This window comes from Tenrec ecaudatus, chromosome 7 (genome assembly GCF_050624435.1).
Source record: "Tenrec ecaudatus isolate mTenEca1 chromosome 7, mTenEca1.hap1, whole genome shotgun sequence".
Lineage (NCBI taxonomy): Eukaryota > Metazoa > Chordata > Mammalia > Afrosoricida > Tenrecidae > Tenrec > Tenrec ecaudatus.
This window is the reverse complement of record NC_134536.1, coordinates 26,123,383-26,370,523: the sequence shown is the minus strand read 5'-3', so window position 1 is coordinate 26,370,523 and position 247,141 is coordinate 26,123,383. Positions and strand designations below refer to the sequence as shown.

The 247,141-nt window shown below is 41.7% G+C and overlaps 1 protein-coding gene and 1 non-coding gene across 3 annotated transcripts; one reads left to right on the top strand and one right to left on the bottom strand.

Annotated features, from left to right (window-relative positions):
• Positions 1-49,902: 49,902 nt before the first annotated feature.
• LOC142454031 (small nucleolar RNA SNORA36 family) lies at positions 49,903-50,034 on the bottom strand. The gene has a single exon (XR_012785568.1). It is a non-coding gene; the product is annotated as a small nucleolar RNA SNORA36 family (small nucleolar RNA).
• A 47,609-nt stretch (positions 50,035-97,643) lies between these two features.
• ADGRG6 (adhesion G protein-coupled receptor G6) lies at positions 97,644-241,464 on the top strand. Of its 2 annotated transcripts, XM_075554458.1 has the most exons (25): positions 97,644-98,231; positions 110,419-110,519; positions 169,434-169,775; positions 171,395-172,018; positions 179,010-179,078; positions 187,975-188,060; positions 189,739-189,791; positions 190,714-190,776; positions 193,870-194,012; positions 194,872-194,983; positions 196,528-196,586; positions 197,191-197,389; positions 198,388-198,559; positions 200,893-201,033; positions 203,920-204,039; positions 205,853-205,898; positions 207,275-207,378; positions 212,755-212,882; positions 215,700-215,968; positions 217,318-217,405; positions 219,775-220,058; positions 231,005-231,106; positions 231,810-231,962; positions 233,998-234,043; positions 238,612-238,748. In XM_075554458.1, coding segments are annotated over exons 1-24 (3,474 nt in total). In that variant the 5' UTR covers positions 97,644-98,229; the 3' UTR covers positions 234,012-234,043; positions 238,612-238,748. The 2 variants fall into 2 exon arrangements, with proteins under 2 accessions (XP_075410573.1, XP_075410572.1); XM_075554457.1 differs by lacking the exon at positions 233,998-234,043 and having other exon boundaries at positions 97,645-98,231; positions 238,612-241,464.
• The last annotated feature ends 5,677 nt before the right edge of the window (positions 241,465-247,141 follow it).

Genomic DNA, 247,141 nt, shown 5'->3' with positions numbered 1-247,141 from the left:
TGTCCTTTCTGGTTTTAAGTAACATCCCTGTTTTTGCCTATTTCAAGAGTCTTCACACTCAAGGAGCCAGATTGTGGTAGCGGCTTCAGTTTGCTAGCCATAATGCTTATTGTCAGTTATTTCCTCAAATTCCGACAGAACACTGAGGTGAGAGTACCTGTCCTTCATCTCAACTAGTTCCTGAAACCTAAGAAGGCGGGAAATACTTCTTAAGACTGCTATGTGATGATAACTACGCAGAAACCTAGCTTCTGCGTTCAGCACTTTGGTGTGGGGGGTCTTAGAGTCCCTAAGAATTTCTCATGATACTATGGGAACAAACGGGCTGCTAATCAAAAGACTTGATGGCTCAACCCCACCAGCTGCTCCCAGAGAGGAAAAAGGTGAAGCCATCTTCCCTCGTTCACATGGGCAGTCTCAGGAACCCTGCACAGGCTCACAGTGAGTCAGAAGCATCGGTGATGGTGAATTTGTTTGTTTTCACGTCTTCAAGTCCCTGGGTGATAATGTGCTTATCTGCTAACCAGAAAGTGGGAGGATCTGGTGTCCCCAGAGGCCCCTCCGAAGAAAAGCCTGATGTTACACAATATATACTCATGTATAAGGCGAGTTTCCAGCACATTTCTTATGCAGTTTTGTGGTAAAATTAGGTGTCTCTGTTGGTATTTGGGTCAGCTTATACTTGAGTATGTACGGTATCACCCAAAACCCAGCGACTGGGAAACCTGCACAGTACTCTTCTACTCAAGCACTCATGAGGTCGTTGGCACAAGTCAGAATAAATGACCGAAATTTTAAAAAGTAATGTCTCCCTCTTCATGTCGTTCATCATGTAATTTAAGACTGTTTGCTCAGATCATCCTCATTGGATGCTAAATTCCTTAGGCGGAAGGGCTCCATGTGTACCTTTGTATAATTCCAAGTCTGGTGCACACTCAGCATCTTTGATTGGTGGCACTAATAGATGAACAAGAGAAAGAAAGAATTACACAGAACTCAATGAATGAAGATTACATGTTCAGGAAACTGGAGTCTCTTCACAGCATGAGACAGCGGACATTCACTTCATCAGGAAATGTTGAAAGCCAGAAATCATTAAGCACTTGTTATTCAACAAAACCATATTCCACAATATTGGGATATCGTGTGGTGGATCTGCCCCCACAGCAAGCCTGACTCCTCATTTAAGGGCATCCCCCTTTATTGGAATAACAAAGCATCAAACCAATCAGAATATTCTTAGAGCATACACCACTGACCTTCTAGTCAGAGCATATATCTCTGCTGTCAGTTTCTTCTGGATCCACCAGACTCTGGCAGATAAAAAATATCTCCCATACCACTGGAGTTACATTTTTAAATGTGTGTGTGTGTGTGTGAGTGTGTGTGTGTGTGTGTGTGTGTGTGTGTGTGTGTGTGTGTGTAAAATGTAAATAGACCAACTTGAAAACTGAAAGCAGTTATAAATTGAGGAGATTCTAGCTGAAAGATTATTTTCACAGGTGAATGGATAAATGGAGTTTCAAGGTTACAGAAGCTGCCCCTGAGGCCTGCATATTTTGAGGGACGCCACATCCCAGGGAGTTTATTTTTTTCTCTTCAGTGTATACTTTTTTCCAAAGGCAAACAGCTTGAGAACAAATGTGGAAAGTCTAAAGCCACAGGCACGGGTGGGGGATGCGCAAGACCAAAAGTGTTCTCTCTCGGAAAACCGGGTCTGGTCCCCTTGTGACCACAGTGGTTGGTTTTGTCCGTCCACTAAAGAAAACGTGCGCTCCGTGAGCCTTCTTGACTCTGAGGTCTCCCTAAGAGTAAACTTGAGCAGGTCTGGTTAGATCGGCAATGCTTCCGGGGGAGCTCAAAGTCTTTGAGCCTCTGACTTATCCTTTGATTTGTACAGCCGACGTGCAATTATGTTTGTGGTCCTTGAATCATTCCTCATTTGAAGCAGACACCTTGTTCAACATTTTCAAAACTTAAATTCTGACATGCATCCTATTTAATGAGTAAATACCTTCTGGACATCTTATGTTAATTTGCCAAGACTTTGGTAAATGAATCTTGTTGAACCAAGGAGAAACCAAAGACTGGAAACAGCAAAATAATTAACATTCCTCAGAGCATGAAGGGTTGTTTTTTTCCCCCCTGCTAATGTGCAGATTACTAGTGAGCAGAAGACTGACAAGACTTCAGAGCATATACTATTAACAGGAATAATTTACATTAACATTGATTTACATTTATAATTTACATTATGAATATTAACATTTCATAATGATACAAGGGCTAGCTTATCAAGGAAACTTAATAAGCCTAAAGATTTAGGCACTTACCAAACACTTTGAAAATACATGAAGCAAAAACTGATCAAATTGCAAGGGGAAATAAGCAAGAACCTACCTGTATGAGGAGATTTGAACACCCACCTCAATAATTGGTAGCCTAAGTAGACAGAAGATAATGCTCAGCATGTTGCTGTTCCTTGGCCCTTGTTTCGGGTTGACCCATGACCGATGGACAAAACCCGTGCCTGGTCCTGCGCCAGCCCTTTGATTGGTGGCACATTAGGCATTTTTAAACATTTTGTTTTATTGAGATGCAATTCACATTCCAAAAATCCCCCCCTTTAAAGTGCGTGACTCAGCGTTCTTGTGTTTTCCTTTTTAAATGATTACAAGGTTGCACAATCATCATCACTATCTAATTCCAGATCATTTTCTTTTGTTTGTTTCACTGGCATATACTTCACATATCATATGACTGACTCAATCGTATGAAGACGATGGGTGCGATCATCACCATAATCAAATTCAGAAGCGTATTAGACCTTTGATACATAAGGTTCTCATGGAGTGCATTTTTTCAGAAGTAGATGACCAGGCCTCTTTCCTAGTCTGGCTTAGTCTGGAAGATCCACCAAACCTCCTCTGGATCAGTATCACACAAGCCTCCACTGACAGACCAGTGGTGGCTGTGCATGAGCTTTATTGGCTGGGATTTGAACCCAGATCTCCCACATGGGAGTTGAACATTCTAGCACTGACAACTAATACATATAATAATAGATTCCCTAACATTTGACCTCTGGCTTCCCTTTAAGAAAATATAATAGATATATTTTTACTCAGCACTTCCCTGGCACTTAAAGACTTTTTTACTGTAGCCCATAATCCTGGGTAAAGTGTTGTTGTTGTTAGATGCCATGGAAACAATACAGCACTCGCTCCTGTGCCAGCCTCACAATAGACCAGGTTGAAGACTGAAAACCAGTTATAATTAAAGATTATTTTTATAGGTGATTATTTTATAGGTGTAGGGACCTACTTTTGCATTCTTCTCGTATTGTTCCAGTCCGTACCACTAGGCAGCATGGCCCTCTGGAAAACACTGTACTAGGCTCATAAAGTAGCCTCTTAGGACCCTGAGTAAAACCAATCCGTCAGCAGTTCGAAACTACCAGCTGCTTCACAGGAGAAAGACAAGACTTTGACTCCTATAAAGAGTTACAGTCTCAAACTCACAGGAGTGGCTTTACCTTCCTGAGTCTCTATGCGTCAGAATCAAGCAGATCCCTGTAAGTTCGGCACTTTGGAGTTTATCCTCACATTATTCTTCAACGGTAGTAGTACACAGAAGGGTGTGACAAGGGTCTCACCCTGATTCTGTATTTCTCATCATTAAAGATTTTATTTCTACATTGTGAAGGCTAGCCACAACTTGTCTACCTTTTTGTGCTGAATCTGAGAAATGTGTGACTGTGCTTAATGATTTACAAATAAATTTGCATATGTGTACTAAGTAAGACATTTGCTTATTTTTTGTTTCAATACCTGTTTAAGTGATGGTTACAGATATCTTTTTTTGGTACTTTTTAAAAAAACATTTTATTAGGGAATCATACAACTCTTATCCCAATCCATACATACATATATCAATTGGGTAAAGCACATCTGTACATTCTTTGCCCTCATCATTTTCAAAGCATTTGCTCTCCACTTAAGCCCTTTGCATCAGGTCCTCTTTTTTCCCCCTCCCTCCCCGCTCCCCCCTCTCTCATGAGCCCTTGATAATTTATAAATTATTATTTTGTCATATCTTGCCTTGTCTGATGTCTCCCTTCACCCCCTTTTCTGTTTTCCATCCCCCAGGGAGGAGGTCACATGTGGATCCTTGTAATCAGTCCCCTCTTTCCAACCCACTCACCCTCCCAGTAACGCCCCCCACACCCCTGGTCCTGAAGGTATCATCTGCTCTAGATTCCCTATGCCTCCAGCTCCTATATGCACCAGTGTACATCCTCTGCTTGATCCAGACTTGCAAGGTAGAATTCAGATCATGGTAGTTGGGGGGGGGGGTACGCATTTAGAAACTGGAGGAAAGCTGTATTCTTCATCGGTGCTACATCGCACCCTGACTGACTCATCTCCTCCCCCTAGATCCCTCTGCAAGGGGATCTCCAGTGACTGACGAATGGGCTTTGGGTCTCCACTCTGCAATTCCCCCTTCATTCACTATGGTAAGATTTTTTTTTTTCCTGATGATGCCTTATACCTGATCCCTTCCACACCTCATGATCACACAGGCTGGTGTGTTCTTCCATGTAGGCTTTGTTGCTTCTGGGCTAGATGGCCGCTTGTTTATCTTCAAGCCTTGAAGACCCCAGACACTATATCTTTAGATAGCCAGGCACCATCAGCTTTCTTCACCACATTTGCTTGTTCACCCGCTTTGGCATCAGTGGTTGTGTCGGGAGGGTGAGCATCATAGAATGCCAATTTAATAGAATAAAGTATTCATGCACTGAGGGAGTGCTTGAGTAGAGGCCCAAGATCCTTCCACCACCTTAATATTAAACCTATAAATATCTCTTGATAGTCAGCTAACAAGTGTTTCCTGCCAGCCTAGCTGCTGGAAAACAAGTTATCCCAATGGATTTTCCTACCAACTCTCAAACGAATTCATTAGTGGTGTGTTTTTTATGAGGAAAAATCCGAAGAGTTCTGGTAAAATGATGTAAAGACTCATTTAGTATCTGTATTTATGTCTCTGTGTGTATAAGGGTTACATGTTGGGCTGCTCACTGAGAGGTAAGCAGTTCAAAACTACGAGCTGCTCCTCAGGAAAAAGGAGACTTTCTACTCTATTGTATGTCTTGGAAACCTACAAGGGCAGTTCTGACCTGCTCTATCCGGTCGCTGTGGGTAGGCATCAATTGGATGGCAGTGAGTTTGGTTTATTTTTATGTCTGATGCCCACGTGATGTGCATATATATGTATATCAGTAATCCTTTCTGAAAATAATTTTTCAACGTGGAAAATAAAGTAAAGCCAATCAGAGCATAACTTTATACTGTAGTCTCCCCATCCGGTAGAGCAGGAACATGTTTTGTTGTTTCTGACATCCTGGGCAGTTAATTTCTTCCCCAAACCACCTGCAAAAGAAAAGCACAGTGTTTCTACGGAATGCTGTGTGAGCGGGCGAATGGCACCACCAGCGATTCACTTCCAGTCGGGCCGACAAGCCTCGCTGGAGAAGTGGCTAAGGGTATAACCGCTCTGGGTAAGCCGAGGACAGAGTGGCGTTAGCTGTGTCTACCACGCAGGAGCTTCACCCTTATTTAAAGATGCCAATCCTTCACTGCCACTGTTATCTAACCGATTCCAACGCGTAGCAACCTTCAACATCGAAAAACATACATGAAAGCGTATTTTCAAATACATTTTCTTGTGAGCTGGGTGGAGGTTTACAGCCTGGATCATCAGTTTTACATGCCCCATTTCAGACACTGGTGGTGCCATCTCATGCACTGCCATCCTCTCCAGGGAGCGTCCTTTATCTTACTTCCCCCCTGAGGTTCCTCTTTCCATTCCGCCTTCTTCCTACCCCTTCTCTTTGTCCGTGGGTAAATGCGGCCCTGCTGATAAAGGCATAACTTTTAAGTGTCCAAATGAACACATTGATAAATTGCTATGGAATTAAAACAAAATACCTTCTTCCCTCCTTTTTCTCCAACGTGGAGCCTGGAAAGGAATTTTTTATTGGGAAGGTAGTGTTGGAGCCAGTCCTCACAGAATACGCTGGACGCCGAGGAGAAAGGAGAATTTTTAAGACAAAAGAGAGAAAACATACCACAGTGGGAAAGCACAAGATAACTTTTTTTTTTTTAAAGAACCATGTTAGTCACAAGGAGAAATTGCCTAACAGAAGGGGTCCAGTGACAGCTTCTCGTCTGCTGGCAGGAATCTTAGAGATCAGGTAGTCAAGTCTGCCACTTTCCGCTCTCTTTATTCTTTCTGAAGCTGAATGTTGATCGACCTGTGGGTCCCAATTTTGATTAAACACATCCTCTTTATGACCTTGAGAGTCTCTGCCTAACCTAAGCCTAATGCCTTCCATTGCTCAGCTACCTCAAGGTCACTGGGGGTGGGTTCACTAAAGAGCTGTGGGCTGACCAGAGGAGAGTGAGGCAGAGAGGTGCAGTGTTCCACCCAGAATTTTAAAGACAAAACCAAGAGCTCAACCTAGCCTCAACCATTTCCAGAAAATATCACTAGATTTCTCCGAAAATCATTGACATTTATTGTCACCATGACCTGTTTAGGACAAACCACCGCGCACTATAGTTTCTGTAAGAATATTTTTATTAGAACTGCATGCTCTCCTAAGAGTGTCCCAGGACCTCACAAATAAATCCTTTCATCTGGATGCGAAGTAACGGGAACAGGATTGAAGACAGCCAATCACTTCCAATGAGTGTTTCACAAGAAGGAATGTGTCTTAAGGATGTGTTGATGTCGTTACAATTTCCTTTCTTATGAAAGTCTTTGCTTTCAATTCTTAAATGGATTTGGGATACAGAATAATCCCGGAAATTTGACCTAGGTCCTAATGAAGTGTTAAACACTGCAGAGATGCTGAGGCAGGGGACATAAAAGCTTTGATTCAGGAACTACTAAAGCTGGAAGTGACCCTAGAAATGATCTAATCAAATCATTCCATTTTGCAAAAGAAGGAATTGAGACTCAGGAGGGATGGAGTTATTTGATCAGAATTGTACAGCCAATGAAGGGAAAAGAGAGAGAGAGAAATGGCTCCAACTCCCAGACCAAATGTCTTTACACTTTGAACATTAGTTCCAAACTAATTCTCAAAATGTGAAGTTTTCATCAAAATCTAAGTAAGCCACTAGGTATCAATCAGTCACTCAGGTAAAGTACTTCATAAATATGCTCTTAGTAGTCTCCGTAAAAAGAGTTCACAAGGCTCCAGCAAACAACAATGATTTCTGTCACCTCTGCTTACAAGGCTTATGACCTAGTCAGGACAAGAAAGATGCAACCCACCAGCTGCCCCACTGAGAAGGACGTGGCCCAGATCTCTCTAAGCCCAAAGACTCGAAATCCTGTGCATAGTTCTGCTCTGTCCCATGGGGTCGCTTTGAGGGGGAATTGACTCCATAATGCTAGGCTTGGCTTTGAGTTTTAGATGTTGTTATCTATTGTGTTAAGGAAGCCATAGAGTAGCATATCTCAAATTTACTTCATAAATGTATTTTACTATGGATTTCTGCATAGTTATTTTTTCCACAACCCTATGAGCAGAATAGAATAAAAAAACAAACTCACTGCCATCAAGCCTGTTCCGAGTCAGCACCCCTGTCAAACAGAGAATTGCCCCCATGGGTTTCCAAGACTGAATCTTTTAAGAGAGTAGAATGTCTTGTCTTTCTCCCCCGAGAGAGGCTAGTGGGCTCACAGCCTCAGGGAAAACCCAGTTGGCCACCAGGAATCCTGTGAGCAGAACAGTGCCTCCAAGATGTCCACGCCCTGAACGCCCGCCCATGTAAGAGTTTGCATGGCCAAAGTGAGTCTGTGGAAGGCATTATTATTCAGTCCCTTCAGATGGCGAGACTAGCCTGGGTTAGCCAGGTATGCCCAATCTAATGACGGTGCTCTGCAAGCTGAGAGCCCTTCCCGGCTGTGTCAGAGAGGCTTGTGACAAGGATTCCATCAGTCTTGCGGGTTTTAAAGATAATGGAACAAGGCCACCAAGCAAGCCACATAGGTAGCCTTTAGAAGCTGGAAGAACATGGAGACAAATTCTCCCCTAAAGTCCTCCAGACAGGACACCGCCTTGTGAACACCTGAATTGTAGCGCAGCAATAGTCCGGTCACCCTTCCGACCTGCAAAACCAACCGTAAGCTACGGAAACATGTCTTGCATTACCGTGTTTATGCTGGTTTGTGATGGCAACAATAGGATAGTAACACAGTGTTTACGCACATAAAGAAAAATACAGTGCACAAGAAAGGATAAACATTCTTGCTTTTTTTTATTTGTAGCTACAGGGAAATGGAGGGCTTTAAGAAATGAGAAAGCCCAAGTCAACCAATGGTCATTGGGATACCAAAGGGGAAAAATATTTATATTATAGATGAGTATGTTAAATATTTATATTATCCTATGTATTCAAATATTGCTTTCCACAATGATCCAAAATTTTGCAACACAATCAGAAGTATTCTCTTGCAAGCTTGGCATTTTCCTCCAATTTCTTTAACAATAGTTCTTATTTTTTCTGGCTTCCACCACTTTCAAATCTGGATTATGTTCATATCTGCAACTCATTCATACAGGAATGAGAGCCAAGGGAAGAGTGATTTTAATCCTTTTAATTGACATGATTACTTTACGAGCTTACAAATGAGCCCAGGAGCTACAAAAATGCCATGCAAGGGAACTGTTGTAATAAAATGGAAAACCAATAAAGAAGAAACATGCCAAAGGAGAGGTGTACATCATTCCCAATGCTGGTGGCGTCTCCGGTGATTCATTTATTGGGATTCTTGGAATAAATTCCTAATCCTGTTATAATGTGTTAATGCAAAAGTGAGTTTTAAGAGTTTCCATTTCCCTGCATATGAAATGGAAATAGGCTTTGTCGAACAACTAGCCAATAAAAGTTGCTATGGTGAGATTGCTTTGTAAAGTTCTAGAGAAATGCCGTATAGAATTCGACCAGCCCATTCTTAGTGGGTTTCTTTTTTTATATAAGTTCCAGAGTGGGGGAGGGAACCTCTTTTGTAATGCCAAAAAGCAGAGATGTGAAGCACAAACATGAAGTATTCAGGCGGGAGACTGTCCTTGTCAATAACTCCATGTATTATGATCTATCTGATGTCAGCCACGATGTGTAAAAGGAGACTATCCGCAAAATATCCACAATCTCTTATCACACGCACTCCTGTTAACGTGTGCCTTTAAGACTTCAGACAAAGTAAAAAATGTCCATGTAAACACTCTAAAATGTTTAAGTTTTCAATCCATTTGCTTTTAAAAATATTCATTCAAACAAACGCGTATCTGTTCTCAGGCCTAGCGCCTCTGGCTAATGAAACACAGCTGTGCTCGCTTTTCCCAGGTCAAGAATATATAGCGTACAATAAAGTTTGATATCTGGACCTTGTACCAAATTGCAGGCCAAAAATAGGATGTTGTAAATTTTCTGCTGTGTAAAGTCTAATTTAATTGATAAATCTGCTTCCTACAATGGGGACAGAGAATGTTTGACAGTTGTGTGGTTACTTACTGGACACAATATGGTGCATTTTTCTGAAATTAAAAATGAATATATATATGTTTTGTTAATGAGGTTGCAGCGTCACTTAGTTCTCCGGTGCCTGCGTGCTTTAACTGACATCTATTTCATGTTTTCAGTTCTCACTGTTTATTTTGAAATGGTTTGATGGCACAGGCCACATACACACGATTAAAATCGACATCTATTTCTAAATGGGAAATATTCTGACTGCCTTCCCTGGCATTTTCTAAAGCAGGAAATATTGCGTTGATGCAAAAATGCAGATGAAAATTCCACAGCCTTTCCATTATACGCCACGACCTTTTGAATAATCTTTTAACTAAAGCGGGGGCAGAAAAACATCCCGAGCGCCCAATAGTCACCCTCAGCGCGTTGCTGGGGTTGTCACGTGTCCTTCCTGATGGTCTCCGCCTTGTAATGATCAAGTCACAAAGCGAAGAAAATATTTATTGTTCACACAAGCTGTTGGGAGAGTTGAAACATTTTTAAAGAGCTAATTCCAAGGACCCAAAGAGGAAGTAAATGTTTAGAAAAAAATGATGACAACACACATGTACAAATAGCTTGGTACAATTGATGTGTGATTGTTATAAGAGCTGCGAGAGTCCCCAGTAAAATGATCTTTCAATTAAAAAAAATTAAGATTTACAGTCTTGGAAACCCCCAGGGGCAATGCCACTCTGTCCTACAGGGTCGCTGCAAGGTGGCGCCCACTCAACAGGGAGGTTGGCTTCGGGGTGGTCGCTCTAAAGGAGGCTCGCTGCTCCTATAAAAATGGACATGTTCAGAAAACGACCCAGGGTCACTGTGAGTCTGAATCAACTCACGGCCGTGGATTTATTTGTTTTGCTTTGTTTTCAGTCTTTGGTGTATCGTCTAGAAGGAGGGAGCCCTGGTGGTTAGAAGAAGGCTTTCCATTCCATAAAGCGCTGTAGTCTTGGAAGCCCACGGGGCAGTTCTACTCTGACCTACCGGCTGGTGGAGTCAGAACTGACTCAAGGGCAGTGTGTTGGGTTTTTGGTTGGGAGCTATAAGGAGCCTTGGCGACGCATTGGTTAAGCACTTGACTGTGTTTGAATGTACTAGCAGCTTCTCAGAAAAAAAGATGTGTTGTTTGTTGGGTCAAGATTGTAGCCTCAGAAAGTTATGAGGCCATTCTGTTCTGTCCTATGAAGCTGCTATGACTTGAAACTGACTTTGCAGAAAAGGGTGTTGGGCTTTTTTGGTATTCTCGCTCAGGTGAATTAGGCTTTATAAGAACTCCAAAATGCATAGTAGCTCAAACCTAGTAAGAAGTTTGTTTCTTGCTCATCTGGATGTCAGAGTTGAGAGGATCAGGTGAGAAGGCGCCTTTTCTGGAGGTGATTGCTAGAACCGGCCTGTTCCTGTCTCAGGCCTGCACCATTTCTAAAGTCTTTACGGAATCCAACTGGAAGTCTAGGAAAGAGAACTTGCAGGGGTACACCCTCTTCCTAAAGTCTTTCCCAGAAGCTGGACCCATCACCTCCACAGCCACTGGCTAGTCACATGATCCTATGTAGCTGCAAAGGAGGCTGGGAAAGGGTAGAGGCATGAGATCTGGTGAACAATTTCCACATGAAGTAATTTCTAATACTCAAATCATGTCAGGTTGATTTGAAGGGGCATGAAGCATACAGCTTCTTAGGCTGGAAAAATTAGTTATTTCTAGTGATAAAAATCTAACATGGTAGGAAAGAATAAAGATAAAGGGGGAAATTACTTTAAGACATAATCACATAAATGTTCAGGAGTTTATATATTTGTGTAAAACTTTTCAGGATCCCTGGTGGCATTATATAGACAAATTCATTTTGCTCTCATAGAGATTATTATACTACTTCATGCTTCTAAAAGAGTCTATATTAGCTCTGCTAGAGCCCTGATGGCGTTATAAACTAAGTATTGACCGCTAACCAGAAGGTCAATGGTTCAAACCTTCCAGCCACTCAGCAGGAGAAAGATGAGGCTTTTCTGCTCCATAAAGATTTATAGCCTTGGAAAGCCACGGGGACCAGTTCTCGTCTGTCCCATTGGGTCACTGTGAGACATAATTGACTCATTGGCAACAAGTGTTTATGTAATATAATAATACCATGGGCTCTGGGTAGAACAAATGAAGAACCAATGATTAAGCACTCAACCACTTACCCAAAACTTAGTGGTTCAAACCTACCCACAGGTGCCGTGGAATAAAGGGTTGGCAGTCTATGGCTAAAATGTCTAAAAAACCTTAAGGTGGGCAGTTCTACTCTGCAACACCTGACATTCACTATCATTTGTAATCCGCATGGCGTCAACTGATTTGGATGGTTTTTTTTCCTTTTATAGGACTGCTCATGTAACTCTCTGTCCTGATTTTTTGTGCTAACACTATCCATTATTCATTTCATATCAAAACTGTGCAGTTTTATGATTGATCCCACACCATAACTCAGTCGCTGCCCTTTGCGCTCTGATCCACAATTATTCAGGGATACCTTTGGAGAAAATGGCATTTCGTGTTTGGGTGGTTAATTGGCAGACATGCTTAAGAGTTGGATTGCTGGGCCAAGGACTTTTCACCTTTTATATTTTGCAATATACTGCCAAGCTGCTCTCCAGCAAGGTTACACTCCCCTGCCCACACCACACCTGTCCACCGATAGCATGTGATGAGATCTATTGGCCAACACCCTCTAATTTGCTACACTGGTTCGTAGTCATAGTTTTATCTTTGCAACACAACACATGACGTATGTATCATTTTAAGTTGCATTCCTTCTATTATCAGTGAGGTTGATAGCGTTCAGTTCTTTGGAACCATTTATCTTTCCTGCCTGATGTCTGATGAATTTGCTGTTGCTGCTTATGACTGACAGTCCCGTGGACACTCAGTTTTACTGCACTAATTTGCAACACTCCTTGCATAGGGGAAACAATACTTTGTCTTTCATCACATAGATTGCAAATGTTTCCAGTTGGTATTTTATCAGTATTTGTGTTTCTTATTTTAAGGGAAAAATATGTAAAAGAGTCAGATCTGATTTTTATATTATTTTGTTGTTTCTGTTTCATGACAGCCTGAGGAAGTCTTCCGTAATGAGGGCATATAAAAATAGTCACTAAAATAGTTTGGTTTTGTGGATTTTTTTTCCAGATTGGAACTTAATTGTTATCTTCACAAAAGATCAAAATGTTTAAATCTCAATGCTCCCTCTTTGCATTGCTTTAGCAATGAACCTTTGTGAAAAATAATTCTGAGCCTAATAACCAAGTTATCAAACTAAATCTTGGAAAACACTTTAATGGGGGAGGAAATTCTAGTTGAGTGACTGTTTGCTAACTTACGGGAAAGCAGCCAGCCTCATAGATGATTTCCTTTTAATAGAACAAATGGGTAGTTGTGTGGAGTAAAATACAACTTTCATAGTATTCTCATACCATTTGTGCTTAATAAGGATGGTAGTCATGATAAACCTGATATCCCAAATTTTTGTGTATATAAAACCCAGGTATGTTTGAATTTAAGCCAAATGGTCCAATTTTACTTTATTATTCATTTCTTTTTGTTATGTTTTATTCTTTTTTAAAAAATCATTTTATTGGGAGAACATACCATTCTTATCACAATCCATCCATTGTGTCAAGCACATATGTACATTTGTTGCCATCATCATTCTCAAAACATTTGCCTTCTACTTGAGCCCTTAATATCGGCTCCTCATTTCCCCCCTCTCCCCATTCTCCCCTCCCTCGTGAACCCTTCATAATTCATAAATTACTATTATTGTGTCATATATTATACCATCTGATGTCTTCCCCCACCCTCTTCTCTGCCGTCCATCCCCCAGGGAGGAGGCCATATATATATTCTTGTAATCGGTTCCCCCTTTCTACCCCACATTCCCTCCACCCTCCAGGCATCACCACTCTCACCACTGGTCCTGAAGGGGTTCATCTATCATGGATTCCCTGTATTTCCACTTCCTATCTATACCAATGTACATCCTCTGGTCTATCCAGATTTCTAAGATAGAATTGGGATCAAGATAATGGCGGGTAGGCTTTACGAACTAGAGGAAAGTTATATCTTTCATCGGTGCTACTCTGCATCTTGACTGGCTCATCTCCTCCCGACAACCCTTCAGTAAGGGGATGTCCAGTTGCCTGCCGATGGGCTTTGAGTCTCCACTCTGTACTCACCCTCATTTACAATGATATGATTTTTTGTTCCTTGATGCTTAAAACCTGATCCCTCCGACAGCGTCACACAGGCTGGTGTGCTTCTTCCATGTGGGCTTCGTTGCTTCTGACTGAGATGGCTGCTTGTTGATCTTCAAGCCTTTAAGACCCCAGAAGCTATATCTTTTGATACTGGGTACTATCAGTTTTCTTCACCACATTTGCTTATGCACACGTTTGTCTTCAGTGATCATATCAGGAAAGTGGGTACCCATTGATATCATTTTTTTGTTCTTTGATGTCTGATACCTGGTCCCTTCTACACCTTGTGGTCACACAGGCTGGTGTGCTTCTTCCATGTGGGCTTTGATGCTTATAAGTTAAATGGCTACTTGTTTACCTGAGAGCCTTTACGACCCCAGATGCTATATCTTTTAATAGCCAGGCACCATCAGATTTCTTCACCACATTTGCTTATGCACACATTTTTCTTCAGCAATCATGTCAGAAAGGTGTGCATCATGGAATGCCAATTTAATAGAATGTGTTCTTGCATTGAGTAAGTGCTTGAGTGGAGGCCCAATGTCCATCTGCTGCCTTAATACTAAAACTATAACTATATGCACATAGATCTATTTCCCCACCCTCCTACATAAATATATTTACATGTGTACATTCCATTATTTTGACCTCTATAAATACCCTTTGTCACCTAGTTCTTTCCTCTATTTCCTTTTACTTTTCTCTTGTCCCACTATCATGCTCAGCCTACATTTGGGTTTCAGTAATTTCTCTTGGTTGCCTTTCCCTTGCTGAATCCCTACCAGGCCTCTCACACCCTCCTTGCCACTGATTTTGAATCACTTGTTGCTCCCCTGTCCGTGGGTTAGTCCCCACCACCTCCTTGCCCTTCCCCCTCTTGTGTCCCCCTAGAATCATTGGTCCCATTGTTTTCTCCTCCAGACTATTCATTCAACCAACCTTATCTAGATATATCTGTAGAGACAATAATATGCACCCAAATTCAATCCATAGCAAGAGAGGCGATGAATGAGAACACAGCGATGACAACACAAAAGAAAACCAAGGACACATAAAACAATAAATTAATTCAATGAAAAAGAATTTAAAAAGAAAGAAAAACCTGTAAATAGATCAATGTCTGATTTTTGATCTCTAGTCGTGTCCTTCAGTCAGGTTCGATGGGTGCCATACTCTGGCCTCAGTCTATCCTTTGTACTCCCTCAGGGCCTCCCTGCTCTACTCCCATGGTTTCTCTGCCTCACGCCTTTAGTGGTCTGCCTAGATGGCACAGGGTCAATCCGGGCCAGTCCCGACACTGAGTCTCCAGTGTTGTCCCCCTTATGGTCCTGGACCATCAAGGGACGGCATGTCTCACAGTGGTATCAGCCATGTGGTCCACTCTGTGCATTGACTATTCAGAGCAGGGATATCGTACTCCAGGCCTGGTGGGCCAGGATGTGATCCACTCTCTCTTTCTCCCCCTTCATTTGCTCCCATGTGCTCTGATCAGACATGTCCCTCTCCCCTAGCTGTAGCTTCAGTGCCGTCCTCTAAGGTAAATTCTTCTGGGGGGAGGGGCATTTGTTCAGGTAGCTGGTATGGGGGCTGAGCCCTCAGGCCCCTCCACTGACTCCCCACTCCTTACCAACACACTGCATTCATCTGGCAGTGGCTTTAAGTGTGGTCCCTCTTTCCCTGTGGAAACAAACAATACCCTCCCCTTGGGTGGGTCAGTGCCCTATTCTCCAGCCACTCATCTTTCTTTTTTTTTCTTTCCCTTTTCCTCCCTCCCTGCCCCCTTTTTAGTTGGCTACCATATGTATCCCTGGATTTGGTCTGGCCCCTGCCATTCTACCTGGACCTTACCCTGGAGTGTGTGTACGCAGTAGCTTTGCACCTGTGCCCCTTTTGCATTTACTTTTTCTTTCTTTTTTATATATAAATAAACTTACCTCAGTGGACTCATGTTGCACTTGTCCTTTTGTGCTTGGCTTAGTTCACTTAGCATAATTTCCTCCAGTTCTTCCCATGTGTCGATATGCTTCGTGCATTCATCACTGCTTTTTAGCGATGCACAGTACTCCATTATATGTATGTACCATAGTTATTTAATCCATTTGTCTGTTGATGGAAATTTGGGTTCTTTCTAACTCCTTGTGATAGTAAACTGTGCTGCAATGAACATTGAAGCACAGATGTCTCGCCATGGTTTTTCTCTTGCCTCTTCTGGGTATATGCTCAGTTAGGAGGATTGCTGGGTCGTATGGTAGCTCAATTTCCATATGTTTTAGATATTGCCAAATCGATTTCCATAGTGGGTATATATACCTACGGGTCCACCATCAGTGGATGAGAGTTTCTATCTCACCTCAGCCTCTCCAACACTTGTTGCTTTCTGATTTTTTGAAATTGGCTATCTTTGAGGGTGTTAGGTGGTATCTCATAGTTGTTTTGATATGCATTTCTCTTATGGCTAATGATCAAGAACATTTTCTCATATGTTTATTGGCCATTCGGATTTCAGATTCTGTGAAACTTCTGTTCAGGTCCTTTGCTCACTTCCTCAGTGGGCAGTTAGTTTTTCTCTTATTGTAAGCTTGCAAAGTATTATAGATTTTTGTAATAAGGCCTTTGTCTTATGTGTCATAGCTAACGATGTTTTCCCAGTCGATGGACTCTCTTATTACCCTCTTGGTGAAGTCTTTCAATATACACAGGTGTCTTATCTTCAGTATATCCCACTTGTCAATTTGTGACTGCTCTGTATGTGTATCCTTCCCTATTTCTCATAGCCTGTGTGTTCCCTGGGCCAAGGTTCTCGGGCTTGTCCCAATTCCCTCATTAATGGCTCTAATTGCTTGGGGTTTTATCTCAAGGTCTGTGATCCACTTTGAATTTATTCCTGTGCATGGAGTGAGGTAAGGGTCTTGCTTCATTTTTCTGCAGGTAGCTAGCTATCCATTTCTTCTAGCACCATTTATTGAAGCTGGCATCTGCTTCCATTTGATATATATTTTTTGGCCCTTATCACAGACCAGTTGCCCGTATGCTGATGTTTTTATTTCTGGGTCTTCAGCTCTTTTCCATTGGTCTGAATATCTGTCATTATATCAGTCCCACACTGTTTTGACTACTGTGGCCGTATAGTATGTGCTAAAGTCAGGTAGAGCAAGCCTTCCCACTTTGTCCTTCTTGGAGAGTTCTCTGCTAATTCTGGGCTTCTTCCCCCTCCATATGAAGCTGGTAATCTGTTTTTCCAATTCCTTGAAGAAGGATGGTGGTATTCGTATTGGTATAGCATTGAACTTATATAGTACCTTGGGCAGAACTGACATCTTTATTCTATTGAGTCTGCCAATCCTCGAGCATGGGATTTTCTTCCATTTCTTGAATGCACTCTTGTTTTATTGTAGTAGTGGTTTTTAATTTTCCTCAGGTATATCCTTAGGTATTTCAATTTGTGCTTGGCTATTGTAAAGGGTACTACCTTTTTAATTGTCTCTTCTGTGATCTTGTCTGATGTGTAAAGCTGTCCAAGAGACTTCTGTATCCTATCACTCTGCCATATTCCTCTATTGCTTCCAACACTCTGCTTGTGGAACTAAAGGGATCTTCGATATATAGAATCATATCATCTGCAAAAAGTGATAATTTCGCCTCTTCCTTCCCCAGTGAATACTTTAATATCTTTACTTTGTCTCATGTTGCTAGCTAGAGCTTAAATAGAAGTAGGGAACAGGAGAATCCTTGTCTGGTCCCTGTTTTAGTGGAATTGTTTTCATCTTTTCTCTATTAACTACCATGTTGGCTATTGGTTTTTCATATACGGCCTGTACAATATTAAGGATTTTTCCTTCTATTCCTATATTCTTGAGTATCTTAAACAGAAATGCGTGTTGGATGTTGTTGAATGCATTTTCCGCATCTATCAATATTATCATGTGGTTCTTATCATTTTTCCAGCCAATGTGGTGAATAATGCTGATGGTCTTTCATACGTTGAACCATCCCTGCATCCCTGGTATGAATCCCACTTGGTCATGGTGAATTATTTTTTAATATGCTTCTGTATTGTATTGGCCAGTATTTTGTTAAGGATTTTTGTATCAATGTTCATTAGGAATATTGGTCTGTAGTTCTCAATTCTTGTCGTATCTTTGCCCGCTTTAGGTACCAGAGTTATACTAGTTTCATAGAAAGAGTTTGGAGTTTTCCTTCTTTTTCTATGTGCTGGAAGAGTTTGTATAGGATTGGTGTCAGTTCTTCCCTGAATGCTTGGTAGAATTCGCCTGTGAATCCATCTGGCCTGGGGGATTTTTTGTTGGTAATCACTTGATTACCTTGTCTATTTCTTCCATTGCTATAGGTCTGTTGAAGTTCTTGACATCCATCTGGGGTATTCTAGGGAGCGGTTGCATTTTTAAATATTTGTTCATGTCTTCCAAATTGTTGAATTCGTTAGAATATAGACCTTCATAGTACTGTGTAATTATCCTTTATATTTCATTGGGGCGCCTTGTAATGTCCCCTGTTTCATCCCTAATCCTTGCAAATGTCGTTTGTTCCTTCCTTTCTTTGGTTAGGTTTGCTAGCGGTCTATCAATTCTGTTAATTCTTTCAAAGAATTAACTTTTAGCTGCATTAATTTTTCCCATAGTTTTCTTGTTTTCCTTCTCCTGTATCTTGGATCTCATTTTTATTATATCTATCCTCTTGCTATTAGTAGGGTTGTTCTCTTGACTCTGCTCTAATTGGTGTAAGTTTTGTGCCAGCATATCATCCATGAGTCTCACACTTTTTTAATGTGTGCCTTTCTGCTATCAGCCTTCCTCTGATAAATGTCTTTGCTGTATCCCACAAGTTTTGGTACATTGTATTTTTATTCTAATTGGTTTCTAGAAACTTCCAGATTTCATTTCTGATCTGGGTCAATACCCACTCCTTTTCAATAGAAAATTGTTCATCCTCCAGTTGTTTGCCTTTGTTTTCTTCACAGTCCTTCTGTTAATTTCCAGGTTTATGACACAGTGATCTGAGAGAGATGTCTGTATAACCTCTATGTGCTTGAATTTACTCAGGTTCAACTTGTGTCCCAGCATATTGTCTATTTTCGAATATGTGCATGTGGGCTTGAAAAGTATGTGATTTTTTTTTTGCATGTGGGTGGAGAGCTCTGAAAATATCTATCAAGTCAAGTCCAATTGTGCTATTTGGATCTGTAGCCTCCGTGTTGAGTTTCTTTTCCAATTATCAGTCACCAACTACAATTGTTGAGCCTGTGATCACTTTTTGCATCTTTTGGAGTGTTTGATTTACAAATTTCACAGGTCTCTTGTTAGGTGCATATATGTTTATTATTCTCACTGGCTCTTGGTCTACAATTCCCTTGAACATTGTATAGTGCCCCTCCTTATCTCTTGTTATGGCCTGTATCTTGGGATCAATTTGGTGAGATATCAAGTTAGCTATCCCTGATTTTTTTTTTGCATTGCCATTTGCTTGGTATATTTTCCCCCAGACTTTAATTCTCAACCTTTTTTTGTCTACAAGCTAGAGATGAATCTCCTGGAGGTAGCAGATTGATGGGTTATGTATCCTGAGACAGTCTGTTAGTTTCTGCCTTTTAATGCCTGCTTTCTGGCCGTTGATATTCACTATTTTATATCCATCTGTGGACTCTGTGATGTTATCATTTACCTTTTGTGTTGGATATTTTCCGATCTACCTGTCTTATCGGTTTGTTTTTTGTGTGTGGTTTATATTTGCCCTTCTTTCCACTATTAAGCTGATGCTATTCTGGGGGCTGTTTCCTCTTTATCGCCCTATGGGGGGATTTGTTCTATGTGATGGTCTCTTATTTGCCCTCATTGAGTGTTGATCTTCTGCCCATACTGGATTGGCAAGGATCTTTTCTGGGGCTGGATTTCTTTTTATGTATTCTTTGAGGTTGTACTTTCTGGGAAGACTCTTACTTCTCCATCTATCTTAACACATAATTTGGCTAGGTAAAATATTCTTGGGTTGCATTGTTTTCCTTCAATTTTTGGAATATGTTATCCATTCCCTTCTCTTCTTCATTGTTTCCATTGATTGGTCTGAACATACTCTTATTGGGGTATCTTTATACGTGACTGTGTGCTTTTCCCTAGCTGATTTTATGATCTCCTTTTCCTTATAGTTGGATAATTTGACAATTTTGTGTCTTAGTGACTTCTTCTTGGGATTCACTCTAACTGGTGTTCTTTCAGACTCTTAAATGGTTGCCTGCTTTTCATTTATTACGCTGGGGAAGTTTTCCTCTGAGAATTCCCTCGCTGTTTTCACTGTTGACTTCTTTGTTGTGTCTTGTTCTGGTAGTCCAATTATTCTAATATTGTTTCTTTTCATAGCAGCAGCCATTGCTGTCAAGTTTTCTTCAGCTTCTTTGATAGTCTCATTTGACTGCTTTTCCAGTTTGCTGAGATCTGTTTGGTTATCCTCCAGGTCATTGGTGCGATTCTCTGCCTTCTCAAGTCTGTTGGCAAGGTCTGTCAATTTGTCACTGGATTTTGTTATTTTATCCCTTAACTATTGTATTTCCCTTTGGTGCATTGCCTTTATCCCCTTTATCATTTCATCTTTTTTTCTGCATTGCTTTCCTCATATCCTTTATGACTCCAAGCAGAATTCTGAACATTTCTTTTTTTGGCAGGTCAATATCTGCCTCTTCTATGCCCATCATTAAGTTCATGACTTCTTGTGGTATTGTCTTGTTTCTCCTGCTTTCTCGTTGAAGCTGTTAGAACTGGTTGCTGTTTACGTGTTGTTTTAGAGGAGTCTGGAGCCATCTTCCTGAGTCGGAAAGCCCTGGGCTTTCTCTTAGAGATTCGTATGAGTGCTTCTATGAACTACCTGCCAGTAGCTGTACTGAGGGGTGAGGCTATCACTATATCTTTCTGTGATTTTACTCTTATCCAAGCCGTCCTGTATTCTGTTATTTGGAATGTGTGTTTGCTATTCCTCTCATGTGACGCTGATTGGGCTGTTGTGGGACCACGAGGGCGTCACATCCCTGGACAATCTCTAAGTCGACTTCACGGTTCTTCGAGCACCTCAAATGGCCTGTGGTGTTTTCTTCTGCAACTGGAGTGCTGAGGAGGGCGTGTAAGTATGCCCTCCTTGGTATCGAGCTCTGTAGCTGGCAGGGGAATTACTGTAGGCAGAGAGATCATCTTGGAGATTGGGTGGATATTCCTGCAGTAGCGCGAACCCCCACCAGTGGTGGTCAGGCATTTCCTCCAATCACTTGTAGGGCCAAACAGTTTAGGCTGAGGATGCCCCACTGTTTGTAGGGGAGAACCCCCTGTTGCTTGGTGTATGGAAGAGGACCAGCGTGATTTCCCCAGATGCTTGAAAAGCCAGGAAATGCATGTGGAAGCTCCCCCGGTTGGGCCTTCAGAGTTTCCCTAGGTAGAGGGGAGTCGCCTGGAGGCCGCTAGTGTCTTTTGACAGGAATGAAAGTGAAAGGAGAGAAATAAGAAGACACAGACTGGAGCAACAATGCCAAGCAAACTGACACACACACACACACACAACTAAAATACACAGAGTAAACAAAGGTCAAAACAGTAAAAAGAAAGAAAAAGGAAAAAAAGGAAGCAACAAAAAAGGAGCACTGAATCTGCTGATACTGTGGCAGGAAAGAGAAAAGAGCTAGGAGAAGAGGAGAAAAGAAGAAAAAGTGAGAGAAGAACACAAAGAAAGAAAAAGAAGAAAAAAGAAAGTGAAGGAGAGAGTATTTAAAAAATAGATAGATAGTTGACTCCGTGCTGTGTGTAGCTCTGACTCGTGCTGTGTGCAGCACTGTATTAGGGGGCATGCTGCCCACTCGGTGGGCAGAGTTGCCCTAGGCAGAGAGTAGGATCTGGGAATGAGCAGTGGTATGTGAAAGGAAAGAGAAGGAGAAGAGAGAATCATACAAGCAGAGAGGGAAGCGAAGAGACCCGAGAGAGAGGAAAGAAAGAAAGAAGAAAAACTTTACTGTGTTCACTAAGATTGGCTGTGATGGTAAAGAAGGAAGAGAGAGAGAAGGAGGAAATAAAGATATAGATGATCCCTGATTTCTTGAATGTGGGGCCAGAAGGGTTTAGACCCTTCCTCACAATGGCAGGTAGGTGTGCCCTTTTAATGCAGGAACACAGTGGTGCTGTGCAAAATTTCCCTAGTTGATGAGAGGTCTGATGGAAGTTTCCTCAGCAGTGCAGCACAGTCTAGATGGCTATCAGCTGCCTTGTGTGGTGCACAGCACTTCCATGGCGGGCAGGCTGGAGTTCCCCCTGCTATTTGGGTTGATTTGCCCTAACTGGAGGGGAGTGATCTGGAAGCTCTTAATGGTGTTTAATAGGAAAGAGTTGGATAGAAGAGGAGAAAGGGAAAAAGAAGAAAGAGAAAAAACCAACACAAACCTGAGCTCTTTGAGATGGACTACTGCGGTAGGAAAGATAGAAGGGTAAGTGAATAAAGTGAGAATAAATAGAGTGGTAAGGAGATTACTGAGGTTTATCACTTGTCTGTGAGGGTGGAGGAGTTCCAACTCTTCCTCAAGGTAGCGGGGTGGTGTACCCGTTTGATGTAGGTTCCACAGATGCTGTGAGGGATTACTTTCAAAGGCAAGATCGCACCCGTGCCAGGCATCAGTTCCCACTACCGTACTGAGACTTTCTTATTCATTTCTAACTGTAATCTTTGGTAGATTGCTTTGTATACAGAAATTCTCTGTATTCCTTGTGCATTGCTTAAAATCATGCAATTAAAACTCATATTTAAAGCAAAGTGTCTTGTGTGATAAAAACATATCCATTATGACATAATTGTGTTCATTTTAACTGAAGAACCAAACTCAATGCCATCGAGTCAACAGCAACCCTACAGGACAGAGAAGAACGACCCTTGTGGGTTTCTGTGACTTTAACTGTTTTAGGGGACCAGAAAGGCCTGTCTTTAGCAACTGTTGGTTTAAATTGCTGACCCTGTGGATGGTAGGTGAACGCACAACCACTACACCACCAGGGCTCCTATTTGAACGGATGGGACTCTCAAAGTAAGTGTTGTAGGGACCCCTGCCTCAGAACCAGCTGAATAGGCGCAGCTGGAAAGGCAGTAGCTGAAAGAGGTTAGGACTGTAGGGTCAGAAGACCTTCACCTTACCACAGCTTTCACCAAAATTTAACTGCTTGATTGAAATTCCCCACATCTCATGGTTCTCGGGGTCCAACAAGATCAAAGAAGGTTTCTTATTTTTCAAAACATGTTTAGTTTTCTTATGAAATACATATGTCCTTCTTTCCAGGCTGTAGTGAAAGGCACCCTCAGGAAAATATCGCGGGTTCCCTTCATCACAGTCTCCATCACTCACTAAAAGTTCCTGAGTGGTGTGAATGTTGACAAGGACAGCAGCTAAAGGGAAGGCAGGAGAGTGGAGCCCACCCAGAGGCACCTAGGAAGGGAAACATTTGGAGATGGACTTCTGACAATCAACTACTGACAACTCGGTGGACCACGGATCCATACTGCAGCACATGGCCTCCCGGTGACTTGGAATTGGCTCCACCACGTTGGTCTTCTTCCTTGTTACACGTGTGCTATGGGACAGGCTCTCCATGAAGCGAACGATGGCTTCTCCCACCCTTGCAATCTTGCCACAATGCTGCGGATGGAGCGGGTTCCTGTTCACATCAGGGCACACTTGAAAAGCACAGGGGCTGAGCCTGCTCCACACAGCTAATCAAGACGTGAAGTGGGCTTTAAACCACATTCCTGTGACTTCCAAGCCTGAAATCTACCCTAAGGGACCTCTGTACTCTGGCCACCTGGTGCCCTCAGTGGGTGCCAGGCAATGGGGAGGTCACAAGACGATGAGTTTCAAGAACAACTCCTATCTCTCTTCTAATACACACTAATGGGATTTTTCTGAAAAGTCTCTGTAGCTTAACTTCTCTAGTTTGGGTGTGCTTCATTGAGGTGTGACACGTGCCTTGGGTGACTCTTCAAGAACAGGTTGTGTGTTCTTTTGGTTTTGTTTCTCCTGATTATAATTTTGGTTTTTAGCTTTAGAATTTGAAGGGGAAAGGATACGAAAAAGTAATGACCACCCACCAGCCCACCACTCTGAGAAATTCACTGATGACCTATGTCCACTCTCTGCAGACCAACAGGTTGGACATGCCCCTCCTGTGAGGCTGCCGCACCCAGCTGCCTTACAGTCCTCTGGACGATTTCAATGAGGACGCTTTCAATGAGGAGTTGAAAACTCTGGAAAGCTCATGCTTTCTGGAAATTCCAAATCGTACCCCTTGACCCCATCATGGACCTCACATATAATCCATGTGTGAGGAAGGGTCCTTGAATGATGCAAACAGTTCATATATTTGACTCCTCACCCCCCAAAACAAGCTGTTTAAGTCCACCCAGACCTACCTTTTAAGAAAGGCAATTTTCTTACACAAAACTAGCCAGTGAAAACCCTGTAGACACATGAGGAATGGCCCTAATTCAGAGTTGACTCGAGCAGACAGCAGTGGGTAGCGTGTCAGAGGAGATGTTACTGAGGGAGCCAGCGGAGTGTATAGCTAGAGCTTAACTAGAGGAGAAACTGGATGTTAGTCTACCTTTCTTTCCCGGAATTCCTCTTGTCTGCATTGGATCTTCTGTTCTCCCTCCACTGTCTGGTCCCCTAATAGTGTGACTGGATGAAGACAGTAAGCCCCACTGTGCCCTGCTACCCCGAGTCTTCCCAATGATGCCCTTGTCTCCCTAGTCCCCTTGCTGCATGAAGGTCGGAGGGTGACAATCCCAGGCATCTTCTGGTGCTTCAGAAAATTCATGGAGAATTCCCATTTTCTCATCCCAATTTTCCATTAACTTTTTAAATCCCCCATCCATGACAGTTGCTTTCTGAACTGGGTCATGAGAATTGAGATCTGACAGGACATAAGATGGTTGGCATGTCAAAAAACAGTATTGCTACACAATTGCAGAAGGTTTTATTAAACAGAAATATCTAAATTTGGCACTATTATTTCTCAGCCTTTACTACTGGAGTCCGTACACTTCCGGCGGTGGTGTTTGTTCATCTCTAGCTCTACTTTACTTGAGATTTAGGGCTCAAGGTGGCTGCATCGACGGGCTCACACACCAGAACAATTCTGACGATGGCACCGGACCCAGTCATTTCTTGTTGGACACAGTGACTAGGAGTTGACCTGACTCAATGGCACGTAGCCACCACAACGCTACCCCCAAAGAATCCTGCACTTTTGTTTACATTACATCAAAATGGCAGCGTTTACATCCTCGAGAGACTGAAATTATGTTCCGGTTTAGCATTCTTTGAGTCTGGGAAACAGGATAAATTCTAAGGGGCATGGTCAGAGCTGAAGGGGAGAAGAGGTCATAGGAGAACCCTTACTGGCCTGACGGAACGAGCAGGTACTTTGTTGTGACGGGACAAAAGCAGTCCTCCATACAACTTTCCCAAGGTCTTTCTGACAGTCTCCCATTTTCTTAAAACACTTTCATATCAAGCTCCAGTGATCATCCCATGTGCTTGGAAAAATTGGATAAAGCTCACCCCTTGGGAGTCCCCAAAAACAGTAGCTGTAATCTTCTGAACTGAAGATAACTAACCTAGCAGATCACTCTTGGAAGCCTCTCTTTTGAATGAACCTCTTTTTTCTTTTTCTTTCTTTCCTTCCTTTTTTTTGAGAAAAGTAGAACTTTTTCATTTTATTTGTGCTTTCTACATTTTATAATCCAGGCATTTCAAAATTATTTTACATAATGATGTATGTGTAATGGACATTTCTAGCCTATAAACATAAAAAATAACACAATGAACTCAGAAAAATATCCTAGATAGCATTCTAGACAATAGACCATGTATTGTACTGGTCTGTACTTATTGATCAGATAATTTTATACATTAAACATTAATGTTATATTTTGCATTCTATTCTGAATTAACAAGATATAGCCTAAGGACCTCAAGTGACCTCACAGAGAATAAAGTACATATCTCTATAACTTCTAAATTTATTTGTAACCATAACAAGCATCTAACTAAGAGGATTTGTCTGCAGCCATCTGCTGATCAGAGACGTGCTGAAACATGTTTTGTTCGTAATAATCCATGGGTGTGTGAGTTGGAACACTGGGAGCAATATTTTTTGACTGGTCCACATATCAGGAATCCAATGAACTCAGGAAGAGGGAGAGCTCTCAGAAGCCTCAAGAAACAATATTTGGGGGCAGAGGGAAAGACCTATTTTTCCAGTTAGTTCAGAACCTTTTGGACCATGTATTGGCAGACACTTTCACTCCATAAAGCACAGACTTGTCTCTTTCCTTCCCAGTTCTGTTTGCAGGGTCTAGAGTGGCCCTTGCCAGCATGGCTTGCTCCAGGCAGACTGAGTGAAGTATTGCATTTTCTCTGGCATCCTCACCAGGACTCCTCAGCAGGCTCCTCCTCCAGCTGGCTTAAAAGTGGAGCTACTCACTGCGCTGCTTTGAGCTTGCTTTTCACACTCTCCCTGCTCAATGTTGTCTGCCAGCAAGCTTCATTTAGCCTGCTGTTGATTTCTGATGTTACCACTCCAACCAGGTCTTCGGTCTGTATCCCAAACTTGCCATTTTTATTGGGACGTCACGAAAAGGCTTATCAACGCAATTCAAACTAAACAGTCTCACACCACCTGACACCCTCCACCATCTGACCTTCACCAGTGTCTTGAGAATTGGCCACAACATCCATCACTTTAAATCAAGGATAAAATCAAATCTAGGAGTTACATTTGAATCTCCTTTGCCCCTTCCCCACAACTAATTCTTTATACCTCATATTGTTGACCTCCTCCATATTTTTGTATGTGTATAGAATGTTCTTCAAACTCCACTACTACAACTCTAGCTCGAGATACCAGCCTCTCTCACCTGAAATATTCATTAGCAACCAACTCTTCTCCTTCCTTTCTTCCAATAGAATTTTCTCCAGAATCTGAATGAAATATAATCCATTAACATGGCCCTTCTAGCCATAATCAATTACGCAATGTATAATAAATTCTAGGCCTTATGCCTCTGGTTACAATCCAATGTCAGAGAGTTCTTATTACAGGATTTTCTTCTGAGTAAGAGGTATGCAGGGTGGAGATATTCTGAGACTCTAGAGGGTATGACTCAAGCCCCCACTTTTGTGTCCTTAGGGGTATGGTGTGCTGAAAGACAAAAAACATACCTCCACCCAACTCAGTCCTGTTTTATAAGAGCCATCTCAGAAACACAGGTGTCCAGGACCATCTGAAGAAGAGCCACGAGTGAAGCACATTTGAGACATGTTTTAAGTGATGGAGACTGAGACCAGAGGCACCACAGGCTGTGGCAGACAACTCTGGGGAACAGCCAAGAAGCCAGCCCAAGAGCAGAAGCTGCGGCAAGGAGACTATGTGACAGAGCAAAGGAACAGCATGCGACCATGGGACCATGGGTCATAGTAGAGGCCAAGGGACCATGTGGCTGAGAGATTGAAAGCCAGACAGAGAGACTTGGCTGCGGGTTGAGAAGAGGCTATGCTATGTATCCTGTGTCCTTACTATTTACTGATCCTGACTTGTGGTAACCTCTTCCCTCCCCTAATCAAGCCCCTGATTGTGAGTATTGTCTGTGAGTTCTGTGTGGTCGCTCTCATGAATGATTCAACCCAACAGAGAAGTAGAACGGTTGGTGTCACAAAAGGTCAAGAAGGATGGAGGTTAGAGTCATGTCTGACTTCTCAGTGATGTGTTATCTGTTCCGTCCCCACCTTCCTGTATTTGTTGTATTGAATGCACCTAGCCCTTCTTTCAGGCCCCTCAACATCATTGCTTCTACTTGCCCCAGCCTTTTATAGGTATTGTCTCTTTCTGGAAATATTCTTCTTCCGCCTCATTCCAGGCTCAACTCGTTCAGGCCGACTCATCCTCTGCACTCATGTTGACTGCATAATGAAGCATATTTGCTTTCATCACACTTTCATAAGAAATTGAGCCTCTCCAGTTTTACATTTTGAATGGGGAGAGGGGAGAAAGATTCCCTTTGAGGAGGTGGAATAAATATTCAATTAAAGATGGACTTTGTGATTAGATTGCCAGAATCAATGAGACTGCATTTCCTGGCCATGTTACTATGGACAAATTACTTAAACCTGCTAAATTTCTCATCCCCTAAATACAAATGGAGGAAAGAGTGGTAACGTCAACCTAAGGTTTGCTTGGTTAAAAAACAAAGTTTGTGAAGAGGGCAATATATTATCTAGAGTTAAATACAAGTGGAAGTGCCGCTTACACTAAGTCATGCAGGAGGACTCTGTAGCCCTTTCCCAACTGTGGACATTGAAGTTAGAATGTGGCAGGGTTTTAGCCTTGCTCTGAATCTGTTTCTCAGTGAGAAGGAAGAGAGTGGTAATGACCATCAAAGGGAAAAATGCATCAGAAATCAGAGTCTCCCTGGTTTGCTCACTCCTTATTCTAGAATCTAGTAGCTTAAGGAAGATAAGACACAGATCAGTAAGGTAGGTTATGTCATTACTAAAAGACAGAGGCTTAATTTTCTTTGAAAAGAGAATTAGATCAATGCTTCTTGATGTTGTTTTCCTCCTAAAGCAACGGAGAATGAATGGATACCTGCTAGGTGTACAGACCTGCATAGATCCGCAGTCGACCTGAAACACAACCTGTCTTTGACATCATGAGTTATATTGTATGATTCATGTCAATGCTGTATCCCCTATCACAGGGTTTTATTTACTTCTTTGTGTATTTATGTATCCATTTGTGACAATGATTATTCCGTAACATTTTCTCAGTGGAAAAAAATGCATCCCGTGTGTTTGAAGGCTTCCCACCACACCACCCCTTGCCCTAGAAGAGGGTTTATCCACTGTCTTTATAAGTGAGAGATTAACTCTGAGAAATTAACTTAGGAGGAAAAAAGGACTTATCCTCTTGAGCAGTATCCAGTTAGTTATAATAAGAATTTTCTCTACAAGCCTTATAGAGATGATAGAATATTGGAGAATCACTATTTAAATAATCTGTTGGAGAACTTGTAAGATAATTGCTGTATAATTTTTTTGAGGGAGCCAGAGGAAACGGTGATCTTACCATAGCAGTTGTATAATAGAAAGAATGAAGGTTTACTCAGTCAGTGCATTCTAGACTGGAGTCTGTCCTTTACTTTCTGAAAGAAAGTTACTTACAAGTTCTCTGAGCCTCAAATTTTTCATCTATAGATAGAGATGGCAAGGAAGAATTTTTTTTAGACAATAGAAATAATGTGTATAAAATGGGTAGTTCAGTCACTACATCGAGTGAAGACTCCATAACAGGTATGGTAATATTATATCAAGTTTAATTAGCATATTCATTTTGATGGAACCATCTGCACTGAGACAAGGTGAAAAATCATGATCTGACTACTGCCCTTGCAATCCATTGTATTAATGGCCACATGCAGATGTTTCTTTGGATAAAAGGCCCAGACCGCTTGTATGATGTGTTTATTTATAAAACAATCAGATCACATTTCCATTGGGGTGAGTGTCCCGAGAATGAATAACTTAACATGGTGGCCCACCAGTCGGTTCCAATTTGTGAAAGTTCCTGGTGTCGAGTGGAACTCCGCTCCAGTGTTGCAATGGCTGACTCTGGGGGCAGCCTCTTCTTCAAGCTCCTTTGTGTTGACTTGATCCGCCAACCTTTTAGGAGACCAGCCCATTAATGGTTTCCCCACTCACAAGTCCATTTAAAAATATGGTTTATATTTTTCCCATGCAAAAATATCTAATGAGCCACAGAATTCAAAGTACTGGCATAATGTTTTTTAATTATAAAGAGCAAATATTGATTTTCCTAACTTCCAAGGAGCTCATTTATAAAATAGGATGCAATTATAGACATGTAGTAGCTCCAGCATATTTGTTCTTGAAAAATATAATAAATCTAGGTTCTGTGAAAACATTCGCAAACTTAGGAGTAAAATTTTACTGTATTTGGAATACTTGCTAACTGCAGAAAGCATACAAATAAAATCTAGCAGTGAGAGCCCTAAAATTATATTTTAGAGAAGCTTAAGAACCACTGGAAGTGATAATTTATATAAAAATATAAAAGAATTCTAAAATTAAAGTTTTATTTTAAAATATTAACTCATCATTTTCCCCTTGGCTATCCATATTTATAATATAGATTTTAGCAAGCCATGTTTAATTAACTTATAATACTTAAGTCTAATATCTGTAGTTTAAAAAAACAAAAACCCAGAGAGCTTGCATATAGCCCTTAATGATACATACCTGGGTACCATATAATGAAATACAGAATTGATTTGAGCCTATTTGTAGTGGATAAGTCGAGATACATTTATTTTTCTACAACTCTGCTAAACTTCTTCATAAGTAGCATACCACAAGACTTTGTGATTTTCTACTAAGAGTAGAAATACCTTAATTTAGCCCATTTAAATTTACTCAACTCTTTCTCAGTTTAAATCCTACCCCACCTGCCTGGTTAGATCTATTTATGTTTATGAATGCTCAGTGCTTTTGCTTTCACCATCCCCCCTTTCCTTCTGATCTCTCCAGGGATGATTGAGTCACTGGGAACCACTCAGAGGGCAGAGTAGAACTTCCTTGTAGGGTTTGCAAGGCCGTAAATCATTATGGAATTCACTGTCATCTCTTTCCCCCCTCCAAGTTAACCTCTTGGTTAACAGTTGAACACTTTAACCATTGTCCCATCAGAATTCCACATTTTTATGAATAGACGCATTCTATTTTAGAGCAGTTTTACACTATTGATCAGTAAGTATAGAGTATCCACATATGCCTCTCAAGTTTACTTTATTATTAACATCTGGGTTAGTATGACACATTTGCTAAAATTGATGAGTTAATCATGGTGTATTATGATTAACCCTGTCTATATTGAAGCTTCAATCTTGTAATCAAACAATGTACTGCTTTGGGCAAATTGGATGCAAAGGACCTCTTTAAAGTCTTAAAAAGTCAAGGTGTCACCTTGAAGACCTCGTCGTGCCTGACCTAAGCCATGGTATTTTCAATCGCCTCACATGCCTGTGCACGCCCCCGGGTAATGAGTAAGGAAAGCTGAAGAAGAGCGGATGCCTCTGAATGAGCGTGTCGGTGAGCAACACTGAAGAGGCTGTGGCAGAGAATGAAAGACATGCAGCCAGAATACGCCTTAGAAACAAGGATGGACAGACTTTGTCTTTGTTCTTCGGATATGTTATCAGGTGGGGCTGGTTCATGGAAAAGAATATCATGTCGTTGAAAGCAAAGAGTCAGCAAAAAAAGAAGAAGAAGAGGAAGCTCATTAATAAGATGGATTGGCAATGGGCTCAAGTCTAGCAACGTGACAATGTAACACTGGGCTCACATCTGGCTATGTGACAATGTAACAATGGGCTCACATCTTACAATGACTGTGAGGCTGAACAGGCCCAACCCAGGCAGTGTTTCTGTAAGGGGCACTACCAAAACAGTGTCATTTACAATAGGGCTCATTCTTTGTGATGTATATGGGTCTTGAAGTGAAAATTGGCCTGTACCCAACTTTAAAGAATCATGAATAGTTTCATGATCTAAGACCACACCTGTGCTCTTTGGGCTCCCCCCTCCTTGGACCCTGACAGCTACTGATGGCTGTACTGTCTCTACAGTTCTGCATGTTACACAAAGTCAGATAGCTGTAACCAGCTGTAAAAAAATTTTCAAAATGACGTTTTCTACTTACCAAAAATAGATTTGAAGTCCTCTATGTCTTTTGTGGTTAACTCACTACCTTCTATCTTACGAATGTGCAGCAGTTTCTGTTCACCTACTGAGAGACATCTCGATGGCTACCAGATTTAGTCCGTTATGATGAACACGCTCTCAGCAGTGGTGTGCAGGTTTTGTGTATATGCAAGTTTTCATCTCATGTGAGTAATGCACGGGGAGGTGACCACTGAACTGTGTGGGAAGCCTATGTTTCACTTTGTAAGAAACTGTCAATACCTTTCCAAAGTAGCTGTACTTTTTTTTGCATTCCTTGGTGGCACTGTCAGGTAAACATGAGATCAGTAGTTCAAACTCACTGAACCCTTCTTGGGAGAATGGTGAGGCTATCTGCTCCCACAACAGTTTACAGTAGCAGAAATCCCATGTTTCTTAGGAGTCCAAACTTATGCAGGGGTAATGGGCTTGGGTTATTTTATCTCATTTATTGTAGTTGTATAGTAAAGTCCAGGAATGATTTAATTTCTTAATGAGACGGTGACATGAGAGGAGAGAGAGAGAGCACCTAGTCTTGCCTCATGCTCTCTCCTAGTGAATTTAATGTGATCTAAATGACCCATATAGTCACCAAGTTCTTGAATTGATCTCCATCCCATTGAGGCTCACCTGGGCCCACCTTGTTCTCTCAAGTTGCTTGCTCTGCCTCTGCTACTTCTCTACAGTGGCCTCTAGTGGAAATCTTCTGTCATTTGTTAGCCTCTGCTTCTGACCACTGACCTCTTCCAGTTCTCAAAAACATCTGGATCCTGTGTGCTCCACGTGCAGACTCTGCAAGCCAGGAGATGGATCTCAGGCCCATCACCTAAACTTCTTCAGGTCATGACCAGTGCGCCCTATAGCTCTGGTATCATGATTAAGACTAGTCTTCTTCGGATCATGATCTGAATTCTACCTTGCAAGTCTGGATAGAGCAGAGGATGTACACTGGAGCAGATAGGAGCTGGAGGCACAGGGAATCCAGGGCGGATGATACCGTCAGGACCAGGGGTGTGAGGGGTGATATTGGGAGGGTAGAGGGAGAGTGGGTTGTAAAGGGGGAATCGATTACAAGGATCTACATGTGACCCCCTCCCTGGGTGACAGACAACAGAAACGGGGGTGAAGGGAGACGTCGGACATGGAAAGATATCACAAAATAATAATTTATAAATTATCAAGGGCTCATGAGGGAGGGGGTAGTGGGGAGGGAGAGGGAAAAAAAGAGGACTCGATGCAAAGGGCTTAAGTGGAGAGCAAATGCTTTGAAAATGATGAGGGCCAAGAATGTACAGATGTGCTTTACACAATTGATGTATGTATGGATTGTGATAAGAGTTGTATGAGCCCCTAATAAAATGTTTAACATTATATATATAATCTTGGAAATTCAAGAAAAAAAAAAAGACTAGTCTTCTTAAAGGGACCCGAGGATAAGAAAGGGCAAGTCCTTCAGTTTTAGAATGACCGTCGTGTGCCTTTATTCCAGTGTACAAGCACTGGTCCCTTACTCACTTCCTCTCGATGAACCGGGAGGTAGAGCATGGACGGACTCGCTACCCCAACAGACTGAATTATTGCTCTTCTCATCACAGTCATTCTCTTTCTCCTGCACTCGCTGTACATCTTCTCTGCCCCCATACTCCTTTCCTCAGACACAGAAAGACGTTTAATTTCTTTCTTTGATCTAATAAAGAGCAGTTCCTGCCATACTGTCTCCTTTTTTTCTCTCTAGAGTTTATAATAAAACTTTATACTACACTCTTCTGGATATGAGTTTGACTTAATATCCAAAGCCAGCTTAGGAAATGCCAATAAAACCTTTTTTATCTTCCATAAAGCAAAACTTCTCTCAAACTGCCATCTCAATATGCTTCAAAAATCTCAGATTTAAAGCTTTTCTCTGGGCAGTATCTGCCCTCTGCTGCCCTTGAGCATCGAGATCAGGCTTGGTCTCAGCCTCAGCAGCAAAAGGCAGGGAGACATCTCAATTTCCCAGACAAAACAAAAAACAAAAAAACACTGTATGTGCCGGGCCATGGTTAAAACATCACGGAGTAAATGTTGCCCTGCTTGCCTCGGATTCCAACAGCACCGGCCAGGGTTCCGGAAGGAGCACCTGCCACGCCAGTCACCAAGGCTTCTCACAGAGGCATTTCTTTTGGCTTCTTCCTTCAATCGCTTGTCAAGTGTTATCCCCATTTTTCTTTGTAATTTTTGTTCCCTCTTCCCTTTCCTACAAATTCACCCCTTAATTCTCACCTAGAATACTTCCAAAATTTTCTAAATATTTCACTGCCTTAAATCTCTCCTCCTCCAGTTTCTTTCAGATATCCTTTTATTTTAAACTTGGGAACATTAACTTCAGGGGGACAGAAACCCCAAGACAGATAGACATTTAATTCTAGTTCTATGTTTAATAGTTTATAGATTTGAGAATGTCTGTTAATCTGTTTCTTCAATCTTATAAAGATGTCAATAGTTGGTTAAATAAGGGAATCGAGAGAAAGTGTCTGCCTTGTATCTGACGGGAGCAGAGCAGGTGTTCAAAGCAGGAGGAAGTGGTCATTCTGATTATCACGAATTACAATGATTACTGCTCATTGTCGTTGTCAGCTGTCATCAAGGTGTCTCTGCCTCAGGGCCATCTTGTGTGCAACAGAGGAAATACCGCCAGGTTGTTTGCTGTCTTCATGGTCGTTGATGCACCTGAGTCCATTGTTGCAGCCAGCTGGTCTCACTGAGCACACTTCCCTCATTTTCTAGGACCCTTTGCCAAACATGAACGATGGGATGGACAGACTAATTTGCCATGTAAACTTCCACCCAAGGAATAATAAAATGTGCAAATAGAGGCTATCAGATAAAGGGAGGATGAACTAGGATGAGTTACTAGCAAAGCAAAATTTGAGAAATAAAATGTAGGGATTAGAGCCTTACGGATGGGAGCGCATGGAGAGAAACATCGCTTGAGCCAAATGATAATAAATGAACAGCTATTTCTAGAACAAATATCAAATAACTGCACCCCTTCAGATTCAAATGGGCAAAAAAGGAAAGGTGAGGTTAAATTAGGCGTATAAACAGTGGCATTCGTTTTATCTTCATAGAGAAAGGCTCCACGTGAGCTGGCTCCAATGGAAGCCCAGTTGGGAGGAATTTTTTATTATACTGAAAATGTGACTAATTAATTGCCATGCTCTTAGGAGGAAGAACACCTATTTATTGTATTTACTCTTGTTACCAATGTGCAATTGGCACACAATAAATTTATTGAACTGAACTAAAGATCTGCAGTTTAGAGTCTATAGACTCTCACTGTGCAATGAGGTTGACTTTCCACCAGAGAAGCTGCTCAGCATGAAGGGCCCTCTGCTACTCGCTGCCGGGCTTAAAGATCCGGTGGGGGCACGTCCTGTTTTCTTTTACATTCTGGTTTCATGGTTTTGTTTGCTCGACCTTCAGCATAAAGAGAATGTCATTATCATGAATTCAAATAAGCTCTCAGGTCTCCTGGCTTCCTTCTGTCAGAATTTTTGGGAGTTCCACACAATGGACCGGCCTATAGGTTCCTACGTTGTGCCAGGATGATGATATTCAAAGTATGGTCCTTATTAGGTCCATTTCCCTTCTCATTATGTTCTTCCAAGAAGGTTTGGTGGCCCAAACAATCAGCTTGAAAAGGTCACCCTCCTCTAAATCCCTATGGACTAGCTCGACTTTGCACGGGTTTCCAGGAGTCGGAAGCAACTGGATAGCAAACACCAACAACCGAAGACCATCAAATGCTCGTCAAGAACTTCAGAATTCCTACGAATAACTGAAAAAAGCTCATAGAGTAAGAAGACTAGTGGTGGATTAGAAGAAATAAATATTTACAATAATGTTCCATATCTCCTTCCCCACATTTTTCAAGTTCTTAATTACCCTGCTTGAGTGTATAAGAAAAATGAGACTTTAACTCCCCATGGATGAGAATTCTTTCAACCTTTATGATGCACTAGAATTACAGCTATTAATAGTGAGATCATGGAAGAATGAGTAAGACATTCCTAATCAGTAAAGGCCTGCTCCCAAATGATCCATTCGAAGTTTTAAGTCCCTTAAGTGGTTGTAACTTTCCATTAATAACAAAGAAGTTTGCCTTACTTTAGAATTTCTAGGAAGTGGAGCCTTGAAATACAGATCTCTCCGAAAGGATGATCTCTTGGGTAGGAATCATCGAGTGTATTTGTCCTATCTTTTTCTTCTCTCCCTCTCATTTTATTAGGATGAAAAGAAGCAAGGGCACAAGTGGAATTCTTTTTCTTGCTTCTGGGTCTTCATCTAAGGTGATTAAAATCTATTGTGTGGATCCGTGGAGACCATGTGACCCATGGTGATGATTCCAGAAAGTCCAAAACTGTAACATGTAAAAAGAAACCCGCAGCTCCTACGATCACATCGGTGTCCTTGCTGTCTCCTTGCTAACCCGCACTGCACGCATGTGTTCTCCATCCTGCTTTGTGGCTTTGCATGTGGCAGAGTGGTGACCCGAGCTGCCTTCCTAGTGAGTGGTCTGAGCCTCTCAAAACAGTCTTCATGTCTATCAGTGATCATTTCATATCAGATAAACAATGAACTTTCCCCTTACATTTTGATAGGAACAGAAATAAACCAGTAAAGCTCTCCAAAGAGAAGTAAATGTGGGGGATGACTTCATCCCAGGACCAACTCAGATAACCCTGATGTATGTCTTTCCCCACAAAGCAGGTTTTCTTATTTTGAAATGTATTTGCAGTTTTGTAAATATTTCATTTTAAATTTTGTAATAATTCTCGCAAATAGATGGAAGTGGGTTTCTTTAAGAAGACAAAAAAAAAACCCCACATAGTTAACTTACACACACACACCCAAATCTAATCTATGTAATTAGGTTTCAAGTGTCTCAGTTGAAGTTTGCCCCCACACAGCTGAGAGGATACAGAACAGCTGTGGGAAGGAGGTGATGGTGAACCGAGAAAGCTGTTGATGTGAAAAGAACTTTCCAATGTTAATTTGTATTCAAAGTCCTGATTCGACTGTAAAAAACCTAATAGCTATTGAATTTATCCCAATCATAGCAACCCTATAGGACAGAGTAAACCGTCCCCTTTGATGGGATTGGACAGCCTCATCTTTCTCTCTGGGAGCAGCTGAGGGGCTCGAGCTGCTGACCATGCGGTGATTGGGTGGCAGCCAAACCTGAAAGGGGGAGAAAAGGTTGGCCACCCTGTAGAGTCAAGAGTCCTCCATAAGAACCAGGTGGCAATCAAATCCATGTGCCTCTGCATCAAGGGGCACTCGTGGCTTTGGGGGTACATGTTGCATGGCTAACCTGCAAGGTCAGAGGACTGAGGGAGAAGACCTGACTTTCTGCTCCCATGGAGATGGACAACTGTGGAACCCTAGGGAACAGGTTACCAGGGCCTGGGGTCCCGTTTGGCCAGTAGGAGCTGGAATCCCCTCAATGGCAGCGAGTTTTACTTTTCCGTAGTTCCTGTGCTCCGTGAGCTTGAACAATATAAAACACATGAAAAAAGTAATTGAGTCGCTATAAATTCCATCATAAAAGTTTTCCAGTGGGATTAGGTAATGAGTCGATTAAAAATAAACCACAACAGGCATTCTAGGTCGTGGAAAACATTACAAATAGCTTGCAAGCTGGTAAGAAGTTACGACAAATAAACACGTTCTAAGAATAGTAGCCTGGTGGAGGGAAATTACCTACATTAAATGATTTCCAACACTATTTCCAATGATTACAAAAAGGGCAGCAGAAGAAGGGTCAATGCTTCAACTCCAGCTGCAGATCCCAGTCTTCCTCCACAGCTTCCGTTAAATGGAGGGACTTTTTCCTTTCCTTTGTTTAAATTAACTTCCCCATCACTAGTGGCTGCCCAAAGGGAACCACATTGTGAAAGAAAGTCTATAGCGGGACTTAAACACACCCTGAAATCACCATTCCCATGTCTACATGAAACCAACAACAAAGACAGACTTTGCCCAGGAGTTGGGTATGACTCATGGCAACCTCTGCTGTTACAGACTAGAGCTGACCGGTAGGGTTTTCTGGACTGCACTCTTTAGGAAAGTAGATCACCAAGTCTTTCTTTGGTGGCACTCAGGTGGATTCAAACTGCCCAATTTCAGGGTGTGGTGGTGAGCAAACTATTGGTTCCACCCAGGAGCTTTCAATTATGTCTAGAAAGATTCCTGTTCCTAAACCCTTTTGAGGGTCCCTGTAAGTTGCTGTAAATCAGAATGGACTTCATGGCCATGGTTTGGGTTTTAGCTTTTTATGGCACCCCAGCTGAAAGGGGAAGGGGGAGAGGGAATTCAGACTCCAATATGAGCACATTAGATGTGTTTCTGTTAAAAAGGTAGATTTTCTGTGTCTATGTAGTTTGCAGATGAAGCCAGATGGTGACACTAGCATTAGTCCTCTCAAAAATGAGGACAAACGAGCACGCTTGTGATCACTGCTCTTTAACAGGCAGATCACAAGGATTTGTTATTTGCAACACAAAAAATGCAATCAAAAGTCTTATAAGGGGTGTCTGCCGTTAATTGATAAAATATGTTTCTTTTGGACATTATGGTTGGTGATGGCGTCTAGTTCAGCGGTTCTCAACCTGTGGGTCGTGACCCTTTTGGGGGGGGGTCAAACGACCCTTTCACAGGGGTTGCTCGATTCATAACAGTAGCAATATGACAGTTATGAAGTATCAACAAAAATAATTTTATGGTTGGGAAGGGTCACCACAACATGAGGAACTGTATTAAAAGGCCGCAGCAAAGGTTGAGAACCAGTGTGTTCTAGTTGCTCAAATTTTAATAGTTTGTGACTTATTCAGTAATTTTTAATATAGATCTGTTTTTATAACTAAAATATCCTCCTCCTTACGAAGACTCTCGCAGATTTTACATGATTGAGGACCCACCAAGTGGCTTGGCCTCACTCTCAAGTCTAAGCTTTTAGTCATTCTGCTTATTAAGTAGTGCTTTGGACCATGGCACTGCCTTTGTGAGGTGGGTTTTGTTGTGTAGGATGGTAGCTGTAACGGAATATTCATCTGAAGGGAGACGGAAGGCTGTAACGCACAGAGCCCGGCTAGGAGCGAGCAAAGCTATACACCGGCCTGGATCTGCGTCGAGGGAGCTCTGTGTTCAGGACCACCACCACCCCTGCCCAAACCCATCCTGACTGAATGCTTCCCAATGTTATTCCAAATTCCATGGCCTCGTGCCAACTGGATATTAAAACGTCTTCTCTTTCTCCAGCTTATGAAGTTTAGCTTTGTTTGGGATGCCATTGAGTTGGTTCCCACTCAGAATAACGCCGTGCCCAACAGAATGAAGCCCGGCACAACCCTGCAATACCGTCGCCATCTTCGTTATATGTTGTCCCGTTGGTGCAGCCATGGTGTCACCCCACCCCCTGAGGGGTCTTCCGCCTTTTCTCTGCCCTTTCTCTTTGCCAAGCACGCGGCCCTTTCCCAGGAATTTGTCTCTTCTGATAACGTGTCCAAAGTACACAAGATGACATCTCTCCAGTCTAGCCTGGACGGAGGGTTCCGGCTGGACTTTCAACAAGCCAGGTTACCGGCTCTCCTGGCAGTCCATGGTGTTTCCCTAGTCTTCCCAGCACCGCCGCTCAAATGGACCCATTCTTCGCTCTTCTTGTTTATTGTCTAAGTTTTACACGCACAGGGCAATTGAAGATACCATGACTTGGGACAGGCACACTTCAGTCTTCAAAGTGACACCCTTGCTTTGGCACTTTAAACATTAGTTTGCCAGATAGGAAGCAAATGAGATTTGTGAAGAGCAGAAAGTAAATAACAAATGGCCCCCTGTATTAGTCTGGGTACATTAGAGTTATAAATCCACAGAAATTCATGTATAAGAGAGAGTTTTATATAAAGGGTAAGTGCACATCAAGAAAACATCCCAACCCAGTGCTGCCTAACCCACAAGTCCAACATTAACCCATTAACCCTCATGTCCAACACCAATTCACAAAGTCCTTCTCACAAAGCAGATGCAATGATGCCGACTACAGGAGGAAAGAAGAGTCAGTGAACGTGTAAGCATCTTAGCACAGACAAGGGTCTCCACATGGCTGCTCCAGCATCCAGGGCTGCATCAGAGTAGGTCCATGTGGCTTCTCCCCAGGGATGTCTTGCAGGAAGTCAGCCTTGCCAGCTGAAGCAGGGACTGGCTAAGGCAGCTTCACCCTGGTCTGACCAGAAAACAAAAGACCCGAGAACTAGAAAGACGAGGCTCACTGAGCCATTTATCCCTCTGCCTTTCAATTAACCCCACACGTGTTTATTGGCCAGGTTGGCAAGATAAACTACTGCACCCCCGTTTTATTGCTTCAATTTGTGTCTAGCTCTATTCTCTGTATCCTTCTATATCACTGAAGTTTTCTGTTATTGTTTTATTTTGTATTTTATTAGTGTCAAATTTCTAGCAAAAGCCAATTGCTGTGAGGTGAGGAGGTGAGGAAGCTTTAGCAGGTTGCCTGACTCCCATGAAAGCTGAAGACAATAAAAGAGCTGGCTCCAAGAAGGCAGAAGCCAGTCTTCCTTCCTGTGCCCTTGTAGAAGGAGTGAAGGAGAACTTACATTCTGAGGACTAGATTTGCAGAAAGTTACCATTCACAGTGGGAGTCCATTCAATTACCACAAAGATCCAGCCTCTGCTGAGTTTTTGTCTGTTTGCTGACCATTTGTTGGAAATGTTAAAAGCATTGCCCTCAAGCAGCATGAGTTTGTGTGACCCACTTCCTGGCCAGCCCAAACTCCAAAACCAAACTACCTGCCATTGAGTCTATGCCAATTCAGAGTGACCCTAAAAGACAAGGTAGAACTGCCCCTGTGAGTGTACAAGGTAATAACTCTTTACAGGAGTAGAAAGAACTATTTTTCACCCACATTGGCCAAGCCAGCAGAGAGAGTCTCACTCTCAGGAAGTGGTCTTGGTGTACCTTTGATAGAAATTGGTGTCCTAGGACCCCATGATCACGAGTCATACTCCATCTAAGGTGATGATGGGGCCATGAACTAACCTTGTAAGCCTGTCTTATCTGCCATCGTGTCAGATGTACTCCCATTGTGGTCCCTTTCCTACTTCTGTCGTTCTGCCTACAACTGTGATGCACTGATCTGCAGCCAGTGATCATTTTGGCACAACTTCCTTTGTGTTCCCCGTTCTAGTTAAGTAGCTGAGTGACTATGAGTCCTTGGACACCATCATGGCCACATGTTGATCATCTCCCTTATCCAGATGACCTGTCTTTCTGTGGTCTTTGTCCTGTTTAAGACATAATAAATCAGTCTCCATAATAGATGTTTGAAATGGGCGTGTCTCTTTCCTCCCTACACCAGGAGAAAGTCACCTGGAGCCAGGTGCCCAGCATCATGTCTTGCTCTGACAGATACAAACTGAAAACAGTCACCTGGTACTTCTCATCATTTGTAAAAATATGAGTGGTGATACATTCGTGCCCACTTTGTCTCTTTCCACATGTCTGCTGCTTTAAGATCAAATAGATATCAATGACAATCCTTGGACACTAAAGGCATCACTGAAGTATTACTGATTATTACTATGGGAGGGCCTGTTTCTCCGTAAGTTAATAGTGCCCCTTCCTGGGGGTTTTCATGCAAAATATCCAAAAACACAAAAGACATATGTCTAAGGACCTCAGATTCAACGGCATTTTCTCTGCAAAAGTTTAGGTCTACAACAGGTCTTGATTACCTCTTCTATTGGTTCTTGAGAATGCACCCAGGTCTCGCCTCATACCTGAACTGGAAAATAACCACATCCCTCTCCGAATACATATTGTTTAACCTGATAGAATACATCGACATGGGCTCAAGTAGTCACGTAAAGAAGACTTTTCTGGAAATTATACCAACAGAAAGGCAGATTCCAGGCATTATCCAGAGAAATAGAGGAGAATTAGGTTTTTAGGTTTTATAGGAACACTTAAATCAGGTTTTGTATTTTTAATAATATTAGGTTCAAGTAAGAGCCCCAAATCCTCACAACTGGATCAATAGGTAACATCATAATCAATGGAAAAGATGGAATTATCAAGGATTTGGTCTTGATTGGTCTCACAACCAGAATCAATGCTTTTCTTGTGGAAGGAGTGGTCAAGAGATCAAAAGACATTCATTAGGTCAATCTGCTGCAAAAGACCTCTTGAGAATATTGAAGAGTAAGGATCTTACTTGGAGGACTGAGATGCACCTGACCCAAGCCATGGTTCTGCCTTGCATCATATGCATATGAAAGTTGGACCTTGAATAAGGAAGACCATAGAAGAATCAATGCATTTGAATTTTGGTGCTGGAGAAGAACATTTAAAGGACTCTGGACTGATAATAGGACAGACTGATCTCTTTTGGAAGAAGTAAGACCAGCACCACCCCTTACAGGCAAGGATGGAAAGACTTCCTATTACATACTTTGGACATATTGTCAGGAGAGCCCTGTCCTTGGAGAAGGACATCATGTTTGGTAAAGTGGAAGGTAAAAGAGGAAGTCCCTCAACAAGATGGATTGAGACAGTGGCTGCATCAATGGGCTCAGGCATAGGAACACAGAACAATGTCATGTTTCATTCTGTTGAACACAGGGTCCCAAAGGGTCAGAGGTGAAACAACGACACCTGATAACAACAACAAGGATCCCTCATGGTGCCGTGGGTTAAATGTTGAATTGCTAATGAAAAAGACAGCCACTTGAATCCATGAACAATTCTCTTTGAGAACGATGAGACCGTTTGCTTCTGTAAAGATTTACAGGCTTGGAAATTCTATGGGTCAGTTCTCATCTCTCTAATACTACCTATAAAATAAGACCCACAGGGTTTCAACATTTCCACCAACACCATAATTCATAGTTGGTGGGTTTGGATTTGGGGGTGGGTCAACTAAGGTCCCTAAGTAGCACAAACAACTCATTCTGGAGTGCTAATCTAACAGAGTATTTTACTGGGCACATTGGCTGCATGAATTCTTTTTAGGGTCTGGAAGAACAAAGATATCACTTTGAGGACTATGGTGCACTTGCTCCAAACCTTGCTATTTTCACTTACTTCAGATGGATGTGAGAGCTGAACAATGAATAAATAAGACCACAGAAGTACTGATGCATTTGATTGGTAGTGTTGGCAAAGAATGCTGAAAGTATCATGGACTGTCAGAAGAACATACACATTTGTATTGGAATAAACTCATGAAAGGTGAGGATGAAGAAACAATTGTTGCCCAAACCTATGGGTTCTTGTCCTACTTTATTCGCCAAATGAAATGAAACAGACAGTGCATGTAAAGGAAACAAAGAGATTTAACTGTCCGTGCAGAATAGGAGCAGTAAGGGGGTCTCGTGACCAGAATATCATGCGCTCTCCAAATCAGGGACACCCAGTTCCTTTTGTCCCTTCGGGGTTTTGAGATTCTGACTTCTTCCTACAGAGGAGTTCTTTGAGATTCTAGATGCTAGGGGAATTCCCATGAACCCCACTGCTCCCTGCCCTCTCACCCACCTCCATTCAGAAATGGTGGTCTCCTCGGTGAGTCATGTCTTCCAGGACATTCTCTAGAGGGACTTCCTGGTTGAGAAATAGGCTCTGGTAGAACACCATGTCAAAAAATTGTTAATCTTTCCATTGACTTTTGTGTATGGGTGAGTTGGAGGATACTGGTGTACTTACTGCACTTGATCTCAGCCCCAGTCCAAACTGGGAGGTGATTCTTTGAGAAAGAGTCTTGGGATAGAATGTTACCCAAGATGGAATATTTAGATAATACAAGGGTGGGTCACAGAGTATCAAATTGGGGGCTAGGGAATCATAGAAAAGGGAATATTGGTTTAGAGGTTTTCATGTCATTTCGTGTACTTTGGACATGTTATCAGGAGGTATTGTCCTCCTGGAAAAGGACATTAAACTTGGTAAAGAAGAGTCTCAGATAAAAAAGAAGACCCCCAAGGACATGGATTGGCACAGTGGCCACAACAATGGGCTCAAACATAACAATTGTGAGGATGACACAGGACCAGACATTGTCTCATCATGTTGTACATCAGGTGACTATGAGTTGAAGCTGACTCCACAGCACCTAGCAACAAACAGTAACCAACCTACATTAGATTAGGTTTTCAATTAGATTAGGCTTGGTTAGAAATTAGTTTAGGTTTGAAATCACCCAGCAATGCCTTAGAAGAAAGGCTTAGTGGGTGCTCTGGTTCCTTAAAGGTTATAGTCAAGAAAACCCTACTGTACAGATATGCTCAGTAACTTGTTGTGCCAACATGAGTCAGAATCCATAGCACTTTTTAAAATTAATGAATTACTTAAAAAATTAAAAACTTAATGGTTATTTGGAAGATGACCACCATAGACCTTGGCACACATTTTGACAAAAGGTTAAAAGAGGGTCAGAAGGAGAAATAAAACCAGAAAACGGAAGGAAGGCAAAAACAATGATAGAACTTGGTGAGAAATGACAACATAACAATTTACTGAAGAGGGCATCTGGCTGCCTTTCACAACTCACCATAAGGAGTTAACTAATCGGACAGTGTGGCTTGACCTCTAGAAGACTTCTGATTTGCCTCAGAAACTGTTTTGCACTAATTAGGCTCTAGTTTGGCCCAGCCCCAGGGCAAAGATTCGTGGTAACTCCCCTAGTGTCTAGACTGGCCGTTCTCACTTGCTCTCTCTGATTCCAGTCCCTTTAGCAGGTCTGAACGCTGATCTCTGCTTCCTCAGCCCAATGGGGTCACAATATTCTTTCTGTGAATTCAACCGCATTGTGCTTTGGTCAGGAACTCGTCCCCAGGCACAAAGCCAAAATGAAAGTGCGGTTAATCAAATGAGATCCCCGAGTTCACAGCCACGCAATGCACTTTTGCCACGATCTGGAAAGATTTGTCTCATATATCTGCCCCCTTTTTAATGTTTTAATTTTCTGTGCGTGGCTGGAAGTGGAAGTCACTCCTGTTTGACAGGACTTTTAGAAAATTAGCTAAATGATTTTATAAGACAGACATCAAAATATAATGGATATATATACATAAAAAGATAGCAAATCATGTATCTGAGAAAGTGACTGAAGAAAGCTATTCTACCCCTATTGTTAAAATGAACAGGCAGCAAGCTTGATGATCAAGAATTATTATACAATTCTAACAGCAAATCCCATAAAATGTAACAAAGCTGAACTGTGTGCCCTTAAAGCAGCTTCAAAAGGCAAGAGCAAAATATTTAACTAAATACACAGGGAATATTAATGAATGTTTAATCGTAATAAGACATTTTAGACTATCCGTTTCAATAATTAATAGTTAAAGCAGACATAATAATTATTAAAAATATATATCATTTGAAAACCCAAATATATAAGCTTTACCTAATGGAGATATACAGAAGTCTGCACTCAGCAATTAAGAATATATATTCCTTTTTAAAGCACATGGAACAGGTATAAAATTAAAAGCATAAAACAAATTCTAATAAATATGAAACTGCATATAAGTCTGTGGGTGTGTGGGTGTGTGAGTGTGTCCAAGCCCAAACCAACTCCTTTCCCATTAAATCAATTCTGATTTATAGCAACCCTATGAAGCGTTCTGAGACTATAAAACTTTACACAAGCAAACAGCTCCTTATCTTTCTCCTGCAAAGTAATAGATGTGTTTGAGCCACTGACCTTGCAACTAGCAGTACAGTACATACCTCTCTCTCTCTCTCTCTCTCTCTCTCTCTCTCTCTCTCTCTCTCTCTCTCTCTCTATCTATCTATCTATCTATATATATGTAGATAGATAGATATAGATATATATGTATACATACATACACACACACACATTTCCAGCGCTGGTCTGTCAAGTTGTCATACTGTGGTGGCTGGCATATTGCCATGATGCTGGTATTTCAAATACCAGCAGGATCACTCAAGGTGACCTGGCTTCAGCAGAGCTTCCAGGTTAGAAACAGACTACCACTAAGGGATAGGCTATCGACTTTTGAAGAATGGGCCTTTGAGAACCTTATGAATAGCGATGGGACATTGTCAGAGGGAGGTCCAGAAGGTGAGCCCCTCCGCTTGGAAGGCACTCAAAACATGCCTGAGGAAGAGCTGCCCTATCAAAGTAGACTGGACTGTAAGAGCACAAATGGAGTAAAGCTTTCAGGACCTGCATTTGCTGATGGGGCACAACTTAAAATGAGAGGAAACAATTCCAAACAGGACTATAACTCGAGAGAGGAGGCTTTACTGCTTCCTAATGCTCTTAAAGCTGCCTTGCTACTCACAGCAGATTCCATCATGTAATGTTTTACATTACATTATTACATCATGGCGCGGTCTCAACTGCCACCACACTAAGGATCCTGACCTAGGCAAATTGACACAAAATCTAATTATCAGAGCAAGTATCCACATTCCTCCTGGCTATAGTTATGAAAGCAAGAAGAAAATAGGAGAATGAAGGCCTTCCAGCGTTCTTATAATATTAAGATGGCAAAAAAATAGGGAAAACACAGCATGATTAAAAATTTATAAGAAAATGAACTCAGCCCAATACATCGGCTAGGAGAAAAGAAGTCACAAAGGTGCTAATTGAAACGACCTACCAACATTTGAAATCAATGTTCACTATTAAAAAATACTCAAAACTTGTTGCAGAGTGATATTACTTTGAATCCATCAGATAGGTAAATTATGACCAAAGTTAGAACGCCTATTGTTGTCAGGAATAAGAAAGACTTCTTCCATAGACTTATATTTCCAAAGGAAATATGATGTGTCATAACTTTGGCCAGACTGACTGCCATCACAAAGAAATATACTCTGGCCCTGGCACCCCTCTCTCTCGTGGGACTTTACTCCCAGTGAAATAAAAAAAGTGCAAACATGTAATGACAGATGTACAAAGCTATTTATTGTAATCACATGTAATGGCAAAAATAGTTAAATTTTTAATAGGAGAGTGTCTGAGTGAATGATAGGAATCTTGTAAAATGTTATCCATTCATTAAAAAGGTAGTGCTGTATGAGGGATCCTGATGGTGCCCTGGTTAAGCACTCAGCTGCTAGCCAAAAGGTTTGTGAATCAACCCCATCCAGCGTTTCTGCAGGACATGACCTGCTGAGCTGCTTCTGTAAAAAGTACAGCCTAGCAAACTCTAAAGGACAACTTTCCTGTCACATGAATCAAAAGGAATATGAAGACCCCTAACAATAATCACATAGCAATCCAGAGGGAATATTTCTTCTTGCGGGTCAGCTTTCTTCCACCTGGTGACTCAGGGACCCAGAATCCTTCCATCCTGTGACTCTCCTTTTCCCATGACTTCTTAGTTCTCTGTATCCAAGCAGAGCAGGAGTGGGATGCATTGCCTTGTGGAAGCAGGAGGGTGTGCAAGAGGGGAGGTCTCAGTGGGATATGCTCCCTGCAGTGAAATCAGAGCGTCAAATTTTCATAACTGCCACAGGAGAAAGCATTAAAAAGTGTCTCTTCGTAGCCTGTAGTAAATTCCCTGATAACAAATGAGCCTTTTTCTTCCGCTCTCTGGTAACGGGGTCTGCTCTTGTTTGCTTCCCAGGCTCTTTCTTGTCTGGGCACATGTAGAGAATGACGATGTTGCTGCAGCACCATGTGGTAAATAGAAAAGGCTGCTTCTAAGCTAAGGGAGTCCCATGACCCCGTACCTCAGAATCTCAACGTAGGCAGAGCACCCTGTAGAGAAGCTGTGGTCCACCCCATCCATTATTTCACAGAGACACTTCCCAACCCCTTGTTTCTCAGCCCCATGTATAAATTAGAAGCTTCTATAGGTCTTTTCAAAACTAACAAATGACCTGCTCTCACCCCAGACCAATAAAACAGTCTGGGCTGGATCTTAGGTACTGAGCTATTGATTTTAATGTACAAAGCAGAGAACTGCTATTCTGTTGTTAAGGGCAGTGGACGAGAGATCTTCCAGAAGGCAACCCTCAAGGCACACATTCTTGACTCTGAACCGAGGTGTGGTACTGAGAAGAACGAGGTGATGCTGGCAAAGGGCGTCCTAGCCCCCTTGGTTTTCTAGGGCTGGCAGACATGCGCATGACTGGAGTTCATAGAGGGGCCATCACCATCTGTCTCCCAGCTTGCGTTTCAGTACCGAGTTTATATGAAATGCTAGAAGTCCCAGGATAGCTGAAGAAGTTTCATCATTTTTTGAATGCTTACGCCAAGGAAACTGTCAACAACAGCAAGTCATGACTCCCCCACTCCCCAACCCCCAAAGACTTGTTTAATCTGCACCACGCTTCTTTCCATTTTCATTAAATGTTAGATTTCTCCTTTCAACCCCTTTCCGGGAAATGCACCCAGCAGGTTTACAAAATAGCGCTATGATATGCTATGATACGCTTTGACATATATTGCCCATAAATTGGCAACATGATCAAATTCCGTTTTGAAGATTTGAAAGACTATTTTGCTGGTGTTATATTCCTTTCTCAAGAGGCACATAATTAGTTTCTCTCTCTCTCTCTCTCTCTCTCTCTCTCTCTCTCTCTCTCTTCCTTCTTTTTTTTTTTTTTTTGGTCATCTTAGCAGTTGCTGATTCTCAAGACCTAGACGTACACATTCATTCTGGTTATAATATCCTTTTCATTTTTCATTGCTTTATTGCTTCCCCCTTAGAATTCTCAGCGTGTTCCTTTATTTCAGTCTTCCTTTTCTATTAGAATGAGGCTGTGGCCTGATGGCTGTTCCAAAAGGGGACTCATTGAAGAGAGAAGAACAAAGTTATTGATACGAGTGAAATGCTCGGTGATGTACTTTCCTCATCTGATCCTAACACAATGCTGCATATGGTTATTTTTATTATCATCATTTAACAGGTTCGGGCATTTTGGCTCAGAAAGGTTACATGGATTAGATTATGCCAACAAGTGGTAAAAACAGAATCCAGGCTTAGAGCTCTCCAATGCCAGAGATCCCCGACCTTTCCCCCCACCTCCATCTCTCCCTTGGACCCGCTGTTTTCTACTCTGGATTGTTTATCCTGCCTATGTTGTCTAGATATACATGCAGAAACAATAATAAACACAAACCAAGAGAGAGCAAAAGAAAACAATAACAACAAAACAAACAACAACAACAAAAAGGTCTATAAATAGTTCCAGGTGTGTTTTGTTTTACCTTTAGGAGTGTTTTCTAGTCCAGTCTCATGGGGTGCCATGCCCTGGCCCCAAAGTCTATTTTTGGTATTCCCAGGGACTTCATTGCTTTGCGCCCCTTGCTGCTCTGTTGCACACCCTTAGCATTTCACCCATCCCCTAGTGTGGTGGGGTCAGATCAGGCACAATTCCCACACAATGCCTAAGGTGTTGTCCCTCGTAGCCCTATGGGTCAGTAAGGGACATTATATCTCATGGTGGGGCTGGCTCTATTGTCCTCTCTGCATTGGCTGCTCTGAGTAGGAATATTGTTATCGGGACATGGTGGGCCAGAATGTGTTCCACTCTCTCCCCTTCCCTCTTCATTTGATCCTGTGTGCTCTGATCAGACATGCCTGTCTCCCTGAGACTTCAGTGCTGTCCTCTGAAGTGAATTCTTCTGGGAGGAGGCTATGTGGCTGTCCACAAAGTTGGGATTGGGGCTGGCCCTGCAGACTTTTCTACTGGTCCCCTGCTTCATTCCAGTATGTTGCATTTACATCTTGGCACACGGGGTTGGAATCTGGTCCCTCTCTCCCTCTCCTGTGGAGATGTAAACAACACCCTCCCCTTTACTGTGTGGCTTACTGCGCTGTTCCCCTGCTACCCATGTCTCTCTCTCTCTTTTCTCTCTCTCTCTCTCTCTCTCTCTCTCTCTCTCTCTCTCTCTCTCTCTCTCTCTCTCTTTCTTTCTTTCTTCTTTTTCCCTCCTTTTAAATTGGCTGCCATATGTATCCCTTGATCAGGTCTAACCCCTGCCACAGTACCTGGACTTAAGCCCAGGAATGCATGTATCCAGTAGCTTTTCCCTATGCCTCCTTCGCATTTTAAAGCTTACCTCGGTGGACTCATGTTGTACTTGTCCTTTTGTGCTTGGCTTACTTTGCTTAGCATAATTTCCTCTAGTTCTTCCCATGTGGCTATATGTTTCATGTGTTCATCACTGCTTTTTAGGGATGAGTAGTACTCTAATACATGTATATAGCAGTTTTTTTTAATGTAGGCTGGGAACAGAGTGAATAGAATAATATTTTCTACCCAGTCATTTTCCCAAGCCTCTTTTAATGTCCCAAAGTTTCATTAACAGAACAGGGAAGCTGCCCTGAACTGAACTCAACACTTTGGAATATAGCAGTTTCTTAATCCATTCATCGGTTGATGGAAACTGGGGTTGTTTCCAACTCCCTTTCATTTGAATTGTGCCGTAATGAACATTAGAGCATAGATATCTGGGCGTGGTTTGTTTCTTGCCTCTTCTGGGTATATGGGGATTGCTGGGTCGAATGGGGCTCTATTTCCATCTGTTTTAGATATCATCAAATCAATTTCCATAGTGGCTGTACATACCTACAGGTCCAGCGGAAGTGGACAAGTGTTCCTACCTCACCAAACTCCCCACCCCAACAATTTTACTTTATGATTTTTTGAATTGGGCTATCTATGAGGGTATAAGGTGGTATCTCATAGTTATTTTAATTTGCATTTCTCTTATGGCTAATGATTGGGAACATTTTCTCATATGTTTTTTGGCTGTTCAGATTTATGCACTTGGGAAACTTCTGTTCAGGTCCTTTGCCAACATCCTCGGTGGGCAATTAGGTTTTCTTCTTTGGGTATCATAGCAAAGTTTTGTAGATTTCAGTAATAAGGACTTTGTCTAATGTGTCATTGCTAAAGATGTTTTTCTAGTCCATGGGCTGTTGTTACTCTCCTGGTAAATTCTTTTGATGTACACGGGTGTTTTATCTTCAGTATATCCCATTTGTCAATTTGTGCCTCTTCTGTGTTTGTGCCCTTCCATATTTCTGATAGCCTGTGTATTCCCTGCGCCAAAGTTCTCAGGTTTGTCGCAATTCCCTCATTGATGGCTCCAATAGTTTGGGGTTTTACCTCAACTTCTCTAATCCACTTTGAGTTTATTCTTGTACATGGAGTGAGGTAAGGGTCTTGCTTCATTTTTCTCCCAGTAGATATCCATTTTTTCCAGAACCACATGTTGGAGAGGGCACCTGCTTCCCTTGTGATATTTTGGGAGCCTTTATCAAAGATCAGTTTTCTTTATGCTGATGATTTTATTTCAGGGTTTTCAGTTCTTTTTTGCTGGTCTGAGTATTGTCATTATACCAATACCAGGCTGTTTTGACCACTGTGGTGGCATGATATGTGCTAAAGTCAGGTATAATAAGCCCTCCAACTTTGTCCTTCTTCATGAGGACAAATTCTGCTAATTCTGGGCTTCTTCCCTCTCCATATTGAAGTTGATAGTTTTTCAAATTCCTTGAAGAAAGATGATGGTATTTATATCAGGATAGCATTTAACTTATTTAGTACCTTGAGCAGAACTGACATCTTAACTATATTCAGTCTTCCCATGCATGAATATGGGATATTCTTTGAATTGTTTAGATCACTCTTGATTTCTTGTAATAGTGTTCTGTAGATTTCCCCATACAAATCTTTTGGTTTTTTTCAGTCGGGTATGTCACTAGATATTTCAATTTGTGCTTGGCTATTATAAAAAGTACTACTTTTTTTTTATTCACTCTTCTGTGGTCTTGTGCGATGTATATAGCGGTCTGATAGACTTCTGTTTTTTGATCTTGTATCCTGCCACTCTGCCATATTCCTCTATTGCTTCCATCCCTCCCTTTGTGGAGCTTTTGGGATTTTCCTTATATAAAATCATATCATCTGCAAATAATGATGGTTTCACCTCTTCCTTCCCCTAGCGAATACATTTGATGTTTTTTCTTTGCCTTATGCTGTTAGCCAGGACCTCCAGTCTGGTCCCTTTTTTCAGTAGGATTGTTGTCATCTTTTCTCCATTGACTTCTATGTTGACTTGTTTTTTTCATATATAGCTTGTATTATATTGAGGAATTTTCCTTCCATTCCTATCTTCTTGAGTGTCTTAAGAGGAATTGGTGTTAGATGTTGTCAAATGCCTTTTCCACATCAATCCATATTATCATGTGGTTCTTATAATTTTTCATGTTAATGTGGTGAATAATACTAATGGTCTTTCATGTGTTGAATCATTCCTGCATCCCTGGTATGAATCCCACTTGGTCACAGTAAATTACTTGTTTTGCATACTTTTGTATTCTTTTGGCCAGTATTTTGTGAAGGGTTTTTGCACTGATGTTCATCTGGGATATTAATCTGTAGTTCTCAATTGTTGCAAGATGCTTGCTGGTTTAGGTATCAGAGTTATACGAGCTTTATAGAAAGAGTTTGGAAGTTTGCTGTCCTTTTCTATGTTCTGGAAGAGTGTGTGTAGAATTGGTGTCAGTTCTTCCCCGAATGCTTGGAAGAATTCTCCTGTGAACTTATCTGGTCCAGTGGAATTTTTTTATTGGTAATCACTTGATAACCTTGTCTATGTCTTCTATTGCTATGGGTTTGCTGAGATTCTTTACTTCCCTGTGGGATAGTCTAGGAAAGGATTGTTTTTCCAAGTATGTGTCCATGTTTTCCAAGGTGTTGAATTCATTGAAGTTCATCCTTCAAAGTACTGTGTAATAATACTTTTGATTTTACTAGGGTCCATTATAATGTCCCTGTTTCACTCCTCATCCTTCTTATTGAACTTTGTTCCTTGTTTCTTTGGATAGGTTTGCCAGTGGTCTGTCAATCTTTCCAAAGAACCAGATTTTAGCTGCATTGTTTCCACAGTTTTCTTGTTTTCCCTCTCATGAATCTCAGTCCTGATTTTTATTATTTCTTTTCTTTTGCTATTAGAATGATTGTCCTGCTGACTCTGCTCTAATTGCTGTAAGTTTTGTGTTAGCATATCAATCATAGTCTCTTTTCCTTTTTCAGGTGTGCATGTATTGCTACGAAAGTTCCTCTGATAACTCCTTTTGCTGTGCCCCGAAGGTTTGAGTGTGTAATATTCTCATTCTCATTGATTTCTAAAAACTTCTTGATTTCATCTTTGGTCTGGGCCAGTACTCACTCCTTTTGCAATAAAGTGTTAATTATCCTCCAATTGTTTGCCCTTGTTTTTGTGATCGTCCTTTTGTTGATTTCCAGCCAATGCATAGTGGTAAGAGAGAAACGTCTGTGTAATCTCTATGATTTTGATTTTACACAGATTCAACTTATGTCCCAACATGTGGTCTCTCTTGGAGTATGTGCCATGTGAGCTTGAAAAGAATGTGAATTTTTGCATTTGGGTGGAGAGCTCTGAAAATGTCTACCGTAATGTTTAGAGCTAAAGCATCCTTGTTAAACTTCTTTCCCTGTGATCTACCTCTCTCTAAGAATGGTGTATTTAAGTCACCTACTATAACTGTTGAGCCTGTAATTTCTTTTTTCATCTTTTGGAGTGCTTGATTGATGGAGTTCGGGAATCTATTATTGGGTACGTATATATTTATTATGCTCACTAGTGCTTGGTCTACTGTTACCTTGAGCTTTATATTGTGACTCTCCTTATCTATTGTTATGGCTTGCACCTTGAGATCAAATTTTGTCCAAGATTAGGATTGCAATCCTTGCTTTTTTTGATGAATTGCCATTTGCTTGGTATATTTTTCTCCAGCCTTTGATTCTCAGTATATTTTTTTTCTGTAATCTTGAGATGTGTCTCCTATAGACAGACAATCTACACGTTGTGTTTTCTAAACCAGTTTGCTAGCCTCTGTCTGTTAATGCCTGAGTTCAGTCCATTGATATTCAGATTTATTCCATCCATCTGTGAACTCTGTGATGTCATCTTGTACCTTTTGTGTTGGATGTTTTCCACCTCCCTTTCTTATCAGTATTTTGTGCATTTGTGTGCTTGTGTGTGTGTGTGTGTGTTTCACTCTTGCCTTCTTTCCACCATTGAACCTGTGCTATCTTGGGAGCTGTTTTATCTCTCTTTTTTTTCTTCTCTTTGTTGCCCTCTTGGTGGGTTTGTTCTATGTGTCATTCTCTTATGTGTGCTCAGTGAGTGCTGTTCTTCTGTCCATATCGAGTCAGCAAGGATCCTTTTTAGGGTTGGGTTTCTTTTAATGTATTCTTTGAGTTTTTCCTTGTCTGGGAATAAACTTACTTCTCCATCTGTCTTGATAGATAATTTGTCTGGATAGAGTATGCTTGGGTTTGTCTTATTTTCTTTAAATTTTTGGTATATGTTACTCCACTCTGTCTCTTCTTCAGTGTCTGCTGATAGGTCTGAGTATATTCTTATTTGGCTACCTTTTTATGTGACTGCTTGTTTCTTATCTGACTCCCTTTCCCATTTGTTGATGTCTGCCTAGTTATCCTCCAGGACACTGGTGACATTCTCTGCCTCCTAAAGTCTGTGGATGCTGTCTGTGAATTTACTACTGGCTTTTGTTATCCCCAACCGTAGATCTTGTATTTCCTGTTGGTGTGTGGCCTTTATCTCCTTTATCATTTCATCCTTTTTCTGTATTGTTTTCCTCATATCCTGTATAGCTCCAAACAGTATTGTGAAGATTTCTTTCTGTAGAAGATTAATGTCTGCTTCTTCTATGCACTTCATTAAGTTCAGAACTTCTTTCAACTTTGCCTTTTGTTTCTCCTGTCTTTTAGTTGAGGTTGTAGGGGCTGATTGATGTTTGCATTGTGTTGTTTTAGAGGAGCCCTGTGCCATTTTCCAAAGATTCAAAGAGCACTGGGCTCTCTCTTTGGGGAACTTTTAGGAATGTTTCTTCAAACAGCCTGCTGTTAATTGCACTGTAGGGTCCGGCTACCACTTTATCTTCCTGTGGTTTCACTCTTTCCCTAGACAACCAGTATTCTGTTATTCGCAAGGCCAGTTGGATGGTCCTCTCAGAAGACGCTTGTTGTGTGGTTGTGGAACTGAGAGGATGGCACTGCACTGGATTATCTCACAGGAAGCTGTGGTGGTGTAGACCACAGCATCATGGGGAACGTCAAAGGGTGTGTGTGGTGCCTGCTGCAATGGGAGTGCCACACAGGGCAGGTGGGTGAGCCCGCTTTGGTGTAGAGCACCGTGGATGGTAGGCAGAATTGCCCTCATTGACTAGATTGCTGCATAAGTCGCCACTCCAGCGTGGAGCACTGAAGAGTGTTGGCAGATCTGCCCTAGGCTGTGTGAGGCACTATGGCAGGTAGGAGGAAGTTCCCTCCGTCTCTTGGGACTGCAGAGGACATGCAAGGTTCTCTGAGCCACTTGGAGTGCCATGGAAGGCAGTTAGAGGGTCTGCCAGCAAAGTTGAGCTCCCCAAAGTGCAGGGGGGAGGAGAGTTCATGCAGTGCTTAAATGGCCTTGAAGGGTAGGCATGAGTTACCCTGCACTGGGAGGTGGGCAGTATTTCCCCAGCTATGTATTATGCTACAGAAAGAGGGCTGGAGGGATTTCCTGTGGCAGAGGGTGGGTGGGATTTCCCCAGCCCATATAATGCTGCAGAGAGCAGACAGGACAGATTACCCTGGGCAAAGGTTGGGCGGGATTTCCCCAGCATCGTGTTATGCCACAGAGGGAAGGAACTCCCTCAGCTGGGTAGATGGCAGTCATAAATGCGCTACAAAAAAAATGGAGTGGCCTGTAGGCTGGCAGTGGCATATGAGAGGAAAGAAAAGTGAAGAAGAAGAAATAACTGAGCCTGCTGGGACTGTGGGGGGAAGGAGAGAAGAGAAAGAAACAACAGTAAAGACATCACTGAGCCCTGATTGCCTGACTGTGGGGGCTTGAAGGGTTTAAACCCTGTCCAGAGGCAGTGGCAAGCTGTGACTCTGTTGAAGTAAAACTCTTGGGCTGGAGCCCAGATCGTTCGGAGACTGTGGCGGAACTAAGGATAAGCCTTAGGCAGCCTCCACAGTGATAAGCTCAAAACCCACAGCTCTTCAAAACCTAGTCAATCTGTGTATACTTATCCTTCAAATGCTCCTCCTATGACCTGGCAGCTGTGAATTTTCCTCAGTTGTTCTCCTGCGCTGATTTCTGTGGAGTCACCATCTTGCTAGAAGTCCATACTGGAAACGATTTTTGTTTTATGCTATGTTATAAAAATTGTCACTACTTTGGGTGCCTGACAAGTGGCTCTTTTTATCACAGGTTGAACACTGCTATCTAGTCAATTCTGACTCATTGTAACCTTTAGAATATAGTAGAATTCCCCCCTGTCAATTTCCCAGACTGTAACTTTTTAAAGGCATAGAAAGCCTCATCTTTCTCCTGAATTGTGGGCTGGTAGTTTTGAACTTCTGACCTTGTGGTTAGCAATCCAACATATAAATCATTATGCCACCAAGGTTCCTTGAGTTTAAGGTTAGCTATGGTCAAATGATCAGTTGCACTGGTCTTCTCAGCATGGGTTATTCTAGAGGCTACCTGCCTGTGGTGTCACATGTACAGTTGACTCAGAAAAATATCTTCTGGATTCGTGCTTGACAAGAACTTACTGCCACTTCTTGTGGGTGTGATAGTCAATTGCATGGAATAAAATGTGCCCTTTGAAATCAGAAAATCTCTAGATTCAAATACTAACTCCATTACTTGCCCACTAAGTGATTTTATCCAAATTTCTCATCTGTGCAATAAATAATAACCATCTCTGCTTGGGAAGTGACTGAGAGGATTCACAAAATAATATAGCTAAAGTTATGACACAATTTATGTAGTGGTAAAATGATGGTAGTAACTGTAGTAGCTGCAGAATTTGTTTAACTTCAGGGAGGATAATGACCATGATCTGCCAAAGCTGATTCCCAGGAAGTAAACATCAGACATATTTCTACCCCTCTGCCCTCTAATCATTTTACCAGTTCTGACACCAGCCATCTCCCCAACCCCCACAGCACTTTCTACAAGAGGTCTTCAGAAAGTCCATGGGACTATGGAATTAAAATATAAGGGCATTTTTCCATGAACATTTTTGAAGACCCTCATACTTCTGTGTTGGGTTTAAGTGCATGCCAAACACAGTGCATCCAGGGCCAAACAGAAATTATCAAGCTGCCCTTGTTTACAACTAAACAGGAAAGTCTATGCACCTGGAGAAAATAGCAAACCTTCTGAGGTAGAAAACTAGGGCACAGGAAGATCCTCAAAAATGAAATGAACACATTTATCCACATAGTAATCAAAGTGGTGAATTGTTTCTACTTGGAATGTATGTCTAAATTAAGATATTTGTACTTACCTTTTATTGCCAAGGACATCCATTCTGAATAAAAGAAAAACAAAACGAAACGAAACAACAACAAAAAAAACATTTAGTACTCCTTCCTCTGTTTAAAAGGTCCCAATTTCCCCATCGATGTTTTTCTGCTTCTGGAAAAGAAAGAGGTTTAATTACACTTTTAAAATTCTAACCCTGGGGGTTCCGGTCAAGAAGGTGCCAAGCTGGACCGGAGGATGTCCACTTGCACAGATGGGAACTAGATGCACAGGGAATAGAGAACAGATGATCCCTTCAGGAGCAGTGGTGAGAGTGGTGATACTGAGAGGGTGGAGGGCAGGTGGAGTAGAAAGGGGGAACTGATTACAAGGATCTACATAAACCTCCTCTCCGGAGGTCAGCCAACAGAAAAGTGGGTGAAGGGAGACATTGGATAGTGTAAGATTTGACAAAATAATAATGACTTGTAAATTATCAAGGGTTCATGAGGGAGGACAGAACGGGGAGAGAGGGGAAAAATGAGGAGCTGATGCCAGGGGCTCAAGTGGAAAGCAGATGTTTTGAGGATGATGATGGCAACAAATGTGCAAATGTAATTGGCACAATGGATGTATGTATCGATTGTGATAGGAATTGTACAGGTCCCCAATAAAATGATTGAAAAAAATTCCAACCCCATAGATGTCTTGCTTGGGTAGGAACCCAGACCCAAGCGTCAGCATTTTATATTATATGCAGATGAGTTATTGAGCAATTGAGAAGGTGGCTTCCATATGTTCAGAAAGTAGAACACGGATCAAAGGGATCCATCAGATTCCTTTGCTCTGACTAGCCGGGGGTTCTCCTTTAAGAGGTCTTGGAGTCATGCATGTTGCATTCTCATGGGTATGGCCCTCCTTATTTCTTTAGGTAGCTGGGCTAAGTCTATAGTGTCATGCTGAACAGAAGTTTCCTCGCTTGTCTTTGTGTTCCCCCTTGGTACAGGTGTCGGGAGTCCCAGGGGAAAATTCTGCCTTAAGTTACTACTCCAGCTGTACTGAAATGGTTTCTCTCTATGCCACGTTTACAACAGTCATCAATCCTTCAAGATCAAAAGACTAATGGCATTTAATATAAAGATAAATGCAGTTAGACTCTGATGGGGAATTGTAGTCATGAGACAAAAGGGTCAGAAAACTTGTATTTGAAGCTAGAGATGTGGATTTTAAGTTCAAGTTTGCCTCTAACTTTCCAAGGGATATACGTCAAGTCATTCTCTTTACTCTAGTCTTTGTTAAAGAAGTTTGAATTCAGTCATCGTTCTTTAAGTCTTTTTTGACAAATGTATTTTTTACAATTCTAAGTAAAGTTTATAAGTGGAAGACAACCCAAATAAGTAAGAAAGAGCTAAGTACTTTGCCCTCTGTCTACTAGCATGGGAGACTGAGTGATGATTGGATCATGACCCCTTGTACCTGGGATTGATATCTATGGCGGCAACTTCTGGTGCAGCACAGATCTATGATGATAGTACAGAAAGTGAGCTAAATGCTCAGACCCAAGTCCAAGAAAAGTTAAATAGAAATATCTAGATCTATTCACAGATAAATTTGTTTTCTAAAACATAGGGGGAAATAGAGATATTTCAGGCAGATTGATATTACTTTTCCATGATCTAGACCCTGCCTTTTATTATTTAAATTCATATACAGGTATCTTTCCTGTGACTCAAACGTAAGACAATTGTGAGGATGGCATAGGGCAGGGCCACGTTTCTTTCTGCTGTGCTTGGGCTGGCTGTGAGCCAGAAGCAACTCAATGGCACCTAACAACAACAACAACAACAACAACATCTTTTCTCTATAGAAGGTTCTCTGGGGGTGCAGCAGGAAGTGTTTGACTGCTCCCCGACGGTGGTGCTTAGAGCCCTCAAAGCCCACTCTGAGGAAGAAAGATGCGGCAATCTGCTTCCATAACGATTACAGTTATGGAAATTCGTTGAGGCACATCTCATCTGTTTTATAAGATTTCTCAGTTAAGGAATTGAGCCAATAACAGTGGGTTTTTGTTGAATTATTCTTGTCAATGTCTTTGTCGCTCCCACCAGCTGACTGGTGGGGTCACACAAATAAAGTGTATTGGTCTCTAAGCAGTGGGTTTCTCAGTTTTGTCATCCAACTAGCTTGAAAGCGAGCCAGCTCAGAAGCAGGAATGTGAGATCCCACTGTTACCAAGAAAGGAAGCTCAGGAGTAGAACACAGCATTGGACCCCGAGGTTCCCGTGTACTGACCTTCTCTGTCCTAACCACTGATGCGGTGAAAAAGTGGCAGCAACAGAGGGAGCAGCATTAAGGGCATGGAACAGAGCAATAGATGTCCTAGTCCAGAGAGCAAGAAAGCTGAGTGCCTTGGGGCAGGAGGTATGTTTATGGAGTGGGTTACCTTCAAACAGTTAATTAGAGGAGCTAAGTTGACAGACTACCACTTGTCTGCCAGTTTGTCATATTGGGGTGGCAAGCATGTTGCTGTGATGCTGGAAGCTATGTCACTGGTCTTTAAAATATCAGTAGGGTCACCCAAATGGAATGGGTTTGAGCAGCGTAAGTATAGATGATGAAGAAAGAATCGGCTCTTCACTTCAGAGGAATGTGCCACTGAATTAGCTTATGAATAACAGTCAAACATTGCCAGATACTGAAAACCTCCTGAAAATCATTGTCAGATTAGCGCCAGAAGATGAACCCGTCAGGCCAGAAGACACTCAACATATGACCGAGGAAGAGCAGCTTTCTCAAAGTAGAGTCAACCAATAAAATCGCTATTAAAAAAAACAAGAAAATATAGCCAAAAACATCTATAAATAATTGAAACTTAGAATGGCAAAGTGTGCATCTAAGAAAACTGGAAATCGTCAAAAATGAAATAAAAAAAGGATTCATATCCGAGTCATTAGTGAGCTAAAATAGGCTTGGTATTAGCCACTTTGAATCTGACAGTCTTATGGCTTGCTAGGCTGGGAATGAGAAATTCAAGCTCAATCGCATCACATTAATTGTCAAAAAGGCATTTCAAGATCTATCTCAAAGTACAGTACTGTCTGTGATAGGCTACTATCTGTCCGCATACAAGAAAATCCAGTCACTACAAATATTAATTCAAATTTATGCACCAACTAATAAAGTTAGTCATGGAGAAATTGAAGAATTTTACCAACATCTTTAGTCTGAAATGAATCAAGCATGCAATCAAGATGCATTGATTATTATTGGTGATTGGAATGTGAAAGTTGGAAACAAAGAGGAAGGAAGAGTAATTGGAAAATATGGTTTTGCTGATAGAAACAAAGCTGGAGATTGCATAGTAGAATTTTTCAAGACTAACAGCTTCACCACAAATACATTTTTTCAACAAAACAAATGGTGACTATAAATGTGGACTTCTCCCGAGGGAATACACAGAAATGAAAGCTACTGCATCTATGAGAAGCTCAATATCAACAGCTAAAATCAAGACAGGAGCTGAAAGTTCAGGTGGAAACTGATGAATTTGTAAGCCCGTTTATGAGAGCCATAATTCATCCCAGCTGAGTTTTGAGACTTTCTCAAGAACAGATTTGACACAAGATGTTTTTGTGTGTGTTTTGTTGACCACGCAAAGGGTTTTGACTGTGCGGATCATAACAAACTATGGATAGCCTAAAGAAGAATGAGAATTCCAAAACACTCCATTGTGCTCCTTCGGAACTTGTACATGGATCAAGAGGCAGTTGTGCAAACAGAACAAAGGAATAGTGCGTGGTTTAAAATGAGAAAAGGTGTGTCTGCCAGGGTCTTATACACATTTACTCAAACTGTATGCTGAGGAAATAATCATAAAAGCTCCACTATACAAAGGAACATGCATCAGGATTGGAGGAAGACTTATTAACAACCTGCGATACGCAGATGACACAACCCAGCACCCTGAAAGGGAAGAAGACTTGAAGCACTTGCTGGTGAAATCAACGATTGCTGCCCTCAGTATTGATTATAACTCAATGAAAAGAAAACCCAAATCGTTCAATTTGACCAATAGTTAACATCAAAATGAACAGAGAATTTTGACATTGTCAAGTTCATCTTTTTTGGATCCACAATCAATACTTATGGAGATCAAATGATGCATTGCATTGGATAAATCTGCTGCACAAGACCTTTTTTTAAGGAACTGAAAAGCAAAGATATTAGTTTGAGGATCTGGGTACACTTGACCCAATTCCACAGTATTTCATTTGCCTTTTATGCATGTGTGAATTTGACATTAAGTAAAGAAGACCAAAGAATATTCAATGCATTTGAATTATAGTGCTGGCAAAGAATATTGAGAGTACATGCTTATCGGCTAGCTAAGGAGATGCCTTCTTTACCAGAAGTATATGCTAAGCATTTCTGAACTTGAATTGTAATGTATTATCTTCTTAACAAGTCCTATCATTATCAGTACTGTCTGTGAGTTTTGTGTGGCCATTTCAATGGATTACCAGACCCAACAGAGAAGCAGAAAGTACTATAAGAGGGAAAATTCATGTTAAAATTTGTAAAGAAAGTGGTTGGGTGGAGGTGTGTCAGAATTCCACGTCATAGCAATGGACCATGTCCTAATGGTTCTGATTCTTCTTCCCTTTGTGTAGTCATCAGAGGTCAAAATTTTCCCTCATGCCATTCTTACAACTTATATACATATACTTTGTACATCATGAATACAGTACATTTCAATTATTTTTATATTAACTTATGCTGTAGGTGCACTGGTGTATTGATCAGGGTTCTTTAGTTCCAAGCAATTGTAATAGACTGAATATTTCTAGCAAAAATAGAATTCTTTTTTGGTAAAAATCTAGGTTAAGTCATAGAAGTGAAGTAGAAGCATAAGAACCAAACTTTCAAAATTTCCAGAAATCAATTATTTCTCAGGATTTCTGTGAGAACAACAATATTCCTCTCTTCATCAATGAGCAGCCAGAATTAGAAGTCAGGAGTTCCATTCATATTTTCTAAGTTTATACTTCAGATTTGAAATCCTGAGAGTGAAAAATCAAGAAATCAAAATAAGTGTGATGGAAAATTATGTAGACCATTTTGGCTAGGACCCAGTAACCAGTGTTTGGGTCAAACACTATGACGAATTTTGCTCTGAAGGTATTTTTGAGCCACGATTAATCCTTACAGTTGGTGGGATTGGTGGAATACCAATTAGAATGTTTCACACAACAGATGCGGTGCTGGAAGTACCCACTAGTCAGTCTATACAAAGATAGTTACAGGACAGCTACCTAGCCAACCAACTAAAAGAGATCCATATTTGTGCTTATTCCAAAGAAATGTGACTCAATAGAATTAGAAGTTATCAAACAATATCATTAACATTATATAAAAGTTAAATTTTATTGAAAATAATTTAAAAATAGATGCAGTGAAACATCAGCAGACATTCAAGCTGCCAGACATTCAAGCTGGATTCAGAAGAGGACATGGAACAAGACATATCATTGCTAACTTCAGATGGATCTTGGTTGAAAGCAAGACAATCAGAAAGATATTGATTGACTCTACAAAGGCTCTGTTACATTACATGGCGAAGATAACACACTATGGATAACTTTAGGAAGGATGGGAATTCTAGAATATTTCATTGTACTAATGCAGAACCTCTACGCAGACAAAGAGGAAGCTGCTGAAATAGGGGGAAAAAACGAATATTGCACAGTTTAAAATCAGGAAAGGTGTGAGTGAAGATCATATCCATTCATCATACTTATTCAATGTATGCTGAACAAATAATTTTAAAACCTGGACTATATAAAGAAAGTGATCTAAGGATTTGAGAAGGTCTCATTAATAATCTGCAATATGCAAACAATACCACCTAGCTTGCTAAAGATCAGTAGGATTTACTAATGAATATCAAATACTACAACCTTTGATATGTGTTCCAAATCAATGTAAAGCAAACTAAAATCACAATTGGACATTATGATAAATGGAGAAAATAGTAAAGGATTTCAAGGACCAGAAATGAATTGTTGCCTTTGAATGATCATGTTGGAGAAGAAAATTGAAAGTATCATGTGCGTCCAGAAAAAAAAAAATCTGTCATTGAAGAAGTAAAGTCAGAACACTTCTTAAAAGCAAGGTAGGTGATTCTCACAGATTCTGAACATGTTAGCAGAAAGATCAGTCCCTGGCAAGGAATACTTGATGATGTAGCAGGGCAGTGAAAAGGGGGAAGACCCTTTAACAAGATGGACTGACACATGTTTCAAAATGGACTCAGAGCAGCCATGATGGGGATGGTACAGGACTAGACAGTGTTTGGTTCATTGTTCCTTTTTATGTGAACAAGGTTGCTATAGAGTCTCAGTGGCATTATCCAACAAACAATGGAATACTAAAACACAAGGTTGGTGATTCAAACCTACTAGCCACTCCCAAGATGAACCTCTCTGTTCTTGTGAAGATTTACAGCCTTGGAGACCCAATTTAGGGTCACTAGGAGTCAGAATTAATTTCATGGAAGTGCATTGAAGGAGCCCTGGTGGCATAGTGGGTTCCCTGTTGGACCACAATGTCAGCAGTTCAAACCCACATCAGTTCTGAGGAAGAAAAATGAGGGCTTCTTATCCTGTAAAGGTTTACAAGTTTAGAGACCTACCGAGGAAGTTCTCCATCTGCTTAGGTCATTCTTGACTTGATAGCAGTACGTTTGGATTTTTTACTTTGAGAGCAGCTGTGAGTCAGAGCCAGCTTAACAGAATCTAACAACAAATATTGACTCAACATAAAGTTGATTTCAAGGTAAAGAAAATAAAAATCTTCACAACCAAGATTAGTAAGTGGCATCATGATAAATGGAGAAAATATTGATGCTATCAAAGCTTTTATTTTACTTGAGTTTGCAATTCATGTTCATGGAAGCAGCAGGCAAAAAAAGTAAAATAACAGAATGTATTGGACAAAACTGCTGCACAAGACCTCGCAAAGTGTTGAAGATCAAGGATTTCACTTTGAGGATTAAGGTGCAACTGGCTCCCAAGGTGTTTTCAAACCCTTCATAGGCATGACAATGTTGGACAATGAATAGGAAGACCAAAGAATTGTTGCATTTGAATTATAGTGTTGGTAAAAAATAGTGTCTAAATGATGGATTGCCTGGACAAACATACCTGTCTTTGAAGAAATACAATCAGAAATACTGCCTCTTAGAAGTGTGGAAGACCAATTTTTGTCTCATGGACTTTGGACAGGTGGTTGGAAGTCCCTGGAGAAAGATGGGCTATTTCTACGTGTGGATGGCCAGCAGTAAGAGAGGAAGACCCTCAGTGAGATGGATTGGTACATGACTGCGGCAAGGGGTTCACACACTGCGAGAATGGTAGAGGAGCAGGCAGTGTTTCATTCTGTTCTCTGCAGGGTTGCTCTGAGTCACAAACCATCTGATGTCCTGAACAATGACAACACAGTTGTTTGTGTAAAGAAAAGCGACTTCTTTCTGTAAAGAGCAGCCATTTGTGAAGTTCCCCTGAATGGTCAAGTTTGTTTAACCTCCCAATTAATTTTAAATGAACATTGTATAAGTGAGTTTCTAAGAATGTTTATGTGGTCAAATGATATTCCAGGAAAATGTACTCTGTGTATTCTTTGTCTAAAAGCTGCCTCTGACACACTGTTAATGAAGGTTGTGACGGCTCTCTAGGAAACAGGAAATTGTGGAAAGAATTGATGTGGGGTCAGAGAATCTAGATGGAAACCTTCGTTATCTACCAAATGTGTAGCTTTGGATAAACACTTCATTTCTCAGAGACCCAAATTCCTAATAATCTCTGCTTAGTGCCTGATGTCTGGAACACACTTAGAACAGTAACTGGCTTTTAGAAAATGTTGACTGTTCTCATTATTATTCTGTCGTCATTATTGTTTATTTGTCATGTAACTCAAATAAAGTATATAAAATGATTTTTAAATGCTCCATAAACCAGCCATGACCATTCTTTTCTACTCTTCCCAAGTTGAATTATCTAACCTTCCAAACCTTTCTTAATTAAAGTGCCTTTGACTGCCTTTCCCCTGCTCCTTCCTATTTATCTGACCCCACCTTCCTTCATTTCATGACCCTTCACCTATCTTTTCCATGATGTCATCCCTAGTCTTGAATCTGGCTTTTGTGTTTATTAGAGGGCCAGCAACATTTTGTTACTTTCCTTGTAATGTCATTTTTACTCATTGCTTCCTGAGTCTGAGGTTTGTTTCCTTGACTAAACAGTATGTGCCTACTGTACACAAGGTACAGTGTGAAACATTCCAGGGATTTCAGGAATGAGTAAGAGGGACTCAGCTCTCATTAAGTGTATCATCTGGTTAGAAAATGAGACTGAGCATCATGTAAAATAGAGTAAGAACATGATAGTGTCAGAAGAGACTCCATAAGCAGCCAGGGTGGGCTTCTCGGGGAAGTTTGATCACCCCTTTCTGCATCAAGAAGAGCCCTAGTTTCTCGACACAATCACTGAAGACAAAAAGGGTGCATAAGCAAATGTGGTAAAGAAAGATGATGGTGCCCAGCTATTAAAAGATATGGCATCTGGGGTCTTAAAGGCTTGAAGTTAAACAAGTGGCCGTCTAGCAAGGAAGTAAAAAGTCCACACAGAAGAAGCACACTAGCCTGTGTGATCATGAGGTGTCAGTGGGAAAATGTATCAGAAGTTCAAGAACAAGCATTCAAACTGACACAAAGGAACACAGGCAAGTTGGAACCCCAAAGCCAATCTGTAAAACAGTTGGGCAGTCCCTCACAGAAGGGCCAAGCAGAAGGGATGATATATCCAGGATGCAGTAGAGGATGGATGAAACACGCAACTATCCTCCAGTTCTTTAAAATTTCCTCCTCCTACTATTATGGTCCTATTATTACCTCACTAATCTTGCTACTCCTGTATGTGTACATGGGTACAATCAAGATCTTTCCATGTGCGAAATTTAAGAAAGATTATCCCCTCAGAAACAATAAGGGGAGTCATGACTTCCTGAGGATAGGAGGAGTGGCGGGGGGTGAGGATGGGGGAGCGGATAGGGATAGATAGCTATGATGATCGTGCACCTGCTCTCGAAGGTAAGGAACAGCAGAATTTAAGGAGGATGGATAAATGTGGCAGTATAAGTTAGGCACTAATAATAATACTATTAACGTATAATATATTGATGGTTCAGGGGGATGGTTGGATGGGGGATGGAGGGGGGCTGATATCAAGCAGTTCAAGAAGAAAAGACAATGTATTGACAATGACGATGGCAGCAATTGTACAATTATGCTTGATCTAATGGAACTATGGATTGTAATAATCTCTGTAATAGCTCCCAATAAGATGCTTTAAAAAAAAAGAGGAGCCCTAGTAGTGTAGTATTTGTACATGAGGCTGCTAACCACAAGGTGAGTAGTTCAAAACAAGTAGCCAGTCTGCAGGAGAAAGATGGGATTTTCTACTACTGTAAAGAGTTACAGTCTCAGTCTGCTTCGCGAGGGGCCTCGGAAACCTGGAGCCATTGTAACCTGGATGCTCCCATAGAGTTCCTTTGTTTTGGTACCTGTCCTACCAATGAGGGAAGGTGTCTTTCTCGGCTTAGGAAGAGCTCAAATCTGTAGTTTTTCTAGTTCCTTCCGGGTTCTGATTCTTCTTCTTCCTTTTTAAACCCAGCAGTGAACATGAGGAAACAAAATGCTAAAATAAAATGTAAACATCAGCTCATGGATTCCATGTCTTTGACTCCAAGTGGAATTAGAGAGGTTGACGATTAAAACCCAGCTCAACATTGTTGATTTGAATATCAAGTACATTCTCTCTAGAAACCCGTGGGTGGTGCACACAGCTAACTCAGAGGGTGGAACACCTGGCTATCCTTTGAATCTACTCCAGGGGGTCTTAGAAGGAAAGCCCAACAATCTACTTCCAAAACACTCGGAGTCCCAAACCCTGTGGAGCACCGTCAGGATGGACTTGATGGGCATCTGGGGTGTCCTGCAGTCGTTATATATATTTCACTTCCATCAGAAGCAAATGTTACTGAGGACAAGTTCTGCTCATCCATATTTCACACTTCCTTCAGTTACCTGTGGTCGTTCAGGCACATCTAAAGCTAAACTACGAAGCGCTGAGTGCTCAGGCTACGTGACATTTTATTTTTGCTGTAAACAAGAAGAGAAACTCGCTGCCCAACCAGGTCCTTAGGTTTATCTCTAATCATGTGCCCTGTTTTTTACAAGGAGCTTGTCAAGTGCTCTGTTTTTCCTTTGTGGCCACTGCATTGTGCTGACCACCCACCAGTTCCTTGTTTCCCATGTATAATAAACTTAAGAGCCACATGTTGTAGTCAACATGTTTGGCAAAAATTCCTTCCTCAAGAGGGAGAAATTAGCTATCCGTTTGATGTATTAATTGGCCCCTAAGCAGGGCTTTTAAGTGCATGCAGAGAAACAAGGTTTCATTGAAATTCAGGTGGTTAAAATCAAGTTTTCTGTAAACAAAATAAAATGAAGAAAAAAAAGCACTCACCCCTCCCCCACAGACCACACTTAGGGGATGGTTTGGAAGGCTTGTCTTTTATCAATGTCAAACACAGAAAGAGTACACAATTTCTAGTGCAATTCTGGGAACTTGTCAAAAACATTCACTTCCCAGAATCGAGGTGAAACTGCCAGGTGAAATTCAACAATGGTACAACGAGAAACCATGTGCAGCTTGCTAGCCAATTTAATATTTTGATTTTTCATGTGTTGGAAAACAAGCAACTAAGATTTATATTTCTGTACTTCTTGGCTGTACCGAAATTACATTTTTCTCCAGCCTAGAGAAAACTGTCTCCCAAACACAACCCAAAGAAATCCCTCTTCAGTCATAGCTATCTTTTACTTCCTCCTTCCTAAAAATTAATTGGATTATGTCTGATATTGGTACATTATGCAATAATACGGAGCTGTTCTCTCATGTTATTTTTAAAGATGGCACAAAGCAAATGTCTCTTGCTGTTTCATATGATTCTATTTCATACTATTCCATACAATTTGACACAGGTGCAGATTAAATAGCTGTCACAGAGTTGACTCTGAATCGTGTAAATCCAATGTGGATCAGAGTAGAAATGGGCTTACTGGATTTTCAAAAGCTGATATCTTGGAAGTAGTCTTCCAGACCTTTTTTTCCCCAAGTGGTAAACTGTCAATGGACTGGAAACTCAAAAGTTTTGGTTGGCAACTCAGTTCATTAACTCTTTATACCAAACAAGAATATGAGCTACAGATTATGGGCCACTTAAAATCCATTTGCAGAGCTGTGTTCCCCAAAAGGTGGTTTCTCCTAAAAATTTACCTTTCCTATCATGGTAAAAAGTCTGGGACCTTCTGCAGGACAACCCATCAATTGCTCATATGCAAATTCAAGTTGGAGCTGAAGCAATGTAACACATGATAGTGCACCTTGAGTCTATCTCACCTGAATTTAGTTAGAGGTCATCTCAAGAATAGATGACCAAAGACCAGACAAACTGTGGGAGGCTATCAAGGATATCGTGCATAAAGAAAGCAAAAGATCGTCTTAGAAGACAAGACCAAAAAGGGGAAAGGTCTAAGCTGTCATCAGCATAGACTCTGAGTTCTTCTTGACTGTAGAGTAGCTTAAATGAATGAAAGAAATTATTTAAAAGCGATAAACTGAAGATTTCAAAGGGTGAATCTAGAAGACAAAGTAAAACAGTTTAATACAATATACAAAAACATAGAGTTAAAAAAACAAAAGGGGAGATTATGGTTGGTATTCTCCAAATAAAAGACTTTGAAGATAGCTACTTGACCAAATGACTGACAGATCCCCATATTTGTGCCCAGTCTAGAGAATGGTGACCCAACAGAATGCTCAAACTACAGAACAATATCATCGATCACTCACACAAGTAAAATTTTGCTAAAGATCATTCAGCAATGGTTACAGCAGTGCATTGACAGGACGTTGCCAGAATCTTTGACCAGATTCAGAAGCAAGTGTGGAACAAAAAGTGCAATTGCTGATGTCAAATGGATCTTGGCTGAAAGCAGTGAATTCTAGAGAGATATTTGTGTTTTAGTGACTATGCAAAGTTATTTGACCTTGTGGACCATAATATGGTTAATGTTGAGAAGAATGGGAATTCCACAACACATCATTGGACTCATTTAGAACCTGTACATGATCAAGCAGCAGCCGTGCAAACACTACAAGGAATACAGCATATTTTAAAATCAGAAAAGGTGTGAATCAAGTTTGTATCCTCTAACCATATTTCTTTAATCGGTACAAGGAACAAATCATCAGAAAGACTGGATTATATGAAGAAGAATGTGGCATTAAGATTGGAGGGAGGTTTATTAACAACATGCGATATGCAAATGGCACAACCTTGCTGGCTGAAAGTGAGAACGACTTGAAGCACTTGCTGATGAAGATCAAGGCGTGCGGCCTTAAGAATGGATCACAACTGGACCATTAGGTAACATCATGACAAATGGAGGGAAGGTTGACATTGTCAAGGATTTTGTATTGCTTCGACCCACAATCAATGCCCATGGAAGCAGCTGTCAAGAGACCAAAAGATGAGTTGAGTTAGGTAATTGGAAATGCTGTCCAAGTGCAAAATCATGTGTATGAGTATCAAGAGCCTGGGACTGACTCCCCTATGATGTTAAGAGGAGAGAGGCCTGGTCTGCGTTAGTGATGGGGAACACCGGAAACACTTCAGGAAACAAGTAGCATGAAGTTGGGTGTTCCATGCTCAATTTTCTCCTAAAATCCTTTTGTGTTTTCCTTCTTTCTCTTATAGCTCCTATTCCATTCCTTCAGGTGCAGGATCCCATGTGGTCTTTCTAGTTTCCCTCCGTGCCCCCATCAAAGCTACTGCCATCTAGAAGGTTAAGGAAACGGAATTATGCATTAGCACAAGCGATCTTACAGCTTACCTTCTTCCCTGGGTGTTTGTATAACAAATATCTGATGGTAGAACATCAGAAATTTAGTTGTAGGAAATGGATGCTCTGAGCCAGATTGCAAAATATCATATGTAAATAACTTATCTCATTTTGGTTACATATGTGAGTAATAACAAAAATATTCACATTTATGTAGTTCCTTACCCTCACATCAAGACAGTACTTCTGTAGTTCTTTCTCTTCACCTTCCTCCCCTTTTATGTGCTCTTTCTCCAGCTCCACCCCTCCTCTCTTTCTACTCTTGCTGTCTGCTCACTCTCATATAGAAATGGAAGCTAAGTGAAGTTAGACAACTTGTTGAAAGAACAGATAGAATCACTATGAATCAGAATTGACTTGGTGGCAATAAGTTGTTATTGTTGGTAAGCATATTGTAGAGAAACCTTGGTAGCCTAGAGGGTCATGTTTTGGGCTGGTAACCGACAGGTCAGCAGGTGGAAACCACCAGTACTTCTGCAGGAGAAATGAGACTTTCTACTCCGGTAAAGATTCACCATGCCAGCAACCCACAGGGGCTGTTATACTTTGCTCAGTAGAGTCATTTGTGCTCTTTAAACCTGTAAATAGGTCTTTTTCAGCATATTTGTCCAATGCAAAGTGTTGTTTGATTTCCTGGCTGCTGCCTCAATGGAAATTGATAGTGAATTCAAGTAAAATGTAGTTCTTTGCAACTTCAAACTTTTCTCCCTTTATCATTGTGTTAGTCTGGGTAGACTAGAGAAACAAATTCATGGACACTCATATGTATATAAGAAGGCGCATTTATATACAAGAACAATTAAAGATTGAGAAAACATCCCAGCCCAGTCCAGATCAAGTCCATAGTCCAATATTAGCCCATATGCCTGTTACCAATCTATAAAGTCCTCTTCAGACTCACGAAATACATGCAATGATGCCGAATTCAGGAGAATCACAGGCCAGTGGGTTGGAAGTCTTGTGGAGTCAATGGCATTGTAAGTATCTCAGTGCTGCCAGGGGTCTCTATGTGGTTTCTCCAGCTCCATAGGTCTGGTTGCATTGTGGCTTCTCCAGCTCTCCTGGCATAGCACATGTGTCTCTCAGGGAATGAGCAGAGAGAGAGTGTGTCTCCCACATCCAAGGAGGAAATACAGGAGTTCCCAAAATTCTCAGAAGGCCATGCTCACCCAGAGGCCTCATTGGCTATGACCCGACTGAGAGACTAGACTCCACCCCTTCACTCTTAATCCTCTCAAATTGACATCAGATTATATAACTACCACAATCATGATGCTACTTATTGGTTCAGTTGTGACAATTTTTGTTTCACCTATGTTCAGAAGGCTATAGTTATTGTTCTTCATCAAGAAGTCCTCTTCACTTTCAGCAAATAATATTATATCACCTGCATATCATAGGTTGCAAATATCTTCCTCCAGTCCTGATGCTTTATTCCTCTTCATCCTTCCCAGAATTTTGGATTATTTGCTTAATATACAGATTGAATGACTGGTCAAAAGATACAAACTTGATGCACACCCTTTCTAATTTCAAGCCATGAATGATTTTGAGCCTTGTTCCCTTCAAGACATGACTTCTTAGTCTGTGTGCAGGTTCTGCATGAACACAACTCCCATTTTTTTCAATAGTATCCATCTTTTTTTTTATGATCGGCACAATCAAATGTCTGCATACTCAATAAAACACAAATATTCATCTGTCTCCTATTCTCTGCTGTTAGCAACGATCCATCTAATGTCTTGCAATGACATCCCTCATTTCATCTCTTCTAAATCTCCATTACATCACTGGCAGCTCCTGGTTGATGTACTCTTGCACCGACTTAAAAATTACCCTCAACAAAACTTTAATCACATGTGATATTTTGATGAATCTTCCATTTTCTTGTGCCATCTTCCTTTGGGTGGGTACAAATATAGATCTTTTCCTATTGGTTGGCCATGTAACTCTCTTCCAGTTCCTTGGAATAGACAACCGAGTGCTTCCAGCACTGCATCAGTTTATTGAAACACTTCAATTGATATTGCATCCGTTCCTGGAGACTTGTGTTTGCCAATGCCTTCAATGCAGCTTGGACTCCTTTCCTTCATCACTATCAATCATCAGTTCTTCATCATATGCTGCCTCTTGAAGTGATTTCATATCTACCTATGGTTTTGGCATAGTGACTCGGTACATTTCTTTTCATTCTTCCTTCATTGTTCAATACTTTGACCATAGACTCTTTCAATACTGCAACATGAGGTTTGATTTCCCCCCCCCCCCATTCATTTCTTTCTTCTTGAGAAATGCTGAATGTGCTGTTCCCTTTGGGTTTTCTAACCAGGATTTTTCACATTTTTTATAATATTTCTCTTTTTCTTAATCCTTGAGCAGCACTTTGAAATTTTCTGTTCAGCTTTTTATTTCATTATTTCTTCCACGTGCTTTACTTCCTCAATTAGAGCAAATGTTAGAGTCCCTTTTAAATTCGTTACCACCACCCCCCTCCATCTTTTAACTAACTTCTTGGTTTCTTAAGGCATTGTGTTATTGATATAATCCTATAATTCCTCTAGTTTGGGGTAATGGGTGTACAATTTATTCCATCCTTGAGATGGTCTCTAAATTCAGATTGTATTCTGACTTTCTTAGATTTTAATTTCTTTAACTCCAACCTGAACTTGTTTATACACACAGCTGTCCCTTGACCTTGTTTTGGCAATAATACTGAATTCTTTTTATCTTCTCTCTTCAAAGATGTAATTAATTTTATCCGTGTATATTCCATTGCAGTCCACATGTAGAGTAACAATTTAGAATCTTGAAAAAGGATATTTTCAATGAATAAGCCATTGTTCTTACAAAATTCTATCAAGCAATCTCCAGTTTTCTTTCTATCACCAAGCTAGATTTTTAAACAATGGATACCTTCTCATTGTTTCTAATATTTGCATTCCAATCACAGGTCTTACCAATGCATTTTTATTGTATGTTTGATCAATTTCAGATTGGAGAAGTTAATAGATTATTTAGTTTCCTCAGTTAGTTTTATTGGTTAGTGCATAAATATTACTAATAGTCATATTAATTAGTCTCTCTTGTAGGCATTGTAGGTATATGGATACTATCCTATCACAATATTTTACTTTAAGATAGATCTTGAAATTTTATTATTTTGTTCTTCTTCTGATGAGTCTGGTGCCATTGCTCTTGTATTGATCATTTCTGGCATGTTAAGCCATATGATTTCCTGATCCAAATTACCAATACCAGCCCTCTTCAGTTCACTGATACATAGGATATGGATCTTTATGCAGCCTATTTCATTTTTGACAACTTCTAATTTTCCGAGATTTGTACTTTGTACATTCCATGTTACAATCATTAAATCACACTTTTAACTGTTTATTCTCTTTCATGTTGTGCCCCACCAGCAAGTGAAGGGCCCCAAAGCTTCGCTCCATTCATCGCATGAATGTAGACTCTGCTCTGAGGAGGCAGTTCTCCGGCAGCCCTATTTTGAGTGTCTTCCAACCTGAGGGGCTTACCTTCTAGCCCTCTGTCAGAATATGTCCCACTACTATTTCAAGGTTGTCAACTGATTTTTTAAGAATAAGTACAGATACATTAGTCTCTGGGTTTGCTTCTCTAAAGAACCCAGCTTAGGCCAACAGTTTTTTTAAGGTTACATGGTTTTACATTTCCTCATTTGACTTGCTACCTCTTTCAAAATATGATTTCAAATGGGTATTGGGTATGCCTTTAGAAACTCAATAGATATTGGCTTGGATGTTGGAGTTACTACTTACTTTGGAATATTCTTTCCTCTGAAAACACTACTGGAGGGTTTTTCTTGGTGCTTGCCCAATGTGTTTGGGCCTTTATTTAATATGAGTCAATGTTCTGTCTTCTAATGTCATCAAAAATGGATATTTTTTCTACCTTCCTTTTTTCTCTCCTTGTTGCTTCCATTTGGCTTTAAAGAATGAGAGAGTAACATACATAGCTTTATGCTGAAATCTTAAAATTGGAAATTTGAAAACAGTTCACATAACATAGAAGAGATTCAAATAATAAAACATTTTCTTTATATTTTATAATTTTCAGGTATTTCCACATCTTTTATTTAATATAATTCACCTAATATGTGGAATAGGTATTGCTAGAAGTCCAATTTTACAGAAATTGAACTAAATACGTAACATTTGTTAGATACTACTCATGATACATTTTCAGAAGTTGCAAAGGACAATTGTTTTAATGAAACACTGACTATGCTGTACTCGATTCAGCAGTCTCTGCAGCAGTCATAAAGGTCCATGTGAGTTTTGAGTCCAAAATTACTGTTTACTTTGTTTATACGATTCTCATCTACGTATAATGTGTGGGCTAATAGAAATTATGTAGGAACGTGTTGTTCTTGTTGTAGATGTCATTGATCCACTCTGTCTCATGAGGACCCGAGGTCCAATGGAAGAACCTACCCGCCAGTCCTGCGCCACCCTGACAATCGTCCTTATCGCTGTGCCCATTGTTTCACTCATTGTGTCAATCCATCTTTTCTGTTGCTCTCTGCATTACCAAACAGGATGTCTTTTTCCAGGTGCATCATCTCCTGATACTGTGTCATAAGTACATGAGTACAAGTCTTGCTATTCTTGGCTTTAAGAAGCACTCTGGCTGTACTTCTCCCAAGACAGATTGGCCTGTTCTTTTGTGAGCCCATGGGACTTTCAGTATGCTTTGCCAGCACCATAATTCAATGTATCGATCCTAGAAAATAATAGTTTTTAAAATTGAACTAACAATTTATTCTGAAGTAAAAATAATTTAAAAATATCCTTATGTTTAAAATGTATATTGCATAAATCGATGGAATCCACACTTCTATTTATATAATATGTAACTCATCAATGTAAGCAAAAATGTTACATTTAGCATATCATGTGCCATATGAAATATTAAGTAAATAATGTAAATAACTATGGCTTAAAATATAGACAAAGTAGAATGTGGACAAATAAGAGAGCAATATGATCTGAATAAATTAATTAGATATCTAGGCTATTAAGCAGAAGCACAGACAAGGTTAAGTTTGAATTGTTAGAACAAAGCTTACATATTTTAGGAAGAACTTTAGATATATAAGTGAATGAGAAAAATTTGTAGTCACACTGGTAACTGTTTTGAAGACAAAACAATACTACAAAACCAAATTACATTCACTCATCATTTATTGACTTGATTTGGTTCTGAAGACCAAGTCATTATGCAAAAATTAGCATGATGTGAATATACTATTATATACAAAATCCTGCAAAGGCAGAATCCTCCAGTAGGTACATGGATAGACAGACATATGGATAGACAGACACACAGACTGAAAAGGCATGGGATAAGGAGTGGGAGCATGCTCCCAAATCTATATAGATTGACAGATGCTATTTTTTAATGCGTATTTACCTTTGCTGCAAACAGATCCATGAATAAGGTGAAACATCTAGGGACAAAGTTAAGGAAACTTCTAGACATAACCAAACACCTTGGGAGAATGAGTCACTGGGACTGTGGACTCAGCACCATAGTCTCAGAGGACAAGGAAGTCAATGGGCACAATGTAGTCCACAGAGAGAATGTTCCACATCCTCCTATAGTGGGTTGGTACTGGGATCTGAAAAGCATGCCAGTGGCAGTCTAACATGAAACCATTGGACTCTCCCTGTATGGAGGAAAGAAGATAGATGAAAATGGAAGGCACATGGAAACAATTTTTCCAACAGACTAATGAATCACGCAAACATTAGTCTCCATAAGCCCGAGGCAAGAACAAGATGGTACAGAGCTACCACGGCCAACTGCTCTGAAAGGATCACAGTGAAAGGTCCTGGATGGCGTATGGAAAAGCAAAACAAGAGGAACAAAACTCAAACCTCAAAATCATAAACAAATAAAGAAGACCAGGCTTACTGGTTAAGAGAGATGGTTTGAACCCAGGAGAATATGGTCCTTGGTCACCCTTCAGGGCTGAAAATTTCAGCCAAACAATAGACATATCTAGAGCGGTAACAATAACACTGGAAGGTATGCACACCTTAGTGTAATCAACTCTTTGAGATTGAAAGGGCAGTATCTGCCCAAGAAAAAATTTTAGAAGGGTTAGAAAAGAAGGAGGAATGGAAAGAGACAGGACAATGAAGAAGTGGAATAAGATACTTCATTGTATGAATTATAGTTAATGAGATGAAAAATACAAGTTATTGAGTAAAAATCTGGTCTGCTCTCTAAACCTTCATCTAATTCATAATCAAAAAGAGAAAAATTTGTATGTGTGGATGTGTACTAACAGTGAAACTCTATCATAGGTGGTTCTGATATTTAAACATGAGCTTCATCAAATAAAATATACTCATATATGTTAAAGTGATTTAAAGATGTATTTTTAGTTTGAAACAGAATATCTGGAATGCCAGTCATAATTTTCAGAGTTTATAATTAACACCAAAAACTTTACAGATAATATTGAACACCCTGATAAAACAGTTTTTCAGTGAAATTTATGTTTTAAAATATTTCACCGATTGAATCCGTTTGGATTCTAGGCACAATTGCCGATGCTCTAATGCACTAGTGCTTTACAAGTCAAAACGATGTTTTTCCCCTGAAACTACATAAGTAACAGTTGTCTGTGTGAGAATAGAGGGAGGATTGTTTTCATTCCACTCCAAGATTAATGATACTTGATAGCTTCAAAGGAAATCCTGGTCTTCATGGCAGGCACCGCCTGCTTGTCTCCTTCAATTTATTACCACTTATTCAACATAATTATTCATCCAGTGGCATATAAAAATAGTCTGTGAAGCATAAGTTTTTATTGGAGAAAAGAAATGTATTTGCTAATAACTCTGCAAAAGTACATTTTTTCCTTTTCAATTACCAGGTGGCATTGTAATCCTTCCTATCACAGTTTGTTCTCAAATATTTTGTGCTGTTTACTGAGCATCTAGAAAAATGAAGGAATCTATATTGGAAGATGTACTGCTGCCATGCTTCTTATGTGCGAGGATGATGAGATACCTAGTGTACTTTGAATTTGTTATCTTGGGTACTTTGAATTTGTTATCAGAAGGGGGCGGTTCTTGGAAGAGGACATCATGCTTGATAAAATAGAGCCGCAGCTCTCAACCTGTGAGTTGTGACCCCTTTGGGGGTTGAACGATCCTTTCACAGGAGTCACCCAATTCATAACAGTAGCAAAATTACAGTGATGAAGTAGCAAAGAAAATAATTTTATGGTTGGGGGGTCACCACAACATGAGGAACTATATGAAAGGGTCACAACATTAGGAAGGTGGAGAACCACTGAAATAGAGGGTTAGCAAAAGAGAGGAAACCTCTCAATGAGGTGGATGGACATAGTGGCTATAATAGCAGGTGGTGAGGATGGCTCTGGATTGCGCAGGGATTCATTATGTTGTCCGTAGGACCTTTGTGATGAAGGTGCTTCAAAGGTGAATGGGAACATTTGAAGAAGAAGAAGAGGAAGAAACCATAGTTTGTTCTATTTTCCTCTAATTACTTTTTTCATTTCTTTACAAGAGAAATTGCAAAATCTTCAATTTCGTCTAATTAAATCTGAAGTGTTTAAATTACTGTCAGCTTACCTAATTCTCTGACCTGTTACCAGAACTGGAGCTAGAGTAGCACAAGGCATGAAGTCAGCATGGCTTATCCGCCCTGTCTTCTTTTTGATCCTCCTTAACCCCCTTTTTAAAATCTTGGCTTTATCACTCACTGATTTGCCTTGTATGTAAGTTCAACAGGACATCCTTCACACTCAGAGAGCAAAACTGTAATCCATAACTGGTATCACAAATGATATGTATAGGGACAGCACTTTAGAAACATCATAAGGAGGAGAGTCTTGTAACTCTTGTTGATCAAAAGCAGAGTCGCTGATACAGAACACAGAAAAGGGAGTTTCTAATGATGATATCGATGGTGGAGGACCTGTGGAGTCAACTCTAACTCCTTATGTGGAAACGGAACCAAGTGTTGTCCTGTGTTGTGCCATCCTCACAATTGTTATTATGCATTAAGTCCATTGTTGCTGATGTTCTTTATTACACGTTATTGGGGTTTAAACATTCTGATTCAGCTTGGAAGGAATATCTGCCATGTAAATACAGAAACACAAAGTTATCAAAAGCAGGAGCTGTTTTAAAAATTCACTACAATCAATTCCACCAGTTCTTAGCCCACACTCAGCACATTAACAATTCCTTGTAATTGAAAGAAAATCAGTCAGATCCTGAAATATATCCATTCTGGGGCACCACTAAGGACACGAATGGATTCTGTCAGTCTCTCTGGCCACAATGAGTCAGAATTGATTCAATGGCAGTGCTGTTTGGTTTTTACTGATAGAGAATTAGGATAAGCCTACTACAGTGTGAACTCTTATAGCATAGTGGTTACCTGTTGGGCTGCTAACCATAAGGTCTAGAGTTCAAAACCACGAGCTTCTCCCAGGGAGAAATACAGGGCTTCCTACTCCAGTAAACACTTACAGTGTTGGAAACTCACATTGGCAATTCTAAAATGTCCTATAGAGTGACTTTGAGTTGGCTTCAATTTGATGGCATTGAGTTTTTGATATTACAGTATGACCTCATGCTAACTTAAAATATCTTCAAAACCATGTTTCCAAACAAGTAATGTTTGTTTACAGGTACTAAGGGGTAGGACTGAATATATAATTGGGGGGTCTGGAGAAGGAAAATGACTCAACTTGGTCTACAACAACTGCTAATTATTTTCCCAGGAGATCAGCCAAGAAAAATCAGACCCAGTGTGCCCTAAACCCACTCTTCAAATCGGGTCCCCCTCTCCAGAGATCAGTGCAGCGCAGCCCCTATATCAGAACACCCTGTAAGCCCCCGTTTAAAAATGGGTGGGGGGGAGATGCATTGATTCCAAGGCTGTGTTCCTTATGGTAACTTTGCCGAGTTCATTAACCTGACGTTAGCCTAACAAAATAGGAAAACCTACCAAATGCTAAAGTCCTCAGTGTCCACCCTCACCCCACCACCCCACCAAAAACAGATTTTAGCCATTTTCAGCTTGACAAAGTGGTTTTTTAAGTCTATTAAAAGACCACACAATATTAAGTCATTGAAACCAGTCTGCTGAGTAGATATTGCTGACAGGAATAGACCCCATCCCCTGACTCCCACTTGGCCACCCCTCCATCCCCACCCCCTCTGACCTGTTCTACCAGAGGTACATTCTCTCAGAATAACTAACCGAAGCATAAGAACAGAGTGCTCTTAGCAATATCAGACACCAAAACAACCCCCTAGCCTGAATCTCACCCCTTCTCTGACACCCTACAAGACCACAAGTTAGTAAACCATCATGCCACCAAACACTGCCCCTATATAATACACATGATCGACAAGGGATCCTGCAGGATTCACTAAACTCCCCCCTTTACCCCAGCCACGATAACCTCTGGAACCTGTGCCCTTCATGTCAGAAACACACAACCACCTTTAAACTCACCAAGTAAATTGTAGCTCTCTAGGGAGAGATCAGGCCTCCAGGGAGAAAGAGAGTTGTTAATCCTATTCACATTACCTTCTGAGATAGAAGACACAGGGCTCCTTTCTCCACCACAGGAATTGGGACACAGCATATCAGGGCTACTCAGCAACCTTCCCTGATCCTGGAAAGGTAGCCAGTAAACGCCAAGGGTTCCACTGACTCTAACCTGAACATCTTCTAAACAGAAGCCCTGTCTCACAGGAGCACCTACAACATTAATCTATATCTACTTTGGGATTGTATGTAAGGGGAGGAGAATTTGGAGTTGTGCACCAACCTAATATAAAGGGGCCTTCTGTTATAAACACAAATAATTAAAGGTCTTCACTCTCCCTTTCATGATTTATAGGGTTGATAAGGGGCCCTGGTAGATTTAACATACCCGTCACATACTCCAACCATCACAACATCGAGAACCTGCTTACTCTACCTCAACAGTACTTATTCTCCATCAGGTTATCCATTATATCCATATCCCCCTTAAGCCTCCATGTTCAAGTCCCCATGAACACTGATCCACCTGTGCATCTTCAGCCTGCCCACTGCCACACTCACTGCTTGTGACAGACCTGGCTATGCTGCTAGCTCTTGGAGACTCCAATTGGGCTGCACAGGGGTCCCATGAGGAGTCCCCTCCCCTGCTATGGCCCATGAGTGTGGGCCCACACCGTGGCCAATCCGCCTGCACACATCACCCTTGTTGCCACACACACCCCCCTCAACCTTGCCTGTGAGAGCCACTCATGTTCACCTCAAATAGATAGCTCCAGTTGTCTAGGAGAAAGTCAACCCCAGTGAGGTAGAGATGCAGCACACACCCGCAGCCTGTACTTGAAGAATGAACAACCTAATTCTTCAAAAGTTGTGGGTTAGATTAGAGATGACATCAGGAAGTTTCTAGAAACTAATGAGAAAGAGAATACAACATACAAAAACCTTTGGGATACAGCAAAGGGAATTATCAGAGGATTCTTGATAGCAATAAATATGCATATGAAGAAAGAAGAGAGACTTATGGTGGATACCCTCTCACAAAACCTTCAGCAATTAGAAACAGAGTCAACAGAATAATCCTTCTAATAGCAAAATAAAAGAAATGATTAAAAAAAACAGGGTGGAGATAAATGAGTCAAAACAACCACAAAAAAGGGAGAAAATTATTTCAGTAAAAAGTTGTTTCTTCTAAAGTATTAACAGAATTGATAAATTGTTGGCAAACCTAACAAAAATAGGAAGGGGCAGACATCAATATCCTGACTGAGGAGATGAAAATGGGAAATTACTATGAACCCCAATGAAATTAAAAGACTTATTACATGGTACTTTGAAGGATTGTACTCCAGAGAAAATAACAACTTGGAATACATGGACAAATATCCAGAAAAACAAACCCACCCTAGTTTATCTCATATAGACATCAAGAACTTGAATAGACCCATAGCAAAAGAAAAAAATAGAAAAGATTATCAAGGAACTACCAACTAAAAAAATCCCTGACCCAGGTAGCTTCACAGCAGAATTCAACCAAGCATTTGGGGGAGAACTGACTCCAATTCTGCACAAACTTTTTCAGAACGTAGAATAGGATGGTAAACTCCCATACACAATCTATGAAGCTAGTAGAGCACTGAGCAATTGTCTGATATACTAGAGAACTACAGGCTAATATCTCTAATGAACCTAGAGGCAAAAATCCTCAACAAAAACTTGGCCAATAAAACACAAAATATATAAAAAGAATAATTCATCACAACCATGCGGGATTCATACCAAGCATGCAGGCATGGTTCAACATTTGAAACCCATCAACACTATCCACCCCATTGAAAAGAAAAAGGACAAGACCATAGGTTAATAGCAATAGATGCAGAATAGATGCAGAAAACACATTGGACAACATTCAACACCCATTTCTAATTGAGGCATTCAAGAAAATAGGACTGGAAGGAAATTTTTCTTCAGTTCTTTAAGCTTGAGCTATATTAATCTTGTCTCTCCTTGTGGTTGTCAATATAATTAAAGCTATATATGAAAATCCAACAGCCAGCATTACAGCCAATGGAGAAAGACAAAAGCATTTCCACGGAAAAAGGTAACCAGAAAAGGATACCTTTTGCCCCTACTTTTACCCGACATCATCCTCGAGGTCCTAGCTAATAATACAAGTTAATGGAAGGATATTAAAGGTATTCATCTGGGGAAAGAAGAAGTGAAATTATTTTTATTTGAAGATGATGTGATTTCACATATTGAGGACCCCAAAGGCTCCACAGCAATATTCAAAGAAATGGACAAAGTGACTACAAACGTCAAACGGAAAGGGAGGAAACCAGACTTGGTAACAAACTCCTTAAGATGCAGTATAAAGTGAGGGGTTTGCATTACCTGACTTCAAAGCTTATTCTTCAGCCACAGTTGTCAAAACAGCACGGTACTGGTATACGGATAAAAATTCAGACCAATGGCTACGAGTAGGATCCAGAAATAAAATCAGCAGACTACAGACAACTGATATTTGATAAGGGCCCAAAACAACAACAACAAAAATAAACTGGGGAAGCAGACAGATGCCCTTTTCAACAAATGGTGTGGAGAAAACTGGATATCACCCTGCAGAAGAATGAACCAAGACTTTTACCCCACCCCATCCATAAAGACAAATTTAAGATGGATCACAGATCTCTAGGTAAAACCCCAAACTATCAGGATCATCAATGAAAAAATTGGGACAAAGTTAAGAACCTTAATGCAAGAAATACATGGACTATCAGCAATAATGAGGGATGCGCACTCAGAGGAATGAAAACAGACTCCTGCAACATACTAAAAATGGAACATTTGTGTGCATCAAAAGATTTCATCAAGAGAGTAATGAGAGATCCCACAGACTTGGAAAAGATATTTAGTAATGACATAGCAAACAAAGGTCTTGTTACTAAAATCCACAAAACCCTGCAACCTTATAATAATAATAATAATTTTTAAAATCCAAAAAGACTTGAACATGAGTTTTACAAAGGAGGAAACCCGAATGGTCAATAAACATATGAAAAAATGTGCCCGATCATTAGCTGTCCGGGAAATGCAAATCAAAACAACCATGAGATACCACCTAACACCCACAAGGCTAGCTCCAAACAAAAAAATGCATGCAACAAATGTTGGAGGGGGTAGGGCGAGATAGGAACTCACCTGCACAGCCACTGTGGAAAGTGATTTTGAAAGCAAGTTTTACGACACAGTGATTCCACTACTGGATATATACCCAGAAGAAGTAAGAAATAGGCCATGACCAGACATCTGTGCTCCAATGTTCATCGCTGTGTAGTTGACTAGAGCAAAGAATTGGAAACAGCCTAAATTTCCATCAATAGATGCACAGATTTTAAAACACTGGTATGCATATACAGTGGAGTACTACACATCCCTAAAAAAACAGTGATGAAACAATGAAGCACCACGTCTCATGGAAAAAGGTGGAGGATATTATGCTGAGTGAAGTTAGCCAAGCACAAAAGGACTAGGAAACCATGAGTCCACTGAAGAAAGTTCAAACACCAGAATGGGCACAGGGGGAAATGTATTTATTGTACAGTTCCTGGGCTGAGGAGCAGATATTTTGGCAAGAGCCAGGACAAACACAGTGATGCATATGGCATCAAAAAAAGGAACAATGAAAGGAAAAAATTTAAAAGATGCATATAGCACCTGTGCAGAAAGACACCCCCACCACCACCCCTATGCCTTTAAAACCCTCAGAGGGCTGGGGGGCCAAAAATGACAGCCCTGGGGAACAGGGCACTAATCTTCCCAAGGGGAGGATGTTGTTTACATAGAGAGAGTAGATCATAGATGGCAATCCAGCGTGCCATGCCTTGAGGGCGGTGTCCCCGCTTAGGCCAGCTTAATCACAGAAAGGATTGCAGGGTTAGCCTGAGCTCAAGACATGATGCTCCATCCTAGCCGGCAGCACTACAGAAGACAGTACTGAAGACACAGTTCGGGGAGTGTGGCCAACTGAACCAACCACATAAGGGCAAACCAAGAGGGGAGTGCAACAGACCAGCAATGGGAGCAACGCCACAAAGTCTCTGAGGAAGCATGATTGTAGACTTTGGACTTGGGTGGGGGTGGGGGCAGTGCTTGGCACCTCATCTGAACTGATTGGAGGAAATTCACAAGGTTGCCACATGGAAAGTCTAAAGGTATAATGGGGTGGGGTTGGCACTGGATTGCTCCACACTTGACTGCAAGAAGAGCAATGGGGTCTTGTAGAAGGCGTGTCCCTAGGGCATGAACCCTGAGGACTAGAAAGAGCATAAGGGATGTTGGTAAGCGAGTCTTGGGAAAGGGATCTCAGAAAGAAGTCAATTAGACTGAAGGATTATAACAGGATCTGCTGGCTATTTAACAGAGGGATGCACATCAACTCTGGGTCAGGACAACAGCCAGACTTGGAATTACTTGTCTGATCTCTCTCATTTTTCTTCTTTTTTAGTGTCTATCTATATAAGATAGGCAGGACAAGCTATCCCAAGTTTCCAGGATGGGGGTGGGGAGGAATGGGGAGGGAATGGGAGAAGAAGAGGCATTCCGAATCATGTTTGATCAATTGAAATGTATCCAAGAGGAATAACTGAGAGGTTAACAACAGGTAAACATAATAGTAGGGTAGGAGAAAAGAAAAAGAGGAAAGAACCAGAAAGCAATAATCATATATAGGTATAACTATAGATATGTGTATATGTAAATATATACAATAGATGTATCAGTCAATGTGTGTGGATATATATATATATGCAAATACAATAAGGAAGCATGTGGACATTGGACCTCTACTTAAATCTTACCTGTGTACAAGAAAAGTTGATTCTAATAATGTGGCAATGTGTGATGCTCACCTTTCCAACAGGATTACTGAAGACAAAATGGGTGTATAAGCAAATGTGGTGAAGAAAGCTGATGGTGCCCGGCTATCAGAAGATACAGAAACTGAGTTCTTGAAGGCTTGTGTTTAAACAAGTGGCCATCTAGCATGAAAGCAACAAAAACCACATGGATAAAGCATACCAGCCTGTGTGATCATGAGGTTTTGACAGGAATCTGTATCAGAAGATCACAAACAAGTAATCAAATTGAGACAAAGAAGCTTAGACAAAGTGGAGACCCAAAACCCACCTATGAGATAATTGGACAGTCCCTCACAGAAGGGCCACATGGAAGGGAAGATATATCCAGGGTGCAGTATAGCACTGATAAAACACATAACTATCCTCTACTATCTATCTAACTAGTTCTTTAATATTTCCTCCCCTTACTATCATGGTCCAAGTTTTACCTCATTCTGCCTGTTAGACCTGAAAATATTCAATTGTATAATGAAGATCATTTGTTCCATGAATTCCAAGAAAACCTTTCAGAAATAGTAATGGGAGCAAGGATTCCCTGAGGGTGTGGGAAGAGAGAGGTGGGAGGAGGGACAAGGGGAACTGATAGCAAAGATGACTGCATAACCCCACTCGAGGGGAAAGAATAACAGAATTGTAGGGGGATGGATACAGTGTAGAGTTTGATATATGACAAAATATAAATAGATAAATAAATAAAATAACAACTTATAATATAAGAATAAGGGTTCCTGGGGGATACGGTGGGAGAGGGAGGAGATAAAGGGGAGCTTTTATCAGTGAGTGCAAGGAGAAAGAAAATGTTTTTTAAATGATAGTGGCAGCAATTGTACTATTGTGCTTTATCTGATTGAATTATGGATTGTTATAACATCTGTAAGAACTCCCAATAAAGTGATACTTTTTTAAAAACACCATTTAAGAAATATTAAAGTACAAATTCAAGCAGCATTCCATACCAGTCAATATCCCAAATATCAGAAGACCAATCCATGATTTATTTGAAGCATTCATAAACTTTTAGAAAAATACATGCTTTGAAGTTTCCAAGCGGGGCATAGAAATGTTTTACTGAAAAGCAATGTGGATTCTAGTTCCTTGATTTCAAACCTATGTTTTCAAACAGTAAAAGATCGACTTAACCTAGCCATCATTTGACTTCAGAAAATGCAGATATTTAAATTACAGTGTCAACTTTTCCTTCCTAAATTCAGAATGCTGACTTACATGCAAAATCGTACCTCTATTCAGTTTGTTTCTCGACATTGACGCAAGGATTTTGTAAACCCTGCACATGTTTGGTGGGTTAAGTATTCTTCTTGTGTGTCTGTATTTATTGTGCATTTATAGAAACATAAGAAATCTGCTAATTCTGTTTTATTGGCTTTCTGTAGCACCTGTGCCCAAGTCTTGGCTATTTGAAAACAATTTCATAGCATTGCAATGAGATTTAGTAGGATGTAGGTAGTCCTTAAAAAACAGGGATCAGGAAATCAAACTACCATTACTATTGGCATTCACATATTTTGAGCCTTATGTGTAAAATGGGACAAGATTATAGTCTATAAGTATGCTAAATAAGGCATGTGAGATTAACTCTACCCATGTTTTTCACAAAATTTGCACTCAGGTAAAAGTTATGGTAGTACAAAGATATTATTACTCAGCATATAAGATTTAATTGTGCTAAAAATAATGCAAGTTTTCATGTATTTTGAAACATAAAATGTATTTTAGTTTTTAAGGACTTAAGAAAACTAAAATAAATGCAAACTAATATTTGTCATAACTGGTTAATCATAAATGCTCATACTTTTATGAAATATTTTTCATTTCTGAAAGGATCATTTCTCACTAATCTAATTGTTTCTTGATGTATATGTTTTATGATTCTGTTTATTTTAAACTATATCTTCAATGAGCCTTGGGGAATTTATATTTCTGAATATGAAAATTAATGGAGGAAAAGGAAATGATTTAGCAGAAGGAAGTCAAGTCTAAATGTTTGCTGAGAGAGAGAGACTAAAGCTAGCAAACACCATGTCCTTCTGAACCCGGAAAAACTCAGAAAATGGAGGCACAAAATTCCTCAGAAGTCAGGGGTATTGAATGCTCAAGGCACTGATTGCATCAGGAGCAATATAAAGATCAAGTAGGCTGAAAGTTCTACATCCAACTTTCATAATTAGATGCCACCCTTCTGCACCAGTCAGCAAACGGAGGAGCTTCTCTGGAGAAACGGAACCAGAGGCTCCAAGTCCAGCCTCCAGGGCCAGAGGAGGGCAGGTGGCCGAAAACGACGAAATGTGAAACGGTCAGCACCATATGCAAAATGCTCCAGCACATTCTCAGAAAAGGAAATAAGTACTTGGTAGAATCCCTGTGTTTGCTGCTTAGCACAATAGGAACCTGACTTAGAAGACGCAAGACCCAACTCCTACCTGTATCTTTGTCCTCGTGTCCCTTCCGTGTGCCCATAGCCCACCCACCAGAATCCGGCAGCCTTGCCCTCTCTACACCGAAACATGCCAGGCATGCTGCTTTCGACATTTATAATAGATGTATTCCTACATTTTGAAGGCTTTCCCATAGGTTTTATCATAGCTGGCTCTATTTATCAATATGGGTTCATCTTAAGTGGTACCTTAGCTGAGGGGAAGGGTTTGGTTTTTGGGTTTGCGGCTTCCTCACTGCCATCGAGTCGAGGCCAAATCATAAGGACAGAGCCGCCTCTGTGAGTTTGCAAGACTGTTGCTCTTGATGCGAGTAGGAAGCCCCATCTTTCTCTTGAGGAGCAACTCCTGGGTTAGAGCTGCTGACCTGGTGAAGAGCAGCCCAAAGTGTAACCACGCCGCCGCCAGGCTCCTTTGTTGTGTTCATTGTCATCAACTAGGTGCTGACTCATGATGTCCCTGCCTGGAACAGAGCACCATGTTGCCCAGTCCTGTGACATCTTGATTATCAGTCTATTTGAGGCCATGACGGTGGCCGCTGGGTGGATCCATGTTGCGGAGCGTTCCTGTCTTTGACGGTCTTTGGCTCTACCAGACATGATATCCTTCTGCGGTGAGCAAGACCGACTGATGAGGAGCCCAGAAGTGAGTCAAAGTCATAGTTCACATAATTCTGTTGTGATCCACGGGCTTTTCACTGGCTAAGTTTTCAAAAATGATGACAAATTAGTTCTTCCTACTCTTTTTTTGTCTGAAAACTCTGTTGAAATCTGTCTAGCCTGAGTGGCCCTGCTGGTATTTGAAATATTGGTGGCATAGCTTTCCAACATCTTAAGAGCAAGAAAATCATAGTAGTACAAGAATCTGTCGGATGAATGGGAGTCTTTTCCCTTGCAGTTCCTTTACCAAGGCTGCACGCTGAGACCTGTGCTTACCTAGTCCATGTAAAAGTTTGTAGAACTGGCTTGATTGGTTGAATATGGGCATGTGACTCAGAGAAAGCAGGGGGGCGGGATTAAGTTCTGGTATATTTTTTCCCTCCAGAGTTTTATTGGCACATAATTTACATATCATATGATTGAATAGTTTGACCATTTAATTATATCATGGGGAATTGTACAATCACCACCATATCTATCTTAGAACATTCCCTCCCTTCTTGGTTGAATCGCCTTTAAAATGACTTGTGCGGTCACGATCAGTTCTAGTGTTCCCTCCCCGCTCTTGCCTTCATTATTTACTCCCAATATTCCATTTCCCTACCTAAGGCCCATTCCTCACCCCTGCATTCCCCATAACACCTTGTATCCATTATCATTAGACATCCACTACTCCTGCGCTCCACAGCTGGAAACCCCACAGAAAACAATGAAAGACAAGTTGCACTAACTTGGTAAGGATAAGATCCTATTAGTAGAGAGACAAAAATACAAGTAATATGCCAGTTGGAGAAGACCCCATCAACATTGAAAAGGCCAGGGAAGAAGTTCCTGGAATGGAAAAACTAAGAAATGCTTGTACCCAATACAAATTCAAGTCGTGTCTATAGGGAGGTCAACTGGCCAAAGTTCGAGTGCAATACAGCATAATCAAGATTCCCATGGCCACATCTCTGATCTACAGGCAATTGTGATGGTCAAAAAAGTGCTACAAGTAATTATCTTAGTAAAGTAGCTCATATAGTAAACATCAAATATGGGGGAATGATCGCTGGTGCTAATATTTTTATTATCCATGTAGACTGAAAAACGGCAGGGGTGGGAAGAGAATCACCATGAGGCAGAGATCAGACATACTTGCATATGCCAATCTTTTTTCTTTTTTTTTTTTACCAATTCTGATACCAGCTACCATAGCAATACTTCTCTTTTGGGATTGCTAATTCGCTGTAATGGCCACATAGAACTCTCAGATCATAATCATATTATGGGGTTTATTGGAGTGACAAGTTGCAATTCAGAATCAAGGATAGCTCAGGATACAGTTCTTTGTTCATAAAGGTTTTTAGGCAGTACTTGGCAGGCAGGTCTATCTGGCCCTGGGCCTTTTAGCTTAATATCTGCCTTGCCTGTGCAAGTTTCACAAAACTCTTGATAAAAATTCTTAAAAACTCACTGCCATCGCGTTGATGCTGACTCATAGGGACCCTTTAGGACCAGGTTGAACTGCCCCTGTGAGTTTCTGAAAAACTCTTTATGGGAGTAGTATATCCCATCTTTCTCCAGAAGAGCAGCTGGTAGTTTCAAACTGCTGACATTGCAGTTAGAAAACCAATACTACTAAGCCACCAGGGCTTCTTAGAGCCACCAGTAAATGCCTGAGGGCACCCCACTCCACCAGAAAGCCTCCTGCCTGAAGGTGCTCAGCTTTCTGAGTCCATGCTGGGAAGTCACCTGTTGTTCTTTTCACTCTGCTATCATTTCACTGCCATTCTTAACACCACTTCTGCCTTGTGCTGGTTCTGGTATTACAGCTCTCTGGGTGTAGGAGGTTTTCAGTGTAAAGACCTTGGTCCAAAGTATGTGCTCTACTCTTGCCTCTTTGTCTCGGTGGTAGTGAGATTCCCCATTTGCCTCTCTGTTGGCTCATTTTAAGCCTAGCAGGATGGCAAAACCAGACATGCCCTTGTTAAAGTTCCATGCTCATTATTTGCATGTTCTTGCCCACATAGGCATGCTGTGTTGTATTATTAGCAATCTATCCAACTCCAATGATGGGCCACAAGCACTTTACTTATACAGCTCCACCCAGTCATTTGGGGGGGGGGGTTTACAAGACTATAAAAAAAGATCCATCATTACTTCTGGGCAGCCTGTGATCATTCCTGATCTGTACTTATCATTCTGTAATCATAACACTGGATTCAGAGCTAAGTCATGTCAGCTTTAAAACAGTATATAATGTGTTCTGAATTTCTAAGGGAAAAGGTGGACTGAGAGAAATCGAATCTAGAGATCTCGAGGTTTCATGTCAGGAAGGCTTTTGGGCACTTGGAAAAGAACGAGTAGATGACAGAGAGCCAGCAGGAGCTCATCAATAAAAAGTTATGCCCGGTGACTCATGTTTTAGGTTATTACAATGTTAAGAGTAGGATATGAAAACTATGAATTTGATTCATAAAATGTCTGTGTTTCTCTGAAGGTTCCATTGGGGAAAGCATCTTGGATGAGAGTACAGTAAGACACAGGAGAAGCTAGTTAAACTGGATGTGCCGACTCGACTCTCCTCCTCAGGGCTTGACAGTAAATCAGCACACAACTCTCTCTTGGCATTCCACAGGGGCTTTCTCTGGTCAATACTGTCATTTACAACCTAAATGTAGGAAACAGCATGATTACATTTGCATGTAACAAGAGTTGGATCAGATTGTTAACAAGATAGATGAAGGAATCAGGTTTCAAATAAATTTCCACAAACTGATACACTAGTTGAGAATTATTTTGTAATGAAATTTGTTAAGCTCCCTGACCATGGGTTCACATAATCAATTATGTGAGTGTGGGTTGGGATTGCTGACTTAGTGACACTTCAGATGAAAAAGACTTGTGGTTAATAGTGGGGCCCTTCCTTCCATGAAGGGGTGTGATATTGGAAGTCATTCAGACCTCTCTTTAGGCTCAGCTGTAGTCCTCGCTAGTGATATGATCTTGGAAAAGTGATTTATCTTTTATGAACTTCAGTTTCTCATCTTTAAACTAGGAATAATACCATATTGGAAGAAAATGTAAATTTGGGGGGCATAATACTTTTCAGATATTGCCTTTTTTGTTTTTGTTTTCTTTCTCTGCCTGTTTCTTCTTATCTGTCTCCCAACTCAAACTTCTAGCTGTTGGGTGCTCTTAGGCTCCTGGATCAACGTAGCAGAGAACAAGAGAACATGCAGAGAACAAAAAAGTATTCAGGACAGTTGAATTTGGTTTTTGTTGGACTGAGGGGTTACAGTACAGATAAAATGTGTGACACAGTAGAGAAAGACCAGCTCTCTTCTCATCCCAGGCTAAAATGGAAAGGCAGACAGACAGAGCAGGGGACTGAGTGGCTTCAAGAAGGACACTGTACTCCGATCCTCAAAATTCCAGGGGAGAGTCAAGGCCCCATATAGAGAAGCACTTGGAAGTACTAGGATGATGAGGGCTAAGAAGGCTCAGAGTCACCACATATAAGACCCTAACTAATACAAAATACACTTTGGGGAGACCAATGACGAGAGATCCAACAGAATTATAACTGCTAACACAGGATAAGGGACTACACGATTTTCACTCACCCTGTGGCAAAAAGTAACAAGCCTAGTGAAAGCAGAGGGAACAATTAAAGTGGGTAGAAATACTAAAGAAAAAAAAGTACGAGGGTGTACCACCCCCCCACCCCAAAAAATGGGAATAAAAATCTCCGCTGGACAGATATTTTATAGTACACATCCCTCCCCCCACCCCACCCCCCTCCCCGTCCAGGAGCATCAAACAACTTACTTGAAGTTGTTAGTGCACCCAGTGGCATCACCTAGGAAGGTTCTCTCTGGCCACAGTGAACTTTTTCATAGAAGCACTTTCTTTCAGACCTTGTTTTTTGTGATGGCTGATTTAAGAGAACAGCATGTGGCTATGAAATTTTGTTTCCTGCTTGGTAAAAATGCCGTAGAAACTGTTGTGCTGTTGAACACAGCTTACAAGGACAATGCTACCAGAAATACTCAAGTGTACATGTGTTTTTCTTGTTTCAAATAAGGTGAAATGTCTATTGATGACAAACCTCATTCTGGAAGTCCATCAACCTCAAAAACAAAAGGTTGACAAAATTTGTGCACATGTGCTTGAAAACCAGCAACTAACCATTGAAGAGATGGGGAAGTTATCTGGATATCTTGGTGCTCAGTTCAATTAATTTTTTTTCTTTTTTTTAAATTTATTTTTAATCATCTTATTAGGGTTCATACAACTCATCACAATACATACATCAATTGTGTAAAGCACATTTGTACATTCATTGCCCTCATCATTCTCAAAACATTTGCTCTCCAACTAAGCCCCTGACATTAGCTCCTCATTTTTCCCCTCCCTCCCGGCTCCCCTCCCCCCATGAACCCTTGATAATTTATGTTATTATTTTGTCCTATCTTGCCCTGTCCGACGTCTACCTTCACCCACTTTTCTGTTGTCTGTCCCCCAAGGAGGAGGTCACATGTAGATCCTTGTAATCGGTTCCCTCTTTCCAACCCACCCTCCCTCTACCCTCCCAGTATCGCTCCTCACACCACTGGTCCTGAAGGGATCATCCGTCCGATTCCCCATGTTTCCGGTTCCTATCTGTACTAGTGTACATCCTCTGATCTAGTCAGACTTGCAAGGTAGAATTAGGATCATTTAGGAATTAGGGGCATTTAGGAACTAGAGGAAAGTTGTATGTTTCATCATTGCTACATTGCACTCTGACTGGCTCTTCTCCTCAGTTCAGTGAATTTTGACGGAAGATTTGGGACCGAGAAGAGTTGCTGCAAAATGTGTGCCTTGGGCTCTGACTGACGAGCAACATGAGTGTCAACTGGAAACGTGCCATGCTTTGGAAGAACAGCTCTGAAGTGACCCAGACATTAGTAGTTAGTAGTAATGAGACACAGTGCTATTCTTATGACCCCCAAAGCAAACCATCCATCAAACCAGTGAAGGTGCTCAGGTTGTTTTGTAAAAAAAATTAAATATATAGCTTGGGAAAAAATCCATATGGGGGGAAACTTGATTTACGAAATGTATATACTGGCTGGCATGTACTTTTGTGCCTGTTCTTAGGTACCATCCAGTAAGTTCTGACTCACAGCAGCAGAAGGAAAAACTAAGTCCTGTGCCATCCTTGTCAGTTGTATTAGTCTGGATACTTTAGAGAAACAAATCCACAGAAACTCGTGTATGAGAGAGTTTTATATAAAGATTGAGTGCGCATCAAGAAAACATCCCAACCCAGTGCTGCCCAAGCCCGCAAGTCCAACATTAACCTATTAACGCATATGTCCAACACCAGTCCACAAAGTCCTCCTCCATCTCACAAAACAGACACAATGATGCCGACTGCAGGAGGAAAGCCAAGTCAGTGAATGTGTAAACATCTCAGCGCTGGCAGGGGTCTCCACACTGGTACTCCAGCACCCAGGGCTGCATCAGGGTAGGTCCATGTGGCTTTTCCTTGGTGATGTCTTGCAGGAGGAGAGCCTCGCAAGCTGAAGCAGGGAACTGGCTAAGGCAGCTGCACCCTGGTCGGATATCACAAAGCAAGAGACCTGAGAACTAGAAAGGCGAGGCTCACTGAGCCATTTATCCCTCCACCCTTCAATTAATCCCACATGTGTTTATTGGCCAGGTTGGCACAATAAACTAACTACCTCCTAAGTGTTGTTGTGTTTGAGCCCATTGATACAGTCAATGTAACAATCCATCTCAAGGAGGCTCTTCCGCTCTTTGAAATACCCTGTGCTAAGAGGTCATAGAAGAACAAATGATTATGGCTCCCTTGCCTGCTCTAAATATTTTATGTGACTCCCCAATAGGTTTACTTTAATCCACAGAAAAGTCACACCATTTTAGGAGAGTAGAGGAACTCGCTGCTGAGATGAGAGATGAGATGTGGTGTCCGTTTGAAAGAAGGGGGGACGGGCTCAAGTGCAGACGGGAAAGGCTGTGTTGTGCATGTAGTGAGGAGAAAGGGCCTGGATCGCGAAAATAACGGGCTGTGAGAGTGAATAAGAGAAGGCTGAGGGGGGAGAGAGAGAGATGGTCGCTGTTTTCACATCTTTGAAAGGCTTATTGTGGTAGATAGAATGTCTTTGTTCAGGGGAGACGTTGATGGCATGAATGTTTGATTCAATCAACTGGGAGAGCAAGTTTCTCATAGCTCAGTGCCTATCACTGTGAAGGATTCAAACAGATGTTTAATATTCATTTTGTCTGGAATGTGGTCGGAGGATTCCTCCATGCCGAGGAATGTGGTCCTGGTATTTTCAGCTTTGAAATGATACATGGGACAGGCAGAAGGCAACCAATATTCCTAAATTCCAGGAAATGTACAGAGTATACTATCTGTATGATGTTATCTAATGGAACCTGCCTAACGACCCCATGAGTGAAACATGCCAAGTATTAGTGTTCTCATTTCACAAGTTGGGTTTACATAGTTTAAGTAAGCTTGGCCGTGTTCACTGCGCCCATAAACTTCAGGACAAACTTTGGACAAAAGTGTGCTGCTTTATTAGGTCCCAACACTCTGCTTCCTAGCATGCGCTCTCAAAGAAAAAGGCCAAATCATTTGCTGGAGTGAAGAAGTGTTCAAATATACAGCTTCTACCGGCATATTGAGATGTGACAGGCACTCACTCATTTAAAAATTTAGATTTGCTTTGTGTAATTATATAGACATATGGAGAGATTGCTTTGTTAGCATTTTAATATATGCATTAATATATTATGAGCATTTTAATATACCATGAGCATTTTAATATGTTTAATAGAACATGTAAGTCGAATACTCTTCTGTGTTTCAGATACAGTGCCATTTGCTTCGTTTACTTATATTTCTTGATTTGCCTTTGCTCCCGGGTGTCTTCTGGCTTTAACAATCGATGGCTACAGCAACCAACCACCCAGACAGCTTGGGAGTAGCTGCTCAGTCAAGCCTTCAAAGAAGACCGAAGGCGCAGCCCAATACCTTGTGAGAGCCTCTGACGTCAGCTGCATTGTCACCTGGCAGTCCGTAGTCACCCACAAAAACAAGAAGTTATGCAAGTGAATTTAAAATTTAAAATGTTTGTGGAAGAATAGAATAGTGCCGGGGACTGTGGTTTATTCACACAGGGGAGACACAAGGAGGTCAGCTCTGCTTAGGCCACCAGTCTCCCACGGCAGGGAGGGAGTTGACTCATGTAGCTGGCTCATGTATTCTACAAAGATCCCTCTTATGTGGTCATCCCTCTCTCCCCACCAGGAACAGACATAGAAGAGGAGTTGGCTACATGCCACATCACGTCCATGTGTGGAACAGAAGAGGCATATTTACTGTACACCCAGAAGAGGGAGAGAATTTCCTTAATAAAGGATCTCCCCACCCACCCACACCTACCTACACCCCTACACTCCAACAGCCTCCTCTCCCCACCAAATGATCAGGAAAACCTAATCTCACTGCCATCAAGTTGATTCTGACTCATGTGTCCCTATAGGCCAAGGTAAAACAGCCCTGTGGCTTTCTGAGACTGTAAGTCTTCACGGGAGTCCAAAGTCTCGTCTTTCACCTACAGAGAGCTGGTCGTTTCCCACGGCGAACCTCGTGGATGGAAGCCCAGTGCATAACCCATTACACCCCAAGGGCTCCTTGATGGGGGGAGAAGCCGGGAAAGAGAGAAAGTTTCCAGATTCCAGGCTTCTCCTGAGGCAATCCAGGTGGAGTCTTCAGACTGAGCAATGGATTCCCAGGCCCAGATGCCTGACCCACACAATCTGTAAGTAGTACACGTTGCTGTGGTAAACATAATTCAATGCTTGGGTCTCCACTTGCTCTGCTACCATCTGGCGTATCAGACACTGCCTTGTATTGGGAGACTGGCGGCATCCGTGCTAGCTCTAGTCAGTTTATGTGGACTCCTAGCAAATCCGGGTCTCATTTCCTATCTGTCCTATAGGAGGGTTAGGCAGCATACCATTGATTTCCTCAAATATGATTCACTTTCTCTAGTAATCATACTGTTTACTCATCCCATCAGCACTGATAACAGTCACAAGGAGAACACACCCCTAGATTTCCAGGCCTCCGCAGGCAACCGGTGGCTGAGTTCCAGCCCCTTTTCTGCCAGGAGTCTTCTCTGGTCAAAACGGACTCTTCCCCCTCCTTCTTGGCCCCAACAGTTCTCTCTCAGGAGCCAGACAATATTCAAATGGTTATGTGATGGTCCTTCTGTGTGTGGCGTGTGTGTGTGTGTGTGTGTGTGTGTGTGTTTGTGTGTGTTTACGGGGAGCATGCAAGCTGGGTTCTTCTGGCTTCTGATGTGTTGACTGGGCCGGCCCCGGCAGATGTTGCCTCTAGCGTTTGCGGAGGAACTTGGGCACTATGCAATGGGAAAGGGAACTTCGCAGTGTGCCCTTTTCTTGTTTCCCATCTTGAAGATGGCCAGATCCCTTTGCCAGCCAGCGGCTTGGTGGGCTCCCTGGCCCTCAGAAAGTTGCTCAGGTGGTGTTGAGGTGAAATGCTGAGCTGCTAGCCCAGAAGGCTGGGGTTCAAATCCACCACAGCTGCCAGACCAGGAAAAAAAATGTGCCTGTCTGGTTTCTGCCACACCTGTTGTTGTTAGTGGTACAGTGGGTAGATCCTGACAGATATGGGGCAGAAGGCTTCTGGACTGGTCACCGTGAGGGAAGAAGACTCACAGTTCTTTCTCAGAGTGAAGGTGGGTTCTGACTGCTAATCTTTTGGTTAGCAGCCATGAGCTTAGGTAACTACTGAGACACCTGAGTTCTACATTCCTGCAGGGTTACTTACTATGAGTTGGAATTGACGCCACAGCGATGGGTTTGGTTTCTTTCTGCTTTGAATTCTAGGCCAGAGTCTTCCCCAAGGGACAGATGGTTTGCACTTGCACATCAATCCCATTGGAAAAAGTGTTATGAAAATCTCTTCCCATTATGTTATGGAGCAGATTTTAAACGAAAGTTAACCATCTAAGCCTCTCCTCTGGGGCCCAGCTAAACAGCAGGGGAAACTTGGGCAGGAGGGTCTAGGCAGAACCTTGAGCTGCGCAGTTTGTTAAATGCTTTCATTTGTTCCCACTGCACTTCCTCCCAGACCCTTGAGGCTGGTAACACCTCACATCTCACCTCCCAATGCTTCTATCCAGAGAGATTTCAACATTCCAAACCCTAGTACATATCCAAGCCTAAAGGGAAACATTTAGGGCGCGAACACTCCCTGGAGATTGTTAGAGGCACTTAGGGAAACTAGAAACTTCAGTACACCTGTGTGATAAGGTGTTCAGCTCTGGGCGTTTGCACACAGCCACTGCTGCCTGCCCCCTTGACTCTTCGGCCTTGGCTTGTGAAGGGGGGGTGGGCACTGCCCACCCTCACGCCCTCACCCCGTATGGGATGCAGCCAGAGCAGGCAGTGGTAGGGTGCACCCATACCCCAGCTCTCTCCTCACTCGGAGACAGAACAGAAGGACACAAAAGAACGAACCTTGGGAAGGTAAACTGCGTGTTGGGGAGAAAGAGAAGTGGGGGGAAAGACCGGGCATAGAAGGGTACCAGAGGAAAGCAATGATAGGAAACGGGAAGGTCACAAAAGGAAAAGAAGAAAGAGGCGAAAAGAACAGAACCAGGCAATGACCCTCACTTTTGGCCCAGGGGCTTTCGCGCGAGGCGCGGTTCAGCTGGCAGGGCACCCCGCTCCAGCTGGAGGGTTAGCGGTAGCCTGAATCCCTGCCGGCTTCGAGGAGATAGCTCCGGACCACCCGACAGCACTTAATCCCTTCCCGAAGGCGCTCTAGGCTGAAAGCTGCCCCCCCCCCACCCCGCCGCTGTCGGGTGCCCCCTGGGCCACCCCTTAACCCTCCCCCGCCTGGGAGCCACCTAGAGGCTGTGCCAAATCCCCCACCCCCAGCGGCCCACGCTCCTCTCTCGGGGCGCTGGGTGTGCGCTCTCAGGGGGGAGGGGGGTGACCGTCCGAGTGGGGCACTGCTCCTCGGGGTCCGGCTCGCCCGCGCCTCCCGCCCAGCACCTGAGCTCCAGCCCCGGGCCGGCCCCGCCGCCGGAAGCGCGGGCGGCCCTGGGCGCGCAGCCGGAGCCCGCGGCGGGGACGCAGCCCGACAGCGGGTGGCGGAGTCCCGCCTCTGGCCAGCTGGGGGCGAGGACCTGCGGACTCCAGCCCCTCCACCCACCCGTGCCCGTCCCCCACCCCGCCCAGCGCACCCAGCACCCGCTCAAAGGCACACCAACTTCCTCCCCCGCCGTCGGTCGCTCGCACTGCAAGTCCCGAGCGAGGAGGGACCTGGCCGGCCGGGAGCGCGGCGGGCAGGGGAAGCCCGGGAGCGGCGCGGGGGCCACCTGGCGCGGGGGGCCACCTGGCGCGGGTGGGCGCGACTTCGGGGAGAGCCCGATGAGCTCGCACGCGCGGGCGTGAGGCGCGTCCAGCTTCCCGCACGGGCGCCGGGCGTCCTCGGAGGGAGCCGAAGCCGAGGCGGGGCCAGGTGGTGGAGGATGATCCTGCGACCTCGGGGGACCTCTGAGCAGTAATGCCAAGATGTAAGTTTCCCCCCTTCCGCCCAGATTTCGTTCCCTAGATGTTCTTTCTTCCGAAGAAATGATTGTCTAAGGACTTCGGCCGCTTAGACCAAAGAAACCGGTTTGTCCTCAGTTTGGCCCCTCGAGGCACCTAGGAGTCAAGGCGGTGATTGCAAACAGCTGTGACATGTGTGGTCGGGTTTTTCCCCTCCAAATCCTTGAAAGAGCTCAAGCTCACGGCTGTGGGGTGCAGTGTATCATCAGGAGGATCAGGCTGCAAGCAGGGGGTGAACGTGGGTTGGATTCGCCTTAGGCAAGGAGTGAGTGACAGTGTTCCCGGGGCCAGGGGCCGCGGGTGCCCAGAGTGGCTGCCCTCCTGGATCAACACCTGGGGGCTTGGAAGCCGGGTATGCGGAGAAAGTGTTGCCTTTAGACAATGCCACCATTGGCCGTCGAAGTTATACTTGGAACATGGACTTCTTAAAATCGTTAGAAGAAAAAAAAAAGACTGCGGTGAAAAGGTACCCCGTGTACTTTGTAGTTTAATAAACAAATAGGAAGGAATGTTTCATTTGAATGAATAGGCACGGTGAGGGGCCTTGGATATCCCGAGAAAGTTGCTGAGGGATGGCGGCACAAGGTGATGGGATGGAGAGCCCACTGGCTTGGCTTCTATGCAATTGTCCTGTAAACTTTTACAGTCAGCAGCGAAGGGACTTAGAGGGGCCCAGCGAAGGGGCCGCCAAGCCTGGCCTTCCGGAATGGAAAAAAAAAAGGTTATTCCCAAAAGGGCCAAGCTTATTTTTTGTGGCCAACTAAGAAGTTGCTTTTACTTGGAATATGTCATTTGCACACCCCCACCGCCCCGCCCCGATGTTTTATTTCAGCCTGGATAGACACCCTCACAACTTACCTCCTTCCACTAATTAAGGGACAGAAGTTTCTAGAAAGTGCTACTTCAATCCACCTTCCCTTTCCTAGCTCATAGAAGAGGGATTTCCATTACTTTCTTATTTTACTTTTAATGCCTGGGGAAAGACACCCACTTCAGGCCCAGTTTCACTCCTCCCACCAGCACATATTTTGCAAAGTGTAACAAGCAATCTACGCAAAACAAGCTCAAATTGCGGCCGCTGTGTCCCTGGTGGTGGGCACGCAATATAATTACAAAGGAATCACTGATTTTTATTAAAACTGCATGTGGCACAAGCCCACACCTGTGGGTTTTCATGTATGCCAGTGGACTCAGTAAAGTGTAACATGAAAGAATTTACCTTGGGAAACGGCCAACAATCTCATCTAAGACTTGTTCTCACATACAAGCGAGTCATCAGCGAATATGAGTTTGTTTGAAACCTCACGTTTTATTTGTCCCGCTTCCTTTCAGCGGCATAGATAATTCAGATCTTACAGGAAGATAAAAAAGTACACTGAAAAATACCAGTACCAGTTAAAAAAAATTTTTTAAGTGCAGATGATCTACTGGTAATGTGAACATTTCTTGATAGTGAAATTAAGTTATGTGAAAACCATTGTAAAGCGCTCAGCTCACCAGAGTCCCACATAGTTAAGAAATCCAGTCATTGAAGAGCAAAAGCATGAGAAACTTCAATCATGTAAATAATTGGTTTAGTGACTTTGTGTTTCTCTATTGAGAGATTTAGACTTTTTTTCTTTTTGTACTGGATCATAATTGTTTTCCCCCTTTTTGCTGTCTAAAATTCACACAGCGTGGTTTAATTCTGGTCCTTAGCTAGATGTCGATGTATTGGGGCATATGGAAACACTATCAACGTTTCAAGGTAAATATTCCAATTTTCGTGTTGAAAAATGTTAAATCGAAGAAAGTTCTTTTCAATGTTAATAGTTTTAAGCGCACACAATTTAAATATATTTTCTAATGGGCCCCTGTGGAAGAAAATATGTGTTTATATTTTATTGTCCTTACATTCTGAAATTTCAGATTTTATAAATGTGTTTTGGAGTTGTGGTGACTGCCTGTTTTTCATCCACTAAGAAATGTAATAGATTTAGCAAGACTTGCATTAATTGGTCTCAAGCTGCATGAAGCTACTGTTCCATTTATGGCTTATATAAATTACATGATATTGTGCTCTTCAGTGTGAATGGTGAATGAGACTATTGTCTCTTGGCTTATGGGGAAGCATTAGAAGCCAGTAGTTTTACTGCCTTCTTGGCCATGCCATTCTGGTTTCTGGAAAGAATGATTTGAAAGCGAATTAGTTTATATATTAAAAATAAACTGAAAAGTCCTCCCTTAAACCTGACTATTTTTCTAACTGCCCAAAGCATCTTGAAAAAACAGTTTACATCTCTGCTGGGATGACTACATTTCTAGAGCTCATTTAAGACTTAGAGGAAAGTAAAACGAACAAGCCACAAAACACTTAATTCATTGTGTACGGTGTGCATGGTCACTTATATTTCTAATTGGGTTTTGTGTGTATAAAAGATAATTACAGTGAGTGATTTGGACCATAGAATTAAAAAAACTCCATCAACCCTAATGATGCCAGTAGGACTTGAATGAAGATACCTGAGCATCATCTTACTTTACATACATTATTTGGGATAGGATTATTTGAGTTGACCTAAAAAAAATACTGTCAAGATTAACATATTGAAAAGTTTGTAGCAACTATAGGAGCCTCGATGGCATAGTGGGTACAAGTTGGACTGCTAACTGCAAGGTAACAGTTCAAAACCACCAACTGCTCTGTGGGAGAGACATAGATCCGGCTTTCTACTTCTGTACAGAGTTACAGTCTCGGAAATCCCCAAGGCCTGTTTCACTCCGTCCTATAGGTTTGCTGTGAGTCGGCCTCAACTCGGTGGCAGTAAGTTTGTTGTTTGGTTTAGGAGCAAATATGAGAAACGCTTGACCAATCATGTCTTGAAACATCACAAATCAGAGAACTGTTTAAATTATAATTGAAAAAGTGTACAAGTGACTTGAACGTGTCATTCCAAATGAAATCCAAATGAGACATTTTTGTTATCAAATTATCCATGAGTTAAGGAATCGTACTCGATACTGGTGAGGATGTCATGAGATAAACACAGACAACATCAGTGACTGTTATTAAGAATTGATTTCACTTTACAGAAAAGTTAAACAGAAAGAGTACAAAGAACACTTGTCCACTACTGTACACATTTCCCCCATTTGTTTAATCACGTCTTCCCTCCTTCCATGGGTCTCTCTCTCTCTATCTTGCTCACTTGATATTGATCTATATTGTCATTGTTCGGTAGGTCTGGTTGAATCTGTCCCTGCTCATTGTGACAACGTATCTACTAGAACAAAGCTGTCCCAGCCCTGTGCCATCACCCCAACAGTCGGTCTGTTTTGAGGCCACTGTTGCAGTCACTGTGTCTAGCCAGCTTATGAGGGGTCTTTCTGTGTTCTCTGACCCTCCCCTTCAGCAGGCATGATGTCTTTCCGCAGGGAGTGGTCCCTCCTGATTGTGTGTCCAAAGGAGGTGAAACAAAGCCCCGGCCATCATTCCTTCAAGGTGGTTGCCGCACTTCTTTCAAGATAGCCGTTCCTCTAGCAGTCCATCGTGTCTTCTCGGTTGTTTATCTGGCAGTCTGTAGTATCTTAAATATTCTTCACCAACACCATATGTCAAACAAGGATGTGGGTACATAGGAGGAGATTTTAAAAATCATTTTATTGGGGGCTCATACAACTCTTATCACAATCCATACATCCATCCATTGTGTCAAGCACATTTGTACGTTTATTGCCATCATCATTCTCAAAACGTTTTCTTTCTACTTGAACCCTTGATATCAGTTCCTCATTTTTACCCCTCCCTTCCCACTCCCTCTTCCCTCATGAACCCTTGATAATGTATAAATTATTATTTTGTCATATCTTACACTGTCCGACGTCTCCCTTCACCCACTTTTCTGTTGTCCATCCCCCAGGGTGGAGGTTATATGTAGATCTTTGTAATCGGTTCCCCCTTTCTACCCCAACGTCCCCTCGACCCCATAGGAGGGGATTTTAAATGGTTTGTTATAAAATTATATTATCTTTTAATTACATTTTTATGTGCCTCTTATGAATTCCCCTCGTGAGTGTGTGTTTCTCTGGACACACACCTGCACAGGACAATAAGTCAGAAAGTACTGCTACTAGGGTTCCAATTCATACATGAATGCGTTTATTCTACTTAACATGTCTATATATGGCCGCAGACCTGTTCTCTCTGTAATGTACTTGAAGGTGGCCTCAACAAAGGATACTTTTTGTACCATGGGAAAAAGCTATTTTGAGGCCAGGGCTCTTATCAAACACAGGTAGCCATCTTCTCAAATCATTGAAGCTTTGCTACAGAAAGCAGGAATGCTGGCCCACATAGAAAGCACCAGGTTTTAGGTGTAAGGAAGGTTGAAAAGACCTTGATAATGAGCCAGGAGAGGAAAGATTGTCCATCTTAATGGATGAAGAATGTGGCCGAAGGCCAGAAACTAGTGGGAAAAGAGTATAGCATTACTATTGATATGATTGTTGGGAGTCTCACCTGGTTTGGCATTTTCATTTTTAAACAAACATCTGGGCCCCAGGAAATATTTGGCTTGACGAGAGCCAAAAGTCTACCTGAAGATTAGCCCACAGAGCCGATCTTTAGTCTTTTAGAAAAGACTGAAGCTAATGAAACAATTTTATGGAAGAAATCTTCAGCAAGGAGGTTTGCTGAGCTACTTCAATTCAAAGCAATTCGGAAAGTTATGGCTACGGTGCTTTGAGATTCCAGAGGGGTATTCGTCATTGATTTTCTCGAAGGACGCAGGGTCACGCAGGGGCCTGTTAGAAAGAGTATTTAAGAGAGCTCAAAATTGCCTTGCTGAGAAGTCAGGAAAGTCGCACGGAGGTGTCTTTTCCAGCAAGACAACACATCTGCTCATTCGCCTAGGGTAGCAAAAGCCATCCTTTGGGAATTTCATTAGGAAACTTTACCCTATTGACCCTATGTCCTTGATCTTGTCCCTTCTTTTGGTTCCGGAAACTCATGGAACATTTAAAAAGAGAACAAATAGAGTCCCCTGGGGATGCCCAACTACTATTTTAATGTAGTGTGAATTGAAGAATGCAGAATTTTTCAGGATATATTGCTGGAGAAGTGGAAACCCCACCTTTGGAAGTATGCAGACCTGGGGGGTGGGTGCACGTCGTCGGCATGCTGATAGGTTCACAGCTGGTCATTTAATCTCATCAATATTTCTGTAATTTTGTAGCAGTACTCCTTTACTTATTTGTGTGTGTGGATTTTTTTCCTAGAGTAAGTTATATGAGTAACACCCATTAAGCTTTCAGGTGGCAGTTTTTACTGAGGGATTTTTAGATTTGTAGAGAGTTGTGAGAAATAATGCAGAGAGATATCATGTCCCCTTTACCATTCCCCTCACATTGGTGATATTTTTCAAAACTGCAGTTGAAAATCGGAACTTGGTGGTGCCTTATTTGAGCCTGGGCTCCTAGCTGGCAGGTCAGTAGTTTGAGTCTCATAGCTGCCCCGAAGGAGAAAGACTTGGCAGTTCGTTTCTGTAAAGATTGTAGCCTTGGGAAATTCTTCTTTGTCTCAGAGGGTGCCCGGGAGTCAGGAACTGCTTGACCACAATGGTATAGAACAGTGCAATCAGCAAGACCTGGCAGTGCATTGGCAAAGCACATGGATGCTGATCAAAAGGTTGATGGTTCTTAGCGCATCTAGTCATGCGGGAGAAAGCTGATGTCAAAGGGCCGTGTCAGGCAGTTGCCTGCTGTGACCAGTGGTTATGGTGAGTTGGAAATCGACTTGATGGTACCTAACCGCAGTATAGTCAAGATCACAATCAGGAGGTGGATATGTGCCACCTCTCTTTAGTAAAAATTTTCCTGTTTTCCATGAACTCGTCATGAGCGTAGATGTGAATGCATTTTTCAAGTGTGACTTTTAATCTCTCGCCCGTACCCACCAGAAAGACATACTGCTACTCAGGAGAGTGAACCTTTGTGCCATTTTAAAGAGCACATCTTTCAGCCTTTTTGAAAGATGGAGTCATCTCCTCTCACTGGAGGATTTCTATTGCGTAATGACTAGAGTCGCACTTCCTCTTTGAATTCATTGCTTTGACACCGGAACATGAGCTTACAGGAGAAGAAAGACAGACACGTGCACGCAAACTTGAGTAAATCAAAATGCTGTTCGTTCCCCTCCGCAGAAGTGAAGGTGTTCTCTCTGGGACGCCTCACTTCTCTTTGTGAAGAGATGTGTCAGGGAAATGGGGCTGGGTTCGGGGCAAGGCAATTAATTCTGACGTGTTGATTTTAATAGAAGCATTGCCTTATCAATTTCTCTACCATTTTCAAAACTACTTCATTAATTTCTATGTAAGTTATTACTTTTGGGAAAGCCACTAGGAGTAGGGACACGGGAGGGTTTTTAATGAGGGTTATTTTAGTGATGCATTTGGATAGTCACTTCTACAAAGGGTTAAACTGATATTTAAGCCAATGTCTATGAAAGGATTGGGCTCTAAGATGGACACAGGGCCTCTACTCAAGTGCTCCCTCAACACAAGAACACTTTGTTATGCTAACCTGGCATTCTGTAATGCCTACCTTCCCAACATGATCTCCGAAGACAAAACAGATGCATAAGCAATTGTGGTGAAGAAAGCTGATGGTGCCTGGCTATTAGAACATAGAGTGTCTAGGGTCTTAAGGCTTGAAGTTAAACAAGTGGCCATCTAGCAGGGAAGCAATAAAACCCACATGGAAGAAGAACACCAGCCTGTGTGATCATGAGGTGTCAACAGGATCAGGCATCAGAAGACCCAAAACAAACAATCATACTGATGTGGAACGAGGTGGGTTGGAGTGGCGACCCAAAGCCCATCTGTAGACAATTGGACATTTCCTGACAGAAGGATCATAAGAAATGGGGGAGTCAGTCAGGGTTCAGTATAGCAGTGATGAAACACACAACAGTCCTTTAGTTCTTTAATGCCCCCCCACCCCCAACCAGTATCATGATCCCAGTTCTACCTTACAAATCCAGCTAGACCAGAACATGTACACTGGTGCTGATAAGAGCTCTCAACACCCGGAATCCAGGACAGATAGACCCCTCAGTAACAGTAATGGGAGTAGTGATACCATGAGGGTAGCGGGAAGGTGGGGGGAGAAGGGGAAGACATTGCAATGATCAACATATAATTTATCACCCCACCCCACCCCCAATGACAGAGATGTGGATGAAGGGAGACAGCAGACAGTGTAAGGTATGAAAATAATAATTTAGAATTTACCAAGGGTTCACAAGGGTGGGAGGGGGGAAGGGAGGGAAAAGAGAGGAGCTGATACCTAGGGCTGAGGTAGAAAGAAAATGTTCTGAAAACGATGGTGGCAACCTATGTACGAATGTGCTTGACACCATGGATGGATAGATTGTTGTAAGAGCTGTAAAAGCCCCAGTAAAATGATTCTTTTTTAAAAAGAGGAAAGGATGAAGCTCTGCAGGTTCCGTGATGAGGGCCTCAGCATCTCATGTTTTGTGGCCTCTACAGATCGAAAGGGGGATTGGGCTTGCCATGGGGCACGTTGGCTCTCACCAAGGACAGCTGGGTTGGAAGCTGGGTGACAGAAGTGATCTTTTGGGCTCCTCCACTCTCCAGAACAGGTCTGGTCATCTTGGGGACATTGTTTAGCATCTTGGTTTCTTCACCTTTGAGTTGATGGGTTTTTACTCATAACCTCTCCATTTCACATTCTAGAAGTCAAACAACTCCCTCTCAAATAAAAATAGCTTTCCTCTCTTCAGCAGAACGTGGGGGCCCCAACCAAACTTGGACACTGTGTTTCATAGTTCCTGTGTGCGACCTCGGGGACCCTGTGCAGGGTTTTCCATTCCTGCGAGATGTGCCTTTGCTAAGTGTCCCTCTGAGAAAAGGAACATCGACGCTGTCCTTCCTCTGTTCTAAATTTATTTGTTTCTGTTCTTCAGTAAACCGTAAAGTGGATGAAAGTTGGCATGTCATATGATGTATGTTTGCTTACAAATGCCTTCCCCGTGCTGGGGTCCCTTTCTGTGCAAAGGGATGGAGGCTCGGGGACTGGAACACATCAATCCCTTTTGATGTGCACATCAAGTCATCATTTGCGGCGACGGCTTGATAGGATTGGTAAGCAGTGTATGTAAAATAACTTCAGGCCTGAATGTGGCCTCCCTCAAAGTCAGAAGCATTTGCAGCAAAGGAGAAATTGCATGACCAAATCAACTGGGAAGCATCCAGGGAGCTAAGCTAATGCCAAGAGCAGCCCCCTCCCCAGTATTGTTTAGGGCGTGCATGCACTTAGGAGGGGATCCCTTATTCACACAGGATTTTCATGAACTACAAACACTGAAACCAGGCATGCTCTTGTATACTCATGTTTCTGTTAGCCTCTGGGAAGCTGGCAGCCAGGTTTGATTGATTCCTCCTTTCATGTATCAGAGCCTTATTTTCCTCCTCTGTGACACGAGGTTAGACTTCATCTTTGTCTCGTCCAGCTCTAAACATCATGGAATATGCAATTGTCCTTTTGTTTGAGAAACGCACTCGTTGCAGCATGAATGGGCAAGACCTCTTTGATCCAGCATCCATGGGAATGAGCTCATGCTTCCAAACGGCTGAGTCTGCCGGCGGACTGACGTTAATGTTCTTGAGGGGGGCTACCAGTCAGCTCCCTTGTCAGGGCTCCATGGTGGCATGCTGTTTAAGTGCTCTTCTGCTAACCAAAAGGTGGACTGTTTGAACCTCCAGCTGCTCTTTCCGAGAAAACACCTGGTGGTCTGTTACTATCAAGATTACGGCCTCAGGACAGCCAAAGGAGCAGTTCTGTTCTATTTTACAGGGTTGTCCCGGATCAGAATTGACTCAAAAGCAACGAACAAGAACCCTTAAAAATATCATATCCCACTAAGTACTATCATTTCTATGATTTGTGTGGCGGATAACATTCTAAGTCACGTAGTTCAAGAACCAGGAGATAAGTAGGTCCGATTCCAGAGTTCACAATACGATGACGTGGCATGTTATTATTGATTACATTTCACCTTATAAACAGTAAAACCACCTTTAATTTGAAATCTTTTGAATGTGTGCTTTTGAAAGCATACTTTCCGTTATTAAAAAACAGTAACAACAACCAAACACGCTGCTCAGAGATTAGTCTTGTCCCCGTTTAGTGTTGCCGTTAGGGGTTACATTCGGCTGGCAAATACGAAAGCCTGATGTGAGTTTCAGACTTGACTCAAAATGTCTGTGTTTACGGCACCTGGAAATAATCCATTTTATTTTTGCTTCCAGATGATCGAGAGTGACCACAGGGTCAAATGTTTGGTGTTGGTGCGTCCGATTGTCCGCTCGTCTTTAAGGGATTTTGTGTGATTTCACTGATAGTAGAATGTGATATTTCAAGCTGATATTAGAATGTCTGGGATGATAGGAAAAATAAGAGCTCAGCTGCTGACGAAAGATTAGAGGCTCAAATCCAGCGGCTGCTCTGCAGGAGCATGATGTGGGTGTTTGCTTCCTTAAAGCCGGACAGCCTTGAAAACTCCCTGGGGCAGGTCTATCCCATCCTATAGGGTTGCTATGAGTCAGAATGAGTCAATAGCAGTTGGAAAATTGAGCACTTGTTGAGTGTTGCATCCTATTTTTAAAGGGAACTATCTTGTTTATCTCAGCAGCTCTGTGGGGGTGGGGTGGGGGGGTTTAACTGATGAGGACTAAGACTCACAAGGTAGTAGAGTAAATTTTACAAAGGTTGCTTAACTCATAAAGAATAAACCAAGTCTGTCTCCTTTGAAAGCTTGCTTCCTTTGCTTAAACATGCTTTCTCGAAGGGAGATGGATTTGTAATGCAAGCTGGAATCAAGCTCACGGATTACTTGCTGTACATTTAGTTTGATCTAGTCTTTTCTTTCTCATTTTCTGGTTTGCTTTTTGGTATTACACATTCCCTTGCTTTGCCCCAATAAGCCCTTTATAGACAAAGAAGGCATTGCTGCGGCCCTAAAGCATCTTGCTAGCGGTCTTTAAACATAGAAACAAGGGACTCTCAGTTATCCACTAATGGGCCCTGGTGGCACTATCAGGAAGGCATTGGACTGCTAAAGAAAAGGTCGGTGGCTCAAACCCACCAGCTACTTCAGGGGAGAAAGATTAGCCTGCCTGTCCCTGTAAAGACTGACAGCCCGAGACACCCCATGCAGGGTTTATGGAGTCAGACTGTACACGGTAGTAGTGGGTTGGGATTGGTTTGCTGGTTCTTATCATTAGAGTAATACTTGCTTACTGGGGATCTGAAGATATTCAGGAGATTTCTCATTGTAACGCATTATTTGCCTGCCTGCATAACTCCTGAGCTATCCAAGCCCAGTGACTCTTTTGCCCACTGACTTTTATTTGTGGTGTCCCCGTCACTTGCCTGTCTTCTTTCATGGGACAAAGTCAATGAAGGAGGGCATATTGTCGTGTGGGGCCGAGACGATATGGATGTTCCTATCTAAATCACTCTGAAATAGAATCTTCACTATAAGCACAAAACCATTGCAGAAGGATTATGAGATGTTTCAAAGCATTTCCCCTTCCATTGAGTGTCTTGTACTAGTTTGTATAACACTTGCCATCTACTAGCCAGTTGAAAACATTGATGGCCAGTGCTCTGTAGTGAAATTAATATTAAAAAAAACCAAATGCTTCCATGCTTCAATTTAAGAGCAAGAAAGGGGCTTGGGGGACTGAATTTTATTTGGAATGTTTCCATTTGTTAAGTAGCAAATATTATCAAAGGAAAACATATTTTTAAATTAATAAACTTAAAACTGATAGCAATTGTATCCAACACATGTGTACATATATTGCCATTATCATTTTCAAAACATTTTCTTTGATGTCAAAATTGCCAGGAGACTGTAGGGGAAATCAATACAAACTTCTCACTACCTAGAGGGGATTGAGTTTCCTGATGCTGAAATGGAAACTGTTCTATTTTTATTTAAATAAGTGACTTCTTTTCAAATTATTGGAGTATTTCCCATCCTCCTGCAGACATCACCTACTCCACACACTCTGGAAAGGGAAATGAGACGAATAAACACACAAAATATAGAGAACGGTCTGTGAGCCAGAACTTGAAGAGCCTGCCTGGTTTTTCCAGGTCTACCACGTGTTCCACTTTTGACCGAGTGCGGAAGGACTACGACGCTCCCTATTAAGAATCGCATCTACTTTCAGTCTTCAGTTTTCCTTCTCTGACAGGTTTTTGTTTTACACCACCGCACAGCACAGCAAGCTCACTGCCACGGAGTGGCATGCAGCCCAGAGTGATGTAACCGGCAGAACTGCCACTGTTGCGCTTTATAGGAGTAGAAAGCCTCGTCTGTCTCCGAAGCACAGCTGGTGGTATTGAACTGCTGGTCTTAAGGTTAGCAGTTCACCGTGTAATCGCTATGCCACCAGGCTCCCCAGGGCTTAGTTTCCCCAGGTTCCCACTTTCTCCAGTTTTCAGGTACACGATTTTCTTTTACATTTTGCTTACCATCCCTGGATATTGCAGAATGGTTTGCACTAGACAACATGAGGTGGTACGAGTCAGCATCGGCTTGATGGCAGCTTACCGCAACAGTGACTATCCCCAAAGGTTGCTGTTTCGAACGGACCCAGAAGTACCTCAGCTGAGAAGCCTAGTGAGCCGCTTCCATAAAGATGACAGCCAAGAAAATTCAGTGGAGCTCAGTGTTACTCTACATCCCCCGGTTTTTTCCACAGGGGAGCCACTTTAGGATGACAGGTTGATGAACTTGAAGGGATTAGTTCACTGTGTTGTTAAAGTTTCTCTTTTGTTTGGAAAGGATCCCTGGTGGTGCCCTGGGGTACGCATTGGGCTGCTACGTGTGATGTTGCTAATTCAAACCCGCCAGCTGCTCTGTTCCAGGAAGGCTTTACAGCCTGGGGAACACAGCAGAGCATCACGGTGGGTTGGAATCAACAACATGGCGGTGGGTTTGGTGTTGAGGTTTTTATTTGGCAGCAACACTGAAAAAGATGTCCATTTCCCTGGCCCTGCTGGCAGCCTCCACCTTCACCGTTAATGTCCCGGTGCTTTTCTGAGAGCTGGGTGTCCTGAGTGTGCTTTCTTTCATTACAGGATGTTTCGCGCAGGTGGAATGTGGAGCTGTAACTGGAAATGGAAGCCAGCCACTCTTCTCTTCTGGGGTGCTCTGTATAGCATATGTGTTCCTCACTCAGGTAAGCAAGACTCTCACTCCAACCCTGAGTCATGATGATGGCATTGAGAAAGTATGCGGCTTATTTAAGGCACCTGGACTTTATTTATTGTGATTTCATTCCACTTCTATCCTTATAGGCCACCCCCACCCCATCCACCGCCCCAATCCATACCCTCTTTCTGTACTCTGCGTTCTTTATCAATACAATTACTTCGGCAATTGGTTTATTTTCTAATGACCATATTTTCTTTACCTGGGGTCCTGAAGGCCTAGTGGTTACATGTTGGGCTGCTAAGTGCAAGGTCAGCAGTTTGAAAGCACCAGCCACTCCTTGGGAGAAAGGGAAGGCTGTCTGTCTATTCTCATAAAGAGTTACTGTCTCAGAACCCCACAGGAGCAGTTCTACTCTGTCTGTCAAAAGAGAAATGATTGTACAAATTATTCTGCAATCTTACCATGAAATAATGTGTAGGCATTGAAAACTGTTGTCAGAATATATCTATTGGACTGGAAAGATGCCCATCATAATAACGTTAAATGAAAAAATTAATTAATTTGGAAAAAAGATAGCAAGAATGGTTGCATATCTTGAAGAATGTAATTGATAGCACTGAATTATACCTGTGGAATTTGTGGGAATGTTATCTGTTCTGCTGTGTATATTTACACAAAGATACACACTGAAAGAGAGAAATAGAGAAACTACAACCCGAGCCATTTGGGAAACTCAAAACAAGCAAGGTGAAACATAGCCCCCCCACCCCCAAAGCCAATGATAAAATAATAGATGATTATCCTAGTTTTATACTAGCTTCCACTGCACGCAACGGGGCCGTGTTTTTTATGTGGGTGCTACGTCAGTCCAGATAAACCTATTAAGACATGGAACGATACGTACTAGGCTCTTAGCACGCTTTATCTCAGGTATGGGGCTGGAAGAAGGGGATGACTGTGGAAGTTGACACGCCTCTGAATCATTTGCCTTGTTACAATCAGATTGCATTACTTCAAAGCGATTTGAGGTTTAGGAAAAATGGCCAGTGAAGTGATAAAAGGGAATGAGCACTTAACCGCTAGACGGAATCTCTTCCCACCCGATAAGAATCTCTACAAGGTGTTGGAAGCACTGGCTTCTCTTGGTGTGCCGCTGATGCTGGAGACACAGAGCGACATCTCAGGCAGACAGCGGGAGAGTGGGAAACACACTGCCAAGATCCAGAGGATTCCTAGGCAACCAGAGGCCTGTTTCCACACAGACAGCCTTAGTCATGAGCACTGAGAGAGGAGACTCCCTTCTGCTCTGGAAATCAGAGATATCAGAAGATTGTTTCTCAGCCCAGACTTCTGCTGCTATCTGTGATGCATCAGCAGCTCAAAAGGGAAATAGTTTAAAAGTACAGAATGGCCTGGCCGGTGTACCCGGAGCACAGTGTAGCGCGCTCTGGAAGGCAGCTAACTAGACAAAATGGGTGTGTGCTTTTTTATGGTTGTTGTATGCACTTTTTTCTCACGATCCTGTTGTTAAACCCTTTGAGTGGGACACTACCTTATGGTGACCACCTCATGTGTTACGGTATAGAGCAGGGGTCCTCAAACTTTGTAAACAGGGGGCCAGTTCACTGTCCCCCAGATCCGTCGGAGGGCCAGACTATAGTTTTAAAAAAAAACTATGAACAAATTCGTATGCACACTGCACATTTCTTATTTTGAAGTAAAAAAAAAACAAAAAAACAAATGGGGCAAAATCACCCGGCGGGCCGAATAAATGTCCTTGGTGGGCTGCATGTGGCCTGCGGGCCGTAGTTTGAGGACGCCTGGGTAGAGCTTGTTCAAGAAGCTGCTGACCAGCCCTCTTCTTCCACGGAGCCCATCCCTGGTTTGAACCGCCAACCTTTAGGTTTAATAGCAGTTGTGAACCATGTAGTGAGCAAATATTCTCCAGTGTCAGCCATGCACTAAAGACTTTCAGTGTTAAACAGGCATATCCTTTTTGTCTGTATTTTTTCCATATTTGATCAAGTCTTTCAGACACACAGAAAAAGAAAAAGATGCCTTGTATAAATAGGCCAGTTTTTTATTAGCTCTTGTAGTGTTTCTTTATGATTATTAAATTTACAAAAGAATTTATGAAAAGGAAGGAGCCCTGGCGGCAGTCTTGGGTAAGCACTGGACTGCTAGCAGCAAGGTAAGCAGTTCAAACTCACCAGTTGCTTGATGGGAGAAAGATGAGGCTGTGTACACCCAGCAAGACTTACAAAGCCTGAGCTGTGGAAGTAGCTGGAGTGATGTAAAAAAAAACAAAAAACTTTCCAGTGATGTAAAAAAAAAATAACAAAAAACCTTTCAAATAAAAAAAACAAAAAACTTTTCAAATTAAAAAAAACAAATTTTCGGAGAAAAAAATGATTAGGGCAGGGACTGTACAGATGTGCTTTATACAATTGATGTATGTATATGTATGAGCTGTGATAAGAATTGTATGATCCCCTAATAAATTGTTAAAATTAAAAAAAAACAAAAACAAATTTTCAGAGAATCATGAGTTATATAAATATAGTTTCAAGTTAGGGCAGTGTTCCAAATCTGACATATCTCATGTTTGCGGTGAAAGGCCGACTTCTCATCCGGGCTGCAGATTGGACAGGCTGAAATTACACCGCTAGGAAGTGTTTCCCTGAGGCGTCTTCCTAGAAACTTGTCTTAATAAACCTTTCCAACAACAACAACAACAAAAAGGCCAACGTCTCTGTCATCATAGCAAACGTGCGGGCTGGCGTAGAACTGCCCCCGTGGGGTTTCCCAGGCTGAGGAAACCTTCAACTTCAACTTCCCCCTGACCAGGGCCGGTGGTTTCCATCTCTGGTCGTCGTCGTCGGTAGCCCAGCACCTAAGCCGCTGTGCCACCAGGGCTCCTTGCACCCACCTTCGAAGGAGCTGAGGGCAGTGCACGGCCACAGAAATTCCCGTGACGCAGGTCCTGACGCCAGAGATATCCGTGTGGGCCGACAGTGGCATCCCCGGTGGCCACAGGGGCGATCTCGAATGAGTCGTCATGGCGGGGCCACTGTGAAACACGTCAGTCCAGTCACTGCTCAGCTCACGCTGGCCGCCAGCCTGCTCGACACCTTTTCAGGAGAATTGGATGATGGTGCTGGGTGGCGGCGCTGCTTGCACCCCTCTCTGCGTGCAGTCCCCTCTCCGCTCCGAAGCCCGGGGGGCGCAGGGGGTGGGGGGGGCAGCTGTGGACTGCCTTCGTTTTCATCAGCCTTAGTCTTGTTGCTTTTCTCTGTCAACGCCCTGGGGACAGTTCCAAAGTGACAATCCTGCCAACTTTAAAAACTATTTGGCAGTCGCCTCATGGACTTTGGAGGATTGGCATCTCCATAGGAATCGGATTGTGATCTGTCGATATTTGAAGATACCTAGAAAGGGCCAACAGACTCAGCAAACAAGGGCCAGGGAGTGAATGATGAAATAGAAAACGACTCCACCAGGCACCGGCTGGAGTCCCAGGGGGGCGCCACAAGGAACTGAATGGGGGAGCTTCAACCCCACCTGGACACGCGGCAGACAACGAAGCTGGCGACCTGCTTGGGAGAAATCCTCCCGCGGAGCGCACCTGGACTCTGAGCCCACACGGACTCGGAGCTGGCTGGAAGGCAGCTGGCAGAGACGCACAGGGCAGTGGCTGATGAGCATTGATTGAAACCATCCGTCTTAAAATTCCTCATCACTGGACTTCTGACCTGTCAGGCTGCCTCCACGAGTAAATGCGACCATCTTGAGCCCCCAAAAGACTGGTTCTGCTCAGTGGTTCTCAGCCTTCCTCAGGCCACGACCTTCATACCGTGCCTCATGTGGTGGTGACCCCCAATCATCAAATTATTTTCGTTGCTTCTTCATCACTATCATTTTGCTGCTGTTATGAATTGGGTGACCCCTGTAACCCCAAAGGGGTTACGACCCACGGGTTGAGAACCGCTGTTCTACTCTGCCCCATGGGATCACTCCAAATTAGAATGAGTCAGTAGAAGTCGGCTTTATTTGATTTGTTTACTTTTGTTTGGAAACTCGAATGGAATACTGAGGAAGAGTTTATATTAGAAATCTCAAAGGTTTCTTCAGTCTATAATTTAGTCGTGGAAACATGTGTGTTATAAATGTGTACTGTATGAGTACATTTGTGAGTGTGTACCGTACATACTCACATATAAGCCAACCCAAATATCAACTGAGGTACCTAATTTTACCACAAAACTGCATAAAAATGTGCTGAAAAGGGGGTTTATACTCAAGTATATACGGTATGTACTTTTAATGTTTTGGCTCAAACGGCTTTTTCTGTGTACATTACCTTTTGACTTTAACAACTCCTTTTTATAGCAAAGTAGAGAGGGGGCTGCTATTTTCCTGGACATGCTAGGTGTGGAAAACTCTGGACTTCAGTGAATAGATGTCAGCTTTGAGAGATGCTGGCAGATAAACCCGTTTCCCTCCACTTTCAAATGACTATTTCCTTACGGAGTTTCCTTTTTATCTTCAAGTGGAGTTTGTGCTCTCAGCACCATTATTGCTGAAATGCTGCTCTCAAGGTGTGCAGTATTTCAAGACGGTGGGGAGAACAAAGTGGAGACGAACCAAAGCGGGAAACAAACCAACGCACTCAGTCCAGACTGAATGAGTAAATATATTTTACAGGAGAGGGAAGTACAGGTAGCAGATGAGGAAATCGATTACTCCCACGATGTGCATGAAATACTAATCGTACAAAGAAACGTCCTTTTTGCTCCACTGAACGGAGATGGTTAAACATTTGGTGGGCGGGAGAAGAAGCAAGTCCATGGGCAGCTCTAGTTATGGATCAGAACAGACTCATGACTTTGAGAATTTAAAAGGGCCCGGGATGAAATGCGATTAGGACTAATTTAGCAGAGCAAAGAAACCAAGTGACACCCTTTGTTCCCTTGCGGGGTATGGTCTACTGAAACACAAAAGCCACACTTCAAAGCGATAAAGAGCGAGCCCAGGGCTGTGGGAAGAGCCCTCGCCAGATCTCTGTTTGCAGCGGCAGAGCTGAGACTGGAAGCGCCAGAGACTGTGACACCAACCATGGGACAGAGCAAGCAGAGCAGCGCAGACTGGGGTTGTGGGGCAGAGGGACAGGGAGGCTTCCGAGGCCATGGAGGCACAGGCCAAGGTGCTGAGAGGAATTATGATGGGTGCTGGCCGACGGGAGATGTATCCTGGTGAATGACTGTGCATCCTTAGTGTTTATTGATCCTGACCTGTTAACTCTCCCAAGAAACCCCTGAATTCTGAGAGTTGTCTGAATTCTGTGTGGCCATTGCAGCAAAAGATGGAACCCAGCATATAAGTAGAGTGTGATGGGAGAAATGGATGGTGTCAGAACAAAGTAAAGAAGGATGGAGGGTGAAGGTTTGGCCGACCTTTGCCTCACGGAAAGAGGGAAGCAAGAAGGTCAGATACCCCCCCCCCCCCGCCCCTGACATTGTTTACTGCACTAAACTCACTGCCATCGAGTGAATGCTGACTCATAGTGAGGGACCCCGAAGGACGGAGGAGATGTGCCTCTGTGAATTTCCAGACTGTAACTCTTTATGGGAGTAGAAAGTCCTGCCTTTCTCCCGAGGAGCAGCTCGTGGTTTTAAACTACCGACCCGGTGGATTGCAACCCAGTGCATCACCACTGCAGCATCTGGCCTCCCACTTACAGCAATGAGTCCCCCAAATCAGCTTCTTCTTAAGTTTGTGGTTTAAAATTATATATAAACAATTGTTTTTTAATTATAGAATTTTAAATATTCTAGATTTTCTTTTAAAGTTTCCCTCTAATTCAACTGGTGCAGATGAAGAAAAGAGAAAATGTTCACACTAGAGTCTAGATGGCAGATTCTGTAACAGCTTTTGACCCAGCCCACTTAAAAAAAAATCAGGATATTTATTTCCCTTTAGCTATAGAATTATACTAATCACTATTATTGACCTGGGAAGGGGACACAAGAATGAGCTAAGGTTCATATTGTTTGCAAAATCTCAAACTGAAGGAACTTGTTAGACGATTCTTTACCTGGTTGAAATTTTAGATTCCAGAGTATAATTTAAATTAAAAAAAAACAAGTTGGAAAAAACAGACGTAATCCGAGTGGGAATATTACTCATTGCTTTAAACGTAGTCACGGCTCCCTTTGTTCCTTCTCTTTGCTTTGGGCTTGAAGTAGTTATCGAACAGCCCCTGCTGATGAAAGGGATGGCTTTGCTGGTTACTGGCTTTATTGAACAGAATTTGAAGGCAGTGTATGCGCTTTCCAACATACTAAGGCCAGTACCTACTTTGTGACACCATCAGGTCATCAGAGCACCACACTCTAAATTAGTGGGCCCCCAAGTGGGTCATACCACTCCCTGCAGGGCCCTGGTATGATCCAGCAGGGACAGGAGGGCAGGGGTGGAAAAGTAGATACCATTTTATCCTGGATTGTGGATTATAGGACACATATTTTTAATTACTAGGGGGAGGGGAACAGTACTGAGTAAATTTCTTCTGAAATGAGGACAATAGACTAAATAAGATGGGAACCTGTGCCCTAAAGCAAGGCCCTTTTTGTCTGCCAAGGGCCATTTGAATATAATATAATGCTGGGACCATATTGGTCAAATCTCTAATAAACTCACCTCTAACGTGTTGGCTGGAGCCCTGGTGCCATAGTGGTTACACATTGGGCTGCTAACCTCAGGTCAACAGCTTGAAACCACCAACCACTGCTCGGGAGAAAGACGAGGCTTCCTGCTCCAGTGGATACAGGGTCCGAACTTGCAAGAGTCGTTCTGCTCTCTCATGTGAGTTTGGTTTTTGGGTAAATGTGGTGACCGGAGCTGCTTCTCTTTGGTGAGGCATGTGACGTTAGCTGCTATTGATCATTTTCCAGACCTTATATGATCCATGAGTTAGATGTTCCTCAGCCTTGTTCTAATGGATGGCTTCAGAGTTTGTTTTCTGGGGAGGACCTTTAAAAAGTGATGGGAATTCAGCTGGTCCGCACTAGTGTGGCAGAACCGAATTTTTTGTTGAGTTCGGTGAATGGGTTTTAAAAATGGCACTTGGAATCTGGGTTCTCTCTAAGGTGAGTATCTGGGCAGCCACCCAATGTGTAAATCACAAATTTATACTCCTTACTCTTACAATGTTCATCTGTGCAACAGCATATTCTGACCACCCATAGTAATGGTCACTCTGTCCATAGGTATAAAAAGCTAGATGAAACAAAGCTTTTAATATTATTCACTTCAAGAAGCTTATTATACTTTTGATGAAATACGACGTTTTTATTCCATTGTATCTGATACTTCAGTAAACCAACATAGAAGATAAAGAAAAAAGTGCCAAACAGCCAGATGGTGGTGACACACTGCCATCTGTTTCAGCCTTGTGTTCCCCCCTCAAGTTCCCCAGAGATCGCATGAGTGAATTATGCCATTCCAGAAAGTGTTCAAGAGCTACAAATATGTCCGAACAGTTGCTGTGCTTTCAGCAGAAAAGGAAGGGGTTTTTCAAAGCTGAACATAATGTGTTTGCAGAAGATGAGACGCCTGTTTCTAATGTGTAAAACCCAGGGACACTGTTCTCATGGGTCTACCTGTAAAGGAATGGGATCCTATTCCTAGGTGAAAAAGATGGTTAAGGACAAATCACATAGCCAATGATGTTCAGATAAAAAATGAATATTAGAAGGAAGAACACCAATCAAGACGTAATATGGAAATACCTTGAGCCCCCAATAAAATGATTTCTTTTTAAAGTACAGCCTTGGAAAACCAATTTAGGGTCGCTGTGTATATGGTCATAGTAGTGTGGGGTTGTGAATTACGTATTACAAGATTTGCAGTCTCAGGACTGCGGGGACAGGTCTGTTATATCCTATAGGGCCCCTATGAGTTGGAATGAACTCAAGGAAGTGAGCTTGAGTTGAGTTGGAATCTTCAAGATGGTAGTGGGCTTGGGGTTTGGAATCCTTAGTTTACTAAGTTTGTATCATAAATGGATATTCTAGTCTATCAAATTCTTTTTCTGCATTTATGGAAGTGATCAAACAGCTGTTATTTTTTAAATCTGTGAATAAATACCATCATTAATCCCCCACTCCCCCAAAAAGAACAGTTTTATTGTTTTTTGGTCAGGTATTTCATATTTTTCATTATTATTTCAAACTTATAACAATCTGTGCATCTTTATTCTTATTTAAGTATTAACTGAATGAAATCATAATGTACTATCCTTTTTGAATTTAAAATATGTTCATTAGGGCAGCGAAACTGGTTGTTAATTGTTGGAATCTCACTACTGCCTTCAAGTATATGGGTATAAAGCCCTGTGTCCTCGTTGACTGCATACCAGTTGCCTCCTGACTGGCTCATCAATGGTCAATATTAGCTTCTTCTCTTTTAAATAGCACTGCCAAGATTATCGCCCTTTGGTTGGACCGTACCTCAATTGTCTAGTAACCGGTTCGCTAAAGTCAATATTAGCTGTGTGTGTTTTTCCTGTCCTGCTAAACTCATCTCTCTTTGGAATGGTAACCTGAAAAATCTACGGCTTGGAGGTAACTCATGACCATACCTTGTTGTTGTTGTTGTTGTTATAATCGTGACGAAGACCCTCTGTTTCTGTAAGAAGTAAGGGCTGCGATTCTTCTCCCAGAGCCTTTGATAAGCTGGCCTCCTTGCAGTTCACGGAGTCCTGATGCTTTAGTTGGTGTTTGATTAGGACTCTCACCATATTTCATCATCTGACTTGCTTTCATATTTAGTACATGTGCACACACACTGGACAGGTCTCTCTCTAATGACTGTTTCAGAAGAATAGTCTCTGTGGATTTCAAACTGTCCCTTATCTGTAAATCGGTATTCTTTCGTAAGCATGGCACTACTGATGTGCATTGCCTCAGATTAGGAGTTTCAGCAAATGTGGAGTGAATGAACTGAGTTATTTTCTGGAGTGACATAGTGACATTTTGTAATACTCATAGCAGGTCTAAGAGTTTAGGCATTCTTAATCAGAGGCTCCCTCACTCTCAATATTACTAAAGTATGCTCAGCATTTGTGATGGCATTATAGTACTTAAGGCATTGCAGAGGATAAATAAATAGTATTACTACTCTTAGACCCCTTTAAAAGCAAAAGGCGATGTCATAATAATATATAAGCATTAACTATATATGCATTTATGTATGTAGACATATGCACACATATGTATGTGCATGTGTATTGATGCACACATATAGACTCATATACTTCAGACTCTTTACATCCCTAAGTTTGCATAGCTAAATCATGATCCTGAATATCTAGGAGTTTCAGTCTTGATGAGGACGCTGTGATACCATGTGACAAATGAGTAGGTTGCACTGTGATGTATGATGTACTAGAATAGCAAATTCCATAGTAAGGGAAACAGAAGAGATATTTTTAAAAAGTTTTCATGTGGGAGGCAATATTAAAATTGCAAAATCTAGTAGCAGGGGTGATAAATTATTTTTTAAATGAATCTGGTTTTCTAAATCGATGTCTCTGTCATCAGATTAGATGACTGGTTGTAAACGGTGATGTTGCAAAGGGTCAGGGAACTCTGGATAGGATAGACATAGCCTCTTCAACAAATAGTGCTGGCAAAATTTGGTTTCAATCTGTTGAAGAATGAAATAGGACCCATACCACTTCACCCCATTTACCAGAAACGCACTCAAGATAGATTAAAAACCGATATGCAAATCACAGTTATAAAGATGATCAGTGAGGAAGTCACTTTAAGGACTAATTTAAGGACCCTATTGGGGGGCCTGGCTCTAAGTTCTAAGCTCACTGCCATGGAGTCACTGCTGACACATAGCAAACCCTGTAGGACAGGTTCGAAATGCCCTGTGGGTTCCCAAGACTGTAACTCTTTATAGGAGTAGAAAGCCTCATCTTTTCCCCAAGGAGTGATTGGTGGTTTTGAACTGCTAACCTTTCATTTAGTCCAACTTATAACCCGCTGCATCACCAGGACTTACCCTGTGTGGCATAGGCACACTATCAAATCTAAAGAAGTAAATGACAAAGTACATGACAGAGACCTAATAAAAATAAGATACTTGGTCACATCCAAAGATTTCATCAGAAGACTAAAGAGACACACAGAGTGGGAGAAAATCTTTGATAACAACACAATGGTCAAGGGACTAATCTCTAGAATCTACGTAAACTGAAAACATCTCAATAAGAAAAACATGAATAGCCCAATTAAGAATTGGGCAAAGGACATGAAAACACAGTTCACCAAAGAACATATATAAATGGCAACAAACATGAAGAAATGTCCACAATCACTAGCTGTCCGGGAGAGGAAAATCAAAGCAATTATGAGGTACCACCATACACCGATAATGACAGCCAAGGTTAAAAAACCCAGCAAAGAACCAGAAGAAAATAGCAAGTGCTGGAGAGGCTGTAGAAAGATTGGATTCCTCACACCCTGCTGGCGGGACTGTAAGTACTACACCCACCGTGGGAAGTGATATGGCAGGGCCTTAAACCACTGGGACAAGAACCTTCTGCTGGTCATGTAGATAGATATAGATGTAGATGTAGCTATAGATACGATGTGGCAGGGCCTTAAACCACTGGGACAAGAACCTTCTGCTGGTCATATATATATATGACAAGACCAGACTTCCATATTCAATGCAGCACTGCTCATAATATCAAGAAGATGGAAACAACCTAAATGCCCATCAGTAAAAAAAAATACACTAAAAATTCTGGTACATACACGTAATTGAATATTGCACTTCACTAAAAAACAATTATGGAACCATAAAGCACCTGGTGGCATTGATCGACCTGGAGAACATGATGGTGGTGAAATTAGTCAATCACGAAAGGAAAGATAATTATATAGGACCTCTGTTATAGGGGAATAAATAAAACAACTAAGCTAGATACTTCCGTACCAAAGGGAATGGACTTTGGAATTTTCCAAAGGTGAGGAGGAGGGTAAAGGCGAGATGAAAAGACAATAGACTAAATGGTCAAAGCATGTTAACTTGGTTCAAGTGGAAGTCCACAGGAGGGAGAAGAGAAATCAAGGAGTGGGAATGGACCAAGTATTGGGAGTTGATTAGTAGTTTCAACTGTTGAATACAAAGTTGATGATCTGAAATGGAAATTCTCTGCCCCGACTCCCCACCCCTCACCCCTGAATAAAATAAGAGACAAGTACTTAAAAAACAAACAATAAAACTGATGTCACTAGGACATCCATTTCTACTCAGTGAATATCAGTCCTGGGGATAACAGAAAACTAAAAGATAGAAGAGCCCAAACTTAAGGAGGTAAGCATGAATGATTCTGATTCATAGTGATGTCCTGTAGCACAGAGTAGACCTACGTCATAGGGGGTTTTGTCTGTAATCGTGCTGGAAACAGATCACCAGGCCCCAAACACAAAACCCAACTTGTCATCGAGTCAGTTCTGACTCATAGTCACTGCGTATGTGTGTGTGTGTGTGCGCGCGCGCTGCTCAGTCAGTTCTGACTCATCGTGACCTAGGTACAACAGAATGAAATAGCGTCTGTCCTGCACCGTCCTCATAGTTGTTAACATTTGAATCCACTTTTGCATCTTCCGTACCCATTCATTGAGTCTTCTCCCTTTCCATGGATGCTCTCCTTTACCAAATATGGCGTCCTTTTTCCAGCGACTGAACAGTTAATGTCAGAGTGCGCGAGACCAAGTCTCTCTATCCTTACTTTTTTTGTTGTTGTTTTAAACATTTTATTAGGGGCTCATACAACTCTTATCACAGTCCATACATATACATACATCAATTGTATAAAGCACATCTGTACAGTCTTTGCCCTAATCATTTTCTTTTCTTTCTTTCTTTTTTTCCCTCCCTTTTCTTTTTTTACATTTTATTAGGGACTCATACAACTCTTATCACAATCCATACATATACATACATCAATTGTATAAAGCACATCCATACATTCCCTGCCCCAATCATTCTCAAAGCATTTGCTCTCCACTTAAGCTCTTTGCATCAGGTCCTCTTTTTTTTCCCCCTCCCTCCCCGCTCCCCCCTCCCTCATGTGCCCTTTGTAATTTATACATCGTTATTTTGTCATATCTTGCTCTGTCTGGAGTCTCCCTTCCCCCCCTTCTCTGCCGTCCCTCTCCCAGGGAGGAGGTCACATGTGGATCCCTGTAATCAGTTCCCCCTTTCCAACCCACTCACCCTACACTCTCCCAGCATCTTCCCTCACACCCTTGGTCCTGAAGGTATCATTCACCCTGGATTCCCTGTGCCTCTAGCCCTCATATGTGCCAGTGTACAACCTCTGCCCTATCCAGCCCTGCAAGGTAGAATTCGGATCATGGTAGTTGGGGGGAGGAAGCATCCAGGATCTGGGGGAAAGCTGTGCTCTTCGTCGGTACTACCTTGCACCCTGACTGACCCATCTCCTCTCTTAAACCCCTGTATGAGGGGATCTCCAGTGGCCGACACTTGGGCCTTGGGTCTCCCCTCTGCACTTCCCCCTTCATTCGATGTGGTATATATATATATATATATATATATATATATATATATATATATATATATATATATATATATATATACACACACATATTCTTTTTTTTTTTTTTTGCATGATGCCTTATACCTGGTCCCTTTGGCACCTTGTGATCGCACTGGCTGGTGTGCTTCTTCCGTGTGGGCTTTTTTGCTTCTGAGCTAGATGGCTGCTTGTTAATCTTCAAGCCTTTAAGACCCCAGACACTATCTCTTTTGATAGCCAGGCACCATCAGCTTTCTTCGCCACATTTGCTTATGCACCCATTTGTCTTCAGCGATCCTATCATGGAGGTGTGCAGCCAATGATATGATGATTTTTTGTTCTTTGATGCCTGATAACTGATCCCTTTGGGATAACTTGCTCACTCAGGCTGGTGTGTTCTTCCATGTGGGCTTTGTTGCTTCTGAGCTAGATGGCCGCTGGTTTATCTTCAAGCCATTAAGACCCCAGTCACTATCTCTTTTGATAGCCGGGCACCATCAGCTTTCTTCACCACATTTACTTGTTCACCCACTTTGGCTTCAGCAGTTGTGTCGGGAGAGTGAGCATCATAGAGTACCAATTTAATAAACGAAAGTATTCATGCATTGAGGGAGTGATTGAGTAGAGGCCCAAGGTCCTTCCGCCACCTTAATATTAAACCTATAAATGTAGACAATTAGATCTATTTCCCCATCCTCATATATATGTTTACATGTACACGTCTTTGTCTAGACATCCATAAATGCCCCTTGACTCCCAGCTCCTTCCTCCCTCTCCCTTGACTTTCCTCCTGCCCCACCACCATGCTCCGTCCCCACCTGGGCTACAGCTATACCTCTTCTCTATGCAACCTTACCCTTGATCGTTCCCCATCAGGCCTGTCACTCCCCCCTCACTACCATTTTGGGTCCCATGTTGTTCCCTTGTCCCTGTGTTTATTAACACCACTTCCTTACCCTCCTCCCCTTCCCCCACCCGGATCTGTCTGTCCCCCCGGAACTGTCTGTCCTATTGTTTTTCCTCCAGATAGTTCGTCCAGCCTTTCCTATTCAGACAGACCTGTGGAGACACTAACATGCATGACAACAAGACAGAGGAAAACAAAGCAACAGTATACAACCAGACAATAAAACAACAAAAACAAACCACTGACAAAGAACAAAACAAAACACTTCACAAAAGAAAGGCTTGTAGTTCGTTCAAGGATCGTTTGCTGGCCCTTAGGAGCATTTTCCAGTCCAGTCTGTTGGGGCACCACGCCCTGGCCCCAAAGTCCACTTTCAGCATTCCCTGGGGACCTTGCCACTCCATTCCCTTGCTGTTCCACTGCACTACCCCAGTGCTTTGCCTCGGTGTGGTGGGATCAGGTCAGGTGCAATTCCCACACTGTGTCTCCGGTGCTGTTCCCTGTATCGCCCTTAGTCACTGAGGGGCATCATGTCTCATAGTAGGGCCAGCCATGTTGTTCTCTCTGTGGGCTGGCTGCTCTACTCAGGAACATCATCCTCACGGCCTCGTGGGCCAGGCTGTGTTCCACTGTCTCCTCCTGCCCCTTCATCTGCTCCCGTGTGCTCTGGCTGTACTTCTTCCAAGACAGATTTATTCTTGTAGTCCATGGTATATTCAGGGTTGTTTTTTTTTAAACCAATACCATAATTCAAACACGTCAAATATTCTGTCCTCTTCCATATCTATTATCCAGCTTTCACATGCATGTGAGGAAATTGAAAATAGCATGGCTTGTTGGGTCAGGTGTACCTTAGTCCTCAGGGTGACCCTGAGTCCCCAAAAGATCCACTGCGATCAAGTTGATTCCAGTCCTGTAGGGCAGTGGCAATGCTTCACAGGACTTTCCCCTGCCACGTCTTTCTCCTGTAGAGCAACTTGTGGGTTTGAACTGCCTGCCTTTCAGTTAGCATCTGACTGCTAACCATTGTGCCACCAGGGTTACTGCGAGGATCAAAGAGGTAAGAACATTGAGAAGAGTGACTCAGACCAAGAAATTGGCAGTGGTAAGGGCCAAGGTATGGAGGCACTGAAATGTTTCTTATTGCTCACTTTTAGCGTCTGTGCAGAAGAGGGCAAGAAATGCTCTGTCGGGAATTGGGATGTCAGTGGAGGCTGAGATGGGTTCTGAGGGTCTATACTTCTATTTTCTTTTCCTTTTATTAAAAGTCATTTTATTGGGGGCTGTTATAACATTCTATACATCGATTGTGTCAAGCATATTTGTACATATGTTGCCATCATCATTTCCTAAACATTTTCTACTTGAGCTCTTGGTATAAGCTCCTCTTTTTTCCCTCCCTCCCCCACATTCCACATGGAAGAAGCACACCAGCCTGTGTGATCATTAGGTGTCAATGGAATCAGGTATCTGGTATCAAAAGATCCCAAACAAACAACTATATGGAAGCATATGAGGGGGGTTGGTGTGGAGACCCAAAGTCCATTTGTAGACCATTGGATATGCCCCCACAGAAGGGCTACAAGGAGGGGATGAGTCAGCCAAGCTGTAGTAGAGCACCGATGGATCAGACATCATTCCTCTAGCTCCTGAATGCTTCCAACCCCCACTACTATACTTCTGTTTTCAAGGAAGGACCGCTTGAGGAAAGGCATTACATCAAACTTTTTCAGATTTTTTGTACCAAAAGAGTGTTCACGCTAAATGAATATAGTTACCAGAACAAGGGTGTTTAAAAATGCCTTTTGGTTCTGGTTTTTGCTTTTCCTTATTAGATGCTCCAAGGACTCATTTTCTCATACCAACCAATTTTTTAAAACGTTAAACCAGCCTCATCACTATTAATGTGCTCAACCTATTTATTTGTTGTTGTTGAATGTAAAAAAATTACTTTCTTAAGATACTGTCTCCATTTCCGGTCTCTGATGATCTTCTCTGACAGGCGCCCTGCCATCTTCTATGTCTTAGTGTTTCTCTGAGCTGAGGCTTCCCCAGCTGAGCACATACACCTATAGTTAGGTCTTCTCTTTCCAAAACAAACAATGACTTCCCATGTCTCCTCAGCCCTTCTCTTGGCTTAGGATGCCATGCTCATGTGTCATTCCTTTCGTTTCTGAATGCCCTGTAAACAACAAAAAAACTGCCTTTCATAATGTTTCTTCAGCCTTGTGAAATCATTATGTTTTATAGATGCACTTAACAGTTTCAATTTATGGATGTGTGTGCTTGTGGAAACATTAAAGTATTCTAAAGCCCTAGAGAACTTCTGAATATTTTGAACTTCTGTGGTTTAAAATAAATTGTTTTTAAGTAGATGGGATACATTCGCTGTACTGATTGTTGTGAGTAATTGAGAGAACCTTTTTTTTTTTCATAAAGAGAATGAGTTAGGATGAAATTGTCACACAATAAGATGCCCAAGGATTTAAATTTTAGTTCGTATGTGTTCAGTTTTTGAGAACATATATTTTCCCTGAAATGTTTTCTTTCCAATTTGTTCCTTTAGGCAACCCTGACTTCCTAGTATCTTAGATTGTTCTTTCCCCTCATTTTAATTAGCTGTATAACCTGATTTATGTAATTGGTTGCTAATTTTCCTGGTTGAAAACTGTTCAATATTCTTATCACTTAAATCCATTTTTAAGGAAGACCGGTATAATTATTTCTCTTCAAGTGTTGGTTTCAAGTGGAATGGAGAGAAAGACTAATATTCATTTTCTGACTAATATGTGGCTTTACTTTGCAGTAACATGTTCAAATGTGACTACACATTATACGCCCTCCCCCACACACAGATAATTGGACGTTCCCTCACAGTGGGCCATATGGAAGGGAAGATATAGCCAAGGTGCAGTATAGCACTGATGAAACACATAACTATTCTCTACTTCTTTAATATTTCCTCCCCACACTATTATGGTCTTACCTCATTAGTCTTGTTAACCCTGTGTTTGTTCATTTGTATAATTAAGATCGTTTGATGCATGAAATCCAAGATAGATAAACCCTTCAGAATAGTAAGGAGAGTAATGATTCCCTGAGGACATGGGAAGAGAAGGGAGGAGGGAAAACCTATAGCAAAGATGAATGTATAACCCCACTTTGTCTATGCTACTTCATGCTAATTTGATTGCTTGTTTTTGAACTTCTGATACCACTTCTTGATCACATAGGCTAGTGTACTTCTTCCATATGGACTTTGATGCTTCCCTGCTAGATGGCTGCTTGTTTAACTTCAAGCCTTTAAGACCCCAGATGATATATCTTTTAAGAGCTGGCATCACCAGATTTCTTTTAGCAAATTTGCTTCTGCACCCATTTTGTCTAGTGATCAAGTTGGGAAGTTGATATCATACATTGCCACATTGTTAGAACAAACCATTCTTGTACTGATACAAGATTTAAGTAGAGGCCCCAAGTGTCCATCTGCTTCCTTATTGTATTTACACACACACACACACACACACACACACACACACACAAATACACCTTTTCTGAACAGGAATGTTTTGTTTTAACTCTACAAATATATGTATTAATTCGATATATTGAAGTATTTTAATATTGAAGAATTTTCTTCTTCCTTTATCTATTTCCCCTGTGGGAGAAGACAATTCTTAATGAATAGAAACTTTCTGTAGCTACAGAATAAATTCTGATCTTTCCTTTCTTTGACTTATACGCATATTAAAAATCCCAGATTATTCTAACTTTGCCTGGGAGTTCCTTTCCTCGAGAGCAATGGAAAAAAATACAACTATTAGAATATTAGTTTACCTTCTAGTTATATTCGTTCATATATATTGACTTAATTGCTTTTAAGTAGGACCTTGCAGGAAGCTTATTGATATGATTGGCTGGTTGCCATTAATAAAATCTAACACTAAAAAGATTGATCCAGGAAAATTCACTGCACTTGCCATTTTTGTATTTGCACTTGTCTGCCTTTATATTTCTTCAGTGTTAGCTAGGGATGCTTTTTTGTGTATTACAAGGATACCTGTACTCATTCACAAGCTCCTGAAAATATTGCTGATCAACTCCACACATGTTTTTGTACATTTGATTGCTGACCAAACAGAAAGCATGAGCCAGAACATACATTTCAGTCAAAGACATGAACATTCTGACATAGGGTCGCAGACTGCACCTGGCGGGTGGCTTCTGAGGGTCAGTATTTTGCCCTCATTAATGACCTCTGAGAGTTAGTGGTGGGTTGAAAGCATCCGTCAAGACAGTCTCATTTCTGAACATGCACCTGTGGTGGCGGTACCTCTAGTAAAGGTCACCTTTGCTCATGAAGGGTGTAATGACAATGTGCCTACTGATGGAAGCAAAATAACAAGGCTCACAGTCATCTACTCTTAATATTCAGATCCTGGATGATGCACGGGACTTCCAGCACACCTCACGAAGAAGAGCCATCCGCCGTAGATAGATCGTATGTGGAAACACTATGTAAAATCCAGTAAATTGAAAGGGTGAATAGTGGCTAATTAAATACTTTCAGGAAGATGAGGTTCAGTTCTTGGATCTTATACTCTGAGCCCATTCTTAAGTTATGAAATGAAGCTGATGTAGGTACTTTGCCGTACAGATTCTGCCCTAAAAAACATGATGATCCATGACTGCATTGGTAGAGTAGGATAACATTTTACTTTCTTAAAAAGATCTACATGGTATTAAGGTATTGTTGCTCTCTTGCAGCTCAACTTACCTGATAATTATCTGGTTAGCTGGCTTTGACTCACGGTGGCCTTGTATAACAGGACAATCTGTTGATTGATCGTGTGCCATCTTCGTGATCCTTGGTATGGTCGAGTCCTTCGTTTCAGGTGTTGTGTGAATCTATCTCGTGCATAGTTTCCTGCATTTTCACAAGAACAGTTCCATTAATTAGAGCCCAGCATTGTCCTTCTGGCAAAAGTCATCAATTATTCAACTTTTTAAATTCTGTTGTGGTGGATGGGGAGTGGGATGGAGATATTGCTTGTAAAGTAATCTGAATACAAGCTCTGTTTTTTTATAACTTTATCAACAGTCATTAAGGTTGATTTATCCATCTTTGGAGGCATCCTGGTGGTGCAGTGGTTTAAACACCCAGCCACTAACTGACAGGTCTGCAGTTTGAACCCACAGCCACTCTCCAGGAAAATGTGGTGGTCGGCTTCCCTACAGATTCTAACAGCAAACCCCGCCCCGTGCAGCAAACCTGCCATCAACAAGCTCGCTGGTAGTGGGTGTGGTTTGGGGTTTGAGGTTTTAGGCATGCCAACAGATATTTTTATTCTCTTCTCAGGAAATTGCCAAAGCCCTTAAAACAGAGGCTCTCAACCTTCCTAATGCCGCGACCCTTAAATAGAGTTCCTCATGTTGTGGTGACTGTCCCAACCATAAAATTATTTTTGTTGCTACTTCATAACTGTAATTTTGCACCTGTTATGAAACGGGCGTTCCCGGTGTAAGGGTCGTTCAACCTCCAAAGGAGTCGCGACCCACGGGTGGAGAACCCCCTGCCTTAACCACGTTTTCATAGAACCCTATGTTCTTGTGTATTTCCCTGGCTCTTGTAAAATAGAATAAAATTTGTAAGTATGATACTGAGTATGAGTCAAAAGAGACTTGGGAACAAATACATCCCAATAAGCAAACACTGAAAGAGTGGAAGCAGAAATTCATAGGATAGATTCACTTTGAATGTTCAGATTGCTGTGAGAGTGAGGGATTAAGATTTGTGGAGGAAGTCATGGGAATAAGCTAGGAAATCAAAGTGTAGGTTGTTTAGGAGAACTTGTGATAAGCATCTGTGCTAGTCTGGGTGGACTCTCTAGTCCACAAATCTACAGACATGCATATGTGTATAAGACAAAGCTTTGTATACAAGAGCAGTTGAATATTGTGAAAACATCCCATCCCAGTCCAGATCAAGTCCATAATTCCAGTATTAGCCCTTATGTCCAATACCAATCTATAAATTCCTCTTCAGATTCACGAAACATATGCAATGACACTGAATGCAAGAAGATACAGGCCAGTGGGTGGAAAGTCTTGTGGATCCAGTGGCTCCTCAGGCTCCAGAGCTCTAGGGTAGCTCCAGGTGTCCAGCGAGCTATTTATCTCCTTTGCACCTCCAAATGAACTCATCAAGCTATGACCTGATTGACAGGCTAAACTCCACACCTTCACTCTTAATCCTCTCAAAATTGACAATAGATTATATAACTACCACAGCATCTGGGTAGCTACTTGTTCTCTTCTTCAGCCTAAACTCTTTGTGCTTTCTGCTGTTGATGAAGGTGTCTTTGACTTCTCATTTGTAACACCTGTATGATAAGTGATCCAACTCTAAATCAGGAAACATTTTCTCTTTCCTTTATGTTCTTTGAATAAGTTTGATTCTAATTTCCATTTGCCTCAAATTTTGTAACAATAATTTTAAAAATTGTTGCAGTTGTCCTCTGCTTGCCTATTAAATATAGCAACAAACAACTTTTAGATAAACATTTTTTCAGTGGTTTGAATACACCAGTGGCTCCATGGATAAAAGGTCTGGCTGGAAATCTGCTTTTGTGAATGCTGACAGTCTTGAAACCCCGATGGCGCCATTCTAGCCTAGTCTTTAGGGTGGCTGTGAGTTGGAATAGACTTGGTTATATACTCATGCAACCACCTGAAGGATGACATTCGGTTAGGGAGAAATGGAGCACAAAGGGATTTCTCAGTCGCTCTCCAGTTTCCATTTCTCCTTTGAAATTCTATAGTACCTGTACTTTTTATTTTCTTTTTTTAAAAACACATTTGGAGTCTTTGACAGTATAAATTGTTAATGAACTCATCTACCAATCAGAAGGTTGGAAGCTCGAGCCCACTCAGAGGCATTTTGGAAAGAGGCTTATAGATCCACTTTCACAACAGGTGCTTCAGATAAAACAGATCACCCTTCATAAACAGTAACAAGAGTAATGGTTCTCTGAGGGACCGGCCAGTGGGCCAGCAGGGAAGTTAATATTGATAGCATTGGTGACTGTACAATCCCACTTTAGAGGAGCATACAACAAGATTCCATGTGGATGGATATATTGGATGATGTAAGATGGGGCAAAAAAATAAAATAATAAAGTAAGGGTTCCTGGGGGGCAGGATGGGGGAAGAAGGGGACAAAGTGGAGCTGATATCAAGGCGTTCAAGAAGAAAGAAAACGTTTTGAAAATGACGGTGGTACCAATTGTGCAGTTCTGCTTGCTGTGATTGCACGATGGGATGCGATGAGATCCGTAAGCGCTCCCAATAAAATGAGAAAAACCCCAGGAAACTGAATTTAAAGCCTTCAGAATGTTTAAGAATAAAATGGACAAATTGTCAACTAAAGTATAATAAAATTAAAAAAATAAGAGGAGGCCATATATAGGCGGGGTAAGCAAGAGAGCTGTGCGGTGGAGAGGATGGAACACCAAGCAGACCGAGACATCGGGACGCAACTCAGATTTAAAGGAGATTTCCTCACATGCTGGCAGGTTCAGAGAGCTGCCACCCTGGCGCTCATTCTGTCCAGGCCATTTGTTTGGTTCTGTTGATGTGTGCGTGCATTTATATAGCCCCAAATCAACCTACTAAGCAGTTAGTGACATTACAAGCTCGGACAAAGAGCATGTGTGTTTTAAGGACTATATTCATCCATGACAATGATGTCATGCCTCTTAGTGGATTACTGGAAGCTTTGAATAAGGTAATTTAATAAAAGCAAAGGCTTATTTATTGTAATGATGATGGTACAACTTTTTAGTATGACTTAACTATTGAATTTTATGATATGCCAACAAAATTGTTTTAAGAAAATCAGAAGATGCTCATTAATGTTGTCTATTATAGAAAAGAAAAAACAGGATAAAATGATTAATTTGCATTATGGCAAAACAACCATATTGTATACAAATACATGCATGTAGAAATAACGCATTTCAATGCTATATATCAAAAACTATATTTGTAAAACATGAATGCATAGAAACAATTAAGAAAGAGAATATGCAAATATTAACAAAATTAAGAACATTTCCTTATTTTTAAAAAAAATAATCTTAAAATAATTCTACGTGATTTTAAACAAAATCTACAAAAATAATGCAGACTGACTTAAAACAATGTATTTGTATAAAATCAAATTTGGAATTATAGGTTTTATTTCTCTGCACCTTTTCTGTACCAGAAAGCTTTGTCCTAGCATTCCCAGTCATTGGGTTCCCCATTCCTTAAGCTGCTGCTCCTTGTACGTTTCCAGAGCTCCCATACACAAATAAATAGGAATGAAATGTTGCATTTAGTTTTAGAAAGTTAATTGGCATATCTCAATGAGCTGAATCTCATTTATAATGTGCAACATGATTGTGCTTTTTTCAGACTTTTGCTTTTTTCTTTGTTTTGAAAGTGGTTCAAGCCAAGTGTCACACTGAACGCGGGCTCCTTGTTCAGAACAGAGTTTGTTTTGTTCTTATGTAGCCCTTGACTGTTCGCTGCTCTTTTAAACGACTGATGCAGGGACGAGACGAGCTCATTCTATGAGACTGAGATCATCTGTTATCAAAACTCAGCTATTAGGTGGAGACAGAGATCACAGAAGGCTGAAAGGATTGCAGACGCATCTGTGGAAAGAGCTTTACTGTCAGCTGTGTAGGGTTAAGTGTGTGTGTGTGTGTGTGTGTGTGTGTGTGTGTGTGTGTGTAAGGTGAATGGCTAGCTGCCCGCGTACTCTCTTTTTAGACTTAGGGGATTTGTCCCTTTACTCATTTTCTTTTTACTTCAAAGCATTTTACTTGAAGTATTTTCTTTTAGATTAATTGGCATACATCAGTCTTTCCGAAACTGATGACATCGAGTATTATTAGTATATTATTTAGTGGTCCCATATCAAATTGTGGGTATTGTAAAAGTATAATTTCTCATTGTGGACTGATTATGAAAGACTAGTCCCCCAGCTTGCCCTTGTATTTTGTTTGGGCATTTAGCCTCTATTAATTTAGTTGTTTTTCAGTGTAATTCAGTCGTCACTGTGATAGTATGCCTTTTCTAACAATGTTTTACTTTTTAAACCCTCATAACATGCCGGATGAGGCAAATGAAGCACAGCTTCACCTAAAATAACCACACACAAAGAAGAGCCAAAGGGGAATTTTCTTTTCTTCTTCTTTTTTAATAAGTCTTGGAAGACTGGGAGGAACTGAAACTACCACAACAGCAAAATTCTTCATTAGGTTGGAAATATGCTTATTCAGGTTTAGCAAATGTCCACATTCGCTAGTAGGAAACACTCTTTCTGTTCTGAATGCCCCGCAAAGGTTAGTGTGGGTAAGCAGTAACTCTCAGTGAGTAGGTACAGAATGAACTTCTGAGATTAAATTTTCTAGTTTTCTTATCCAGTTCTTTCTTCCATTTTCCTCCGACTCCTTAGGAACATTCCGCAAGTTCTTTTTTAAAACTAGGTTTGCGGGACATGTCATCTTGGCACATTTTGAGTTCCTCAATGAAAATGACAGAAACAATTTACATTTGCCTCCTACCTTTTATGCTGACTCATTCATTTAATGATACAAATCTATATCCAAATGAATTAGCCTCTAAGTCTTCTAATATCAAAATTCTCTCTATGGTATACCGATATCTATGGATACATATCAATTTGATGTGAATTTAAATTGAGCATTAATATTCAAGTAAATCAGTTTCATTCATGAAAGCATTATTTCAGTAATAAATATAGAAACAGGTGAAAGTAAACATCAAATCTAAACACAAATAGTGCAGTCAAAATAGTCACACTGACTGACCTAAGTGACTTATAACACAATATCTCAAAGATGTGTTAAATATTATATATTTTATATAAATACATAGTTCTACATGGCTTCATTTATCAGAATAGTGTATAATTATGTGTGTTTAAATAAAATAGTTTGTTTTTTACTTTTTAAAGAAAACAGGTTCATGACTTATAAGTTAGTGGGATTCAATTAGTAAAAGGTGAAACAACAGGAGGAGGACATGGGAGAGGAGGGGAGATGGGGACCCAACAAATTCAGGGATAAGAGAACAAGAGCTCAAAAACTGATGGCAAGGAGGGTGTATAATGCCTGGTGGGGTTTGATCAAGTGCAATGTATCCGAGAGGAATTGCTGAGAGCTGAATGGAGGATGAGCATGATAGTGTGATAGGAGGAAGGTTAAAGGAAATAGAGGAAAGAAATAGGAGGCAAAAGCTATTTATAGAGATATAGCTATAGGCATGTATATTTGTAAATATATTAATTTATAATGAAAGGGATAGATGCTTATGTGCACGTATTTATGTTAAGTATTAAGCTAGCAGATGGGCTTTGGACCGCTACTGAAGGTCTCCTTAAACACAAGAACACTTTGTTCTGATAACCTGGCACTCTTTGATACTCACCTTCCTGACACAATCATTGGAGACAAAATGTGTGCATATGGAAATATGAAGAGAGCCGATGGTGCCCAGCTATCAAAAGATATAGTGTCTGGGGCTTAAAAGCTTAAAGTTAAATAAGCAGCCATCCAGCAGAGAAGCAAATAAAGTCACATGGAAGAAGCACGCCAGCCTGTGTGATTATGAGGTGTCGACAGGATCAGGTATCAGGTATCAAAAGATCCAAAACAAACAACTGTATTGATGCAAACAAAGGAGTTTAGAGTAGAGGCCCCAAACCCATCTGTAGACAATTGGATATGCCCCCACAGAGAGGTTATAAGGAGGGGATGAGTCAACCAAGATGCGGTATAGCACCGATGAAGCACACATCATTCCTCTAGTTCCTGAATGCTTCCCCTCCCCACTACTATGACCCAGTTCTACCTTACAAAACTGGTTAGACTGGAAAACACACATTGGTACAGATACGAGCTCTCAGCACATGAAATAATTCAGAATAGATAAACCCTTCAGGAACAGTAGTGAGACTAGTGATAGGAGGATGGGATGGCCAGGAGGGGGAGCGGGAGAAAGAGGGAGCCCATCGCAAGGTTGGATCTATAGGCTGACCCCAGAAGGGGATGAATAACAGCAATGGCAGAGAAGGGAGACTATGGACAGTGTAAGACACAAAATAATAAGAACAATATATCATTGATCAAGGCTTCACAAGGGGGTGGGGGAAAGGAGCTGATACCAAGGGCTTAAGTAGAAAATGTTTTGGAAATGATAATGGCATTATATTTACAACTATGCTTGCTACAATTACTGTATGGAATGTTATAAGAGCTGTAAGAGCCCCCAGTAAAATAAATTTTTTAAACCAAAGCTAATTCAGAAACAAAAAATAAATAAAACACTTTGTAATATAAATAAATAAACGTTAAAAAAAGTAAAATGAGGTCATGATGATTGGGTGTGAGCCACCGTCAGCAGCCTTAATGTTCACTTTTGTTAACTTCAGAGGCGCTCATGATCCTTAGTGATCTACAGGAACATTCTGACATTGTACGTACCCCAGAGCTTCCAACAGTGGTCCTCAACCTTCCTCATGCCGCGACCCTGTAATTCAGCTCCTCGCGTTGTGGTGACCCCCACCGCCAACCATAACATTACTTTCATGGCTATTTCATAACTGTCATTTTGCTACTGTTATGAAATGGGCGACCCCTATGAAAGGGTCATGTGACTCCTACAGGGGTTGTGACCCTCCGGTTGAGAACCTCTGTTCTAGTAGTTCACCTCCTTCCCTCACTAAATAATTCTCGTTGCCCTACAAAGCTTTGGTGATTGAGTCTGCTTGCTTGCGATAGACCAGAAGGAAAATGGCGGGCTCTGGACGTCATGTAAAGGTATTCACAGACTCTGCAGGTTTGGCTTTCATTAAGCCCGAGTGTTCAAGTAGAAAAGCAGCTCCGGCCTCCCTCGTTGACTCTTCAAGACTTCTTGCTCGTCATTCTACACCTGCAAGCGCAATGGCATGGCCAAGGGTCCGATGAAAGATGGCAGTGTGGAGGCAGCTGTGCCAAGGTTCCAGCCAGGAGCCTGCGGTGAGCTTTTCTCTGTCTTGCTGTAGCCCGGGTCACCAGCTGTTAGTGCCATTCTTTAGTCTCTGTTTAGTAGATTCTGACAAAGGGGGAAATGTATATTCTCCAATAAAGATGGAGTACATCTCTGTTTGGCTTTTTTAAGGGACAAACAATGGAGATGGGGAAAGGTAGGTGGCGAGACACTATTTTTCCTTCAGGATATTCTCAAGCAGAGGGACTTGTGTAACCTGGAAAGATGTGGGAGTAAAAATGGTCATATTGTTCACTAATCATGAAAACCATGTTCAGAAAGCTTTCCCTGAATGGTCCATGTAATGCGCTAGGTCACCAGACCCAATTTGGGTGACAGATATTTCTCGATACCGTTCAAACTCCAGACAGAGCAGAGCAACGGGGGTTGCGGAGCAGGGAGCTCCCGGGGGAAAATAAAGGATGGACTCTGGGGCCAAGGGTTCACGAGGGAGGGAGAGCAGGGAGAGAGGGGGGAAATGAGGAGCTGATACTAAGGGCTCAAATAGAAAGCAAATATTTTGAGAATGATGATGGCAACAAATGTACAAATGTGCTTGACACAGTGGATGTATGAGTGGATTGTGATAAGAATTGTATGAGCCCCCAATAAAATGATTTTTTTTAAATCCAGATAGAGATGGTGTACTGAAACCTTGATATCTTGATTTTTCCCTTCAGGAAAAGAAAAATATGCTTGAGCAGAAGACATTTGCTTTATTATTTTATTTTTATTTATTGGACACATTCAGGGGGTGGAAAGTTGAGAATGTATTATCTGTCTTTCTCCCCAAGGGTAATTAATTTGAGGTTTTCAGGAGGAGGAATTTACGACTTGCTTCTTCAGTTTTCCTTCTCAAAGTATAAAAACCTGTGCTTTTTAGCTTGAAAAATCAATTTTTAATTTATGATCCACCAGGGAAACTGCAGTAGATTACTTTCTTACCCATGTGTTTTAAATCTGAATTGTTTGAGGAAAAAACAAAAATAAAAACCAGAGCACAGCAAAAGCTTTTAAGCTTCATGTCTAGAACTGGGCTGAATCCATCCTTTGGCCCCAGGAGCCTGGAAGCAGAACTGGCCTTCGTCGATGTGTGAGGGACATGCCTAATGTCTAGAGAACAGCAGAGTTTCCTAGAAGAGTGGAAACACAACTTTCAAACCCATGTTCTTTGACTGTCTGGGATTTTTTTTTTTTAGCATCTTCCTAAGCTCGACCCTTTGCCATCTCCTCGCCTCTCATTCTGTGGAGACATGCGCTCTTCTTTCTTTCCCACTTCGTCCAACCGCCTTTCTCTCCCACCCCCTTGTCTCTTAGAGCTCCTCTGAAGGGAGGAGTTTAAAGAAAAGCCACAGTGAAAGGGGCTGTGTCCTCTAGACCCTAGGGAAGTATGCCTGCAGCCTAAGGGCTTTGTGAGCGAGTTCTGTGATCTCATTGTGCAGAGTCAGAATTGAAAAGAGATCCTTCTGAGATCCTGTGTTCTGTGTTGGCTGGTTTAATCGTTGCACTGGATGACGAAACTGCAGCAGGAGCCCAGCAGTGACATGACCCCCTGAAAATGTCTTGAAGACTCCACTCTTTTGTGGAAAAGTCATTCACTGGACCTTCGTTTGCCCTTTCTCATGGCATAGTCCTGAGGTTCACGGGCATGCATATCCTGTGGATCTAGACCGATAACACTATTTGATTTTAAAGCAAAGTTATTGATTGCTTTTGGATGACCTAATGGGCCAGAACAGTTGGTGAGAGCCGGCACCCTCTCCTTTCTTCTTTGTAAATGGCTCTTTTTTAGTGTACTCCTGATTTAGTAGGAAAATATGTGTCACTGCCAACCCCCCTTCCCATTAGCTAATTATTAACCAGTCATCTTAACTGCAGCTTGTACAATTTGACATGTCTTCCTATTACCTTTTTCTTTTGGGGTGGGGGACTAGGATGTTAAGGCACATTTTAATGAGAAGTTATCAGAAGGTTTTACAGTTCAAGACAGCATTGATATCTCATATGAACAAGAGTTGTACCATGGAACAATACAGACATTTTCTATTGGGCATAAAAATACTTTCAAATCTAAAATATATCATTGTTGGCCCTTCACAAATAGAGAAAACACGTGTAACTGGAGGAATGGCACATAATTTATCTTCAGATAGATGGAACAGAATTTCATAAACTCTTAATGGGTCACCCATTACTGATGTATTTTAAAAGGATTATAACATTCTAGCATATAAGGAGCTGTGTTGGGGCAGTGGGTAAGCACCCGGGTGCTAACTGAAAGGTTGATAGTTCAAGCCTACCTGCTCTGTGGGGGAAAGAGATGGCAGGCTAATACCATGTAGCGTACCAAAGCCCACTGCCATTGAGCTGAATCCAACTTAGCAAGTCTGTTTAGGGTTTCCGAGGCGTCGTAGATCTTCACAGGAGTAGACAACCCCAACCTGCTCCCAAAGAGCAACTGATGGGTTTGAACCAGCGACTTTATGCTTACCAGTCCAGTGCTTACCCAGCAGTGCCACCAGGGCTCCTAACTTAACTCACTGTCCTCTAGTCAATTCCAACTCCTGGCATCCCTAAAATACCGAGTAGAACTGGCCCTGTGGGTTTCCGAGGCTACAAAGATTTACAGAATTAGAATGTCTCATGTTTTCCCCAGAGAGCTGCACTGGTGATTTCAAACTGCTGACCTTGTGGTTAGTAACTCAGTGTGTTTGTTATCTACCATGCTACCATGGTTTTTCCGGGGCTCCTAGAAGCTTGGAAACCTCATGGGCTGGTTCTGCTTCATTCTGTAGTCGGTCTCTGTGCATTGGAATTGACATGCTGGGCATAGGTTTGGGTTCTGTTATAGAACTTCTCCCGTGCGTACTTGTGAAGTCTTTGGATTCATGCCTTTTTTCCACAGAGAGGCTGTATTTGCTAATATGGTGATGAATAGGTAGTATGCCCTGGACTTCATGATATCTCTTCTAATTTAACTTATAGAGAAATACAAATGTGTGCATGTGTGTGTGCGTGTGTGTGTGTGTGCATTGGGAAGCATTGCATTGAAATGGATGATACATACTAAGACTTATTGAATTGATAGACATTCTCTATTTTCTAAACTGTTTATACCAAGATGTCCCCGCTCCCCTCTATTTTGTAAAGGAAGTCTGAGTTCAGCAGACTTGACAGTCTGTTGACTTATATAATGAACCACCTAATTCGAGGCCATTTCTCTCGGAAATGCTTTCCTTTACTTATAAATCTTGCTGGGGAGATTGGGTGATGTGTACACAGAAAGGATTATTATTTAGAATGTCAAGCTTGATAGCTATTGCAGGAGAGAGGAAAGACAGAAATGTATGTTTATTGAATGTACATGTGTTTTGTTGATCTTTGGATTTTATTTTAGCTCTTTCTTGTCTATAAATTGCTCGAGAAAGAATACCTGCTTGAGACTCCTTCCCAAGTCAAGGAATATAATGTGGAAGCAAACCATAGCAAGAGGATCAGGGCAGTAGTTCAGACGCTTCCAGCAAAGGGCTGATACCCAGATGCCTGGCAAGTTAAGCGTATGGAAATGCCAATGTGTTGCCTGCTTAGCTTCCTAATGGAGCTGCACTGGGAAATTTGTTGAGCATAAAAATAGCCTGGCACTCACCTTACTGACTCAGAAGTTTTGAAACTTTTTATGAAAGTTAAAAGGAGGGCTTGTCCAAGGCTTCTGTTAGCCACTTGGTGCTGGGAATGGGAAAGTATGCTGTCACGTGCCTCACACTGCAGGGCAAGGAGGATCTATGACCCAAGGCTTACTTGAAGCGATGCTAAATTATTTTCTTGCTTGAATTTGTTAACTAATTAATGCATTGCTAGTCAGCCGCACCCAGGGATCAATGTTGGACAGAAAAGGATGTCCAGATGGTTGGAAGAGCCTTGTATGTTGATTTACTTGCTTTACTTCATCACCAGGCATATTTGCTCTTAGTACCTTAGAGTCATATCCCCTCTGAACTGTTTTCGCTTTTTCAAAGTGTTTGCATATGTTCTTAGGATAACGAAATTGGATAGACAAGCTCATTCTTCCTGCTCTTTTTAGTGTATGACATCCTGAGGGGTGGATGCCAGAGTCGGGACAAGTGGAGTCGTCATTTCACCTCCATCACTGTTAAGTTTCAATTTCTGGGAATTTGGAAACATTACCTCATGTTCTGCTCTTTTGAAGGATGAGACTAATAATATCCCTGTCATTGGTGAGGTTGAAACAATGTGATAGATGTCACTGGTATGTTGTAGTTTATTATTTAGTGACAAGGAAATTGAGTCACAGTGCAGTTAATGGATTTGTCCTTCAACATATTAGTATTTAGCAACAGGAAAGAGCTTAAATTCAGGCCTTCTGTCTTTAATCCTATGTTCTTCCTACACCATCATTCCTGTTCATTAAAAAAAGAGTTTGGTTAATAAAATCTTTGCCAAAGAATGATATGCGGGTAAACTGATGGTGTTTGCTGAAGGAGAGCTGGTACAAATTATCCACAACTAATAATGTAAAACACATTGTGGACTTAGGAGAAAGTGGGTTTCTAACTCCGGGTGAGTGGGTGTATCCATTGGTTCTGGGATCGTTTTCAGGATGTTTCTAAGGTGAACCCCAAAGTTGGACAGTTGGACATGAAACTGTGGAAAGATGGTCAGTAAAGTCAAAACAGGCATCCTAGACAAAGAAAGCAAGTAACCCAAGGAAGAAGTTAGAAAGAAGCAAGGAATCAAAACAAGTAACTTTGACCAAGCAAGTCAGGGGAAATCTCCTCTGTATTAGGTGGAGAGCAAGAAACCAAGTTCACTACCATCCACTTGATTCCAGCTCATAGTGACTCTATTGTCAGGATTGTCCAGATGGCAGTGGGTTTAGTATGGTTTACTACATAGAACTTTGGGTTTGGTTCAGCTTACTGGAGATAGTAAATGTATAGTACACATGTAGTAGCCAGAGGATCCAGCTATCTGAACCTTGCACCATCCAGTAACGAAGTAAGGGAGGTTTGCAAACATTAACAGATGGTAGGAATCCCCTCACCGACTAAAATAGCAGAAGCCCAACTGTTTGTAAAGATGGAGCTGGGATTAATGAGGAAAGTTATCTGGAAGTGTACCTCGGCTCAGAGTAAGGAAGAACTTTCTAACAAAAAAAACTGCCAACGATGGAATGTTCTACACCCAAAGTAATGAGTTTCCTTTCACTGGAGAAGGAAGCAGACGCTAGAAAATTGTTTGTCTGCCACTATTGAGAGGTTTCAGGATTAGGTCAAAGTCAGATGAACAGGAATGTCCCTTGACAAGAGTTTATGATTCTGTGACTGCCTGACTTCTCCTTCATACCCCCCGCTTCCCCCAAACCAAACCAACCAAACAAAAACATTTTAGTGTGTTTCATAAGTGTTTTTAAATACAGATAGCAACTTGGTTATGTAGAATTAGGTTGATCTTGTCCAATGAAATTTCAAATAATAGGTAAAGGAAAATAACTAAAGTGTAGGACTCTCATTTTTAGACCACAGGGCATGAACTCTCTGGGAATGATTACAATCCCAATAGAATGAATGAAGTGTTTGAGGGTAGACACCACTACATCTAGACCATTTAACAGGTGTTTAGTATTATGCTGGCAGAGGGAAGAGTCTCCACAGAGTCTAAAAGGTTTTGGAAGTCACAGTGTGAACGCAGGTTGACATGTTCATCTGCCTGCTGCCCCAAATGCAGAACTGCATGGAACAGAGATTAGGACTTGAGAAACAGATTCGTGGGTTGCTTACATGGAGCTGGAACTGAAATAATGAAATTGCCAAATGAGTAACTATTTGGGGAAAACATAAACTGCAAAGAGACTGCTGAGCAAAGCTTTGGGAAACCGCCAAATATAGGGAATTGATGGAGAGAGTAACTGAAGAAGGTGGCATTAGAAGCTGACTTAGTAAGAAGGCCAACACAAAGCAAAAAACCAAGGAACTATTTCTTGGAAGTTGAGAAAAGAGAGCATTTCAAGAAAATGAGATAAGTCACTAGGGCTGCTATAAGAAGTACTGAGGAAGCCCCGCCCAGTCCCGGCTGTCCTCACAGCTGTTCCTGTGCTTGAGCCCATTGTTGCAGCCACTGGGTCAGGGCATCTCCTTCAGGACCTTTCTCCAGGGGGAGCGTGTCCACCTCACATGTCCTGCCCCAAGTGCAGATGAGGACTTGAAAATATCATGGATTGCATCAGGCATGGCTTCGTCCTCCGAGTGACAGCTTTGCTCAGCTAAACCATAGACAAACATGGAAAGGGAACGATAACATTAGTAAGGGGCACACAACTTGGAATAATGAACCACTTAAAAGCAAAAGGACAGGGTTATTTATTGTCTTTTATTTTCATATTTCCACTAACCTTTTGAAGCCCCCTCATACATGCATGGACTTCCAGGGCTCTCTGAAAGAACGTCATGCATCCCATAAACCTGTTTCTAAGACAGATCATTGTTAGATCTTTAGTCTAAATGGACAACGATCTTACTCATCTAGATAGTAATTGGGGAGTACTTAAAAGTTTCCTTTGTAATGTTTTGCTATTTTATATAACGAAGAGAGTCAGTTTAGTGAAAACATCATTCTTCGGTTAAATAGTTCACCTGTTATTCCATGGTAGCAACTATTATTTATTTTTAAAAACACCTGCAGTAATAGTGAATAGGCTTCCATTGATAGGAAGGGCTTTCAAAATTTTGTGGGGAAAATGGAATTGAAAGATAAAGCAATTGTCTACATATTTTTGAGGCCCCATCTAATGCACTGGTTCGCAACCTTCCTAATGTCACAATCCTTTAATGCAGTTTCTCATGTTGTGGTGACCCCACAACCATCAAATTATTTTCATTACTACTTCATAGCTGTAATTTTGCTACTATTATGAATCAGGCGACCCCTGTGAAAGGGCCGTTCGACCCCCAAAGGAGCCGTGACCCGCAGGTTGAGAACCACTGATATAATGCATCCTAGGTATCAAATCCTAATCATATCCCTCGTGATTTTTTTTGATCCCATTTTAATAGAAAGAATTCACAGCAAAATATTTATTATGGCAATTTCCATCTCATATTTGGTTACCATGTAGTTAATATCATTGATCTATACTTTCTTATCAGTATTCTAGGAAAAATTAATATTCTGAATTGTACCTGCTATTTAATGAGCCACTTAAATATTTTTCTAATTATGCTATCATTAATTATTTTTTGTCTTTATCATAGTTCCATGTCCACCCCTCTATACAACCACACAAAATCAGAGGCAACCTAAATATTCAGCGTTTTTTCTCAACAGTTAAATAATTGTTACAGAAATTTGTTAAATTTACACCAAACTCAGCCCCTACTCCTACACATGTAAATTCCACACTCCCACTGGGCATGATTAGCATGTTGTTAATTAATGTAAAAGCATTCATTTTATCTTCTTTATTTGATCTTCACATTCGGCATCCTTACTAATTTTTAACCTCTTTAAGTCAGCTATTGTGCAAACCTCAGCTATTAATTTAGGCATGTTTATGTATGTTTATGTTGGTTCTTCATTGTTTTTAGTTGGGAACCCCTTTGAAGATCAGATCTGGTTACCCACAAGGTTGCCCGGTCACTGGTACTTAGTCAATAGACTGCTTGTAATTCATTCAAGGGCAACCAAGCGATGAATTCCTTCCATATTATAAACGGTTCGCTGGTGGTAGCAGACCTGACAGCAATGCAAATACCTTGCAGGAAACTGATGCCCAGCAGACAGTGACAGCTGGCACGAGACACTCAACTGGAGGATGTCACTGTGGCGCTACCAAGTGTGCTTATAAGCAGGGGACCTCTGGGCTTTTTAGAAGTCAAGCTAAGGTTAGCACCCCTCTTGAAGATGGGCTAGGCTTCTAGGTTGTTTCGATTTTACGTCTATTATTTATCTCGCAGGAAGTCCTGTAATAAAAATCACCCTGAGATTGCCTGCGGAATGTCTTCATTACCTTTCCATATAAATTACCAGATAATTGTTTCTGCGTTGTGTTCCATCACTGAAACTTCGGAAACCAGGTGAATTTCTTCCATCTTTCCTTTCCTTGTTTTATGCCACTGCACCGCTCTCCACATCGTAATATTCCCTTCTGTGTGGCACCGTGACACACATGGTTTGCAGGTGAGGTTGGCATGGACGTTCTGCCTCTCGATTCACAGGCAACGTCTCTCCGATACTAGACACAGAATTTGGCATGACTTAGCCATCCTCGTTGACTAAGGCTGGCATTTTGCCCTGTCTCGTTGATGGTAACTATTGCATGTTAGCGGTAGCTTATAAACCCTCTGTCTGATAGACCCGGCTGTCTCTCCTGTAACCGCTCATCTGTGGAACGGGAACATCAGAAGTGGGAGTTAGCTTAACCAGTGTTGTTCTGCTGACGTACCAGTGAACTGCTGTGAGTAATTTTGTCAGGAGGACAAAATGGAACGCAGATGTGTTTCCAGGAGGAGAAGTACATCTGTAGCAGTTGGCACATTAGCACGTACTTGTGCAAACCTACTATGTCCCCGTCTTCCTGGTCATAATTAGCGCTGTATTTATTTGCTTCCAGAGAATGATTTCAACTCCTCTAACTTACAATTGTTCATATACGTAAAGACGGGTAGGCTCTGTCCTCTGACTTTGCTTAGCAGCCAATGAATTTGTACTGTCCAAGGTCTCCCATTCCAATGAGAATTTTATACTCCGAAGAATATTTTTAAGAATCAATCCCAAATTATAAAAGAAAGACCAAAGGTGATGAATGTGGATTACTTATTGAAATATTCCATTCCCCAACACAGTCTACTTTAGTCAAGCCCCCTGTGGAACCTGGAGCCAGCTGCCACGCCTAGCAGTTTTGTCATTTAGGGTTACTGTCGGAAAGCTTTTAGGGTGCAGTCCACCTCGTAAGAAACAACCTGAGAGTGGCTTGATTTGGTGATTCACCTGGTTGCACAACGCGCCTGATGCGCTAAGGCTGTGTTCACAAAGAGGCAGTAAGACCTGTTGGAAGCCAAGCAGAGCAATGGGAATGTTGAAGAGCTACAGTCGTGGCAAAGGAACCCTGGTGGCACAGCAGTTAAGCGCTTGTCTACACCCAGCGGTTCTGTGGGAGCTAGAGCTGGCGGCAGGACCCCCGCCTAGAGAATCCCCTAGATGACCTGTCAGAGCCCGTCCACAGGACTGATCAAAAGGCCCAGTTGACCTGCGAGGGGAAAGAAAACATTCTCCAAAGGCTAGGGGAAATTCTTGAAAGAAGACACACGGAATACTAAGTTGATCTTGGTGATTCGTTCCACAAATCAAGTTCCAGAAGAAATCGCATTCTCGGATACTCTCCCCCATCTATGCTTGTGCTGTGACCCGATACTGCATGGTGTCCGGAAGGACAAAGGATGACATCCTGGGTAAACAAGGAGAACCAAATGACTTGCATGGTCTCATGAAAGAAAGTATATGCTTTTAAAGGAGTTTTGGGAGATATGGGCCCTACCATTTACTCAGGAAAAAAAAAAAAGGTTCCGGAAACACTCATTTTCTGAGCGTTCTTAGGGAAATGTAAAATGTAAAAGACGTGAAAGCTTTCCGTCGTTAATTGGCCATGGCAGTTGTGGTTTATACCACCAGGACTAGTGAAGTAAAAGCTGACAGCAGTGTTGAGAGCCCTCGTTTTCGTATCTGTTTTTGTTTTTAAATTGCTAACATAAAATAAAACGGAAACCAAACCCACTGCCATCAAATTGATTCCACTCCTAGTGAGCTTACAAAACGAGGTAGAACTGTTCCTGTGGGCTTTCCGAGATTGTAACTCTTTGGGGGAATAGAAAGCCTTGTCTTTCTCCCACAGAAGGGGCTGGTGGTCTTGAACTGCTGATCTGTGGTAAGCAGCCCAATAACTACTACTTTTAAGTACTGCTAAAATTCCATACTAAAGCCTATTTTCGTCATATAGCAGAAAAACGTTGAAATTAGTTTTGTTTATAGTCATCAGGGGAAAGCATTATCCTTCAACCGTTAAATGTGCTGTTATTTAGGGGAGAAAAAATAATGGAAACTATTTATTTATTCCAAACTATATTTAGATAAGTCTACTTTTTGCTGAAAAGTTGTTGGATTCTATTTGCTTACAAAATTATGACTTTCATATAGATTCCAAAATGTTCCCTAGATACATATGAATGGAACCTTAAATTCATGGTGTGAAGATAGACATGTAAATCTGCACATTTCTTGTGCAAAATAAAATTTGTGTTTTTCCATATGCATATAAATTGTATTATTATATTTATTTCCTATTTTATTAAATACTTTTAATGTGTGCTAAATTTATGCTTGTGTTCATATTTATGAGGTCAAGTTCTTCATATTTATGAAGAACTTAAATAGAATATATTTGATTAATAGCAATAGTAGAATAGTTGGAAGTAATAAAAAAAGTCTTTTGAAGAAACTAATAGTTATAGTGAACAATTTTTAAGCAAATAAATAATCAACCTTACATTTTAAAAGGACACTCAGAAAAATAACATTTTTTAAAATTAAAAATGTGAGTTTGTATCACTGTATTTGGTTATTGGCTTTATTTTTGATAATTGAAATTTTTTCTCCTCAAGAACTAATTTTCTGAAATTTTTTGATGAAAGAGAAAAGGATCAGTGGTTTCCAGAAATACAGATACACATTACATAAAAGTCAATTCTTCCTGAGATCATCAAAGTATAAAGTTTAAAATGATAAATCTTTAAATTTAGGAAATATTGATGGAGTTATATTTTTAATTACAATTGAAGAGAGAGCAAGAGTCAAGCTGATTGGAAAATACATTTAATTTCTACATGAAAAATTATAGTTTTTTTAATGTAGTACAAAGAATCAAAACAAATTTTTGCATGCGAATAATTTGATAAGAGTCAAAATTATAAAAGAGGAAACTCAATTTGTATTCATCTAGTGGATCGAAGCATTCAGATTTATAATATCCCAGAGTGATTTACTTAGTATGCCTCGCTGATAACTGGAAGTTTATAGCACGGAATTCCTGGTCTTAAATCTTATCTAAATGCTATATGAAATGTTTGAATGATATCTCTGTAGAACAATAGGCACTGTTCCTACTGGATTATTTATTTATGCACTTGGAAGGTTGGAAGGGAGCTCAGAGAGATGTTAGAAAGACCCACCTTTCGTTGCTAGCACATGGTTTATTTTTCTGGATTTATTACTCACTGAAGTGTGGAAACAACATCCTTCTTGAGACGGTGTCACTGATTGTTTTGTTTCCAAAGTATTAGTGATAAGAAAAATATTACATGAGCTCAACCCTGTAAAAAAATGAAAAACTAATGATAGTATCAGTGATTGGCATAGTTTTCCTTTAAGCTGCAGTTGTGTCGCAATAGCTGGATTTGAGAGTCTTTATTCAGAGGGCATCAATTGGACCCGAACAATTAAAACTGTGTCAGTAGATCCCCCTATGATGCAGGCTGGACCTGATCTGGTTTCTAAAATGTTGTGTAGTTTGGGTTTGTATTGTTTTGTTTGGTTTTGTTTGTTCGTATTAGCGTGCATTTCAGAGGTGGGATGTCAATGGAGGTCACCCTCTTGAAGCTGTTACGTGCTTTTCCATTTTTCCGTATATGAAACCCAGGACTGATGAGCCAAGAGGGACAGAAAATAGACTAAGGGGGTCCGGGTCGGGGGTACAGTGGTGGGGGGGTGGGTGGGGGTAAAAGGGAGAGGATGTCAAGGAGTTCATGTAGAAAAACATTTTTTGGAAACTGATTGTGGTAGCAATAGTATAATTCTAATTGACGTGATTGAAATATGGAATGATAGAGGTATTAAATCCCAACTAATAAAAAAAAGATATATGCTAAAGAGTTCATGTGAGCTTTAACATATCACACACAGTCGTACTGGGTTTCATGTGTAGTATTATAAATACACAAAGCAAAAAAATAATCTTAAAAGTATGACAAGATGTATCCTCTGAGTTTTCCAAAATACATTTGACACATTTTGAGGAAGACAGGATGGAAGAGTATTTAAAGGTTGTGATTGCTAGGACAAAGGGAATTCCTGAGCTCCTCGGCCTAATAACTTTTACAAATAGCAGCTTAGATGCCTTTTCAAAAAGACCCGAGAATATGGATGCCGTAGGAGGGACTGCTGTCTTTGAAAATGTCTTCGTAATGGAGGTGATTGCCTTGAAACTACAAAGAAAAAGCTTTTGCTTCCATTGTACTTGAAGCTTGGTAAGGCGGGGTCGCCAAACAGAGGCAGGCCCTCAATGAGATGGACGGACACAGTGGCTGCAACACTGGACGCCGGCACAACAGCAAGTGTGAGGCAGGAGTAGGACCTGGCAGTGTTTTCTTCTGTGTGCACGGGGTCACCATGCGTCAGAGCGCCTCGATGGCACCTAACGGCAATGTATTTGAAGCAATTAATAGGTAGGAATGTAGAATGGATACGCCAAGCACACACACACGCGCATGGGGACACATTCTACTTTTAATATTTCTAACACGATAATCGACCTGAATCTAATGTAGTTACCGTGTTGTCCTTTGTTTCTGGGCAAAAATAGATAAATGGCTTGAGAAATAATTTAAAATTTCTTTCAACGGTGTAGACATTAGCAACCGCACAGATTTTCCTCGCATTTTAAAGAGCTCGTGTCTTACAATGGGCCATACTAAGGCTCACACAGGATTCTGACTGCTGATAGTACCACCAGTCCAAAGACTACTCAGACTCATAGGTTATTCAATGTTTGGATTGGAAAATATTTTCCAATATGGTGGTAGAAGAGATGGGAAATCTTTGTTCCTTTGTTGTTATTTTTGTTTTTAAGCTTTGTAGTAATGGATACTTTCCTATAGAGTGGTGAAAGATAAATGTACTGCAGGTTCACCGATGTGTTCAGAATATTTTTGCTATAAAAATGCGATTGTCCTTTTTATCTCTAAAGAACAGTAAAGAAATACTGCTCCCTTAGGAAATGTTGGTATTATTGTTAGTTGCTGTTGAGTTGGGCTTGACTCATGGTGAACTCCATGTGCTACAGACTAGACAGCTCCATAGAGTTTCCTTGGCTGAGATCTTTGTGTAAGATTTACCACACCTTTCTTCCAGCATTGGGAAATATGTTTGTAACTTGGGGGGAAAAATGTCTTAGCATTCTCAGCGCTCAAAGAGAAGGCTCTGCTTGTACTTGTTGACTGATCTCTAAGAACCATGCATGCATAACAAAAATACCGAACCAAGATTTGGTGTATAAATGTAAAATTAAACACTGTATTAAATCTTTTGCTTTGGGTTTAGAATTCCTTTTCAGATCATGATCAACTATGTTTGAATTCAGAGTAATTCTTTCGGTTTACATGTCAGTTAAATGCATGACTATTTAGTGGGTGTTTCTGACATGCAAAGTGAAGGAAACTGACTATCATAAATATTAAGCTGTGCTGAATGTACTCTTGAAGACAGTTTATTTTATACTTCATGTGAATTTATAAATAGTTATCTCCATATATATATATATTTACTAATGGAAAACATGATAGTGTGTAGGGCTAACACAAAATAATTTTTCAAAAACCTTATATAACGACATAGTTAATGCTGACTCATTCAGTAATCAAAATGCCAAACTTTAACTTGTGGCCAAATTGGCTTCTTTAATAAATCCATTAAATATGTTAGTGGTTGTCACAGTTCACATTTCAGATGTCTCTAAAGTTGCTTTTAAGGAAAGAATAGGTACATGCTTGTGGCTTCAGGGGTTGGAGTGTTCCAGACATCTTCTTTGCTTTGGTCATCCCATCAGAAGCCCCAAGTGAAAGACAGCTCTGGTGTCTGCTATGCAGGACAGTGGGCTGCCCACGCCCCACAAGATGGACCACTCGTTGCCTTGGCAAATGGTGCCAACACTCACCTTGGAGGCTCAGTAGTTTCCTTCTGAACACACTCTGAGAGTGGGTCTGTCTCAATGCTAGATTCATCCTCACTCATGCATGTATTATGTATAAGTGTTTGCTTTCTTGGTTGGTTATTTAATAACAAATAAATAACTACTATATTTCAAGACCTGATCTCTCTTCTAAAAAAAACTCAGAGGATTGAAGGTAAGAAAAATGTTAAACCTGCAAGTGAGAGTTGATTTACAAGTAAAGGGAACTACAGAAACTTTACATCTCAAGCTGATTTTTCATCTGGTGTCTCACACTTGAAAGACTCCACTATGATTGGTCAGGGCTCATGGCCTAATGATTACTGATTGTTAAATACTTTTAATCCCACACTGTGATGGTTTTTGTTTTTTAATATCATCCCATGTTGGGGATATATCCCTATCTGAGAGACCAAACACTAATTAGCCAATTTGTTGATTTATAATGAGATATATGTATCAGTGGAACTAGGAAAGGAAATTGCCCAGACTTGTTGAAAATCAAATAATGTTCTTGGCATGAATTAGAAGACTGTGACGAATCCAGTTTTTAATGTCTGCAACCCAAGCAGTCTTCTGTGTCTATCTCACGAGAGATTTGACTGTGTCAATGGCCTGTACGAGCTATGAGCTACGAGTCATTTGTTGAGGTTCTCCATTGGTTCTACCACTATGGCCATTTAAAATTTTTATTTGATCATACTCTATGTCCAGGTTTCTCTATGTGCAGTCTAATAACAGTCTCAGGAATATAGCTATTTTTGATGGTGTTTAGATATGTTTGTATCAGTGCAAAGAAGTACTAATTAAAAAATTTTTTTTAAAAAGCTCTGATTTCAGAATTCTTGGGGATCGAGATCTTTACTCCCAAGTGTTGACAAGAGTTTCTACTTGAATAAAGTAGCTAAGTAGTCTCCTGGCCTCCTCTGTTAGAGTTTGTTGGATTTTTTTTCCTTATTCTGGACAAACTGCCATATTTTTTCTGGCCAACAGTTTGAAAATCTAAACATAAAGGTTTATTTTTCATAAATATGTTTTGAATTTGACCTTCACAGGGAACATTTTAAGTGTCGTAATCAATGAGGTTTCAGGTACCTCCTTACAGAGCGCTACTGTGATTATGTTTTTGTGGTTGGAGTTTTCTGAGCCCATTAGCTACATGGTAATGGAGTGGTGGAATTAAGGTTTTGAGAATCATCACACCACCCAGCTTACCAGAAATTCAAGAAAAAACAAACATGAGTGATAGGTTTCTGCTCTAGTACAGTCTATTTTTAAAATACTGTTTGTTAAGTGCTCTCGAGGGTACATCAAAGGGCATATGAATATCCAACTTTGATCAACTGAACCTTCTTATACTGGCAGTCAGCGTCACATGTGCAAAGATCAACTCAAAAGAGTCAAATACAAATATAGGCCTGAAATAGGTCATTTTTTCCAGAGAAAACAATGTGTCTGTTTAATTTGATAGAAATAGGATACAGAAAAATGTCATTTTCTAATACCCTACATGAGTTCCAAGACGTCCCTCCTCTGTTTATTTCTAGCATCTCATCAAAGCATCTGCCACCTCAGTGTTAATACACAAGACCCCTCAATAATGAAGTCACTTCTCTGAGAAAAGCTATATTTGAACTTGAAGCTTTTGGGGATCTGGCCCCATCCCCAAATATTTGGATTTCACTGAAATAAAACAGATTGTCTCAAAAGTACTTTAAAAATCTTAGTAGGAATATAGGGGGAATTTTAACTACATTTTGATTAAGAGTGGATAATGAATAGTTCAATTCATTTCCACCTGGTGAGATTAATCTGCAGAGTTCTTCCTTGCAAAGTGTGTTTTTAAAATCACGATCTTCAGAGTCACTGGCTTTGACCTATGAATTGATGTGGATTTGGTGAAATTCTAACTGCTTCCTTTTTTATTCTATGGGCGTTTGGGTTGCTTGTTTTTGTTTTTGTTTTTTTGTCTCGACCTGGAAGAAGTAGCAGCCCTGCTGGTCTTGAGGGAGGTGCCCAAATGAAGGAACCAAACCTTTGTGTTCAGTCCAAAGCCCGCACATTTTTTTAATGTTCAAGCATCATACCTGCCTCGTGAGACCTCTGGTCGTGTTTGGGACTAGACTTGGCCTCATCTGATTCTCCCTTCAGTATTATTTCCCTGGCATCCTCAGTGCCTATTGTTTCTTTCATTCAAGCAGAAGACGGTGCCAAGTGCCCAGTGCCCAGTGCCCACTGGTTTCTCCGGAAGCTGACTCTGAGGTGGAGTTAGCAGGCAGGATCAGGGCGTGTTGGGCAAGAGATGGCACAAAACAGGGCAGGTGGAAGTTTGGCAGTCACAACAGGTGGTATTACAATGGTACTACAGGCAATGGCCTCGGTGGGTATTAATAGGCGATTCTGGATCTGGGATGCTCTTCAGAGTTGCCCAGATTGGGGCAAAAGAGTGGGCGATCTTTCCCTACATTGACATGAAACCGAATGGGCTAATCCTCTGACAGAGACTCATCTACAAGTTGTCAGTGACCCACACTCTCAGTAGCCAAGAGCGTGCATACAGCCCTGAAGATGGGGTAGCAGGGTGGGCGAGGGGAACCTGAAGTGTGTGATTGTGGGAGGGTATGGAGGAGCTGACTGGTGCTAGATTAATTGTATACTTATGTCAGTGGTTGTACAAGGCACTGATCACCCCAAAAAGAGAATAATGTCTTCCTGTCTTCATTCTAAGATGAAACAGGCCCAGTGGCTTTGAATAACTTGTCTGAAATCACATACGGATGTCAGATTTGCCTGACTCCAAAGTCCTCGTTCTTTTCCTAATGCTGCTGCTTCTGGTACCAGACGTGGTCAGGGGTTGGGGTGGAAGCAGGTGGTGGCTTTCAGAGCTTCAAGGTTCCGAGCAGCAACACACTGGTGATGGTGACACACACATGATGGTGGCAGCAACAATGGGTGCAAACATCACAAATGGCAAGGCACCGAGTAGTGATTCATTCAGATGTACCAAGGGTCCCTGTGATTTGGAACCGACTCAACAGCACCTAATAGTAACATATCCGTAGAGGTCTGTCTGTCTGTCTCTGTTTCTCTCTCTCTCCCTCCTCACTCACACACATTGATTATGGAGGTTGGAATGGATGTATGTTTGTGCCTTTTTGTTGTCAGTGGTGAGTGTGGACAATGAACAATGCTAGCTGGAGAGCTTTTTGAACTAAGTGTGGAAGGCATGCTGCCTGAACGTTGTAAGTGCACATGTATACGATACAAGCGACCAGGCCACCTAAGTAAAAGTTCATCTTCCTCTGGCTAGTTTTAAAAAACCTGACTCATCTTATGAATCCGTGGGATGTAATCAAGAAAAAGATCTGACGAGGAAAGCAAGCAACTAGTGCCAAAGAAAATAGTCTTAAATTTCAGAGGGTGTAGCACGGAGATTTCAGGTTTCCTCTCCACCCTGCCCCCACACCCAGCCCTTTCCCTGTGTGCACTGAAGGAAAAGCTGTCACGTTGTGTTCTGGCTTTACTCTGGGTCACAGCGTGAACTCTAGATAGTGGGTCATCTTGGAGATAGCTGCCTGCTGTTGTTAATTTTTTTTCTCCCTACTTCCCTTTTTTACTGGATAAAACCTAAAATGCCAAAGAGGAAGCAGACAGTAAGGTAAAGTGCACCCACCCAATCTGTGTCCATCATCTCTCGTTTATTTCTCCATCTTCCTCCCTGAACCACAGGAGGTCATGGGGAGAATGTGAGGGTTTAGGCACCCCTGATGCTATTCCAATCAGTGATGGGACAATGCCAAGCTTGTGATTTAATCACAGCCAGTTATCAAACGTTCGCTGTAGAACGTCTCCCTCCCAGCCTTCTCCTGAAATCTGGATCAAATCAACTGAACCTTGGCATTATTTTTCCTGTTTTGTTTGTGTAATCCCCTTAAGATGGTGAGCGGATCACCACATTGCATTTTATACCAAGTGGGTTTTAGGAGCCCTGGTATCAGAGTCGTGAAAGCCCTTGACTGTACCTAAAGGGTTGGTGTGTTGAGCCCACCGGCTGCTCTGGAGGACAACTGGCAGTCTGACACACAGAGATATGCAGCCTTGGAAACCTGTCACCCTTCTGCGCCATCCTGTAGAATTACTGTGAGCTGGATTCAGTCAGTTCCACAGCAGTATGCTTTGGTTTTGAAGTCCAATTTGATGCACATTTCCCCCTAAGATTTTATTAATTTTCAAAATAGCCTTTATCAACAGCTTTCTTATGAAATTCCCCTAACTTAAAGCTTTTCCATAGCCTTCATTTTATATATTTGTATATGTCTGAAACAGGTGTGTCCCCCAGGATAAGCGTGTGTAGTCTGCAGCACTGGAAACCATATCAAGAAATACAACTGGGAATTGGAAGGCTGTACCTAAAAATGACGTCATGAAGCCAGTTGACAGAACTAGATAGGGTATAGTGCTGCCTTTGTCATCTGCTTCTGAGGATCAAATCCAGTTGTTGAATGATGTGTTTAAGAGGACAGTAGTGCCTTTCACTGAATCGTGGGGCAAAAAAATCCAGCCAGGAAACATGCTATTTCCATCCAAGTGTATGGAGACTCCATGCTGAGCGCAGCGGGAAGATGTGGAGTCAGGAGCAGTTCAGAAGCCAGCTCAAAGAGGAGCTTCAATTTGGCTCCAAATTAGTGGGTATGAAATACACGTGTTTTAACTTCAGCCCTCCTGTGAGCAACTGTTTAAACATAGTAAACAGAAGTGGTTACTTACGCTACCCTGAGAGTTTTGTTCTGTTCTGTTCTCTGGGGAAAATTGGCTTTTGAGGGGAGAGGGGTGTCTGGGTTGGTAATGACCAATTATTGACCTCTGTTTGTCAATTACACATTAAGCCTTAAATGTAATTGCTTGTGACATTCTTTTTTTGTGTGTTGGTCAACGGGTCTGCCTCGAGTTTTTAAATTCAGTGTGATGCATGTATTTGTTCTTGATTAATTACGCTCGCTGTGAAACAAAAGTGATCCATGAGCTCCCACTGCATTGTCCATTTCGGAAACATTACTCATGTTTTATAGGCAGGAACGGTGCTAAACATCACAGCTTCCGTTACAGTAATGTATTAGAAGCTAAGGATATTTTAAAATTAAAACTGTATTCCTCTGGGGGAGATTGTGTATATGTAAACTCCTGGTTAACAAATTATTATTAGGAAACATTGTTTCATTAAGATCTCAATGAATATTGATTCCCGTTCAGCCCCCTCTACTATGGTGATACTAGCCGTCTGTCACTTAGAGACGTACCACCTTGGCTAGGGTGGTTCTGGGAGCTGGAAGAGGGTGATTATTTTTTAATTGGTGAATGTTTGGCACATCCTAAAAACTGAAAGCCATCTGATTTTATTTGAGGAAGAAGATGATCTGTAAGAAGTGGAATATTCCATTCAAATAATCTGGGCAAATATCTTTAGAATGATAATCCAAACATATCCTATTTATTTCCATTGATTTAAGGATCAAAATAAGCCTAAGATTTCTCCTCTGTACTTGGTTAAATTTGATGGCAAAATGGTGCAGTTTTCCTTTCACATACACTTCCTTAGGCTCACTGCCAGCACGTTAATTCTGACTCATAGCAATCCTTTGGATAGAGCACAACTGCCCCGGTGGCTTTTTAAGACTGTAACACCCCATATTTTCCTGAAAAGCAGTTAGCAGTTTCAAACTGAATACGAGGGCATACCCCAAGAAAACCAGAATACCCTAGGGGGAGTGTAGCTTTCATAGTACACATTTTTCCTACTAGGCAAACTTCAAGCAACTCCCCCTGAGTCCGTGCACTCAGTGGCATCTCCTGGGAAGGTACTCTTTGGGGACAGTCAATTTTTTCATAAAAGCAGTTTTGATTGAACCTTGTTTTTTGTGATGGCAAATTTAAGAGAACAGCATATGGCTCTGAAATTTTGTTTCCTGTTCAGGATAAATGCCATAGAAACTGTTGTGATGTTGAACACAGCACTATGGAAAAACTCAAGTTTATGAGTAGTTTTCTCATTTTAAAAAAGGTGAAATGCTGATTGATGACAACCCTTGTTCTGGATGTCTGTCAACTTGGCAAATATACAAAATGCTGATTTGTAGTGCATTTGGAATTTATTCCACTGTGTCAGACTGAATCAAGCTTTCTATTTAGAGATTCTGAAAAGATTACATAACACTGTTACAAAAAAGGCCTGATTTGTGGCAGACTGGGAATTGGTTTTGCCACCATGACAAAACACCTGCTCATGCAGCCATCTCAGTGTGCCAGTTTTGAGGAAAACCAAAACAGTATGCCTGTCCTGCCCCATGCACCTTACTCCCCGGCCTGGCTCTGTGTTACTTCTTTTTGTTTCCATGAATGAAGAGGGACTTGAAACGACAGCAATTGGATGATGTTGAAGAGATGAATAAAAATTTCAAAAAACTAAGGGGGGACGCAGTTACCATCCAAACAGATGAATCTGAAAAATGTTTCCAAGCATGGAAGCACAGATTTGACAAGCATAGTAAATGTAATGGAGAGTATAAGTAATGGAGAGTATAAGTAGTAAGGTTGTTTTGTAAAAAAAAAATAAAAAATTAAATACATAGCTTTGAGGGGAAAAAAATCCCCTTTGTGGGGGTATTCCTTGTATATGTAAAGCTTTGTATTTCTATTGGAATTCTTCATTACATCTTTGGGGGAACTTTCCCTTAAAGCTTTTTTGAAAGATCTAGCTCTTTATATAATTTCAATAACCCCTGAAGCTCAGTCTGCCCATCGGTGCTATTTGGCTGGAGAAATTGCATCGTATGCTATCAATTGTATTGAACCAGAATAACATGATACTTACTGTTATTTTAAAACAACCTCTTTGATAGCTCCCTATAAAACTTGCCTACTTGATGTTCTCAGGGGGTCATGAAAAGAATCTATATTTAAGCACAATTTCTCTCCCTTTCTCACCTACACAAACAACTCTACCCAAGCTGAAGACTAACCCAGAGCATGGAAGCCATTGTACCGAGTGTACAGCTGACCCCTTCCCTTCCACAACAAGAAGGGTAGTGGCTGCCCATGGCGCTCTCACTCCCACAGCCCGCACGGACAAGCTCCTGTTCCCTGCCCTGGGTCTCCTCTGGAAACACGCTGCCCTGTTTGCTCGGCAGCCCACCCAGCCCACCCACTGTTGGTGGTTTGGCCTTCCCTTGGACTTGCCTGCAGGTGTGACCTTACTCACCCACCTCTGACAAATCACTCTCCCGTTTTTTTTGAGGTTTAAAAATATGACTGGCTGAAAGAAGACTCTAAGCAAGTAGATTTTTATACTCTCCTGGAAACTTTAATTATACAATTTAGTGACCTTCATGAACTTTTCCAAGTGGGTTTTTTTTTTTGCTAAAGGCTTGTGGCTGATGTGACGGATCTCTGGAACAGAGGTGAAACAGTGTATTTGTACACATTCGACAGCGTTGTCTCCATAGACACAACTTGGAGAGACTAGATCATGCCCATACCTTTACTACCTGACCTCCTAACTCGGATGCAATTTGGTATTAGAAGAAACTTCTGACAATGTTGTGGCAAGCGACAGTTCCGTATTATTTCGCCAAGTCCGTGGGGGCTTAAAATGCTCATGAATAAGTGGAATTAAAAAATAACCCGACTTTTCCATAAACTTTTGGAAGCCCTTCGTATATCAACTTTGTCAAAGTAAGAAATGGCTTTTGGGTTTTGTTTGTCTTTTTGAAAGCAAGCGGGAGGCCTTAGGAGCACACTAAAGCAACTATATTAAGTAGAAACGAGGTCATTTTCCCCCGGAGTACCCACACTCTAAATCTTCACAAGCTGTCACAGCTTACTCTGTAATTCCAAGCCAAGAAAATTCAGAGCGGCACAATAAGCACTATTAGGAAGATGTGGAAATCTTCTTGAGCAGCAGGCACGAACCACAGAAGCCAGGATGTTTGCTAACCATTAGCTCTACCAGCTTTCAACCTGCGTGGGCCTGCCCCTTAGGGGTTCAGACGAATGGCTCCCAAGTGGACATTGCTGCACACCAGACTGAGGCCCGTGAACACTTCAAAGGCCTTCTCGTCGTGTGAACAACATCAATACACCTTTTCTCTGCGGAACCATCAGTTCTCTCGGTTATGTCCCTGGTGTCTTTTCCAACTAATGGGGGCTATCAGGGCTCGATTGTGTGCGAGGACCTGACTCGGTCACAACATGGGATGACTCAGGAGGGCCGAATCTGCCCTCCTCTGGCTTCCTAGGCGCCGTGAGACAGAGGTCAGACATGCTTCCATCTTCATCTTTCTTTACTTATTCTGACACCAACGGTTTCTCTCCAGGGACTCAACCTCGAAGCGGGGTTTGAAAGTTCATTACCTTGGCCACCCAGAACTCACAGACAATACTCATAATTAGGGAAGATTTTGGGGGAAGTTGGAGAAGCCCGGTGGTGTGGTGGTTACACGTTGGGTTGCTATCCCACAAGGTTAGTAGTTGGAAACCACCGGGGGCTCTAACTGGGCAAAGAGGAGGCTGCTGACTCCTATAAAGTTACCTTCTTGGAAACCCACAGGGGCTGTTCTACCCGTCTTCTAGCCTCACTATGAGTCAGTTGATTAGATGGCAGTGAGTTTGGGGTTTGTTTTTTAGGGGAGTTAACAGGTTAACACAAGACAGAGTGGTAAACATTAGGGATACAGTCTTTGATCTACAGCAGCACCTCTCCTCAGCTGCCAGCCAGGTCTCTCTCGTGTCCTCAGCCTCTCAGCCATGTGGTCCCTTAGCCTCCGCAGGCCAGGAAGCCAGCCCGCTGCCCTGCCTCACAGTCTCCTAATCTCAGCCCTGCTCTTCTGTTTTGTCTCATGGGCTCCTTGCCTTGACCCCAGGTGCCTCCGGTCTCGGGCCCACCAGGTATCTTCTTTGGGTGGTCCTTGTACTTAGCTCTCTGTGCCTGCTTCTGAGATGGCGCATCTCTGGAAGTGTGCTCTTGGACTCTCAGATGACCATACGAAGGGCAAGTAAATAGTACTTAGCTTCAGATGACCATGGGTCACACTAAGTAATTTACTACATCTTAATCAACCATATCAGGTGTTTAGAACCAGAAGAAGGATGCTTTCCAGGTGTGAAGACCAAGCCCTCGGTGACTTTTGACTAAGTCAGGGTCCTCTTGTTGGTTAATAGAAGAGCCAAGTGATTCCTTTTAATATAACCATTCACATACACAGATTCTTTCCACAGGAAGGCAATTTACTCTGTCTCCTCCAGCATCAATAGGTCACTATTGATCACTCAATGCTAGTTACTATTTAGTCATTCTTATTTTTTAAAATTTCTCCTCCTCCCCTCATAATGCTTTTTCACCATAATGTTTTATGGATTTCTTAATGCTTGCATTTCAACATCTAAAGAAATCACCACAAAAAGTAAGAAGTACAGTGTGCGACCTAGAAAGAACTTCTGGGTCAGTTTCATGAACATATTGTTCTTCCAACCTGATTTTTTCCTCCCACAATAGAAAAAGAGAAATTTTATCAGTTCTTGCGGTTTAGTGCGAATGGAGCTGGAATAGAAGAAAAGATCTCAAAGGTCAAGTTCAGAGTCTGATGAAAAACTATAAGATACTCTGTCTACTTTTCTCTCTCTCATTGTCCTGCATACACTCTTCTGATGTATTATGCTTGAGGTGTGTGTGGGAAGGTAAATGATGAAGATTTGTTTTGAAAACCTCTCTGATGGATTAACTTAAGACACCATCTTTAAACAAACTAGTCTTGTATCAAATAAGACAATTTCACTGAAAAAATTGAAAAGGGATTTTGCTATCTTAAATGTTTGTATTATGGGATATTTATAGCCACTCTTTCTTATTACCAAGATACTTAAATATAAAAATATTCCACAAAAAGACAAATCTATGCCAACTGTATCCATAATTTGCTTTGCTGCAAACCTTGACTATTTGAATTGCTTCCAAATAGGTCACAAGTTCAATTTTTTTATAAATGCCATTAAATCAAAGGTTCTTTGGAAAAGTTAAGATGCACACTTACTCTGTGACGTCATATTCTTCCTAATACAGTCTCCCAGTATATGGGGTGGGTAAATTTGTAAAGCCAAAGCTCATTCTACCTATTAATATGTAGTTCTTCACCTGGGCCACATGACATGGTATAGGAGGGAAACAGTACTCGTGTATAAACTGGGTTTTTCAGCGCATTTTTCATGCGGTTTTGGTGGTAAAATTAGGTGTCTTGTCCGATATTTGGGTTGGCTTGTACTCGAGCCTATACGAGAACCTTCAGTGACTTTTAAATTTTGTTTTACTCCAACTTCCCTTGCCCTCTCCTCTTGTAGCCATTTGTAAAAACATCTACATGAAAACTGAAAAATGGTGCAATTTAGGGTTCAGAGAAGTGAAGGAATGGATAGAGTAACACACAGCTAATAGATCCTATTAAATAACAACTATCACAACAACAGAGGAGCCCTGGTGGCCCAGTGGTTACACGTTGGGCTGCGAGTCACAAGGGCAGAAGTTTGAAACCACCAGTTGCTCCTTGGAAGGAAGACGGGCCTTTCTACTCCCATAAAAGAGTGACAGTCTAGAAAATTCGCAGAGGCAGTTCTACCCTGTCCTATAGGGTCACTATGAGTCAGCATCGACTCAATGACGATCAGTTTGGTTTTTTTGTTTATGACGACACTAAATACTAACATTGGAACATCTAATTCTTATCCAGCTGGCTCTCGCGTTAGCTATATTCACGTGTGGAGGAAGCCAGGAACGCACGATTTAGCCAATAATAACACCATGGCCTTCACAGGTATACAAACTATAATTAGCTTTTATTGGGCTAAGCCATCCTCTACTTATGTTGGCAATGGTTAGCCATACCCTGCTGGTTCGTGCCAACACACGCCAGTTTTCGTCTGCAACTCTCCTGAGATAATCCATATGGAAAGACTTTCTGTGCACTTTCAAGTGAAGCGAAGGCCAGGTGGGCGTTTGCTTTCCTGAAGTTTCCTTCTTCTTAAGGAAACTATGTGTAAGATCACAGCAATTACAGAGAACTTCCAGAAGATCGAAGCTGAGGCAGACCTTCGATGGATACCAAATTGGTCACTTTGCTGTTTTACTATCTTCCCTGCCAACAGTTTGGCTTTGCTTCAGTGACAGTTCTTGTAGAATTGACCTTCCCTGCCGCCATGGTTGATAGACACTTCCCGCAAACAGGCTCGCCTAGTCGCTGTCTTTCTTCTTGGCATGTCTCAAATCCTTGCGTTAGTTAGGCTGCCGTGATTCTTACAAAGGTATTCTTTATCAGTGGGTCTGTGTTTTTGAGGTTTTAAAAATACCTGTAGTAAGAGCACATTTCAGTTTTCATAATTAAATATGAAGTAATTCATATGTCATAATTAAAACTCTCTGATATTTTCTATTGCTGTCATTATAATGTTTTCTTTTCTTTAGCATGGCTTGTGAAATCTAATCTCTGTCTACCGTCATCCTTATTTCTATACACTTGCACTTGACGCTTCAACTAATCTCAACTCTTAGACTACTTGATCCAGCCATTCTCTCTCTCACCTGCAGGCTTGGCACCTGATCATCCTACCAAGATTACTTTTATTTTTGTCTTGTGTGTTCCTAATGACATGTGTTTTTTTCTCATCTGTTATAAATGGCACAGATTCTGGGAAGTCGAGTCCATGCCCATCTGCTTGCTCTGCCCAAACAATTTTTACAGTATATTATCCCTAGCTATTATCCACCTATGTTGAGAATAGTCTCTAACACACCTAAGTCATAGAGGAAAGTTTTAGACTATTATAACTTTCCTTTATGAGAAGGCCTTAGAGCAGAGTGGGCTAAGAATTGGACTGTTAGCTGCAAGGTCAGCAGTTCAAATACCACCAGCCATTTTGTAGGAGAAAGATGAGGTTTTATAATTCCGTAAAGTTACAGTCTTGAAATCCACAGGGGCAGATCTATTATTCCATTTTGTAGGGTCGCTTTGAGTTTGAATGAATACGATGGCAGGGAGAGAGGGAGAAGTCGGGGGGGGGGGTGAAGCAGAGAAGGGGAAAGGGATAGAAGAAGGAAGGAGACTAGGGGGGGAGAAGGGGAGGGAACAGGGGGAAAGGAGAGGGAGGAGAGAGTTCCTCTCATGTCAGAAACTCTGTCGTCCAGGATTGTACCCTCATCACCTAGGACAATTCTAGGTAACAGGGGGTTTCAATAAGCTTTTTGAGTAAATGGCGGTGGGCAGAGGGATGAATTAAGAAGAGTGGATATGGCACATGTGGAATGCTGATGTACCATGCATAGGGGCTTTCCTTAAGAGATCCCGGTGAATATTTGGAGTCAAAGAAAACGTACTGGTAGATCAGATTTTCAATTGTGGTAAGTCTGTGGTAGTGATAGGGATACTGGATTAATGGTATGAAAACTATGGACAAAGAGACTAGTTATTGAGCTCTTGAAATTGTCCAAGACAGAAGAGAACCTTAAGATGCAGTGGCTGTGAGTATAAAATAAATAAGAATAAGTTAAAAGCCCTCGATAGCTAATTTGAAATGTTGGAGGAAAAGGAGGGTAGAAGGTGTATTCAGGACCCTAGAATGGATGATCGTGCTATAAAAAAAAATCCTTTTTAGATCACAGTCGCATTGATTGATGGCTAACAGAAGTGGGGACTTTTTTTCTGCCAAGGCCCATTTAGATGATTATAGCATCATTCTCAGGCCAAACTGGTCAAACATTTAATTCACTCATCCCTAAATGGGGCATCTGGAATTTCTCCTCTTTGGTGAGGCTTCTCTTTGGGGCTATTAACTGGTATTGATGATTTCATGGGCCTTACACAGCCTGATAACCAGACATTCTCTACCTATGGTCTAAGAGATTTCCATGTATAAATGCTGAGTATGAATGGGTTTGATGCTGATTAGAATGTATACGTATTTACTCGGACAGAGTGAAAACTATGCTCAGACGTTATCCCCCAGAGAGACTGAACGTAGAGAAAGTTGAGCTCCTCAGAGTATTGGCTTTAGGCACACTTGGTTGTTCAGATCAGAACGCCACTAAAACTGGAGCAAGTGGAAAGTTGGGGGCGGAATGTTCCAGAAGAATTCTTACTATGGCAAGCCACAACGACTCCTTCCATTGACTACTGGTTATGAAATTTTTAGAAAATGTCTGTTTCTCAAGAATTCAATCATTCTCTCATCTCTCTATTCTTCATGTTTCTCTCTTTCTCTTCAGCCTGACTCAGCTCCTTTTGTTTGTAAGTGGCAAAGGCAACTGCTTCTTTGGAGCTGATGTAATGTCGTCATTTTCTTGTGCATTGCTCTCTGAATCAATGGTCTGCATTTCCAGCTTCCAGTTCTCAGAAAGAGAGGAACACTGACTGATGAGGTTTCTCTCAGGTCAGTGATCTGACCATGAGTCAAGTTGTACAAATCAGCAGGAACTGTGAGAGGAGCCAGGTCCTCTTGCAAGAAGGTGTATGTATGGAGGTTATGAGAGGCTCTGTAAAACATTATTATTTAAAGGAGCTCTTAGATAATTTCCATGTGTTTATGAGTCACCTTCATTTAAAACCTTTGATTTTAGTGAGCTTACGGATCAACTACATATGAAAATCTTGTTTAAAATTCAGATTTTATATAACAATCTGGGTGATCCTACACGTCTAACAAGCTCGGTGCTAATGATCCTGATATTAGGGCCCTGCTTTGCATAATAGAGACTTTAAGGGCAAGCAAGGGCCATGAGGGAAACGGAGCCCTCAGAGACACCTAAGAGAGATGGAGGAGGAGAACAGGGGGAAAGGAACTGTGGATGCAGAGATAGTTCAGAGGCATCAGCTGTTGGAGGTGAGGGATAAAAATAGAAACTTTTTATTATAAGTAACCTGCAGGGTTGTGTGAATTCTCATCCAGCATGCTCAGAAGAAGGGGGGAAGAAAGTCCAGGAGCTGGATTCGTCCAGAGCTGAGGGTTTTCAGGGCAAGGCTGTGGAAGAGAATAAGGGACTTGGATGAGTTAGGCAGGAGGTAGGTTAAGAGATAGGCCACAGAGTGTAGGCTGTTTCGAATTATCCATTGCTTGTAGATTGTTTTCTTAACAGCTGGAGAAAGATTTAACCACTGCTTAAGAGAGAACAGTTTCCCATGAAAATGTGCGGGTGTGTATGTCCGTATGCACGCACATGTGTTTGTGTGTCTAATCCTCTTCTAAGGGATAGATGGCTACATAAAAAGTGGATTCTAGAGGGATTTACAAGTTTGCTCATTTGGATATTCAGAACGTGTTCTCTTTTTCAGTTAAATGTGGAATGTTCTCATGCCAAGGTGATTATTGGAAGTCAGGGCTTGCATTGCAAGCATGAGAAATATTGCACAAGTCAGAAATGTATTGAAGCCGTGGCTCATGTGACTGTCTTTGGGGATTTAGAAATGTGTCCTGAGTATCAGTGCTTCCAGCCTCAAGGTGCTTCACTGAGGATCCTCCGGTGAAATACTGTCATGGTTTTTTTTTTTTTTTGCCATGTTAAACTTAATGAAGTCAACTAAAAGCTATAACCTTTTGAACCCAGCATATTCCTGATTGTGTTTTTTTTCTGGGGGGGTGGGGTGGGGTGGGGGTGAGAAGACAGTGACTGGACCTGGCTAATGAAAAGGTTACCATTTTCAGTCCATCCAGAAGCACCCCTAAAGCAAAACCTGGAGATCTACCATGGAATACCGTGCAGTTTCTACACACAGGATGTGGTGCAGAAGTGGTATCAGCCTGGTTCAGGAGCAACCTTCCTCCGTGGCAGTGCTGTCTCCGAGGGCAGAGTTTAAGGAGGGGCGGGGAAGAAGGGCGAGGACGCTGGCCAAGTCTGCCACATTAGCAGATTCGCAGATGTCACGGCCAGACAGTCGTCAGATTCCGTTCCATCTTGAAGACTCTGCGTCATGGCCTGGACTCCCTTAAATTTACTTACTTATTTTGATGAAGTCATTCAGTGTTGTATACTGTCCATCATTTAATACATGCCAGTGTCCAAGCGTTATTTATATTTTGCATTTCAGTCATACTCCATCTGGCAGGACTTGAGCGGGAGCAACAGTGTGGTTGCCCTGGCAACTGTAATGATGTGGACCCGAGAGCTGGTCCAGGCATTCTCTGATGGCTGGCTCTTAGGTTTCATCTTCAGACACCATCACGGCTACTAAATATTTTCAACCTTTTTAAGCAACAAGTGAGGCTTTCACTCATTATGACATATTCACATGATGATTTAAACAATGAGCTCTAATAGATGCAAACTGCACAGGCCACTAAGTTAACTTCTCTGGAGATAATCATTGCCAGCCAAATTCATTAGAGTCCATTTAAATATTTATTTTCAATAAAAACATAAATAAAAGGACAACAAGTCCTTTAACATAAGTAAACCAGCACAATAAGTGGAAAATAGGTTCAACAAAAACAAGAAGGTATCAACAATGATACCTTAAGAGTACTATTCCCTGAGCTCAATCAGCAACCAAGCTAAAATGGAAAGAGTTAAAATCCTTCAAAACTGGATTCTTCATCATCCATATTCCAATGCAGAGCTTCAGCTGGTGTGAGGTCATCACAGACGCTGTCCTCACTGAGCTCGCCGTCATCACCATCACTGCTGTCATTTTCATACAAAGCGCAGTCTTCACTGCCATCCACAGCATTACTAAGACTATACTTTTTGTGCTGAAAAACTCACAGCTTCTACACAGTATATAGGGTATGTCTTCACGGTGGAGCTCATGGGGAGAATTCAGGAGCAGTGCCGTCGGATTGTTCCAAGCAGACAGCCCGAAGCACTGCACTTCAAGACTTCCTTGCACTCCAAACTAAGCTACTTGGTTTCATGCACAGATTAACTGTGGGGTGATTACACAATGTCGAAGAAACTGCCCCCTTAGAAAACGTCTCAAAACATTGGTAGTGTTTATCAGTTTGCTCTTTGTCTTTTAATTGTGTCGACTTCCATTCTCCCCCAACTAATAAAAAGACATTCACATTCAATTCACACTCAAAAGAACTGGTTTGAACCTCGATCCTGCTCTCAAGGAAACTCCTCAAATTGGGAAAATGATTTAATCTACAGTAGCCCATTTTGCTTCATCTGAACGTGGAGAAAGTAGCGATTCCCAAGGTGGTTAAAAGAATACATTTAAAACCCTTTACCATGATCTGATGTGTAACATGATGAACACGACGATACTGGTCCTAGGTTAAGTGGCACATTTCAATTAAGATAACAATTGCTATTTACTGATACCATTACTAAATGCTCTGAGGATCTTTAGAGCTGCTTTCAGCGACCGTCAAACTGTGCATTTGTGTGTGTGCGCACGTTGTGGGTGCGTCTCCTTGCCCGTGTCCTATGCTAGTGAGTGTCTGAGGGACAACAGAAGTCTTCTAATATGGTTCTTCTCTTTTCCTCTATTGTTGATGATGCCGATTTTGCCTCATAAGAGTCATTAGGAATAGCAAGCACTTCATGTTGCTGGGTGCTGCCCAGTCAGTTCTGACTCAGGGTAACCCTGTACCAAACGGAATGAAGCTTCCTGATCCTGCATGGTCTTATGGCGGTGCAACTGAGGCACAGAGAGATTAGCTTTCCAAAGACTACACTGATAGTGTTGTCCGGTTCATTGTCTCTATCTTTTTATCCCTTTCTTTATGTATTATTACCTTTACTTACGTACTTCATTCAGCTCCTAGGGAGGAATTTGTCAAAACTCATATATCCAGATAATGGACGCCGTGAACACTCGTTGCGTCTTGGAGAAACGGGTGGCATCTGGTTGTGGAGGCAATGCTTCTTCGTGCCTGCTTGTTGGGATGTGGCAGAGATTGCTGCTCTATCTTTTTAATCTCCAGTGTTTGCTACTTGATATTATTAATTGAGAATTAGTTCTATGTGCTGAACTCTGTTCACTAACAAAATGTTAGATTGGCCAGAGAGTTTTTCAATTCTGAGTAAAACAATTGGGAGACAGAGCCAAATTGGCAGCCACACTGAGTGTCTGCTACTCACACCTCTACTTTCAGTTGAAGCTTATAATTTGTAGGCAAAAAAATTATATCCTGTCTTGATGTTGGTCTCTAACTGTGGGTGTTTCCGTTCATTGAGCCCACTCATTTACTCAACCATTCATTTGAAAAATCTTTCACTGAAGATTTCTCACATACTGGGCACCCGTGCTCAGCTGGAGAATACTAGGATGGTGAATGGACAGGTATAGTCCTTTTGCTAGCAAAGCATCTAGACTGGTGCTCACCAAAGAGCCTCACAGACTCAAGTAACCCAGCCGCTGCCAAGGAGCAGATCACGGCGCTCTAGCAATTGAAGAGAGAAGACCTGGACAAGTGTTTACACAGTGCTGTGTTGCTGTTGTCTGTGTCTGTCCCTGTATGAGGCATCAGAACCTTAAGGGAAAGAGCAGAGGAAGGCCCAATGGGAAAGACTGGGGAGCAGAATCAGGCAAGATGGAACAATGCATACCAGAAGGCAGCCCCAGGAGAAGAGAAAAACCAACCCCATTCAATGAGCCCTTAAATACACCACACTCTGATAGACTAACAATTAATATTTATAGTAGCCACCAACATTAATATTTGTGATAAGTGCTAATTTTTTTAGGAATAGTTCATGCACATTCATGCAACTCAGTAGAAGAGAGAGGCACAGTACAGAGGCACACCGTTTTGGTTAACATGGTGTGAAATGCGTTATTGTTTAAATGTCACTGATATGACACCTGATTTATCTAGAATGTAGAGTACACAAAATCAGTGCCTTCACTTTACAAAGATTTAAAGGCAAGGTGAATATTAACTTCAAAAAACATAGCACTAGACTGGAAAACAGACCCTGGTTTCTGGTCCTAGCTGGGAGTTAGGCCTTACATAAAAACCAAGGGAGAGGAAAGTCCAGAGACATGGAACATGAGCACATCCCTCTGTGAGAGATTATTTTATGTATGGATTCGGTGAATACTTATTGTGGCCCGATGCTGCACACTAGAAATATACTTAGGTAGCAAAGGCTACACAACCCTTCGCTCGTGGAGGTTATAGTTTAATGAGAGAAACTAATGCTAATTTCCAAATGGGCCTTAATTTTGCTTTTTGTGTGTGTGTGTTCTTTTGGCCTTCAGTACTGTTCCCTAGATGGGCTCATAGCAGAAACTTGACCTCAAATGGCTTCTCTGCAGAAAAAGCCTTCCCTAACTAACCCAGTGTCCCACCATCTAATAACGCACACCCGATCCCTTACTCTGCTTTACTGCATGCATCTTAACTCCCTCTATTATGCTTTCGTATTATGTATTTTCAGATGCAAGACCAAAAGGACTAGCAGGTAAGCTCAGTTAGCCAGGTCTTTTGTCCCTCTAGGCTGTTGTGAGTAGCCATTGAGTTAGTTCTGATCCTGGCCACCCCTGCACAACAGAAGCCAGCCGGCCTGGTCCTGCGCCATCTTCACAACCGTGGTTCTGTTGGAGCGCATCCGTGCAGCTTGGTAGATAGCATTTTGAGTAGTTCATGTCACATGGCAGATCCCCAGTAAATATTTGTTGCACAAATGAGGACATGAAATAATCACATCAATAAATCCCAATCAGTGATGATAAAGCAAATGAGATGAATGAAAGCGCTTTCCAACCTGTAGACGTTCCACGCATGCAGGGTGATACAATTTATTTGAATTGTCGAACATTACAGTAGGCAAAAAAACACACTGATCATCCAACTTTGACTTGTCCACTTTGCCTGTGGCTTGAAATCGTGAGCTTCCCCTTGATGGATTTGTACCCCACTTCTGTGCCCCAGTTCAGTGTTTTTCTAGAGTAGACATTCTTACACCAGATCTGTGAACCCTGTGAAATCCTTTGTGGGCTCTTGAGGCCTCCTGTATTCCCTGAAAAATATTCTGAGCCAGGTACATCTTACTGGAGAGAGTTCCCCAGCCTTTCATCAGTCTGACTCAATAACTCCCCACCTCCCACAAATTTGAGAACCAGAGGTCTCAAGGGTTGTGTTTTTTTTCTTCTACTTTTTTTTTTTGATTGCTCTATTGGGATCTCTTTTCCTACTTGAGGGGGTTTCATTTTCCTTATTGTATTTTGGTTATTTTAAAATGTTTACTGTTTGATGGTCCCCAGTGTGTGGAATGTAACTGATGCCAGCCTCTCTCTTTCTCTCTCTCTTGTCTGGCCAACAGCATGGGGATGTGCCAACTGCAGGGTGCACCTGTCCAGCCCATCGGGGACTTTCACCTCTCCATGCTATCCAAATGACTACCCTAACAGCCAGGACTGTTTGTGGACCCTCCGGGCCCCCGCTGGCTACATCCTTCAGATAACGTTTAATGACTTTGACATCGAAGAGGCTCCCAACTGCATTTATGACTCATTATCCCTTGATAATGGGGAGAGCCAGACTAAATTCTGTGGAGCAACTGCCAAAGGCCTGTCATTTAACTCAAGTGCGAATGAGATGCATGTGTCCTTTTCAAGTGACTTCAGTATCCAGAAGAAGGGTTTCAGTGCCAGCTACACTCGAGGTATGTAAACCGAAGGCAGCGCCAACCTTCTGCTTTTGTTTAGCATGTTCTACAGTAAACACAAGAACCAGAAGACCGAGTTATGTCTTTGATGTGAAGGTGAATGATTATAATTAGGATTTAAGGGCAAGAATCTGTTAATATTTTTGAGACATTCTCATTAGCAGTATGTAGTTCCCAGATCCAAAGTGTGGTTACAGTAGAGCTGAATGCTTGTACATTGTTCACATGCAGAACATTGACAGGCTGCTTGGGATACAGTGTAGATAGTCTACCGGTAGTAATTAAAATCTGTAGTTCTGACATCTCCCAACTGATCATTTAAAATATCCCCACTGAGAAATCCATTTATTTGGGGCTTTTAAGATGCTGCCCTTTACAGCACTGTGTGAGAGAGCAAAAATAAAAATTAGCCTGTAAATTAAATTTTAAAAGGATATAAAAAACTCATGCTGCTGATGGAACCCAAGGAAAATTCCCTGAAAATGGGAAAATTTAAGGACATAAAAAATTTTTTAAACCCAAAAACATTTTTTATCAACTGTAATTTCCAGATCCTGTACATAATAGCATTTAAGTCATCTTACTTCCAAATCTATCTTTATAGGACAACTTTTTCAAGATTGTTGGATTTACCGTCGTTATTCTTTTTTTCTCAATTCATGAACTTCTCAATAGAGATAATGAGCAAAAAGAGGAAACAAAAGCAAGAAAAATGAAAGACACAATTATGAAGATGCTTACCCATAGTAGTGCAAATTGTGTTGTTTTTTGCTGGTCGGGCTACTTACTGATGGTGATAGACTGTGAGGACATGTGTGGTTAAATAAAACGCACATACTTTATTTTTTGAGGTAAATAATGTTTTTAATTAGAAAATATTACAGAAAATTTGGACATAGAACTAGAAGCATGTTAAAACTAACTAGATATCCATCACTCAGCCATAACCACTAATGAAATGTGTTGGACATAAGTCTTTTCAGCACTTTTGATTTTTAATGCTTCTGGAATACTAGATTCATATTACAGAAGCATCCCATTGACTCTAATTTAATAGAATTATGTTTTAAGTAGAGTATAATCCATGATTCTATTAGATTCCACCATGAGTATTTTTTCCCTGTAAATTTTCATTAAAACCATGTTTTTATAATATAGCTACTTTCTAGTTCATGTAGAGAGTAGAAAGATATAAAGATTAAGCTACAGGTCCATGTGTTATAAGGCAGTACACATGGATTTCTGGAGCCAGGAAAAAAGAACTTGGCATCTCAAGTCTTTTACTTAACACTAATATGCTGATACTTCCTGAATGAAGACAACGGAACTTTAACATACAGTTATTGCAATAGACTGCATGAAATAGTGCTTATGGAAACATTCGATAATGCCCAATTCCTAAAATATCAATCAATAATGCCTATTCTTATTGGTATTAGTATTGCAGTATCGGTAATGATATAGAGTGGACAGCAAAACAGAGGGGCGTGATGGGGCAAAGGATGAAGAAAATGTTACTTAATAAGTGGTGGGGTGGCTTATTATAGCTACCGCTTTCCATCTCATTAGGCGTGTGCAAACACCGACACTCTCTCTGCGCTTCTGTTTTATCATAGTTGCTGTGTCCTTAAGGAATCAGAAGGTCATCTTGCCGCCCTCGCTAAGCGCTTACCAGGTGTCTGTTGCGAAGAACATCTTCATCCCGGAGCTCAGCGCTTTCTCCCTCTGCTTTGAAGCTTCCAACATGGGCACTGGAGACAATGACTGGACAGCTTTCTCCTACTCAGATGCGTCCTTCACCCAACTGCTCAGCTTCGGGAAGGCACAGAATGACTACTTTCTCACTATTTCTGGCTCGAAATGTGTCCTAAATAGTGGGTTGCCTGTCAAGGAAAATGAAGACATGTTCACAGACGGCTTTGAGCAGCTCTGCATTGTTTGGAATAATTCCTTGGGCTTGGTTGGTGTCCATTTCAGAAGAAACTACGGGACAGTGCCGTGTGATTCCACCGTTAGCAAAGTCATTCCTGGGAATGGGAAATGGTTGTTGGGATCCAATCAAAAGGAAATTGCCTCTCTAAAAGGAGACATTTATAACTTTCGGCTTTGGAATTTTACCATGAATTCCAAAATCCTCTCCAATCTCAGCTGTACTGTGAAAGGCAATGTGATTGACTGGCAAAAGGACTTCTGGAATATCCCACCCCTTGCTCTGCAGGCTGAAAACAACCTGAGCTGTGGTAAGTCCTGGCACGCTCACCTTTTGCTTCTAGCATTGTTCTATGAATACACACATTTTATCAGCAGAAGCAAACACACACACACGTAGACTTGTTATTAATGAGTTCCTCTAACTTTAAAAATATGATCGGCTTAGCCATTCATTGATATGGCCACAAGCCTGGCTCAATCAAAGCTTGTTCACACTCATCTTCAGTTTTCCTTCTGTCAGCAGTCATGCATACATCATCATGGCCAAAATAGGAACGTTGAGAGGAATTAATTAAATTAGAAATAATTGATACATAAAGAAGTTACTGTTTTTAATCACACCATTTTTATTGTGAAAAACATTAAGTAGACAACCACCACCCAAAAGAATGATATTTACTCAGCCAGAATTAAATATTAAAACTGCTCATTTTATGGGAAATAAATCTCTATAACCAATCATCAATTTTGTGTCTGCAACTTTCCTCCCATGGATTCAGAAGGAGCATTTGCCATTTGCTTCAAATACTCTAATCCCCCCCGCACCCCCTAATATTCTATTGGAAGTGGCTGACTGTATTTAGGGGGAAAGTTCTTTGTAACAAACATTAAAATAGATCTCCATCACATATCTCCATTCCATAGATAGTTAATTCTGGAAACCCTTGTTTTTATATTGGACTGGTTCCCTTTTTAAAAGCAGTATTGCCTTAGAAAATCATGTGACTAGCCGCCAGCTGTCAATACTATATGTACTCTTTAGGCACAAAAATAACATTCAGTAAAAGTGCGGAAGAGGTCTCATCTTCTCTAGTAATTTGCATTTGACTTTAGAGGAATGTTGTTAGAAATTAAATCCCCACACTTTGAACCCTTTGCAAACCCTGAGAACCTCTCCCCAACTTGCTGACCCTGCGCTCCTCCTTCCATCCGGGGAGTCCCCTCGCCGACATTTCCCAGTGGCATAGTTCCCCATTGTCTCTGCTACTCCCCTGTGTTCCTGTCTTCAGCTACCTTTCTAGCTGTAGACCCCTTCAGAGGCTCTGAAGCCATCGATGTTTGGGAGTCCAAACCTGGAGCACATGCTCCTCTTCAAATAGAAAGGAAGTCTGGAGCCTCGGGGGGAAGAAATGAAAGGCTTTGCCCAGTCTTGAGGCTGTTGGGCGGACTGAGATTTGCCTCTCCAGTCTCCTCGGTCAGTGTTTGAAAGTGCTTCTGTTTTCCTCAACACGGCACTTGAGACTGGTGTCTGAAACCTTAATATTCCAGAATGCATCCATCAATGGAGAAGCACCATTTTACAGAGTCAATGTGTTTGTGCCCGATTTGCTTACTTGTTTGTCATTGTGGTTAAAATACACCCTGTAATTTTTATCGGTGCCTTATTTATATTCCACAATGATGCGAAACACCTCTTTCTGTACAATCAGATGTCCAGGACTGTGTTTTAGGAGTAATAATGGAGGAATTTCCTGATGATTAATCATCAGCTTTGGGAGTTGAAGAACCTAAGTCACTTATTAACTGACAGGAAATACCTGTAACAGAGATTTTATCTGGGTCTGTTAACGAAGCAGAATTTCAATAAGTTAACAAAGAGTGTGCTCTGCTAACATTTTAACCTTTCTTGTTTTACTGGGACCTGATACCGTGCTGTTCAGGATAGTAGTGTGCCCAACAAACTAATGACCAGTCCAGTACCGAAAGGGAGAAAGAGAATGTCATTCCTAACATTGCAATGGACTGACAATGTGGACAGTGGTGGTTAAACACGAGCTTTCTCTCAGAACCAATTGTGAGAGAAATTTAATAGCTGTTCCAAGTGCTAATTGCTAAGCAAATTTTAATATGAAAATACGATAGTGGAATAAACAGTGACTATATTTAATATTAAAATGCCCCCTCATTTATTTCAGGTATTAACTCTCTTAGCTTTAGTAAGTTATATTTGTTACTAATAAATGTTTCAATATTTTCAGAGTTGGATTTTCTTTTTTATCCTTTCAAAACTTATTCAGGGAACAGACCACGTTTAAGAAATTTTCAGCAGCCCTCTCCCCCCTCCGTCAACATTGTTTATCTTTTCTTGTCCTTTTCAGATAGAAATATTTTATTTAGAAGTATTTATTTTTCATTTTATAGCTGCAGTAGTTTTCTTAGAACTGTTTTATTAGACATTTAGTTTTATGACCTCCTTGGATAGATAATGTCCCTTTAATTGTGGGTGTAATTATTTGCCTGTATTTTCAAGTTTAAATACTGGCTAATGCCCATCTATTTTCGCAAAGAACAGACAGTGCCTTCTGTATCATTTTTATTTATTTTACTGATGACCGCTCTTTCCTGAGGAGTGGTGCAGTATTACTCAATGAATAGTTCCAGTTCAAACAAGTCACTTTCATTTAAAAGAATGTGTTAAGCACTTCTGTTTAGCTACTACTGTGGTGTCCAGATAAGACACACTTCACAGGGTCCCAGCTTTGTTATTCTTTACCAGAAGCGCCTGGATGCCTACAGAGTGTTGTGTTTATCTCCAGAATTTTACAGCTAGTTAACAGGGTTTCAACAGCTGATAGATTTCTACCCTTTTCTTTCATTTTCTGTTACTACATTTCTGTCCTTGTTCCTTTGAATTGTGATGGACTATAAGGCCTCCAATTTATTGGGCATATTATTTTAAGCAACTGAACTATTTTTTAATAATAAAATAAAGATAAACTTTATACGGTATTTTTTTTGAAGATGCCCAAACTCTTTATGTAACTAGATCACTTCCAGAAATAGCTTTGTTTTAAAATTCCCCTAAAACAGCTATGAAGAGAGAATTGAGAGGGGAAAAATTATTTTTCTATTACTGTATCTTTAAGCATCCCTGTGATAGCCAGAAAACTCAAAGCACACCTTGGTCTCATTCTGAAAGTAAATGAGAAAATGTGTCACCAGCTAGGAGACAGGACCGTCTTTACTCTGTTACCAATTTCTTGGTTTGTAAATCTGCTCTCCTGGGAAAACCCGGTGAGGAAAGTGGCTTTGCTCTGGGTTGTAAGTGTGTGCAAAGAAATTTAACTGTGTACAAAGAAATGTTTTGTACACTTTTTACATGTTGTGTGTTTGTTTACGTAATTTACCAACATCGTGTCTTTGCTTAAATCTTACATTTTGCATCGTCTTCCCTCAATCTTTGAGTTTCGATTGCTATATTGCACCAGAATAAAACAGTTTCCTGGAGAGGTATGAAAGCAGTGTCAGGGGCTGACCTAGACACGCCCAGAGGGAACTTCACTCTGAAGCTTCTGACACCCAAAGTGGTGCAAAGCAACTGCTACACTTTCCCATGACAAGTATGTCACGTATGGGATTGAAGACTGTTTCCATATTTCCTGAGTAAAGAGTCCAGAAACCCTTTGAAAAGTCTTACTCTAAGTCATCACAGTTCTGATTTCCAGTCTGCTGTAGTGGAAATGTCACTAGCCTAACCAATTCTTTCCCACAGTGTGGTCCCCTTATCTCCTTTGTCTGCCCCTGAGACAGTGTATCGGTGCCAGACTCAGTCTGGGAGCCGATGACTGCCCAGACCGCGGGTACGTAATGCGAGAGGAAGAGACCCACCGTCCAGTCGTCTTCTCCGTTGCAGGTCACACTGGCTGCGATTTCATCAGGCAGTCTCACTTTTAACAGCATTTTATTTCATAGCAATCCCTCACTAACATATATGTACCTTTTGGAGAAAGATGATTCTGGAAGGAGGATGCAGATGTTAAGCATGATGGGGAGGAAAAACAAACAAACAAACAAACAAAACCCAGCAGAAGACATTCAAGATAAAATTCTACAAAAGTTCTTTTTTTAGAGTGGCTCTGTAGCGTAACTTCTAGCTCCTCAAGGGCTTTTTCCAGAGCCCTGGGTTAAGACTTCAAGCTTAGAAAATCCCCTTCTAGCTTCCTCCATATCACTCTGCTTTCTTTCATGTCCAAGCTTCCTCATTGTCTGTTAAAGGTCTTATCTCTTGACCTTTCTGTATACTTGACATTACCGCAACTTCCTTGAAATTTACTGCAGTGGAATTCTGGAATACTACCTCCTACCACGCCCCCTTACCCTTCTCAAGTCTGTAATGCGTTTTCTTGTATCTGAAAAAGGAATGCAGTAGTCTCTATGGTTCCATCTGTTCTCAATCCACCCTCTAGTCCTGGAGATCTCAGACAATCTGTAGCTTGTGTTGAGTATTTACTGCCAAGACTTTCCCCCCGAAATGTACAAACAAGCCAAGTCTCCAAATGTGATGCGACACATTTTCCATTAAAAGTGGGGTATTCTCCCTGCCACATGTAGGTGAGCGCTTCCTCCAGGGTGTCTTGATTTCTTTTAGGGTTCTATTCCATGCCGCTTCCGCAAGTTAGAAACCATGAAGACGTCACTTGTTCTTTTCTTTCCTTCTTCTCCTCTTGGTTGCTACATCTTAAACTTGTATTTTCAGATTTCTTGTATCCACCTCCTTTTTCGTCTAGCCTCTTTATACAGACAGTACCAAGCCTTAATTTTTAATATTGCTCCTGATTCCTATATCTACTTCTTGTAGTTGGTTGTTGTGTGTCAAAAAGTATCGTTTAAAAATACGTACCTAACTTTCTCACCTAAGCTCCTTCATTCTTTTCCCATCTCATTTAAGATAGAGGTCTAAATTTTAGGAGCCGTCAATATTGTATTCAATAATATATTCAGTAAATACTGAACACCTGCCTAAGTATGAGATATACATCCCTGTGAGAGATTTAGGCTCCTTGAACTACCCGTGTTTACATTCTCTAAGCCCTTCCACAAACAACCTGTGACTTACATCTCCAATAGTGCCTCCTGCTGTCTGTGTCATCCTGAGAACTGTGCTGTCTGGGCCATCCTGACAAGTTGCTTGAGTTCCCAGAAGTTTCTAGTGGTTCCTTGGCATAAGCTGCTGTTATGACATCTGCCATTAATACCCCTTTCTACTCTTTCTTCCAGATCAGTGGCGGGACCCTTCGTAGGCGCCTCAGGTCTCCTTCATTTTGAGGGTTTCCCTGCTCATTCTCTCCTGAGCACTGCTTCCTTTGGCACAATGTAACCCCGTGAACGCCTTGTTTACAGTGCATGGCAATGTGTACAATCATCTCTCATTACCACCCACTCATACCTCTTTGACTTGCCAGACAAGAGCTCTGTGCGAGGACTGGCGTTGTCTTTTAGTCCCTGTTCTTCACGTATCGCAGGTAGTGAGTCAATGTTCATTGAAGGAACAGGCGAAGCGTGGTTGGCGATGAGAGCTTACAGACAGTTAACGCCATAGACTTGCCTGTGGGTTTGACCTCTTCGTATGCAATATGATTCTTCCCATTGGCCAGATGCCTAAGATCGTCAAGAATGACCCAAAAAACTCTCTATGGAAATGCTTTTAAAATGCTGGGATGATTCTGTTTATTATCACTATGTAACCATTTACCAAATTAGACATCATTTGTTAGGTTAGCTCATGCACCTGCTCTGTCTTCATGTCCTGTTCCCACAGGAAAATGTGGGGAAATATTTAAACATTAGAATGAAATCACTATTGCACTAATTCCCTTTAAATTTTTTTAACAAAGCAAAACATTTATTTGTATCTACTCCATGTCTTGGCTCTCTAGTGCTGCTATACCAGAAATACCACAGGTGAAAGACTTTAACAAACAGAAATACATTATCTCACTATGCTGGAGGCTGGAAGTCCAAATCCAGGCCCCAGCTCCAGGAGAAAGCTTTTTCCCTGTGTCATTTCATAGACCAGGAGGAAGTGCATTGTCTCTTTTCAGCATCTGTGGGCCCAGTGTTCTGTGGAGATCTCTGTGCACTGTACCTTGAACTCCATGCTCCACTGGATGTAGGACTTTTTCTGTGCAGGGACTCCTGGTCCAAAAGATCTGCTCCGCTCTTGGCATTTCTTACTCTATAGTCATTGGTACCTCCCTCTCTGCTGGCGTCTCTCTCTTTTTATCCCATAGGATGAATAGTGATACAGACCATTCCTAGCTCTCCCACTCTACAGGTATAACCCAGGAACACTCCATTCTGTCAGATACGGGACTGTAACCTGCTAAAGAGTTTGCATCCCTCCTGAAACCTGCGCCTTATAACCATCATAACCTAACCTTATCTCCCCGCAGTAGCACACAGAGATCAGAATTTAGAACACATCACAAATGAAGCATAATTACATCAGGCAACATCGTGAGGATGCTTACATCATGGCATAATAGCCAAACCACTGAGAATCCAGGATGAACCAAGTTAACATATACTTGGAGGGTGGAGAGGGCTATAGTTCTGACCTCCTGAGTCTTTATTCACAGTGCAAGGTGCTTTGTGATAGGTCGAATCTGCCTTCCCTTAGTTTGAATCGGGAAAGATCTGTTAATTGTCAGAGTGACATTTAGTGCAACTCAGAGAACCCAACTAGTAGAAAATGCTTAATTGGGAATCATCTCAAAACTTGTTAGTTGCTAAGGATATTAATGCAAGCTTGAAATTAAAAGAGAGAGAGAGAGAATGAAATTTTAAAACATACCTTTGTAATTACAAATAGCATATGCTGGTACCCAGGAACTAAGAATATGCCTTTGATGAGCTATCATTAATGTTCAAGTTCACCTTTTCAAACTTATCCTTGATTATTTCATGTGTATAACTTTCTACCAAAGCTTTTGTGAATTCTTAGGCAGAAAGACGCCATAAATTTAACACAAAAATTTTAAGTGAAAGTATCACTCCTTAGCCTTTCGTCTGTCCATGCCCCGAAGCCTGCAGATTCTGAGCACATTCCAACACCTTTTTTCTACCTTTGGGGAAATGAAAGCACAGAAACACCAGTGACTTCCCCGGTGGTGGCTGCCTGCTGGTGGAGTTACCCCATGGCTCCTCCTAGTATACCAAGGGCATGACTCAGGGTTTTTATGTGGATAATGTCATGAGTTCATAAGTCAAACTTGTATAACCCCTTCTCTGTTGATTAAGGCTCCTACCTGATCCCACTCCCAGCAGCAGAACTCACCAACTGTGCGGATCTGGGGACCCTCTGTCAAGGTAGGGAGACCACGTCATCCTCAGAAATGTGTCTGTTTCCTGCCTTGGGCTACGTCTTTGTCATTGTTTTGATTTTGATCTTAACTCGCTGGGAAAGGCAGGACCCAGTGCAACAGAAGAATTTCTGGATGTGTTTGATTTGTGTGGGTGCACAGAAAGAAGGCATTCACACACTGGATGGCCACATTTCCATAATGCACTGAGTTTTAAAAAATGTGAATGATTATATGCTATTGAATAGAAGCTTATTTATATTTTGCCTGCATTTCTTCTCAAGAACTTTACAATGATCTAGCATAAATACTGCCATGCATGTTGTAAAACTAGTGGGAAATAGTATAATTAAATTGAGTGCTCCTTTAAGTGGAAGACCAGGGTATGAAGCCACTTAGAGTGTGCAATGTAGAATGGAATATATGAAACTAATATTAATATGTTAATGGTATTGAATACTATGCAGTATAATGACTATATTATTGTCACTGTGAAAATTACATATCATCTATTAGTTACTGTACATACTTGTGTATATGCCCGGTTTTTTCAGCACAGTTTTTATGGTAAAATTAGGTGCTGCGGCTGACCTTATGCTGGGGTTTCTACAGTAAATGCGAGATAGTATATATATGTTATGCTTTAGTTTCATCATTGCTCCTTCTAATCAACTATGATCCCTTTTCATCTATTGATTCTACTGAATGCTGCTTTATAATATAGCATGTTCTGTGGTAAGCATGTCCACATTAAGAATCATGACCATGCCTTTGTAAAATGACTAAGAGTATTGTGAGATGAAGGGGACACAGATTCTGAAGAAGACTGTGTGGAAACAGTCCGTGTGTGAGGAGAGGGCAGACAGGTGAGGGAGGTGTAATACGTAATGATCGTTAGTGCCCTTACCGAGGGACTGCCAATTGATACCTTATCAAAATACCATGCTTTTTCTCTCCTGAGGTCTTAAAATAGTTATATGAAATCGGAAAAAAATTATTATTATTTTTTGCTTCAAAGGATACTAATGCTTTAGAGCAGGTATAAAAACTTCTTATTTTCTATATATTAACAAAGAAAGGAAAAAACCCCATTGGCATAATGGTTAGCAGTGGACTGATAGCCAAAAGGTTCAAACGCACTGATCACTCTGCTGGAGAGAGATGTAACTCTGCGTTTCCGTAAAGATTGACAGTCTTGAAGCCCAATGGCTTATTGTTGCTTTGCCCTGCAGGGTCACAATGAATCAGAATCTACTTGACAACAAAGTTTTTCTGTTTTGCTTTGTTTTTTTAAGTTTGTGTCTTAAATGCCCAAAGACATTTTTATGTTAACTCATATCTTTTACATTAATTGTGATCATAATTGATCACATTGCATTATGAACATAATTATTCCTAGTAAAAGAGAAATGTTTTCAAAAAGATTTCCCATTCTTAAGTATTATGTGTGGAGAATTTTAAAAGTTCATGGAAAATGGAATTAAAAGGCACTGGGATATTTTCACGGATATTTCTTTGATGTGGAAAATTATCCTAGTTTAAGAGACATAATTTTAATTTAAAAATTAACTATTATATAGTTAATCTTTTGGAAGAAAATTCTCTGCATAATTTCCTACATATTTTTGATTTAGGTCATTTTTTTAAAAAATTAAGCGCGATACAGAAGAAATAGTCATTGTCCATGTGAATGTACATCTTCTATGACTGTTTTTATGGCTCCCCCAGCATCCTTTAGAAAGACAATATCAATGCATTCCATGAGGTTTTTATCTTGGGAGTTTTAATAATATAAAAACCATAGCTATGACATAATGCTTGGAAAATGTCTCTCCTGTGAGGCTCGCCCTGTGAAATGCTTTTTTATTCATGGAGTTTAGTAGACTTGTTGGTATCTGGAAATTACTGATTTGGGCCTTCTGTTTTATTCCCCTTACAGTCATCTTCTCGAGAGGAGATACATTTTTCGCCTCTTGTCTCAATCTGTGAGGCTGATTTGACACGCTGCAGATACTTTCAAGATGATGAGTTCTTTGAACTACCGTATAGACTCATGTATAAGCCGATTTTTTCAGCACATTTTTAATGCAGTTATTGTAAAACTAGGTGCCTCTGCTGATATTCGGGTCGGCTTATACTCGAGTATATATGGTACCTTCTAGCATCCTTTCATTTTATCAATTTAGAAAGATTTAGTGATCGTATAATGATCCACATGTTCATGACTGGTCTGCATTTAGAATCTAAGTGTCTTTTCTCTAGTTCCTTTGTGCTAGTCTAGACCTTTTTTTACAATATTGTACCAAAGGCTATGCAAGTGGATTCTTAATGTGTCATAGAAAGCATCAACCTCATTGTATGCATTATGATCTTGGGATCTGTTGTGGGCAGTGGCAAGACATGGTCTCCCTCCCTGCTCTGTACGTATTGTTGCAGTTTGCTCGTCCATATTAACTGCCATGTGCTCCTTGCAAAATGACGTCTCTTTCATCTTTATTACCAGCTACTGTAGACTCTTCTAGTACTACACCACCCACTGTCACCACTAACATGCCTGTTACTAACACAGTCGATAACCAAACAAATGGTAAGAACTGATCACCTTTCGTGTTTGTAATATGTCTGATGAGATAACAGTTGTATTGGAAGGATGAGCACAACTACGGTTCCAACAAGGTTGTCTGGTTTCCAAGACACTTGGCTTCATTGGGTCGGTTTGCACATTTGCAAGTACCTCGTAAAATAAGTAGCTATTGCTAGACTGTCTGGCATACCCTGTTTTCATGATTCCTGGAATGCATGTACTCTGTTTTTCTCCTATATTTTTAGCTAAAATCTCTGTCAAAAGAAGTTTTAAGAGGAAGATAATTAAAGAGGGGAAATCATTTGCCTTAGTAGCAATCTGTGAAAACAACTATTTTAGAGGTGTCATGAAGTGTAACGGGGTTATTATCGTTTTTAGAGAAGTTTATCATATTTATATGTATAAGATTATCATAGATTTTAGAGCATTTTATAATTTTGAAATATTAAATAATCTCCAGTCATGTAACATCATAATGAAATCATCATTTGTGCTCAGGCCCTTATGGCATTTTAATCCACTTCCATGGTAATGCTATTTGCGGAAAAACACTGGTTAAAATGTGATTACCTATATATAGCAATTACATCATAAATCAATTTTTGAAGTACCTGCCGATACTTTGTCTTTTTTGGTAAACTTTTATATCTTAGTAGTAATCTGAAGCTAGATCAGTAGTAAAATGTAAGAAATAAGTGAGCAGAGTGGGGAGCCAGGTGATTTGAGTGGTTGTTCCTTTATCTTTCTATAAGAATCACATAAGAAGGGGCTTCAATAATTGTGGGAAAATATCATTAAAAGGTCATGGAATACTTCCACAAACTTTTTGAAGCTCTCCTCAGACCTAGCCCTTTGATAGTTCAGAGTTTGTGGTGTTGGTTTTTTCTAATAAAGGGACACTCCAGTCAGAGATCAGAGCATTGTCTTGAACGCAGTAATGGTCTCACATCTGAGATTTTAGAAACAAAGGGATTTTCTCAACCCCAGTCATTTGGCTCTAAGGCCAAGACATCTGAACTATGTCACGAGGTCTGCAGCATCCAGTGTAAAGAAGCCCACATAGTTCGCTTTTTCTTTTGGCTTTGAGGTTACACCAACTTCCTCTGCAAGGATATTTACATTGGAAGTATGGAATACTTTACATGAAATGTAGATATCAATTTCATTAGGGCTATAAAGACGTTGATTCAGAGAAGTGTTTATAGTTATCCTGGCAGTTATACCACGGAGATTTATGATGGAGCAGAAATTCCAGCCACCCCAGGAAAGCAGCAGCTGCTGGATTTTCCAGGGCAGATTTCACACGGCCTCTAGCCAGTGGATGGGAGTATTACAATTCTGACTAAGTGTTCCAGTCTTTGTGTGACCATACAAAGAGCCTCTGTAGCAGCCTCCCGCCAGGACGGGCTTATCCTCTGCTGCCCAGGAACCTTTAGCTGATGCTTCACAGTCCCTGACTTGGTGGTGTGGGGCTACATTCACTCAATCATGTCACTTGTGACATTTTTGAAGGGAGCCTTGTTCAGCCCCCCGCCCTCTGCGTCATAGCCCTCTTTGCAGTTTCAGCAAAGCAAGGGAATGTTAGCCCCAATGGAGATGATTTATATCGACTCTAGTAAGGAAAAATAGACTCTAAGTCAGATGGTTCTTGATTAAAATGAACCGTAGCATTTAAAAATATTGCCAGGTCTTTGTGTGGTAGAAATGTCCTCAAACGTGGGCACTGTCTCAGTCATTTTTGTCATATTCATGAGCTAGCTACCTATATTATGTACTTATTAGTTTCTATTTTAACTCAGTCTACTTAATTTTTTATTGAGAGGGTACAGTTAATATCACTATTGTACTAGGAAAGCAGCACAACCTACTCATAAAGTTTAATGTAAGAGTGAAAGAAACCCACGTCATTGAAGCCTCTCAATGCTCTGGTCACAAGAGCTTGCTTATGACTAGGCATTCTTTAACATCTTTCTTTAAAAGGGAGAGTGAAAACAGTAGGAGAGACATACTATAACCAAATTAGTATTTTTGTTTGATATAATCAAATTTGAAATAATTTCCAAGGAGCTTCTTTTTTATTTCTTATTAGTTACTTTTGAATTGGTTGATACTTGAGAGAACCTCATGTTATTCACTTTAAGAAATATGCACATAACTATCAAATACGCTCTCTGCTTCATCTCGTTTGTTAACCCTTAAAGAGCACTATTGGACCCACCAGGATTGTTGTCTAAGTGCAGGGAGGGGAGACTGGTTGAGATTGTTGTACAATAAGATTATATATAATATCCACAGCATATTTTCCATAAAACTTACTATAATTTAAAATTGTGTTATATGAAATTAAAATAAAATTATAAATAGGTCTGAAACAAAGTTTATGAGAAAAAATAATATTTTGGGATTAAATAGCCAATATTCATTCACTTGATAGAACAGAGAGGATATAAATCTTGACAACCACAGGGATAGACATGGAAGTGTATTTGTATGAATGTCATCTTTCACTTAGACTTCCCTCAAGAAACTTTTCTTACCTCGGCAACTTTTGGAGTCTAGTTTTCCTGGCTTTTATGAGAAGTTCCTTTTTTCTTTCTTTTCCAGTGTAAAGTTTTCCTTAGACCGTCGATCGGACTTTTGTGTAATACCTTAGATTAAATACTAAGAAAATCTTACCTTCTGAGAGTATTGTAGGGACTAATGGAGACCCCACCTTGGTATTCCCACAAAGAATGAGCCTTTGTGCTTCTGTTGTATGCCCAAAGAAAGCTCTTGAGCTAAATAGTAATTCGATTCCAAATCGCACCTTCTAGGACTGTAACAGCACTCTGGAGGTACTGAACGGTGGACTTCTGTCCAGCCAGCTCAAGCAATGCAAGTCGGGACTAATTTAATTGTTCTTCATTGTTCTAAAAGCAATTGTTCTAGAAACCTAGCCTACAAGTACCAACTGTAACCATCCTAGGCTAGTGATTTACCACTCAGTGTCTCATGTATGTTTACCTATTCAAACAACAAACTCACTCTCAGGATCTTCGTGTTCGTCCTCCATCTAGTTCACATGTCAGTTTTCTTAACAGAGGGGCAACGTGACTGCAGTCATATTGTAAATGCCCCTGTCATCTTTCCTATTGCTTCTCCACCACAGCAGTACATAAGCTCGACTCTTAAGTACCATTAGTTTATATTTTAAAACATCTCTTTTTTACAACTACATTTTAAAACTATATTTCACTCCTTATAATGTACAGTAAATACAATGTCACTTCTGTATTCTCCAAGCAATTCCGAAGAGACTATTCAGGGGGAAAAAGGAAGAAAGAAAGAAAGAAAGAAAGAAAGGAAAAAGAAAGGTAATTGAACAATTGAAGAGGCAGTGGAGAAAGGAGCGCTATTTTGTTACAACATTGGAAGCGGCAGGCAGTGATTTCCCCCTGGACGTTCTGTGTAGCCGGAAGAGTTACCTGATGGGCAGATGCAGATATATCTACATACTTCTTTTCTTTCACGAACGCTCTTCAGCATGATGTTCTGACACGGATGCTGTCATTGGGGCAAAACATACATCTTTTAGGCACTTATCTAACTGCCGAAGATCGGTGGGTAGCTACTATAGTAAGACCTCACGGGAGTTCTGGGGTCTTTTGAAGACAATTTGACAACAGTGAAAAACCCCATCAAACCACCTGAATTGTGTGTTTTCTTCAAAGACAATGATGAACCCCATGTTTCTGTAATCCTCGAGTCCTTCTCGCCACCTGTGCAGGCTTTTTGCTTAAATATTGCTTTTCTGCTCCACTCCTAGACATTTTAAAATAATCGTTGACGACATAATTCAACACTTTTAATAAGGAGAAGAAGACAGACTGTTGGCCGAAGCTTTTTATAAATTCTTTACCTTATCCTAAGGCGTCTAAAAGAGATTAATTAAATGAAAATCTTTATAGCACAGGCAACTCTACTGTAAGATGCTAGGGTATTTGAGATACACACATATTTAATTTGCTATAACAAATAGAAGTCTAAGAGAACAGACTATGCTCCTAACTTGATTTAGCCCTCTCCAGTCTCCAAGCTTGGGCATCTTTATTGTTTCTAAGGGACAAAGGTGAAGTTTTTTATTCCCCCAAAGAGTTAGTGGTCCAGACCCTCACAGGGCAGTTCTGCCATGGCTGCTGGGGTTGATAAGTCAGAATCCACTTGATGGCTAGGAGGTTTTGGTTTTCTCATTTATAAAAACAACGAGAAACACTTAAAATGGAAAGAAAACAGCTTAATTGTTAGAATGATTCCAAAGTAACAATGAATAAGCATACTAATGTTTACTATTTTGCAGTATTTTCATGAGAGGGGAAAGAATTATGCTCTACTTATACCCAAATCATGCTTTAGGTCTCCATCTAGTGGTGCCTTGTAAGTTACTCGACCAGCATCAGAGAATGTTCACAGTAGAGCCCAAGGATCCTGAAGTAACTCTTGGATACCTTGGAGCGTCAATTTTTTGTCAGTCATTCGGTGTGTCAGTGGTTCAATATGATAAAATCTGTACCCAAAGAGGGGGGAAAGGCACATATCTCAATGGTTAGACACTGGGTCGTTGACGGAAAGCTGTACGTGTAGAACCTACCATTCAGCTCAGAAGAAGAAAGATGCTTTTGTCCAGATTGTTGACCTTGGAAACGGTGGGGCAGTTCTACCCTGTTCTGTCGGGTCTCTCTGAGTCAGAGTCAGCTAAAGGGCATTGGGTTTGGTTTTTGCTTGGCTGTGTGTAAAAGTAATGGCAAAAGTAATTCTCCATTTAGTTTAGGAGTTTATTTTCTTTAGGACTGTAGTGTCAAGATGATTAAAACACCTGAACCATTGTCAACGTTGAAATAACTTGGCCTGCAAGAATTAAACCCAGCTGCTTTTGCACTTTATCAGCTTTGAAGATTTGCATTATTAAACCCAGAAGTGGCATTTTCTGTTCTTTAGCATGAGGTTCTGATTCCATTGCTGGGAAGACAGTCCTTGAGTAGTGAGCCTGGACTTTGTTTTTTGGTAGATGTATCTGCCACCTTCCCACCATTGTCATTAAATCTATTTCCCAACACTGTCTTAATTCTATATGTCTACAGTTGTCTTGGACTCTTTTATTCATGCCTTTCCTAAACAAAACTTGAAGAAAGAAAACAGACGTAAGAGAGATTCAAAATAAATTTCCGCTCACGAGATTCTAAAAGATTGATTTTCTCAGCAGCTACCTGTGCAGAAGTTCCACAAAGCAAATCTCTAGAGAGGTTTGCAAACCCTGGGTGGCAGGTTTGATTTTCAGACTACTTTATAGATTGTCACAAAAAGGGGAAAAGAACCCAACAAAACCTTTATGCATACATAAGCGTATCCAGCTAAAGCAAGTTAGTTCATTGAGATTTTATGAAGAAATTAGTTTTTCTACACTAGCACAACCGCTTATGAAAATTTCAATAAAAATATAGTGACGAAGAAGCCTAGTAATTTAGTAGATGTAATTGTTGTGTGCTATGGGGGAAAATTAGGGGAAGAAAAGCAAATGATCTCAAACAATATTTTGCCATCAGATATATGATATCAATAATGTCTGTTAAGTTGTCGGGACACATACATGTTTTACATCAGATTAACATGTAAACGCTTGTGATAATAATAACAAATATTCTTTGAAGAATTTATTAAGAATAGTTTTGAGTTTAAGGAGCCTGGTACGCCTGCTGGAGAAAGAAGAGATGGAAAGGGCTAGTGGGCTGAAGGCAAGGAAAATAGGGGCTGAGGGGAATAAGTATGTGTGCTTTTTTTCTGCCCTCATCACATTTGGCATTACAAACTGTTTATCATTCATTATAATATGTTTATAAGCAAGTAGGGCATTGAAGTAGTAAGGAAATGTTTGTCCGCCTACTGACAGTTCAGAACTCTTGGTATAGCTGTCTTCTGCTTCTTCACACAGCATGTAGTTTCTGTCTTAACATGTAAAAGAATAGGTCTCATTATAATAAATCAAATGGCACATTAAAATTATCACTATCTAAATGAGATGTACAGAATTTAAAATATGTAAAGTATATGCAGGTGATAATTTAGGAACGATAATTCCCTGGGAGAATAGTTCATAGTTTTTTCTAAGAAGTTGCAAAAGTCAGTGAGCATAAAGTAAAAATATCTCACATTTTGTGTTCCTATGCATAAGATGCGTCTTTAAAAGTGACATCATTTCATTATGGCATTGAAAACTTAAATTGCATTGTAATTACATAACCCCAAATATTTAATTAATGGACCATGTCCTATCTTTAATGGACAGATGGAACTGTGTATCAGATTTCTGTGGTGATTCAAAACATCCTTCGTCACCCTGAGGTAAAAGTACAAAGCAAGGTGGCAGAATGGGTAAGTGAATTCTTTTTCTTCTTCTTTTAAAATATTTCACACTTGGGATTGTGCATTAGCACAGACACTTAGAGGACTGCCATAAGGGTAACTGAATTCACAGATCATACTGAAACTCTGGTGCTATTTATTATGAATACGTGAGTTGATGGAATGCCTGAGGTGGTGCACTTACACAAAAAAAGGGAAGTACGTTTCAATAAAGGTTCATTAATGTAAACGAATAGACTATCAGTGTCTTAACCAAGAAAGGAACCAAACCGACAGGAATGGATTTTGATAGGAATCTTTATTTACTGTGGTAGCTTTAGAGTATTTTGTAGTCTTGTACAATAGAATGTCAACAGACTATAATGCTTCACGAAAAATGAAATGTGTGTGTCTCTCTATGTATCAGAATATGTAAAGCTATCCTTTGAAAATCTTCATTCCATCTTTCTGTTTTATTCTTGTATCTCATTCTTTTCCCAGCCTTTTTCTTTTTGTTTCATCTAAAGTTAGAATGATTTCACACAATGAAATCAACTCACTCTCAAACACGCTCGTATTAATATTACTCCTGAATGTTAGAAGTCATTGAAAAGCCTGATACTTTAGAAAAGGGACAGCGTTAGCATTTTTTAAAATACGGTGTTGCCATTGCCTGGTTTTCAATATAGGATCATTCTTGTCTGACACTAAATTAGCCTGGATCCTTTTAAGATGCAAAATATCAAAGCAGACTCCTGATAATAGAAGGGTGTTCATTCACACGATTACACTAAACAATTAAAAAATAATTTGATACATCCTGCTAGCATTCTCTACAACCTACACTGAGTTTCAGAAGTACGTCCATTGAAGTCTATAATTGTATGCTTGCCATGAGACCTTAGGAACCCACTGGAAACAATAAACTGGAGCACTTTGTGTCCGTAAAGAAATCGTTTGTTTGTGATTTGTAATGGTTACTGTGCCATGGAAGCTTGTTATTGGCACAAGAAGGATCCATTGCCTTTTGGAAGAAGTCTGTTACTGTAAAAAAAAAAAACAAGAAAGAAAATCACAAGAACAAGTGGAGTTTTTGATAATGTTCACCTTAAGATTTTTGTCTGTTGAATCATCCATTTTTAATTTCTAGTTTTCCTATATGCGTGTTCTCTTTCTTAAAGTATTCTTATGAACTGGTAATTACCAGAAGAATATATTTTATTGTAGGGTACTATGTGTTAACTAGAGACGATGAGAGGCGTTTATGATGGCAGTCCTCCAGCAGACACTGTCAGAGCTAAGGGCTCAGGATTACGGGTGATAGGAAAGCCATGATAGACACCTATCATACTACGAAAGCCAGCTTCCAAAACGACAGACTTAGGTTCGATCTGGGAATCTCCTACTTCTTCGTTGGGTGACTCAGGCCAAACGATTTTATCTCTGTGGAACTCATTCTCTTCATCTCTGAGACGGGAGAAATCACTCCTATCTCACCGAGTGCTGTGCGGACTGTGAGAAATAACATTGGCAAACTTCCTGGCGCACAACGGTCCAGTAACTGTTATCTTTACCTCGGACTCCTCTCACGCTCCAGGATTTTCCCAGGGGCTCATTCCAATAACAACTTATCTTTTGGGAGGGAAGAAACTTGATTCAGATAAAAAACAAATACTCAGAACTCACCCTTTCCCATTGTGTTTTTCAGCTCAATTCAACCTTCCAAAATTGGAACTACACTGTTTATGTGGTTAATATCAGGTACATGGCAAAACAAATGAATTCTTTGATAAATTAAAATAGTTGGGTTTCATTTACTTTCTCTCTTTCTCTCGCTCTCTCTGGCTGTAGCTACAACTCACATACGCTCCTGGACCACATTCATAATCTTGCAAGAACTTTAAAGAGCTGCCATTATAAAGACTGAAACTACTTGATCATGTATCCTTAGCACTTGAGCAGGTTGAATGCTAAGATACATACACGTTTTTTAGCTAATTGTGCATGTGTTACTGGTCCACTAGGTATAATCTATCAAAAATATAAAGGATAATGAAATATAACTGGAAGCTCTATTAGTTTCTTCTCATATCTCAATAGCTTATGTAGAGCACCCCAGTTTAGAGACCACGCTCCTCAATTTAAGACATTTGCATGATTTCAAGCTTGCTTTTCAAAATCTAAATCTTCCACTAAATCACCCGTCAATAGTAGCATTCACACAATCTCATCTTTATATTATTTTCAGAGTTTTAAAATTAAATTGTTCCACTGTGTGCTTCATGGTCCCTGAGCTTATATTCCATGAACCAGAAACATGTTTACAACTCCTAATACGGGGGGGTGGGGGAAAGAAAAGAAAAACACGTGGCAGGGAAGGGATTCCCTGGTCAAACTAGTTTGGGAATGCAGCATAAAACAAAATGAAGCACGTTTTCTATCAGAACGTATACGTTCTGTAATGTGCGGATGGGCATTATGGATCTTCAAGCGGGGCAAGAGCACAGAGTGGGTCAGCTCGTGGTACCATGGAGCCATTTCTTCTCAGGCACCCCAAAGAACTGTGATCTGAGAATGTCTGCATGGGGATGCTCACTGGGGATGCCCATTCTGCTTCCTTCTTCCCGACCCTCAAGCGTGGTTGTGATGATAGGATGCCTGAGCTGCGTGTTTTCATTTTCAGTCTTCACCTGAGCACTGGAGAGGATAAGATTAAAGTCAAGAGAAGCACTGAGAACAATTCAAGGTAATAGTGAAGAAGCCTTACAGAAGGTGTAGCCTTCTTTCTCTTGTCTGTGCTTTGACTAGCTGATAAGGAAATAAAAGCGATGATGTAAGACACCAAAATGTGATCGAGTCTCCCTCCCGTAACATTTAGGGTAACCTTTAGCACTGCTGGGTTGTTGTTGTTTTTTTGGTGGGGAGGGGGTTCAAACTGTCCTGTTACGCAGTGAGAAGGCATGCACAGCTAATGAAAAATAATTCAGAGAAATTAACCTTTAAAAAGTCTAAGTTACTATTAAGACGCAACTCATTGCCATCTAGCCAGTTCTGACTCATAGTGACCTTATAGGACAGGGCAGAATGACTCTGGTGGGTTTCCAGGTGTAAATTTTTACAGAAATAGAAAGCCTCCCCTTTCTCCCGCGGATGAGCTGGTGGTTTTGAATTGCTGACCTTGCAGTTAGCAGTGTAATGGGCAACCACGAGGGTTCCTGGGCCAGGGAGTACTGTTTAAGTTCTTGTGAAGTGAAAAAACAAAACCAGCAAAGCAAACCTAGTCTCCTAAGTGGAGTGAATTTGAACATTCAGGTAGTAAACTGCATCACAATAGAATTAAACATAATAATAATGATTTGCATAAGGAGCAAACGTTTTCTAAGTTTGGCTCAATTTCAGTGAACTGAATGGATGACTGATATGTATATGCATATTTGGGGGGGGTGAAATGCTTGATAAAGTTGAGAGGCAGAGCAAAGAAAAGGCTGTGTTTCATTCTATTGTGTGCAATGGACTACGGGGAAGAATATCGAAAGGACCATGGACTCCCAAAGGGATAAGCAGATCTGTCTTGGAAGAAGTACAGCCAAATCGCTTCATAGAGGCAAGGGCGGGGAGACTTCATCTCACATACTTTGGAAATGTTGCCACCAGGAAAGAGCAATCCCTGGAAAAAGACATCCTGCTTTGTGGCGAGGAGGGGTAGCTAACCAAGAGGAAGGCCCTCAGCGAGCTGGATTGACCCGGCGGCTGCAGGAATGGGCTCAGACATAAGAACTGCTGTGCGGTGGCCCAAGATCGGTGGTGTTCGGTTCGGATGGACCTAGGGTCACTATGAGTTGGAACGGACATGATGGATCTGTTCTTTCTATTAGAAGACGTTAACATTTTATATGAAAGTTTAAGCAAGTGTTTTTTCTCCTCTTCTTCGTTTTTCCCTCTTTCTATTCAATATTAGACAAAAGTTTTTAAGTTATGTTGAGGCTTACTATTTTTGCCTCTGATCAAGAGACTGACTGGAGCTCTCAGATTAGAGAAAATCGCTCCCCTTTCTCACATTGTTCTTTGCCCTTTGTGATCTGGAGGTAGAATAATGTGTCAGTTGTATGTACTCGGTGGTGACTGGATTCCTCAGACTCCTTCCCTCCACTGATCAAACAAGGTTTTCCTCAGGCCTCACTGCGGATCACAAGTGCCCTTAGACAGGACTCTAGCTGAGCCCCTGCTGCCCCGTCTGTCTACTAACTGGTGCAACCCCAGTTTTGGTGGTGTCACCAACTAGTGGGGCCCTCTTTTCATGAAGTTACCTTTGCCTCTTTGAGTTCATTTACTATGGTTCTTCTGTGAGTAATAATATTAAAATCAGTCATCACTAAGAGATGTTAGTCCCAAAGAAACTTTGCCCGACAAAGATTTAACTTCAGAGAGCCTCAATTTTCTTACTCTGTAGAACTCAGTGGATTATTTCATCGGAAAATATCTGGAGAATGAGCTAAGTCACCTTCAATAGGAAAGTGCACACGTTTGGCTTTGGTGTGTGTGTGTGTTTGTGTGTATGTGTGTGTGTGTGTGTGTGTGCGCGCGCACGCATGTGCGAGATATCAGCACCGTTTTAATATTTATTTTTGTAACCCCACCCCTGTGAGCACACACATCTCTTCTTGACTCTGACTCTTCAGCGTCTCGCGTAGTTTTCTCTCACAACCGCAGTTCGCTGCTTTCACACGTCCCTCCTTTGACTACACGTTTCCTTTTCAATGGGGCTGTATCACAGCACAGACCAGGCCTTCCGACAATACTGTGACACTATCGGCCCAGACAGACAGGAAACCCAAGCCACAGGACTAGTTTATTCAAAGAAAGAGAGTTGATGGTAGCGACAGATAGCAGTGGCCGTTGGAGAACCGAATAGAGCCACGCTGAGTCAGCATTGACTTGCTGGCCGTGAGCGAACCAAAAACCAGTGTTAATCTTCAGGACGAGAGAAAGTCAAACAATTAAAATACACGTAAGGCCAGTGAGAAAATGCAAATGGCTCTTCTTCAACGGCTAAGTTCGGGGAGTCATTGTTGTTGGTCGGAGTCAATACAACAGAGTGAAACACTGCCGGGTCCGAGCGGTCCCGACAGCGGTTCTTATGTGCGAGCCCATTGTTGGCGGCCATGGGGTCAGTTCAGCTTACAGCCGCCTCCCCTTTGGGTGTCCTTCTGCCGCACTGAGGGTGCGACTCCTCCCCGGGGACCAGTCCACAGTTCCTTCTGCTCATTATTTTCCCAATAATCAGATGTAAAAGGTCACGCTCCCCAATGTAAGTGCTTAGTAACTGGTTCAGCAAAGCTTATTTTCAAACACCGAGTTCATCAAAGAATGCTTTCCGTGTACGGAGAGAGACCTGGAGATTACGAAGGGACAGGGTCCCTCGAAGGAATCGATGTGGCCGAGAGTGGACTCCTGTGGACTTGGCTTCTAGAACAGGGAAAAAAGAAAACCAATTTCTGTTCTTTAAAGCCACCTACTATGTGGCATGTCCTGGCGGTCTCAAGAACTGTAAGTTAAAGCTCCCAATGCCTGCCCAAAAGAAAAGAATTTCAGAGAGAACAGAAATGTAGGCGAATGGATATATTGGCTGGTGTAGTCTGGAAATTTTTTTAACTTTACCATGTATGTAGCAATAGAGAGAGTGTCAATGCCTTGGCATATCTCTTCAGTCTCTGTATTTAATGGTGACACGTGTCACCATATTATCCAATTGTTTTGTCTTTTTCTCACCAAGAAACAACCAACCAAATAACCCCCAAAATAATTGTATCCTTTTCTCTCTCTCTCTTTTTTTTTAAAGTCTGATGATTTGGGCCCTTTTGGTTTACAACGCTACCAACAATATCACCCTGGAAGGAGAAACCATTCAACAGAAGATCTTGAACAATAATGAGTCCCTGAATGATGGCTTGAGACTGTATAGAGTGAGTGTGAAGCTACTAGGTAAGTGACTTTAATTTTTGGTACTGTTATTGTGCATAACTCTATTTTCAGGATTAATTAAAACGACAACAGATTATGTCCTGGAATCTCTAAAGCGTTTTCCAATCCATGTGGGCGACTGAGGATGGAGCATGGGTATGATCATTGGATTGCCTCACAGGGATCCTCTTGCCATTCCACCTCCAGATTTCCATATAGGAGAGGATTTTGGAATAGCTGGAAATATTTCCATAAAATATGCTCACAAACCCAATGAAAACATCATTAGTGGATAATTTTATAGACTCGTTTTAAAAGGACTGGATTACATTTTGAATTTGGGGGGATTGTTTTCATTTTAGGGAGCATAGTCATTAAGCACTTGACTGATGACTGAAAGGTCAGCAGTTCAAATCCAGCACCTATTCCACTGGAGAACGATACGGCAGTCGGCCTCTGTGAAGATTTACAGCCTTGAAAATCCTATGAGGCAGTTCTGCTCTGTCCTAAAAAGTGATTGTGGAAGCAACTCATGGCCGTAGGATTGGGAGAGTTGGGTTTTCATTTTGAGTGGTATAAACCTTATCTTTATTCATCGTATATATTAATGATGTATACTAAAAGAAAAACAAGTGTTTCAGGCTTGCATCTGCATACAGGTTTTTAAAAATGGTTTTGTAATGGATAATTTTCATATCTGAAATATATTGTATGTCTGTTTTTCCTCATTTCTAATTTTTATAAATTCTGAGCATCTAAAACTTTTTTCCTATTCCATGAAAAATAGCTAATCAGTAGCATTGCCATTTTGGTCTTTTATTTCTACCACTAACTTTAAAAAATAGATTAATTCGTTGTGTTCTTTTTTATGTGAACATAGGTCATTGCCTTGAAGATGAAGAACCTAAAAACTACATTTGGCCCACCACACCCCCCAACGACATTCGTATATTCTGTCCTAACAATCAGAATTCTTATGCGTACCGGACATGGTAATAATTGTATTTACTCCTGCCAACAAAACCCCATTATTTAACCTCTCAGGATTGTATGTTGTCTTAGTTTCCTGGGCCTGCCATACCACAGAGTAGGTGGCATCAAAGAACACAAAATGATTTTTATTTTTTATTACTGTTCCAGGAACCAAAAGCCCACACTACCTCATTCTCGGCCATGTTGGTTCCTTCCCGGGACTTTGTCCTTTGTTACTCTGAGTTTCTGGTAGTCGGGGATTTTAAAAAATTCATTTTATTGGGGCTTCAAACAGCTCTCATCACAATCCATACACACATATATTGTGTCACGCACATTTGTACATTTGTTGCTAACATCATTTTCAAAACATTTTCTTTCTACTTGAGCCCTTGGTATCAGCTCCTCATTTTCCCCCTTCCTCCCCCATCCTCTTTCCTTCATGAACCCTTGATCATTTATAAATTATATTGTTTTCATATTTTACACTGACACTTTTCTGTTGTCCATCCCCCAGGGAGGAGGTTATATGTAGATCGTTGTGATCGGTTCCCCACTTTTCCCCCCACCTCCCCCTTACTCTCCTGGTATTGCTACTTTCATTATTGGTCCTGAGGAGTTTATCTGTCCTGTATTCCCTGTGTTTCTAGCTCTGATATGTACCAGTATACATCCTCTGGTCTAGCTGGATTTTAAGGTAGAAGTGGGGTCATGATAGTGCGGGGAGGAAGCATTAAAGAACTAGAGGAAAGTTGTTTCATCAGTGCTATACTGCACCCTGACTGGCTCGTCTCTTCCTTGTGACCCTTCTGTAAGGGGCTGTCCAGTTGTCTACAGATGGGCATTGGGTCTCCACTCTGCAATGCCCAATCCCCCCTCCCACCTCATTTTCACTGATATGATTTTGTTTTGTTCTGGTACCTGATCCCATCGACACCTCATGATCACAGTCCAGTTATTTTTTAACATTCCTTGACTTGTAAAAGGACCTTCATATGGCCTCCGTTTTCATTCATAGCTTTCTATTGTATAAAATGCCACTCGGAATGGGGTTAAGATTAGGACTCACTCAACACTAGTATGATTTCATTAACTTAACCCCTAATATCTACAAAGAAAGTATTTCTTCAAAGATTCAATGTAGGGGTTAAGACTTTGATGTTTCTGAGCCTATTTTCTCATCTGTAAAATATAGATTGACATAGAACTAAAATATTAGCATCCTAAATATGATATAGTGATTGCAAATCAGATTATACCTGGAAAATTCATAAAGCAGTACTTGACTCATGTCACTAGGTAAGTCTTTATTGAAACTTGATAAGGTGATCTCACTCCTAGGTTAGCATGCAGTATTTAGGATGCTAATATTTTGGTTCCATGATGTATATAGCTGATTTTTTTCATTAGGAATGTTTAATAGGACTTTTATTTCAATACATTACAATTTTATTGTCTAATGCAATTTTCCCAGATAAGTAAATTCTAAAACTGATCGACTACTTTAGCACAGTTATAATATGATTTGTGTCAAATATATGAAATATCCTTTCTTATTTCATAGTCACCAAAATCCTATCAACATATCTATCGCCTACTGGGGGCCTCCTGATGTCTCCGACTGTAAGTGAGGATTTTTCCTTCAGATCTCAAAGACTCAATGAAATGACTCAATGCTTCTTGATTTCCATCCTCTCCCTGCATGTCATCCTCCTAAGGGACATGATTTAATAGGAAAAGTTAGGCAAATGGAGGCTTTCACAGATGTAAGGTTGAAGACTGTGTCCTCGTTATATTTTTCCTATTCTACCTATTCTGAAGTAAGATTTTCTAAAATAGGAAATTCTAAAGAAAATCTATGCATAATATGTAAATGTATGTGTACCCATGTTTCACAGTTTTGCATTGTTTTTTAATAGCGAATGTATCCTTATTCAGGCATGCAAATAGCTTTTCCCTCAAACCCATATATTATTAATATTGGCTCTTCCAACTGGTTTACCAGGACTAGGCAAACGTGCAATATGGGTCGCATTTGGTAGAATTTCGCCTCTCTCTGCCACTTTCAAGGGATAGTGTTCCATGTGAAGACCGTGGTAAGGGAGTCCACAGGAAACCACCTTTCCTGACTCAACTGTGAAATGAAGTGTTGCGTTCTGTGGCATATTCCTGGAAATGTTCAAAACACAGGGAAAGCTTTGTAACGCCGCTTCTCTTTTGTTTTCAGGTGAGATCGATACAATTAAAAATGCAACTAGTGAAATGCAGAATTTAACCTCAAGCAATATTAATAGAATTGTGGAATATGTGAAAAAAATTGTGAACGAGAAAGAAAACATTGGTTTAGAACTTGGCTCAGATTTAATGACTATATTTTCTAATATCTTAACCAGTTCAGACAGTGACTTACTTCAGTCTTCTTCTGAGTAAGTATAACTATTTTTTTCTCTTGAGATTAAGATTTATTAGAGAATTGTATTCTTATATACTTCCTCATATAGTTGAATTTGTTTGTAGTCAAATCTCATAAATAAAATAGCTAGGTACTTCCCCAAGTCATTGTCAAAGAGAGCATCATTAGAGGGTTTTAAAACATATTTTAGCATAATTTTTAGCATTGTCACCAGACAAGACATGTACATAATCCCAGAAATGCATCATCAGTTTCCTTTTCAAAAATTCTGAAATTTTGATAAACCTCAGACTCAATTGAGAGATTAAAAAAAAACCCAGAAGGATTCGTTTTTGATCATTCTTTTTGCTCACACGGCATTCAATTGAAAAGCCTTTGCCATCAGTTGGTCAATCTAAGTCCACGGTCATTATCAGCTAAGGCACAGAATTGAGAGAGTTATGCAATTGCCGTACTTTTGAAATGAAAAGTCCTATGGCCAGGTGCAAAGTGCACATATATGTATATTAATTTGTAGCCAGTGGTTTTACTAAATATTGTTATACTTAATCCCTAAGTACTTTGTGCTTTTTCTATTTCCTTTCAACCAAATTTTCCCGATGAAAATTGTATATTAAAATATTCTCACCAAAGATTCTATGTACATAATTATAGTTATGAATATCTTAATATCTTGTCAGTCAGATACACGTCCTCACCATATGTACTTTAGTTTTGTCAACTAAAGAAAGACTGAAGTGAAAAGCATACTACTGCTCCGAGATGATTTCATTGTTGATGTTCCTAAAAGCAGATATTTCTCTTGAGGGTAAATTTGTCACTCTGACTCTTTATTTTCACGGATATTGTTTGAGTTTGAGGTAATTTCTCAGGCATTCGTGTAGAGATGAAAACACTTAGTTTTTATTATTACTATTATTTTTGTATTTTGCCCTGCAACAAAGCGTGTGTGTGCAGTGCCTACATTGTTCAATTTCTTAACAGTGGTGGTTTTCTTTGTCATTTTCTTAGCGCCTTGAAAACAATTGATGAATTGGCCTTCAAGATAGAGCTAAATAATTCAACACATGTGAATATAACAACACAGAATTTAGCTCTCGGAGTTTCATCCCTATCCCCGGGAACAAATGCAATTTCAAATTTTAGCATTGGTCTTCCAAGCAACAATGAATCGTATTTCCAGGTACTGAGCTTTCTTTAGTTAAATAAGTAGATCAAGAAAATTTGGCTGTTCCCCCACTGCTTGCTTTCTCAGTGAGGTCTTGGTCCAGGGGGTTACAGATAGGAATGCTGGCTGAGATCAGTGACAGCAGTTGGTGTGTTTAGGCTCTTTCGGGTTGGCTCCGAGTTAGTTATACTGAACCAAATATTATCCACTCTTGTACTCTCGGCACAGACCATGTTAGGGTCTGAGCCCATTGTGTTGGCCATTGTTTCTAGAGCCTCTTTTGGTTCTGACCCTCATTTTACCAAGAATGCTGACCTTTCCCAGGGACGGCTCCCTCCTGAAAGCAAGGTCATAGTAAGCAAGAGTCTCCCGTTCTCATTCCTAAGGAGCATTCTAGAAGCATTTACTCTGACATTTATTTTCTGTCCTTCCAGAAGCTCATGGCATATTTAATATTCTTCAAGAATTCCATGATGTGACTATATCAATTATTCTGTGGCCTCCGTTTTCATGGTCTGACTCTCGCATATGGGTGAGGCATATGAAAGGAGCACATCTTTGTCCGGTAGCCCTTTCGTTAGCAAGGTGCAGGATCTCTGCATTTTAGATGTCACTGAGGTATTTGCAGCAGATTGGTCCAATACGTCCTTCGATTTCTTGACTCTTGTTTCATTAGTGTTGACTTATTATCTAAGTAGAATGAAAACACGGCCAACTTTCATTTCTTCACCACTTATTACAATGTTGCCAATTGGTTACTTTGGACGGATCTTCCTTCTTTCTTTTTTTTTTTTTTTTCCTATTTTGGGCTATTGCTATCATTTTTTGTGAAGAAAAAAGATTACCTAAGTAGGCCCAAAGTACTATGAAAGCATCAAGATCCCCTGACTAGGGGGCAGGATAGAGATTGTTTCCAACCAAGATTTAGAATCACCTCGTGGACTTGCTGTTTGCTATGTCCCCACTCCCAGAGTTTCTGGTTCAGTCAGCCTTGGCTGGGTCCCTAAAAGTTGCACTCTTAAGGAGTTGCTGTTGTTCTGAGGATTGCAAGTTGAGAACCAGTGATGGAGAACTGTGGGACGGGGAGGCCAGCTATAAGTTGAGGGAGACCCTCTTTGAACTGTTACGGTGGAACTTCAGAAGATAGTTTCCTACTGTGTGCCAGACACCAGCACAAGTGAAATGGCTGGCCCATCCTCCTTGGCTTGGAAGATTGTACATTTCTAGCCTAATGTTTCTTTAGCTGGGCAGCTGAATGAAAATATGAAACTCTGGAATTCAGAGACAAGGAAGACCTTCCTTGCACCTTTGCAGTAGAGGTTCGCAGGTCCACTCCAGCGTGTTCACAGGAAACTGCTCTGACTTGAGCTCTGCCTTTGGGGACTTCAGGTGTTCATAGGACTTCAGGTGTTCATAGGACTTCAGGTGTTCATAGGACTTCAGGTGTTCATAGGACTTCAGGTGTTCATAGGACTTCAGGTGGCTCATCCTCGCTCAGCTGCTCATTCTCCACACTCAGCAAACTAAGCTCCTTGTTTATTTTGCGCGGGAGTAGTTAATGCCTTTCAGCCAGTGTATTGAGAAAACCTAAAAACCTGATGAAGAATAAATCGACTCATTCTCGAAAGAGTTACCAGCTTGTCGGTAACTACTTGTTGTCAGCTGGAAACCAGCTGCTCTGTGAGGTTTTCTGCTCCCGTCAAGATTTGCAACCTCAAACCCCAAAGGGGGCAGTTCTCCCTTGCTCTGTAAGGTCGTAGTGAGTCAGAACTGGCCAATAGTGGTGCGTTTGGTCGTTTGATTTCAGTCACTGTAGTGTCCCCCACTCATGGAGCTCCGCACACAAAGAAACGAAACTCTGCCAGGCCTGTGCCATCCTTCACCACCTCCGGGGTATGCTGCTGGTCAGCCCATCGTGCTCCATAGAGTTCCACTGGCTGACTTGTCGATGGCGATGATCATTGCCTGTAAACACCGCTGAAACCTGCCCGGCAACATGACAACATGCGTTCCCGCCGCTGAGAGATGGGTGATGGCCATGCCCGCGGTCCATTGGGCCAGCATCCAATCCAAGGAACCTCTATTCATAATTATTTGTGTTTTTCTTAGTTAAAAATCAGGGCATGCTCTTATTTCCAAATGTGTGAAACTGGAATCAGATCTATAGTTCTTTCTGCCTCTAGAGGATTGGCCCGAGTGCAGAGCAACTGCTTCAGGAGTAGAGAGAAGCAAGCAGTCCTAGCTACCGCAAAGCCCACCGCTCGCCTCCCCTCCACTCGGGTGTGCTCCATAAGCTTGTCATGGCAAGCTGTGATTACCTGACAAGTGTATTTGTGTGTGTGTCGCAGATGGAGTTTGAGGGTGGACAGGAGAACCCGTTGGCTTCCGTAATTTTGCCCGCGAACATACTGGAAAATTTAAGTAAAGAAGAGTCTGCAGCAGTTAAAAGAGCACAGTTTACTTTCTTTAATAAAACAGGACTTTTCCAGGTAAGTGTTCAGGAAATCACTCTCTTTTGAATTGCAAATAAAAACTCCCGCTCGAAGGTAGCAGTGAAAGGGAAGATTCTTGGGAAATATATGAAGGGGTTTCAAAACATCATTGTTCTTTTGAAAGCCCAAAATTAATATGATTGTTTGAATATGGGGTTTTAGATAATAATAAACTTATTAACAGATGTGTTTATTCCCATTTCACTCTGGTAAATCAAATATCAGGACAAGATATATATGAAACAACTATAAATTGGATTAGTGAAAGGATGATTATTTATTGTTCTTTTTCCTAACTATTTTATGCTCTCTTGCTCATTTAGGCCTTTAGAGTTACAGAAATTGTAGACCAAAGGAAAAGGTTTTTTCCCCCCCTAATTGGCAGGAAGCTCTGTTTATATAATGAGCAGCATTCTTGGCTTTAATCAGTTTTCCCATTAGTATTTCAAATGACCTTCTGCCTTCTCACATCCTCAGAGTAGGGGGGCATTGTGCTGAGCACATGTTATCATTTTTATTGGCAGCGTTTCGAGATACTAGAAAGCCCACTGCCAGCAAACAAGGGTGACCTCTGCTTGCCTTTGAACCCAGTCGTTCTGGAGCTGTTTTACTGAGCCCCCTTTTAAAAAATCAATTGCACCTTGTAAATTGAAGCTGCTGAGACACATCAAACGGGGTGCTCTATGTCAGAGAGCATAGCAGCTCTTAGGACCTGTAGAACACACAAATCTGTCTTGGAAGAAAGGACAGTCGGAAGGCTCCTTAGAAGTAAGGATGGCGAGACTTCCCTCATGAACTCTGGACATGTTGTCAGGGGGGACCAGTCCCTGGGAGGGGGCTCATGCCTGCAAGAAGTAGAAGGGCAGCAACAAGAGGAAGACCCTTGAAGAGATGGATATTGACACGGGGGGTGCAACAATGCGCTCAAACATGGTACCAATTGTGGGGATGGCGCGGGACTGGGCAGTGTTGTTTGTTCTGTTGGGCATAGGGTTACTATGTATCAGAACTGACTCAATAACACCTAACAACAATAATAAGAGCAGCTGATGGGTTCCTGATAGATCCCCCCTACCTGATAAATATAGAGGAATAGGGAAATGTAAGTGATAGGTCAAGGAAATGGAGTGATTTACAGTAATCAGTTGCAAATTGTTTCAATTTAGTAGCAATTGTGTTTTAGGGGAATAAGCAATATGCAAGTGTTGAATGGATTTGATGCGTAAACATTTCTACCTGAAGAATGTTGTGGTTATGAACACATGCCACTGTTAAAATGGTTCCTTTGTTTTCTTTTGAACTTAAAACAACAGTATCTTTAAGAAATTACCGAAAATGCAGTGGTGTCACAAAATGTGAACATGACAAAGGAAGGAGGTGGGGAGACTGACTCAGAGGACACCTGGAAGGGTCCGAGACAATGCTTAGAGGTTGTCTTAGAAGCTGCAGTTGTTCAGTTTTGAGCCTTGACTTAACCATGTCATGGGCGCCTGCTCTGTTGGCATCTATCAATGATGGTGTTGGGTCAGGAAGCATATGTTTAATATTAGAGCAGGGCAAAGTTAAAGCAAGAAAGAGTAAACAGTTTTAAGAGCTCTGTGATACTACCCACGTAGTAGTTGAAACGGTTGTGTGTTTTGATTTTCAATTATTTGATTAGGAAATACATGTGTAGCAAACCACTTACCATTTCAACCTTTTTTATGTGTCCAATTCATTTACTCCAGTCTTATTCTTCTTTTGTCACCACCCATATCATCTATTTCCAATATTTCTCATTACCCTTAACAGAAACTCCTTGTCCCTCCTCTGTGATGGCCCATTTCCCTCTTCATCCTGCTCACTCAGTCACCACTAGAACAGGAGGTCTCTGTAGACTTGCCTGTTCAAGATCTCTTATGTTTGTGGGACCATATGATGCTCATCCATCTGTGACTGACTTATTGAACTTAGTATAGTGTTTCCACAGTCGATCCATGTTGTATCCTGTATCAGGACTCTATTTCTCCCTGTGGCTAAATAACAGTTCACGAGCGTATGTCCCTTGTGCAGTGTTCATGAGAGAGCGATTCATAGTGGGCCAACAGTGGAAACAACCTAAATGCCTATCCACAGATGACAGGGTAAACAAAACATGGGTCTCTTTAAAAGAATCATCCATTTTTAAAAAGCTGATTTATAAGTTATGTTACAGGAAGTCGTGAGACTTGAAAAGAAGCAGGGGAGGAAGTAGAGATGAACTCTCCAGACAGGTCCCCTATTGGTCTAATTCACCTTGCAGCTCAGACTCCCAGTTTGATTTCCTGACAGCCGTGTCTCCATGGTAGACTCTGTAACTGCTTGATAAGGACACAAGCCGAGCAAGAAGGCAAACGTGCAGGTCAGGACTTGGATGCAGTACAGTACACTTAAGTGGACGTTAGTTACACGTCAGGCGATTGGCATGAATGGAAAGATGAATAGCTTGGTGGTTTTCACACCATGTTTCCTTCATACTTCTGCAAAGGGAAACCACCTCATCTACTTCATTGCTTAGGAACAAGATCTGATTGTTTCACAGCATTTTATGAGTTTACATTATATGGGTGCGCATTGTCTCGGACATTAACTGGATGACATCAGTCACAGCAATCCAGCATGAGGTTTTATGAACATTGCCTTGCGATAGGGACGCACAATGTCCCCTCGATGTATTTACTGTAAGAAGGGAAATAGCAAAGCGCCGTCAGGAAAGTCAGCAATTTGATCTTATAAACAGGATGTTCTGTAATTGAAGATCTGAAGTACAAAATCCGCTGACAGTTTGCTTATTTTGGAGCACCAAAATAAAATAAGAGTGTGTACTTCTGACAAATAGATGTGAATTTTCTCTTTCTGTTGAAGGGTGTGGGGACCCAAAGAGACCACTTAGTGAGTTATGTGATGGCGTGCAGTATTGGAAACATTACTATCCAGAATCTGAGGGATCCTGTTCAAATCATCATCAAACATACAAGAACTCAGGTAAGCCACAGCAATTGAAAAGAGGCAGACAGCAACAGAGAATCTTGAGTTCTCATCCCACCCTTCGTCCCCACAAGCTGATGTGCTTTTCTTTCAGGACAAATTTCCAGAAAGGGGAGAAATAGCTAGTAAATAGTGTCCTAACGTCATAAATCACACCTGGAAAAGAACCCTGGCAGCGTTGGGCTGCTAACCACAGGTCAGCAGTTTGAGACCACCACCAGCCAGTTCGAAAACTTTCAGTAGCTCCTCAAGAGATGGATGAGCCTTTCTATTGGCCCATAAAGTTAGTCTCAGAAACCCCCAAGGGCAGTTCTACCCTGGCCCTTGGGCTCATTATGAGTTGGAATTGCTATGAGTAAGGTTGCTTTGTTTGTTTCCTTTTGCTTTAAGACTAGATAGAAGCCCTTTTGGCATAGTGGTTTTAGGGGTTGGGCTGCTAACTACAGGGTCAGTAGTTCGAAACCACCAGACTCTTTGTGGACAAAAAAAGAGAGGCTTTCTACTCCAGTAACTATAAAGTGTTACAGTCTTGGCCACCCATAGGGGCAGTTCTATCCTGTCCTTTGAGTCAGAGTTGGCTCGCTGGTAGTGAGTTTTGGGGTTTCGGTTTTGAGAAGACTAGATGGGGAGGTCCAAGTGAGGTGAATGTTAATGTGGTTGACTGCTCCCCAAATGTTTGGAGGTTCAGGTCTACCCAGAGGTGCCTTGGAAGATAGGCCTGGCAAATTACCTCCTCCCAGAATGAGCTCCTGAAGATACTACAGAGCGCAGGTCCACTCTGACGCACACAGGGTCACCGTGAAAAGGAGCGCATGTGACAGTGATGGATCTTTCTTGTTAAAGGGCGAGATAGGTGGAAGAAGCATGGGCGTGAAGACAAGGGCAGCCCTATGCTTCTTCGAACACGCTAGCTGCCCAGCACTGCCATGCAAAATCCAGGTGGTTTCTGAGTCTCTTTAAAGTCAAGATCACCACAACTAGGGAAGCAAAGGAGAAGCGGGCAGGTGGGATGAGTTAGTTTTTTGAGCCGTTAGCTATTGTTTAAAAATCTCTGCCCATGTTGCTTTTCTTGTTGCTTCATTTCCCATGCTGTCACCTGATTATGTGATCAAATTAGTTGGGGATTCACATTATTCCAGATGGCCCTCCACCCCGCCCCACCCCTGCCATCTCTGGAGGCTGGAGGGTCCTGGTCATGATTCTGCCATTTGTTAGACCGACGGCAGGCAGGGAGTGAACAGGCTGAGGACAGTCTTGCTGATAAGGGCTAAGACCTGGAAGGTAAGTTATGTAAGAACAGCTCTTCCCTGTGACTGTCCCTCAGAGACCCCCTCCTTCTGCCCTTTGCCTCCTTCATCGCGGCATCTTCATCTGTGCAGGAAAGTTCTGAAGATGCAGCGAAGTCACCCTGTAACTTCACGGTGAAGCTCAGAACGAGAGTAGAATCAGCCTTCGACTCCTTGCCGCGACTCCGACTCCTGGCAGTCCCTCCTACTTCCCAGTAGCCCCGCGCTGCATAGAGCGTGATGGCAGTCATCTGGCAGTAGATTTCCCAGCCTTCCTTCACACCACTGACTTGCACATGAATGGATCGCATGATCCCTCGTGATTTCACAGTTGATTTCTACACGGGCTCCCAGATAGAATTCACCGGCCTAGCTTTCCTAGCCCCTACCACTGTCGTGTGGTCTGGGTGTGGCTGTTGCTATGCGGAAAACGTGGCATTTTTACTCTTCTCCCAGGTTCACAGCATAAGGTTTTAAAATGATTTTGTACACAGTGTCCCATGTTGATTCTTGTGTTGTTGTAGGCAGTGCATCACCCCATCTGTGCCTTCTGGGATATGAACAAAAATGGTAAGTTTTGAAACATTGTTTGTCTTAATATGGGGAATGATTTCATTTTAACCATTACTAGACACCTTGCTTCTTATATGCCCCCACCCTAAACCAGAGTGAGTCACAATCTCCATGCTAGGACACCGGAATTGCAACACTTAAGCATCTTAGAAACTCAGTACTAACTTTTGTAACTGTTTTGCATTCCAAGAAAATATACTTGATCCCAGTCTCCTAAGATCTCTGAGGGAGTTAGTTGATGATTAGCAGTAAGGATCCGATTTGAAATCTAGCTTCCAGACCAGACCTGAAATTCCTTGGGGCAAGGAGTGGGACGGGAGAGAAAAAGTACACTAAAGGAAAAGAAATATATAAGAAAATGGATATAAAGGAAAATAAATAGAAATAGTATGAAAAAATTCCATTGCCTTTTCCTTCCCTTTTGTCACATACTCCTGAAGCCACTTTGTATGGGAAAGAAATGAACTGCCACCAGCATGACACTGGAGAATCAATAGAAGAAGGCAAATTTGACCCCCTCTGTGTTACGGTGTGGGAATCTCGGAGGGGAATGATAAGTAATAAAGGCACCCACCTTCCCTCCGAGTTTCTCAGTGGTGTGACAGGCGTGTCCATATTGGCTCCAGGACAGCCTCTTTTCCTGGTAAAATCTAGTTCCCAAATGGCCTAAAGCCATATTTTAAATGATTTCTTTAGACAGTTTTGTTCTCATGATTGCTCTGGGTTTTGGCTGTACACTTCTGAATAGATCCTGACTTACTCAGATACGCAGCTTAAAATAGTGTCACCTCACAGCTTCAAAATATTCCCCAAGTAAAGGGAGCCAATACTTGACAATCTGAGCTCTCCACGTTCCATATTGTACTATTAAAACCCGATGAGCTTTGGTGATGGCATTTCCAAGTGGGTTTTCCCCAGGCACGTTTGCTGGGTACAGAGTAGCATGCTCCGAGGATGATGCTGGCATCTTTGCTTTGCTGTCTTCCACCAAAGTGTAGACTGGGAACACGAGTGGCTCTCCAGAGAATCCAGTTCATAGGCAACCTATTTCAAAAATGAGTGTGTTTATTTGGGAAGTTCAATTTTGAAATGCATTAATAATTAAATGTAGATAAAATGCTTGCAAAACACTTTTAAACGCCAGTTGCCCATCCAGGTAATCAATCGCCAGTTGCCCATCCAGCGCCAACATTACTAACCTAGCACGATTCCCTGGGCCTCAGTCATTCTATGCATTTTGTAGCGTTCACAGTAATACTTGGTTTTAAAGATCATTTTGGTGAGGCAGAAGAACCTGAGGGAGAAGAGACTAAGGGGAGAAGGGACTGGCTGGCTGGTGTTCTCACCCGTTTGTGGCTCTCTCTTTGCGACAGGGTTTGGAGAGTGGAACACCTCGGGATGTGTGGCACATAAAGGTGCAGATGGGAACGAGACCATTTGCCTGTGTCACCACCTCACACACTTCGGAGTCCTGATGGTGAGGAAGAATTTCTAAACTCTTTAATTGCAGTTTCAGGAGTTTGTGCTCTGTGCTGGGAGTCTGCCTTTTCAGATTAGGTGCTAGGGAGATATCTCTTGAGAATTTTCACCTGCACCTTGAATTGAATATCAAAACCAATGATAGAAAATTACCCTAGCATTCCCCCTCCCTCCCTGCCCAGCAGGTCCATTGATGAACATTGACTCAGCTCCAACCCATTGTGAACTTGTCCACAACAGAACGAGACGCTGCACTGTACTGTGACAGCCTCACAATTGTTCCCATGCCTGAGCCCAATGATGCAGCCACTGTGTCCTTCCATTTTGTTGAAAGCCTTCCTAGTTTTTTGCTGCCCTTCCACTTTACCAAACATGATGTCCTTCTCCAGGGACTGGTCTCTCTGGACAATATGTCCAAAGGATGTAAGAGGAAGTCTTGCCATCCCTGTCTCTAAGGAGCACTCTGGCCTTACTTCTTCCAATGTGGATTCATTTGTCCTTTTAGTAGTCCGTGGTGCTGTCACCATTCTCCTCTAGCATCACAATTGAAGTCCCTCAATTCGTCTACAGTTTTCCTTTATTCACATGCATTTGATGCATTGGGGGATATGGTGGCCTGTATCAGGGGCCCCTTAGTCCTCACAGTAACATCCTAGCTCTTAAATATCTAAGGGGGTCTTGTGCAGCAGATTCACCTAACGCACTGTGTTTTTTGATCTTTTGACTGCTGCTTCCATGAGTATTAATTATGGATCGAAGCAAAATCCTTGACAACTTCAACTTTTTCTCCACTTCTCATGATCTTAACGATTAGTCCAGTTGTGAGGCTTTGGGTCTTCCTTACAGGGAGTTATGATCCACACTTCCGGCTGCACTCCTCGATCTTCATCACCGAATGCTTCAGTTCCACCTCCCTTTCGGCCAGCAGGGTGGGGCCATGTGCATGTGGCAAGTTGTCAATAAGCCTTCCTCCAGCTCTGTACCACGCTCGTGTTCATATACTCCAGCTTCTCCGGCGCTCTGCTCAGCACACAGAATGAGCAAGTGCGGCCACAGGATACAACCTGGTACACACCTTTCCTGAGTTTAAACCACGCAGCGTTCTCTTGTTCTGTTCACACGACAGCCTCTTGATCCCTGTACATGTTCTGAATGAGCACACTGACATGTGCTGGAATTCCCATTCTTCTCAAGGTTATCCACAGTTTACTATGGTTCGCACAGTCAAATGCCTTTGTACAGTCAAGGAAACACAAGTAAACATCTTTCTCGTATTCTCTGCCTTCAGACAAGATGCATCTGACATCAGCAGAGACGTCCGTTATTCCACATCCTCTTCTGAATCCAGCCTGAACTGGCAGTTCCCTGTCAATTCCTGCAACCGTTGTTGGATGATCTTAAGCAAAATTTTACTTGGGTGCCATATCAGTGATACCGTTCTACAGTGTGAGCATTCTGTTGGGTCACCTTTCTTTGGAATGGGCACAAACATGGATCTCTTACAGTCAGTTGGCCAAATACCTGCCTCCAAATTTCATGGCATAGATGAGTGAGTTTTTCCAGTGCTTCTTCAGCTTTTTGAAACATTTCAATGGTTATTCCATCAATTCCCAGAGCCTTGTTTCTGCCTAATGCATTCAGTGGAGTTTGACCTTCCTTTTCCTGTAGAATCTTTCAGAATTTCAACTTGAAGCTTGAATTTTCCCCTGAATTATTTCCGTTTCAGATATGCTGAGCGTGATTTTTCCCTTTGGATTTTCTAATTACAGTCCCTTGCACATTTTGTTACAATATTTGGCTGTGTCTTCTTGAGATCCCCTTAGAAATTTTTTAATTCAGCTCCTTGACTTTCTCTTTTCTTCCATTTGAGTAAAGGCAGAAATAGAAAAAAAGACAGGGAGAGGGGGATGGAAAAAGTAGAGGAAGAGGAGACGAGGTTGAGGCAGACAGGGAGGGAGGGAGACACACAGAGAGGGAAAGCTGAGGAAAATGCTGGAATGCTGGGTTTTACTACCAAGAAAGAAAACTAAAGACATTGCTCAAAAACTTGCTTTTGTCATTAGAGTTATTTTTGAAGGTGCCTTTATACCAGGCACTGTGCTAGAAGCTGCAGTTGTGTCTTAAGACTCACCCTTTAATAGGACTTTCCATATGTTGAGGCAGAGGGGTGTATTAAGGTCAGAGTGGGACCTTCAGTTCTATGAGAGGTGAGTCATGTAGAGCCTCTCATGGGACGTGGCTACGTTCAACGGCTCCTTCCCTTCCTTCCTTGATTTCTTTCCTGTGACCGTTTTTACCTCACCGGTCAGCCTGTCAGTTTTAACCCTCAAAATATTTATATAACACTTAGATCACATCAACATGATTGTCTAGCTTATGAAAATTTCAAGACCCACCCAAATGAAGTAAACTGTTTGCATTCATCCTTGGATACCTATAGAGGGAAAAAATGTTGCATTGATTCCATATACATGCCCTGTCGTTGTATCTGTCTCACTCTTGTTTTTGGACCCTCTCATGATGCTCAGTGCATCCTGGCGTGGGGGTGGGGGTGGGGTAGGACAGGTAACATACCTGCTGTTTCTGTGTTTTTCCATAAAGGGACCAAACCATGTTTGTTTGTAATAGCAGCTGGGTGTCCTGTGTACTGAGGCAATAATGCATTTTCAATGACTCTCCCAGACACCAGTTCGCTTTTATTCCCTCCCTTTAATCCTCTATACTTCCTCCTGTGGGGACTGGGAGGAAACAGTACGGAACTGTGGGGTGTAGTATTTGGCTCAGGGACCTGCTTGGCCTAGGTTAATATCCATTGTCATATGGCAACTTGGCAACTTGTACTTTTCCTGGCAGTACAGCATGCAAGTCCTGAGAAGGACAAGTCATTAGAAAAGGCGGCAAATCATCAGAACGAACTTGTTAACTTTCTCAGGACAGAAATATGTGTTCTTTACAACCGGATTATGAAAGTGAACAATTAAATGACAGCATGATTTCCCCAAATAATTAAAATGACTCTGTTTTCATTTATATTCCCTTTCTTGCCCAAAATTCTTGCAGGTATTATTTCAGATGACAGATTTGCTTGTTGAGTCACTGAGGTCTAGGAGCTTCTGTTTAGTTTATTTAAGGGTGTGTGTGTGTGTGTGTGTGTGTGTGTGTGTGTGTGTGTGTGACTGCATGGGTATTACGTCTAATAATACCCCAATAGCCATCTCCTTGGAGAGAGGGTTTATATGCAACCAAAGTTTGCCTTCCCATCACTTTGGCCATTTTTCTTTATATGTCATTTAGATTTTGTTAGGAAGCTTGCCATTTTTTCCCTCTTCTCTGTTGCCATCTGACTAAACAATTTTCTGTGTGTGCGGAGAGATGCTTTCTTAGTGATAATCTTCCACTTTCCGGGCTGGCTGTTTGGGAGAATTAGAACTCTGGAAGGAAAACTTCCAGACTGTATCCTTTCTGACCCTGGGCCCACGCCCGCTTAGCTACTCCAGACCCCCAAGATGTTTTAAGTCCTTCTGGATGTACAGACTCTTTATTCATTTGCATAAGCAATTCCCAGATTATTACCGCACCTCTTGAAACGTGAATTTACCATAGGAGATGTTAATAAGTACACACCCATCCCCAGTATTAGATTGCTTAATAGGCAGAGGTCGGCAAAAATTAATGTCCCTTGCTCTCTATGGTCCAGCTGATTTCCATATTTTAAGCTCTTCTTCCTGTGGTTCGTTTCAGAGAAAAAAGTATGTTCGCACTCTTCCTTCTTTGAAAGTAGGAAGCAAAAAATATGAGAATGGTTTGTAACTATGTCAGATTTGATTTATGTCCCTTATCTTTTGAACCTGACTTTAATCGTGGCTTGCAAGTCAACATCCTTAGCTAGAGAGGCTTCCGAGGGCTCTCAAAAGGAAGTGACGAGTCATTTCGTGGTCCTTTGAGATTGTAATTCTATGTCTCTGGCCTATTGAAATCTTGGAACAACCAAAATATTGCAGGTCACCTATCTCTGAATCAGATAGCATTGACTCAAAGCCCATTCAATGTGCATGGGAACCTCCGGCCCTCCTGGGAAAAGAGGCCACGGAGAGTTTCCTCTGAATCCACGGACTCTAATCACTGTGCACATTATCTTGATGTCACCGGGGACTGTTGTTGTTCCTTTAGGTTGCAGCCCAGCCTGGAACGGAGCCCCATTCCTTCACAAAGACAAACCCCTGTGCTCTAGCCCATTTTGTGGGTAGCAGATTATCACTGACATTTCTGTGTAAATGAAAGGACATTAAAACACAGAATTGGAAAACATTATACAATGTAATAATTGTTTTCTTAACGATCTGAAAGTTTAAACCTGATGCTTCTTTTAGAAGCTATGTTCTCTCCAGGAAGGAGGGGCCATGTTCCAACACTGATGTGGTTGAGCGGAAAAGGCCACGGGCTCCTCCATCCCCACAGAACCGGGGGACAGGGGGATTCTGCTGTCTCTCTCTCGGTGCGAACCACAGCCAGGCTGCTGGAGTCTCATCGATCTCCAAGATGGGCTTGTTAGAAAACATGCCCCAGGCACACTTGACCCTTCTGCAAAGCCCCGGTTATACTTGGAGACAGTGTAGTGGAGAGCAATAAGGGGGAAGTCTCACTTACTAATGTCCCCAAGCTTTGCTACATCCCCTGTCTCAGCACAATGATAGGCATTAATGCTTCTTATTAATAATGCAGTGTTTGCCTTTTTTCCCCATCTTCAAATCCTAGCACTTTAAACTGCATCTTGCAGGTCTATTGTGTTCAAAAGTCTGTGACCTAAAAACTTTTCATAGATTCTCGTTTGTACATAAAGAAATAAAGACTGCTCTACCCCATACCTACCCAGCTTTGACAGGGCCATGGGTTAGAGCCTCGTTGCTGGACAACCTCAGGGCCGGTGCCATCCTTTGGCTGTCTTCTAGTTGAGTCCCTCCCTAAGAGCAAGGAATCAGAGCTTGGATAGATGGCCCATGGAAGCCTCCCTTTGAGCTCTTTCTCCCGGTCCTGAAAGTCTTAGGGATAGGCCTGATAATTCATTATTCAAGGCAACTACTTCCTCCATAACTTCTGTTGGCATATTAGGCAATGTGCTTCTTCCAGTTATACTGGTGTGGAAAGAGCTTTGAAAACAAGGGAATGGTTTTCCCATGTTATCGCAATTCTCCATAATGCGACTTTTTCCTGTGGTGACCCAGAGGAATACAGTAAGTATAAATTTCAATATTGATTGATGCTGTTGCTATTAATCTCAGACATTGAACCTACTCTAGTGGTAACCAACTTTCTAGTAAAAGTAAACAGTATTCTCATTAAATGAACAAGCCTGACAGCCACTTCTGTTCCATAGGACCTTCAAGGAACTGCCTCACAGATAGATGCACAAAACACTAAAATTCTCACCTTCATAAGCTACGTTGGATGTGGAATATCTGCTATTTTTTCAGCAGCGACTCTCCTAACATATGTTGCTTTTGAGTAAGTGTTTGGTTATCTGTTAAAATCCAGCCCTAATTTTCCAAAATATATATAGGAAAATGACCTCCCCTGTTAATTGCTTTTATATACTCCACAGACTGGTTAGGGAGATTCACTTTCAGTGTTCAAATTTCTCATGGGTTTTATCAAGATATGTGAAGTTTTTAGCAGTAGAATCCTAATGTGTAAGTACAGTATTTCTCTTTGTAGAGTACATTTTAAAATGTGAGAAGTTAATGTTAGCATTTAGGTTAACTAACAGTCATATAAATGCTATTTTTACATTGAGAAAGATGAAAATGGTTGCTTCACAAACCTCACAACATTCTGGGGTTGGTTTTCAAATAGGCAATGAGATGAGGGATCCTTAACTTCCAAGTGTTTTAGAAAAATGCTTGAGTAAAAAAATGTCACTTTTGTAATGATAGGGTATTACATGTTTTTAATTTAAAAAGTCCTTCGGTTAGAATCAATTGGCAATATTACAAACCTTTAGAAGTAGTTTTGAAATAAAATTAATCTTTAAAAAAGTCTTTGTAGATGGACTGGATGAATAGTCTGGAGGAGAAAACAAAGGGACCAATGGTTGCGGGGGGACACGGGAGAAGGGGGGGAGGGGGTAAGGAGGTGTCCCAACCCAGGGACAGGGGAGCAACTAGTGATCCAAAATCAGTGGCAAGGAGGGTGTGAGAGACCTGGTAGGATTCATCAAGGGTACGGTAACCGAGAGAAATTACTGAAACCCAAATGAAGGCTGAGCATGATAGTGGAACAAGAGGGAAGTAAAGGGAAATAGAGGAAAGAACTAGGTGACAAAGGGTATTTACAGGGGTCTAAAGACTGGAATGCACATATGTAAATGTATTTATATAAGAGTATTGGGAAACAGATCTATGTGCATATATTTATAGGTTTAGTGTTCAGGCAGCAGATGGACATTGGACCTCCACTCAAGCACTTACTCAATGCAAGAACACATTGTTCTATTAAATTGGGATTCCAGGATGCACACCTTCCCAACACGATTGCTGAAGAAAAATGTGTGCATAAGCAAATGTGGTGAAGAAAGCTGATGGTGCCCGGCTATCAAAAGATATAGAGTCTGGGGTCTTAAAGGCTTGAAGGTAAACAAGTGGCCATGTAGCTCAGAATAAAAGTCCACATGGAAGAAGCACAACAGCCTGTCTGACCACGAGGTGTAGAAGGGACCAGTTATCAAACATCAAAGAACTAAAAATCATATCAGTGCGTGCCCATCTTCCTGACATGATCAATGAAGACAAATGTGTGCATAAGCAAATGTGGTGAAGAAAGCTGATGGTTCCCGGCTATCAAAAGATATAGCATCTGGGGTCTTGGAGACTCAAAGATAAACAAGTGGCCATCTAGTTCAGAAGCAACAAAGCCCACATGGAATAAACATACCAGCCTGTGTGACCAAGAGCTGTCGAAGGGACCAGGTATCAAGCATCAAGGAACAAAAAAATCATATCATTGTAAATGTGTGAGTGCAGAGTGGAGACTCAAAGCCCATCGGTAATGGGTGAGTGCAGAGTGGACACTCAAAGCCCGTTCGCAGCCAACCGGACACCCCTTTACTGAAGGGTTGTGGGGAGGAGGTGAGCCAGTCAGGGTGCAGGGTAGCAATGAAGAAACACAAAACTTTCCTCTAGTTCTTAAATATTTCCTCCCCCCACTATCATCATCCCAATTCTACCTTACAAATCTGGCTAAACCAGAGGATGTACATTGGTACAGATAGCAACAGAAAACACAGGGAATCCAGGACAGATGACTCCTCCAGGACCAGTGATAAGAGTGGCGATGCCTGGAGGGTGGATAGAAAGGGGGAACTGATTATAAGAATCTACGTATAGCCTCCTCACTGGGGGATGGACAGCAGAGAAGGGGGCAGGGGGAGACATCAGACAGTGTAACATATGACAAAATAATAACACTCTATGAATTATGAAGGTAGGGGGGAGTGGAGAGAGACGGGTAGGGGGAGTGGGGAGGGAGGGAGAAAAAGAGCAACTGATATTAAGGGCTCAAGTGGAAGGCAAATGTTTTGAGAATGACGGTGGCAACAAATGTACATATGCGCTTGACACAATGAATGGATGGATGGATAGTGATAGGAATTGTACGAGCCCCCAATAAAATGATTTTTTTTAATAAAGAAAGAAAAGTTCCAATTAAAAAAAAGGTCTTTGTAACTTCCCTAGTACTCATAGCTCTCTTGGCCTTTCTCCCAGTGGCATCAGGCTTAGAGATGATGCTATTCTCCCCCAGAAAGCTTTGTACAGGATGTGGTTTCCTGGTCCCTGCTGTGAGGATTTTTTCCAATATTGTTGTTAGCTGCGGACAGCTTTATATAAACAAGATGACACCTACTGGGTCCCATGCCATCCCCAAAGTAGCCAGCCAGCTCCTCTCTCTCAATCTATGTCAGTCCATCTCATTGAAGGTCGCCCTGGCCTGCACGGACCCTCCACTTTTCCAAACATGCTTTCCAGCTCTAGCGACTGAGCCCTCCTGATGAACTGCCCAAAGCAACTGTGTTGAACGGTGTTGTGATCCATGAGGCTTTCCTTGTCTCATCTTTGGAATAGTCAGTAAAACGTAGTCTGTCGTGCTCAGAAGCTACGCAGCATCCTATCCACCGTGGGGGACCTGCTGGCATTTTGAAATACCTAATGCATAGCTTCCACCATCACGACAGTGCGGAAGCCGCCTCAGCTCACGCTGAGGGCATGTCTGGTGGGTTTACATTATTAGTACTTATATGTCTTTCCTCCTCCCCCCGCTTCTTTGAAGAAAATTGCGAAGGGATTACCCCTCCAAAATCCTGATGAACCTGAGCACAGCGCTGCTCTTCCTGAATCTCATCTTCCTCTTGGACGGCTGGATCACCTCCTTCCACGTGGACGGACTTTGCACGGCGGTGGCAGCCCTGTTGCATTTTTTCCTCCTGGCCACCTTTACCTGGATGGGGCTGGAAGCCATTCACATGTACATCGCTCTGGTGAAAGTTTTTAACACGTACATTCGCCGATACATACTAAAATTTTGCATTGTTGGCTGGGGTAAGCCTGAAATTTTTGTTTTCCCTTGTTACGAAAATTACCAGACATTTGTAGGGAAATCCTTAAGTTTAAACAATAACTAGGAGAAACATTGTTGGGGATTAGAAAACCATATCTGAAGGAAGGAGACCCCTCAGCACTGTGTTGTTGTTGTTGTGTTGCTTCATTCTAAACCACTCAGCGCGCTCCTTCAAGAGTCAAGAAAAAGGCTCTGTTCCGGAGTCACCACAAACTTACTGCCCAGAGCCAGCCCACCCACGTCGGAAGAAGCAGCTGGCACATTCTGCTTCAGAACACAAAGACCCGCTCACTCTCACCCCTAGACACTGGCTATGTCTTGGAAACCAGAGAAAGGGTGCAGCAAGACTGCTGGCAGAATTCTTGCCTTGGTCTGCCTAGCGTGAGCCCTCAGCCAGGCACGGGGAGAAAGATGGGCGTTCTGCTCCTGGAGACATTGCCAACCTCAGCTACCCTCGGGTCCCAATCAACTTGATGGCAGTGAGGTTGGGGGTTTTGGCTTTCCAGCCAGCCATGTGTCGCTGCCTTTAGTCTGTCTGGAATCTCCTTGCCGGGCCCTATCTTTTATATCTATCTCAGTTCATCTTGGATCAGGAATTCTGGAGCTTTCTCATATATAATTTTTCCCCCTTCACTTGGCCATTCAGCAGTGCAAGTAACTGACAAGCAGACCTGTCCAAGGCCCTTGGCTCGGCCTTAGGCCACCACAAAAGGGTTTTCCTTTGTTGGTTTGCTTTTCGCTCAAAGAACGCAGTTCCATTGCATTACTGTGCCAAATTAGCTGTGGAAAGGGTTTATAGATGATCTTGAGAGAAAAGATAAGGCTATAAGAGTTTCTATACTTCATCCCCCCCTCTGTCCAATTATCTGAAGGCTGTTCTTTACATAGAAAGAGGCAGAGCAGCGGCCTATTTTGCTGGCCCAGGCTGCCTGGCCTCTGGCAATCTGAAAGGGCCCGTGGAATGAAGCGACATTCTCTAGGGATGGATTCAACTTAGAACAAATTTGGATTCTCTACAGCGTACCTGTGAAGAAACAGAATGACTGAATATCAATTGTTTGAAAACTTTATTTGGGGAGGGGGATGTTCTGGGTTTGTTTGTTTGGTTGGTTTTTTGGGGGTGGGGAGGTTGCTTTAACTTGCTGCACATTAAAGTTGGATGTGCCCCAGCCAGGAAGGGTTTTCTGTTGTTAAACAACTTGCCGCTTCTAAGAAACATGGAATTCTGTGATGTGGGGTGTCTTCCTTCATTGCCCCTTCCCCACCTCCCTTAGAAAGCTGCCCCTGGAGCTCCAGCAGGGTTGTTAACTTCCGGGTCTCTTCCTCACAGGTTTGCCTGCCTTAGTGGTGTCCGTGGTCCTGCTGAGCAAAGACCACAGTGACGTCTACCGAAAGGAAAGTTACGAAGGTGATGAATTGTAAGTACGGAAGGCCTTTAAGGACAGGCATCTGTGCCCAGCATGTGTCCTGAGGTCCCTAACCTTTAGTCGTTGTTTCCCAGGCAGCAGGGAAGCTCTCATTTGAAAGAGTTGAAGTTAATGTCCTGGACTTTGCTAAGGTCTGTGCACCACCAGAGTCTGGTTGGCATGAATGCCCTGAAATGGACGAGCGAGCTGCTTCTCCATTGTAACGTTGCTCGGGGCCATCTGGGCAGATTCGAAGTAGTCTGGGCTTTAGTAGTCTGCCCTGCTTAAGGCATCCCTGAGTATTGTCCCCGTCCAAACCCACACATGGCTTCAGCGGAGTTAATTAGTAGTTCCCGAGATGAACAGTGAAATGCAGAGTGTAGCGACCAGCGAGTTCCTGGATAACATGGAAAGTTCCCATCGGCTGTGCTACAGTTGAGACAAAAGCATGATATTCACTCCTGGCAGCTAGTCGCTCTCCGTTTCTCTAGTGCGTGGCAGGTACTCAAGAAGGTTCTGTGGATTGAACTAATGACTTGAATGCATATACAGCGTGATCCTGACATTCTCTCTGCGGTGCTCCATCTTCACGCACATCTCATGCCCAGGGAAGGCTTTCGTAGCCAATCTGCGTCCCAGGCCCTGCTCGTCGTCCTTTTTCTGTCCTCACAGTTTTGTTGTTGTTGTTATTTCCAAGTGTCGTGCAAAAGACACCACAAGACCTCAGGAGAAGCAAAGGCACCTTGTGAGGGTGCCGGAGGACACCCAGGCGTAACGGAAAGTTCATGCCAGGGCCACGCAGCGTCCACTTGGAGACCATGTTTCATAAGATGTTTTAAAATAGCAGTTAATGAATATGTTCTAGAACAGTGAATTTTATTTCACTAGTATCATTTTCATATGTTTGAAATGAACTTGTACGTCTCTAAGGGCTTCATGTCCACCTCAGTTGTAGTCTTCCTTCCTTTTTAGACACACAGACCAGTATTTAGATCTGAGGGGTAAGGAATCTGGAGGGGGTTTTGTTGTTGTTATTTTAACTTACCAGTAATTTTGTTTTGTTTTTTCCTGTTAAACCAACCATATTTTTGGTCTTCCCTCCTCCCCCAACCCTTCCTCTCACCTGTTCTCGAGTGTGAATCAGGCTATGCCCTTGTAGAATGGTGGTTAGGTGTTGGGTTGCTATCTTCCAGGTCAGCCGTTCAAAGCAACCAGCCTCTACAAGTGAGAGAGACAGGGCTTTTTACTCCTATAAAGAGTTAGGGTCTCTGAAATGCACAGAGGCAGTTCTTCCCTGTCCTGGAGAGTCACTGTGACTCGACATTGACTTGATGGCAGTGAGCTAGAGCTATGCATTAAATCAGTGTGTCATTGACAGCGCTCAGTTACTGAACATGTATGATCTGACAGGCAACGTGTTAGGCTCTAGGTTCCAAAGATCTTTCAGATGCAGCCTTTTCTTTTGTGGGCGTCAAGTTCTAGCATGGATGGTATTACCCAATTTATATTTGAATTTCACATTCCAAGTACAGTGGAAATGTAAAGAACCATTCAATTGCTAGACATATCCTTCCAATTTTATAGGAGTAATTAGCGTAGGGTAATGATCAAATGATAGTATGTGTCAATTTTGGTCATAGTACCCTTTATACAGGGTATGCTTTTGAAATTACTTTTATCCAGTACCTGATCTCTTTATCATTCAAATGTCCAACCTCCTTTTTGGCTCCTTGTGAGAAGTTTCAGGGTAAGAATAGCACAGTTCTCTAATACAACCCTTGCATGATAAAACCAGTGTGTCTCCACCACCACAGCCTCAAACATAATGACTGGAGGACGGGCAGGAGAAAGCAGGGTTTCGCTTTGTTGCATGTGGGCTCACCACGCACCAGGACCAGCCAGAGGGCACCTAGCAAGACAACAACAGATTAAGGCTTGTCTCTATGAGACCACCTGTCCAGAGGAAGGAGGCCGTCTCCAGTCATGGAACCTACAAGCGTGGTGCCATGAAAATAAGTAGGAATTTTCATTTCTCACATGATAGGAAACACAAAATCTGGCAACCAGTGACCGCGATGTTGTGGCTGAAAATGTCAGGTCCCATAATCTGCGTCTCTCCTGGCCTTTCTTGCCAGGACAAGGCTGTCGAGGGAAAGAAGGAAAAGGGAAGGAGAGGAGAACGGAAGTGAGGAAAGGAAAGAAACTTATCAAAGTAATTAGAGAAGAAATTAAGACTCAAGGGCAGCAAAATAATTTGGCAAAAGCAATAAAGGACCCACGTGGTGGAATCTGTCATTTTATAAACGAAGCCAGGATGTGTCTTGAGCAAACAGGATGAGTCCATGCATCTTTTTCTTTCTCGTTTCCCCTTCTGTGTTCAGCTGCTGGATTCATGACCCGGTTGTCTTTTATGTGACCTGTGCTGGATATTTCGGAATCATGTTTTTCCTGAATGTGGCCATGTTCATTGTGGTAATGGTGCAGATCTGTGGGAGGAACGGCAAGAGAAGCAACCGGACCCTGAGAGAAGAAGTTTTGCGGAACCTGCGCAGTGTGGTTAGCCTGACATTTCTGCTGGGCATGACCTGGGGTTTTGCTTTCTTTGCTTGGGGACCGCTAAAGGTCCCTTTCACTTACCTCTTCTCGATCTTCAATTCCCTACAAGGTAAGATCAATTGGCGTTTTCTGCTCATGGCTCCGTCTTTGCAAACAGTTGTGGAGATGGCGTGCTAGAGTTCTACATCCCTCTGTTAGGTGCTGAGCATAGTTTCAAGTGAACACTGATGGAGGTAGATAGATGGATGGATGGATGGATAGAACGTTGTTGTATAAATGAGACAGAATATCTGGATTGTTTCCCCACCCACTGTCATATCCTAAGTACCCAGAATGTATCTGAGCAGATAGTGAAAGGTCAGTAATATGTTAGGTATGAGTGAAGATGGGCAGGGGAAGTATCTCGTTGAGCGTTAGTGGGAGGATTGAAGGGATTCACGGACCAATCGGACCTTCTTCACAGGTTCACTTTGTGTTTGCTGCTTCTGGACCCCCCACCCCCACCCCCACTGTGCAGGTTCCCATCCTTCAACCGGAGACGTTCAGACTCTGTGTTATTCGCTTTGATTACTCGACTGCGGAAATTCCATTAACTACACACACTGTAGTTGGAAACGTTCTCCCCCCGTGGTGTACAGCAGTTTAACAAGCATTCGCCAATGGTCTGCTTTAAACAAAAGTGAGGGGAAGGCTTTCTTTGAGGTTCTTTTGGTCACGCTTCTGACGCCAGACACACAGCCTTGTTGCTGGTTGCTGTTGAGTTGTCTACAACGCATGGCGGCCTTGTGAACAACAGCAAGGAACATTGCCCAGTCCTGAGTCACCTTCATAATCCCGAGTCCCTAGTGGACTCTACAGTGGATTTGGCTTTTAAACTTAAGTGAATATAAAGGAATTTTTTGAAAACCAAATAATATTGGTTTGACCTAGTGAATATACCCTGAATGGCTGCTCAATCTCTTTAATGCTCAGGAGCACAACGAAGCTCACTTTCTGAAGTGAATGAATGTTTGGAACATTTCTGACTAGACCAGAACTGCCAGCCTACCTAAAGTGACCCGTCTTGGGCCCTGGTGGCCCAGGGAGTGAGGTGCGCCATGGAAACCCCCTAGAGCAGTTCCCCTCCATCGTCCAGTGTTACTACAGGAGTTTGAATACGTTGAAGGCAGATTGGTGATGGGTGGGAAAGGGAGGAGCTGTTAAAACTGAACTCAGCTGAGCTAGCGCAGAAAGGTTGGTGGAAAGGGGATTTGTGCTCCTTATCAATTGAGATGTCTGCATGAGTGCTTCCTACAGGTACATTCTAGGAAGAATTAGCAGTTACTACAACGGGGTGTTTTCTTCTTTGTGTTTTATTTTCTACTGATCTTCCCAGGTCTGCCATTAGTCTGTGACCTCTTTTTAAAACAGGCTACAGTAGGAGCTCAACAATTGTTAAGTGAATGAATGAATTGCTGACTGAAGACATGATTCGGGGATGCTCCAAATACCGTCTCACACTCCTAGCAGGCGCTTATATTGTTAGGTGTTGTCATGCTGTTTTTAACTCCCAGCAACCCCAAGTGACAGACAGAGGACAGGTGGTCTTGGCTGTATTGTTTACACAAGTAGATTCCCAGGTCTTTCTCCTGAGTTGCTGCTGGAGGGATTCAAACTTCCAACCTTTGTGTAGCAGCTAAATGCCGAGCCATTTTCACCATCATTCGCTCAGCACATTCGATTCGGGTTTGTGCTCTCATAACAGAGGAAAGATGTGGGTTCATGATCCTTAGTAAAGGCGATAATACACCTCACCAGCTCCTCTAAAAGATGAAAATATGTATGGAGCCCATGAATCCATCTTCACTGGATTCTAGCTTTATAAAGTGACTATTGCTGTACTCAATATCTTCTGTAATATACACTATAAGAGTGACGAAATCAATATCGGCAAAAATGCCCCTGACCACGAGCAACTGCATGGCTTTAGACATCAGTGTTATACATGAAAGAGGCACGTTGGTCAGGCAGCCCACTCCTGGCTTTGCTTTTAGAAATTCCTGGCAGCGTCTGTACCCTTCAACAGCTACAGTTGTCTCTTCAACTCAGTTCCCATTCATGGGAACTGGGGTGTTTCATTTTTCCCAGCATGATCGCCTTCAAGAGGGAAAAATGCTGTAAACCATCATCAAGTCAGCGTACTTCATGAATCACTGAGCTTTAAGATTGAGTTGAAATTGTATAAATTCACAACAGACGTCTGCACATCAGTGCCATTTTAAATCTCTCTAAGAAAATAAAAGGGAAATTTGAAACCTGATGATACAGACTTAGTAGATCTGCTGACAATTGCTTACTGGGACGACTCGTACAAAAATAGAGTCTCAGGATGCTAAGGAAGCATCACTTAATGGGTTTGCTGATGAAGTTTTCCTCTAAAAGAGGCTTTGTTATTGTAAGAAGTATGTGCTTTTTTAAAAGAAGCATGTAGAATTTAGACCATTAAAACAAAAACAACTCAACTCCGCAGTTAAGGCAACACATGAACCCAGGTAGTACTTAGGTAAATTACATTGTGTCTGCTGTATTTTTTCCTTTCTGACTTCATATGGTCCCTTTGCCCCATGAAGCTTCTCTACAAGTGGAGGCTCTTATTAATCCTAGAGACCACAATAGGAAGGTGGGTGGGAACCGTAGAACCCATGACCAAGGTGATGACATACAATCTGCAATATGAAGGATGAATACGAATTAACCAAGTGGAAGGTGGGAGTGTGAATGGAGGGGAGACAATAAGACTGAATTCCCTTCGTGTGCAGAATTGACTATAGTTTGTGATGGTAGCGTGTGTTCTTGGAATGAAGAGAAGGCTCCGAGAATTAGCACGGAGCAGCGGGGTTAGCACAAGCGGGAGGCCAGAGCTTCATCAAAAGGCCTGCTACTCCGCTCTCTGTAAAAGCCAAGGGAAGTTGTGAAAAGTCTCACCGATGTAGAGACACGTCAGGTTGACGTGCTGTCTCGGTGAAGCTGCACCCAGGGTGAACATGAGCTGCCCAGGAGTGGAGAGAGAGGGCATTGCAGTCTCTGGCTGAGAGATGGCGAGGTAACATTTAAGACTATGGTGGGAAGGAGGGTGCTCTCGAGATGAGAACAGAGTCCCTAGAAACTTAGATGATAGGCAGCCAACAAAGCATCCCTCATGGGTTTGACTTGTTAAAGTAGACTAGCTGTTTTCATAATGATCAAGCTAAATGATGCTCGCCAGCATCCAGTGGATTCTGAGTCATGGTGGTGCCGGGTGCACCACAACACCACACTCCGTGACATCCCCACAATCAGTCTTAGGTTCGAGCTCGTGGTTGTGGCCACTGTGTCAAGCCATCGTGTCCCCTGCCTTCCTTTTGCTGCCCCTCTACTTTACTGAGCATTCTATCCTTTTATGGAGCATTGTATACTTTCTCAGAGACAGGTCTCTCTTGGTGGCATATCCAGCATACGTGAGCCAAAGCCCCGCCACCCTCACTTCTGAGACGCCTTCTGGTTGTACGTCTCCCAAGGCAGACTTGCCGTATATACTTGTGTACAAGCTGAGCTGTTCAGCACATTTTTAGGCAGTTTTGGGGGTAAAATTAGGTGCCTCGGCTGATATTTGGGTTGGCTTATCCTCAAGGATGCCAAATGGTGATGAATCCACCTTGCCATGGTAGTTAGCCTGATGAAAGTAAGCCTGTGCTGTCTTCATGAACTGGCAACATTCACATCTGAAAAGGGAGCCCTGGTGGCGCAGTGGGCTAAGCCGTGACTGCTGCACACGAGATCAGCAGTTTGAAGGCACCAGCTGCGCTACTGGAGAAAGACGGGTTTGTCCGCTCCCACAAAGATGGACAGCCTCAGAAACCCCAGGGAGCAGTTCTACTTGGCTCTTCCGGGTCTGTAGGTGTTGGAATTGACTCAACGGCCTCGAGTCATATCTGAAACCTCACTGCAAGGTAAAGACAGCAGTCATCTTTTGGAAGGCACTGTGCTATATAGGGAAGTCATTTTTCCAGAGAACTACTTGGTGGTATGAACGGAGGATCGGGAAGATTCCACAGAGCGTCATAAACCCATAAAGACTGCATGCAGCGCAAGTTTTATCTGTGTACCACAGAACACAAGACGCTAAAATCCAGACTCCAGTTTGGTAGGTAGCTTAAGATCATCTTATCCAGCTTTGTCCAGAATCAGTTCCCTAGAGCGTGTAGTATGACTAATTCTTGACTAATTTTCCTACCCAAACTCTAGAACCCCATATCTTCATAAGTAATTATCAAGCCACCAGTCAATTTTCATTTTTACCCCCACAGGGTGCATCCCCAGTAATACTGCCCTTTTTATGTGTCTCTCAATCTTTACTATCCCCAAGCATTCTGAGGGAAATCAAAGGTCATCTCTGGGCAGAATTGATTGATAAGCCTGCTGAGAGCATCCTTTTCGTTATTTCCTCGTGGTATCTCCATCATACGAGAACCCAGAGCTGACAACACCACAAAACAAAACAGAAAACTATGGGCCTCCTTAGGAAATGATCTTTGAGAACATTCAGAGAAAGACAATCTATGCTGACCTGAGTTTTACTGTTTGTATTTTGCTTTCATTTTCATATCCAAAGGAAGTTTTCTGATCTTTTTTTTCAGCTTCCAATAATCAGATCTGAGAAAACTCCCTTGGCTACTCATTTTACATCTGGAAAGCTGCATGGGAATGCCAGAGTAAAGCAAAGGGAGTGAATTCAATGTAGGAGCCAAATTTCTAGTCAAAGGCCTGATGTTAAATATTTGGGTTTCTTGATTTATTTTGTTTTCATCTTCTAAATTCAATAACCTTTATGTGAAATAACCTTTAGTAAGACCAATATGAAGCACAAGGCCTTACTATCTAGAGTCCATATAATACCAACCTGTAGACATAGACTGTTTTTACTTAGCATGCTAGTAGAGTGTGTCTGGGGGTACGTGAAGGACCAGGTGTCAGAAATTCCATCTAACCACTTGATGAAACATGTCGGAATGCTTCACACTTTTAAGTTTCAATTTAGAGCACCCACGTAGATGTCGGTTCAACCAACTTTCTTCACCATAATTGTTGATTCTGCCTTGGCCAGTATACTTCTCTAGGCGGATTTGGTAACGTGGAGTTTATTAAACATCCCTTCCTAATACTCCATAGAGGCAAAGCTCACTGCCCCCACATACTTGACATTTTCAAAATGTACTCCGAATTAATACATAGAGAGAGAGAGAGAGAGAGAGAGAGAGAGAGAGAGAGAGAGAGAGAGAGAGAGAGAGAGAGAGAGAGAGACCACATGTACTTTTGGTGTTGGGTGTATGTACCACTGATTAGTTCTTTCACGGAGAGTCCCTACAGGAGTGCAATGAGGGAAAAAGAACCTGATTAGGAATCTGCTGCTGTAGAGGGTGTTCGAGTTTAACATGCTATAAGTGCCTGTATTGATCCGGGGAAATAAAAAATCAGGGCAGTTATCAAGCTGAAGGAACTGTTGCTAAGGAACCTTGATACACATTCATCAGAGTTAGGGCTTTCAAGGTGGAGTTCAACATAAAGGGACTATTGTGAGCTGTTTGGTTAGATGCCAGGATTTCATGAATCTAACACTACGCCATGAAAATGAAGTCTTTAGTATGAATTCAAACATGTTAGGCCATTTTAGTTTTCAAAATTGATAGGGCAATATTTCCTCCTCCTTGTTACAGTGAAATAAATCTCTGCCCTGATGGCCACAGCCCTGGGTCACACCTTGAAGCCTTTTCCAGAAAGATATTGATATTTTCATCACATCAACCCCCAAATACATTCGCCCTATGTATAACACGAGGTGCCCCGGTTGTGTAAGGACTGGACTTCGGGCTGCTAACTTCAAGGTCAGCAGTTCGAAACCACTAGCTGCTCTGCTGGAGAAAGAAGAGGGGACAATTTCTACTTCTGTAACGATTTGCAGTCTTGGGATCCTGCAGGGCCAGTTCCACTCTCTCCCGTGGAGTCAGGAGGAGCCAGAATCAACTTGAAGGCAAGGGGTTTGGGGTTCTTTTTTTTCTTGTACAACAGAAAGAAATATTACTTGGTCCCATCCGTGCTGTCCTGGTTGCAGCCACGGTGACAATCTTACTGCGTAATAGGATTTTGTTTGGTTTACAACTGACCTTCTGCTTTGCCAAGTATGAGGTCCTTTTCCAAGGGACTGGGCTCTCCCAATCACACGTTCAAATATGAGAGACAGGCGGAGTCTCACCGATGTCACTTCCAAAGAGTCTTCTGACTGTACTTCTTCCAAAACAGATTTCTTTTTGCCCCGGGCAGTCCATGCTCCTCTCAGTATTCTTTGCCAGAACCAGAATTCAAAGGCAACAATTAGTCTGCTGTCTTTCTTATTCATTGTCCAGCTCTCCCCTGCCCATCTGGTGACTCCAGAAACATAGAAGAGCTTAATTTTCCGTGGTGGTATGGAACACTCGGAACTCTGGTGCTGTCACGATGAAGCACTTGACTGCTAACCTGAGCTTGGTGGTTGGGCCCACCCGTCACTCCGTAGGAGGAAGATGTAACGGTCTAGTTTCTTAAAGATCACAGCTTTAGGAACCGTGTGAGGCAGTTCTACTGTGTCGACTAGGCCACCATGAGTCAGAGTTGACTGGGTGACAGAAGATTTTATAAAGATGCGATTTAAAACATAGTGGTATGGTTGATTGGAAGTTCCTCAAATGAAAATAATTTGAGGGAGAGCAGGGGTAGGGTGGGAAATAGGACAGAGTTCGTTGGCTATTAAAGCAGAACTCTATAAAGTTTTATGATTTTGTCTGCTTTTGGCACCAAAATATTTTTGGAGGGAGAGGAACAGCCTCAAGTCTCAAGGAGGAGTAGCCCTGGATTATTGTAACTTGCCAGTGCCATCGGCCCTCCGGCTACATTTTCTTCGTCCGCCTCTCTGAAGTGCAATTTCTTTCTATATGCTCCGGTGTGTCATGTCACAGTTCCATGGCTGAACTCTAAAAGAGCTTTGGGCCAATATTTATTGCTGGATTAACTTGTACTCATATCAAAAGGGAGGGCACAAGGCGGCACCAGCTCCTGTGGCTTATGGGAGGTGCCGTCAAGTCCGTTCTAACCCATCGTGGGCGTGCGCACCGCAGCGCAACCCTGCCCAGTCCTGTGCATCCTCGCAATACGTGTCACGGTTGAGCGCAGTGAGGCAGCACTGTATCGCTCCATCTTGTCAAGGGCCTCCCTCTCTCTCACTGCCCTCTGCTTTACTAGGCAGGATGTCCTTCCCAGGGACATCCTGAGAACATGTCCAAAGTATGGAAGACCAAGTCTCAACCTCCTTGCTTCTGAGAAGCATTCGGGCTGTACATCTTCCAGGATAGATTCGTTTCTTCTTTGAGCAGTCCATGGTACTTCCGGTATTGTTCAATATTAGGAGAAACTTACTCTGATTTAAAATGGAAAAGATCGTCCAGAGCTAAAAAATATTCTGCATAAATACAATGCCTTAGAATTTAAAAATATAATCAGTACAAAAAAATTCTAATTTCCCAAGCTTATTCCCTCATTTTACTCCATTTATTTATAGTAGGAGGAGGGGCTTACAGTTGACTTCTCCTTTGCGACATAATCTTAGAGATGCACTAGATATCAATATCTAATGTACACAGTATTCTCTGTTACACATATTAGAGGCCTGCCTATTTGCACAAAAATGTGGCTGTTTACACATAGGCAGTGACACTTTTGGTCATATGAATATGATTTAGAGCTTTGCCCAATCTTACACATTGCTTTACTAAGTCAGTTGTATCAGCTGTAACTCCCGTTTCCATGATGGAGTTCAGCGTGGGCTCCTCACGGCATTTGCATCTGAGCACAGTGAACCTGTGATCTATACTCTTCCAGGCACACGTTTTGAAGTTCTCCCTCTACTGGGTGTGACTTTGGAAAAACTCACAGTGTTATAAAAAAGGACAAAGTATGGAGGGCATCAACTTGTAGCATATTTCACTTTCTGACATCAAATAAAGGAAAATCACTTCTCAACATCTGAGTGATAACTGGCCCAATGTTTGGGAATGAAAGCCCCTTAACTGACATATATCATCATTTCCATAGTCACCTGCATATCAGATATGCAAAAATACTGCCAAGACCAAAATCTAACCCAAATGAAGAAAAGGTAAGGCCAAGGTTCTTCTTCCTGCAGTCACAGGCTCTTTCCTCTCTATCCTCGACGTCTCCCTCCCCACCCCTGTGTAGACCACATCCAGGATTTTTAGCTTGCCGCTCTCCTTGTTTTGTGACTTCCCCAGCCCAGGAAAAACAGAACGTACCTGTCAGCCCATGACATCGCTTATACAATTCTGCTTACTCACACGAAGGGTGATTTTTTAAGTGTATTTGCTTATTGCACTGATTTCCTGTTTACCGGATTGGATAGGACATTTAGGTTTGTAGTTGTGGGAAGATTCTGAAAATCCATGAGAATCAGTCACATAGAACGTGAACACGAGTGTTTTATACTCCTTATCTCTGCGAGAGTGGGTAGGACTTTCGAGGGCTGATCCAAGGGGGGGTTAAATGTAGAGGAAAGAGTCCCCTTCCTCTGTGACTTGTCCTGTAGCACAGGCCAGGCCAGCCTTCAGGCGGTGTCTTCCCTCCAGCCCTTGCTCCACAACCTCTTTTTGAGTCTTCAGGATGACTCTGCATTCTTAAACACTAACATTTAATTTGTATTATTACTTCATTTTTCTTCTTCTTCTTTCTTTGAATCTATCTTCAAGTTTCAAATTTTCCCAATAAAACCCTTTGGAATAGTTCCTTTTATTTACTTCTCAAGTTTAAAACAGTCTTTTCTACCTTGAAAGTGACTTTCTATATTTGGAATTACACGATTCCCTCTATTTATTTTATAATGGTCTTCCTTATAAATCAATATTTCTGGTTCCCTGTTTCCAGCCTTGTAGGTTTGCCTTACTTTGGATACTTCCGTATCTGGGTTGAGTTCTAGATGATGTTGTCCATGTTAATTTTCGGTTGTGTCTGCTACCACTGTCTCTGTCAAAGAGCTGCCATTAGCATTTCTTATACCATTGTTCTGATTTTTATAAATTCTTCTCATTTCTGGTTATCTGGTAACATTCTAACTTCACTACCTTATTTGAGGAAATAATTTCTGGGTATATGATTCTTGGTTGGCAATTTTTTTTGTCCTTTCAGAGTTGTAGATAGCGTATTCCACTGCCTTCTTGCTTGCATGGTTTCTGTTGCTAAATCAGAGCTAAATCTTATTGGCTCCTCATTGTAGGTAACTTCTCTTTTTTTTTTTTTACCAACTGTTGTCCTGACTTTTTCCTTGTCTTTGTTTTTGGAAAGTCGGATTATGATATGTCTTGGGAGTTTTCACTTGGGCGTCTGTCCTATTTGGAGTTCAGTCAGCTTCTTGAATGTCTATCATGTTGTGTTTCATGATGTCACAGAAGTATTTCTTCCAACAACTCTGCAACAACTTTCTTAGTGCTTTTTATAGTCTCTTCTTGTTCTGGAATTCCAGCCACATGTAAATGATTCCTCCAGGTTGTTTTTTAATTGTTCTAGAAGATTGCTAATGAGCCAATTGTCTTCAGACTCTCTAAAGTGGCCTTCTATGGATTCTGTTCTACTTCTTTGCCCTTTCAATGAATTATAGATTTTTTAAATCTTAGTGTTCATATTCTGGATTTGTTTGTTGCCTCTCTATGTATCTAATTTTACCTGGCCAGCTTGTTCTAGACGTAGTTTCTTGATTCTTCTGTCTAAAGTTTTCTCTATTTTCCTTGCTTTTATCTACAGCTTTCTCACTCTGTCTCTAAACCTGCTAAAGTCACCTAATATCATTCTGTTTAATTTCTTATCAGGTAGTTCCTGTGCCCCTTCTTCATGAGAAATGTTTCTGGATATTGGTCACTTGTTTGAACCACTTGTCTTGTTTCACTGTATGAACTGAAATTGTTGTCTCCTAGACATTATGGTGGTATTGTATATAACCAACGATTGTATATTCAATTGAACTTTGGCAATCACCACCTGTCTCCTGGTGGATGTAAAAAAGATTGTGAGTGTGTGGGCAGTGCTTTATTTTTTATTTGTGTGGCACAGTTAGGGGAAGGATTGCTGGTTTGGGCTGCTGCCTGTCAATGATCAAGTGGTACCCGGATGGGCATTGGTCCTAGAGGATGACTAGATTGGAAAATTCCTGAGAAATTCAGACACATCTGTCTTTAAAAGTACAGATAAGGCTCACTATGATCTGAGTTATGTAATTGGGAAGGACCGGTATTTCAGTGACTCCTTATCGGAGATGTTACTCTTAGCGAAGGCAGCCTAGGAAACTTGATGAAGGAGTTCTCCTCTGTCGGATGGGACTCCTCTACAGCAAAGCTTTCCTGGATGGTAGCTAACAGCAGCAAACATAGCTGTTAAAACAACTTTGGGGGTGTTTTTCCAAGAGTCAATCAAGTATATTTATAAGGAAATGGGAATAACCAATGATAGAGGAGTGGAGTGAGAAATTGAGGCAAAACTCTTGGACAGTGAAGTGGAGGTTGCTTACAAAACAAAAGTTAGAATTTGCAGGTGCTGGGAGTGATCATAAATATGCAGACAATATTAAAATATGGAAATGTTTATTTTACTTCTAAATTATATGAAGATTTTACATAACTTTAAATGAAAGGAATATAAGGAAAATGGTAACTGCATTTTAAATGGACTTTATTTCATCTTGAATTTTATATTACGTCATCATTAATGCTGAGTATAGACAAAGGCAGAATCAAATCCCTTTGTAATTGTTTAGTTCTATTTGAACCTTTGTAATCTGTGCTACCAGAGCAAAACTACTTCTCTATTTAAAGTATTGTAAGATTCGCACTTAAACTCTTGGTTTCTTATTTGAATGTAAACCTTTTTAAATGAACACATGTTGGATATGATAGTTCTCTTTCAAAACATTTCAGTTGACTTGAATATTGATATCTTCTTTTACCACAGGCTTATTTATATTTATCTTCCATTGTGCTATGAAAGAGAATGTTCAGAAACAGTGGAGGCGACATCTCTGTTGTGGGAGATTCCGGTTAGCAGACAACTCAGGTAAAGGACATGTTCCTAAGCTTTCACAGAGAAAAGTGTTCTGAACTTGCCCCGTGTAGTCTTTTTTCATTAGAGAAATCCAGTACCAATGGGAGCAGAGTATAAAATTGCAGCATGCAGCGATGCCTCATTGAGCTCCTAGACTATTAAGAGTACAATGCTCTGTGGAATTTGGGGTCCACCTTCCTGTTCCACAAAGGAGATCCATGAATTGCATCAAGGTTAACTGACTTCCTCGTGGTTTTATGTCTGATCCAATACCTCAGATATCTAGAGATTCCACTATACCATGCCCATGTGGTCAAGGTTTTAACATCCTCAGTTGCATTATTAGGCAGTTTTCTCAATGTTGTTCTTGTTAGGTAGGGCTAAGTTGGTTTTGCAGAGAAAATCTGTTAATTACTTATTGTGCCTTCATGGCTAAGGGTTTTTGGCTTTGTTTTATTTTATTTTGATTTTTTTAAGCTATAGTCGTTATTTTTTCTCAAATTGGGAATGTATACAACATGTACAGCATTAAAGAAACATGTCTATTTCTTCAGTTCATTGTTTATGTTTCATTCTCTTCTCTGAGTCTTTGCCAACACATCAGAAGATCAAATGCTCCAAATAAGTTACGTAAATGGTACAGCGAAGTAATTTTAAAGCAGAGCATATTCCCTTGTAGAGCATATTGATAAGAGAGCTATGTCTGTTCTTTCAGATTGGAGTAAGACAGCTACCAATATCATCAAGAAAGGTTCTGATAATCTAGGGAAATCCTTATCTTCAAGTTCTATTGGCTCCAGCTCAACCTACCTTACATCCAAATCTAAATCCAGTTCCACCACCTTCTTCAAGAGGAACAGCCACACTGGTGAGTGATGCAGTCCAAGGAAAGATGTTCTCTCGTCTCATCACATGGTCATTGAGAACACTGGCATAGCATGAAAATTAATGAACCAAAGTGCCAAGTGCCCTAGACAAGGCTTATTTTAAGATTTTATCTAGCACTTTGTGAATATTTTATGTATTGATTTTACAGCCAAATTGATATAATCAAATCTAGTGCTATTACATATAAGATCATCGTTTGATACCAAACCCAATTTACTGAAGAAATTATCATCCTTTCTTATATTTTTTTTTTAATCTTAAAGATACAGAGATTGAGTTGTCAGTTATTTTAGCCTAGGATTTAAGGTAGTTGGCAGGTGCACCTCGGATCAGGAAATCATCCTATCCAGGGCACTTGTTACATTTAACTTGATGGGATGGTTCCCAACCATTGAATGGTGTTATTGACCGTCACTCTTTAAATATGAAAGAATGTTGTTGTTAGATGCCATTGAGCTGGTTCTGACCCCAGTGACCTCTGCACAGCAGGACATAACACTGTGCCCAGTCCTGCAGCGTCCTCTCAATTATTCGTATGTTCGATCCGTTGTGGCAACCACAAGCATCATATTTAGGAAATGGCACAAGAATATCAGAAGCAGCCTTTGTTCCTCTCCTTCTCTTGTCATCTATGATGACAAGTTTTGACACTGAGCATGTTTTTGAAGTCAAGACTCGAAGCCTATCTCTCTCTCTCACTCTCTCTTTTTTTTTTTTTGCAGTATTTGGTAGCCAGTAAACAGCATAATCTTTTAAATTACTTCAAAGAGACAAATAGAATTACTATTTTTAATTACTATTTTTAAATACAATACTTAACTATTTGAAACCTATTCCAAAAGAAAAATCTGTATGAGAAAATATGTTTGACCAGGAGATACAAGCATAAAGGAATGGCACGAAAGGGGTTAATGTTTGATGTATGAGGAAGTGTGATGTGTAACTGTCTAAATATCCAAATTGCAAACACGTGAACCGTAAATGAAACTCACGTACATTTGAATTCTCATATACAACCCACTCCGCACCAAGTCTCTGCCTTGTTGAGGGAACCACGATTCGCTGGTATCCATGACGGAACTAGGGAAAGAGAGAGGAGAGTTTGAGTATTTTGAGAGCTTATTAATTCTGAAATTAATTAAAGAAGGATCTGAAATTTGGAGGCATTTAGAATAGAAGTTCTTAAAAGTTTCTTGGAGTCAAGGTCAATTTTAGGACTAGAAGGAAGGCTATCAACTGTCTTACCAAATAAGGTACAGCCTTTGAGTTATGGACTCAGTTTTGCCTAAAATTAAGAGACCTACGTATCCTTGCTTAAGGATACCTGTTATAAGAAAATTGATGACAAGTACATTATTCTATTCTAAAACAGTCTAAGGTAGATTATTCTATCAATTTGGCAATTCTCGGGTACAAAATAGCCTATTCTTATAATGCATGATATTTGTTTGCTTTATATTTAATTAAATCTAAAATCAGATGCTTGTTTGAACACATTGCCAATCAATTATAAATGAATAGGTGTGCTGCTGTTAAGTGGGGAAGGAAATAATAAGGTGGATTATTTGGAATGTGGGGAGCTTTGGAATAATGAAGAAATTTGACTAGAAGGTAAAAGAAAAAGTGCAGAAATTAAAGTATCAAAAGTAAATGTCACGATTTCAAAATTATTTACATATCTATGTGTGTATGTATATATGTATACATGTTCTGTGTGTGTGTGTGTGTGTAGTTTTTCTCTTTCCCATATAGCAAGCACCTGGGGCTAAATGGGTTCTTGTCAACTAGCCTCGGGATATTGTCAGTTTTATCGCTTTATTTCTGTAGGATAATAAATTGTGGTTTTCAGTCATTGAATGTCTGAGTGGCCTTCTGGCACCCAGCTGGGTCTCAGGGGACTACTGGCCTCCTTGGAGCCACAGGAAGATGCAAAACTTGCTGCCTAGCATCATGATTATCTAGTAGTTGGTTTATTTCCTTGAATTGACTTAGACATTCATATGTTTACGGTGTAGATAATGTCTCCTAAGTGCGTTCCTTCAACAAAATCGGACCCTCCAGGTAAACGTTCATTACCTTTTTTGAATGCATGATTTTCCCGCAAGGTTAAAGAGAATATTTGCATGGATTAAGCTAAGTCTCCTGCTGCACCAGCAAAGTTGCTTGTTCTCAATGAGATTTCTCAGCTAGCACCATGACATTCTGGCGCTGTGATGGAATTTTTGATATGGCAAATGGTAGTGTGCTGTGTTGGCTCTTGTCTGCATGGGGTGTCTGCAAGCCGCTCCTTCTAGGAAATGTACCATGCTCTGGAGAGAGGGGTCACCTGCCAAGTAAAAGAATAACAGCACACAGAAATCGGTGTTTGTGAAAAGGTTCGTCATAGGGATGTGTGACATTGTTTACTTTCCACCGTGGTTATGGATTACTGGATGTGTCATGGTACATTCATAGAAGTCATAAAAGAGACATTCCGAGCCTGCTTTTTGAAGATTTGTGTCTGCTTGAAATTTCAGCATAGATCAAATAGTGGTTCATTTCCCTAGCCTCTGGTTTTCAATCTTCCAGCTAAAATAAAAATCAGCATTACCCATAATTTAATGTCTCACAAGACTGGGAGTGCCATCTATGTTGAAATACAGTCCTGGTTCAGACTTTACTTTATTAGACTGTGAAGACTCATCAACTTGGATCGATGGAATGGAATGAGAGAGAAATCTCTGAGAGTACATGCCCCTGGAAATTGTCCATGGAGACAAATGAATAATACAACCCTCGATGTTTCTGAGCATGTGTGTGTTTAAAAATAATCATCATCATCTAAAGAATGACTTGTTCATTGTAAAGATTTAAGTCCATCAAAAAATGTCCAAGAGAAAACCAATGGCTAGAGACTGTATGAACTGAAAGAAAGCACAGAATTGATCAGCTTGCTGGGAGCCAACTGGGGAAGGGGCTTTATATCTGACTCCCTGAGCATTCTTCTCACCAGCACTGGGACATAATCATTCCTCTATGTTTCAGTCTGCCCATTATTTCCATGAATCATCATCTGTGCCTCTCTCTTGCTTCCGTTAGCGTGGGATAAGAGCGCTACTTTCTATTCTAGGCTTTGTTTCATTTAGTCTACTGCAATACAAGACAGCAGCTGAACAAGTGGGCTAGCGTCCAAAGACACCACATACAGTGATGGTGGCTCTGGTCAATTGCGGTTGGATTTTTAATATTGCATCACATACTAGATTCCACTTACTTGAAATTTAAAAGGCTGGATTGAACATTACAAATTTCGGAATTATTTAAGTCCATTAAGCAACTTCCCAATACAGAGTTTGCCTCCTCTCCTGGACTGAATAGAGGGACCACGAGTAGAGGAGTGGGTGTACCTTGAGAAAGTCATGTTTGCTCCGCCATCCATGCGAAGTCTTTATGGATAATTCAAGAGTGTTTTCTCCCAACGTGTTAGGAGAAGAAAGACAGGTACTTATAAGATACCCTTAGGGGACATCAATATAATCATTCATGAGGGTGTTAGTGGCTACTCCATCAAAAATGGACAGCCTTTTCCTTCTTCCCGGTCTGTTCGGAGCTCCTCTGGGATCTCTGCGTACTGAGTGACCCTGCTGGCACTTGAAATACCTGTGACACGTCTTCCAGCATCACAGCAACACCCAAGCCACCACAGTACGACAACCTGACAGATGAGTGATATTTTCAATCACCTACTATGCATAGGAAAGCCGGAAAATTAATCAGGAAGGAAGATGATAGAAAAATTCATTCCTTTGAATTAAGGTGTTGGCAAAGAACATTAAAGTACCGTGGACTGCTGGCAGAACAAGCCCATTTGGCGGGCAGTAAATACATCCAAAATGCTCTTTAGAAGGAAAGATGCTGAGACTTTGTCTGGCATACTCTGGGAATGTTATCAGACAGACCAGTCCCTGAAAAAGGACGGCATGCTGAGTGAAGTAGAGAGTCAGCAAACACTAGGAGAACCCTGGACCAGATGAACCGTCCTTGTGGCTGCGACCATGGGCTCAAAGAAGCACAACAGCAATTGGGAAGAAGGCTCAGGGCCAGGCAGCGTTTCATCCTGTTGTGCACAGGGTCCCTCTGTATGAGAACCGGCGAAGATGGCAGGGCTGAGGCAAGCTTTAGAGCACAATGAGAACACATTTTATGACACCTGAGGTCTCCGAAAATAAAAAGTACTATGATACTGAAACGTTCAGGACAGGAGTTTATAATTTGAGAGTTCATTATCGTAAAACCAAACCCACTGCCATCGAGTATATTTCGATTCATAGGTACCCCCTTGCACAGAGTAGAACTGCCCCATAGGGTTTCTAAGGCTATAAATCTCCACAGAAGTATATTACCATGTCTTTCTCCTGTGACGTGGCTGATGGACCAAATCTGTTATTGTTCTATATGCATCTCTCAGTTGTTATTGTTCGGTGTAGTGATATATTGTGAGATGGTAGCATAGTTCAGAAAACATACTTTTATATGAAGAATGTTCTCTGTGAAGATTTTAATCTCTGTGATTTAAAAGGAGCCCTGATGGCACTGTGGCTTTAACATTGCACCGCTCACTGCACAGGTGACAGTTCAAAACCTGCTAGCCACTCAGGTCTCTCCGTGGGAGAGCGAGGGGGTTGAGTACTCCCATGAAGATTTACAGTCCAGAAATGCGAAGGAGCAGTTCTCTCTCTTATAGGGTGAATATGGATTTGAAATCAATTCAATGGCAGTGAATTTTGGGGGGCTGGATTTAAAAAGTAGTTAAAAATCATTAAAGGCAATCAATGTAAATGCTCTTCCATACACAATCCTGCAATAGCAGTAATAATGATAATCTATAAATGCATGCACAAACAGATACTCAAACTGAACAGGGATGAGAGATTGGGACTACATCCATGAATATATACTATATATTCCCATGAATATATCCTATATACCATGAGTATATAGATTTAACAGGATATCTCTACATATGAACTTAGATGTTCTGCAAATAGATCCATGATTATAGGAGGGGCAACATTATGAGATTCCTTCACTATATCCAAACCCCTTCAGGCATGAGTTGCTAGGCTTTCAGACTTGGAACCCTAGTCTGGGAGAACACTAATATTATTTGGTAGAACATAGTCCACAAAGACAGCGTTTTACTTACTACTTGGGTGAGTTGTTAACTGTCATCTCAAAAGCTTGTCAGTGAATATCAAAGTTGCAATTTTTGGCCTCACCCTATCCACCAAAGAAGAGTTAAGAAAATTAGAGATATGAGGAGACAATTAGTCTAAGAGCAAATGGTCTCTTCATATTTCAACCTCCATGATCCTGAGCTCAGACTAATTGGAGCCAGGCCACCATTACTGACAGCTCTAAACGGACTCATATTAGAAGGCCCTGGACAGAGGAGGAGAAAATGTGGAAGAAAAGCTCAAATTCATGACACCAGCGAGTCAATACCAATGCAGTCGATGGCTGAGAACTGCCCCATAGGGTGGGCAAGGCTATGATCCCCAAAAAAGCCAGTTGCCACATTATTTGCCAGTAGTACTGGTTGGTAGGTAGGGCAGGGGGTGGGGTCGGAGTGGGGAGACCAGGCTTACTGGGTTGATAGAAGCTGGTAAAACTCCTGAGCTATAACCCTTTAGACACCTTTCATGCCTAGTACTGAACACCCCTCCCCCCGTGACACAACTTTGAGCCAAACAATAATGCTAGGGAAATATGCATTCATCAGAATCAACCATAAGCGATCAAAAGAGCAGCATTTGTCAGAAGCCAGGTCGGAATAGGAAATAAGGATCAATGGAAACCATAAACACAGAAGTAGGAGGAGTGTTGTTAGATTGTAGGGATTCCGATTAGTGTTACCAAATAAAATGTATGTCAATTGTTGAATGGAAAATCAGTCTGCTCTGTAAATGGTCATCTGAATCAACCAACCAACCAACCTAATTACACCCTTCCTCTCACCCTCTCCTGCTCCCTCTTCCACACGAAACGCATTTTGCTATATTCCAAACAAATTAAAAATCACAAGGAAATGAGTTCCAATTCAATTTTGTTCTCCAAAACCCTTTAAGTTTCATTTTTATAAATATTCTGTTATGGAAATATCAAGCATATGTGAAAGTAGAGATGATAATGTCATGAATCCTCATGTGCCCAGCCCCATCATCCTCTCCCTGAATTATTTTGAAAACACGTCTCAGACGTCCGGTTATTTCTTCCATAAATATTTGAGCAGATTTTAATTCATTTGTTCTCTAACGTGTCACCCCTTCCTCTGAGCCATTGGCTACGTATTTGTCTGTAGTAATGTTCTCAGCTTGAAAAATTCATTGGCTCTTTGAAAAAAAATGCCATTTACAAGTATAGTTGTTAAAACCAGCCCCAATATAAATTACTAGGAGCCAAATAAACACTCAGTGACCATGCGGAATGCGTTTTCAGGATTAAAAACATGACATTTTCAGGGCTGCATGTGACCAGCCTAAGAAAGAATTTCCACCCTGATGCTCTTTGATGGAAAAATAAAGGGACGGTCTGCGTAGGCATGTCACCAGCTCTTCCTGCAGTCTAACTGTTTGTATCCTTTCTTGCAGACAGCGCCTCCATGGATAAATCCTCATCCAAACTAATGCACGCTGATGGAGGACAGCCCTCAATCATGCCTGTCCATCAGGTCATTGATAAAGTCAAGGATTATCGCAATGCTCACTCAGATAACTTCTTTAAAAATATTATCATGTCAGACACCTTCAGTCACAGCACAAAATTTTAACGTCTTTACTATACAAAAACGAATGTGTTTGTGGAAATGTGGGGCTAGGGACCTGCATGTCGATGCACAATATTTTCGTTAAAAAGGCCTGTGCCGAATGCAGAATTCACCTGTTCGCTATATTTCTTCTCGGGGAGTGGGATGCGGGGGAGGATTTAGCCTTCTCTAAAACCTTCATATAGAAACCTGGCTCCATGGCTATAGAGAAGATGAGATTTGCAAAATAGATTACTGAATCAGACTAATCAAGAATCAATGAGAAAATACTAAAAATCAAAGGACAAGGGAGATGTGACGTTAAAGACTAATTCTAGATTAGAGCTCATTCATCTCCCACCTAAGAGTGAGGTTTGGCTGTAGCTCTCTTCTGCATCATCTTTGTCAACAGTCAAAAGCACACTGATGTTTAAAATCATGTTTGGATAGCCACCAGGTCCACCTCAGTGTGGGTTTCTTTTTCTGCAGCAGCATTTCCACGTTTTCAATGTAATTTCAACAACACATAGAAAAGAATGTTTGACGTCTGAACCCAAGGATAAAAAACTTATTGTTATGATTATTATTTTGGCTTGTGTGGACACCTTTGGCCATACCAGATGTTAACCATTCTGAACCCTAACACGCGTAAGACAGGAAGCTGAATCCTCAAATCTTGGCCTAGTTAAAATGACACTGTGCACATTTCTAATATTGCACTTGTCTGTTTATACCTAAAAGATCCCCAAGACACACCAGGCATAAGAATCATTCAATGTAATTTAATCCTATAATTTGAGTCAAGTTTAGGGTTGCTCGTCCCCCAATGTGGCCCTCCCAGTACTTCAGGATGGCATTTGTTCCGCCTCTGCTCCAGCCGTGATTAACAGGTTGAGCCTGAAAGCTCCTGGGAGGAAGAATCTCCACTAGAGAGGCCCCTCAGAGGCACCGAAGGTGAGGCTTTATGGACCTGTCTGAAACACACACAAAGCCCCCGGCCCTTTCAAGGGCTCTGTTCCAAGGAGTAAAGACTGAGACATAAAGGGTGTTGAACCTCACCGAAGAAGTCAAACACGAGTCTGATTACTGTTCCAAGAACTCGTTAAAGTCCCCGGAAGGTGCCACGGAAGAGCCTGCGGAGGACTGGCGGGGTGTTTATGGTTTAGGCTGCAGCATACAAGCCATGCGTGTTTTCAGCTGCTTCCCTGGCTTCAAACTACCCCGAGGAACGAGTTCTTGCTAGTAAATGTATAGGAGACCATATTTTAGTGTTTCTTAAATGATGGAGTTGTATCCGGTTTCTTAGAAATCTGTCTCAGGAGACGCTCTACATTTACTCTGGAAAAGCATCGGGTCCCACTGGGGTAGCAGCGTCAGTGAGAAGCAAATGAGACATCCTAATCAAGCCAGCGTGCTAAACGGCCGAGGCCACGGTGAGCGCCTCATGGCTGTTCCCTTAGCATGGAAAGTTCCACTGTCAAAGGGAGACCCAGGAGAGCTGCCAGGTTCCGCAGCAAGTCCAGCGGCCTGTTGCTTTGCGAGCATGAAGCCGCTCACCGCGTTTGGAGGGCCAATGAGATGATGTCGATGGTGGGTTTGTACTACCATTCCATTTTGCAGTCTGCTGGAACACCATCCTGGGAGACATGATCATGGCCCAGCATGGCTTTCACAGGGAAAGGGTACATGTATTCCTGAGGAGAGGAGAGTAAATCTTTAAAGTCTCCAAGGCTCAGTGTAGTAGAGCCGACCCTATTTCTATAGACCTATGTTACCAGTCTACTTACTCTGGCTGAGGTTACCTGGAGATGCAAGTTCATCTTAACTATTCACTGAATATTCATATCCTTTCCCCCAAAACCTTAGATAGAACTTAATTAGCTTTCAACTGTGAAATCTATGCTCCTAGTGTGTCCTTTGTTCATAGTAATCAAGGCATGACTTCCAAAATGGCTTTGCTTTTGCTTTCTAAGCATATTCAGATCTGGGACAACCCCCCCCCCATATTTGACACCAGTCTCAGTTCCACTTTAGACATTCTCAGTAGCACGTGCGGAGAAATGAAGATCAGCAGAAAAGAGCGTACAAAGGGATGCGCTAGGCAACCAAATTCTCCGTCAGTTCCGACGAGCAGCTCTTGCTAGCATTTGGGGATGGAATTTAGTGGGGAAATCAAGTTTAAGTTTAACCTGACTTAAGTATCAACTCAGAGATGCTTGGAAGGTTTCAGCTGTGTTGGTTTTTGTCCTTGTTTCTGCCCGTTTTAAAAGCTACATGTGTTAGGGAAACTCTGAGATAGGTTCCTTTCTTGTTACCCTGGCTTACAATGTGGATTTTCTGTGTCCACCATTGGCGTAGATTCTTTTGTACATAATTATTTATTTGTGTTTATAAGTGTCAACTTGTTTCATATCACAGCTTTGTAGCGCCTGGCTTTGTTATATTAATTCCCTTTCTACTGGAGAGACTGTATATATTTTTCTAAGTACTTGGTGAAATTGTTTTCTGTAGCCATATCTTTGACTATGATGAATAAAAGTGACTGTGAGTGCAAATTAGAATTAGTAGTAAGAAGCTACTATCGCTGATTTGCCATTTAACTTAAATGGGGGAAAAGGGTTTTTTGTTTTTGTTTTGGGTTTTTTTTCACATAAAGGCGTCTGTTGTGTGATGTTCCAAATTATTAAATTCCTTTCTGAGTGAATGTTTTTGTTTCAGACTCTTCAATAGCAATATGTTACTTGACAACTGGAAAATAAGCTTGCCCTGGATTAAGTTAGTGCCATGGGACTGCATTGCCCAGACACTAGCAATAACTATGTTACAAAGATTCACTTCACTGGGGGGTGATGCAGGCTAGGACTCGGGTTTTCTTCGTGTGGCTGATGGAAAGCCATGCTCTGTTGCAAAGTAAAAATAAGGCAGGTCTCAGCGCATGGTCCACAGTATGTAGAAAGTACAAGCTGGGGTGTTTCTCTGACACTGGTGGCCATTTTCTTCTGCTGCAGCTTGAAATTGATAGAATTTCGCCAAATTAATTTGCATGATTCGAACAGAGCCTCCCCTTCTTCCTTCTACTGTAGCTATTTATAATTCTTTTCTTCAGAAAGCCAAGGCCCAATTTGGCTCTGAGCCCCCATCAGCAAAGCGTATGCCCAGTGCTAAATCACGGGTCACTTTGGCCAGGCACTGCTGAGCACATACCCTGAGCCAACCTCCACAACTCCTGGCCAAGCCACGTTCAGAAAACAAAAGCAGTTGCTCAGGGCACATGTACAGTCCATATGGGCCGGTTGCTTCAGAAAGCAGGGGGAGCGGTGGTGAGGTGGAGTGGGAAACGCTTGTTTGATCTTCAGGCTGGCCACATGTTTATGAAATCTGAAGGAACTGGGCTGTATAAACACAGTGCTTTGGAAGCCCTCTGTGTTTGGAGTTGAATACCGTTCCACTTCAACCATATGAAGAGATCTCCCCTCCTGCTCTCAATGGTCTTCCTCTCCCCACACCGCCGGTCTTTCCCTCTCTCATTCTCCCTCTCTCATGGCCATGGAAGCGATTTGGACTCACAGCTACCCTGCGGGTCAGGGTTGAACTCCCCCTGTGAGTTTCCAAGACTGTGAATCTTCACCAGAGCAAAGAGCCTCATCTTCCCCTTGCAGAGCTGTGGGTGGTTTTGAACTCTTCAACCTGTGCCGACAGCCCAACCCTTAACCAGCTACACTACCATCTTCTTTTCTTCATTTCTAGGATGAATAATTAAAACTACACTTTTCTGTTCCCTAGATAAAAATAAGGATTACTATTAAATGTTAAAATGATTCATTTGAAAATTTCAAATATTTAAATATTATTTATGTTCTACAACCCATTGCAGTCAAATCAATTCTGATTAGACTATCAAATGAACGCAAACACATGTAAAACACGTGCCGTATTACTGCAGGCAGCTTTAACCTACATCGGGTCATTAGGACTCAGTTGTGAACAAAACAAGTTCGGGGACCTTTTTTCTTTTCTTAGCGCACATAATTTTCACGACAATTCCATGAGGAAATATTTTAAATTTACATTTGGGGAAATTGGTGATTTAGAATGGTGTATTGGACAGGGTTCTCTAGAGAGACAAACCAGATTGCTAGTAATTATATATAAATATATTTATAAAGATAGATATATAATTCAAGAAATGAACCATTAAATTATATACAGATAGATAATACAAGAAATTAACAGTTAAATTATAAAGCAGTGAGACACTAGCAGTCCTTTAAGGCTTGAGAGCTGCCAGTTGCCAGTCCCCTTCTGTAGAGAGAGCTGGGCTATATATATCCAGGCAGCAAACAGCAAGGCAGGTCCCCAACTGTCGGTCCCCAGCTCCAGAGACGAACATTCCAATCGTGTGGGCTTAAAGGGACCTCAACTTACAGTGACACAGTCCACAGGCTAGGCATCCCACGGGTAGTGTACCCCTTTAAACTGAGGCACAGAACAAGCAAGGCGAGGCTCACCGAGCCATTTATCCCTCTGCCCTTCAGTTAATTCTACTTGTGTTTATCGGCCAGGCTGGCACAATAAACTATACCAGATGGTAAGTAACTTACTTGGAATCACAGAAGAGCCCAATTCCAATCCAAGCCCACCAGTTGTGTGTTCAACCTTCTACATGGAAGTACCTCGTTGACTTCAAAGGGGCTTCAGCTGTGTGAGAGAAGGAACTCCACGGACCAGTATGAGATCCTCCCAGAGCTCCAGCTGGGGACTGTGGAGAAGCAAACGTAAGTGGGGATGTGGTCTTTGAAGTTCTACTGGACCCTGGTGGTCCTCTCTTGGGGGTAAGTAAAGTCATTCTATGCGTGGAAGTTGGAAAGCTCAGGGGAAAATGTTAAGTGAAAAATTGTTGAAGTGGGCTTGACTTTAGTGTGGGAAAGAGCTTCAAAGCCAGGCAGCCTCACACTACAACCTGTGGGCCACATGCAGCCCGCCGAGGACATTTATCCGGCCCGTCTGGTGTTTTTGCCCCGTTTTGTTTTTTACTTCAAAATAAGGTATGTGCAGTGTGCATAGGAATTTGTTCGAAGTTTTTGGTTAAACTCTAGTCGTTCGTGTCTGAGGGACAGTGAACTGGCCCCCCTTTTAAAAGTTTAGGGACCCTTGTTCAAAACAAACCAAATTGGCTGGCATCGAGTGGATTCCAATGCATAGCAAGCAACCCTACCAGACAGGAGAGAACTCCTGAGAGTCTTCATGATCATGACTGTATGCACAGGAGTCTAAAGTCTCGTTTTTCTGGAGATTTCAAACTGCCAATCTTGTAGTGGGCACACAACCCATAACCCACAATGTCGCTACGGTGCCTCTTGGGAAAGCGGTTTGTTGTTAGATGCCCTCGAGTGGCTTCCGACCCTCCGTGACCGTATGCACAACAGAGTAAAATACCCCCCCCCCCCCACCTGAGCCATCCCCACAATTGTTCCTGTGCTTGAGCCCATTGTTTCAGCCACTGGGTCAGTCCCTCTGGTTGACAGGCTTCCTCTTTTCCCTACCTCTCTACTGGGCATGATGCCCTTCTCCAGGGACTGGTCTCTCATGCCCACAGTACATGTGACAATGTCTCACCCTCCTCGCCTTAAAGGAGCATTCTGGCTGTACTGCTTTCAAGCCAGAGGGCTTTCAGTGGGGGATTCTTCAAAAGTGATTGCAGGTCTTTTTCTTAGGCATCTCTGGTTGTGCGCTAACCTGCAGCCCTTAGCTGGTAGACAAGCCCATTGATCACTTGTGCCACGCTGGCCCATAATTATTTCTGAGAAGGAACCATATGCAAGTTAGGGTAGAGAAGGTGACCCTGCCAGGCTATTCAGAATAGGGACTAGACTTGGGGCTGAACTATCTATTACAAGTCCTCAGACCAGCTCATTAAACATTTGCATTGACTTTTTGAAAAGTCATATCCAAAGCCTATAAGTTTCAAACCTGACTGGTCAATATTTTTTTATAAAGAAAGAAAACCACTTGTAGATTAATGGATAATGAATAATTTCAGACATAGTCTAACTCTTTAGACTCAACCTGTTCTGGGTGAGCTTGGCTAATTTTCATACTGAGCCTATTCAAATGGTTTCGATATTTAAGAAGTCAATTACAATAGAGTAAGTGGTATTCTCATTAATGATAGTTAATATAGATGATTCTGTGGTTACATGAGTAAGAAATAAGATTAAGAATCAATGTAATCTAGGAGCAAAAGCTTCATGCAGTGTTTCTCGAAGTGGGCAATCCTGCCCCCTAGGGGGCTCCGGAAAGATCCAGAAAACCAAAAAGCTCAACAACTTTCTAGGAGAGAGTAGAGGGGACCCTGAGTGTCTGAGACATGACTACAGGAGTAGACAGCTCCATCTTTCTCCCAAGGAGCAGGCTTGTGGTTTGGAACAGTCAACCTGGTGGTGTTCAGCTCAACACATAACCATTAGGCTACGTACTAGCATGATGCCCTTCCAGTCCAATCACCCCAGTTGTCCTCTGCAGGCAGGGGAACACAAAGGTTTCCAATTGAAATTAACTCTAAATTCTTTTCGATGTTTCAAGAAAGGAAGAGGTCAGGCTGCGATGGGCTTCTGAGCAGTTGTGTCGGGAGCTGCGTATGGCTTCAGTGCTGGAGGATTTGATGTCAGAGAACAAAGGGGTCTGATGGAGCCAGATCTGAGGGCAGCTGGACATTGACTCAGCAGTCAGGTTCTTGGTGATGCTCTATCTTCCCACCTTGGCAGGGTTCCCCTGAGCTGTAGCTGACAAGTGTCCTCCCTCAGATCTTGCCTTCTGACTCTTGTTTGAATTTGGCTGACAGGCTCACCCATGTAGTAGTAGCTGTGAGTGGGGAAGGGCAAAATGCAGGGTTAACTCAGGCCACATTCAGTTGGATGAAAACGTAACTATTGGATTTAAAAAAAAAATTTTAAGTATTAGAAGCTAAAAATGTTAGAGACGAAAGATGTTCGTTATTGTGTCAGTTTGCATCATCCACAAAGTAGATCCCAAGTTGGACCAAGAAATACAAGCATTTTGGGGGCACTCTTGCCAATGAGTCGGTCCAGATTCAAGGGAACCCCATACACAACACAACAGAAACTTTGCCTGCTCCACTGCCATCTTCCTAATTGTTGATCTTCTCAGGTCCAGGGTGTGGCCTGTGTCTTTGGAAGGCCTTTTAGCCCAGGGGGCTTGTCTTCCCAGCACAATCCAGGACAATGACCTCTTGTTGACTTATTGTAAGAAATAGAGCTCCAGACGATTCTTCCAAGTCTGTTTGAACCTGGACGCTCTGTCTAGCAGGGGCGACCCTCCTTGTTTAAATGCTAGTGGTGGAATAGTTCAGCATCAAAGCAACAACAAGCTGCCACAGTGTGGCAGGCTGAGAGAAGGTTGAGTGGTGGTTATCAGAGACAAAACCCTGGAAAGATCAAAGATCAGGACTGAGCCACAAGAAATCTGGGATTGCGCTACAATTGTCTCATACCTGTGACAGGAGAGTAGGCAGGAAGAAGGCTCAGGTAAGAAGAGCCCAAAACCGCAATGCAAATCTGAGACAGTCTTGGCAGATCCAACAGGGGGCTCCAGCACAAAGATTATTCATGGAAGAATACCTGGTTGGGTAGAAATGGGCAAGCCCTGATGATACTCCCAGTGTGCTCAGTTATCGGCTCAGAGCTGTCTTCGGAAGAAGCTCCAAGTGTTCAAAGATTTAATGCATACAGATCCCAGCACATTGCATCTGAGGGCGGTTGAATAATTTTACTTGCAAGTTCTCCCTTGAGAGGTTGGGTTGGCATAGTCTGTTGCCATGGCTCATATTCATGAAAATCCAAGATGGCTAGAAACTTTTATTAACATGTGTAACCAGGTCCAAAACTATGGTATATACTCAAATATAAGCTGACCTGAATATGAGCCGAGGCACCTAATTTTACCATTAAAAAATGTGCCTGAAAACTCGGCTCATATTTGACTATATATGGTAAGTTCACCTAGGTGCACATATAACTGTTAGGCTCAGGAATGACAGACACCATATGTATATGATGCCAGTACTAGTGGTGTTGATGTCTGTCTGACTCATAGCAGCCATCTGTCAGAGTAGGACTGTGCTCAATATGTTGTCTTTCTTTTCTCTTTTGAGGTGCCTCTGGGTGGGTTCTCATCTTCAGCCTTTTGGTTAGCACGTGGGCCTTGGTTATTTGCATTACAGATAATATCGTAGGCTGGAGAGTTAAATAGAGAGCACAGTACTGTTAGTGGTTAACTGTGAATTGTTGTTATCCGTACTATTCTCGACTCACATTCATCATGTAAAATCAAGAGATGTTTTAGAAACCAGAGGTAAG

What these genes read in the sequence shown, in the direction of transcription:
- ADGRG6 (XM_075554457.1), top strand. An exon ending in CAGTGCCAGCTACACTCGAG is followed by an intron (nt 169,776 to 171,394) that starts GTATGTAAACCG and finishes GTTTTATCATAG; the next exon opens with TTGCTGTGTCCTTAAGGAAT. An exon ending in CTGGGATATGAACAAAAATG is followed by an intron (nt 205,899 to 207,274) that starts GTAAGTTTTGAA and finishes TCTTTGCGACAG; the next exon opens with GGTTTGGAGAGTGGAACACC.